This window comes from Lepisosteus oculatus, chromosome 13 (assembly GCF_040954835.1).
Source record: "Lepisosteus oculatus isolate fLepOcu1 chromosome 13, fLepOcu1.hap2, whole genome shotgun sequence".
Classification (NCBI taxonomy): domain Eukaryota; kingdom Metazoa; phylum Chordata; class Actinopteri; order Semionotiformes; family Lepisosteidae; genus Lepisosteus; species Lepisosteus oculatus.
The window spans coordinates 2,994,101-3,278,487 of record NC_090708.1 but is presented as its reverse complement, the minus strand read 5'-3'; the positions used below and the strand labels follow the sequence as shown (position 1 = coordinate 3,278,487).

The 284,387-nt window shown below is 39.7% G+C and overlaps 8 protein-coding genes, 1 long non-coding RNA gene and 1 pseudogene across 12 annotated transcripts; 5 read left to right on the top strand and 5 right to left on the bottom strand.

The window, feature by feature from the left end:
• The first annotated feature begins 1,569 nt into the window (after window positions 1–1,569).
• On the top strand, window positions 1,570–5,571 carry olfcs1 (olfactory receptor C family, s1). Its single transcript, XM_069197568.1, has 5 exons — window positions 1,570–1,847; window positions 2,252–3,088; window positions 3,180–3,407; window positions 4,018–4,141; window positions 4,335–5,571. The coding sequence occupies exons 1-5, from the start codon at window positions 1,590–1,592 to the stop codon at window positions 5,246–5,248; spliced, it is 2,361 nt and encodes a 786-aa protein (XP_069053669.1). The 5' UTR covers window positions 1,570–1,589; the 3' UTR covers window positions 5,249–5,571.
• A 956-nt stretch (window positions 5,572–6,527) lies between these two features.
• Window positions 6,528–11,527, top strand: LOC138242225 (extracellular calcium-sensing receptor-like; annotated as a pseudogene).
• Window positions 11,528–14,628: 3,101 nt separating this feature from the next.
• Window positions 14,629–19,519, top strand: LOC102687375 (extracellular calcium-sensing receptor-like). Its single transcript, XM_069197687.1, has 6 exons — window positions 14,629–14,845; window positions 15,197–15,485; window positions 16,785–17,630; window positions 17,739–17,966; window positions 18,422–18,545; window positions 18,621–19,519. The coding sequence occupies exons 1-6, from the start codon at window positions 14,634–14,636 to the stop codon at window positions 19,517–19,519; spliced, it is 2,598 nt and encodes an 865-aa protein (XP_069053788.1). The 5' UTR covers window positions 14,629–14,633.
• Window positions 19,520–22,537: 3,018 nt separating this feature from the next.
• On the bottom strand, window positions 22,538–26,548 carry LOC102687175 (extracellular calcium-sensing receptor-like). Its single transcript, XM_015360657.2, has 7 exons — window positions 26,520–26,548; window positions 26,062–26,353; window positions 25,496–25,705; window positions 24,890–25,462; window positions 24,571–24,798; window positions 23,793–23,916; window positions 22,538–23,599 (listed from the first exon to the last, which is right to left on the bottom strand). Exons 1-7 carry the CDS (start codon window positions 26,546–26,548, stop codon window positions 22,692–22,694), a joined length of 2,364 nt encoding a protein of 787 aa, XP_015216143.2. The 3' UTR covers window positions 22,538–22,691.
• Window positions 26,549–42,262: 15,714 nt separating this feature from the next.
• LOC102690021 (neprilysin) lies at window positions 42,263–78,964 on the bottom strand. Of its 3 annotated transcripts, none has more exons than XM_015360909.2 (24): window positions 78,878–78,964; window positions 68,755–68,865; window positions 65,835–66,008; window positions 64,921–64,956; window positions 64,663–64,824; window positions 60,023–60,103; window positions 59,792–59,887; window positions 59,574–59,692; window positions 59,093–59,158; window positions 56,057–56,191; window positions 55,267–55,368; window positions 54,892–55,028; window positions 54,712–54,805; window positions 54,262–54,390; window positions 53,366–53,464; window positions 51,396–51,473; window positions 50,229–50,332; window positions 49,426–49,484; window positions 48,102–48,221; window positions 47,271–47,404; window positions 44,875–44,940; window positions 44,377–44,472; window positions 43,850–43,926; window positions 42,263–43,452 (listed from the first exon to the last, which is right to left on the bottom strand). In XM_015360909.2, the coding sequence occupies exons 2-24, from the start codon at window positions 68,795–68,797 to the stop codon at window positions 43,353–43,355; spliced, it is 2,307 nt and encodes a 768-aa protein (XP_015216395.1). In that variant the 5' UTR covers window positions 68,798–68,865; window positions 78,878–78,964; the 3' UTR covers window positions 42,263–43,352. The 3 variants fall into 3 exon arrangements, with proteins under 3 accessions (XP_015216395.1, XP_015216394.1, XP_015216396.1); XM_015360908.2 differs by lacking the exon at window positions 78,878–78,964 and adding an exon at window positions 68,958–69,589; XM_015360910.2 differs by lacking the exons at window positions 68,755–68,865; window positions 78,878–78,964 and adding an exon at window positions 66,143–66,276.
• A 19,423-nt stretch (window positions 78,965–98,387) lies between these two features.
• Window positions 98,388–107,576, top strand: LOC102686975 (probable G-protein coupled receptor 149). The gene is made up of 4 exons (XM_006637506.3): window positions 98,388–99,967; window positions 100,989–101,181; window positions 101,683–102,131; window positions 106,353–107,576. Exons 1-4 carry the CDS (start codon window positions 99,020–99,022, stop codon window positions 106,923–106,925), a joined length of 2,163 nt encoding a protein of 720 aa, XP_006637569.3. The 5' UTR covers window positions 98,388–99,019; the 3' UTR covers window positions 106,926–107,576.
• A 6,986-nt stretch (window positions 107,577–114,562) lies between these two features.
• dhx36 (DEAH (Asp-Glu-Ala-His) box polypeptide 36) lies at window positions 114,563–147,516 on the top strand. The gene is made up of 25 exons (XM_006637505.3): window positions 114,563–115,185; window positions 115,621–115,757; window positions 117,659–117,821; window positions 118,191–118,229; window positions 119,186–119,356; window positions 120,357–120,436; window positions 127,326–127,400; window positions 127,806–127,972; window positions 128,518–128,599; window positions 128,928–129,068; window positions 129,175–129,280; window positions 132,285–132,372; window positions 132,779–132,834; window positions 133,283–133,347; window positions 135,756–135,899; window positions 137,059–137,176; window positions 138,611–138,709; window positions 139,068–139,241; window positions 139,508–139,594; window positions 140,244–140,327; window positions 140,562–140,661; window positions 142,268–142,358; window positions 144,752–144,872; window positions 145,775–145,927; window positions 146,664–147,516. Exons 1-25 carry the CDS (start codon window positions 114,937–114,939, stop codon window positions 146,847–146,849), a joined length of 2,976 nt encoding a protein of 991 aa, XP_006637568.1. The 5' UTR covers window positions 114,563–114,936; the 3' UTR covers window positions 146,850–147,516.
• Window positions 147,517–149,255: 1,739 nt separating this feature from the next.
• On the bottom strand, window positions 149,256–189,426 carry LOC102686568 (rho guanine nucleotide exchange factor 26). 2 transcript variants are annotated; one of them, XM_006637504.3, is made up of 15 exons: window positions 188,972–189,426; window positions 187,454–188,665; window positions 187,035–187,074; window positions 185,841–185,986; window positions 181,669–181,725; window positions 180,692–180,852; window positions 172,186–172,338; window positions 171,670–171,799; window positions 170,209–170,283; window positions 169,840–169,929; window positions 166,396–166,550; window positions 161,643–161,852; window positions 153,346–153,416; window positions 153,037–153,141; window positions 149,256–151,307 (listed from the first exon to the last, which is right to left on the bottom strand). In XM_006637504.3, exons 2-15 carry the CDS (start codon window positions 188,570–188,572, stop codon window positions 151,165–151,167), a joined length of 2,655 nt encoding a protein of 884 aa, XP_006637567.2. In that variant the 5' UTR covers window positions 188,573–188,665; window positions 188,972–189,426; the 3' UTR covers window positions 149,256–151,164. The 2 variants fall into 2 exon arrangements, with proteins under 2 accessions (XP_006637567.2, XP_015216278.2); XM_015360792.2 differs by having other exon boundaries at window positions 187,035–187,071.
• Window positions 189,427–215,447: 26,021 nt separating this feature from the next.
• On the bottom strand, window positions 215,448–218,979 carry LOC107079082 (uncharacterized). The gene is made up of 3 exons (XR_001480066.2): window positions 218,805–218,979; window positions 215,973–216,091; window positions 215,448–215,770 (listed from the first exon to the last, which is right to left on the bottom strand). It is a non-coding gene; the product is annotated as an uncharacterized lncRNA (long non-coding RNA).
• A 41,966-nt stretch (window positions 218,980–260,945) lies between these two features.
• On the bottom strand, window positions 260,946–268,987 carry LOC102689690 (ras-related protein Rap-2b). The gene is made up of 2 exons (XM_006637434.3): window positions 268,289–268,987; window positions 260,946–267,954 (listed from the first exon to the last, which is right to left on the bottom strand). Exon 1 carries the CDS (start codon window positions 268,884–268,886, stop codon window positions 268,335–268,337), a length of 552 nt encoding a protein of 183 aa, XP_006637497.1. The 5' UTR covers window positions 268,887–268,987; the 3' UTR covers window positions 260,946–267,954; window positions 268,289–268,334.
• Window positions 268,988–284,387: the final 15,400 nt, after the last annotated feature.

The following is a 284,387-nucleotide window of genomic DNA, read 5'->3' as shown; positions in this document are numbered from 1 at the left end:
CAATTATATGAGGCTTTCTCTTGAGACAGAAGATGAGAGAGGTTCAATGATAATAAAATGAAGCTCTGTGAAGAAATAAATATTTAGCAGTTACATGCAATGATTGTATGTTTTATTAAAGCCTTAGCAGAAATCTAATGGTGTTGGGGTAAAATACAGTACAATCTCATCATGCAGATGCCTGTTTTTTTTATTTAAGATATACCTATTTTCAGAAATGTACAAAGTATGCAATGAATACCTGTCTGTAAAACACCTAATGTGAGGCCTGAAAAACATGACATCATATCCTCCATGTCACAAGAAAAACAAAAAAACAGATTCAGTTTGGTGCCCTCGCAATTATTTCATTTTGTACAATTGCTCTAATTTCCCCTAATGCCTTCAGCAGAGCTCTGCAGCTGTGAGGCCAATTTGTCTGGAGTGCTGTGCTTTTTTGTGCCCTGGAAACAGCTATCATAAATTCCCTGTTGCAGTAAGGCATTTTTCTGCAGTTGTTTGTTAGGATGTTAATTCAGAAATGGTCCTGTGTTATATTTTAAAATGTGCAAAAAATGCTTTTCTGTTGTGCAGAATTTATAATTTAGTGGGGATTTGATTTCCATATCCCATAACTTAAGAACATATTAATCTCAGATGATCTTTAACAATCTTCTTATCTCTAATTTTGTAATGAGATTATATTAATTAGTAACAGCTAAAATAACTGTGTTTGACATGTTTTTGCATTTTGTGTCTTTTTAATTAGGTTTAGATAAAATCACAAAGGCAAGTCATTGCTTTCCTTTGGTTTCAAGGGACATATAATTATCTTTGTTCCTCAAGGATCTCCTCAATGACTTACACGTTTCTGCTTGTAAGTTTTAATAGCAGTAAAGATGAGTTTTTTGCTCTAGGTAAATTATGACCTATATAAGATAGGATCCTAGTTTTTGTAGAGGGAGCACCAATCCCCTGTTTTCCTGTTGGCCTCAAACAGTCTGCTTGTGTGTGGTCTGTCTCTGTGTCTTGTTTCGACACTGATCCAGTGATGAAGCTGTATTCCGGTTTGTGTTTGTTTTTCATGCTACATAGAATATTGTGTCAAAATGAGGAATCCATTTGCAAGCTCCATGAAAAATCAGGTTTTGAAAAGCTGTACAAAAAAGGAGACATTACTATTGGAGGATTATTCCCCATCCATACCAGACTAACTGTTGTTGATAAGTCACCTAAAACCAAACCTCAGTACTTAAGATGTGAAGGGTAAGTATAAATGTAGATTCCCTAAGCAATATCACATTGGACAATGTAGCTTAGTGTGTTTTAAAGGCTGTCACAATGGAAACAGCCTTGAAATTGAACAAGCGAAGGAGTGTTGTAGAACTTTCTAAACTCCTACAAACGGGCTCAATTATGACTAGGATTAATTAACAACAAAGGTTAAAGAGCTCAATGGTTTTTGAGTTACCAAAAGATCAAATACAACCTTCCTTTAAAAAAATGATATCACAGGCCATGCAAGTTAAATTGAAGTACGTGCCCTTCTTTTTTGACAGGTTTTTTCCCCGATTAGTTTGTATTTCAGGGGATTCCGCTGGGTGCAGGCAATGAGGTTTGCGGTGGAGGAAATTAACAACAACACCGAGCTTCTCCCGAACGTGACGCTGGGTTACGCCATCGCTGACACCTGCCTGACACAGCGGACTGCTCTCAGGGAGGCCCTGGCTCTGGTGACAGGAGAGAGGGAGACGGTGTCTGGCTCCAGCTGTGGACGAGCTCCAGATGTGCCCGTCATTATTGGGGATGCCAGCTCCTCTGGATCCGTGGTTATTGCCAGAACCCTGGGAGTCTTCAGAATTCCTATGGTGAGGGGGTTTGCCAGCAGAAAATCAGCCAAATTATGAAAACAGTTTCTCAGTAACTCCTCTCATGTTCAATCAGATTCTACATTTTCAGAAAGGCAACAGGTTTTCTGCCTTGTTCAGCTTAGTGCTGACACTGCCAGAAACCTGTTAAGCACATTATATTGCAATTTAGTTCCAAAAAATAAAAAAACTAGACATACAGTAAACATGGATCTTTTCATGTATCTGTCATTACATGTATACTGTATATTCATATAATATTTATCATTAAAAATATAGACCCATCTACAACAATATTGTATTTATTGCTATAACAAGTATATCTGACTAATATAATATATGCAATACAAAAATAGTGGAAAATTTGTGACGTGACAATGTTTCAGCTCTTCAATTTTTTACAGGTCAGTTACTACGCCTCATGCGCATGTCTTAGTGACAAAAACAAATTCCCATCATTTTTCCGAACAGTTCCAAGTGATTATTTCCAGGCCAGGGCGATGGCCAAATTGCTGAAACATTTTGGCTGGACCTGGGTGGGAGTCATAGCTGGAGACGATGATTACGGTAAATTTGGAATACAGATATTTCGAGAAGAAATTAAGAACTTTGATGTTTGCATTGCTTTTTCTGAAATCATTCCCAAGGTTTATACAAAGGAAAATATATTGCAAATTGTCAGAACAATAAAACTCTCCACAGCAAAGGCAATTGTTACGTTTGCTATTGATGCAGACATCTCCATTATTCTGGAGGAAGTTGTGAATCACAACATCACTGATAAGCAGTGGATAGCCACAGAAGCTTGGATTACATCTTCACTGGTTTCAACCCCAAGGAATTTACACTCCTTGAAAGGGACTCTAGGTTTTGCACTGCGCAGGGCAGAGATTAAAGGACTCAAGTCTTTCCTGGAAAGAATTCACCCTGCTTCAGATCCTACTGATCCATTTATTCCCGAATTTTGGGAAACAGTGTTTGGCTGCTCTTTAGCTGTGTTGACAGTAGAGCACGATCTCCCCCCATCTCCAGCAGCTAGGCCAAAGTGTACTGGTACTGAACGATTAGAAAACATTAAATCTACTTATAATGATGTCTCACAATTAAGAGCAACATACAATGTGTACAAAGCTGTGTACTCAATAGCTCTGGCTCTTCAAGACATGCTGCTCTGTGGCCCTGGAAAAGGTCCTTTTGAGAACGGAACATGCCCAGACATTACTGACCTCCAGCCATGGCAGGTATGAATCAGGTGTGCAGAGCGGAAATTTCATTTTATCTTTCAAAATAATGTATTTTTATTTAATAAGCTCCAATGAATTTGTTTTAAAGCTTGTACACTATCTCAAAGAAGTACATGGTAGCACACCTGTAGGAGAGAAGATATATTTTGATGAAAATGGGGATCCAGCAGCATCGTATGATATCATCAACTGGCAGAAGGAGGCAGACGGGTCGGTAAAGTTTGTGAAAGTTGGTCAGTTTGACGCATCGGAGGGATCTGAGAATGAGTTTAACATTGAGGAAGACAGCGTGGTTTGGACTGGAGGCCAGCGTGAGGTGAGGCTGGGCAGGTGTTGATATGTAAAGGAAATGCACTAATATTTCAAGGAATACAGCAGGTAAATAAGACTTCAACATGAAAAGATTAATAATGAGATGTTTTTTGTATAATTATCAGTACATTTATACTGAAATTCTTCACTCATGACGGTTTTGATATGCCCATGTAGGTACTGTATTTGAAAAAAGTACCTACTAAAGGCTCATATCCATAAAAATACCATTTGCAAAATTAGCAAATTGCAACAGTATATTGTGCAGGTAAGTGCCAATGTATGGAATACTAGAACTGCATCACTGGATAAACACAAATGGACTCACAGATTGTTACATGAACAGGAGAAGACTTCAAAACAGGCTTTGGTAACACATACATAGGACAGCAAATGTCAAAATAATGAAGAATTTAAATATTAATTTCCTGCTCCACAAAGTGTCAAGTGTTGATCTTATTCTTTAAAGCTGGATTTTAATCTTTTCCAATGTAAAATCTAATTCACACTTATTCTGTAGCGAAACAATAAACCATTTCCTTCTGTTGTCGGGCCCCTAGAGCACACAGGCACCCCTGTCTCAGTTTCACTGAGACTTTGATTTCTCCTGACAGGTTCCTCAGTCAGTGTGCTCTGAAACCTGCCTCCCAGGAACGTGGAAAGCTGCTCAGAAAGGAAGGCCAGCCTGCTGTTTCGACTGCTGGCCTTGTGCTGATGGAGAGATCAGCAATATTACAGGTCCACTGTCTACTTGATTTCCACACAACCTGGCTTCTGCTGTGATTACAGATTGCTGGGATCACCACACAGTCCTGTGAGGAACCGTGTCGTTCTGGGGTTCCTTGCAGCACTAGTATTTGAAGGTAAAAATACCAATAAAAGGAAATTCAGTTGTTAAAATAATCCTAAGAATATTTATTTCCACTTTCAGGTTCTGTAGAGTGCAAAACGTGTCCACCCACATATTGGTCTAATGCCCAGAAAACAGCTTGTGTGCCAAAAGAGACTGAATACCTGTCTTACCAAGAGACCATGGGGATTATCTTGGCAGCTATTTCAATCGGTGGAGCTGCCATCACTGCCTGTGTGATTTGCACCTTCTTTCACTTCAGGGACACTCCGATCGTCAAAGCCAATAACTCTGAGTTAAGCTTCCTGCTCTTGGTGTCACTGGTGCTTTGCTTCCTGTGCTCCCTGGCTTTCATTGGCCAGCCTCTGCCATGGTCCTGCAAGCTGCGCCACACAGCGTTCGGGGTGAGTTTTGTCCTCTGCATCTCCTGCGTCTTGAGCAAGACGGTTGTTGTGCTGGTGGCTTTTCGCTCCACGCTTCCTGGCAGCAACATCATGAGACACTTTGGTCCTGTGCAGCAAAGAGCCGGCATTCTGTTCTGCACCCTGGTGCAGGTTTTAATCTGTGTGCTCTGGCTGACACTGTCGCCACCCTATCCATCAAGGCTCTTGGAGCAGAGCGCAAAAATTATTCTGGAGTGCAACGTGGGCTCTGTGCTGGGATTTGCCTGTGTTCTGGGCTATATCGGCTGCCTGGCCTGCGTCTGCTTTGTCCTCGCATTTTTAGCCAGGAAACTCCCAGACAACTTCAATGAAGCCAAGCTCATCACGTTCAGCATGCTCATCTTCTGTGCGGTCTGGGCCACTTTCGTACCAGCTTACATCAGCTCTCCAGGAAAGTACACAGTCGCTGTTGAGATTTTCGCTATTCTGTCATCCAGCTATGGTCTTCTAGTGTGCATTTTTGTCCCTAAGTGCTACATCCTCCTGCTGAAGCCTGAGAGGAACACTAAAAAGCAGCTGATGGGCAAGGTGCCATCTAAAACCAGTTCTTAAAATATCTGTAAATACATTTTGAAACATATTGTTTGTAAGATCGTGACAGTGTCTAGTGTTAGAATAGTGTCTGCCTTCTGGAGCACTAATGAAGGTTTTAATTTAACTTGTTTTGACATTATTGCATAAAATACTCCCTCCTTTTTATTTGGAAGCTTCTATAAGAATAAATAAAATTTTCTATAAAAAATGTATCTAAAGGTTATGTTCTTCTCCCCAAATCAATGTAGCATTACCTACAGTACTGTACAGTATGTCCTTGTTTTTATTGCAGGATTAGATAGGCACATGCTTTGTCACATGTGCATGTGAATCTCTCTTCAAACCCCCCTCTGAATGTGTTATAATGAGAGTTTGTGCAGTTACACAACATTACCTCAATCTGATATGCAATGAGAAGCTGAAAACAATCAAGAAATGCTTTGTTAAAGAAGTGAGTAGGCGGGGTTAAACCATCCATATTTTTTTGTTCTCACTGATTTATTAACACTTTCTGCTTCATCCCGTGTTTTTTTTAAAGGATCATTTCTGAAGCACATTGTTTCTCATTTTGGCAAAAATGTAAATCTTGTCCATTGTCTCCTTTGTTCTTTGTTATTTCTATTATTGTATTAACAACTACTGGCCCTCTCAGATTGCATTGTTCTTAAAATAAATGAAGATCTGGTTTTCAAATAGTTTGCTGTATTTTTATTCTTTAGAGTCTTTGCAAGTATTTGTGAAATATCTATTTAAATCAAACAGGCCACTCTCTGCATGTAGGCCCTTAGCATGAAAAAGGGAGATGTCACCTGACCCAGTCTTTTTATCTAGTGCCTCAATATTGTCAGTCTTTCTCACCCAGTAATTCTCATTCCTTTTAAGGAATATGAGAGATAAATGCTTCATCATTCCCATGTTTTTTTAATGTATATAAATCTAGTTTCCATAATAAATACAATATGTCACTAAAAATAAGTCTGCAAAGCCATTGAGAATGAGTGGAGTAAGACTTTGCAGTTAAGTTATATATTTTACTGCCAATGTTATAACAAAGTAAATCTGAATTTAGATCTCAAAGAAAAAAAAATCTTCCATAAAATAATGCAGGAGCAAAATAATTGAACTCTGTTGTGACGTCACACTGATTGTGAGCCGAACCTGACTGAGCTTTATTGTCATATCATATTTATCACTTGCTGCAGAAAAACAGACCCTTGACCCCAAAGGACCTGATGAAGACTCAGCTGTTGACTGATAATTAAAAACTGGTCTCAGGAGTCCCCGTCATGCAGGCAACATGAGAGCTGTCCTCGGCTCTGCAAGTCAGAAAAACAAACAGAGTTAAAGGTCAATGTTATAATCTTGTCAGTTACTGTATATATATTTGACTCATCAGTCATTATGTGCAACATTTTCAATCACGTCTGCTTTTGTCAGTGAATAACGATAAAATGACAGTTTTACATTGGCGAGATTCTAAAAAGGTGTCAAAAACAGACTATAAAGCCTGAGGCTCAATTCCAAACAAAGCAATTAATGAGAGCTAATCACTTACTCTGTTTTTTAATTATTGTACACTGTGTCCATAAAGCACATATCTAGTAACTTCTCATTTTGAACTGTTGAACTTTGTTGACTTAAGACTCTCTTGTGACCTTTTTTGTAAGCCACTTCAAGTTATTGCTAGCTAAAGCTCATGAAGTAAGGAGAAAGTAAAATCAGTATTGAGTCTTCTTTTGAAAAGCAACCCGTCTATCAGTTGGAAACGTGTGGAATGATTGTCACAATAAAGGAAAGAAACATATCATTGCTCGTTTGCAATTTCTTTCCGTGTGAGCTTCGCTGTTACATCACATCATCAAATTTAACCTGACAAAAACTGTTCATGGAAATCTAAAAATAGAGCATGAGCCCCCTAGATTGTCTCTAGTAAATCTGTAAGAAAGTTTGATGACACAGTTGATTTTATGAATGAGTATGAGTGAGACATGAGTATCACTAGTTTGGAAATTTCCCTGTGATTGCCTGATTAATGAGCATGCAACTGAAGGGAGAGACCCTTTGCTCTCCAGCAGTCTGTCTTGCACGATCCCACCTTCCTGGGCAGGATGACCAGCTTTCTGATAATGGAGGGATGGAGTTTGGGCATTTGGGAAAATCATTTTTTTTTCTCATTCTGGTCCCTGTTCAATGTTCCTACCTTGTTCTTGTATTGTGCATGCCCCCACCATTTGATTCGGTTTGCTTTTGTCTTCATGGTATCTTGAGAATAACTGAACATTTTATTCAAAAATAAACATGAACATTTCTGTAACACTGGCTGCAGGTTTTTGTCCTTCTTTCCCTTAGTAAAGAATTGAAGGTTAAAAGTCCACTGTTCATCCGAGGATCAAATGCTGAAAAGAGATTGTTTGTTTTGCTTCAAAAAGAACGTTTCTCAGAATTGCATCAACTCACAATGTTGTAAGCAATTCAACAGCTTGTGTACCTTGGTACCCTGGGATTTTAAGAGAATTCAGACGTAGTAAAAGGGGAAAAACCAAAATCGGAACCAGAACCGTACGAGGAGGTTGAAGGCGTATCGCAACTAAGAAGCTCGAAAGGGAAACCAATACTGAGCGAGGAGGTAGGAAAAGACTAATGCTTAAATACCAGATGAGACGGAGGTGTGGTGGTGAACGCGTACAGTGATAGGTGGACTGATGAACTAAGGCTACGCCTTCTTCTGCCTCTTTCGTTGCCGAGAGGCACGGATCGTAACAGTTGTGTACTTGAAATCTTGGGTAAAAAGGAAAAGAAGAAATGTGAAAGTGGTGTCATAAATGAGGCACTGGAAATTCCTCATCTCCCTTTATTAAGCAAATTCTAGAGTGCTCACTGAAGGAACCACAAAGGTTTCTGTTCTGCATTTTTGATGTAAAGCTGATTCCCGGTGATATTCCTAATTCATTGCCATTCAACGTTATTTCATTTCAGGTCAGTTATTTCGCTTCCTGTGCTTGTCTCAGCAATAAACAGCGGTTCCCTTACTTCTTTCGCACCATTCCAAGTGATGTGAACCAGGCCAGAGCGCTGGCTTTCCTGGTCCAGCACTTTGGCTGGACCTGGGTGGGCACAGTGGGGGCAGACGATGATTATGGCAAAGATGGGATTCAGATGTTCATCAATGAAGTGAGGAGGCTGGGTGTGTGCATTGCTTACAGACTGATTATTCCAAAGGTGGCATCCAGGGAAGAAGTCCTGAAGATTGTGAGGACGATCAGAGACTCCAAAGCTAAGGTTGTTGTTGCAGTTGCTATCGAGGAGGATATATATCCTGTGATTCAAGAGTACGTACAGCAAAACATCACTGACAAGCAGTGGGTTGCCAGTGAGGCATGGGTCACCTCAACCTTAATCTCTACGAAGAAAAACCTCCTCTCCTTAGCAGGCACAAATGTTTCGCTATTCGAAGGGCAGAAATGCCTGAGTTGGAGAGCTTCCTGCAAAAGCTTAATCCTATGCTGGAACCTCACAACCTGTTTGTCAAGGAGTTTTGGGAAACGCAGTTTAAGTGCTCTTTTAATAAAACGGGATCAGATGTGTCTGCAACTGCTCATCAGAGCAAGATTTGTACAGGAAATGAAAACCTAAGTGAAACTCCAAGCATCTACAATGATGTATCGCAACTGAGAGTGACCTACAACATGCACAAAGCTGTTTACGCAGTGGCACATGCGTTACACAATTTGCAAGCTTGTGAAAGTGGCAAAGGACCATTCAATAACAACACATGTGGAAATATATATAATCTACAACCGTGGCAGGTAAGTACATTATCTTAATTTCTATATGTTTATTGCAAATAGGCCATCAGCACGGCTTCAGAATGAAAATGATGTAGAATAGTTTCTTTCAATCTGAGAAGAGAAAGGTCAATGGCAATCTAATGATAGTGTATCAATGCCCTAGGTGGTACACTATCTAACGGAAGTAAAATACACAAACAAGTTTGGTGATACTGTTTATTTTGACAAAAATGGTGATCCGGTGGGATCTTATGACATTCTAAACTGGCAAAGAAATCCATCTGGATCCATTAAATATGCAACAGTTGGACGGTTTGATTCATCTCTGCCTTTAGAACAGCAGCTTGTCTTCAATAAGGATGAAATTATTTGGAATGGAGAGACGACAGAGGTGAGTTGCCTATACACCACCTCTCCATCTGCTACTTTGAAAAGTAGCTCATGCTACAGTATGTTTCTGTGCGCTCATGATTGGTGTTCTAAGGTTTACATAAGCCACCAGTCTAAGGAAAAAATATGTACATATTCAGTCAATAAAAAAGTTCAAAACTGACCCAAGGTGTACTCAAGATAAATTATTTTTCATAGATGAACTGTAAAGCAATATTAGGTGTCCTGTGTTTACTGCACCGTTTTGGTGTATCCGCATTTCCAATTCTGCAACATTAAAACTGACATATTCTTATCCTGTGAGGTTTGCGTTGTTTCCTTGCATCTTCTTGTATTTGTTTCTTTCATCTAGTGTTCCAAAAACATACTGTTGTTTCATTGAAAATCACCTGAAGCTGTCAAAACCTTTGTGATATGGCTATTAAAAGACTTAATAAACACATATAACTGGGATACTATGAAAATGCTGTTAACAAATGGAACAATATTAATTGAACATCATGATCATATGTGATTCATTTGGCACAGGTTCCTAGGTCAGTGTGTACAGAAAGCTGTCCTGTTGGCTACAGAAAAGCTGCCCGTGTTGGACAACCAGTTTGCTGCTACGACTGCGTCCCATGTGCCGATGGCACCTTTAGCAATTCCACAGGTAGATACGAATCACGTCTGCGCTGAAGTGTTTGTTTCCAGGTGCCCTAGATGAGACAGTTTCCTTTCCCCTCAGATCAAGCAGAATGTGCTCCCTGCCCGGCGGATTTCTGGTCCAGTGGGAACAGAACCGGCTGTGTTGTGAAAGACACTGAGTACCTCTCCTACTCGGAGGGCTTCGGAACGGCTCTTGCCACTGTTGCTGTCTCCGGGGCGGCCATGACGACGGCGGCGGCAGCCATTTTCCTGCGGCACCGGGACACGCTGATTGTTCGCGCCAACAACTCGGAGCTGAGTTTCCTTCTGCTCTTCTCCCTGATGTGCTGTTTCTTGTGTGCTCTTACCTTCATAGGACAGCCCACAGAGTGGACTTGCTGCCTAAGGCGGACCTCATTCGGACTCAGTTTCGCCCTGTGCCTCTCCTGTCTGCTCAGTAAAACTGTTGTGGTTCTTATGGCTTTTAAAGCTGCCCTCCCAGGGAATAAGGTTATGAAATGGTTTGGCCCTCTGCAACAAAGGCTTAGTGTGTTTGCCTGTGCAGCCATTCAGATTGCACTGTGCTCTGTGTGGCTCACAGTGTCCCCTCCATTTCCAGTGAGAAATACCTGGCTGTATAAAGACAGGATCATCCTGGAATGCAATCTGGGCTCCGTGGCTCTGTTCTGCTGTGTTTTAGGCTACATCGGGTGTTTACGGTGTTTCTGTTTTGTCCTGGCCTTCCTAGCAAGAAAACTGCCTGATAACTTCAATGAAGCAAAGCTGATCACGTTCAGCATGCTGATATTCTGTGCAGTCTGGATCAGCTTTATCCCGGCCTATGTGAGCTCTCCTGGGAAGTACACAGTAGCTGTGGAAATATTAGCAATTTTGTCCTCAAGCTTTGGGGTGCTTTTCTGCATCTTTATTCCAAAATGCTACATTATCATATTCCTGCCAGAGAGGAATTCCAAAAAATTCCTCATGTCTCAAACACGATCTGTGAAATAGTGCAGTCATGTATGTGTTATTTTTTAATTTATTCTACGAATAAAACACTCAAATTTGTAAAGCGCTTTGAGACATGTGCAACAAAGGAAGGTTGGACTGATTGACATCTTTGTAAGACCACATAAATGTGCACCACTTCTATTTTACCACTAGAGTTCACTACTATATCAGAAAGAAATAGGAGTCAGAGAGCAATTAGCTGAGGAAGAGGAGAGAGAGAGAGGAAGAGATATGTAGACATGCTCTCAGGTATAGATGCTGTGCTCCATTCAGAAATAATACTGCTCAACAACAAAGATCTGGATTTAGTTATACATAGCAAAACAATGAAAGGAACAATCATTATCAGATGTAAAAAACAATACTTGAGAAATGTGAAATATATTGTTTTCTGTTCATTAGTAGTTCAATTAGGAGATTCCAAAAGGTTCTGCAAGCTCTTGTTATATAACACTCACGAAGAATGTGAAGTTATAGTGGCTGCAGACATTTACTTCTGACACCAGTACTGTCACACTGATACCCTTGTGGGCCTCTAAGTAGCTCTGGAAAATGCTGTTTGCACACAAGGACTTGTAGAATGTGTTCAGGGCCCCACTAGAAAAACAACTACCTTTTCTGGCATTGATGAGCCAAAGATTTAAATGTTGTTGTTTAATATGTATGCATGATTTAGGACTGCTGTTGTTTATTCATGTTTTTCTACGTTTATACTGTAGATTGAATAATATGTGTGTATCCTGGGTTTCAAAGCAATGATTTTATCGTATTTACTTAGCTTGTGAAATAATATGAACAGACTGTCAAAATCCTGCCCTTGACATTGTGACAGTAATTCAGTTCGCCATGGTATACAGATGTACTGGCTATTGCTTATATGTTAAAATACATTGACAGAACTCTCCTCTCACTACCACAAAGTATCGATTACAATAAAACATAATATGTTGCTTGCACTCAAAGATGGTGCAGTGCTGTGTATCACAAAACAAGGGCTTTTGTGAGCTCCTCATTTTAGTTATAGTACTGTGAGGATATCCAGAATACATCTGTTTTGTCTAGAATTGCAATGCTTTTGGTAGCTGTTCAAATCTGTTTAATTGAAATAATTATTTACTTAGGTGGTCCTAGTTATGATCTTTCAGTTCTCTTCAGTTGTAGAAGGTGAAGATAGAGAACAGATCTTGTAATAAGGTCACATCATTCCCACTGTCTGTCTTATTTACCATCTGCTGGTGAAGTACTGTTTGCTTCTCTGCTCCCCAAATAAGCTAATGAAGACCCAGGTGTTCACTGCTAATTAAATTTTGCTCCCAGGAGTCTCCACATGGCATGAGATCTGAGCACAGAAAGACAAAGAAGCAGCAGTGTAATAGATTTTAAAATGAAAGAAAAGTACTAAGTTATCTAGGATAAGTAAATTTATCTAAATACATTTAAAGATAACTTTTCAGTCATTTCACAATGGTATAATACCTTTTTTACTTTGCAGAATTGAAATGTAATGATAATTTTGCACTTTATATGTGCTGGAAAATTGTTCCCGACCAGAAAATAACCTAAGGCCAAAACCCAGACACACCAACCAGATATAATAACATATTTTACATGTTAATTACATTATGCATGCATAATTTGAAAACTCAATATTATAGTTATGTGCTGCATAAAAATAAATCACTGACTGAATAACAATAGATGACAGTACTGTTTAATAATGAATTATTTATTAATGTTTTGCACTTAATTTTAACAACATGTATTCATAATTTCTTCTCATTTTCCTTTTTATGTTTTGAGTTTCAGAAATAAATAATAATTCAAATGTAAGCATTCTGCACCGTTTTTAACAGCTGTTTTATCTCGCTTGCTTGAAACCCAAAACAGCACCTCCTGGTGGGAAATCTGAAGAAAAATATTTTCTGCAGTGACAGCCAAAAAGACATCAGACAAGAAAGAACACATTTCTGGACATGCAAAAGAGCTAACAAAAGGTTTCCCTTGTTAATGATTATTTGCTAAAAAATCACAAATATTAAAAAACAGCTACTACCATAGGGCACTTTGAACTTCATTTGAATTTGTCGTTTTTTTACTCCCTAAACTTCTAAAAGTCAATTGAGAATAAATTCTAATTTAGAGCTTCTACCTGAGAATCCATTACTATCCCATGTGCTTAGTTCAGCAGTATCCTCTCTCTGTCTGGTCCAGATCCCTAACCATCACTCTGTGCTGCAGCATGAAGTTGTGACAGTTGTCAAACATCTGTAAGTGGTGTTCAGGCAGATCAGTCTTTCAACACCTGAAGAGTTGCAGCTGAAGTCCATCTCACACTCCTTATTACAGTAGTTATCTTACATCCCTCTGGATCATTCAGTAACCCCTCAGACCCATCATTTTTTTCAATGATTTCCCTTCACACGTTTTTCATTCTAAATATGTCTATTAATTAAAATACCTATTACATTTTTTTTAGTTTAAAATTCTACCGTTGAACCGTTTTAGCACATTTTTACTAAGTGCTGAGATGACACAGTGCTTCCGGAAAATATTCTGAAAATAAACAATGGTACAATAATATTAGTTTAAAGTTTAGAAATTGAAAGTGATTATCTTGGACTGATAATCACTGTGAAATGTCATTTTTCTAATATCCTTGAAAATTACAATAAGAGCTCATGGATACTTTCTAAAACACCTTAATATAACTAATTTAAATAGAGAAGTGCTTCAACTGACAAACAATGTATAGAGTTGTAACTCCAGTGTTTTATTTTTCAATTCCAGTGTAATTTCTAAGTATTGGAGTGCCATATTTAAAACAAAAGTTATAATTTGGGAAGTGTTCAAGTTTTGTAGTTCACGACACCTCTTAGTTGTTTGTGAACTCATTATAGCAAGTATGCTGATGTCTACAGAAGTGCAAAAACAGGTTGCTATATCCATTAGAGATCGTGTAATAACATCTGTTAAAAAATACCATTCTATTCCATCACTTTTGGGGAAAGATAACACGTCACACAAGCGGATGTTTCAGTGACAATGATCTTGGATTGCATCACATGCGACCTGCTCTTCCAGTGAGTTCACAGGGCCCTGATCATGGCCATCGTTTCCCCGATCTGGGGGAAGACATAGAAAAGATAAGGTGTCGCCTTTGAAAATTGTAAAGGGGAGAACTGAGGCAGATCATAGCAGTGCTGACTAGCTTTCCAAGAACTGAGCAAGAGAGGATAGATGGAAATTTTCAATGGCCAGTTGCACGCCAAAACTAGTAATTGTTTTGGTTTCAGAGAGGTTTTTCAATGCATGTAATAGATTACCCTGAGGTATGATCAAATGAATGCTGAAAGATGAATGATGCTGAAATGAAATTAATTGTGTAGGAAAATGTTTTTCACCCATGGGTTGGTTTTATTGCCGACACTCCTTATTAGTCTGGGAAGCAGGGGGGGTTAAACGAAGGTCACAGTCTAAGTTTGCAAAGTGGATCCTCTCTTAAATTCCCTGAAGGTTCAGGTTTAATTAAGCAAAACTTATAAATTCATGGCAGATTAAGAGCTGACAGGACAAATTGAAGATTCAGAATGAATGTTCGGTATTGCTGGCACCTTGTTCCTCTGGTGTTCTGTTGGCTGGGAGCTGGAGAGGAAACATGTGAGCTCAGAGCAGACTTCGGGATGATAAGAGAGCATAAAAAGGGGGATGTTATTCTTGGAGGGATGTTTCCTATTCATTCCAAAAGTATCAATGAGGAAAAGACATACCAGCAGAAACCAGGAAAGCAACAATGTAGAGAGTAAGTTAGGTGCAAATGTCAATCTAAAGAAATCCAATTTTATATGTCTGCTTTCGAACTGTTTACAATAATGGTGTAGTGCTTGCAGTTTGTACATAACAGAATTTGTACATTGTATAATTCTTTAATATACATCACAATATTCTGTTCTCTGGTTTCTGATCATTTATATTGTAAATGTAGGAGTACTAAATTCAACACCTAAGAAAACACAACTCCATCAAAGATACACAGTGTCCGTAATGAAGCTTCAAGCTAAAAGCAAATGGGACTTCTCTAATGCTTCAGGTAACGCAGAATAAAAAATTGCAGTACTAAAACCTTACTGAGGGTGTGGAATGTGTGTCTCAGATTTAATTTCAGAGCCTTTCGCTGGATGCAAGCAATGATCTTTTTCATAGAGGAAGTAAACAGAAACAAGGCTCTCCTGCCCAACATCACACTTGGCTACAGTCTGTACGACTCGTGTGCTTTAGAACCCCAGGCAGTCAAGGCGACATTATCGATGCTAACTGAACCTGCGCACGAGAGAGAGGAGGGGTGCAGAGACGTACCTTCGGTTCCTGTTGTAATTGGCAACTCTGGGTCTTCTCTCACTATTGCAGTCTCAAGAGCACTGCAGCCATTCAGAGTCCCGTTGGTGAGTGTGCTGGAAATAATCTGAATCCCTACAGCGCCAGGAGCTGCCTCCTCCTCCCCCCTCTCCTGTTCGGCCTGAGGAAGAATAATTCAGGAAGAAAACTGCTTTCCTGGAGCAGTGCAGGGAGAAACACTGCAGCGGTAACTGCAGTTCAGTTTGTTCTCAAAGAAAAAGGCTGAAGATGCTTAGACATGGGAAACGTTGTGATTCCTTGATTCGGCATGTGCATATCAGAAGCTAAACTGATGTTTGATCCTTTCAAAATCTTTTATATTCCTTTTGATTGTAGGTGGAATGGGACTCAATCAAGAGTACTGTGATTTTTACTTCGGTCTTACGGACAGTTTGTAAACATTTCAAGATGCATCATTTACATATTTAAACATATACTCTAGGTACTTTTAAAAACAATAAAGGTGATAAGTTCAGCCTGAGGCAATGGAATGGAAATACATGCTACATTTCTATTTAAAAAAGGAAGCACAGCTGTCTTGTTAAGATCCCAGAGCTGTCAGCGTGACCGTGTGACATCCATTCTGTGGGATTCAGTGAAAGCTGTTCTTTCTGCTCTGACACTCTTGCCAAATTGTTTGCTCATTCTTGACAAGGACCATAGGGCTGAATGTACAAATGTAACAAATGAGCAAACAAAACAACAAATCTAAACCATCTACAGAATGCAGAGATGACAGGGAAACACTTGTGTCGGTCATAAATTTAATAATGTACTAAATGGAAGTATAAAAACAATATAAAATACAGATGCCAAACTGAATGTTAAAGAAAATTTACGTAAATTTACGTAAAAAAAAGAAACTGGTTTTGCCACAGGTGTCGGGCAAAGCTTAAAGTTATCACTTTTTCTGAGGTTAAGGTGATGGTGAGGGTTACTCTTTGGGATTCCTGATGTATGTCATTTTCCAAGAAGTTAATTTTGCATGTCAGTCCATCAGACAGGGTAAGTGCCAAAAAGGGGGATACCCTTTGGAATTTTCCCAGCTACTCTTAGAAAACTAGATTGTCCCGGGTGAAACTAGAAGCGCCAGACTGCTGGATTTCATCCTTAGCATGTAAAAAGAATTCTGCTGTATTACAGCTGTTCACACCTTCCCCAATACACATACTTTACAGGTAAGGCACACCGCCTCCTGATGCTGATTTCAAATAACCTGAGTAGACAGAAGACTATATTTCTTTTCAAACTTGCTCCTTTTTCAAATAAACACATTGTGGATTGGGTTGGCAGACTTTGCGCCTTCAGGTTTTGTTATAGGGAAAGTCTCACTCTTTTCTATACAGGTCAGCTACTTTGCATCCTGTGCCTGCCTGAGCAACAAACACAACTTCCCCAACATTTTCCGGACAATTCCAAGCGATGTGTACCAGATGCGGGCCTTGGCTCACCTTATTCATCGCTTGGGCTGGACCTGGGTCGGCATTATTGCATCAGACGATGACTATGGCTACCTAGGCACTCAAATTTTGAGTGAGGAAGTGACAAAACTGGGGTCCTGTATCGCCTACAGACTGGTGATTCCAAGGGTGCTGTCAGAGAAGAAGACCTTTGAAATTGTGAAAAAAATCAAAGAGTCCACAGCAAGAGCTATTGTGGTGCTTTCCATTGAGGCTGAAATATACCCTTTGATTGAGGAAATTGCACACCAGAACATCACTGACAGACAGTGGGTAGCCGGTGAAGCATGGGTCACCTCCACCTTAATCTCTGACAACAAAAACTTTCATTTCCTGAGAGGCACAATAGGGTTTGCTCTTCGGAAAGCAGAAATGCCCCAATTGAAAGACTTTCTTTTCAAGCTTAGCCCGCTGGAAAAAAACGTTAATCAGTTTGTGAGAGAGTTTTGGGAAACGCAGTTTAAGTGTTCATTTAATGAAACAGGCACCTCTGAGTTTAATACCTCTGCAACTACAAGGACGTATTATGATCAAACCTGTACTGGAAGGGAAAATCTAGAGAAATCGAAAAGCATCTATGGCGATGTTTCAAACCTGAGGGTGACCTATAACATCCACAAAGCTGTGTATGCTGTAGCCTATGCTCTTCATAAACTACAGGCCTGTGAGCATGGGAAGGGACCGTTTATTAACAGAACTTGTGGGGATATATATAACCTCCAATCATGGCAGGTAATGTTGATAGAAGCTTTCAAGTGCTTCTGAGACAACATCACAAACATTAATAAAGATTAAGGTGGAATTAAAGACATATTGACTTAAAATCTTTTGGTCCTCCAGGTTGCTCACTATCTAAAAGAAATTAATTACACCAACGAATTCGGTGATCAGGTGTATTTAGATCGCAATGGTGAGCCAGTGGGAACCTATGACATAATAAACTGGCAGGGAAATTCTGATGCCTCCATTAAATTTGTGACAGTTGGGCTCTTTGATGCATCTCTTCCTCAAGATCAACAGCTTCTCTTCCATGAAGAGGAAATAATTTGGAGTGGAGGTAAAAGAGAGGTACTGTGATCCCCCTGCAACAAGAGGCTGATTTGTATTCAATCATATATTACACAATATATTTCTGTTTTGTTCTAGTACAAAAATTAAATTTCTAGTGTGATAATAATCTATTCTCATTCCATTTCTTTTGTGAAACAACTTTGCACTTTGATGACATTGCTTTCTAAAATGAACTAAAATCAGAATAGAAAAACTTTTTTAACAGTGTCCCTTCTTGAAAAAAAAAGAAAAAATAACAATGCGTGTTAAAGAGGTAAGGAAAGGAGCCTCATACAGTATGTAAATGCGTATTTCCAAAACAAAAATATTACTTCCAGTGTATCATCTTGCTTTTCAGTAAAATATTTAATTTATTCTTCAGGCCTTTTTTTTTCTGGTGGGATAATGTGCTGCCAGTGATTTACCAAACCTTTGTGACTTTGTGACAGAGTTTTTGCGAATCTTTATGACAGGTTCCCAGGTCAGCGTGTACAGAAAGCTGTCCTGTCGGCTACAGAAAAGCTGCCGGTCTTGGACAACCAGTTTGCTGCTACGACTGCGTCCCATGTGCCGATGGCACCTTTAGCAATTCCACAGGTAGATACGAATCACTTCTGCGCTGAAGTGTTTGTTTCCAGGTGCCCTAGATGAGACAGTTTCCTTTCCCCTCAGATCAAGCAGAATGTGCTCCCTGCCCGGCGGATTTCTGGTCCAGTGGGAGCAGAACCGGCTGTGTTGTGAAAGACACTGAGTACCTCTCCTACTCGGAGGGCTTCGGAACGGCTCTTGCCACTGTTGCTGTCTCCGGGGCGGCCATGACGATGGCGGCGGCAGCCATTTTCCTGCGGCACCGGGACACGCCGATTGTTCGCGCCAACAACTCGGAGCTCAGTTTCCTTCTGCTCTTTTCCCTGATGTGCTGTTTCTTGTGTGCTCTTACCTTCATAGGACAGCCCACAGAGTGGACTTGCTGCCTAAGGAGGACCTCATTCGGACTCAGTTTCGCCCTGTGCCTCTCCTGTCTGCTCAGTAAAACTGTCGTGGTTCTTATGGCTTTTAAAGCTGCCCTCCCAGGGAATAAGGTTACGAAATGGTTTGGCCCCCTGCAACAAAGGCTTAGTGTGTTTGCCTGTGCAGCCATTCAGATTGCACTGTGCTCTGTGTGGCTCACAGTGTCCCCTCCATTTCCAGTGAGAAATACCTGGCTGTATAAAGACAGGATCATCCTGGAATGCAATCTGGGCTCCGTGGCTCTGTTCTGCTGTGTTTTAGGCTACATCGGGTGTTTAGCGTGTTTCTGTTTTGTCCTGGCCTTCCTAGCAAGAAAACTGCCTGGTAACTTCAATGAAGCAAAGCTGATCACGTTCAGCATGCTGATATTCTGTGCAGTCTGGATCAGCTTTATCCCGGCCTATGTGAGCTCTCCTGGGAAGTACACAGTAGCTGTGGAAATATTTGCAATTTTGTCCTCAAGCTTTGGGGTGCTTTTCTGCATCTTTATTCCAAAATGCTACATTATTATATTCCTGCCAGAGAGGAATTCCAAAAAATTCCTCAGGTCTCAAACATGATCTGTGAAATAGTGCAGTCATGTATGTGTTATTTTTTATTTTATTCTACAAATAGAAAACGCAAATGTGTAAAGCACTTTGAGACATGTACAACAAAGGAAGGTTGGACTGATTGACATCTTTGTATATTTTCTCTTTTTCTCTGTGGTTTTAAATCACTCGTTGTGCCCCTCTTACAAATTTGTAAAGCGTTTTAATTAATGCCCCTGCATATTTCTTTTATGTTTTCTTTTGTCTTTCAATTCTTTCATAATCAAAATAAACATAAGAGTCTGGTTTTCTTCCCTTTGTATTTGTTTACTTTTTGTATTTGGGAGCAATCCAATATTTTGCATCAATTCACTTAAAAAGGTGCTATTTCATGCAATCTTTAAAAAGTCATTATTTAATACACATTTAATCTGATGGAATTAGCTATCATTTATTAGAAACATATTTATTTCCATTGTTGTAAAGTTTATCAACTGCCATGTGTTTTGTAAATGAGTGTAAGAATTGAATTAAATTTAAAGTCATGTCACGTCATTTGCCAAACTGCTTTATACCACATGGTGTCGCAGGAAGTCGGAGCCTACCTGGCAAGAAACGAGAGCAAGGCAGGGTACACCCTGGACAGGACGCCAGTCCATCGCAGGGCCAGTGCAAGCCAGTCATGCATGGGGACAATTTAGAGGCTACGGTAAAGGCACAGGGGGAGATTTGGCCCAGACACCAGGATAACTCCCCACTCTTATCGAGAAATGTCCGGGGATCTTTAATGACCACTGAGAGTCAGGACCTCGGTTTAATGTCTCATCCGAAAGACGGCGCCCACCACAGTACAGTGTCCCTGCCATTATACCGGGGCATCAGGACCCACAAAGACCGCAGGTTGGGCGCCTCCCACTGGTCCCACTAACACCACTTCCAGCAGCAACCATAGCTTCCCAGGAGGCCTCCCATCCAGGTACTGACCAGGCTCAACCCTGCTGAGCTTCAGTGGGGAGCCAGTTGGGAGCTGCAGGGTGATACGGCTGCTGACTCTATTTAAATTCATAATTAGATTAAATGCTAAGCATGCTAGTGTGAGCGTGTGTGTGTCTGCGTGGGTGTCCTGTGATGGACTGGCGTCCCATCCAGGGTGTATTCTGTCTTGTGCCTCTTGCTTGCCGGGATAGGCTGTGGCTCCTCCATGACCCTGTGTGAGATCAAATTATTAGAAAAGGGATGGACAGTACGTGTAGTGAATTACTGTACGATCAAGAACATTAGTATGCTTTAAAACTGTTCTTTAACAAAATATCTTTGGAAAAAAATACATAGCCATGATCTAATGTGATCTAAATGGTCTTCTGCTAAAGGAAGGATTTCTGGGACTCTTTACTCTCAGACTAGCACTGCACACTTATCACACTCAATATTTTAAAGGAATATACTGTACTGCAGATTGTGCCTGCTTTAAAACAGGAGACTGGTGAGACTGGCCGTTCCATTGGCAGGGCCCTGTGTGCCTTACACAATGGGACCACTCAGGAGGAGTCAGTGAGCTGCAGTTGCAGCCCACAGGGTTATAAAGCAAATGAATGCTCAAGGGAAAGTCACATGATGTAAATGGGCTCTGATGACTTCCACGTCTTTTGTTTGCTTCAATAAAAAAGAGGGAATATCTGATAAGCATAAATGATCCATTAAAGTAAATTTGATATTGTTGCTTTGAAAACAGATTTGGAGCCAGAAAAGTCAGTCCATGAAATGCAGACTATCTTTGCCTTACCAGAGATAAGAACATTTCCCACACTGAGTAGACAGAAGAATACTTTTACTACATTTTGAAACATGGTGCATGTTGAAAGACTGTTACAGAGGAGGCCCGAGAGAATTCTGGGGGAATGATTTCACTCGGAGGTGCATGACAATAATCACTGTGTTTGTAGTAAAGACACTTTTCAACTGTTTCTGGCTAATTTTGAAGAAGGTATTTGGTAAATTAAAAAAAGACATAACAGTGGTAAACAGCAACGAAACTATACACAATAGAATTCATAATATAATAATAATAATATGTAAGAGCAATGTGTGTAACAACAGTTTGTATTTATTTACTGATCTTCATTTTAACTCATGTAATACACCTGGCTGGTGAGGTCAATTAAAAAAACAAATTGTCTTGCTAAAAATCTTGAAGTCGTATGTCTGATTCCTGTATGAGCATAATTTCTTGAAAAACAAAGAATTATTCTGAAGGAATAGTTAAGTTATCCTGAACAGATATAAAGAATATAACACAGTCTAATAACTGGCTGATGGCAATCTTGTCACAAAAGGACTGGGTGGTGCTAGTGACCTCTCCTGTGTACAGGCTTCTGCTTTTATGCATTTCATATGTAATCATGACCATAATCTTCAATATATTCCACCTATACTCACTACTTCTTTGTCTGGGTCTCTTGCTTATTTCTGCCACAGTACCTTTGATTGCCTGAGTGTGCTCTGCCACTCACAGAGCCCCATGAATTTTCTTTCTCTTCAATGCGTTGGGAGCTGCAGGCGCAGGCTGACTGAGGAGCTGCCTTGCAAGAGCAGTGGGGGAAAATGGAGAGGTGAGAGATAAAAAAAAAAGACACATGGTGTGGAAAGTCTTTTTGTCTTTCTTTAATTTACATAATATAATCAGAAACAATTACAATTATACACTACTCTTAAGAGCATTACAAAAGCATTCTTTTATAAACCATTTGAGTTCATGTTTTTGCCAGCACTACATTGAAGGGAATACGACGTTAGATTTGGCAGCACTCTGTGGGATTGAGTGTTCACCCCAATGTGGCACCACTCTGGGTCTAGGAAACTAAGCAGCAGTTAGACGGCCATCCTCATCATCTCAGGATGTCACCCCAAGACACAGCTGGAGGCTATTTTTCTGATTTCTAAGCTTTAACATGGAGACAAAACGTAACTGCAAAAGGGAATGGAAAACAATCAAGTTGAATGAGGCTATGCACACCAACAATTTAGTGACAGTATTTAACTTGGCCAGCATGTTCCTAGATTGGCGGAAAAATGGGAAAAAATCCTTATGGATACAGACAGCTCCCCAGTCCACAATCAAATCCAAGACCTAAGAGTTGTGCGGCCACAGCACTGCCCACCAAGTCAAGTAAGAATGTCTTCTTATTATTTATTACTATTTTCTTTAGTGTATTGCTGGCACCTTGCCCATCAGCTGCTTTTTAGTGTTCCTCTCAGGCTTCAGCAGGAGGATGTAGCACTTAGGGACAAAAATGCACACTAGAAGACCATAGCTGGATGACAGAATAGCGAAAATCTCAACAGCGACTGTGTACTTTCCTGGAGAACTGATGTAAGCTGGTACAAAAGTGACCCAAACCGCACAGAAGATGAGCATGCTGAACGTGATGAGCTTGGCTTCATTGAAGTTGTCTGGGAGTTTCCTGGCTAAAAATGCGAGGAGAAAGCAGACGCAGGCCAAGCAGCCGATATAGCCCAGAACACAGGCAAATCCCAGCACAGAGCCCACGTTGCACTCCAGAATAATTTTTGCGCTCTGCTCCAAGAGCCTTGATGGATAGGGTGGCGACAGTGTCAGCCAGAGCACACAGATTAAAACCTGCACCAGGGTGCAGAACAGAATGCCGGCTCTTTGCTGCACAGGACCAAAGTGTCTCATGATGTTGCTGCCAGGAAGCGTGGAGCGAAAAGCCACCAGCACAACAACCGTCTTGCTCAAGACGCAGGAGATGCAGAGGACAAAACTCACCCCGAACGCTGTGTGGCGCAGCTTGCAGGACCATGGCAGAGGCTGGCCAATGAAAGCCAGGGAGCACAGGAAGCAAAGCACCAGGGACACCAGGAGCAGGAAGCTTAACTCAGAGTTATTGGCTTTGACGATCGGAGTGTCCCTGAAGTGAAAGAAGGTGCAAATCACACAGGCAGTGATGGCAGCTCCGCCGATTGAAATAGCTGCCAAGATAATCCCCATGGTCTCTTGGTAAGACAGGTATTCAGTCTCTTTTGGCACACAAGCTGTTTTCTGGGCATTAGACCAATATGTGGGTGGACACTTTTTGCACTCTACAGAACCTGAAAGAGGAAAGAAATATTCTTAGGATTATTTTAACAACTGAATTTCCTTTTATTGGTATTTTTACCTTCAAATACTAGTGCTGCAAGGAACCCCAGAACGACACGGTTCCTCACAGGACTGTGTGGTGATCCCAGCAATCTGTAATCACAGCAGAAGCCAGGTTGTGTGGAAATCAAGTAGACAGTGGACCTGTAATATTGCTGATCTCTCCATCAGCACAAGGCCGGCAGTCGAAACAGCAGGCTGGCCTTCCTTTCTGAGCAGCTTTCCACGTTCCTGGGAGGCAGGTTTCAGAGCACACTGACTGAGGAACCTGTCAGGAGAAATCAAAGTCTCAGTGAAACTGAGACAGGGGTGCCTGTGTGCTCTAGGGGCCCGACAACAGAAGGAAATGGTTTATTGTTTCGCTACAGAATAAGTGTGAATTAGATTTTACATTGGAAAAGATTAAAATCCAGCTTTAAAGAATAAGATCAACACTTGACACTTTGTGGAGCAGGAAATTAATATTTAAATTCTTCATTATTTTGACATTTGCTGTCCTATGTATGTGTTACCAAAGCCTGTTTTGAAGTCTTCTCCTGTTCATGTAACAATCTGTGAGTCCATTTGTGTTTATCCAGTGATGCTGTTCTAGTATTCCATACATTGGCACTTACCTGCACAATATACAGTTCAAAGTTTTTTATTTCAATTTTTAGCAATTATTAGCATTTTTTTGCAATTTGCAAATTTTGCAAATGGTATTTTTATGGATATGAGCCTTAAGTAGGTACTTTTTTCAAATACAGTACCTACATGGGCATATCAAAACCTACATGAGTGAAGAATTTCAGTATAAATGTACTGATAATTATACAAAAAACATCTCATTATTAATCTTTTCATGTTGAAGTCTTATTTACCTGCTGTATTGTTTGAAATATGAGTGCATTTTTTTTTTATATCAACACCTGCCCAGCCTCACCTCACGCTGGCCTCCAGTCCAAACCACGCTGTCTTCCTCAATGTTAAACTCATTCTCAGATCCCTCCGATGCGTCAAACTGACCAACTTTCACAAACTTTACCGACCCGTCTGCCTCCCTCTGCCAGTTGATGATATCATACGATGCTGCTGGATCCCCATTTTCATCAAAATATATCTTCTCTCCTACAGGTGTGCTACCATGTACTTCTTTGAGATAGTGTACAAGCTTTAAAACAAATTAATTGGAGCTTATTAAATACAAATACATTATTTTGAAAGATAAAATGAAATGTCCGCTCTGCACACCTGATTCATACCTGCCATGGCTGGAGGTCAGTGATGTCTGGGCATGTTCCGTTCTCAAAAGGACCTTTTCCAGGGCCACAGAGCAGCATGTCTTGAAGAGCCAGAGCTATTGAGTACACAGCTTTGTACACATTGTATGTTGCTCTTAATTGTGAGACATCATTATAAATACTTTTGACACTTTCTAATTTTTCTAAGCCTGAGCAATTGGGTTTAAGAGTGGGTGAGGTCAGGAGACCCAAAGAACATTTGAACATTGTTTCCCAGAATTCGGCAATGAATGGATCAGTAGGATCTGAAGCAGGGTGAATTCTTTCCAGGAAAGACTTGAGTCCTTTAATCTCTGCCCTGCGCAGTGCAAAACCTAGAGTCCCTTCCAAGGAGTGTAAATTCCTTGGTGTGGAAACCAGTGAAGATGTAATCCAAGCTTCTGTGGCTATCCACTGCTTATCAGTGATATTTTGATTCACAATTTGCTCTAGAACAAAAATAATATCTGACTGAATAGCAAAAGTGACAATAACTTTCGCTGTGGAGAGCTTTACTGCTTTGATAATTTCGAAAATCTTTTCCTCTGAATAGACCTTGGGAATGATTTCGGAAAATGCAATGCAAACATCAAAATTCTTAATTTCTTCTCGGAATATCTGTATTCCAAATTTCCCATAATCATCGTCTCCAGCTATGACTCCCACCCAGGTCCAGCCAAAACGTTTCAGTAATTTGGCCATCGCCCTGGCCTGGAAATAATCACTTGGAACTGTTCGGAAAAAAGATGGGAATTTGTTTTTGTCACTGAGGCATGCGCACGAAGCAAAGTAGCTGACCTGTAAAAGAGAAGATTTTTCCAGGTTCACATTGAAATTTCTTCTCGGAAGAAGAACAGTAATTTTAGAACATGTAATCAAAGGTACAGTATAAGCAGATAACTAAATGATTTTCATAGCATTCTTTAAGAGTCACAACCTTATGAATAAAAGTAATAAATATGGATATTTGTAAAGTTTGCTGTGTGATAAGAATAGCAAAAGAAGGGCCTTACTCTTACAAACTCTACAAAAGATGACTTCCTTGAAGAATTCCTACCTCCTTCCCTGGATTTCTCACCAACTGCTGAGACACTATCCTCCTAATCCTATATTGCATTCCCACTGCACAGGTAACTGCTGGCAAACCCCCTCACCATAGGAATTCTGAAGACTCCCAGGGTTCTGGCAATAACCACGGATCCAGAGGAGCTGGCATCCCCAATAATGACGGGCACATCTGGAGCTCGTCCACAGCTGGAGCCAGACACCGTCTCCCTCTCTCCTGTCACCAGAGCCAGGGCCTCCCTGAGAGCAGTCCGCTGTGTCAGGCAGGTGTCAGCGATGGCGTAACCCAGCGTCACGTTCGGGAGAAGCTCGGTGTTGTTGTTAATTTCCTCCACCGCAAACCTCATTGCCTGCACCCAGCGGAATGTTCTGAAATCAAAGCTAATTGCAGAAAAATGACAAATGTTTCCTTATTTCCTCATTTGACTTAAATTCACTTTCAGCATTGAGGACAATAAATATATATCTGTATTATGCTTTCAAGTATAAGAGCGTTACTATTTTAAACATTTCAGCTTCTATGCTAATCACCTCCTTTTCTACGCACCTGGTAGTATAAGTTTTACGTACTACCATTTTCAGATGTTCCTGTCATCTCTAATATGTTCAGCACATTCTGTTGAGCAGTGTGAACATAGGTTTTCAAATACACATACATACCTTAAAAGCTGCCACCTACCCTTCACATTGCAAGAACTGAGGTTTGTATTGAAATGATTGATCACCTGCCAATACTCTGGTATGGATGGGGAATAATCCTCCAATAGTAATGTCTCCTTTTTTGTAAAGGTGTTTTAAGCCTGAGCTCTGATAAGGTTTGCAAGTTGATTCCTCAGCTCGATAAATCCTTCTGTGAAAAATTAAAGCAAAGTACAGCAACGAATAAAGATTCATTATTTTGTTGAAAATGGGATAGAAAAAGAAGCAGGAAATGGTTCAGAGACAAGAACAGGAGGTTATGCTCTCTTTTCAAAGAAAAACTGCAATCTTTTCTTATATAGTGTTTATTTAACCTAGAGCAAGAAAAACAATCTGCAGTGCTATTAAAATTTACAGGCAGGAACGTGTAAGCAATTGAGGAGCTCCTTAAGGAGCAACGATAATTGTACATCCCTTGAACCCAAAGGAAGGCAGTGATTTGTCTTTGTTATTTGATGTACTATTAGTTATTTCAAAAGATCGAAGACCTCCTACTGTTTACTGCCAAACACAAATGTTTTAAAAGTAGTATTAAAGATGGTCTGCAGCTGGAGATGCAGGGTTCAAGGTATTCATTTATCAAGTGATACAACGAGCTGTTTATTATTAATATACAGTATATTATAAATCAAGCTACACTGCATAAGTTTGTCCCCAACCCTATATTTATCACAACACACAAGGGGTGCTTTTAGTTGTAATGCAAAAGAAAACTTTGAATCAATGTCATACAGTATGTGTGGTTACATAAAGAGAATGCATATAATAAATCTGTGCAAATGTGGTTTAGTACCACAAGGGGTTGAAAATTAACATTTGTCATGCTTGAAGAAAAGAACAAAATGAGACTGACTCTGCACCTACAAAGGCATTTGAAGGTCATGAGGGAAAGAAGTGTAATTGTATAAAATTGAATAATTGCAACAAGGTGAGCATGTTGTTTACATGGTACAAAGAGTATAATATAAATTCTCAAAGCAAAGATTCAGGGATTGTTTTTATTAAAAGTGCTTTTATTTTATATATGAGCCAAGTGGAAAAGTTTTTTAACATTATTATCTTCTTTCTGCTATTCCGTCACACATTATATGGAAGGCTGGTTTATCAATATTAAACAATCATATCTTTTCTAAAGTGATTTCATTTTACCAGCGCAGCAAGAAAAGAGACAATTTTGCTAAGGCTGGAATTAAATTTGAAATTAAACTCCCCTGTGAAAGGAATGCTAGAGTAAGATCGAACTGCTGAGTCTATTCTTTTTTTCAGAGTTACTTGTTTCTGCAGAGCAGTGATTATATTGAACCTTTCTCATCCTCATTTCTGGGAAATAGGTTCCAATTATTATGTGCTGGAGCAATTATGCACAAATAGCTTCTTTTTTCAGAGTGTTCATTTTAACTGTGGCATGAGTGTCTTTTGGTTGAATAAGCACTGTAATGTTTTAGGCAATCCAGACTCGATGTGCTCACAGTATAATGTAACCTGTAATCAGAACTGGTTTGAATGTTTCTGTGGCTCTCACTATTGATTAAAACCACTATCATGTGCTACTGGTAGAACTAATGACACAGCAATTAAAGAAAATAATAAACTTAAATATAGCAGTCAGCACAAGTATCTGGAGATTTTTTTTCTCTAAAAACAGATTGTGCCTCATATATGCTAGTGATTTATGAATTATGTGAATTGGGTGTTATTTTTACCAGGCACATTAACAGTACATGAATAATGAAAGGTATTCAGAGCTTGATCTTCTGTTAGAATTCTTGAAACATAATCACAGACTACACAGGCAGTGGGGTAGCCATGGGTCACAATTGCACATTGTCCCTCTAATTACAGAGTGTTTACATAGTAATTAATTTTGATATCATACATTGTTACAATGAACTTCGTCACATTCTTTTACCAGTGTACTGTAAATATCTACGCATTAGCTTGCAAAAATTAAAGAACCAGAATGAATGTTTAGTTGCATATACAAGGAAAGTTCATTACTGATTATGGTGAAGCTGTGCATGATAATATTGCAATTACATATAAATCTACAGGTAATCATATGCATAGTGTGAAGTGCCGCCCTTTCTCATTCATTCAACACAACTGTTGATGGTAGCAATTAGCATTTGCTTTACAAACTAAAAGGTGTTCATGGTGTTCGTACTACATGACACAAAGTCACTCTATTTTGAATGTGGAACTTTCGATTAAGAAACAAATAAGACATTGCAGAAAGTTTCAAAGCTTCTTTGCAGAGTTTGCTCCTCAGATACTATTGGACAAAGTCAATGTTCTGGTTCTATTTTGAATCTGAATTGAACATGGAGAAATAAGAAACTGCAGAAGGTTCGGAGAGGTTCCGGCGCTTCCATGAGGAGTTTGTGACACTCCTCTGACAGGGCAGGAGGCTCCAGCCTGTGTCCCCAGGCCTGCTGCCTGGGCTCCGCTCAGAGTGCGGGCGGAGGAGGGAGTCTGCCTGCAGCCCAGCTGGCAGGGCGGTGGGGAGGGAGACACTGGGGCTGTGAGCGAGGCCTCTCACCCCTGGGGCAGCTGCCGTCTCAGACTCTGATCGATTAAGACGCTGCACCACTCACACTGAGCCGTCACTGCTGGGCACTGCTGCTTACATCTGTAGCTGAAGTAAAGTGAAAAAAAATCAAGGCATTACTCCACTGAATATACACAATAGGAGCATTCTTACAAAACCATAAAGACCTCTCTTTTACCTTCTATCTAGAAGTACCAGTTTTTATTCCTATTATTTAATGCATATCGTATTTAGATTGGTATAATACGTCATCTGCAGACTATGTACACTGCCTTGCAAAACTTTTCAGATCCTGGCCCCCCAGTTAGTGTCTCATTTCGTATGATTCCAAAAATGTTACTAAATTTTAAGTGTAAGATAAATAGTACAGCAAATATCAGCAAAAACTAAAGAGAAAACATTGACTTGTATTCAGACTAGTGAACTCATTATTCTCTCAAGATGCTTGGGGATCACAAATGAGCAGCAGCTTTCAAGTCTCAGTAGACAGATTCTCAATAGTCCAGATTTTGACTCGTCCTCTCAAGGACATTCACTTCCTTAATCCAAAGTAATTCCCGTGTAGCTTTGGCCTTGCATCATTATCCTATTGAAAAGTGAATCTTTGCCCAAGTTTTACATCTTTAACTGTTTGAAACAGGTTCTCCTCTAGGATTTGCCTGTGCTTTGCTCCATGCATCAGTCCATAAATCCTAACGTTTCCCAGTCCCTGCTGAGGAGAATACTCCCCACACCGTAACGCTGACACCACCATGCTTCACTATAGGGATGGGAGAGGAGTGGGAGATGTGTTGAGTTTGGTCTGCGCCAAATGTAACAGTTAGGATTTAGATGAAAAACTTCCAGTTTGGTCTCATCTGATCACAAGGCCTTTTTTCCACATTTTTGCGGGATTACTCAGGTGCTTTGTTGCAAACTCCATTGCAGGCTTTGACATGGTTTATTTTTAATAAGCAATTCCTTCTTACCACACAGGCTGATTATCTTGGCAGTGTACCTTGGCACCTTCCATTTCCAGATGATTGAGTAGACTGTGCTCACTGGGATATTCAGAGACCGGAATATTTTTCATACCCTTGTTCCGATCTGTGCTTTTCAATGACTTTATCGCTGACTTAGTCTTTATTTTAGACTCCTTATTCTTCATGGATGAGTCTTTCCTTGAAATTCAATTTCTAACCAAGGACCTTCACAGAGGTTTTTATTCTGACATCACGAGAACTACTACAGTATTATTTATCACACACTATTCAAGTAATTGTGTGGTTCGTTATGGAAATTATGTGCAGTATAATGACTTTAGGTTTGCAAATGCAAAAAGTTTGAAAACTTTAGCAATCAATTTCCATTTTTCTTTCTTATGTTTCCTTATTTTCTTTAGATTTGTAGGTTGTATACAGTATATAACAAATATTAATGCTTATTTTAAAGTTTCATGACTGCAAGCTTTAAAGAAACAAAACGTAAAAACAGTGCAAGGGTCTGAATACTGTACAACCCACTGTATACAGAATATTTTCATGCATGTGGAGTGCATTTCAGTGCACAAGCAAACACTGTGACTTTTTAATTTGTGTTTTTAATTGATGTAATTTCAAAGATGTGCATTTATAATTGTTTTCAAGCTGCACATAAAAAAACACTCTTGTGGAATATGGATACAGTCTGTGGTGTGGGGCCAGTAAGCAGATGGAAGATGATTATCTGTGAGCTGTTTTCCATCTATTGTCTGTCCAAGTTAGAGATTATTTTTGTCACTTCTGTGAACTTTATAATTAGAAAGCCCATAACAAACATGGCCTGACAGTGAGTAAGCGACAAATTATAGAATGCATTTCTTCATCCAAGCTAGATTGCTAATGCTGACTGATGTGTTTCAGCAAGAATAGTCATATGAGATGTCGATTATGAGCTCAGTAAAATCTTCTATTCAACCCCTTGGCAATTATCGATTCTTTAATAATTCCTGAAAATACAGCAATGAATCCCTTCTGATGCATACTGGCGCTCTGTTGTTTTTTTTCCTAGAGGAACAGATGTGATCATGCCATGTTTTAGATTTTATTTATTTTCCAAAAATAATATGGTCAGATAAATATGATGTACAATCGCCATATAACAAATAAACACATAAAAGCTCAACAAAGCAAAACAGATTGGAAAGACAAGTCACAGGTGAATTATGAGAAATATGTTGTCTTTTGAGTTATTTTTATGTATTTACTTTTATTGTGGCTACTGTTGTTGTTTTTTGTTAAATAGCTTTTTGTGTTTTCCTGCCTATTTTGAACATTTTCCTTTTTCTTTTCTTGTTGCATTTCAATGCACTTCTGATGCTATTTCTCGTGCCAAACGACAAAATCAGCCAAAATACACACACACACACATTCCTACACAGTGATATGACCATGCTGATGTCCAGAATAATAAAGTACAAGCACAGAACTGATGTTTATGAATATAACTTTTTTTTCCAGAGCATCAGAAAATAAAAATAAAAAACAGGATGGAGTCCATTGTAAAAAATGGAAAATATCCCTGAATAGGTATCAGGTTTGAAATGTAACATTCCCTATGGATGGGACTGCACTAAAGCAAAGCTTAATCCCCAAAACATTTTGTGGCAAACATTGGCGAACAGCTGTTTGGAAGCTCATCAATCTGTTAAAGCTGTGCAATGTACTACCGTAACTCTAGGGTGCATGAATATTCTGCTTATCAGCTCGCAATCTGGAAGTCACTGAGTGCATGAAGATGTGACTTCATTTGAATGGATGCAGGCATCTTCCAGAGGTCTGGTGGCATATTTGGGAATCACAGCTGTCTGCATTCCACTGCACCTCTATTTAAAGCGACCTTTGCTGCAAACCTCCAATTGTTGTTCCATTCCAATAAAACTTGTAAAACCAACAGGACGCTATGAGCAACACGGGTAAGATATTTTTCAACTTTTCTCATTTAACATGCATGTTTACCTACAGCCATTGAATGTTTGAAAGCTATTGTATACAAAAGATACATCTAAGGTAAAATGAAGGTGCAATGTGCATTCATTAATATTGTTTCACACAGTTACCACTAATGATATCTGTGTAGGCATTAAACCCAAACTCTTGACACCATGTCTTAAACGGTACTCAAGAGCCAAAGCTAATTGCATTCCAGTCTGGGAAGGAGAACTGTATTAAGATAAACATCTCCTGTGTCACTCCATGTAGTAATCTGCTGGCCTTGAAAACCATCGTTTTGAGGCCAGCATATTCACCATGGTGAAACACACCTTACAAGCTTTTAAGTAAAGAATGTCACATTACTTTAATTGCAAGTTCCTTTCTAAATGTAGGATTATAGTTTTAATATAGAGGGTACATGTTGCTGTCATTTCTGCTCCGGTTGTAACTAATGCCTACTCAGATGATTATATTGTCAGGAAGCAAGAAATAATAAGAGTTAGAACCTGTTTAAATAACAAAATTTTCTAGCCACAAACTGTGTCTGTTAAGCCACTACAATATTCTATCTGGATGCTCCGGTTGTAACATGTAATCAATTAACTCAGTTCTGGATATATGCTCTGACAACTGCAGTTCTTGCTAAACACAGAAAGTGTGAAAAGAAAAATGTAACACTTCCAAAGATACCACAGAATCAGAGATTACCCCTGACATGCCAGCTTTCACTAACAGCAAGATAAAGAACACTTGTGTAAGTTCACCTACTAGTATGAGAAAGACAGATGACACAAAAAGTGCAAATGGAAGGCTAATTCAATAGTAAGGATATGGCTGTAGTTCTGTGGAATTAATATCTATGGTTATATTATTCTATATCCTTTATAGAGGCCACTGAAAACGAGACCCTATGTATTCAAGTGACACCGTGAAACTCATCTCAGCTTGTGAGATGTGTTTGGTTCTAGGCATGATCAAGGAAAGAAGATTATGTTCAACAGAACAATGGGTTTCTCTTCTTCCTGTAGGGCTGATCTCTTTGTTATTTTTTTCAAAGTGGCTCAGCTCATTCTGAAGATTCTACCTACAGTAATAGTCAATTTCCTTTGCAGAGCCCTCACCCCCCCATCTGGTGTCACTGAACGTGGCATCCAGAGAGATATTTCACACCCGCATGTAAAGAGCAAAGTGAATGCTAAAGAGTCTCACAGCATTTTCTACCCAGAGAGCAGGGGGATAACCTTTGTGAGGCATGATTAATTATTCCTCATTGTTTGTTCTGTTGGAATGGTGTTACCATAATTGGTCATAGCTTTCAGTAGGTGGTATCGATGTGAATCTCATGATGTTAACATGAGATTTATTTTTGGAAGAATGTTCACTGTAGTGTGATGCTCTCCGAGAAGACTAGAATCGTCAAGGGCCTTCTCCAACTTTACCTCAAAGCTCTCAGATTCTATCCCTAAGGATATCAGCCCTGTCTTCTCTCATTGTGTGCTCTTTTTCCTTACTCTAAAGAGCTTAGAGAATCCACTTTTAAAAGTATTTTATACAAATAACATTATTATTATTATTATTATTATTATTATTATTATTATTATTATTATTATTATTATTATTATTATACTAAACTTTCATGATGGACATTATTTGTTTCCTTTGCTCATTCACAGCCCAGCTGAGCGCCTCTCGGTATGTCGTCCCGGTCCTGCTCATGGTGGGCTGGGTAGTGGGATGTGCGGTAGTGGTCTATTTTGTATTTTCATAGGTGAGTGTTTTCTGTTGCCTTGTGTTTCCCAAAAGGCCATAATAGTCACCTGCACTCTTTCACAGCCTCAGTTTCAGAGACACTACTGTGTATGGCGTGAGCTGTTTTAATGCCTCTCTAAGCTTGCAAAAGAGTGCACATGCTAATGCAGGTCATTTGCATTTCAAAGGAACATCTCTCAGTCTCTGTAGCAGAATAACATGTAAAAGTAAAAGTAATTGCTGGCAGGTGTGACCACTGTTGAAAGGTGACAACACAGCCATCTCTCATTTCTTCAGTGTAAACATGCTCAGAGTAGGATCTACTGATTAGGGTATAAAGTAAGAGCATCTCCTTTCAGCTGTGGGGTTTTCACATGTTTCATATGGACTGTGTTTTAAGCAAGAGCAAGGGCTTCAAGCTGCCATTTTCCCCACAATTCAGCTTGTACATATCCCACAGTTTGCTTCAAGTGCATGTCTTGTGTGCACTATGACAAATCCACACACAAAAGAAGCATGCACTGGGATTTTCTGAAAAGCTGGTCAGAGTCGAAGACAAATGTAATCACTATTTTATGCAGACTAAGGAAATGGATACTGGTGTTTCATCCTTTATTGTACTTCAAACCTTATTGTACTGCTAGATACTTTGCACGTTGCAAGACACACACTTTTGTCGTTGATTGAATTGTGTCATTGCAGCCTGAGTAAGAGAGTGTCAGCTATGATATCAATCTGAAAAAAACAACAACAAAATATCTGCCTCTAATGTATCTGAGAATTGAATAGATCTTCTGAAGGATTAACAACTTTTAATCAACTTTTAAGTCATGTCATCACTCTAAACAGTGTAGGATGTTTCACGTTAGTGCGCTCAGAGAAAATTAATTAGGTGAAGGATGAAGCAATGCATTGTTCTCTGTCATCAGAGATGGGGCCTTTGTCAGCAATTTTCATCACATGGACTGTTGTAAGCATAGCCCACAGCTGTCAATACCCACAAAAGATCACAACCAGTGCGCCACAATATAAATACCCAGCCTTAAAAGGGGGAGAGGGTTGGGGGATGAACTTTGTGCAAGTTAAATAATGTATAAATAGAATTTCTGGTATTAAACACTATGTAATGCTGAATTAAACTCTCTCCTAGCATGTAACTATAAATGCAAAGTAAAAAACTGTGAAAGAAATAAAAAATTTGCTGTTGAAATCAAGCCCAAAAATGCTCATCAAGCACAGACTTCATTTTCAACACAAATGTTGGGATTTCATAATGGATTTTTACGTGTCATTTGTTGATATTTACAATTAACTTCTGTTGCTTCTGTTCTGTTATACCATTTTAATCTGTCTCTATGTGTGTGTTATAATAACAATTTTCTTCACAATTATTCTCTGCTTTTTCAGGAAGAAATATAAAAAGAGACTAAGAACAACATGTCACAAGAATCAAGATCTGTTTAGTATGTGTGAATATCCTGAAGCAAATTGAGCATCCTCATGTAAATACAAAACATGCTTTAAATAACCTGTAATGCTGTACCAAACAAGCTTTGTTTTCATTTTTCTGAGCTGTCATCCATGTTTTAGAGGCATTTATGAGATAGTCAACTGATTTGTCAGTTAACAAATTGTATTAAATGAATTCCTTTGTTTTATTTTTTATAGACATAATGCTATTCATTATCTACATAAGATCTTACAGCAACTGTAATGGCCATTTATGAGGGTTTATCTTTTTCCCTTTGTATTTCAAACACTGATGATTATCATATCAGTAATGTGGACTGTGAATATCAAATAATTACCTTTGTTACCCAAAGAATGAGCAAGAAACCAACGAACTTCACTACTTTAATCAATTTACTATTTTAAATATATTCCTTTTTAAGAGTGCAATAACCCAATTTATTAACATAATAGAAGTAATTAAGTCCTGCAATACCATATATTCTCTTATTTAGTTGGAAATTACACAATCTCATTTAGTCGGCTTTATGCCAGAGCTGTGCTTGGTTTAATCTACTAGCACATTACTCTTTGGGCACACTCAACATAATTGTTAAAAACATTGAGCATTTTCAGTAAATTGTTACAAGCATGCCAGAGGTCACTAATTTGAAGACAGATTTGAGCATTAGGTGCTGTGAGTGATACAGTTTCCCTGGTAACAGGAAAATCATAGCCCTTTCCAAGAATCCATCTTCTAAATTGGGAGAGCTTTTACAGTGATACATAGTACTGTATATCTATATGAACAACTAACGCAAAGCCTTAAATGCATAGTAGTCCCCCATAGTGATTCATCAGAAACTCCTCAGTAACTGATTGTCTTTCTGATAAATTATTTGTACACGATAAAACACAATACATAAAAGTCATGTTTTTCGAACCACAATCCATTTACTTTTGTTTTTCCTTGGCAAAACAATGTTGATCTATTTGCAGCATTTATCCTTAAAGGAGAGGACAGTGCCACTAATGATATGTAACATGCAAAGACAGATGTACACATGCAGTATGTCTTTTAGATTCCTCTGTAAAACACTACTGTTATTATTTTTCCATTAAGAAGGCCGCTGACACACAGATCACCTCAGATGAATTAGTTCAGAAGTTTGTCCACAGTTTGTTCACAGAGAAAGCCTCATGCGTTTGTGCCATTTCTTTAAGAGCCCATTGACATGCAGAGGTAACAGATTGAATAACCAAAGAGAGAAGATTTCAGGACCATCTAGTAGAGTGGCAGCAGTAGGAGGCTAAGAATAGCTTTAAAGTGTCATTTCTAATGCCTCCTAATACCATTTGCACCCTATTACTGTGAAATACTGTACATTTCAAAGCCAGACCTTGAAAAACATCTGTCATTTCCTGATTATGTAAACACATATACTATTTTTTTTCATTAAAACAGTGTTGGGGATAAAATTGCCTAACATATAACCACCGGTTCCAAGATACAGTCTGCTGCAGGCCTGTAATCCTAGTCCTTGAAGACGGGGAAAAAAAATAGAAAATGGACTGGCCTCCATATTTGTATTAAATGACTCATTTAATAAGCAAGATCTTTGTATTTTTGTACCTAGGAACTAAAATTTAGAACATGTATATTATTGCCACTGTGCACATTTTGTGCATTTATGCATTCATGGGAAGTACATGTACTGTATAATACCCACAGTCTAAAATTCTACATGAGAGGTTTTGAACCTCATTGTACAAATCTGAAGACTGCAGATGACTTTTTAAAGGGATGCACGGAAACAGAGCCAAGATAAGCAACCTTTCATGCATTCTGACAGAAGGAAAGACTTCATTTTTTTTGCATTGGAATAAAGGGGTATTAACATCCCAGCAGTAAAAAGCCACATGACATTGAATGAGGGAAGCCAGTTTAATCACAGATCAAAACAGTCTTTGCTCCAAAATTCAGCTAAGAACAGTAAGCAGCCTTTCGCCTTGTTGCATTCCACTGAGGTTATACAGGGAGAGCAAGTGTCTATTTCAGCCTTTTCAAATCAATGATGTGTCTCCAGTTTATTTCAACTGACAGATCTTTCTGTGGATCCCTGACCTCTCCCACCAGGTGACATACTTTCCACTCCATATTTCAAACCTGTCAGAGGCTGTAGTACTGCCAAGTTATTTGCATGGTGGCTGAAATGGCAGGCCACAAGTGTAACAGGGAAAAGCAGGCCATGTACTTAATGCATCTGACTTTCACACACCGAATCACTTTCTCCAGAACTTGTTTGGGGTTTGAAAGTCCTGGCATCAGCTTCTTGCACTATACCACAGCAGGCAGCTTGAACCTCTACGGCTCACAGTACAATTGCCAATTGTGATGAGATTTGGAAGCTTCATAATTTATCCCTAACATACCTGTGACCTGTGAGGCCATCAAAAACCACTACCTGCAAAATGAAGTAGGTTGAAAATAAAATAATCCTAAGAAAAAAATACATATTTTTCCTTTTTCTCTGCTTTTGTAGTGGATATTGCTTTCAAACATAGCCGAAATGCAAAAGTTTTAAATCTGATTCCGAAATCATCATGGAGTACAGTGATAAAGACGCAAGGGGGGTTATAAGTTTCCGTATCTATGCAGACAATGGAGTTGTTCGCACTTTGAATACATTCCCATTGTTCTGCCACCAGGGGGCAACCCCCGCACTATGTGACATCACCTCTTTTTTGTTTCTTTCAAGTAAACTGTGACGCCCTCGGTTGTTTGGATTCGCCTGTTGAGATGCTGGACAACACGTCCATGATTTCGCAGCAGCTGTGTTGTTTTTTTCTGAACAATGAATGAAGTGCTGGGTCTTTTGCCAAACCAGAAGCCTCTGAATATACTTTTAGGAAGACCACGTGTAAATAAAAGTCAAAGTACTTCATTAGCATAAAGGATCATTACCCAGTTTCATGTCCACGATATACAGTAGATATCTATTTTTTCAGTTGAATTAACTGGATAAATTCGGGCTGTTTGCCTTGTGTAGGATATACTGTGAGGTTTATTTACGAACTTTATATTGCCATTATCATGTAAGACTTATTTATAATACACATACCAAGTCCACCTATGTGTGAAAATTGAGATCTTAAATCACATAAAATCGTTCATTGAATACAACAATCATATATGTAGTTTTGCTTTGCATGTTTTGAAGAATATACAAGTGAGTTACAGTACCTTTGGCATTTAAGAACTTATTATTATAATGGAATCATAACCACCTGCACATAATTGAGGACTTAACCACAAGAGGTGAAGTCATTTTTTCCAGCTAATCGTTAAACCTCAGCTACAAGGAAAGGTGATCACGTACGGGAAAGGGAAGAGATTTCGGCATGACCACAGGAGGTCATCATTTTTCACTATTCACAACATGATGCTCTTGGTTTGAAGTACTCTTTTCCGACCCCAGAGGCAGGGGCAATTCATTGCTGGATAATGTTGTTGCACGTAGATTTTTATCAGTAACTGTCAAAACTACATTTATGTTCTTCTTAAACATCACTTCTTCAAATATTCAAGATCAGTTTAAAAACATCCAACAATAATGATTTATTATTATTATTATTATTATTATTATTATTATTATTATTATTATTATTATTATTATTATTATTATTATTGGTTTTGTTGGTAGCAGGTACTGTATGGAATACATTCAAAGCATTTCAGGTGGCACACATAATATGCAAAACTGGGAGCAGGAATTATTCAAAATTAAAATTCTTTCATCTCAGGTTATACTGATTTTTGTTTGGTGGTTGCAAGATTAAAAAGGTATTGAAATTATTATCACTTTTGTGCATTTTGAAAAACAAATGAGCCCTGTATTCCCACTGTGAATACAATCAGTCCAGATAATGTTTCAGATCTACTTACAAAAGCATCCTTTATGAGTCAAATTAGCATTTCACAGAAGAAATCTTTTTTTTTTCATATTTGAAGTGCTGCCTTCTAATTGGGTTTGACTGACACTCCATCTGTGAATATACAGGGGTTTTTTAAAATGGGGGCTTAATAGATATTTTCACCAGTATGCTAGGTGTCATTCCATTTTTCTCCACTTAAGAGATGAGAGAGTGAGTGAGAGCAATTTCGTTCTGCTCTTTTGACGGCAAAACCTTCCCATTCTTGCAAAATATTATTCCCATATCAAAGCAGCCCTGTTAAAGTACTGATATGAAAATCTCATGGGTGAATATTTTAGATACAGATGCTACAGATGACCTAAAGAAGCATGGAGAGATAAGTCAAAAAGGAAATGAATGAGTTAGAGCTGGAGTCTCCATCTCTGTAAGTAATTTGTTCAGTTCAGGAAACTCTAGTCCTTTAGGGCTGATTTTCGTTCCAGATGATTTCTAAATAACGTAATTTAATAAATCATCTGTTAACTGATTCTGGTTTAATTGTCATATGTTCAAAATACTTTCAGAAGATGTTTAAAACCCTTTCGCTCAGTGTTTCAAATACAGGGCCCGCAGTGTGTGTACAGTACTCCTGTATATAATGGAAATCGTGGGTTGTATTGTGGGGAAGATTTTGCACTGAATGGAATGTTTCAATCCAATGTCTTAAATGGTTACCTCTACAAAGGAAATATTAGAAATGCAGAGCCATTGCCCAAGCAATGTCAAATGTCTCATTTTCAAAGGTCAAACTGAGTTCACACTGAACATAGTGAAAATTATGGGTTTACAGTGTTTTGAGCAACATTTTTTCACACACATGCTGTTCGTTGAGAACTACTTACTGTACCTGCTAGTACTGCTAGTTATTTAGTTATAAGATTCATACCATTAACATCTGTGTGCTAATTTTTAGTTAACTCAGAGGTGCTAAGGTCAGTTACAAAATTTCAGAATTTACTTGATCTGACAGAATGTTCTACAGAAGCTGCAGCCTGTAACTGGATTTTGCTGAAATAAACAAAGCACATTTTAAAACTTTCTTAAGAAAGAGAGAGCAAAAGAAAATTGTTTATAATTTAAAAGAAGGACCAGTGGCTTTTTTGCATGCATAAAAGAAGGGAAATAACATTGCCACCACTTGATTTTCCATTATGCGAAATGTTTATTATGCACAAGAAGTTCGTTGTCTGTAATAAATTTGCTATAATTTAATTTACTCTTAGGTCACTTTAAACAAACTAGATTTGGCTATTCAAAACGACTGTTTTTGATGTGCTGCTAGTGAAGTTTTGTTTAAAAACGTCAGTATCTAACATTTTTATGCATGTAGGGCTCTTCTGAAGAAGTTCTCATTTTCCATTTCTAAACTCTTCCATGGCCTGTCATTAGGAAAAACCTAATCTTTTAAAGCACTTGAAAGCAGTATCGTTTTGTAAATAATATGAATTCTTTCTTGACACATTTAGTCTGCACTGCCAGATATACTTCTACAATAACACATTAAGCATGTTTTATTTACTTGATTTTCTGTCCTTCTTCTGTCTTAATACGTTGTCGCTGTGGTTAAAAAGAGAGACTTTGTGTACTGCTGTCGTCTTGCGTGCCAATGTGTTAATCTTTTCTACCCTACCTACACTAGTAAGTAAACATTCATCCTTAATTTAGGGTTCTATAGTCTAAAAAAAAGTCAAACCACGCAGACAGACTGGAAGACCCAGTACTTGAGAAACCCGAGTGGAGGATTCAAGGTGCATACTCCTCTACAGCGGCTCTGAGGATGATCGGAATCAAATGGGGGAAGAATGGGGTGAAGAGGTGTCAGTGGGGCCAGCAGGGGGCGCTCACCCTGCAGTCTGTGTGGGTCCTAATGCCCCAGTATAGTGATGGGGACACTATACTGTAAACAGGTGCCGTCCTTCAGATGAGACGTCAAACCGAGGTCCTGACTCTCTGTGGTCATTAAAAATCCCACACCTGAAGAAGGCTCCACGGCCGAAACGTTGTGTTCTCTTTCTTCTTTTTTTCAGCATGGAATAAACCTATTACTTGTTCCTTTGCAATATAATACAAATAATCAAAACTTATTTCCGATAACGCAGCGCATCCCAAAATCGTCAGTTTTAGATTATTCAAAACTCACAATACAAATTTAACATTGGTTTCTAATTATTGTTTTTTATCAATACTGCAACGCATATGGCCGACTTTGCAGGTTGTGTGAGCCGGCTTACCAGCGCGGTGACGTCACCACCCTTCCCTGTGACTAGCGGGGACCGCAGCTGTTGGGCTGATGGGAGATTTCCCTTTAGCTCAACTGGCTAGGCCCCTGTTGAGTGACGTTGGAGGTCATGTCCCCAGCAGTGGGGGGCCGACCTGTTGCAGCAGCGGCGAGGGCACAAACCCATGTGAACCCCAGAGCGCTACGATACAATAGTTTGTCTTTCAAGAACCCTATGTTAAATATCTTTAGAAATTTAGTTTTCATATCTAACAACCAAAGCTGCATATATGTTTGAACAACTTTCTCATTCCTGCACCCATATATACAGTATATCAACTATTAAGAGTTCAACCAACTGTGTGAAGTGTTGAGTTCCATTATTCCGTTATTCTCGTTGTCCAGAATATGCACCTACGTCTTGAGTTCAAATTACAGCTTTTGCTGCCTGCTGTCAGTCCGGTGCCAACAAATGTGTTTTTAATCATGATTAAAGCAGAATTTACAGTAACACATCTGAAGGGAATCTATAATGGCTTATCAGTGACGCACTTTGACCTTCGCAGAAGCAAAGACGATCTGCTGCAGAAACAGAAAAGACTCTTGATGGGCTTTTGGCTGATTCAAATACACCCATTGTATTTTTAGTGCTTGCGAAAAGGTGTATACTGTATGTCAACAAAACACAGATAAAACAGAACCACTTTTATGTTAGAATTTATTAACAAATTATTTCTGAATATGTTTCTTACAAAGTACCTAAATCCAGGCATCTGAGGTATTTGTGTTTAACTTTCTAAATACTGTATTAATACACCTTGGACTAATGGTATTTAACTTTAAAGTTATGGAAGTGTGATGTTTAAAATGTATCACCTTCAATGGCAGATACTACAGATTGCAAGGATTTGACAAAAACAGCAATAAAGAAACACAGTATCTTGCCTTTCTGATACAGGATTTTGTTTTCTTTTATTACTGGCCTAAATATCATTTATAGAATTTTAACTTCCCATATAAAGAAAATTGACAAAAAGTACATCTCTTGAATGTAAGCAGTGAGCACATTCCTTTCAGAAAACGATATCACTTGAGTAGGTGTATCGTAGGAGTACTATCAGCAAAGACTGAAGTCATCTTGAGTATTAACCCCCTCTACTCTTAAGAGATAACATTCAGTGTAATCTTTCTAAAGTCAAATTAGTCATGAATCCTTAAAATTTTATAAATGAAATCATTAGTTTTGTGAGAGGAAATGTACAGGGTACATTTGAGAGAATTTGAAATCTTTGGTGTAAATGTTATTTTTACTTGCTTTGCCTCAAAGTCGTATCTTGACTTTCTGCAAATGAGTAAGTCAATCAAGCCCCCTTAACCAGGAATCACAATTTAACTCATATAAAAAAGTAAGTTCATAAGGCTTTTTCTGTTTTCAAAGAAACAATTATACATGAAGTGTAAAACTACTGTAGAAACACAACACAATATATGCGATACTAGTAATTTCAATTTTTATGAAAAATCTTTATATAGAAAATGTTCAGATCCGTTTTTGTGCTGCTATACTTTATGTGCATGAATACCGGCTTTAAAAAAAATCAAATCTAGTTTAATGAACTGTTTGAAGATTAATTACAATTTAGCACATTTACTAGGTAGGAAAGAAAGAACAGTTCTGTGTGAGAGGGCACTGCATTCAGTAACCCTCCCCTGTACACATTCAGTGGAATCCCTGCAATTAGAGTCTAACAGTCTGTTGACAAGGGGTCTTTCTTTGAGTTGTTGCCCACTTCACCACACTCGACACTGCTGCAGTGGCGCCATGTAATCTTTCTTGCGACAAGAAAAGGCTTCAGCAAATTCTGGAAAGTTCTGTAATGACCCTAAAACTCTGTTTGAGGAAAAAAAAAACATACATGTTGATAAAATATTAAATTAATCCTGTCACTTTTTACCACAAATGTATAATAATTACTTCTTCTAGCACTTCCTATGATATACAGTAGATAACTAAATATTAGAAAGAGTAGTGAATTACTTAATGACCATTAATTATTTTTTATCTTATTTCCCTGTAGAATAATGACATTTGGCTGTGCTGAAACACCCCTGGTTATTGCATGAAGGTTAAAGTTACTATGGATAATGATAACAGCAAAGCATTTATATGAAATCGTGTACCGATGTAATGTATGAGGTGTATTTATCTCTATTGTTGTTTATGTAAAGTGACCAGAAGACATTCAAACACATACAGGAGATACAGTGCAATTAAAAAACAAACAAACCTGAATTTTCCAGGGCTGTGCACATCAGTTTTGATAGAATTAACAGCATGTTCAGGTCTATAGGTACCACACCACACCTAAAATGAAACAATAAGTCCTTTTTTCTTTTACCTCACACATGTAAGTCAACAAAACAAAAAAAAACTAATAACTGTCTACAGTTCATCTCCTATAGTGAAAGATCAACAAAGAGAAGCTTTGTTTTTTTAACATGTTCACATTTTCTCCAATTCTGCTCATTGCCTGTGTTAGATCTGAGAGATAAGGACTAAGATGAGCTTTTCTACTTTACAGTGCACAAGAAATACATCTCTGCTTTGAAAAAGTTGTTTCTACAAAACTGTTTTTGATGAGGGGCAAGAACATTTATAGGTCAGAAAACTTTAATATTATTAAATAAAGCATTAAATGTGATTTTAAAACATTAATATAACTTTGTCAGTAAGTTATATCTCATGCTTTAATTAATTTAGGTAATCACAGATTGCCAAAGACAAGGATTTTCTGTGTCTTAGTCTGGAGCTTACCTGTGCAAAATTGAGGAAGAATAGCTGTCTGTGGTTCAAGTCAATTCCTGGCAGTAGCTCCTCCTGTCCATTTTTGTTAATGTAATTTTGGTATGCCTGGAAATTCAAATTAAGTTTTTTGATTGTATTCATTATAACATGGCTTGGATAGTTCAAGAATGGAACTGTCATAAAGTTTAGTGAAAAGCATATTCATGGGATGAATTGTAGAAAACTGTAATGCCTAAAACACCTAAAAGGGGTTTTCTAGTTTTTAGTATTACTTTATTTTAATTGATATTTCAATATACTGTATATGAATTGCTACGTCTTAAAACTATACATATTTTACAAATGTTTTTTTACAAAAAATAAAGACACTTGCTTTTTCTTCATGAAGGGCTGAACTAGAGAAATAGATTTTACAAGAAATTCTCCTACCTGTACGAAAAAAGGTCCTAAAATAAAAAATGACACATAATCAAAAGAGATCAAATCCTTTTCATTCACAGGGCTTACTTGATATGCTTGTCTGACTCCACCATTATCTGCAATGTTCTCTCCCAAAGTATTAACTCCACTGAGCTGTTCAAAAAATGGAGAAAAAAATTAGGCTTTTCTTTGAAAAGTCTTTTTCCAAGAACTTTTAACAAAATTTTGGGCAGCACTTTTCTCAGAAGGAATATTCTCGCTATAAACAGCCCAAATTAAACGCATATTGAAACCAGATTAATTCGTGTTATTTCATTGTAAGCTGAAAGGGCAAGATTGATTTCAGGAGATACAGACAAGCCCCATGGAGCGATAGAGGATGCCCACACTTTTCCTTTCATTTTGAAACCGCTGGGCTAGAGAGAGTGACAAACCTGGCCATGTGGGCAAGTTCCCCAGAACAAACCAAAAAATAGGACAACACCAGTCCCGAATGTAGAAAAATATAATTGTGAAGATTTAAGAAGGCATGTCTGAAGAAAAACATTCAGCTGGAAAGTTGGATTTGTTATAAGCCCTCTCAGACTGGGTCATGTAACTATACACCCATTTTTAGTGATGAATAGCTGCTCTTGACGTAGAGCGCCTTCTCAGAGGACCAACAGGAAAAACGGGTAACGGGTAAAAGCAAAGTCCGGAAGTAACAGGAATGGGTGATCAGGGTGACCAGGCAGCTGGAGGATTGGGAGCGAGGGTCAGCCAGAAAGCTGGATGCTGGAGGAAGCTGTGGAGAGCAGACGAGAGGCCCACAACACAGACAGGTGTTGCTGAGCAGAGAACAAAAGTCAAGAAAGTCTCCCCCGATGACACTGAAGATTTTGCACTGAAGGACATGAACAGTGATGAGGAGAAAAGAGTTCTTGAGGGCTTAAACATCCTGATTCTCTCTCAGTGTGGCAAAACCGGTTCTGAGATTTTTTAACCTGTTCATCTCTTTTTTTCCCCCTTAGGATCTTGCATCATTTGTTGTTCAGAACGTAGAAACAAACAACAACCAGTAAATGTAGATTAACACATCAATTGTGTTAATAGATTCCACCGGTTAGGACAATGTAGCCTCTTGGGAGCTGTTGACTGCAAGTCGGTTTAAAATTCATGGATGAGACAAAGTCACTGCCCCTGTGTGTTACTCTCACTGTCTGCCCTGTCCTCTGAGATCTATCTTCTGTGCAGAATGGAGCAGGGTCTCCTGGTATGGGCGATGCTCCGCCCGGGATCACAAAGTACTGCAGAGGGTGGTGAAGTCAGCGCAGCTCATTACCGGCCGTAAGCTAGCAAACATCCAGGATATCTACTCAGCTGGATGTCTCAAGAAGGCCAGGTCCATTCTCAAGGACCCCAGTCATCCCGGTCACACACTGTTTTCCCTCCTACCATCCAGTAAACGGTACCGAAGCATTCGGTCAAAGTCCAGCAGATTACGGATCAGCTTCTACCAGATAACCAGATAATAAGACTGCTAAATAGCCCAGCTGCAGCTCCTTCAGCAAATCACCCGTAATGGCTACATGGACACAGGGTTTTCATTGCATTCAGCATACTGCACTACTTGGATATAATGTATTGCATACACCCTGGATACATCGCAGCTCTGTTTATATTGAGCTCTGTCTGAGTTTATTTTATTCAATTTCTATTGTACTATTATGTATTATTATGTAACCTCTTTTGTAACTTTAATTTTGTGATTTTTATCCCCTCCCCAGTGAGCTCGTAGAAATGACATTTCATTGCCAGCAACTACTGCTGCACGCTGTATTGTTGTGCCTTGGATAAATAAACTTTGATTTGATTTGATTTGAACAGTGCCAAGTTTGAGACACTGAGCCACCAGTTACCAATTGACTACCAATGCCCATGTCAGAGACAGAGCTACATGGTGCAATGCTAAACGATTTTTTTTTAATTCAGCAATCGGAATTTAAGGCACCTTAATTTGAATTTAATTGAATTGAACCCATAGCTTTTTTAATTACTTGAAATACTCTTAAGTATATGAATTAGCCTATTCCTTGAAAGTGACTAATCAGCATAATGTAATCGAACTCAAGGTAATTTTATTTCAATTAATTTTTTCTTAATTATGGTAGAAATTAGGTACCTTGGTTGGTTGTTGACTACTAAAGGATTTCTCAATGTGTGTGCTAGCAGTGGAGGGATCAGTTCACACTATAGACAGACAACGCATACGGTAGGCTAAATAATCCTGAGAACTTTTAGTGAATTTTGGGTTGAATTTGTTTCCTCGGCCAGGTATCCATAAGGTTTTTCTCATCATAGCTGGGCATCTTTAGATTCATGGTTATTTCTTTTTTAAATATTCATTTGTTGCATTGGCACCCAAATGCTAAGCTACTACACAAATCTTTTTTTTTTAAGATCAGGCTTTCTGTCTTAATAATAATCATTTTGTGGATGCTTACATTTTGACCACCAGCTAGATCCCAGGAGAAGTTCCCATACTGGTCAATCATGCACTTGGAAAGTTCATTAAATTTAGCAGCTGACTCCTTTGTCCACCAGTCTGTGAGGTCTCCATCTTTGTCAAAGTTTCTACCTGTTTAGAGAAAGCAAAACTCACTGCATCAAATCAGTTTAACAGTATACCAACACTGTACTCTGCGGCAGAATGCACTGTCCTGGCTTTGGTCAAGAAATGAAGGAAAAATACTTCTAACACTGAGAACATTGCCTTCACAATTATCCTTGTTTGTTGATGAGACTGCCTGCCAAGAATAAGCACACAATGCTGATTGAAGATGGAGTTCTTCTTACTCTAACATGAAAGTTTTGTTTGTCTCTGATGTGCTTGTGGGTGTCTGTGCTTGTCTTTGTTTCAAAAGCATTTATTATGGCGGTAAGGATTGCAGTGCTGGGTAATTAACATGCAGTCACTAGGTGTTGCCTCATCCTGCTCTCAAACACAAGAATTAGATGCTTACCTGTCATGGTACTAAAACAGTGTGGGATTTGTCACATTCTGCAGACAGACGGTTTTAACCTTTTAACCACATGCAAGTTTTTTTCTGGATCGAAGGCATAGAGGTACAGTACGTGCATTAGGGGTAAGAGTGTCTCATAACATCTTTCTTGTAGGTGATTAAGCACCTTTTGTTTCGAAAAGCCAGTTCACTTTGTCTCTGCCTTCACAGTGTATACAAACCAAGGAATCAATACCAGTTTCCTTCAAAAACCCCGCCCCACCCGCTCCTGTTGTTCAAACAAATGTGAAGAATATAACTGTGGCTTCTTACCATTGTCATCAAAGCCATGGGTGATTTCATGGCCAATGACCATGCCAATCGCACCGTAATTGAGGGATTTGGATTGACCCTTGTCAAAGAAGGGGGGTTGCAGAATTCCAGCGGGGAAAACTATTAAAAAGAAGAACAGATGTTTCCTCCATTAAAACACGAACCAGAATACACAAGCGGCAATGCCAGTATAATTGGTCAATAAAAATGATTCAGTGCTGCAGTGCTGTAACCCCTATTTAGTCATCTATTTTATGCTTAAACGCTGACGCGTGGGATCATTCAGTATTGCCCAATTGAGCCGTTTCTCAGTTGAAGTTTCTTTCCCCTTCAATCAAGGGCTGAAATTAGAAAATGGCACCTTGCAGGTGACACATACAGCACGCAAGCTCATCCCAGTAGTTCTGTGGTACGCTGTAATGCATTATGGAGCGGCCATTTTCATTTTAAAAAGTAGAATTTGTTTCAAAAAAGCATGAGGGCTGATTTCATTTTGCATAACATCTCTTGCTTAGGAATATAAGCACAGGAATTCTTGTTGTGAAACTGGCTTTGTAAAGACCATCTGGCACGCAGTATTCTAAATCCTATCCAATATTTTTCAAAGGAGGACCACAGACTTCCCCTTTTTATTGAAAGGGATTTTAAAGGACTAAGGCACAATATTTAACAGTGTCTGTAAAGCAAATATTGTGGCAAATATGCAGGCAAATATGATACTGATCCTTCTGAGTTTTCCTCTAAAAAGAGAGAATAGACAGATATGGTTTTAGTTAAAAGAAACTGACTGTGTCGGTAGGGGGGATTGAAAAAGTCCAAAGGATTAAGAATTTTGTCCTCCGAGAAAAGAACAACAGGTCCTGTTCTCATAATTATCCTTAGCCTTGGCGAGTAGCTGGCTGATAGCTGCAATTGCTCACGACTCTCTTTTATCAGGTAACAGACATTCCGTTTTGAAACTAAATGCTCTCTTTGTACGCAAATAATCGAAAGTACCTAAGATAATATCTTGTAGATGTTTTTCTGCTGGAATATCTGCTACTGTTTTGGATTTCTCTTATTTGACTAAATTGGTGTGACTCTCACTGTATAGAAAAGGGAAATACTGCTGTATTCAATCTAAGCTACATTTAAAACGGTTTTCTTTACCGTGCTCCTGTATGCATACTGTACATAAAGGTCTGCTTTCTGCTCCCTTCAAGGATGTGATCATTGAGTGATTCCTACAACTTGTGATTCCTACAAAGCTGGTAAATCCATTGACCATGCACTTTGTCACATGTACTGTAAGTGATTACTTATTATTTTTATGGTAAAATCTTACCGATTTGATTTCTGCTTGAAGAATAGAAGGCATTGACAATAGCTGCTCCAGTGATCCACCTTTAGATTACAAAACAGTGGCATTATTGAAATCTTCACAGTCTACATTGATCATAATACTACTGGATTTTAAGGTTTGGGATAGTTACAACATACAATGGTTAGAACCAAGTTTTTCAAAACATCAAACGTTTAACTTATTGTCCAATTCACTGATCATGGGAGAGGGTAGTATGGCACGTGCTTACAGGGAAAATAAAGTAACTATTGCTGCTGCTAGAAACTGGAATCGTACTATAACACAATGTGACAAAACTATTATCATATAAAAACAAACAGCTTCTACTAAAAGCGGATAATGTACAGTATGTGTGCCATGCTACATGAAACAAAGGAGACTCAAACACAGCAAGTTGTACATTTGAAGCATGCAGGTGGAAGAGATGAGTCTGTTATGTGACATAACCTCCTAAGTCTCCCAGATAGTGTTGAATTCTCCTGGGGCCACTTTTGGAGAAGTGTAATTCACTGCTGTGAGACTCAGAAAGGTGAATTTGCCCTTGAGATAGCAATCAAATCTTGCTGAGTGAAACTGAGCACACCACAGACCCATTGGAAGGCTGATAATTATGTCACAAAAACTGAATAACTTTTCAGTTATTGACTCTGGGGGTTTGGTTTTAATAAAGGTCTCTGTACCTGTATTAAAAATGGTTCTGTTTCTCTTACTTTCTTTTTTCAGTTTGTTCTGTTCTCCCATGTTAAATTGCAGAGATAGAATTCAAATCAAACAGAGACACTTACTCCTCTTTGTTGACTTTTTCCCTGAGTTTCTGTAGACGTTTCTTCTGTCCAAACTCCAGATTCTGGAGGATATTTCCAAAGTATTCTTCCACATTGTAGTTTAACTGTGGCAAAAGAACATGAAAAAAGGCACTCTGGAGACTATTTTATGTAAAGTAGGAATGAGAGTGAACTGGGTGAATGTGGAGAGATTTGGATGACATGGAGATACAGTTGATAGAATCTGACAACTAGTCTGATGGCAAGTGGGTTCATGCCCCCCTGGCAATTTAAAACAATCCCTAATCTCTCGCTTTCACTCCCTCTTTAGGCAGAGTTTTAGCGTTTGTTTCTACAATGTAAATTGTACATATATTAAATATAATAAATATATTTGCACATGAGGCATTTTTAGTTTGTTTGTCAAGTTCAAATGTTCAGTGGGTTACATATTGAGAAATGACTCCAAAACTACAGTCTGAAATTGAAGTAACAGTAATCAACATGCAGCTTTCATACTGTGAGTCAAGAACAAAGATAAAACTGACTTTCTACCACAGAATAATAATTTACAACATCATTATCAATTTCTCTTATTTACAAGAATTAATATTCTAAATTGGGTCTTTTTAGTGCATATTACAATTTTGACATAACAAAACTTAATTTAAATTAAATGTTTTTTTTCCTGTATATCCTAACATTGTGTGTGCTTTTTTTATTGCTTTACTATATCATCTAGTATACTCTATGTAAATGATATGTCAACATAAACACCTACGTTTTTATCATAAGAAACCTCTTCTCCCGTTTTTTTCCCATTTTGTATTTACAGTGTATGTTTTCACTGCTTGCATGAAATACCCTACACTTGTCCACATTGAATACCCTACACCTGTCTACAGTTCTTGAGCAGTATTGAATTTTATCTACAGTAAACCATTATGAATTTGATCTACAATATCTGCTAATCCTAGTAGGTATCAGCTGAGCAATTCATTACAACTGAATCTAGATCATGGGTAGTGGTCCTAGTACAGATCCCTGTGGTACTCCACTAATTACATCACATTAAGATGAATTCTCCATTTTCTGTGCACAGTCATAATTAATTGTGTAATTGTTATATTTTTATAGTGTAGTTAAGAAAACATTTCACAACAGTAGCTGTATGCAATTTAAACGTACATCTTTATACTCTTTATCCAGCTGGGCGTTGTCCTTGATATTTTCTGGGTATCCAATCCTTTCCCTAATAGCTCTTGCCTACAAAGATAAAAGATTAATAAGGTAATGACATCATGAATTTTCCTTATTTTTCTACGAACATTTTTCTGTTGGTCTACGAGTTTAATGAAATATCATTTGAGGGCTAAACAGGTATGTACAGTAACTGGTTCTGCATCTAATTAATCAAAATCAATTCCTACAGTGAACAAAACTTTGTTTAAACACTTTCCATTACCTTAAGTATAAATCAAAATTTTAAAACAAGAATCTTGAATTAATCATTCCCTAATTAAAAAAAATCATTTAATATATTTCATTACAATATTTTCCCATCCACGATAAAATAAAACAGATATTGTAAATCTAAATCTCAGCTAGCCTCTATTTGTTATAGTACACTTTGCCCCCATGCCTCTCCAGATGTTTTACAGACAGAAGCATGCACAACAGATGTTTTATGCACAACAGATGTTGTATGTTCTGTATAGGTACAGTGGATAATTGGCCAGGGAAGAGAGAAAAACACAGAACTCAAAGTGGAGAAAATAGACCTGTGGGTCCAGGCAATGTGTTTTGTGCGTCTACATACAGTCCTGGGGAGAGGTGGATCAGAGGGCTCTCTCTCTAATGCAGGGCCCAAATTAAAGGGTAAGGGGAATGACTGAGCATTCCCCTTCTTTTTTTCTGTGATGTGCAGTAGCCCCATGGACAAATAAATGTGTTTCTTGTCTAGACTTCTACCAAGATACTGTTTTCCTAAAAGAGTAGGACACCATTGCACTGCCCAGCTCGATCTCAGACCAGGTATGAGCTCACTGATACTCTCCCTCCCCAACTCAGACCAAGGATGACCTCATACTCTTTACCTCCCCCTCCCCCAGAAACCAGCCATGAGCTCAAGCCTCCTACCCCTCAGCAAACCAACTATGAACCCAGACTGGGCAAGACTTTGCTGTACATTGTCTGTTCATCATGGTGTTTTCTTTTATTTTGCAACATGAATCCTGCCTAAACGCAACATATCCTAAAATACACAGTGTGTCTGTAATGACTTTATTATGCTTTCCCATAATGCCAGCAAACCTGCTTCCTGATGTAATACAATACATGTTTAGACCTGCATGTAAATGTAACTGAACTCCAGTTCCTCCTGCTTTCAGAACTGATGTCAATGCCTATAATATTCAACAGGTAACAAGTCACAAACACAGTTATTACTCGGTATAAGTGATTCTCTGACTCCGATGGGGAAATAAAGCTGCCAAGTGCTGCTTTCAAAATTCTGAAAACTGTTTTCATAATGATAGAGAGAAGCCAATCATTATTAACCTGAAGCGTGGTTTTGTCAGCTCTTCCAGTCCTTCACCGCTAATCAGGGAAACAGGCATAGCTGATTTCAGAGACAAAATAATTCAGCGGAGCACAACAAACTTAATTCTAGCGCTCCGCCACGCTTGACTGGACTGCTTGTGACAGGAAGCCCTCCCAGACATGCAACAGGCCCCTGGAAATATTGAACTTTGGAAAACAAATAATGCCAAGACGGAAAAGTTCAACAGTCTTAAAAACACTCAGACAATCTCCGAGCTGCTGTACACCCTGGCTCTCTCTGGACACTCCAGCCCTTGGGAAGTTTCTAATGATTTAATTATGTCTTTCAGCAAAGGCAGAGAAACGGCTGCCTGATGAGATGAACCAAGTGGCAGTATTTTAATGTAAGACACAAAATAGACAGCTATGAGAGTATTATGGGTTTGGGTCCAGTTCTTTAGAAACATGCTGTTATTCTTTGGTGCTATTAAAGTATTAGGGATTGCTGAGGTTGTTCTACAGATTTAATTTAATTTTAGGGTGCCTTTCATAACCAAGTCCCAGGTACCTACCCCAGAGCCCCTTGCGATACGCTATGCTGTGCAGCTGAAACAAACCTTTTCTTCTGCTTTTCTCTTGGTTTCCTCATCCATCCACTGAAGGTCATCTAAAGTGTTAATGAATACCTCCCGGATCTCAGCGATCATTTCTTCCACCTGTTTCAAATGAATGCACAATAAAGCCTGTAATATGTATTTACACATACTATTTTTTATTTCTATATGTTGGTAGTAAAAAGTCATATCACTTAAACAATCTGGGCACAAATCCTAGCACAGGATTTTGTTTCTCTTTCCTCCTACTATACAGCCACAGCAAGGTTTATCTGGGTTCATTGACCTGTGTTAGTTGCCATGTGAGACCTATTTAATTTATCACTTCATATATCAAAACCTTTTCTTTCTGATAAGTCAATATGCGTTTAAGGGTTTATAAAAAGCTTCATGTTCTGAAGCCAGACTAGCTTTTATTCTGAAAGGTGTGCACGTTCGAGCATTTCAAAGTGAATGTAAATTTCCATTTCCATCTCACACATATCAAAGGAAAGGCCAGATCATTTGCTCTAATTGTTATTTTCTAGTAATCAAACAAAAAAAAACATTTTTCCCAACTAAAGGAACTAAACAGCTCGCCTCCAGAAGAAGTGAGCACAGATGAAAGTAGTAGCACCTTAAGAAATGTTAAATTTGTCATCAGACCAAATGACCAAAGCTGTGTGGAAAATCACCTCCCATCTGTTCTGTGTTGGCAGGCATCCAGCAGAAGCTGCGATTACCCTCTGTAGTGCAGATCTGTCACAAGTCACACTTGTGGCCTGATTTGCAGTCTGTCAGAAGCTGCAATCTGATGACATGCAAATATATCATGGGTCATCCCTTGGAGGAGAAACTGTACTACCAGACTGATGGCAAACTAATCCTTGAAGGAGGGCATTGCACGAAGCTCAGCTTACCATCTCTTTACTTTCCCCAGCAAAAGCTTCTTCAACGTACAGTCTCCCCACTGCGTTCTCCATGTTGCTGTTGACGTAGTTGGCACACTGACGCCACACAGCTGTTTCCGAGGTTGTTCCATAAAGGGCCTATGGATGACAATATCTACAGAAAAGTACTGTCTATCACGCCGCAGCATGATGTCTACAATGGAGCCCAGTGCTTTGTAGCTGGGGACTGGATTGCTACAATTATGTGCAACATGATAATGAGCTCAGGTCCCTTGCACTGCAATGCCTGCAGTTCTGCAAGACTGCTAGAAAAGATTCACAAAGAAATGGAAGCAACGTTCTCTTGAAAGTGTGCAAAATGCCATTGATACCTTGGTCGATATTATACAAGCACCAGATAAGGCAATTCTGTACACATTACATTAAATATCGGAGCATGGCCCTGCATCGTAGACTTACCTTGCGGAAGGCTTTCCTTGTGTCTTTGTAGGATCTGCTCAGACTGTTCACCAGATCCATGATGTAGCGCCACACAATGTAATTTTGAATGTCTCTGAATGGGAAAGGAAAAATTGGTTTTAACCCCTTTGCCTCATCTGGCTAGTACAGTGATGTGGTGAAGAGAAGTCTGCTACTTACCTGGCGGTGTAGTTAGAAATGATAGGATTCAGTTTCCTCAGGTAATTAGGGGCATACAGAACAACAGCCTCCTGCTCTGTGACAGTAATATTCACAGCTCCCATGATATTGTTAGCAAAACGGGTCCAGTTAAATTCCTGTATGGAACAAAATATTCGATGTCCTGTTGGTCGTGTTGTGTGTATTTTGATATTATGTACTGATTGCGTTGCCAAGAAGCATTATGTATTCTAAAGGATTTACCTGCGTAAGCAAAGTTAAAAATGGTGATATGCTTTAATAAATTACTTACTGGCCTGCTGGTGGGTTGTACAATGTCACTGTTCTTATTCTTATCAAAACTGATAGGCACCCCCAAAATTTAAGGACTCTTACTTTTGAATCAATTTCTAAGGAGAAGTTTTTCCTCATTTCTCCCAGTTCCATTTTGTTATAGAGCAGAACAGGATCATTACGGTCCTCTGGCTTATCTGTTGCCTGTGACAAAAAGTGCAAGACGTTAAGAAAAAAAAAAGCAAATTATCAAGCATACGAGAGGAGAAAGATCACCTATGTAATAATGAACAGTTCAAGGGTTGCGAAAGATCCAGTCTAACTTCTCACATTGTATTAACATGATACAAGCGTTCTCTGTGTTACAGTGTGATCTTCATGCTTTGCCAGCACAGTCTCCTGTATTATGTCACAGTATAGAATGAGCACTTGCTTCACACATTCCAGGGAACCTTGACTTGGCTGATTAAAAAGTGCAAAAATGGATTCAACGGATAAGACCTATGATTAATTAACTGCATGGCTATTAACTGATACCTTGGCTTCTTTCAATAAGAAGTTAATCAATAACTCAATCAACCTTTATAAAGCTTACTTGAGGGTTGTATATATTTTGAAGAAGCATTCCCATGACATAGGTAAATCCATGAGAGATATAATTAACAGCAAGGAATAAAATGCATTCTTCTGAACTCTGGAAACAGTCATTGGAGGATATTCAATTGAAAAACCTTTAGAACTAAACCATTAAAAGCCTGGCAGACAGCACTAGAATTACCTTATTTTTTTGGATTCCAAATTGTGGAAAAAAATATTACATGAAGTTTAGAAAGTCAGAGCCTTGACATATTCATACAGCTAACCTTAAGTATGAAACAATAAGTTGTTTTACATGAGCAATTTCTTTCTCCAGAGCCATCACTCTTTGCATCTGAGCGGTGATGTTGGCCTCATCCACAGTCATGTTTCTGTCCTCTCTGATCAGTTTCGCCACTGCCGTCATGAACTTCATGTAAGCGACACATGCCTAGAACGAAACAAAACACAGCAACAGCTTTGGAGATTGCTCAGAAACACTGTCAGTAAGTTACTTTTTACTGTGTCCAAGTAATACTGAGGGTGTACTGGTTGATACATCTAGTGTTTTGACAACATCTCAAAATATTTTGCACATCTCACACATCATAAAAAGCATTATTTAGTACTCAATAACTGAACCTGAAAACAAAAAATGTGAGAGTTAAGGTCAAATAAAACAAAGATTTTTTAGAGGTTTATTATTAAGATTATCATCATTATTAAGATGATAAGATCATTGAAAAGGAGGATTTCAATGACATTTAATTAGTAATTTATTGAAATAAAATGCAATTTATAATAATTTCACAAATTATAGAAAAGCACAACACTATCTAGTACGCCAAAAGTAAAATCTGAACTGTTTGATTTTTTTTGTTAAAAGACAAAAATATGTGCATTCTGTGATTATTCATTTTATGTATCCACTCATGCTCATGAGTCATAGACCTCAGAGAAACAGTAGTTGTTAAATATTAAATATAACTTACTGTATTTATACATAAACTATATTATATATCTTCACATTGTGTTTTGTTTACTGTATTTATACAGAAAGATCTGAAAGACCTCCAACTTTGTATGTTGACCATCTAATTTTTGTTTACAGTTTTATTATGTGATGTGAACAAACTTCTGTTTCTTAAATTCAGAGATATACAGTAGCAGATACCAGAAAAAAAAAACATATAAGCTTTGCTTGTATTTGGTTTTCTATATTTGTGATTTGTTCTTACTTATTATGATTTATATGAGATGCTTTATATTGTTGTGTCATATAAATAACAGAGTCCTGCTGTATGTGAAAGAAGAGTCATTTATTTCGCATGCACACGGGAGAGCAGCCTGCACTGGCCAGTCTCTCCGAACGGTTATTAAGTTAGTCCTTTTATACAGCATGTCAAACAAAGTTTGGCATAGACGACATAACGCAATATCCTTAACAAAGAAAGACTAAAGAAGAGTAGTTTAAGATTTTTTAATTCCTCAATATTTTTACAGAACAGGCTCAAGAAAATATTTATGGTCTAAAGCAAGGATCTCAAACTAATTTCCTGGTGGGCCTGGTGTCATCTGCCTTTTGTTCCATCTAAGCTCTTAGTTACATAATCAGTCTAATTATTTAATTAGCTGCATAACTGCTAACTGATACCTTGGCTTCATTCAATGACTGGATGACATCCTTTTGCCAATTTTGTACTAAAAGTTCATTGAGTTTGACAGCTCCCATTTCAATGTACTCATGTTTTTACAGAGTTAAATATTATTTCCAACAATGTATTCTTCTCCACAGGTTGACAGTAAGCAGAAAGCAGAGTGACCCAACGGTACATCTGTTTTCAGTAAGGATGCTACAGCAGAGCCATTAATCTTGTTTTGTGTTGTGTTACAGCTTCATAAGAGGAATATATTACACATTAAAAGGAAAAACAATAACATGATCAAAAGTTATAAGAATTATGATTCAAATGCCCACAGGCCAGGGTCTGGTTGACTTTAGAGAGGATGCAACTAATTTAAATTGCTGATTTCGGCCTACATTAAAATCTGAAGGGAAAAACAGTATTTCTTATTTATGTTTCAAATGACTTTTTATTGGCAGTGCTCAATGTTGACAATGCTCTAACTTTTTAATCCCATTGTAAGTGAGGTGAAAAACATGAAAACAATAAGGTCACAAGTAAAATTGTGCACTCTGAGTTGTGGTCTATAGAGAAGACATGGCACATCTACAGTACTATTCTTTCAGTGTCTTTGCTGCAGGGAAAAATGGAGTAGGGAGCCTGATGTGTATCTTTTTGCACTGACAGATAAGAGCTTTTCCTTATTTAAATGAAAGACAAAACCAACATTATGCTTAAAGCAAGATCACTGAGCCAAATGCACATCTTGAGATGAAACTATAACAGCTACAGTATGGATGTATGCACATATTGTAGAACTGAGCAGGACTTTCTGATCCTTTAAAAGCCTAAAAGTAACACAGACACAGTAACACAAAATGCTCCATACATGCACTGTAAGACATTTCTGAGGTGGAAAAGTAATTGAAAAACCAAGTGGTATTATTTCGTTCAAAGCTGTACACACTGCACAGGTAGCTAAGCTATACGAGGAAGACGTTTCAGTGTCTATCATATTTCTTCCCAAACAAACTGACAAAACTAAACACACCACCCATGTAGCTCTGAACACTGCTGACTGTGGTGTTCACACCACAAATCTGGCATTAAAGACAGGATTCCTGCCTGCTTAAGCCTGCCTACACACTGCCAGCCCCAGCACAATCCTGACAAAGAAACACTGCAACACCAAAAGTCAGAGAGCATGAAAGACCATTCTTCTTAATCTGCTGTGAACACGTGACCTGAGAAACCACTGTTTCTGCTTCTGTTTAAATATGATCGTGGACACATATAAAACTGAGTATCAGTCTAATTTGTAAAAGATTAAAGTTTTATGTTAAAACATGAAAAGGTTCTTTAATTATAATTGTAACTCTCACTCTCAGAACTGTCTGTGTGTCTCATGGAGAGCAAGCTGGGGTATGCGAAAAGACAAATTCCTAATGCAAGAAATTGTATATGGCCAATAAAGTGATCTTATCTCTTATACATTAGAGCTACACTTGACCCCTAAACCCAACTTTGACCAAAATGAAAAAAATAAAATAAAATTTCCCTTAACAAAAATAACATTACCTTAAAGGAAAAGTATAAGGATAAGCTTCACCGAGCAAGGTCAGTTTGAGAATGATGTATTTTGTTTCCAAGTTAAATGATTTCTAATGTACAATGAGGAAAGACACTTTCCTCTGTTGTTTACGCCAGTATGAAAATGGCACTCCTACCTCTTTATAGGGACCCGTACATTCATAGTAGTCTCGTGAAGACAAACCAAGCCCAGGTTGATCAAACTATCAGGCAAAAAAAGTAATAATTAATACCACAGCAGTATTTACATACCGGGATACAGAAGAAAATTTTCCTCTAATTTAGCTCTCTGAGTTTGATAAATATTTCATGAGACTGTCATCTAGTAACATGTACTATTGTAACATTCGATAAGCTGTTCCTTATTAGCAAAGTACAGAATACACATACTGATGTTTTGTAAGAGAAGTCATCCTCAAAGTTGTTTAGACCCCCAAAATGTGCCAAACAGCACACAAAAAACAACATTAAAATACTTGAAGACAGAGAGGCAGAAATAGACATTTTTGAAAGGTTGTTTAAATTAAAAAGAAAATTAGTTTAAAAAAGACCTTTAGAATAAACATTTCTTGGCATGTTTATTACTTTTTTTGTGTGACACATATTTCTGTTACATACATGAATAATGTGGACGTTAGAATCTTTATCGTCTGTTCCAACAAAGAAATTGACAAGAACTCGCTTTCCATATTTTTCATTTAGTTTGGCAACTGCATCTTCAGCTGTCCATGTTTTACCTAAGAAAAAGAACAAGAGCTCCATCAGTAGCAGTCGGGTTGCTGAATGTTTTCTCACACATAAGACGCCCTGATCATACTGCATACACAATGGCTTACCATACTCATTTTCCCAGTTGTCAGTCGCTACAGGCCACTCAAAAATATCAGGCAAGATGCTTATCAGGGGAGCGCCACCTCTGCTTTCAATTTGTGCTGTGAGAAAGTAAATCCTTGATCATTCACATGTAAACATTTCTTTCCGTGATTACATAAACCTAATCTTTTCAAGAAAGCGGGCCTGGAGTGAATAATCAGCCATCTGAATTTTGCATCTCAAAAATAACTCACTTTCATTTGTGCATGATTTGTACAGTGTCTTTGCTTTGGTCAGTGCACTGATGTCTCCTTGGTCAGGCCTTTCAAGAACATCTGGGAAAAAAATAAAATATCACATTTTAATATATTGCTGTTTTTCCTTCTTGCTAATCATTCTCCTTCCGAATCTATTACGGTGCATCACTAGTTGCTAAAATAGGAGGAATCATCAGACATTCCTTGACATTATTAAGATATAGGAATGTAAGGAAGGTTACCAACAAGAGGGTGCCATGCAGCTCTCCTAGCCTGTTTGGTGGTTAGAAATGAATTGTCAACCAGAATGTCAAGTTCAACAACATCATGGTGAGCAAATGAGTGTCTTAGTCACATTCTGTGGTGTTACTGCATGTTTAGTCAAAAACGTAATACTGCATTTTACTGAATTACTATTTTCCACACTTCTACTTCAAAATCTATTGTGTGCAGGATCTATCAAGCATCTACATTTAAACTCCAAAGCTCAAATTCTCTTTTCCATGATTTTAAGATCTAACGATGAAAACCTTTTAAATCTGACCATACCGTAGGTACAATGGAATAAAAGTTTAACTTTATTACAAAGTCTTCTAAGCACAAACATTTTCCAGAGTATCTGGAAGTGGTATGTAGAGAACGATGCATCTGTAAAAACTGCACACTCAGCTCTGTTCCTGTAATCCCAAAACTATTATCTCATCAGAAATCAGCAAATGAAAACTATTCTCATAGCAGTAGCAATGGTTCCAAAAAGTGTTTCACTATCTGTGACCTGTGTACAGTGGGACCTGACTGCAAATATTTTGGGTCCACTAGTTATGCTCCAATGTATTTTTTATTGTGTTGTAATGGAAATGTTTTTGGGGAACATTCTGTGAAAGGGCACCGATCAAATTTGCTTGATTGGATTACAGACGTCAAACTGTCAGACCTGCATGAACTTCTCTGGCATTATACTGCATGGTAGGATTAGAGTTTTTTCCAGCACTGCACTAGATTCTGTTCTTTAGCATGTTTAATTGTGTGCTTTCTTATATGTAGAGGGAAAAAGACCACATTTTATCACAGCTGTCTGCCCTCCACTAAAACCTAACCTTCTAATGTGTTTATTCCAATGCCTGACCTCTAATGCATTAATCTTAACTAAAACCTGCTCTCCAGACAAGAGGTGTAGCCACAGGAGAGCACAGGGTAGCAGTTGCCAACCCTAAAAATGGCTTTCCCATTCCAGCTGCCACTCCATTTTAGGAGTTCCCTAAATTTCCATATTGTCTGACATTTAACAACAATTTGCATCTTCTATTTTAGAAGGCAAATAATTTATTTTAAAAATGCCACCTCCATAGGTGACCCTGACACCACTCTGCTAACCCAGATATAAATTCCTGGCTATGCCATAGCTCCAAATACCCTGTTTGGTGCACATCGTCGACCAAATAGTTCAGCTTACTTTAACCTATTTTTGACACACACACAAAACAATATATACCAATCTATCCTGAAATGTAAAATAATTTCCACTAATATAATATTGATTGGGATTCAAACTATAGCCTGCATTTCATCACATTGCTGTGCTGCAACAAAACCGGTAATTGAAATTCCCTTTTGAGGTAGACTGCATGAAATGGAACTAAAGCAATCTCAAATGAGGCTTTCTGATGGCTTGAGAGGGAGTGGGCAAGACCAGCCAAGGAGTATTCTTCATTCTATCCAGCATCTATCATGAAACAGAATGATTGGCTAGACATTAAAATCACTATGTTGGCAACCTCATAGTTTACATCTGAAACAGCTCTATTTTCACCATTTCAATGAGAGCAGTAAGAGCACTTGAACCTGGTACCACACCTTTTACCATTGACCTGCGTTGCTGATCTCCTGCTGGGACATAAAGCTAAACAAATTGATTGCTGTTTTTTGCATTATCATCCCACTTTTCCTACAGTGCTCAGAGCAATCTATTTTAGATAAATTCCTGCAGAATCATGCTAATGCTTAAACTGTGCATTCTGAACAACACACATTGAAGACGTTTTATATTCAATAGCCAACATTAACAGTTGGCTCTTCCAGAGAAAGCCCAAAGGCTTGAGGTGAAAACAATTCCATGTTTATATTCTACAGTGTTTAGCTGTAAAGGGCTCTGTAGCTAATGTGTGTTTAACAGAAATTACATTTAAGGGGCTGATCAGTCCTCACACGTTGATCTCTCCTGAATCAATTAATGTTATATGGCCTGCACAGAGAATTAGACAGATGTGCACAGAAAATTGGACTAATGACATTTCTTGAGAAACTCTACGCCCCGAAAGCCTCCAGAGTCGGCAGTCAGCTTGTTTGGTTACACAGAACATGCTGATGGTTGAAGGTGATCTTTCGTTAGCATCTTTCTCATGAGTTCTCTTACGAGTTCAAGCTCAGACACGAAAAATTCAAAATGCTAAAAAAATAAGAAATGCATAAGCTCCTCCACAAAATGTCATGTATTTTGTTCTGAAACCGACGCTGGAACTTTCTTAAACCCATATTCCCAAGCTCTAGACTAGGGGGACTAGTGATCCAACCTGCGTATGTTTTAAAAAATAAAAAATATTTGTTACATTTTGTACACCTGAGTGCAAAGTGCAGTAGTGCAGATTTAAAAAAAAAACATGACTGGATACTGGTTGAATCAAAAACATGGCGTGTTTATAGGAGATAATGAAAACAATGGAGAATACGAAACTCAGGGCTGAGCTGTTCACCAGTTTGGTGTCTTGTCTACAGCACTACATTGACAGTAGACCCTGTAATCACTTCGGGTCTTGAAATTCACACAGCCCCAGGCAATGCTGAAGCCAGAAAGCAGGCATGTGGGGATGCAGCTGGTTACCCAAACAGGCAAGGCATGAGTGATGCTGAGAGTTGATCACTCCTAGGAAGAGACACAGCATGGGTCCGATTCTCCTCAAGAAAGACCTTTCCAAGAATCATCAATTAATGATGCCCCATTAAAAATTAAACCTACACAGCACCACATCAGCTCCATCACATGGGACGTTCGGCTGCCAGTTACACAAACAAATCAGAGCTAAAAAGGCATAGTATTTTTTTCATAACCACTCTGCAGAGGAATTAATTCTGACACAGTACAGAATGCTTCCCTAATTGCTGCTAAACAAGTGATTTACTTCCAAATTGTCGAGCAGCTGTCAAATCCTGGTTCAGTATATCGAAGAATGATGAGCTGATATTGCCAATGTGCTTTTTGGGAGTTCTGGCACAGGTAGGGTTGCAGAGTTAATAAACAACCAGGGCAACTGGAGTTCCCATGCCGAGCCTCCTGGAAGGCTCAGCCTTCCGGGTCACAAATTCGACCTGACAGTTGTATTTTTGTTGTAAAAGTATATAAATATATTATTCACAATGAACTGGCAGTCCCACCAAATTCGTAAATTACAGGCGTCTGTTTCACATTACACGGAGGAAGAAATTGTGGTTGGCTGTCTTTCTGAATGAATTATTCTTTACCCCTCACTGTTCAATCAGAGCAGTGCACATATCGGGGAGTTCATTCTTTGAAGTGTACTGTATTTAACCTTTACAAATGACTTATAAAGTAACCTTTATATAAAATAACCTTTAACAACCTACAACAAATATTGGTCAATATAAAAAGTACAGTATGTGTATTTCATTTCAACTATTACATCCTGCACTGATATAATGATTAAGATTTGATGATATTTTTAAACTTTTTATTTTTATTGCAACATGTTTGGCTTTTTATCAGTTTCAGCTCTTACAAATACAAACCTCATACCACCCTATAGTGAGACATTTCAATTTCAATGGATTTTGTCCAGCTTGATCAACAAATAACTCTTAAAGTCCAGTCTAGCTTAAAGTCCAGTCCAGTCTAGTCCAGCCTAGAGGAATTCAGCCTAAAACTACACAAAGTGTTAAATGCTTAGTGTGAAAGAAAGCTGACTCAGCTCTGATAAGGGATAATAAGGTGGCAATGCATGACAGCCTTTTTCTTTTAAGGTGTCCAGCCCTGCAATTAAAACCCTTTCTGTTCATAAGCCAGAGTTTTCCGTTCTGTTTAAGGAAATTGCACACTGTTGCACACCACAGCTGAGTTCCACATTTGGCTGTCTTGGTGCACCAAGCAATATTAGCACAAGATTGAACCCTACTTGCAGAAAACTCAAAAATGTTTCAGGTTTAAACTGCTGTCCTATTAAAACTGAAGCAGTAGAACCATGCTTCATTTGACATGTCCTGAGTGCTGCAATAAGACCCTTGCATCTTGTAATCCATATGCCTCGTCTCTAATGAGGAATCCGTTTCTAACGAGCCAGTCATTTGGAACACTTAGGCAGCCAACTTCCAGCATGCCTCTGGGTGCATGGACTAGATTCAGGCAGGGGTCATGACAGTTGACCCTTTCTAGTTATTGATGTAATACTAGCTTCATTTACTGTTAGTGTCAACGTGGTTCTATTTTTGTGATTGCGTTTGCTCCAGTGGTGAAGTCCAGACTTTTTTGCCATTAACTCTGTGTTACAGCTAAATCACACTCTGCACACAATGCTTAATTAATTTTGAAAAGGGGACATAAAGAGAAGCTAGGTCAATATGTTACCTACCTTTAAGGACAACTTCTAATTCATCTCTCAGGATATCAAATGTGCTGTAACGGGAGCTGGTTTCAGGAATAATGTTCTTCTTTAACCAGCCTCCACAGGCATACTGGTAAAAATTTTGGCAAGGATTAGCACTGGTGTCCATGTTCTCAATTAGCCGGGCAGCTGCAACACAGCAAACAGCAAAGACAGATAATTTTCAGAACTAGCACAACAGGATAACAAATGCAAAAGCAATTGAATGCACTCGACAAGGCCTACCTGACTTTGTACAGTCTGCAGACTTGCAAATCCCATCTGCAATGAACAGACACACATGTTAAAGAGCATCCAAGATGTTGAAGTGACATCTACAGAAATTGCAGGACAGCATGCAATATTAGCATCTGATTTATGATTACACGCAAATTATGCTGTAATGTTATGCATTGTGCACCCTCATTTTAAAATGTATACAGAAACACATTCATTATTAAAATCATGACACACACCATGAAAAGAAATATGATATCAAAGGAACTGACTGTCGCTTTACAAAAAAAAAAAATCTAAATTCCAGTTAAGTTCTGTTTTCCTCGGCTCGTTTCAGTAACTCCTTTTCTTTTTGCTTTTGAGCACAGAAATTCATGTAGAGAATGGTGTGCATTTGCATTCTGCCTCAAAAAGATGTTTAAACATTTATTGTGTTTTATAATTACAAATGCAGTCTTCATAACTGTGGCAGAGCTAGGGCTCTGTTTACCATCTGTTCCAGATGTCCAGGCTGAGGGACTGGCATCAACAGTCAGATGAGCATCACATACCTGCTGAACATCTCCATTCAACTCAACAGCACATGTACATCGGTCACAAAATTAATCTTCCTGAGATTCCTTAACAAAGCATTCAATTTTATTTTCATGTACAGACTTAGTGTATTACTGATGCTCATACACATAAGATCAATATTTTTAGACAAAAGAATTACATACATGCATGCTAGTCTCTTTGAGGTTTTTTTTCCCCTCAGTCTGACAGGTTCTAAAAAGACAAGCTGGAAAGAGCCAGGTCTACCAATTTTAATGACTTAGCTTTGAAGACTTGGGTTTGAGCAGACGACAACAAAATTAAAATCTCTGTGCACTTGGTGATCCTGGGATGGGTACCTATGTAAAAGGTGAATTAGATTTACTTACCACCGCCTTGTGTTGAAACTAAAATGATCAGAGCAATCACCACAATCAAGAGAAGAGACACCACAGTCGTGAGTCCGATCTCCAGTGAAGTCCATCTTAACTTCTTTTTCGATTTTGAAGCGTTATTGTCTGCTGTATCCATCTGCCTTTCTGATGTGGCCTGAAACAATGCACCTAACCCCACCAGATCCACAGAAGACAAAAGAACGTCAGTGTGAACCAACCCTTCATGAGACACTTTCTATAGCAATTTAAAAGAAAAAAACTGGATCAACAGTTTTGAGATAGGATTAAAGTTGCCTAATTACCTTCTTAACCAGCAAGTTAGAATAACTTTCACCCAAAGCAAGGTTCTTAACTTGTGAATTAAGTGTATTTCCAAAGCCAAGTGATCCTTGATCTTTCCTCACAGTGAAATGTTCTGACGTTGCAGAGAGAAAGGCAGTGAAGTGTTGTGAAGGAGAAAAGGACAGACCATAGGACAAAGTCTAGAAAATCCTCCGAAGAAAAACATGAGTGACTCAGACCTGTGAAATAACTCCTCAGTTATTTGCCGCAGCCAAAACTACAAAGCACTTTGTAATTTTCTATGCACTACATCAACTAGTGCAGTGTTTCTTTTCTAAAACATACAATGATCATAATAGTAAAATTAGTGTTATTGTAACACGTTAAAACCTTATTTCACAGGTTATTTTCAAATATCATAAATATTTCCAGGCTTTTTGGTCTTCTATGTCAGCCTTCTGTTAATGGAAGCAGCTGTAATACTTCAGTCTCAACCTGTAAACTTTTAGCTTGTAATAGAAAGTCATTAAGTAAATGGAAATACCACAGTCCATGGTCACACACAGTGAGGAAGGACTGTAAAGATTCTACAGGCTGTAACTCTAATTACATTATATGTTACCTGAGTTTTATGAGCAATAATGAAAGCTTTTGCAGGAGACATGCAATCACATCTTACCAAATATATGTGTCAATCACTGTGTATCAACCCTGGGATATTACTATGAAAACAGCATAAATAAAAACAATCTGTTTCCTTGCTGGATTGTTGGATATAGTAAAATGTAGAATGCACAAAATTCAAGTTTTATATGGGCCTGCTGTAAGTGGATTTTATCATGACCATTAATCACAATCCTGCCTTGACTGCTTTCAGATAAATTATTCTCTACTTACAGGACAAACTTTCCAATATAGTGAATCCCTATAGTGGAATGTTTATTAGAAGCTCTTTTTATGTTGTATGGTAACATCTGTTCAACTAGTACATTCTAATAACTTAGTATTGGTATTAGTATTATGCACGAACAACATATTGTGGTTAAACTGGGTAAAATATTGTATTGATTCAATTGCAATGACATGGTGCTTAAGTGCATTTGCGGTGTATTGCTAGCATAATTTAAAACTAACACGTGCTATGTACTGTATATACAGGTCAGGTCACACACTGTCAGCATTCAGGCTTGAGCCTTAATAAGCTGGATCTTAAAACTAGTTAAAACAAAATAATGCATTTCCGTATTCTTTTAAGAGATTCTAATGATTTTTTTCTCTTGTTCTTTTGTAGTTGCTGATGTTTGCTTAGTGTCTGAAATGCTCGTTAGTTCCATTAGTACAAATACAATTCTTAATAGTATTGTAGTATTGTATGGCAGCAGCTGTCACGAAAGTACAATTGCTCAAGTCTAGAAAACATACTGTAAGAACACTTTCATATTGCTAAGCATGGTGCAAAATCGAGTCGTTCTGGTGCGGACTTGATAGCGTAAAATATCCATCTTCACATTTTTGTTAACAATTTTGAAAAGTGTCTACTTATTCAAATGATCCACTAGCTGCCGGGTTTGCATTCCAGTTGAATGCATTATGTTCTTAGACTTAATCCCTCAACATCAATGCTGAAAACCAGCTCACGCCACGCTGTTGCCACATGCATGGACGTCATGTCCTCACTGAACACAATTACTACGTTCATCGTCAAATCACAAAATAAGCTAGGCTGACACTTCCCTGCATTTAAAAAAAATATATGAAAACCTTATATTACTATTAAATTAGGGGGTTACTTTATGTCTCGCTTGAATTACAGACGAGACAATTCTCCTATGAATTACATACACCTCGGGCACTCTTATTTAAATGACATTACAAAAAATCAGACTTGAAACCTTGTAACACTTATAGTTCATCCTTAACAAATAACAACCTAATTTCAACTACAGCCTTCAAAAGTATGTTTGAGACGTTATGATTTAAATGTGAACTTCTGGAAGACTGACAGGCTAAAAGCATTTTACATTTACGCTGAAGACGTTTTAAACCGCACTGACTATTTTGATAGTATTTTATTTTATGATACTTTCAAAGTTTAAAACTGTACAACCACGTTCGATTTTGATTTTGTAGATATTTCTTGTAGTCACATTCTACATCACTATTATACCTTGTATTATGTACAATTCTATAAAAAAAATAATGAAATTCGTTTTTCACATGCTCAGACGTCTTTGATTTGATCAATTCTGTGTTTTTGATTTTATCATTTCTAAAACCACTTATATTTTTAAATTCACACGTTAAATATTAATTAGGTTTAGTGTCTAATTCAAACACCTTAGAAGACTGAACAGCCATGCTGTATCTACAGTAGCATTTGAGCGCACATGTACCTTTCGCGTGAACTGTAATTTAAGCACAAAAATCAATGTGAATATTTTTAAGTGCATGAATTAGCAAATGAAATGATCTCACAACGGGCAGATTAATTTAACACTGATTAAATATCTGTGGACTTACAAAGTAATTGAATGAAGAAAGCAGCATAACCAGACAAACTAAACACAGCGCATACACAATCTATAGCTTCTCGCGGTGGTTTCTGTAGTACCGCTTTACCGGGCAGACTTACCAGGTGTCTCTGGAAATTTTCGGTCGATGATGTAAATGGGCATCACCAACCAATCAAACAGTCGTCAAATCCATAAAAAGAAAAGCCTTCTTGAGCAACGCTGCATTTAGCCTGAAAATCAACAACGAAAAAGGCACAGTGCTTTGCTTCCAGAATAAAATGCATCGATTTGCTTTATTCCAATAGACCAGACTATCTCCTACCTGTTAGCGGCACCTCAACATCATCGGCTACAGAACACTTAGAGTATCGCGAATATGCTGGGCTTATTTTTGAGCAAAAATAATATGTATCTTGGCAGATAAGAACGAAGTTCCTTTGGAGTCTAGAATCTCTTCTCTCCCATTAAGCAGGCGTTTAAAGCTGATCTTGACAGCGGAGCTCAGTCTACCTCAGTGGTCGCACAAGGAGAGCTTTGCCAAACAATCCTAAATATCTTAGGAATGGATTTTGCTAAAGTAAATAGCGCAGCTCCTTTAGACACGCAGACACGGATAATTATTATACAGTATGTCCCGTGGAGGTAGAAATTTAGTGACTGCCTAAGTACTAGTAGTGCTTGGTCTGTAAGAGACAAGCTGTTCACAACCTGACAGCCCAAGGCGTACTGTAATAACACGGCACACTCGTATTTCGTTCTCCCAGTCTTTGTCAACTGCGTTTTAATACTGTTCACTTACAGTCGATGTAAAAATGAAAGGTTTAACAAGGGTGAGGAAAATCAGTCCCCAGCTGAGGGTCGGCGGTGATATTAACGAGATACTCTACGTAGCCAAAGTTAATTTCCACAACGGAAAACTTTCGAACCTAAAAGATAAATTTCGACCCTAACAAATACCGGCTGCTACCTCCAACCATCGTGTTTCATGAAGTTAACGCACTACACAGACAATTCATACACGCGTAAAATAATGTAAAATAATACAGAATACAGGACTTATTCTTAGTCGACAAAACAAATCGGTCCTGGTTTAGTCTCCTCTTTTAAACCGGACCTAAATGTAAATAAATATATAGAAGCTAACAAAATATATCAGAAAATTAAAGGTTATTCAACTGTTTGTCAAGGACATTAAATAGTGAATAATAATCTGAACTTTAATTCTAACTGTGCCTCTTCTATGTTTATTGAACACTTTCAACCTTACTAACGTTGGGTAACATGTCTTACCATATTATTAATAGTTTTCTTTTCCATTACTCTACGTCGAATGTTAGATGTACACCCTTAAACTTTTTCATCAATGAGATCTATTTTCTAGTTTTAATTAGGCTTTGCATTCAAATCTCTTTTTGTGCTAAAAAATAAGATATTAAAATGTATTGTTTATGATTTTGTAAATATATGCAAACTATGTAGATTAAACAGTTTATGAAGACTTCAAATCAAGTCTAAGTTCGCCTTGAAATGTGTGACATATATAATTGTTCAATACTGTGAATATTCGTATTGAATATAACAGTATTGAGTTTATGCCAGATCAGTTTTACCGGTGTCAGAGGTTATAATCAGATAATCAAGACGTTGAGTTAAATAATGAAACGAGAAAACTCAGCATTTTACACAAACATACTGTACATGGATTAAACATGGAGGTCTAAAAATATATAAATGACGCTGAGAAATATGTGCCCACATTTTAACGCCTGTTAAACGGACTCTATGATTGAATACTGTTTGTACTGATATTTTATCATAGGCATAAATAGACGCATATTAGAGAACATGTTCGGTAGGTGACCCACGTCATCAGCAGTAATGAAAACCCCCCAGCACGTGCCGTGGCTCATGGTTCATTGAGGACAGATCACACCGCGACGCTGGCTTTGCAGCTGCTGATGATTTTCAGACCCGAGGAAGGGACTAAACGGCCTCTGGTGGACAGCTTGGTATTTTTTTGTTTGTTCGTGATATTCGTGACCTACCGTGTGTGCTCTGCCGCCATCCTCACCAGCTTTTTGATATGGACTGTAGGGACGATCCGTCCTTCCGCTGTCTGTGGGAGTGTGTTTATCAATGCCGTTTTTATGTACGTACACAAATTTCATTTCTTCACGGCATTCTGTTTCATGATTATTATCGGGTTTTTTTTTCAGCTGGACAACTAACTTTATGGCGGAACGCCTTTGGAGTCATGAAGGTCACAGAACATTTTTGACATTAGACATCGAAAATTAAGGTTACTGTACATGGTCAAGAAAGAAAATGACATAAATGATCCAAATATCTTTACTGGCCCAGAGCTTATAATTCCAATACAGAAATTCATTACTGGACAATTAAACTTATTGCTGAGGCAGAGTGACTCAGCGCTTATGTACAGCCCTGTCATGACAAACATACATGTACTGTATCTGCATCTGGGTTCTGACTAGTTAAGTTGACAATTAAACCTAATTACTTTACACATATATCACATTTTGACACATTTATTCTGAGACGTTAATGATACAAATGGCAATCCATAAGCATCTGGTAGAGCCACACTGCATCACTGCTCACATACTGTACTTGACTGTCCTGATTGGTTAGCTTAGTATGCTGACATGTTACCTTAGTAACTTAACATGTATGTCTAATGTTTATGACTTAAACGGTGTCCCACAGTTATTTTTCATTTACAGTATACAGAATGTCTATGTCACAGGTAAAATTACAGTAGCTATGTTATACATTATTTTATATGTTATAGTAGTTCAGATGGGTAGCTGCGTCAGCATGCGTAGGCTGCAAAGGAACAAGTAATAGGTTTATTCCATGCTGAAAAAAAGAAGAAAGAAAACACAACGTTTCGGCCATGGAGCCTTTTCTTTCTTCTTTTTTTCAGCATGGAATAAACCTATTACTTGTAATTTTATATGTTAGCTATATACAGTACATAAGAACCCCTTATTATCCCAAAATAGCTACCAGAGGCTGCTAATATTGATTTTAAGTGTCCACTAAGACCACTGTTATTGGTAATATTGTGATTGGATGAGGACCATATTCATATCTGTCTGTGTTCATTGCTTCTTTTACTCAAAGTTTGCATGGAGAGAGTTTTCTTCCAGTCATTATTTCATCTGACATGTGAGTTGTTTTCTCACATGTTGCCTTCTGAAGCAGGGCCCACTTGCACGATGGGAAATCAATCGAATTTTAATCTCACTCAAGAACAGGTTTGTTAAGCGCAGGGAAGAGGTGTAAAAGGTTACGACACAGATAAATGTTATGAACATTGTACAGTCCAGCCATAAAGCAATACTTCTGTTATTGCTGTTAATAATAGAAACTAGGAGATTTCCAGCAATCACACAAGGTTACCCCCACCTCAGACAAACACAGCAATCGTGAACAAACAACTTAAATTAGCCCAGCTGTAATAAGATGAACAGGTCAATGGCTAGAAGCTAGTCAATAGTTGAAATCCTGAAAAACACAACTGGCAGTTCACAAGGGTGGTACACCACGATTAAGGTTTGAAGTAACAATCGTTATGCATCCAGAAGCATAATTTCTCACTACTGGCTTTGAAAAACGAGAAAACGGTAATTAATGTTGTAATTAATTAAGACATGGGATTTGATGCTCCATGGAAATCTGTTCTCCCATATACAGTATACTTACAGTATGTGTATATGTGCACACGCCCACATTGCAATACACTGATGTCTACTAAATCTAGGGACAGAGCATGTGAATACAACTAAATATTTATTGCACAAACTGCAGAATAGTTACCAACAATACATACACGTACATTACCAGGATCACAAAAGGATCAGACCTCTTACAAGTCTTTGTTGTTCTTGCACCCTAAATCCTCCCCTGCAATGGCCGGTTTAATCATGGCTCTGTGGCTAAGGATCTGTGCCTGTAGCTGAAAGGTTGCTGGTTCAAATCCCACAGCTGGTGGAGGAGTCCTACTCCATTGGGCTCCTGAGCAAGACCCTTAACCCCAACTGCTCCAGGGGTGCTGGACAATGGCAGACCCTGCACTCTGACCCCAGGCTCTCTCCCTGTCTGTGTGTCTCATGGAGAGCAAGCTGGGGTATGTGAAAAGATAATTCCTAATGCAAGAAATTGCAAAGGGTTAATTAAGTAATGTTATATATATATATTGCATCTGCTCAAAATCTCATTTTGTCAATGACATCAACTTTGATACCCATCTTCAACCTGCCAACCTTTGTCATTTTATGAATGACATCATGGAAGACCCGTTAGCTCTCCATGGGGCTTGCAACATTGAGCACAGCCAGCCTTGTTTCTCTGCAGCTCCATTCGCTTCTGATCAGATGTCTTTGTACTGTACATTAATCTTTTGATTTTTCTATTGAATTACTAATCGACTTCTGAAATTTTGACATCATTTCCTATTTCCGCATGTTGCCGTTAATGACAGATTTTGCTGTTTTTTCAGGCATGGCACCAGCACGTCTTATTTACCAGTATGATATAAAGAACACGCTTCATTCTTTCTATCCCACTGTTTCCACCAGTGTAGCATTTACATGCACTGTTTGCAGCGGAACAAGAAAGATTCTAAAGTTTCAAAAAACACTGTTCTAAGAAGTGTTTAGAAGTCCAGTTTAGAAGTCACAGTGATGCACTGTTGGAGTGGTGGAGGTGGTGCTGGGGTGTACTCAGGCCTTACGTGATACAAATTGCAGGCTAAAGAAACAGGGTTGGGAGCTGTGCACATCAGGGGATTGAAGCCCAATACATTGCACAGGAAATCGCTGTACGTGATGTTACCCCGGTGATCACTCAACCCAGTCAACACTCTGCTGCCTGAGCTGGTCTCTGGGTTCAGGGGTGTTAGGACCAAAGGGTTTTTAACATGCCCACAGAGGAGATGCAGAGCAGGAGAAATTTTGGAGAACCATAGGGAGTCCAGAGGCTTCCATGAATTGTTAAGACTGGTGGAGAAATTATTTGCCTAATCTATATACTGTATGTAAATAACATACGGATATACAATATACAGATTATACATGTACTTAATCTACAGATGCAAAAGAGATTGAAAAATAGTTGTTTAATTATTCCTCTACATTTTTCTATTGACAGATAAGACACACAGAGTTAACTTGTATGTTTTGGCAATGCAGAAGCATCTCAGATCGAAAATACTCTACAAATTTCCCTTTGAGCTCCTGAGGCAGGAGAAAGGTGCCAAGATTTGGCTGTAGGGTTCTGATATAGCTTACCATAAAGACACAGCATCAAATGTGAAGAAGAAAATAATCAAAAGTACGTAGAGGCAACCTATATGGTAGACAGCAGAATGTGAAAATGCATGCAGTGAGTGCTGTTCCTTCAAAGGAAGGAAGTTCAGAAATAGGTCAAACCACCTTCAAACATTGAACCTTCATTCCATTCAGTTAGAGTCTGGATGTCAGGGCTTTACACCTCTGCTCTAACGGTTTCTCAGTTACTCTTCCATATGCAACCCGTCAGGATGATCACCCATAGCCAAACAAAGGGTTTCAACTTAGTATAACCTGGTGGTCTCTACAGGGGATCAGATGAGCAGCTGATGTCTACTTACTGTGCGCCCGCTCCCAGTTATAATAGAACCACATAAAAATCATGAATCGTCTTACAGTTCAACGTTTTTACTTATTAGTATTAGTTTATTATTCTGCCTTAAATACATTTGCACAACATTTGTATCAGTCCACCTTCGGCCTTTTCACAGCTATCTTATTTTTAGGCTTTTCTGAAGAGCAGTCTTGTTGTAGCCAGTGTGTTTGCTGTTGGAGTTAAGCTTGTGCTTTGAGTGAACATTGCTAATGACTCAATTCTATGATCTTTTTTTTCCCTTTATTTTTCTTGGCAGTGCACTATAATGTTCCAGATTCCTGGAAAGCTTGATTCGTTTTTTTATTACCCAGTTTTCATAATGAGAAAATTGCCTGTAATGATGTTATTGTGTTGGTGTCTTTCTTTGACTTTCTTTTGCAACAGAGCACAGTTTGGTTCTCCATTTACAGTCCTGCTAAATCAGCACTAATCATTTACCATTAGTGACAAATGTTTTTGTGTCTTATTTCTTCATAATTTTCCACAATATATTAACTCACATTAGAATATAATTCTTAAGATAGGTCTTTAATGTGGTGCCTTAAATGTATTAGTATCCCATTCTAAAATGAAGTGATAAGCAAATTAAAAGATCAGTCTTCAGTGTTCTAACTTCATCTTCTTTAGTGTGGAATAAAACACTGTTTACACCTTTGTGTTAACTGGCAGGCATTTTGTTCAGTGCACTTCACTTTGCAAAGAAATTAGAAGGATTTAAATATGTTGTTGATTACTTCTTAATGCACATATAACAATCTCAGAGCTGTGTTGAATTTCCCACACTTCATTCTCTTACTGTATAAACATATCCCTATGTGCATTATTTATTTTAGTTTCCCATCAGACCATTTAATTATCATATTTATTTTACACTTAAAACTAATGTATTGCAGCTAAAATAATATCATATCTACTGGTTACACTGTGTATTTGCATTACGGAGAGAAAACACTTCTCAATCACAGCAGTTCATGAAATTGGAAGAAAAGGTGAACAAAGCTTTTATGGATACAATTGCATGGATAATTGTAGAATATTGGGATTAAATCTATCTTCTGTTTTACAGGAATTATTTCTGGGGCTACGTCTGGACACACCCTGAAGTGTTTGCATGCTCTTCTCTGAAACTCTTTGCATTGGCAAAAATGCTGTAAATACAGCTGCAATTTGATCAATTCAGCTGGAACTGGAATTTTGTACTGCACATTTCTTGCTGATAGCTTAACAAATGCCACTTGTTTCCTTGGTGATGAGGAAAAAACGAAAAACGATGATGATGTAATGAACCACATTGAATCTTTCATTTAACTTATGAATTTAACATACTAAGAACACAATGATCTCATATTGTCTGTACAACAGGACTGAGTATCTCAATAGACTCTATTATGGTACTTTTTGTATTGTAGTCATATTTGTGGCACTTACAGTCCTTTTAGGTTCTTTATATTTAACATGACAGTTTTCTAGCAAAATATTGTGAAAAAATATGTTTTTACAGTGCACATCTTTTCACTGTTACAGCAGGTCTGAGGTGAGAGTTCACATAAAGTAGTGAGAGAATTGTTGGTGGATAACCAGGTGGTGATCTCCCAGACCTAATCCCCAGTTTGGTGACTAGGGTCACCTTCTTGTAGGAGGTGACCTCCCTCATAAGAGGGTCAACCAAAATCAATAAATATCCCATGACGCTTTTCATCAGAGTGGTGGTGTTAACCTCAGTGTCCAGTCTGAATTGCATGCTAGGCATGCATAATTATCTCCACCTTAACTTCCTCCTAATTCAATCGGTCAAGCGATTTTTCAATGTCTCCACCTGATCTGCTTTCTAGAGGGGCTGCTGGCACAGAATTGCAGCTGTGGGCCACCCAGGTGGGGCTGCGCCCCAGTGTGAATGAAGCCAGCCCCCTCCTCTGTGTGAAACTCGTTGGGCTCCTTCGGGATGAAAAGAGCTCTATAAATTCAGGGCATTATCATCAATTATAAAAATTGACCAAGGTTGCCCTAAAAGCGAACATGTCAGGCAGTAGAAGACAGAAAAGGAAATCTGTATAATGCTGACACAGCACCTTTCGGCGACAGCTGTAAGAGTGGACAATTGCTGAGTATTTTTGGCCGGAATGTAAATTTTCACATTTGGGAACGCGGTTCAATTTTAGGTTTTGATTTATTCATTTGAATAATTATTTTTAAGCCATCTTCATTCTCTCTATTGCCATTACACCTAATAGATATGTCCAAAGTGCAATATCATATGGTTTCAGAGCTTTGTTAGTAAGTTGAACGGGAAATCTGTAACGAATGAAGGCTGGAGGAGGCAACCAAAATCCAAACCACCTGTTAAATAGGCCAGAGGCATCTAATTAAAAAATTAAAAGTTAAGCAACATGGATTCCAGCAGATCATGGGATTCTACCCTCAGACATTTCATACTTCCATCATGAAAATCTAAAATAAAAAAAAACAGCACAAAGAAAAACAGGTTTTAATTAATAAATTCCTGTCTGCCTTTGGAATCCCGCCTGGCCTCAGCTGTGATTGATGTTTTTTTTTGGTTCTTCTCAGGTCTTGCCATCTTTGCTGGCAGTGCTTCCTGGTTTGTTGCCCATCGCCATGGGCTGAGGTTTTATTTGCAATTTCCTCCCATGTTTTTAGAAAGAGCTTGAACAGGGGTTGGAAAGAGGGTTTAACTGTCCCTACGGTTTCTTTTAGAAACACTGTGGTTCTGTGCTCCCCATCGCTGTGTATTGTATCTTTTCTGCCTAGAAGTACACTCTGTCTGCTCCCATAGAGAAATGTTACCAGAATTGCCACGGGCAGCTGGCTACACAATCCGATTCTGCAGTGTGATCTTACACATGGTAAGGATTATTGAGGTTATTCGATGATTAAGTTGTTTATTTTAAATTTCTGGTGGCCTCCAGAGGGGTGATTTTCAAAGGCTACCAGGCGTATACCTTTATGAAGCCAAAAGGAACACGAATCCAACAAAATGAGAAGAATTCTGCTTCTTGGGCTGCCATTGGCCTAATGATGAATCGTCTACTGCACGGTGTCTTGGAAGTTCATTTCTGCACCTACTGTACATATCTGTCCTGTAAAGAAATGGGTCTCAGCTGGGTGTGCTTGTTTCAGCTTTTTTAATTGTTGAGCTAAAGCACATGTAAGTGTTGTATTGGGAGGTCATAGAAACATATATTGCAGCCCAGACCCAATATGTGCATTTTATTTGAATTAATTACAACGTTGAATTGTTTTTCATATTCAATTTCAGTTCAATTCGATTAATTTTTATAAATACTAGCGCCTTTCACAACAAGGTTGCCCCGAGGCCCTTAACAAAGCTGTGTGACAGTACATGACATTACAATACAATCTGATGTTGCTGTTTCACTTTAATTGGAGCTCTCCTCTTCACTGTGCCGAGCAAAACCAAGTAAATAATAAGATGAATATCCCAGCTAAGAAACCTGTAAAAATGCCCCTGTACATTTTTAGGTGGGTGCAGGTGAAAAGTTTCACAGCTTATTATGAAAAGAAAGAACTGAACGTTTTCTTCCTGCTGCCCACCAACTGCTTCTACGTAATTGAATGCAGCACAGAAAGGAATTGTGTACATGGAGCAGATTTGAAGCCTCTCTGGAAAGTAATACTTTATCTTTATAACAAAAAGAAATGCAGAAGCAGTTAAAGAAAATATCTGTATTAACAGCCGGAATCCTACGGGTAAAAAAATATATCTTACAGCAATTCAAAAGTCTTGAAACAAGTTATGCAATCACAAAGATCAGTGATCTAAAAAGACTGAAAATGTGGACAAGAGTTTTAAATGTAAAGCTAAATACTTGTATTTATTATATAAAATATTATATTATATTTTAGTGCCTCTGTTGCTTGTCCTGGATGTTGAAGTGTAGCTATATCAAAATACTTTCTCTAACATGGTATGGAAATCAAGTTTCATATCACAAAAATGTACAACCAACATTCTGAGAAAATCTGTTGTTTAGATTGTGAAATATGTAATGTACTGAAGCTGTAAAGACTAGAGAAGTACCAGAGAATATTAAGATGTTTTGTAATAATCACAGATTATCACTTGATCTTACTCTTTTCCCACTGTGAAAGTAAAAAAGAAGAATGGGCTGAATATTGCTGAGCTTAACAAAATAATATGTAACTATGGTTGCAAATAATGCTACCAAATATAAAGACTATAATGTATAATGTATAACGTATAATGTATAATGTAATGTAGTATATTTCCTAGACATCCTAAAAGAATACATATTTAGACTGGCATTTGTATTTGTTAATGTAAAAGAAATTCTGTAGAACAGTCTTAACAACACCCATTGTGAATTTCATCTTTTTCTCTGAGGGTCTTTCACAGTTTAAATTATCCAAAAGGATAATTATCCTAATTATGGAACCTTTAAAACCACTTAATTGTCCTACCTGAATTAATTAATCTGAACTACTGTGTACTATACCCAAACAGACATTTGAGATATTAATACCAATCAGGAACATATGGTCTGACTTTCTTACCTGGGAAAGATGAGAAGGAAAATACTACCATCCTTCAGAAACACTCTGGTTATAAAGCCATGCTGTTCAACACTGTTTTGCTGCCTTATCTCAGTCTAACATTGGAGTACTTCTGCCAAAAGTATCAGCTCGAGGTATGTTAAGTACCTCCTGCTGGATGAAAGCTATCGCAACCTGAATTTTAGAACCACTCACCACAGATATGGAACGCCTGCCAGAGCAATGATGGCATGTTTTTTGCACATTTTAAGTACTGGGTTAAGATGAAACATTAAATATATATATAGAAACATGAAAGTATTATATGTATATAAAAGGAAGTAGAATATCATTTTTTTCAGAGATCTGAAATGTTGCCTGTTCCTCAACTCACTGAAAAAGCAAAAATGTAAAAAAAATGCTTGGTATAGGCATTTGAAAACAAAGCAGCTCTTCACCCATATATTGTGCATTGTTAAAGCCCACTCGTACATGTTCCCCTGAGTCATGCAGCTTTTGGAGAGCCGTGTCGTTTAAGCGCCCTGTTGCAAAGTGCTTCTTGCTGGTAGCCTTCGAAACCGTTTCACAGCCCCTGACAGCCCGTCGCCTTTGCCCTTGAAACCCCCGTTTTAAACAACACGACTCGGACGGGATCGAGTGCACGAGATGAAATGGCAGGTTCCTGACGGCTTGTAACTGATATGCGCCTGGCCGCTGGGGAAGGCTATCAAGGGCTCTGAGTGCCGCTGGAATATCCAGCTCTGGAGCTAATCGAGGTCGTGCCACCAAACTGCTGGGACAGCGCGCATCACTGCATATTACACTGTCGCCGTTCTGCTGGCTACAGCAGTTCAAGTGTTTCCTTCCAACAAGTAGCATATGTGAAAATAATAATTGTAGCCATTCTTTCTTACAATCCTGACTCTAAGCACAGTATACGTAGGAATTCTATCTGTTGCAACAAGATGTGGTCCAACTCTAGCCAGTGCACAGCATGTAACAGACAGCCCCATTTCCCACTGCACCTCTCAGAAAAGCACAATCTATGCAAATTAGAGAGATCAAGCTGTTTATCTGTCAAGCACTAAGTTCCCGTCCTCTTCAACGGAACATTCAGTTTTGCACACAGCAAAAAAAAACTCAACTGAGTTGTTTTAATTTTAACATTTGGCCAGTTGTGCACGAAGTATTTTTTCTGAACAAAAAATGTTTGACACAGAGAAAAACACTTAAATGGGCTTTGGCATTGTTTCATATATACTGTAGATCTACTGTGCCTCATATTTTCTCAGAAAAGACATAAGATCAAAAATATTTAAACTAGAGATGCAAAGAAAGCACTTGATATTATTAAATTGTAAAATATTTTTCAGTGTATTTATGTGGGGGGGAGCAATAATCTTAAGTTATACTTTTTATTTTCATTAGCTAGGCAGAAATAGTTAAGAAGGCAAAGTAAACATTCCAAAAATGCACTTAGGAAGAAAGATAAATATTTAGGCAGGAGAATGATTGGCAACAGTGAAGAAAATGAAAAAACAGACACTATATGGAAAGAAAAGAGATTTCTTAAGTATTTATTAGGTTAATAAATTAATATGACTGAGGTTCCTGAAACTCTATATGCCCTGCAGGGAGAGCAGCCAGGGGTCAGGAGTCAGGCTCAGTCTGGTGAGAACATATGAACACTGGAAAGTCAAATTGACACTATAGTTCAGTCTAATTCACCCATTAACTCTCATTGCACAATTTTCTATTTAAAACAGAGACACTTCATGGCAGGTGTCTTCTGCTCTTTATAGGTAGGATGGCCTATTATCAGTATGTCAGTTAGCACGGTTTCAGGTCCTAAAAAAAACAGTCGCTTTGATTCCTTTTTGAATTATTAAAGTCAGCAACATAGGTAAATATGCTCACCTAGTCATTTCTGGAGAGGATATGTAATGTAAGAATGATGATTTTATATACTATTAGATTTTGAGTGAACAGATTCTCTCTGTTTTCTAGAAAGCTACTCTCAGGGAACCCATGTTGGTCATCCAGGAAAGTGTTGCTTAAAACAGATGCTCAACTTCCTGTGTCTTCCATTAGTCCGGATTTCTTTAAAGCGCGATCTGAGGTTTGCTTATCGGAATACTCAATATGTCATACAGTTGCCTTTTCCAGATTTTACTTGGCAAAGATTTCACTTGTGTTGGGATTGTCTGCTGCTCACATACTGTACATTTCAAGTGTCATTATGTTATATACAGTATGTAGTTTCCAGTATGATGCATTCAGAATTTTCAAAAACTTTGACAAATCCATCCCAGTGGACTTCAGAAGAACACAGAACAGGGTACACATGTGGAAACTACAAGAAACTGCTTTTCAAATTGAGAGAACAAGAGGACATAGGGTGTGGGAGACAGGAGCAATGTTTTTGATGAATACCCTGGTTTCTCTCTAGATCCTGGACGAGAACCTTGAATCTCTAAACTATGAGCCTGATTGCCTCTTCATGTGTAACCTTACTTACATTTTGATGTACTACTGTATACTGTATATAGACTTAACAAGTTTAGAAATTTCTTTGTGTTCCCTAGAACCAAAATCTACATAAAGTTAAGTTTGACTTTTTTCATCATATACTGTACCAAGATCTGCTTGCGCAAATTAGACACTATAAATATTCATGTGGAGACTAGGCTGTTTGGGTATACAGCACATGCAACTGCAACAGCCTTTTCTACTTTAGAGGAGAAAAGGTATACAGCCTTTTTCTACTGTCCTGTAGTAGGTGAGATTGTTTCTCTTGTGATTGTGCATGTCATTTCCATTGTGTACCAATATATCTCACCGAGATATTGTTTGTTCTTTGCAATCCCTTTCCCGTGTTTGCAAAATGACTTTTTAAAAAATAAGTAATTCTTTTAATTTCAGTTTTTATTTTAGCCTCTGCTAAGTGCACGGCAAAGCATATAAAATGCTGCCCTCTAGCGGAAACATGTTGAAAAAACACAAGTGAATTTTTTAAGCAATTGTGCATGCTTAGGTACAGTACGTTATTCGTCATTCCTTTCAACCCTACTGGTGGTGCCTTCAGCCTCTTAGAGCATTGAATTACATGGCATTCAGATGGCTCATGAACACCAGAAAGGTAAAACAATAAAGAAAAAAATGTATTCCTGATGAGGAAAAAAATACTGGCTGTAGGTAAAATACAAACACCAGAATGAACATTTAGTCAAACCCACTATTGACTAGGGAATGGTGAGTGGTTTGTGCTGGGAAACTGATCTTTTTTCAATTGCCAGAAAAGATATTATATTCTGTAGAAGATACACGTTTCCTTCCTCATCGCACATAAAGTGGCATTCAGGACGTTGGGCCAACCTCAAACCAAATGATGAGCATTGTATCTGAGCAGCAGGAAGTGTTCCTGTACAATTAGGCAGGAATTCGTTGTTTGATGGAAGTGATTTCCAAATGGGGAACTGCGTAGTGACAGGTATTGATGGGTGGTCCTGTCCTAAAAGGACTTTTCTAAAACATAATGAATTGTATGGAAAGACCATACAATCATGTCATGAGACCACTTTTTTTTTCTGCAGCAAAGAAATTTCAAAACAAAACAGCAGAGTAGCGCATTAAATGACACTCTGGAGGAATCGGCCCCCCTGTCTAGATATTTTGAAAATAATATGCAGGGAAAATGTGTGTAATGATAAAACTTATGGAACAGTGTGGTACAAGACAAAGCAAACCAGATATTTGATAGATAGATACTTTATTGATCCCGTGAGGGAAATTGCAGTGCAACAGCAGCTTTACACAGACAACACAGACACAGTGTAACAAATGATACAATAGTAATAATAGTACAAAACGTACAATACAATCAGTACAGTGAAGGTGCACCAAAAGAGTTACTCACAGTCCGGACACACGAAGAACAAACTAGAACAGAACAGTATGCAGAAAAATCGTATCACACATATGAATATAAATATAGATGTAGACATAAATATAAATGTATTGCACGGGTCCTTGGCACTAATATAGTGCTTTTAGAAGATTATGAGTGATTCCTGTCCTGAAGATTTTCCTTATCTATCTATCCATTCTTCCCTTTTCTAACCTTTTCACTGAATTCAGGGTCGCCCAGGAGCCGGAGGCTATCCTGGCAAGCAGCAAATGCAAGGCGGGATACACCCTGGACTGGATACCACTCCATCACTAAGCCCACACAGACACAAACACACACGCACTCACACCAGGGCCAGGATTTCCCAGAAGCCGTTTAACCCACCAGTATGTTTTTGGACTGTGGTAGGAAACCGGAGAACATCATTTTAAAATCTCAGACTTCCAGGCTCCTATGCATACAGTATTTCCTTTCCTTTGAAAAGTTCCTGAATTTTAACTAGACTACACTTTCTTGCTTTTACTTGCTTACATTTTGCTTCAATGTACAGTGTACATTAGCCATTGTTTCAGTCTGTTTTGTGTGATAAGGTTGTTCATTCAGCAACACTCAGTTGACACAGCTGTTAGATGCAAATTCCTGCCAAGGTTAATGATGTAGGTTAAAACCCTCTAGAATCATTAGTTTCAGCAAAGTTTCATGCCATTAGTTTAAGATCTGATTAAACATGTAAACACACTAAACTTGGTTTGCTGGGGATCATAAAACCTTAGTAATATAAAACAGAAGAGGATTTCTATTTAAGCTCAACAAAACATATTTTAGTAGTGCTGCAAGAGTATCACAGACTAAACAACAACAAACATATTGAAGATTATAATCTTTTGAAGTCCTATCAGGAAAGCTATAAGAATAGGAAGTCAGTCAGAAATCAGTAAAAATAGAAATGAAATGAGTAAATCCATACAAGAATATAGCAAAAGTATAAGGAAGGAATTGTTTTCTAAAAGAGCAGTAAAAAACAGGAACGCATTATGAGTACCAGACATGCCCTCATTCGCCGAACCAGAGACGCTCATGTTGGGTTCACTCAGATTGCCACATGCAGGCTCTCGCTGGGCTCCAGGCAGCCTGCTTGCATTCTGGATTCCTAATGCACCCTCATCACTGCTGCATGAGTCACACTCAGCCACTGCTGACGTATGTAAAAGTCTGCTGGGAGGCACAGGTGCTGCCTACTTAATTAGTTCCAGTCTGCTCATTAAACACAAGTGTGTGCACACTTTAAAAGAATCGGGACCAACAAATTAAAACAATGTTTCAACCTACATTAACCTTTCCTTCCAGACATTCCTCCCACCTTTCAGCACTGAACTGTTATTGCTCAAGATCAAGATGTTCATTAGGCAGCGTATGCACTGAACAATGATATTTCATGATGTCTTTTCTTCAGTCCTGTTTACCTTGAATCACCTCTATGTTTTCTTTTCCTGAGGTCTGAAAAAAAGAAAGTGATGATAAGGATTTCTGATTACCCAATGCCCCAATTGTTTTTTTGTAGTTCTGTTGTTAAAAGTTTTCACGGAGCAAAACTGGAGTTTTAGTAGTTTTCAATAAAAAAAAAAATGAAGGAATAACTATAATACTACTTGACGCTAAGCTGAGACTAAAAGACTCACTCAGAGGCATAAGACATTTAAATACATTGTTTAAATATTTCATTTATCATTTCATATCCATCACATTAAAAAAAAAACTTATTTGTGCTTCTTTGTGAAATCAGCCCTGGAGATAACTCAACTTCAATACAATGGATCCCTCTAGTGGTTATAATGAGGTTTTAGTCTTTCCAACACTGTTATAAGAGCTCTGAAAGAACACTTTCAACTTGTGAGCTGTAGTCACTACCACTGCCATTTAAAAAAATACAACCCTTGTTCCATAATATATCATGCCAAAATCCTTCAGCATTCAATTCTGAACCAGTTTCACTGTGCATACCAATGCTATCTTGATACCCTATTTTTCCATAAATACATGATAATGATCCCATGAAGTTAAATGAGATATCTATATTTGTTTTCCTAATTTGCCACTGGCAGCCTGTGAAATAGCAATTGGCACTTACTCTAGACATGTTGGAGGAGTGAGTATACAGCCTTCATTGAGCCCCGGGCAGATTCAAAGGTTAGAGTGGCGGTGGTAATGCATTAGAAGTAAAGGCATAAAGTAAGGAATAAGTACATTTTGATTTTAAGTAAAAAAATAAATAAGAATTTACCTTTACTTCTGCATTCCAGTATGCAAATTCCCTTATTTGAGCAAACTAGAGAAAATGAAATGGCAAGGGGAATTTCCCCTGGTGGAGAATGATAAGGCGGAGCAGTGCAGTAGGAGTCAGACTGACACCCCGCGAGGATGTGGAGGTGCTTTAGAACTGCTCTTTTTGTTCAAATCACCTGACTAGAAGTACCGAAAGATTTTGGAGAAACGTTTTTAACAGTGGTCTTGTCAAATGCAAAAAGGGTGGAATACGGCATGTCTAAGGTACAGTACTTACAGTGTGGTGTGGGGGTTTGCTCTGCTGGGTCACTGCACCATAGTCCTGGGTTCAAAGGCTGTGCGGAGCTGCATATTGCGGAGCTGCATATTGGCAAGACTTTGCTTTGCCGTGTCAGTAGATTCTAGAGGCATGCTGATCAGGTTGTCTGGCTTTGTGAATTGATCCCCTTGAGTTCAATTCAACACAGGTGCATAGTATAACGAAAGGTGTTTCTCATTAGTCTCTCAGGTGCAGTATATACAGAACAGCAGACAGGACAATAGACAGTAAATACAATAACAATAACAATGTAAACAACGAGCATGGTACCAGTATGACAGTACCCATATCTGTTAAAAACTGTGCAAAAGTACACAACAGAGCAAACAGTGCAAAATAATACAGCGTTGAGTTCACCCCAGCCCTAAAGTACCATTAAAAGGACCATGAGCAGTCTATACAAATAGAAGGTCTTTATACTAATTGTCTAGAGTTATTATGGGTGATATTCCTAAATGCATTATGTACTATTTATACCAGAATAAAATGCTTTGTAACATCAGTGAAGAATTTCTTTAGCCAGACGTTAATTAGAATTATAATTGCTGTTTTTGGAAATTACATTTTCTTCCTGTTTTGAGGACTCTTTCTGTCTCTGACTCTAACTTGCTCAGGCACTGGGAGAAGCCCTCAAAACAGCCCTTCATTTTAAAAAAGTGTGTTTATATCTGCATGTGGCAGCAGATGGCTTGAAATAGTCGAGAAAACTTGAGGGCTTTTCCGAGTGGCTCTTGACCAAATCATTTTGGTCTTGAACATGTCCTCAGTCTGTTGTAGAGTTGATTTTTCATGAATCTGGGTGATTCCTGTCTGGTCTACATGACCTGCACATGGTGTATCTGTGGTGACAGATGTGCTGTGAGGTATTCACGAGAAGGAGCAGTACTCTCTCTTTAACAGTCCACCTTGAATCTAAATGGAGCATCTTTGAGTAACTTACAATTCAGCTTTAAGTGACACCACCTTTCTATTCTCTTAGAGAGTGACATCATTTTCTAAAGCTTGTTTATTATACTGAGGTATTATAACAAGGTGTTGCAACACGGTGTTGAAACAAAACAAGGTGTTGTTTTCAAACATATCCCTGTAGGTACTGTAATGTTCCCAGAGAAAATTTAACCTTTCTGACTAGGAGTTAGTCACCAACACCAAAAGCAGATTGCATGAAATGATTGCAGAACATCGCCATACAGTCCTCCCACATTGAAATATTTTATTTGTGGCATTGTTCATTTCTCCAAACTCCTGCCAGCATTAACAAAGCAACTCTCGCAGGAGGAAAAAAGACAGGAACGCACTGTGGTGTGGTCCAGCTTGGAGAGAATCACCTTTGGTTTCACTGCCTAAAGGAGGATGAACCTTCAGGGGCACCAAAAAGGTCAGCGTAGCAAAACGTAAAGTGTCCTTTTGATTTGATTTAACCACTTTCTCCACATCCATTTGCAAAGAAAAAACTGAGCAGGTGTACATGTACACTGCGACACTTCATAAGGGGGGCACATACCTTTTATCGTGATAATCAACAGAAGATTATCTGGCACACATTAATAGACAAAGAAAATTGTACAAAGGACCCTTGCTCTTAATAAGTGGCAACTGAAGAGCAGGGACAGTGATCTACAGTATACTGTACGTCAGCGTGATGTGCAATGTATGTATGTTTGACGTATTTTAGAAACCCTAGCAGCACGTCTTTCATTGGTTGTCTCAAACACATATGCAATCAGGAAGCTGTCTGAACAGAAGGTGGCTTATCTAGGCTCGGCATCATATCCTTATATGCATTTGGAATATTTATTGAAGACTGGAGGCGTTGCAACACCAAAAACTGGAGTTAATGGAAAAACACTTTTAATTCAATTCTGAGCATTTTCCTTTCTATTTGCTTAACTACAGTAAGCAAAGAGCATAATAAAAGGTTAAGCTATCATCCAGGGGATTTAAAAAACTTTCTGTGTAATTTCTTTAATGCAAGTCCGTTTGATCCTGTTATTCTGAGGGTCTTTTTTGTCTTTATCATTTCCCTGCAGATAGATAGATAGATACTCCTCACCGTCTTACATCAAAGCTCAGCTGAAGGCAAGCTATTACTGACAAATGAAAACGGCCTGAATTCAAGTGCTTTTCTTTATTCACTAGAGGAGCTTATTAACAGAACAGAAGAAACACCACACCCCTAACATTAGCTACGCAGAGAAAAGACGTCAATCTGAGATTACTTGCGGGCCATAATTAATTAATGGCTAGCCACAGAAACAGTGGATGCACAGTGAGAAATGTCTACAAACAAACAGAATGAAATTGCTATCAAACTTCATTATATTTATGCTTGAACTTCCTTTCACTTTTGTAAAAGACTAAATACTAAAATCTGAAAGGAAGCACAAGGAAGCACAAGGAAGCAATTCTGTATATAGGTCTTTTTTACTGCCAGAAAGAAAGATTGCTGAGTTCCAGTTCATATCTAACATGATTTCATATGACCTAATGACGTGGAAAAACAAAGATTTTTAGTCTGAGTTATAGTATAAAGATTTTTAGAATGAGTTATAGTTTCAGTGTCTTTCTCCATTGAGGCATCAGTTGCTCTAAATATCCCTGATGAAAGTTTCATAGGGTAAACTGGAACTGTGGTTTCAAAGATTTTGTTCATGTTTTTACCATTTATTTTGGCAAATTGTTCCCTGATGTTTTTCTCATTTTTCTGAATTGATTGCCTGTTTGCAGCCGACATTCTTCATTCATTGTTTCGTTGATAAAATCCTTCTTGAAAGAAAATGGAATTCAGAATTCTGTGGTGCCCGGTTTCTATGTAGAGTATGTTCTGCATGCATGAAAATAATGCAGTGGATATCAATATAAAGTTATGAAGCAAAAGATCCTTCTCCCTCGGTATTTGTACCTTAGCATATAAATGGCTGAATTATACAAACTGAAAGGATTTACATAGCACCTGAAATGTGTTCCGCTTGACCAGTTGCATGTCTAAATAAACCTCCACTTGAAAGGAAATTGTATAAATAGTTACTTATTAAAAAGTTCAATTTCTACAGGAATTGGAAACCTGTTGGATATGGCCAAAGGCCTAAGGAGGCCACGAAGTACGCACACAGGATTTTTAATGTTGCAGTCTGTTGAGTTCTGAACTTAAAGACCTTTACAAAGTAGAAAACAGCACACAGCACTTGAAATCCTTTGCAATAATTCACTCTTGGCTTGAGATGTACTGTGCTTGCCTGAAATTTCCAAAACATCATAAAAGATAAATAGTGTGTATATAATTTAGTATATCTGCATCTGTGATGGCTCCTAAGCACTGTAAATGTGGGTATTATGCTCAGACCTCAAAGATTACTCCTGTCCCTGAGAGAGCAGTCACATAAATAAAACATTAGCTACTATGTTAAGGCCGGATTCAGAAGATGCACTTCAAGATGCATTTCTATCACTTTTATATTTCATTTTACAGTCAACTAAAAATTATTACAGAAAATAGCTATATACCTGAGGATGTACAGTACATTGAACAATTGACACAATCAATTGTATGACATAAGTTTAAGATTTCAAATCTGCTGAAAGTGATACATTTGGATTTCACTGAAATGCAGCAGTACAGTACTTTAAAAAATCACAATTTGCTTGTAATTTTCATATTTTCACTTAGAATATTTATTTCTCTTTTTGAAAACATGTTGCCGCTTTGGAATCAGGCCACAGAAGAGCAACCAGCTATACTTTAGGGCTCAAAGATGTGTCTTACACCGAACTCAATCTTTTTACCCTTGAACAGAGAAGGCGATGAGACAACTTGATTCAAATTAGCAAAAATCCCCAAAGTCACTGACAAAGCCAACCCCCTCCCCAACTTCTTCAGACTCCAGCGTGAAACACAAATCACAAATCTCTGCTTGACCGCAGGGCTTATTTTTCACATGCTTTATTGCATCTTTTCCCTACTGGAACCATTTCGGCTCCCAACCACACAGAGCTCCCCAGCCTCTGGTCACAATCAGTGGCACATAAGAACAAACACTGACTTTGACTGTTGTTGTTGGCACTAATCTAATTGCCGGGGTTTAACAGACGCGTGCACACACAACCCAGAGACACCTCCCGAGACATCACTGTTACACGCATCCTCACGAGCTCAGATGGCTTCACAGCTGATTAACCCTTCCTCTCCCACAGGAGATGACACACATCCCCAGACACAAAATAACAACTTAAGGGAGCAATTGAAAAGAAACAGCGAGGAAACAACTGTATCACAAATCAGACAGCGCTATTTTTGTGTTTCTGTACTGTTAAAAGTTGTGTCATCTTGTTGATCTTGTAGTTGTTACTTTTTTTATTCATGCACTATGCCAGGACCAGGATCACATACAGTATGTGAAATGTGTCATAAAAAATAAGTGATGTTAGTCATAAGAATGATATAAAATATCCTCCAATTTATTACCCAGCAACAAAAGTCTGCTGCATTTATCTATTAATACCATATGAAATATGGAATCCAAATTTCTGTTTTAATACTTCCTGTTTTATCAGGATAATCTCTACTTTACATTGAATCAGCATGAATAAGAAAGCATAAAGTGTACCAAATATTGTTTCTTCAGGCTGTATTACATTAAAGAATTTAACAATACTATATATATAGAATTCTGAACACACAAAGGACTAACAAAATAGGATAGAACAAATTTGAAAAATAATAATGTACAGAACTGATCTTCTTGACCTCAGATCTGGACAAGGATAAAATTGTTGACATCGAGAAATGCCTTCATACTTATTTTTCTTTCTGCATGTTTATCTGGATAGTACAGACTCTCCATTTCCTCTGAAACCCAGAAGGATTATTCTATTCTAAAGCAGCTTGTCCTCAAGATGATTACCAAATATCTAGCATGACCTTGAGTGTAATTAAGGAGAGGCATATGCCAAGTATTTCTTCATATTATTAATGAAAACTTTCTGATCCCATTGTGTCTTCAGCAATTCTACTTAAGTATGAAGTGCTAATGAGAAAGATCAGAGAGGGGATAAGAAAACAGGTTGAACAGAAAAACATACTGTATAATGAAAGGCGTTCTGTTCTGTGGCTTTGTCCTCAATAGATTCAGGTCACCTTTAATTACAAAAGAAATTCAGCAGCAGAGCTAAAGCATATGGAGGGCAAAACTGTGCTGGACTTGCCAAAATGTGTAAATTTGAAAGACTCAAACTGTTTGGTTCCTGATAGCATAATGATCTGAGAACCTCTCCCAGTCGTTTTCTAGGAACCCAGGGAATCTGTTTTGACAGCATTAAGGGGCAATGTATTCCTAACCCCCACAACACTTTGTGTAAAAAAGGGCCTTCTGATCTGAGTCCTAACTGCACCTCATCACGTCATTGTCAGAAAGCCCTTATGCAAACCCAGGGTTGTAGAGGAGCCAGAAGCTATCCCAGGAAGCACTGGGCGCAAGGTGGGACACACACTGGATGGGACACCAGTCCCTCTCAGGGCACACACAGACACAGGCACGCATGCACACACACCAGGGTCCTTGGACTGTGGGAGGAAACAGGAACTCCCAGATGAATCCTACGCAAACACAGGAGTAACAAAAACCCCACAAAAGCAGCACCACTGGACTCGAACCCCGAGCCCCCACAGTGAGAGGCAACAATGCTGAGCACCGTGCCACCATGCTACCCACCTTGAACAGTCTAAATGGAAGAACTTATTTCCGGCCAAAACACAATCCATCATTATTTTTAACGATAAGAATGGGACTTGTGGTTGCCGCACGATACATTGCTGTGATAGTCTCATAATAATGGATTCTTCATTCCTCTGCCTCGGGCTACATGGAGCAGAAAATGTGATTTTAACTGAATAACCACTGTCGTTACTTACAGTAATTCATTGAAACAAAACATATGCATCTTGGGATTCCATAAATGTAATGTTGGTTGGTATTTTGTCAACATATTTTTTTTTAAATTAGGTATAATTCATGTGTGTGGGTCTTTGTGCAAATATGTGTGAGTGGAACACAGTAGACAACATATCTCAATAGGGGAACATATTATACATCCTCTAATTACATTAGAGGGGTTACATACAAATATTAGAGGGGTTCAAATGTGGGTTCAGGTGTGGAGCTGCTATATTACGCTTTACCAAGTTACTTCACTAAGGTTGCTTCAGTAATAATGTCAGTTGCTATAAAAAGGTACAAATGTAAGCAGCTCCAGATAGAAGTGTCAGTCAACTAAATTAATAATAATTCACAGTGAGACTGGAAAGCCATCTTAATTTACCTACAGTAGTTGCTGTCATGAGACATATATTCCGTTATTCTTTTCAGAGGCAACTAACATGACTCTGTAGGCCGGCTGCAGTATAATCTTTCTTAGTCACACAGTGACTTCTATTTTAATCAAACACTAAAATATTTACATGGATATTATGAGTACAAAAAGGAACAAATGCATCTTCTGTAAGTTACTAGTTTGCCATATTTGTTCACGTGTGTATAGATGAGTTGGCTCATCAAATTAATTGTGCCAGAAGCATAATTATTTTATGAATATGTTCGACAGCTTTTATAACATCCAGTAGATATTATATTAACATCCAGTAGATATTTTGCTTATAATTTTCTTAGTTTATAAAATTAAATGTTAAAAGTAAAGGCTTTAACATCGGGTAATCAAAACATCCTAAAAAAACATCAGATCAGTTACAATAACCCATTTGATTCATTTTTTCAAAAAAATCAAGTCATACCTAATTCAGCTGATAATGAAATATATTCTAATAATGGAAGATATCAAAAACGAAGCCTGGCTACAACTGCCTTACATTTACTACAAGTAAAACATTTAAGCCTTAAAATGAAGAGAAAACAGAGGCAAACAGACAGAGAATCGTGTGCGTTGTATTTATATGAAAGTTGCTCTTGAAAGTAAAGTTGGAAAGTAAATTTTGCTTATTAACTTAAAATGGTAAATTGGAAAATGGTTGGTTCTATTTAGGCACTTCCAGACCACACAAAAACAATTATAAATGGCAAAGAGGACATTAGACCTCCCTATATTGTTTGGTAGTTCGTAGCTAATTGATCCAAGGATCTGTTCCAGCTGTTTCCTGAAAGAGATCAGGACATACTGTAGGCATCAACAACAGGGCTGGCGGCTTGATCCCACAATCCTTATGTTCCTCCTCTTCTCACTTCATGTTCCACTGTTCATTCTGAAGAACCCTGCTGGGCTGATAAAGTTGTTGATGTCTTTGAAGATTTGGAGTACTTACATCAGGTCACCTTGTAGTCTTTAATGTTCAAGACTAAAACTCTTTGCTTCCTTTGGCCTGTCACCTGAGGTGCAGTGCACTTCACATTGAATGATGAAATACATTGATGAATAACTAAGGTGGGTGAAAACGAAGTACTATTTACCGTAAATAGAAAAACATCCCTTGAATGTTTGCTTAATGTTGACAATATTTACAATTACTGCATACTATTTTGCATACATACAGTTATCCTTTACACACTGTGTTATCTTGTAACAAAATGCATTGGAAGGCAAAGTGCTGGATATTTCCAATAAAAGAAGAAAAAAAAATCCTCATTGTTAAATTAGGAGAAATTAAGATCTTTAAGGCTTTCAAAACCTGACAGATGTTACAAATTAGCACTGTAACACACAGTGTGGTTGAGTTAATGGAGTTCATCTGTGCAATGTAGAGTACATGTTGTTTAAATCACTGTGCACATAATCCACGTCTCACTTGCTCAGTCACTGTTGATTACTGGTGTTTTTGTTTTATTGTCACAGAGTGAAACACGTCTGCTCAGGTTTATTTTTGGATTGAATTCAGGAGCCTTTCCACTTGTCACTACTGGGTAAGTGCCAATATCACAGTGACATGATCATGTGCAACACTTGCACATTATAGTGAAAAGTGAACTTCCTAATTTAAGCAAATGAAACTGTCAAACCATTAAAACAATGACATTGTGTTCTGGAAACTTACTATTTATTAATTATGGATAATTCTGCTTAGTCCTTACACGTGAATCCTGCTCTCAGCTGTAGGGGTGAAGCCCTACTGCCACACACGGAAGAGATATTGCTCTTCTTTGGATCAGGTCACGTTTCACTGTACTTACCATTAAATCCTTCCGCCTTTGTTGATGTTCCTGTTCCTTCTCAGCCGAAGCAAAGGCTACATCAGTAATTTTGGAATGACAGGGGCAGTGTAATTCTTCGTACAGTAGGTCTGTGCACTCCAGTCGTTGTCTTTGGGTACTGAAACAAGTGGTGTATGATTTGTCAGCTGTTGAGGTAGATTTAAACTCTTGCATGAATGCACCTTATAAAAAGTAATTAGTCCTATCTTCCTGCTGCAAACCAAACACTAATTAACCATGAGGCCTCTTGCCAGATATAAAATGTACACAATTTCCTGGAGTCCATGTGAGAAGGGACTGAGGTGGGGGGTTGACAGCATTTTATAGATATTTGCATCTTCAGTTCTGACAATGATATTGTAACGCTTACGGCCAACAGGCACTGTGTAAGAGCCGGCGTACCAAAGCAGGTGACGTCACCGCCCTTCCCTGTGATAGCAGGACTACAGCTACGGGGCTGTAGAGAGATCAACCTGGACTTGAACATAAAGAAAACGAAAGAGCTAATAGTGGACTTTCGGAGACACAGGCCACACACTCACAGCCCATTCAGTATTGATGGAACGGAAGTGGAAACAGTCACCAGCTTTAGGTTTTTGGGAATTCACATCTCTAAAGATCTAACCTGGACTGTGAACACTGACTCTATCATGAAGAAGGCTCAGCAGCGCCTTTATTTCTTGAGGTGCCTCAAGCGATGGGGGATGCCAATACATGTGTTGGTGAACTTCTACCGCTGCACTATCGAGAGCGTCCTCACCAACGGGATCACCGTGTGGTATGGCAACACCTCTTCGCGAGAAAAAAAGGCACTGCAGAGAATGGTCAATATGGCCCAGAAGATCATCGGCTGCGGTCTCACCGAGATTAAACAGCTCTATGAGGACCACTGCCGTGGTAGAATTCTGGCCATCACAGAGGACAGTCACCACCCCGGGCATGAGCTCTTTACCCCACTGCCCTCAGGCAAGAGATATAAGAGCATACGGTCACTTACCACTAGATTCTTCAATAGCTTCTATCCACAAGCAGTGAGACTGGCGAACACATTTAGCCATCGCCCTCGGACCACACCTACACCATCACCATCTACCTCATTGTAATTTATTTATTGTATGTCTCCAGTCATTGTTTACACGTCTGTATTGTTTACATTCAAACTGCCTGCATGTTTACTTGCACATTGTCTATTGTTTGTTTGTACATTGTCTTGATGCACTGTTTGCACTTTGTTTTGTTTTTTTACACTTGTTTTAAAAATGAGAGACTTTCTGTAAGTAAGAATTCCATTGTACCAGTACCGGTTACATATGGCAATAAAGTTCAAGTTCAAGTTCACGTTCAAGATCTCTCTTTAGCTCACGGGGCTAGGTCACTGCAGAGAGACGCGGGAATCCCGGGTTCGAGCCTCAGTCGGGATGGGGCCGACCAGATGCGGCAAGGGCGCCCGCCTGAGCCCCCGTTGCGTTACATTGGTGTCAGAAGTGGGGTGGGATAGCCCTTCGCCGGGGACAGCGATTTAAGCGGGGGAGAGTGTAACGCTTACGGCCGACAAGCACTGTGTGTAAGAGCCGGCGTACCAGAGCAGGTGACGTCACCGCCCTTCCCTGTGATAGCAGGACCACAGCTACTGGACGCGGGAGTCCCGGGTTCGAGCCCCCGACGGTGGGGGGGCCGACCTAATGCGGCAAGAGCGCCCGCCTGAGCCCCCGTTGCCTTACAATATGTTTAAAACTAATTTTAGATAACAATACTTTAGAAACTATCATTCTTAGGCGGGTGTCATGTTTATGATGGGATTTTCAACTTTTCTAAAGTGACTTGAGAGTCTGCCCCTTTGTGTCAATCAACAGTATGTTCTGCTCTGTTGTGTTTGTCCCACACAATGCAGCGATGAAGCACAGAACGAGAATCGGCTTCTAGTATTTTAAAACCAGGGCATTGCCAGAAGACAATATCCCTCCTGCTGGAAAATGCCAGGAACTTAAATGTTAAAGCATTCTGTTGCTGAAAGGCCAAGACTTCGGGCTCAATATAACTTGAATTACGGATGCCTGGCTGTGCAAGTCCTCTTGAGCCCTGGGATTTACACGCCAACAAGCATGTGTGTAGGTGTCAGCATGATTAACACTTCATGTATTCACACACGGTCATTTCCTGAGGATTTGTCCTGCAGCTACTTTCCGAATCCTACAAAACCCCTGTAAAAAGTGGCAAATTCAAGCACATTTGATGCATTCCTTCCTTTGCAATAATTTATTACTATACAATAAATATGTACTTTTACATCTTGTGTCTAGGGGCCCCAAAACATATACACAACATGGTTGATATAGTGGAGAGATATGAGGTTACAATACACACCCTCCAGGACTATGGTTGTTTTTTAGGATGCAGTCCTTATGAAAACTGTAGTACAGTAGATCTTTTAAAGACAATGCCTTGAGAAGAAGTAGTGAAATTAGAGCAAATTGCATGAATCTTTGATGAAGCATCCAAGATATCACAGCAGGGCTGTTGGCACATTTTGACCACATGTAACAACAAAGGCAGATCTGCTGTCTGGGATCTATTGACCTGCAATATTACTTTTAATATTTCAGAACCATTAGAGATACTGTAGTATTGGCAGTAATCTAAGGGTTTTATGCTAAAAGTGTGAGTCACTTTGGGAAATGTATTTTGAAAACCAGTTTCCCAGCCAGGAGTGTGGTGGGACTTTCCTGAATTATTCAAATCTTCTGCCCTTCTCTGTAGTGTTCCACTTCTCTGCCAACTTCTCTGGTTTCCTTTTTTTCTACTGCTTTATTCCTGTGTTTATATTACTGTTGGATTTACACAGCTTGTTTAGGTACCAAGTCTCTGTCATGCCATGATGCTTGTTCACATTTGTTCATTACTGTAACCCTATTGTGTGCCATGTAATATTACCCTTTTCCCCTCAAAACCAATAAACAAATTGAACATAAAAAACTGTTTTGTTTTGGTACTCTTATATTGTGTTTATTGAAAATGTCACAATGGTTTCAGTCTTCTGCAGCTACATGTTAGGTACAGTAGGTATCCCGCTGTTTTCACCCAACTTGGGTTTAGTGCAGAACGACAGAAACGTCAATATCGCTTTCTGATTAAACGTTTGCATTGATTTCTGTTTAAGTGCGTGGTTACCAACAGGAACTCACATTTCTAGGATGCATTTTTAAACAAGGAATCACTATAGAAAACTATGATATTGTCTCAGACATCTAAATGAAAACAGTGGACTGACATTCTCAACAGCTTTAATGATTGAATATACAGTACAGTACACATACATAGTTTACTTCAAACGGATGCAACCCAATATTGTACGCGCAGGGCACGGTTCGGGTTGACCCGTTAAGGACGGTTATGCTGTTTGATTGCCGCTTCATCACCGCGTTTGTTGTGATTTTTTTTTGAAGCAGCCTGCCAGACCATAACGAGTTCCTGACCTTATGTACGTTTGCGATTGTTCCGAAACCTAAAAAGATGCACGCCTCCACCCTTCTTAATAACAGATATGGTGCTGATCCACTGTGAATTTCTGTGCTGTTCCGATACGCAAACTATTGGGTACAGTGCTTTGAATCGCGGCCATGCTGGTCCGGCAATGAGCAACCTGTGACTCCCTGTGTAGTGCAGGAAGGGATGGGCTCTCCACTCGGCGATGACTCATGGCGAGGAGCACGGATTATAACGTGCAATCATAATCATGGCAGGCAAACTGAGAACCGGCTAAATGCTCTTAAATAACACGCGCTCGACGCTATTTTTTTTTTTACGGCGTTGCAACCATCTAGGCTATTATTATCATTTTCTGGAAGCATTAAAAATTGATTCCTCGGGTAATTCCGACCCGGTTCACCTCCTTAAAAGAGAAACAATATTTCCCATCTCATAGAATTCTGGTTCTCCTTCACTAGCACCTTTACATTGTATCAACACAGCGATATCGCAAGTAACCTCCTGTATGTCTCCCTATGACATGTGTGCCTGCTGTACCCTGTCTATATGAATACTAAGTAGCGTCGCTTGCAAACTGTACACACGTCCAAGTTCTAACATACTAATTCACTCATTCACTTTGTCCATCGGGTAGCATAGATTACCAGGTATTCACGTTACATCGTACTGTAGCTTACTTTATCTTTAAAGACGTTTTTTTTACTATTTTTCAGTCAGTGGTACATCGTCAAGGAACCACGCAGTCCCCATACGCCGGGAATTCGTACCGACCTACTTTTTTACAACTATGGTGATCGAATTATTGACTTAATTGGTCAAACCCCCCACCTCCTTTCCACGAGACTTCAGATGTAGATTCATTTCAAACCTGCGGGACAGTCGCCAGCCTCTGTGATCGTGTGGCCAAAATAAAAATTAAACTGATTTTCATGTTTCCCGTTTCCCCCCCTCTTCTTATTGACTTTATTCGTGCGTTTTTGATCGCAGTCCAGGTTTTTCCCCTTGCATGCATTTTAACCATTAGCGGGTTGTGCCCAGGAAACCGAGCGCTTTGATAATAAGCTGTGACCACAAATCGGGAGCTGCGTCATTAGTCAGGAAACACGCAAATGGATTTATCAAAAAAGCACACAGGAACACACACACACACAAGTGCTGCTGCTCGTGTTGCAGTCTCAGTTAATAATGACTAGTGGTGTTATTAATAATGATGATGAAGGGATTTATCCTTGTCCCTATATCAGTTTCATGCCAAATAAAGGCTTCTTTTGTTTTCGTCAAACAGGTCTGTACACAAGCCTTTTTTAACCTACTTCTCAAACGTTTTTAAAATCAACTTTTGGATCTGTGTGACCGACGGCAAACGAATGCCATGCCCCGTGTCGCGTTAAATCGGAGAGTACCCATTTAGACGTCATTTGATACTTCTTTACCCTGCATCTTCTTTCTCTTTATTTCCTGTCCGTTGTCCTCGGCTCTGGACGCGTTGCATATACAGGAGGTTACTTATAAAAGACAAGGGAGGGACGGCGCGCCGCCCACACTTCGTGCCTGAGACAGGGGGCAGCAGCAGATCGCGATCTCACTCATGACTCTCTCGATCTGCGGCGCAGAGCGTGTGGCTGCCCCCTGTTTTCCTGCTGCTTTTTTTTTTCTAGTACAAAGATGACAGCATCGCGCTGTTTGAAAACAGAAGTGAGACAACAGATATTAAGCCGGCGAGTAACTCTTAACTTACTGTTGCTGGCGTCTTGATCCCAGCCGCGCCGGCCAAGAGCAGCATCCGGGAAAACCTTTGCGTAAAACAGCAGCTAAGAAATCTGATCCCAGCAAACGCTTCTGGGCTTTGGATTCGCTTGGGTTGTGTCCTAGCATATGGAGTGCGTTGGCGGAGAAGGTAACTTCTGGGAGTATAATTGCAAAGGCTTTTTTACATCTCGTGTGAAGTATCGTGGAACAAGAAAACAAAAACTTCGATGAAAATGCCTGCAACATCCAGCTCGCTCCCTGTAAACAGAACCATTGTTTTTACGGAAAGCTACGAGAGAACGGATTCTTCAGATGCCCAAAGGCAGACGAGCCTGCTACTGTTTTGTTTGACTTTTGCTATCACAGTTATTACTTTCGTGGGTAGTATCTATTCGCTCCTATCTTTGCTGAAGATGCGGAGTAAGACCTCACTGTCGCTCATAGTGGCGTCTATGTCCATAGACGATCTCATCAGCGTGATACCGGTGTCTTTATTCTTGGTGGTGCAGTGGGGGACCAGCGAAGACGCACGCTGCACTTTAGCTGGACTTCTGTATATCTTTCAGGGGATTTCAAGCAACATGAAAGCATCCCTCATTGCAGTCTACACTTTTTACATCACCAAACGTTTTGGGGTTTTCCAGTCCGCGAAACGTCCCCTGAGGATAGTGTGGGCTATAGGCGCTATATGGATAGTCAGTCTGATTGTAAGTCTTTTACCTCTAAGCGGATGGGGCTCTTTTTCTCCCACGCCTTTAGGATGCTTCGCAGATAGCTCCAGTTCTTACACCCTTCTCCTTTTCACTTTGTATGCCTTGTGTTTCTGCTCTCTAGCCGCCTTTTCCGTGCCTCTGAGCTATCAACTGTTGTGTTCAGACGAGCAACAGAAAACCTTTTACCCCAGCTATTTTGAACTCGCCCGGGGGCCGGCTGCAGACGGGTCAGCGCCAGTATGTGACAATCCGTCTTTTTCTCCGGAAGAAAGTTTCGGCACTTCCAGTCAGAGGAATGTCAGCTCAGTGCCACATTTAAACAGCAAAGTGGAAACTTACGGTTCCTCCAGTCCTGTAGTTCCTGAGTACCAAAGCGATAGAAACTCACCTGTGTTTTTTGCACAAAAGAGGTTTTCTTTGATCCTGGCGATGGTTAGAATTGTCTTATGGATGCCGATGATGGTAAGTCCCCACATGCAATATATGTAGCACAGTTTACATTTGCGATCCTTTATTTGAGCTCATACTGTAAGGCATGTGAGAACCGATTCAAACAACGTGCAGACTCCTTTGCTACCTACAGTACATTATGTACACAATAGGACAGTTACCGGAGCAATGCGAAATGCGAATGAAGTGCATTTCTCAAAGGTACAACAGCAATGTCCCACCTGGAACACCAGATCCTTTAATCGGGGAACACTGATCAGGTGGCCTGATATTGTGGGAAGTAGTGAAGATTATTCCTTTCGGCTGCACCCTGAGCGTTTTGTCCCCTTGTACTTGTTTCAAACCGAACAGGTTACTATTTTTATGACCGTGTGTACTTCAGTGTTGCCTCATGATCACGGAACGGTCAAGGGTAAATCAAAAATTCCCAATTGAAATTTGCTTTCATATTTCCTTGTGCAATTGTCTTAATGGGAAATGCAAACTGGACAGGCTTTATAAGGTCCAAGTAATGTTATGTTTTGAATGATCCAGGGTAATTTCAATTATTCTAAGAATTAAATCTCCAAATAAACATATTTTCGGATTGTTATGAAGCTATGTGAACACACATTTAAATGTGCTTTAAAGGAGTTTAACCTTGAGCTTCCTGAAGATACAAAAGAAACTTGTTTCAAATCTCCAGGCAATGTTACAATGAACAGAAAACATGTGACAGTGCAAGTCCTTACAACCCCAGTTATTCTGAGTATACTTATTACCCGGGATTATAATCACGTTGCGAATACGAAATCTTGTCCGAGATTAAGCATTGTATTTTGTAAAGGTTATTAGAGAAAGAAATCCGAAAAGGAAAGAATAGATACATGTCAGCTGAAAGGAGATTGATTATGTTAATTTCAGAGGTCACCACATAGAAGACACCCTACTCTACTTTTTTAAAGTGCCTTTGAATTCAATTCTATTGTCTGTCTTGACATACTCATCCCCATTAGGGGCTATAATCGCATTTTTTGTGTTATTCTGGTTCCAGATACAGATCTTTGTGAGTCACATCACTCATTTTACGACCTCGTCCTTTGAGACTCTGAGCTTCATCCTGACCTTACTGTCAGCTGGAGTCACTCCTGTGTTTGTTCTGTCTGAACGCTGGATTCATCTCCCGTGTGGCTGTTTCATCAACTGCCGGAGAAACGGTGACACCGTGGCGTCAGACCCTGCGCTGGGTAAGCATGTCGGAAATTATTTATTAGTATGCCCTTTTTTAAAATAAAAAGTCTCTTGACAGGAAAGTCTGAGTCAACTCGCTTGTAAATATCAAATTTTGTTTTTGAAAAATCCAGCAGCTATTGGGCTTAGTAATGCGAATGAAATATGGTTCTTCTTCTTTGCATGCATCTTTTCCTCTTTGTTTATTTAACTTACTGCCCCCAGTAGTTTATTTTTCTCCGGAACACAGTGTCACTGTGCTAGCTATTACAAAATGATAGTGGGACATTTTAGCTGTAATGGAAGCTACAAAATAGTTATATCTAACCTTCAGAGAACTCACAGAGAACGTTATTTCTTCTGCTTTAGATTTTTCGTCAAATTAAAAATAAAAGTTGGCAAACACTCGTAAGAAACTGACAGGTTATTTATATTTTTCGTGTATGCGCCATGAAAAAAATAGCATGCATGTCTGAAGCAGTGCAGTCTGATACATTACCACTTGTCTCTCTTTCCAGCAAAAAAGAGAGGCTTTGAGTTCAACTTGTCCTTTCAGCAAGGATATGGGATTTACAAGATAACCCAGGCAAATAATTCGTCTGCTGAAAAAAACGTCTATTGCAACCTCTTGAACTGTGGCACAAACAACAGGAAAACGACCCAGGCAGACTGCGGCCAGCCCTATAGCGGCGCCAAATTTGAGTTCAGTACCACAGCTGTAGAGGACAGCTCCCTGATTGCTGATTTCAGCCAGCGAGCTGCCAAGAGCGGGACCAAGCCGGGGGGCCTGACGTGCAGCGGATTTGATACCGGTTCTGAGCGAGCATCAGCCCAGGAGGAGAACAATGCGGACAGTTCCTCGGTCTTCGAGGGGCCGGAAAGAAGGCTGTCCCACGAGGAATGCCGCAAAATTGAACTCTCTGACTGGGAGTGGTGCCGCAGCAAATCGGAAAGGACCCAGCGTCAGGTAACAGTTCCCCTGCTGCCTCCAGACTTCCCGAAGTAGTTTCCGTCTAGACGCAAACAGGAATCTATACTTTGAAACCGGGGTTACAAATGTGAAAGATGACTGTGAACCACTGTGGCAGCCTATTGACAGGTGTGTGGGTCGCCACGTGGACATATTCCGCAGCCCCTAAACACAGATATCGGGAGCAGCAACCACGCCAATACTCGAAGCACCACAGACACTCAGACTTTCTAGAATTAGTCTTTAAAAGAAGAAAGCGCGTAACGCATTTCCCATGATCTTGGCAACACGTTCGCCAATGCAAAAGCAAAGCAACGCTACTAAGCATTCCGAACATCTAAAATGCCTGATGTGATTCTAACCCTGTATTATCAAACTCCGTATGCTTTGTTATTGCAAACGTAATACGGCAGTTTTAAAAAAATCTCCGTTGAGTAGTTCATTCTGGACCTCTTTTGGATTGCTTGTTCCTGACCCATGTTTTAAAACATAATCTGCCAAACGGGAAAGCAAAGACTCCCGAGGCTTGTTGGCAACATGGGAGCATAAAGTCTCCTCAATCGAACACGATTTTTTTAGCTTCCTGTTTGCACGTAAAGGTTAACTTTTATTGCCAAACAAAGCCGTTTTTTTTTTCAAAACAGAAATCGAGTTGTAGTCTGACAAGATCATTATAAAATGATTCCTTCTTGGCTGAAACTACTGGAAGAGTGTTTGTGCCCAGTCTTGGCCTTCTGAAAGAAGAAAAGATCGAACACAAATCTTTTGAGAATCTTTGTCCTTCACAATTCCTGCAGCTGCTGTCTGAGCTGAAGGAAGAAATGAGCCAAAGAGGTCATTTGGCCCATCTAGCTCATTAGATTTTAGTAGTTAACTGGTCTAAGAATCTCACCCAGCCACACAGTGAAAGCAGCCAGAGTGCCAACCTGTCTGGCTACCTTGTTCCAGACTCCCACACCCCTTTGTGTAAAAATGCCTGCTTGTTTCAGTCCGAAATGTACAGTTTTCCCCCAGAATTCTCTCTTCTGTACTTGGCTTCATGTTTCACTGTTGAATCTGAAGACATCCAGCGAGCTGCGTTTGGCAATGCCCTCCAGGGTATTGAGTACTGGGATCACCCCGTGCTCTCTGTGAAAGACTACAATTATAGTTAGTGTTTTTCTCATGTTAAATAAATATCAGCTTATTTTTAACATATTAAAGGCAACTTCAAAGCTTTAAAGTGCTCTTGTAGTAGATCTGGCCTTTGATTTCACCTGGCACTTCTAGTCTCTCTAAGATCTAACATTGAAAAGATTGTACCTGCGTACACTTAGCCTTGCACCATCCCAGCAGCAGAACACGAACTTCAGTGGTTGCAGGTGTCAACATCAGTCAACCAGAGGCTAAAACTGATAAGATCTTACCCAAACAACAATTGGGCTTACAAGTCAGGTGCTGCAGATTTTATTCATTTGGAAATAATCTCATTCCAGACCGTCTAACAAATGCCACCTGGCATGGAAATAATAACTCCTCGAAAACAGCCAGATCATCACACCAGCCCCATAACGAAAACATGACTTTGTTCATCTATGTCATACATGGGATAAAATACAAACTAAAACTGCATACTGAAGTGATAATGAAAATTCCAGTAATGATTCTCCTAACATCTTAAACTGCTTGTTTATGATATAATTTGATTGTTTGTCTAGAGTGCGTTTACAATTAAGTTTATGCCCATAAACATAAGGCTCCAATTTTTTCACTAATTAGCGAGTTGACAGTTATGGTCATACCTAACAGTAGACAGTTTTCGTAAGAGGATGTTTACTTCTTTTAAAGATCTGGATTTGCTGGTAATATCAGTTCTGAGTCAGAAAAATAATCCATTCAGGTTGTAACCTCATTTAAACACACCGCGCGTACGCTTGGCCGAACGTGCAATTGCAATCTGTCTCACAGTTTTGAGTCTTGATTGTTAATCATTCCACCAAATGTGCATTTCTTTTTTTTTAAGATTGAGACATTTTAATGCGTAATAAATTTTGTGAAATGTGGAGGCTTGCTTCTTCAGCATTACCTTGAAATATGTCTCACATTGGCGAAGGCTCTAGTGCCAGAATGGCTTTAGTAGCGTCCATCTGCTGTGCTCTAACGGTAGTTTTACTGTTCTAATTGTCTCATGTAATACAGTACAACCAACAGGATGGCCAGAATGACAACAGTCCCATGAGCAAAACAGTCAGACTGCTTTGCTATTTTTTCAGCTTGTGATGACGTGTCACAGAAATGACAGTAATAATATTAAAATATCATTTTTATTTTATAGGCTATTACCACTGCTGCTGCTAGTATTATTATTGCTGCTTCTACTACACACAAACAACTAGTGACCCAAATAATACTTAATTCATTGCATAATTGAAGGATCACTGCAACACCAGGCTTGCATACTGATGATCCTCACATCAGACAGAAAAGATGTCGGCTCAAAGCAGTAAAGATGCTTGAATTGTCAGTAAAGAGGATAAAGACTACATACATATTTGTTGGGACTGGAAGAAAGGCTGAACAAAGGCTGACCTTATTTGCTCTTTGTACGTTTTGGTAGCATAAATTGATTCCCAAATTAAAAGGCAGGATAACCATAGAAAAACTATTTTTCAATTCCCAGAAAAGAAAAGATTCCATAAGTAACAGAATAAAAGCAGCCACTCTTCAAATAACATCAAATGCCCAGGGAGTCTAATGTGCATGTATTATTATTTCATAATCATTCAATAGATGAATCTGTACCTGAGGCTTGAACACAGAAGTTTCTGTTGTGAAATGTAACTAGTAATTGATGTTCAGCTTCCTGTGGTGTCTCTGTTAATTAAGCAGTAATACTCTTTATGGAAGTGTCTGCCTGGGAATACGAAATGCTTTTGTACTTTAAAGAGCTTTAAGCACAGACAGCAGACCTTGACACATTTCCCAGTGTAATAATATTGCCATGGTTGTTTGAAGAATATGTCTGAGTGAATGTATGTTTTGCATAGAGTAAGTGCTCCTTTTACTTCTGATTAATTTATGAGGTACATTCTATAAGTATACTTTATGAAAATGTTACTAAAGTTATTTAACCTACTGTATGCTGTAGGTTAATGTGGCAAATGAAAAGGACTTCTCTATATCCCCATTGCACCTTCATATGTTTGTTCAAGGATCTGCTGTACAATAGCTGTTCACCTGTGTATTGGTCATTTAGTCCTTAAAATCAGAAGATTGTTTTCCTTCTCTCTCCTGTGTCATTCTTCAAGATAAAACCACAGGTGTATAATGATTTGATAGGAAAGAGGTTAAAACGACCTATTTCTTACCCATCTCTGTAATTTTCCCAGCTGATGATAAGTACTCGTAATTATTTTAACTAAAAAAAATATGGTGTTTTCAACTCAGCTTGATAAACAGAAACTTACTTCATGTTATGCACTTTTTGGATGAGATGCTTTGTTCAGATGCAGGACACATTGTTGACACACGACGGAACTCCGTAAATAAGTCAACCATTAAGATGAAAAAAATAATCTATTCTACATACATTGATGCTGTTACCACCTTAGCATGATACCATCAGCTTTCAGATGTGGGACTCTTCCCTCTGGACCATAATTGCCAGACCTATGTGTCCAACATGTTAAAAAGGGACCCTGTGCTGTGAAAGATGCTATCTTTCAAATAAGATCAGAAACTGAGGTTATGGGTACTTGATTGTCAAAGACTGCATGACAAGGCACATACGAGCAGTGGTCTTAAACCTAGAACACTGTCTGAATTCCACTCTAGCCTTGCACTATTGGGCCCCCCCAAAAAAACTTTCCCTTGTTCCACCCATTGCATTCAAGGGAATGGAGCAGTTTCTCATGTCTCCAGCAGTAGAGGTGTATAATGGCTGCCAAATTCCACTGAGGGCGGGAGCTGCACTGCTGCTGTGGTGGATGAAATGGGTCCCATCCTTCATATGGACTATTTTGTGATCCTCTGCAATGAAAGGCACTATATGAATGCAATTTATTACGATGGTTATTGCTATGCAGTACCCATAGCAGTGCTGTAGTTCAATAATAGCCTACAAGTACCACACATTAAGTTGCAACCTGGGATTATGAGATTAGGCTTTCTTAAGGCTTTGCCTGTTGTATACCTCATTCTGATTGACCTAATTAGGATTTTATTTTCTCTTTCTTTCAGAGGTCCAGTGGGGGGCTCGCCATCCCTCTGTGTGCGTTTCAGGGCACAGTGTCCCTGCACGCGCCCACGGGAAAGACGCTGTCGCTCTCCACGTACGAGGTGAGTAGCGACGGCCTTAAAATCTCTCCGAGCGCCAAGAAGATCGAGGTCTACCGCTCCAAGAGCGTGGGGCACGAGCCCAACACTGACGCCTCGCCCAGCAGCATCGCGGACACCAACGTGAAAATCCACCTGGAGGTGCTGGAGATCTGCGACAACGAGGAGGCCATGGACACGGTGTCCATCGTCAGCAACATCAGCCAGTCGTCCGCCCACGCCCGCTCCCCTTCCCTCCGCTACTCCAGGAGGGAGAACCGGTTCGTCTCCTGCGACCTGGGCGAAACCGCCTCTTACTCTCTCTTCATCCCCACCGGCAACCCTGACAGCGACATCAACATAACGATCCCTGACACGGTGGAGGCACACAGGCAGAACAGCAAGAAGCAGCAGCAGCAGGATAAATCAGGTTACCGGGAGGAAATACAATTACTTAACGAGGCCTATAGGAAACATGAAGGGAAGCCGGAGCAGTGAAGCCGGGCTGCAGGGCACAGCGTCAGGTGCTGCTGCAGGAATCACACAAAGTGCGCTTGGCATTTCGCCTCAAGTCCTGTTCCTGATGAATGAATGTACGGCACTTCTGTATTCTTCTGCCCACCCCGGAGGCAACGTTAACATGTCGTGTGACAAGACAAGCTCCAGCCACGGCGAAACAGAGAAAAAAAAATCTCGGTGCCCTTTTCCTCTGTCCTCAATAGCCAACAGTATGTGTATCTCATTAGTGACTCATGTAGTTGCGCTAAATGCCAGATGAACTTGGAATTTAGAGTGATAAAAATTCAAATCTCGCTCCACATGCAGAAGTCTTTCCCTGACTCACTACTGTGACAGTGCTATCGTTGAATCTCAGCGTGAGTGAAAATGTGGCATGCCATCCATTAAGGTCAGAAAGGAGATTCGGGACTTCCTAATTATTCTGCTTTAGTCTGAAGTTAGCTACTGTACAAATACATTCGTAGGTACTTCAATACTGTTGTGCACAGAGCTTTTACTCGTGTGTGAGTTTTTAAACTCCTTGTCGCACACACTGATCACTGCACAGCGCAAGTCTTTAAGGCCAAGTCAGCAGTTCGGGTCAGTCGGTCAAGACAAATTAACAGTGAACTGCAGCACAAAAAGTTCTATGTTTTTATTACATAGAATATGCATTACACATGGTATATTGACTGCAATGAGTAATAGCTTTTTCTGAAGCACAATTACATGAGTGAGATTGTTCAATTGTTTTTCTTAGTTTTGCACTGGGTCAACTCTCCTGACCCCAGACTGCAGTGATGTAGACCACTCTATTATATTTAACATGGATTGTCAGGACAAAGTGTCTTTTGAATGGAATCAGCACTCAGATAGTACTAAGCAGACTTTACCACAAGTGTGCATTAGTGATTCAGATTCCTGCTGACTGGATTTAGGTTTATATACAGAATGAACAGAAAGCATTTTAAGAATCAGATCATAGAAGGTTTCTCCGTAATTATTTCACTACATCGCCATCTAAACAAGGCAGGACATATACCGAGTGAACAGCAGTTTTAGGGTCAATAGGTGATAACTAAAAGCTAAAACCAAGAAGAATATTTGTCACAAAGAGGGGAGATTGCTGCACATACAGTATCAGCTATTTAAAGAAATAAATACCAATGAACAGAGTGCAGACAATACATATTGTTTTGTAAAATAGGCAATCAATACATAGTATTACTAGGTAGTGGAATAGTCAAACGATGTAATTATTGAAATTACACACTCATACCATTACCGTGCTTCTGATCATCTCATTTAATATTGTAACCAAGATAAAAACATGTCAAACCAATTCCATTTTTGGAAGGGGTTATCATGAAGTGTGTGTAGGTCAGCTTCAGTCCAGAGAGCAAGAACAGCATGGAAACAGTGCTTAAGAGCAATTTCTGTCTTCATCTTTTCAGTTACATAATGGTCCGAATTGGAGAAGATCAGCCCTGATGATTATAATTTCTCATAAAGCACCTCTTAAAAAGCTTTCACTGTAGGAACATTCATTTCAAAATTACTTGGAAACAAAACCTAACAATTTATTCACTTGAATTTGGTAGCAAATGCAGTACGTACTGTATATTTTGCTAAAACCTGTGATCACTATCTACAATATGGGGGCGGTACGTTCCACTAGCTTTGAGTCTGCCACGCCTAATTGTGATCTCTCAAAATTTGCAGTAGATTGCTGTGCTAAAGTCTTGCATTGTTCTTCTCTTTTCCCTAAATGTTTTTCTTTCTTTATGCAGAAATACAATGACACTGTGATCTAGTACTATATTTTCGTCATTTGTTTTAAATTAGCAGTTAGTCCTGGTACATCTGGATTCTGTAATACATAAAATAGCCTTTTAGCTTTCCAGATGCATGGAGAGGAGGAAATGATGCTAATGATAATGAACACTTGACACTAAATCAATTAGATTTGATTGTTAAATGTGATGGATTAGCTACTACAACACTTCAGAGTACTAACATATACTTTGTGATCACGTTAGTGGAAATTCTGTTGAATGTGAATTAAGGATTGCACAATGTCATGCTTCATTTTTCACCCAAACTAAGCTGCCTAAATTGTTATAATAGTAGACAACACTAGTGAAGACTTTGAGTACATTTTTGTGTTTATAACATACATAGAGTGTTTTCAAACTCCTGATTGTGTCCTAGATGTCTAAGACTTTAGCACAGCAGTGTACATGTACTGTATATACATCCAAAGCCTTTTAAGGTAAAGGAAAATGTATATTTTTAAGAAACAAGCTTGATGTAACATAAATACTTTTAATTTCAAAGAAAATAAATAAAATTGTGTCTGAATTTTTTATTTTGGTTTCATTTTTGTTGTTTAGAGAGTTCGAATATTTTAGTGACTGAAAGGAGGTGTGTTAGAGAGGGGACTGGAGCTAATAGGTACTCATCACTAACTGGATTGTACTGCTTACATTAAGAGTATGTGCGAGACTGGCTGTTACTACAGTATTTCCTCTGGTCCCTCACACATTCTCCATGAATACCAGTTGAAGCCTTATAAATGACCTTTTAAATCAATTAGTTCTATTAGTGGTTACGTGGAAAAATTATATGAAGGTATTGTGCAATTATGTGGGATTAGGGTGATTGTGAAGGGAGTAGACTCACAGATTCTGGTAAACTGTGGAGATAACTGTAAGAGTGGTAATGCTTTAATTATTTTAATGTAATATTTATTTTTACTGTTTGTACGTTGTTTTTTGTAAGTCTCTGTGTAAAACATTGCTGCTTGGATGCAAAACAAATTTCTGAGAAGTCAGACAATAAAGTATTATTGTACCATATAAGTGGAAAGAAATGTTTGGTTCAGTAAAATATTATCGCCCATGAAATGTCAAACCAACTGGACTAGAGTACTGTATTGGCAGTGTGACAACACTGATTGGCAGTGAGAACAAAACGGAAATTTATACAATTTAGAGTAATAAGCAGAACATAGTGGAACAAACAGAATGTCATCACGAGATAATTATTATCATCTCTTTATTATATTTGTACTTCATCATTACAGGCCAGCAAAAACAATACTGTAATTCAGGTTTTTCAACCTTTACATTTACAACATACTGCATGTTTTACCAATATGACCAAACAAAAACAAAATATTGACCATAGAACCCTGTTGACTCAGTTTTGCAATGCCCAGGCATTTCTTGTAAATAAATGAATAAGAAGAACAAAATTAATCCTTTCTTTAAAACTGGCTTGACATTGTCCAGCCATTCAGAGCACGAAAGCTCACAGTGTGCCATTAAGATATGTCTTGTTTTTGTGTTGTCTTTCAGTTATTACAGTAACTCAACATCATTCTCAGTGCTCAACACAATGGCCGAAGAACAGGCAGCTGCATGTGAAAGTCGATAAGCACTACAACAATACACACACACACGAAAGGAGCCAAAGTCATGACCCAGAAGCCATTCGTTTATAGTGCTTCAGTAACAGCGGGCCAATATCTAACAGATACAGTACAAAAGGCTGCACAACTATTCAAGGCAGAAATCCCATTCATTCTGCCAGTAAACCAAGAAGCTTTCAATCTGTAGCACCAAAAACAGGCAAATTGACCAAGATAGTATGCACAGATTCTACTGTGCAAATCAACAATATTGGAAGATATATCACTTTATCCATACAATATGCAAGGTCTTCAAAAGATGTGAAATGAATACTAGAACCAAAATGTATTAAATTTTAAAGTCTCTCAGTGTACTGTAGTGTGTGAATGATAACCCTAACCCTACCTGGGTTGTCAACTGAGCATTTCCGCTATCTATATCTGAACTTCTCTGGGCATAGGATTTTGACATGTTCCCCAAACCCCCCAAAAAATGAGTGGGAAACAATCAAGACCACTGATAGAAGCACTTGCAAGAGAATGAGATTCAATAATGCTTGGTTATAGCTTTTGGTCCGACCGACTCAGTTTTGGGATACAATTACTGCACGGTTCACCACACCATTCAGCCCCAAAGAGTTTCCCAAAAAAAATTCAGATAGGAGCAAAAAACTATTTGTCCTAAATCTTACCTGGATCCCACAATCCAGCCCTTAGCTTAAAAATTGTCTAGATAGTGTGTGAATGCTAACCCTAACCCCACCTGGGGTGTCAACTGAGTATTTCTGTGATCTATAGTATTGTCACAGACTTCACAGTTCACTTCTGTCTATAAGTTTTGTATGCATTCACGTATGAAAGGATGAAAGACATTTTGAAAGAACTACCCCACCCCAAAGTGACAGCTGGACCAAACAGAGAGATTAAAGTTTTCCATTTTTGATGTGGAACAAAACTTGCTTCTCAATTTTTCCGAATATCTGTACGTGTAAAGGTGAACATATAGTAGTGACACTAGAATCGATAGAAATAAGCTCCATGTACAGCCATATATTTTTGTATTCTGAACGGTTCAGAAAAAATAGTTGGAGTAAGACTGTTTAAATTTAGAAAAGGTGAAGGAAATGTTGAACTGGCACAAGAGAATGAAGATCATCCTTTCATTTGTATAAATTGAAAAAGAGTATTTGCCTGAACTGTACTTCTTACATTTTGTTCCAACCACATTCTCGGTTACTTACACAGTCTGTTTTTTTAGCTACATACAGTAATTGCAATGCTTCTAACCAGATACTGCAGTGATTTCTAGGTAACTGTACTGATATTGAAGTGAATTTCTTGTGTAATCATCTGTATCGTGTGTATGTATAATTAAGAAAATAATGAGGTCCATATTGTTTAACTGACTACAGAGTCTGAAACAAAACCCAGGAGATGCAAGGCCCTCGAGGAACTACGTCCAACACCCATGAAAGTATTATTTGGCACATGATGGATGATTTGGAATCAACACAGACCATTAACATCTGAAAGTGAAAATGGAACACCTCCCTGACAGTGGTGTTGCATTCATGAGAGAGATATTTAAATATGATTCATTTCAGTCCATTCTTTCTAGCTCAGGGCATCTATTGCAGAGCATCTCCTTTTTTCAACCCTGTAATTGCTGCACAGAAATTAATTGGCACTCTTATTTAACATGAATACACACCTGAGATGAAAGCATTTACATATTAATTTCTTGGTATCTGTACAAGAAAAATAATAATTGCAAAATTCAAGCGTCTCATTTTTCGGTTCAAGGTTTCTAATGTATATAACAGGTATGAAAATACAGACATATATCTGACCTTTTTTTACTTAACGCTTATGATAGCTCTTATATCGGACAAATTGCCTGAAACACATTTTGCCAAAGACCTGAGATTAAAAGAAACTAAAATTAATAGAAATGGCACTTCTAAGGGAACGGCAATTTCAAGCCAAGCATTGAAGATTCATACAGTGTCTTCTGAAACAGAACTTTAACCGAAGAGTGCAATTTATTGACTCTAAGGACATCACTTCAGACATATTGAGGTCCTCTGCAAAGGGATTTTAATTTATTTGCTTTTATAGATGCTGAAAATTCCTGTCTTTCAACTGCAGGGAAATTACAATTTCCTTTTCTTGATATTATGTCTGTTAAGGTCTTCATAAACAATGAAAAAAATTGCAAGAGGATACCATCTGCATATAAATCTGATTCATCTTTAATGAACGTTGTGTGCAGAGCATTCGGGATGATCTCAAGAGTATTCACTTTGCACTCTGTTTTGCTTTAGCAATAGGTTGTCGGAGACTAATAATTTTGTTCCTCTCACTTAGAATTAGGCTTCCAAAATTATTAATTCAGAAATGTACCAAGTTTAAGTAATAGAGCTAGTGGCCACCTCCGATTTTTCCAGTCAAGTTCTGTATTTTATTTGGTGTATGCTGTCTATACACTTCAGGAAATCCTCATTGGGAAACATCAATTCCAAACATCTGCAAGCCCTGCAGCATGTCAAAGATATTTTGTGCCTAGTTACTTCCAGGCTGAAGAGCACCTTTGCTGCTACAGCGACAGCCTTGGTCATGGTGCAGGCTGTTGGTTTTTATTTTTCACAAATGCAGCCTGGGCTGAAGGCTCCAGCCTCATGGCTCAGCCCTTATACTTACTTGGGTTTCAGAGCTGAAGACCCAGAGCTGAAGGCCGTGATTTATTCTTTCTCGGCTGTTTACACACTGGGCGAGTCCCTGGAACACTGACACAGCTACAGGCACTGCTATACCCTGGCCTCCCTTGAAAGGACAACAGCCTGATTACTGTGCTTGTTCCATCCATTCCATCCACTAGAAGTACCAGCTAATAAACAACTGTTTCACTTTACATCTTGTGAGTCTGTTTTTGGGGCCCTGCCTAGAACCTGTGCCTCTATTGTCATCCACCCCAAGTGGCATTACAATAATATAATGAATTTGGTCACTAACTGCATTTAAGGGGGTGAAGGACACATCATGGTATTGGCCAGTGATAATTACCTTCACAGCATGTTCGGGGTCAATTTAAGAAAAAATGATCTGGAAAAATATCTTCAAAGCAGCTTAAAGGCGTCAAATACCTTAACAAGACTGTACATACAATGGTGGAATACAAGAGTGAAAGATTTATGGGCATTTTTCACTTGATAGTCACACACAGGTACACAGGTTACAATTTTCTCTCTTGCTCCTGGAACTACTTGACACTGATAACCTTGACCTCCCCCTCCCCAGCAGAGCGTAAGGGTTAAAGGTACTGTAATTATTACTCATTGTGGCGCAGTAGGCAGTGAAACAGCTCAGTATGCTTTGCTTACACTATTACACTTGTGTTTCCTGGCATGGAGGCTGCAACACATTCACTTCTTACAGTATTGGGTTTATGCCGTCACACAGGGGTTGTTCCTTTCCAAAACATTCAAAGTGAAGAAGACAAGAATACAAGAGATGTACCTGAAGGTTTTTAAGAAGAAAAGTAAAATATTCCTTGTAAATGACACATGCCTGTCCATGCACAGAATAGTAGTGAATACGTGTAGGAGCATGTCACTTCACCTAGCACTGAAGTGATCAGCAGCCGTTCTGCACCAATAGTCCCATTCCACAACAGGCCAGAAGGAGGTGTGGGACTTCGCCAGTAAGGAATAACTTTAAGAGAGGCCAAATTGCACAAGAGTAGGGAACACATTTGTGCAGGCATGTCAATTTGAAGGACAAACTCTCATGGAAATTCCAGTTGAAAAGGTTCTACTGTTGGCCAGTCCCAGTTCAAAATGTTTCAAAACCCACCAGAGTTTATTACTGAATTATTTTTAAAGAGACAGCTATATTACCATTCGATTACCAGAAAGTGTTTACTGGCAAGGAGCTTATACCAGTTCAAGCCAATAGTAACTTGTCAGACGATTAGAAACCAGATGCTCGTTTCTGCTGTAACCACCAGGACCTTACACAAGGGCAAACGAAGCTAGCTACCAGGAATCTAATTACATTCACTACAACAGTAAAAAAAAAAAGATAAAACTCCGACCTAACTCTACAACTGTACACATGCAAGAAGTACTACAGTTCTGGCCTTCTGACTTATTACACATTCACACAGTTCTGAGCTTCAAAATAGCTCCTCCCCTTCGCACCACTCTCACATGGGCCTCGAGTTAGTTGATGACGCCATAAGAATGCGACATGCCGGATATGTTTGCTGTAGAACAATAAGAAATATAATACAGTCCTTTTTCACTTTGAATAGAAAATAAAATGCGATAATATATTTTATAAACGTTCGGTCCTGACGGATTGATACTGAAATTTGTAATTTAGTTTTTTTTTGTCACTAGATTCTTTGTAATACTAGGAGAATAGTGGGAAGCGTGGTGCTTTTGTGTCTAAGCTTTGCTGAAGCCAATTAGCACGTTCTGAGGCGGGATAGTACAGTACGTTAATTATAATAAAACATAAAGAAACACACACACGGTGATTTTAGCTAAACATTTTCGACGACACGGAACAGTCTTCTGGCTGTACACCCTGCGAGGTATGAGCTATGGATACGGCAGCTGGAGAGGCCGGCGAGGGGGTCGCGGGTCCGGCGAGGACAGCGGTGAGCGATGGGACCGCGGAGCCGGGTCAAGCAGAGGGGGATACCAGAGAAACCCCGGCGGGGACCACCGGGAGGACGAAGACTCGTTTCGGGGACGGCACCCCAGCCACCTGAAAGGCAGGGAGATCGGGCTGTGGTACGCCAAGCGAGGAGGGGTGAAAAGGAAGGAACAGGAGAGAAAATCGGTAGGTTTGACCAGTGAGAAAAACCTGCAGCCCTAAAGCGGTCTGACATCAGCCTGATGATAAGACAATAACATAAGCGGACCTAAAAATCTATTCCATCATAACTTACCATACCTTCCAGATAAAAGTAACATCACATTTGGAGATACTATACATTAACATGATTTATTAACGTTCCTAATTATAAGGGTAAGATTCCGGGTGATCAGTATGCTGACGATTGTTGTAGGCACTTCAGTTAATGTGGGAAAACAGCCCATTGAATTTGATGACACCTCACTGGGTGCAGCTGACAAAGTTCCTTTTTCTCATGAAGTAGTCTGTGTTGTCCAGTCGATGTACACTGCTGTGTAAACGGCACTGAGCCTCAGAGCTATGCCCTCTGCCCCATTCATGTGTGGAGTGCTGCCGGCTCAGGTGGTCTGTTGTGTTTAGAGAGCTGTGGTTCAGATGGATGAATCGCGAGAGCACCACATCACCCAACTCCTCAACTCTGTCCAGACTGACAGCGCCCCAAAGGAAGCCCGCTCCTCTGCATCTGAGGCGCCCCAGCCTCACAGAGACAGCCAGAGGTAAGAGAGTACAGTATTTCCCAAGGTGTGATATAGGAACAAGTAAAGGTTTATTCCATGCTGGAAACAAGAAAAAAAAACACACTGTTTCGGCTGTGGAGCCTTCTTTAGGTGTGCTGTGTCATGCATTTCTCACTGTAATTCATGTTTACAATTACATTCAGTTGTTAATTACAGTGAAGTCTTAATTTTAATGCTAGGGACCAGATTCATAACACATTTTCTGATGTTCTTATTGTTCTTAAAGATCCTGAATGATCTTTGTGACACTTCAGTTTTCGTGGTGCTGCCTTCTAAAAAAAAGACTTTAAGCAGCTATTTTAAATGCATGGCACAGGGTGTGACACAGTATAACTACAAAAAAGCAACCGGTGATTAGTTTTGATGAAATGTTTCTTACAGCTGTCCCTTATTAAAATATTTTAATCTTACCCTTTCAAACCTCCCCTCATTTCAAAGACAGCGGTCAATGGTGCGTAGAACGTCTTGCAGCAATAAGCAATGGATGAAAGTGCTTAGGAAAAATCCTAAATGTCCTTTCTTATGTTGTGTGAACCTGTAAATGCTGAATTAGAAATAGTCTGGAATGTACAGAGCCTGTGCAGTTGGAGTTGGGTCTCCCTTTTCCAAAGCTGTGTTGTCCCTTTGTAACTAAGATATTCACAGCTGCAGGTGATTTCGCACTAAAATATGTGCCAAAGTGTCTTTGGTTATTGCCCGTATCGGACTTGACCGGATCATCACAATTACAAGGGTGTTGTCCCAATGAGCACTGACACCCATCGCAGCAGTTCTCCTGACCATGGAGATTCCGCTCATTTCTACATCTGCACCCACGCACACAACCTTTGAGGAACTATTGTGTATCTAACCCAAAGTTTCTGCATTATATTTCTGACCTATAGATCAGATTTTTAAGCGTTTGCATGTTGTATTCATAGTCCCCGAAATGAGATGAAATGACAAATTCAGCCCTATGTGTTGTGTAAACATGTGTAGATGTAACATTAGTGAAACTGATTGTGCAACCAGCTCAATCATTTGAAGGTCAAAAGACAGACAATGAAGAGAAATGCTAGGGAATGTTATAACTGTAGGTCAGTTCATGTTTTTAATTGCATTCACTTTTTGACAGGAATGTAGCTGTCTGTAGTTCTAAGTCTCCTTAAACAGTCTGAGCTCCTGATTCCTCAGTCGTTATTGAATAGATGACAATGCAGACTAGTTTGCTCAGTCTTATCTAAAAACAGTCTGTATTAGGATCTTCAGTATATTAAATTATTCAGCAATATTAATACATGTTTGGTAAACTGGTTCGTTAGTAAAATCTTACGAATAGTCTTGTCGTTTCTACTGTTCTATGTTTTGCTCCTACTGTGTGGAATTTGTTGTTTCCTGCAGGCTTTAGTATTGCTGTCAGAGTGCATCTCTACTGGGTATTGAGCATATCTGAACCATCGCCAGCAGTGAAAAAAAATGTGCCTTGCTTTTAATTGGACTTTTTTTTACAAATGTTTGGAACCTTGATTTTTTTTATACCTATTGTTCTGAACCCTATTATCATGAGTAAATAGGCTTAGTAGATGTTATATCCAGTTATAATGACATCCCAAAAGGTTATTTTAAATGTGTGACCTAAAGCTTTTATTGTACACTGCTGTGTGCTTAATAGATCTGTATGACTAAAGGGTGGGGAACTGCTGCTTTTAATGCTGGAGGACTAATTATAAAACTCATTGAATTAATTTAATTTTATCTAACTGCAGTAAGATACAGTGCTTTATGTGTTCATGCAAAAATATGTTTTTCCTTTGATTAAGTTTGAGTTTTTTTCCTAATCTTTCTTGGAACAGGGTACAGTACAGTGCATGTAAACTAGGATATATGTGTTCCTGTTCTAGGGTTTTCCGATCTGATAGTGCTACACAAAAGGATACTAAGGAAGTAAATGACCATGACTTGGAATACTTATTCCAAGACATTGTTCGAGATTCTAGTCTTGACCAACAGCTGAAAAGAGATCTCCAGCGAAAAAAAACAGATCCAAAGTACTTGGAAATGTTGGTAAGAAATTCTTTCTCACAGTTTGACTTAATTATTTAATTATATCACTTAACTTGCTGTTAATTAATCTGCTTATTGTTGAATTAAAAGGATTAGATTTTTGACTTAAGAAGGCAGAATAAATGTAAGGTCATCTGTATACTTTCACAACTCCTTATTATTAGCAAAATCTTTTCTTAGATCTTGAAAATGGGCTCACATTTGTATCCACTTATGCAGCAGGGTATTTCAGCTAAGTGAAGCAGCATTGTTCAGTCTTCAGATCTTCAAGGGATCAAGAGCACCTGCAGCCTTCTAGTTGCACTTGTCCACACTGATGTGAACTGTTATCATGTGCAATAATCATAAATCCTTTATGTATTTTTTTAGAAATTCAGGGAGAAACTTCCATCATATTCAATGAGAAAGGTAAGACATTAGACCTTTTCTTCTGCAGTGACAAATCTTCTCTTAATCTTTGGGAATTAGTTGTATTGCTGCTATTCTTTTGACTGTGCTGAAACATTCTGACCTACAAACATACCATTGAACAGTGTGTGATGGTTAAAAGTGTGTTGTATAAAGTCCACAGTTTCATGCATCCAAACAACCAGGAATAAGCCATGCTTTGGCCTCATCTTCTTTCTTTGTAACTTATTCATACAGGAGTATTGGAGTCAGGAACAGTGTGCTGAGGGCAGTTTGGTGTTCTTTTTTATGCTTGTAGCTAAGAGCAAATACTTTCACTTTAATGCAGGAGCCTTTTTACATTATATGAGTTATGCTATCTTTGTTTGATATTTAATGTAGCATCCATATTGTCTGTCTTGCACAGTTATTTGCTGTAGAATTACCTTTTTGTAGCGAAGGAGGTGGTGGGCCTCTGCAGACAGTAAGAACAGCTCTCACAGTGTGCGTCTGGAATTCCCCATGAATATCTGCAGTTCCATCCCCTTCTCCCAGGAGGGATGCCTTGTGCTGAAGCTGTGATGCTGTGTGGGTGTGAACCACACATTCCACATTGTTTCAGTAGGGGCGTAGGAGAGTAAATGATTTTCTGGGGATTTCTCTTCCAAGGGGAAGTGGTTGACTGCAATGGACTGGCTTCCTATCTAGGGTGTGTCCTGCCTTCCGCCATTGCTTGCCAGGATAGGCTCCAGCTCCCTCCCAATGCTGTTTTGGATAAAATGGTTAGAAGATGGAGAGATGGGATGGAAAGGTGGTCGAAGTCTAGGCCATGCTTCTCTAGGCTACCACTCCTTTCCTGCCAACGAGAGTCTTCTCATTGGATTGGGCGGCTTTTCTGATGTCTTTGCCAGTGTCTGCACATACAGAGTGTGGGGGCCTGTTCTCGTTGAGGTAATCTGCCCTGCGGAATCTTGCAGGAGCTGGTGGACCTGATAAGAGGGAATCAGGTGGTGGTGGTCAGCGGAGAGACGGGTTGTGGCAAAACGACGCAGGTGACTCAGTTCATTCTGGACGACTACATCGAGAGAGAGATGGGATCGCTGTGCAGGGTGGTCTGCACTCAGCCCAGGAGGATCAGTGCTATTTCTGTAAGTCTGTTATGAAAGTAATACTGCAATCATAAAAAAAACTGATAATAGATGGTTATTTTCAAACATCTAAGGACATGCTTTTCCTCGTCTGAGGAGGGTAAGATGCATTTGATTGGTCAGTCAGGTGTGGGGATGGTTCGTCAGCAGATCAGGGACCTTAACACTCTTTACTCTAAGTGTGGACCCCATATGGATACATGTTTTTTAAAGGCAAATAGTGCTGTGTTTTAATTACTTTTAATTAATTACTAACATAGTGTACTAATTTAAAGCTGACTGTTTTATCCAAAGTGACATACATACATGTACATACATTAGCGGTGCAGTGGCTCAGTGGCTAAGGATCTGCTCCTGTGGCTGGAAGGTTGCCGGTTCGATTCCCGCGGCCGGCAGAGGAATCCTACTTAACCCCAGCTGCTCCAGGGGCGCCGTATAAATGGCTGACCCTGCACTCTGACCCCAAGCTTCTCTCCCTGTCTGTGTGTCTCATGAAACAAGCGAAGCAAGTATGCGAAAAGACAAATTCCTAATACAAGAAATTGTGTATGGCCAATAAAGTGATCTTCTCTTATCTTGGTACCCATTCACACAGCGGTAATGTTATGGAGCAGTATTGGGCTTAAGTGCCTTACTCAAGGGTACAGCTGCACTGTTTCACCTGGCATGCACACCCACAGCCCCCACGATTCCTTTTTCTCTTGGAGCATACATGTAGTGGGGATGGAGGGAGGAAAAGCCTGTTTTTCTGATATTATTCAGCATGCTGTTGTTCTCTTCTGGTGAGATTTATATCCAGATGTTCACATCGGAGGAGATGGATCCATCAGGGAGCTATCTATTTAAAATTAACTTCCCAAAATATTTTTAGATGTAGTTCTCCCTTCCTTGCCCAGATTCAATATTGTTCTTTCTGATGCTTGCAGTGAAGGCGTTTCTTTGAAGCTCATTAACAGCAGGGATTTCGAATGTTAATTTCTGAGTTTTGCTGATTGTCTAGGTGGCTGAAAGAGTTGCTGCAGAAAGGGCAGAAAAATGTGGAGAAGGAAACTCCAGTGGCTATCAGATCAGACTGGATTGGTGAGTGAAACCTGTCAAGTGTTCCATTGGAACCACTGTAACAGTTTATGCTTTTGTGGTGTTTATTAAGGAAGTAAACTTTGCTGATTAATAATCCATGCTGATTAAAGCATTCCTGTGTGCATGTACACTGTGAAAGCACTGAGATGCATCAGTCACAGCTAAATGGGGTTTTAAGGAATACAGCAGTTGAAAAGACACGCAACATTTTTACAATCATGATATTTTATAGCAGTCACTTTTAAAGGAATGTACCATATAATTCCAGAGTATTAAAAATCTTAACAGAAAAAAATAGTGCGCAAAAAACCTAAATATGAATTTGGGTGCGTATCATTATAGAGATTATAGAGATCAGGTAGTGGTTAATTCCTCCGTGATATTAATTTTGGGGCCAAAATGAAGTAAATTTCCATCATGTAAAAGTTGGTATTTGGTTTCATATTCCTTTCAGGCAATAAATACAGGTCTGACACCCTTTAAGCTTGCCAAGCTTTGTGTAATCCTTTAAGATGCTGTGCCAAGTCTTACTGCAGACACTTTGAATTCTTGCCTTTTCTTGGGGTTTTCTGATGTATTCTTTCTTCAATATGCTCAATGTTGGATTCAAATCTGGAGATGGTCTTGGGCACTCTTCCCGTTTCTCTCTCCTGATCCACTCCATGGTTGTTTTTGTCTGTATAATTTGGGTCGTTGTAGTGCTGCGTGGTACAACTCGAGCTACAAGCAGGGTAAAATGTTTTTAAAACTTAAAACTGCTGCTAAGTTGTATCATCAATGAAGACAAGTGAGCCAGTTCCAGAAGGACCTAGGCCATGACATTATCTCTCACAGGTGGGTAGCTGCGTCAGCATGCGTAGGCTGCAAAGGAACAAGTAATAGGTTTATTCCATGCTGAAAAAAAGAAGAAAGAGAACACAACGTTTCGGCCGTGGAGCCTTCTTCAGGTGTGAGAGAGACAGGGCAGTAGGCAAAGGTAAAGTAGCGGGAGAACAAAGGTTGAGAGGGAGGAGGAGTGAGAGGCGGGAGCAGGGGACAGAAAGAGAGGCCAATCAAGAGGTGTGAAGTCAGAATGGGTGCAGAGAGGTGTGAAATGAAACTTCCAATGAATGGAGAAAATTTAAAAGAACATTAATCTGTCGTTAAGGGAAGGGAGAATGTGTGATCCTAGCTGCAGAATAATTTTAGTTTCGGTGGTCTTTCTGATGTATGAGTTCGGAAAACCGTCTTTGAGAACACAGACGGAGAGATTAGAGTGGTCGTGGCCGTCAGAGGTGAAATGAGAAACAATGGGCTTGGAGAGATCTTTAATCTTCACAGCCCTGACGTGTTCTCTGAAGCGGTCTCCGAGTCTCCTTCCTGTTTCCCCAATGTAGATGGCTGGGCATTTACTGCAAGAGATACAGTAAATAAGGTTGCTGGAGGTACAAGATGCTGTCTGGGTGATCCGGAATTGTCCTGAGGGGCCTTGAATGAGTGTGGTGGTGGCTGTGTACTTGCAGGTGATACAGCGAGCTCTTTTGCAAGGGAAAGTGCCTGGTGTGGATGGTTGCTGAGGGCGGTCAAGGGAGCTGTGAACAAGGAGGTTACGCAGATTAGGTGGTCGGCGATATGAGATGATAGGGCGATCAGAAAAGAGGGCCCCAATGGAGGGATCATCCTGTAGGATGGAAAAGTTCTGGTTAATGGTCCTGGGGATAGGAAGTGTGTTAGGGTGGTAAGGAAGCACCAAAGGAATGCGGTTGTTACGGCGGGAGTTCCTGATCGGGTTGATGGTCCGGGGGGTGTTTTTGGCTCGGGCAAGGGCCCTGTCAATCACACTGCTGGGGTATCCTCTGTTGATGAAAAATGAGTACATTTCGAGGGCTTGGTTTTCGAAGTCGATGTCGTCGCTGCATAATCGTCGTAACCTAAGGAACTGTGAAAAAGGAAGAGAGTTTTTAGTGTGGTTGGGGTGAAATGAGCTGTACAGCAGGTAGCTGTGTGAATCCGTGGGTTTGTAATAAACTGAAGTGGACAGTCGGGGGTAGTTGAGAGACAAGTGGATGTCTAGAAACGGAAGAGTGGTGGAAGATATGTGAACTGTATATTTGAGGGACGGGTGGAAGTTGGTGAAATGGTGCAGGAAGAATTCAAGCTGATCGTTGGAGCATGTGGCGGCACCGACGCAGTCATCAATATATCGTTTGTAGAGGTCAGGGACATAGCCAGTGTAGGAAGCGAAGAAGCGTTCTTCTACCCAGCCGACAAAAATGTCCAAGCCCTCGAAATGTACTCATTTTTCATCAACAGAGGATACCCCAGCAGTGTGATTGACAGGGCCCTTGCCCGAGCCAAAAACACCCCCCGGACCATCAACCCGATCAGGAACTCCCGCCGTAACAACCGCATTCCTTTGGTGCTTCCTTACCACCCTAACACACTTCCTATCCCCAGGACCATTAACCAGAACTTTTCCATCCTACAGGATGATCCCTCCATTGGGGCCCTCTTTTCTGATCGCCCTATCATCTCATATCGCCGACCACCTAATCTGCGTAACCTCCTTGTTCACAGCTCCCTTGACCGCCCTCAGCAACCATCCACACCAGGCACTTTCCCTTGCAAAAGAGCTCGCTGTATCACCTGCAAGTACACAGCCACCACCACACTCATTCAAGGCCCCTCAGGACAATTCCGGATCACCCAGACAGCATCTTGTACCTCCAGCAACCTTATTTACTGTATCTCTTGCAGTAAATGCCCAGCCATCTACATTGGGGAAACAGGAAGGAGACTCGGAGACCGCTTCAGAGAACACGTCAGGGCTGTGAAGATTAAAGATCTCTCCAAGCCCATTGTTTCTCATTTCACCTCTGACGGCCACGACCACTCTAATCTCTCCGTCTGTGTTCTCAAAGACGGTTTTCCGAACTCATACATCAGAAAGACCACCGAAACTAAAATTATTCTGCAGCTAGGATCACACATTCTCCCTTCCCTTAACGACAGATTAATGTTCTTTTAAATTTTCTCCATTCATTGGAAGTTTCATTTCACACCTCTCTGCACCCATTCTGACTTCACACCTCTTGATTGGCCTCTCTTTCTGTCCCCTGCTCCCGCCTCTCACTCCTCCTCCCTCTCAACCTTTGTTCTCCCGCTACTTTACCTTTGCCTACTGCCCTGTCTCTCTCACACCTGAAGAAGGCTCCACGGCCGAAACGTTGTGTTCTCTTTCTTCTTTTTTTCAGCATGGAATAAACCTATTACTTGTTCCATTATCTCTCACATGTTTCCCAGATTGTTGCTGTTCTTTGCAGATTCCTCTGCAGTTCCTTTCTTTTTCCACAATTTAATCTTTCCTCCACTTTGTTCTCATCTGACCATAAATAGTTCCTTTTGGCGTATCCTTATAGTGTTGAGAAAGTTCCAATCTGCCTTTTCTGTTCTTGTGGCCGGGGACACGTTTCATCTTGCCTTTGTAATTCTGCTGTCCTCTGTAAATTGTGGAAGTATTCCCTCTTGCACTGTGCAGTTTGTTGGTGATTTCTTGACATCTCTGATACTTGTTCTGTCATCAGCCGTAAATGTTTATATAATTTATCAAATCAGTGTTATTCACTTGGTAAATATACCTGTGGTTAACAATTCCAAATTGTTAATTTTGGTATGTCCACTTTCTGTGCCATGGTTTGATTGTGCATTTTCAGCTTCAAAATCATCTGCTTTTCTTTAACAAAGTTATTTGCTTTTCAGTTTGGCATTTAAATAGGGACTCCAAAACACATTCAGACAGTTTGATTAAAGAATTAACACATCATTTATGAGTGCCTAATTACCTGACAAACAAGGGACACCTGTTGATCCTAATGTCCCAATACTTTGTTAAAATCCCTGTTTAGACATCATTGCTCCAATGATGGCACTGTAGATGCCCAGGGTGTACGGGGATATGGATATAGGAACTACTTAAGCTCGATTCACAAAACTGTGAGTCTGGTTTTATTGCCTTTATTTTCATATTTTTTTCCAATTGTAAGTGCAACAGTCATGCATAGTTATTTATAAAAGTAGTGTGATGTGTTATTAAATCACTGGCTTTAGAGAAATAATTGGTTACATGCTGGCAACATGGTGACAGAGATGCTGCGGCATGTTTACATCTCGCTGATTTCTGCTGCACACACTTTCTTCACATTTATCCTCAGTTTCTTCCGATCTGAAAGAATCCTGAGCTCAGTAAAGGCTTTGGGAACACTGTTCTCATTCTAGCAAAGTTAGCTGTTCTGTGTCAGTCATTCTCTGCAGTGTATATCAAGCTGGATTTCTTCGTACAAATACTGTTCCTGCAGACGTTTGAGATAATTTGCCATCAATGTTGTCTGCTAAGGATAAAAGGAATCATTGGAGGTTACAGGCTTAGTAGGTGGAGTGCTAACAAAGCGTTGGGACCTTTTCTTTTGCTGCAACAGGAGATATCTCAGAATTCCTTGTCATTTATAAATGCTTGTTCAATATGCAGACACTTTATAATTTTTAGTCTGTGACTAAGAAAAAAAAATGTTTAGCTTGCCGGCAGTGTGTTTTTCTGTCCAGCCCACTGCTTTTTTTCTTTTGCGTTCCCCATTTCATATGTGCCTCCAGTTAGTTTTTAAATGACTGAACTTACATAAAAGTATGAATTTAAAAAGCGTAGATCAGAAGATAAGTCATCCGTAAAGTAGCGCTTATTATGGAGAGTGTGGAGGAGGCAGGAATGAATGTAAAGACTTCAGTCTCCATTTTTTTTCTTGTAACTGGAAAAGACATTTTTTGAAAGCAATTTACAGCATGGTGGGAGGAAAGCTGTGACAGATGCGTTGGTAATCAGGCTGGAAAGCGAGGCTTGAGAATCCCTGCTGTAGTGCCATATGAAGCTGCAGCCTTTAATTCAGAACTCTGCTGCTTGAGATCTAGTCTTGGGGATTCAGCATCAGCCACTGTCCCCACATGTAAAAGACAGCACAAGTTCGGCAAAAGTCATTTCCAATCGGATCCGTTCCTTCTGACTTCGGACTCTTTTACTTTTGGGGGCGAGTTGCAAACAAAATTAGGCATCACGTTCTTGTGTTCTGTACGTTTTCCGACCAGTTGCAGCTTAAAAAATGTAGGATTTTATCCCTGTGGTACACCCGTGTGGATGCTGACCCCGAAACTTGCAGGAACTGGAACAGTATTATTTATGGCTAAGCCTGGGTTCGTGTAAAATGTGGAAAGAGAAGAGCAGGAATCTGGAGGTTTAAAGAGGCGTTAAGATTACTTTTATATGCGTTGATCTTGTGCAGTTCAATATGGTGGTAAAGTCTTCCCACCAGAACTTCAGAATTCAAGTCTCAGGCAGACAGAACTGAAACATGACCAGCATTGTTCAGCAGCACGTTACGTTTAAATTGGAATTGCATTGAGTTGAAACAAGCCATGAGAGTCTTCGGGGCTCGATCATGCAGCGGGGTTGTTTTCTTCATTACCCCTTCATCATTCTGTGCGTCTTTAGGTTCATGGTGGCTTGTTTCCCCACCCGTTTTGGTTAACGTCGGCATCCTTTCTCCCACACGATAAGGCTGTGCTTATGCTGTACTTTGCAATACAAGATAAGCACTCCACGTGGTAACCGAGATGGCGATGTGTTGGAGCGTGAGGTTTAGAAGCTGGCGAGTGGTTATTTTACGTGTGGTCCTAGAAGCTGTTTTTGAGCTCCTTGCACTGGTGTTTCTGTTGCCGTTAGTGACGGAATGGTCAGCGTCTGGTTAGGTGAGGCATTTTGAAGCCGAAAATCCCTTTCTTGGCTGAAAGGCCATCATGCATAACATGAATCCCTTTTCAAAACTCATTAGGGTTTCCGATCATGACTTGCGTCTGGTTATTTTTAATCTAGTTGCGTATGAAAGGTGTTATTTCTGTAGTATAACGCCAAATTCCATGCAGCTAGTTGTTATGGCAATGAAGTATTGAACTAGCATGGTAAAAAAATTACAGTAGAGCAGAGGTCTCACACTTAATTCCTGGAGGCCCCTGTGTCTTTGGATTTTTGTTCCAAACTGTGTAGTCAATTAGACAACATTATTTTCCAAATTATATATAGGATTATTCTTAAGGTCCTTTACAGTTAATTAAAGAAGGTGTTTGCTTCATTGACATTACAGTAATGCAGCTAAGTAAATAATTAGACCAGCTGTGTAGCTGAGACCATGACTGGAGCAAAACCCAGAAGGCACTGAGCCCTCCAGGAATTACGTCTGAGACACCAGCTATGAAAAGTAGTGTTTAAATCCTGATAAAAAATTCAGTGTTTCTTTACAACATGTCCATTCCACATGTAGATTGAAACTGAAATTCCAAAGTAATGAGTTGTTTAAATCTGACTTCCATTATAGCTGCCTGTGCTGTTTTTATGATGACATAGTCTACTTATCCTTTCAATAGACTTTCGCTCAAATTAAAGTAAGAAGCTGCTATTAACAAAATGCCAGCGCTATTAAGATCAAGCTTACCGATTATTAGAAGGACCCCGGTAGATGTTAGGATCACTGACATTGCTGGGGGCTATAAGTACATGTTTAATGGCGACTTCCTTGAGTTCAAGCAGGATTTATTTTATTGAAGTGAAGCATTATTAGGAGAACCTGTTGATTTTGACTGGACATCTCAACTTACACAAATTCTAATAAAAGGTTCATCTGGTCTACTGTGTTAATTGAATGTGAATTGTAATTTTGAAAATGTCAACTCCTGAATCGTGATAGAGATTACAAAAAGTCTGCAGAGGTGGGAATATAATGTGACTTGTTGGAAATTTAAAGAAAAAACTAGCCTTGTTATATCTGAATTAATTTTTGTTCATACCTTTGTGTGTGTGTTTTTTTTTCAGCCAGTTACCAAGGAAACAAGGCTCTATCTTATATTGTACAACAGGCATCATTTTGCAGTGGCTGCGGTCAGATTCGTAAGTGCAAAACGGTTTTTTCTTGTTGTTCATTGAAGAAAGAAAAAAAATGATAAGGTCCTGTACCGTAGAAACTGAGTGCCTGCTTTTGAACTAGGCACAAGAATACTCTTGGCACAAAACCCAATGCACAAGTTTTGTTCAGAGGTTTGGTAGAAAAATACAATTCTGTTCAATTAATTTCTCATGTCCTGCAAGCCTGCTGTTCCACAAAATGTTACACAACAGAAATATCTGTTCTTCTTTACTGAAGGAGTATCTCCAGACATTTTAGGAGTCATAAGCCCTCCCTACATTTTGATTAAAATGTCCAACTCCTGCAGTCGTGCTGTTCCTAACCGAGACCAGAGAAGTAACAGCCTTCACAAGTGCATAACTCTGTGTTCCTCCCTCCTCCTGTCTCAGACACCTGTCGAGCATCAGTCACGTCGTTCTGGACGAAATTCACGAGAGAAACCTTCAGTCCGATGTGCTGATAACCATAGTAAAAGACCTGCTCGAACTCCGTGATGATTTGAAGATCATCCTGATGAGTGCCACATTGAATGCTGACAAATTTTCCAAATATTTCGGTATGCATTTTTACATCCTTTTCGTTTGCTCAGGGATAATTAAAACACTTAAGTCACATACATTCCATTAAAATTCTCATTTCTAATTTTTTTGGCATGTTTATGGGGCACACAATAAGAATTCTTCTATAGAAAACAAAACGATTTTTATTGAATTTTTGTTACCACTTCACAGGTGTTTTGTTGAGTTGGCGGCGTGCACACTGGTTCATTGTTTATTACTCACAGGACCATGATGTGCGACTACTAAGCAAAAAAATGTGGCAGCTCCTATTGATTTTATGCACCTTGAGAAATATCACAGTTCAGCTTCAGTTCATCAATACCCTAATTCTGCCTTGTTTTTTTATGTGCTTACTCTTATCACATGCCATTCTAGTGTGGTCCAGGAAGAATGGGAGAGCTCAGTGTTGTTTTGCAATCTAGTGATTTATTGAAAACAAGTTGATAAAATATCTAATTTCTCTCATGTAATGCCGGTTGTTCCTTGTTTTTTTTATCCACTGCTAAAGACTTAAGACTTTTTATGTCTTTTGTTTTCCCAGATAAATGTCCCATGATTCACATCCCTGGCTTCACTTTTCCAGTGAAGGAGTACCTGTTGGAAGATGTAGTGGAAATGCTGAGGTCAGTTGTCCGAAAACTTGTCCGAATGTCTAAAATAGTTAAAAGACCAAATGTTTAAGTTCTTTGTTTTTCAGAGTCCCCATGCTGCTTTTTTCTGATTGAGCTCTAATGCATCTGTGATTTGGCCTGAGAGAATGGGAATGAACGATTTGTTTCCCCTCCACGCCTCTCCTCTTTGTGGGTCCTGTGCCCGAGGTCGATGATAAAGCACGTTTTTGCTTTACGTGTAGGGACGGAGAGACTTGCGTTGTTCACGTGCGTTGTACGTGCAAGGCGCGGTGTCACAGAATGAACAACGTTCCGTTTTCCTTGCACGTCCGTTCCTTAGGTACCGTCCGCAGGCTCAGGACCGCCGTCCGCAGTGGAAGAAGAGGTTCATGCAGGGCCAGCAGTTCCGGCCGGAGAAGGAGGAGAAGGAGGAGGAGTACAGGGAGACCTGGCCCAGTTACGCCAGAAGCCTGCGAGACCGGTATTCCCCGCAGCTCCTTCGTTCCTTGCCACCTCACACTCGCTAGGATGTAGCTTTCTGGCTCTAGGTGAGCCAAATTCATTTTGTTTTTGTTTTTTTATTCTAGGTATTCAGACAGCACAATCGAGGTCCTAGAAATGCTGGACGATGACGATAAAATTGACCTGCCCCTCATCGTAGAATTGATCCGGTACATTGTCAGGAACGATGAGGTGAGGTTTTTTTTTTTTAAAGACGCCAGGTTTGGGACTTTTAGCATATTCACAATTCCACTGGGTAGTTCCTGTCGTTTTAAAACTGTTGTGGAGCTCAGCACCTTTTCAGTTTCGTTATGAGGAAAATAAGCATTCAGTATCGGTTTGTATTAAAAACTCATTATTAACTCTATTGCCTCTTTCTTGGCGGCAGTATATTCTATTTGTGTTTTATTGAGTATAATGAAAACACATTATAATGAAAACTTAGGAAACAAAAAAATCAATTCACATTGAATTTAAATTATGCTGTGAAATTTACAGATTTATTCCATCTACCTCCTTGATGCAGGAGTTGTTTTTAACATGCAAGTTGCACCTAAAAATTTAGCAGTTCTTCAGGACAGCATAAAAGGCACAGCGATAGTGTTATCTGAAACTGCTTTATTGGTGTAATTTGTTACTTGAAAGACTCTGAAGCAGAAAGTAGTGAGCCCCTAGCAGTTCAGGGAGGCTGTTCCTCTCCAGGGTGAAGTTCGCTGACAGTAAGCGATCTAATTAATCACTCCCAGACAGCACAGGCCTTGATCTGAAGGGGCCTTGGCATCTGAGGATTTCCCTCTTGTTTTTAAAAGCTCAGAATGACATCATTTTGTACCCTTTATAATAAGGGACGATTCTCTTGTTGTCGTAAAGACATGTATACAGGCAATAGCTAACTGCCTATTTGCATATTGATATTTCTTTAATTACCACCTTCTCCTTTTTCTTAGTGTTATTGGCTGTCCGTCAAATGAATAAATGAGAGCCTTGTTTTGCTGATGTGTTTTAATTAAGGGGTTTCTTTATATCATGTTTTATTATATATATGAAATGGAGTACCCCAGGTTCATTTAAAATAAAAAACATTACTTTTCATCCATCTTCATTTCTCTGGTCAAATTTCCAGATTGTGCTTGGAATAAAGCGTTGGTCTGCGCACACAGAGAATGTGAATAATGAAATTATGAGCGATCTTGTGTTCTGTTTGATAAGCTATGGGAAGTGGAGGATAACATTTAAATGGCTAAGGCTGTAATTAAACCTTTATACCTCAAGTCAGAGTGATACATATTTCTCTTAGGCTGTCTGTCTGTTCATGTAGATTTCTTAATTAAATGCTCACTTTTTGATGTCAGGCATAACTGCAGAAATTAGATTTTAATTTATTTTGTTGGCAATTTGTTTTTCAGTTACACAGTGACTTTGGTCTTTAAGTGGCACTTTATTTAGATTATAGCACTAATGCATAAGGATGCATAATGTCCTCAGAATCTGTAACAATATTCTCCTGGAGTTTAATTGGTCCCTTATTCGTCCTCCAGGGAAACCTCAGGCTCATCAGCAATAGCAGTGAAGGTATTTTTGCCATCACTTGTGCGATCACATAGATTGGAGCTACACAGGATAGAGATTAATTATCATCAATTAAGGGGAAGGTTTAGGAATTCAGAGATTTTATCTGTCATGTTAGTTTTTGAGTAAAAGAAACTAGGTCAGAAACCAGCCAGAAATAAGCACACAAAATAGGACCTCTTTTTTTTTTGCTTTATAATTATAAGGCATGTCATCAGATCTCAGAAAACGGCAGGAATTTAAAACACAGGGGTAATGCAAAAGAAAAATATGTACTCTATATATCAGCAGATGGTTAATTATTCTGTAAAAGGAGAATCTAAAAATATAATTTCGTAATTATTAGGGCAAAAGCAAGACTTTCAAATGTATTTAACACTGACTTTGAGTTCCTTGTTTCTTCTTCCCACATGGTGTCTTTTATTTAAAAGCTTTTAGCTCTTTCCTTAAAGGGCTGCATCTTAAAGCTTTTTGAACAGTGGAAGAAAACTGCAACATCAGCACATTTTAGTAATCTCTCTAAATCCGTTTCTAGCATCTAGAGCCATTTAGTACAATTAATATTATACTTATATTACACTATCATTCTATGTGACTTAACTTCAGCGTGTTTATAAAAATTAAATCCAGATATATTTCCAAGGAAAGTGTTTTATAAAAATGTGTATTTCTGAACAGTGCTTACAGATACACGAGTCGGAAGAGAGAATTTAGACGGGAACCTGCATTGTGTAATACAAAGTTTTATTTTTCAAAAATGGCGATCTGTTGTTGCTTTTAATTTGGCTTCAGATGGAAAAGAAGAAAAAAAATCAATGAATTTTGTAGCTGGGTAGCTGGGTAGGCTAGATGATCTGCAAGGGTGAGAGGAATGTGAACGGCGTGCTTCTTCGATCAGTGGGGAGTGGACTGGTCGACATCGCCCAGTCCTGTGGAGCAACAGCTCTTTATTAATACCCAGCTGCTTCCGCTGAAATTCTGCTTTCAGGCGCTCAGGAGAAGGAAAATGATGAAACCAGCGTGGCTTTGAAATTGAAAGCACTCTTTTTTTTCTGAATTGGGATAAATTTTGTTTTTGGCTGCAGGGACACAGTTTTTGGCCCAGTTGTCTTTTCTGTGAAATTGAACACCTTCCTTGAGTTGGGGGACAAGCAGTGGGTATTGATAGTGTGTCTGCCCTGCACACACCCGCTGTCAAGGTTTTATTCTGGACAGATAAACACTAGTGTCCTTGTCTTCAGGTGCCGGGTACAGGCCGGTCTGTTCTCAAGCTCCCAGGAGAGCTGTGGGGATACCGCATTGCTGTTAGGAATGGAAAGAGATTGCTTCCCCACAAGCCGTCTTTTTATCTGTTCTTCTCTTCCACAAATCCCACAGAATGAAACTGACTTTCACGATGAGCAGTGTGTAGTTTCCTCTCCTTTTATAAGGAAAAAACTTACCTCTATCTTACCCATTTAAGTAACTAGAAGTATTTTTATCCAAAACCCTACTGCCATTTACATCTGATTTTGCCTTTTAAGAATGACTGATGAATCTTTTAATGTGCGGTACTTAAGACTAATAAGTGTTTCATTAATAATGGGAAACAATCTGTTAAAGTTTCATGGCTTTTATTTTGCTGCAGGACGGAGCAATACTGGTGTTCTTGCCTGGCTGGGACAACATTAGCACACTAAACGATCTCTTGATGGCTCAGCAGATGTTTAAGTCAGGTACTGCAGAGAATTCTAAAACCTGTCCTGAAAAGCATTTGAAGAAGTGGTGAACAAAACTGGCTTTAGTTTAATTTATACTGATTTTAGATGTGCATAATAAATATATTATTTTTGTCCTATTTTTCTTTAGTCCCAGCTAAGCCATGTTGTATGTAACACATTCATAGTGACTCAGCAGGTCTCCTGTGTTTTTTCGGGGGGGTTCTGCTTTATCACAATGGGTCTGACTGCTTACAAGGGTCTGGGTTGTTTTATCAGCATCATTTGTGTAGAACCAACCTGAAAGGCTATGTGTCTCTTTCCACTGTTTTTAAGAGCAACTGTAAGCCAAACATTCCTAAAAATGAATACCAGAAAGCAGTAATTGCCTTCATGTGCTTATCAGTCTTGATTCGCTTTTCAGACAACTTTATCATCATTCCACTGCACTCCCTGATGCCCACCGTCAACCAGACCCAGGTAAATCTTCAAAACCCACTATGAGGGAGATTCCTCCCTTAACAAACACTGTGCACTTTAATTAGAATCACGGGCTTCAAGTGTTGTCACACTTGGATGTCTGGTTTTAACCTTAAGTGCTGATGTACAAATCGATTAGAAAGTGAAAATAAAAGATTAGGCGGTTCAGGTGGTTGTTAATCCCAGAACCTCATTAACTTCCACGGCATGACTGCTAAGTGCTTGGAACAAACAACTTCTTAAAGTTCTGCCTCCTTTTTTCAAGTTCTGACTTAAGCCAAGAGCAGAGGAACTTCTTTTGTTGAGCATTCGATATTGGTTCAGGTTAACGTTTTTCAGTTGCATGTATTAGGTGTGGAGGCATAATCTGAAGGCAGTGTGGTGCATGTTACAAGAAGGTGAAGGTTTCCCTTTGTAATTCCATTGTATGCGTTTGTCTTCTTTTCAGGTTTTTAAGAGACCTCCTCTGGGCGTTCGTAAAATTGTGATTGCCACTAACATTGCTGAAACAAGGTATAATTGTTTTTTAACAAATATAATTAATTCACAGGCTGCATAATAAGCAACTTTCAATCCTATAGTGCAAATATCCATTCTATAGTTGAATGTGTTAAGTTATATGCTTATGCTAGTAGGCAGGGTTTTATTAACTTTGCTGCTTTGCATGAGTTGTTAAGATGCCAATACTCCTAAGTTACAGGAGGCCTTGGGACCTGTGTCATACTAGATGCCCTGCGATACATTCAAGTCATATTTTAGTTAAAGAACCTGCATTTCATTATTTATAGATGGACACGGCAAATTTTGTGTAGAGTTTGTGCGTTTTACCCATTTTTTCCCTATCACCTGTTGTTGAAGGACACACGAATGCTGGTTGTCTGCCCATGATCAATCATCAAATTCCTTTAATACCTTTTGAGCAGAGCCTTTTGAAATCGGCACCATCAGCTCAGCTGTAACCTTCACCCTGAGTCAAAGTTACAGAGCTCTGCTCTGTATTAAACAAACCATTGTTGTACTGCTGGTATAGCCAGGTTAATAAGGAGGCAGAAAATAATTTGTGATCTCTGCTATTAGGATGTGCTGTAATTTCTAGCAGATATATAGAGAACTATAATGCTCATAATAAATTGTTAATGGAAACAACACAAATTAGTTATTAACATATGTAAATATTTATAATTAAACTATAGATTTTTAACTTTCAAAAATCTATTAAGCTACTTCTAACCATCAGATAAATTTGTATTATTGTCTAGAAGAATGCTGTGTGGCTACTGAAATTTGTCAGCCATCTACTGAAGTGTAAAATTGAAGCTTTAATTACTTGTGTGGAATTAGGTTGCTTATCATTTTGTTACACAGGACAGATATGACTACAGCTGATAAAATTGGAGAACAGACAAGACATTAGTAACACTGCAGGCACTCCGGGAACCTCTCTAGCTCTTGCAACAGATGTAAAACAATGCTACTTTTCAGACTTGATAGCTTAGGGCTTGCAAAGTGCTGTCCAAAAGCACCTTTTCAATTGGAAGTGAATCAGATCAGGTTTGTTTTGCACTTGTTAATCTATATATGTAATATGTTACATAAAGTAATATAGCAAGCGGTTAGACTTCAGCAGTAGTGTTATATGGCACAGAGACATTGCTGGACCTAACATACTGCATTTAATATGTAATTTTCTGAATACAGTGTGTCCCAGTTAAGTATTTTATGTTAAATTATAGAAGTAATATCCTGGCTCAGAGTAGCAGAGGTGAAGGAGGACTTTGTTTCCATCATTCCTTCTGAAATATCATTAATACCTCTATCTCATTCCTTTGCTCAAGCAAAGACAATCTTAATATCACCGATGTGGTTTTGGAAAAATCTCTGTCTAAACGGCTATGAAGTTTTCTCTACTGAAGTATGCACAGGCACAAAAAATACTCTACTCTGCTAAAAGAGATGCTTAAATTGTGAAAATCTGCCAGGGAGAGATTTTGAATGGAGGGGGTAGCCGTGCCTTTTGACAAGCCTTTGTACCAGGCAGTCTGTGGAATTCTGATCAAGCAGTTATGATAACATACTTGCACAAAGCAACAGATCTTGCTAAAGATAGACTGTGTAAAACCTGCTGCCTCAAAACAAATTTGCATTTAATGTTACCAGTTGAACAGTGAGGGCCACTGAAGAAGCAGACGCCCGCGGTAAGAATTTGAAAATGGCAGGATCACACAGACACAGGGTTTTGGCTGAACCTCTGAAAGAGGGCAGTTCTTGCATAGAAAATAAAAACATGCTTCTACAAGACATTGTTACATAATGAAAGCTTTTAGATTTTTTTTTTGGGGGGGGGGGGGGAATTTAAGATCTCTGAAGGAAAAAATTATAATAATTCTTAGGAAAATAGGAAAAACACCCTAAAACCTTCAAGATGTCGGTCACCAGTATGATAGGTGCCTCTCACCACTGAGCCAAGAAAGTGAAGTGGTTTGAACCCAACCAGTATTGCACCAGTTCAAAATCAGCCAGGAGATTCGCAAAATCTTTTGTCCTTTTGAGAATATTGGGGGTCTGAACTGGGCATAGCACCAGAAAACCAATCAGACCCTCATATGAACAAAACCAGGCAAACACTAAAGAAATGCTAAGTGCTACAATGTTGAGCCCTGGAAGGCTTTTACATTCTCATTTCTTAGTTTCATTGATTCATGTTAAATAAAATGTCTTAGTCATGTTCATACTAGGTCTTATGTGATCCCCAAAACTCGAAAGTGATGTAACCCGCTCGGTTTGCCACATTTGGAGAGTAATGGAGTGCAGCACTTTTTCCATAGCAACAATTTCTTTTCTGTTTTTCCCACAGGACAGCAGAGTGAGGTGAAAGGTAAACAAATACTAGTCAAGTGAACCTCTTTCCCTTTTTCTTTCAGCATCACCATCGATGACATTGTTCACGTCATAGACGGGGGCAAAATAAAGGAGACCAACTTTGACACTCAGAACAACATCAGCACCCTGACCGCTGAGTGGGTCAGCCTGGCCAATGCTAAACAGCGAAAAGGCCGTGCTGGGAGGTGAGTGTTCGTCTGTTGTCTGTCTTTCCTGTGCTCTTCATGTTGAAGCATTTTGTTGTGATGGCCTGGGTGAAGGTGTGCTGCTCGGGTGTTTCTTTTAGGGACAGGGTTCCATCTTCCACGTAGGCAGATGAAATGTGTATGAACTGTAGTGGGAGCTCGATCAGCACCAGAACATTCTGGTTCTGCGTAGTTTTTCTGCGGGCTGTTTGTTAAGCCAAGCTGGACCTAGCCCGTTAAAACCAGGCCCTGTAACTCTTCTGGAGCGAGCTCAGTATTAAGCAGCTGGACCTAGCCCGCTGGACATATATGAGGCTGGGTGAAGGACACTCTGGAATCGTGTGTCTTCAGTCTGTGCCCAAGAGAGAGATGGAAGGTGGCATCTGGTAGCGTAAAAGATCTCAGTCCTGCCCAAGAATCACAGGGTTATGTTGCCGTTTACTGGGCAAATTCCAGTATTCACGAAAAGTTGAAAAAGTCAATCTGAAGGACTTAGGAGTCAACGACAATTAATCTTGGCTCAAACAGCTCGAAAGCAGCTCGAAAAACATGTCCGATGGGGTCAGGCGCTCTCCCTGGCAGCTCTCTGGATGTTCAGCACATGGCCCAGGTAGAGAAACGTCCGCGCCGTACCGAGAAGACTCCAGACGGACCGAGTTTTTGGCCTGGCTCGGGTGCACAAGAGTCCCGTGTGAAGCATGAAGGTGACCTGAGGGAAGCTGATGGACAGCTGTGTAAGCTCTGAAAAGGCACACCGAAGATGGCCTCTCTTCCTCCTGAACGTGGCACACGCGGTGCGGGACGTCGCTCGCCCACTCCGAGCGCGTGGTGCCGTCTTCGCGCAGGGCCGGAGTGGAATACTTCACTCTGCTCCCAGGGCGTGGAGCCCTTTCGCACGGGAGAGGCTGATCAGCCTCTCTGCTGCTCGCTAGCCCGTGCCAAGCGGCGTGTCGGGGAGCGCAGCTCGCACATTAGCACCCCGAGTGACTCAGGAGAAGACGCCATGGAATTGAACAGATGGACCTTCGGTGTCAGCGTGGCCACCCGGACCGGCTCTGTCGGGGCCATTATCACAATTTGAGCCTTTTGGTTTTACGTCGTAATTAATTATATGACTGTGGGTTGATTTGTTTTTTTCTTTTATGTTCCATTTGTGTAGGGTACAGCCTGGTAAGTGTTACCATCTGTATAATGGGTTGCGGGCCAGCCTTCTCGATGACTATCAGCTGCCTGAAATTATGAGGACTCCCCTGGAGGAACTGTGCTTGCAGATAAAGGTACTGTGTCACTCAGTAGGCTGCAGTCAAGGTGATAAGTCTCCTACTTATTTTATTGTTAAACTTCTGCTGTTCCATTCAAGCATGGTGGCAAGAATGTCTCTGAATTTCTGTGTTTAGAGTCAGGTTTTGGAGAAGTGCGTGTTTGAGTTGGCGGTGGTAAGTCTAAAGATGTAGTGTTTAATGTAAGGTAATCACCGTGACATTTTACCAGCAATATTAATAACATTAAATGGCTTTCATGCTTTTATTACACATGTACGGCGGCACAAATCAAAGATTTGAGTTAAAGACTACTATGGACCTATATTTCACAATGCAGTGTGACAAAATATAGAAGCAAACATGGGAATTTTGACCTGTGTTGTGCATTGAAAACAAGCTTGTTGTGTTTGAAAAGAAGATTGAATCACTCCGTTTTCAGCGTATTGGTTTTGGATGCTGTGTCATGCAATATTCCCATTCCTGTCTGGACAAGGTGAGCCCCTAGTCTGCATACTAGATTCCACAAGTCCTCCCAGCTCTCCCGTTTGATATTAAATGGGGCTCGAGTCAAGTTCATAGCAGAACGCATTCTGCCAAGAAAGCTGCCCTACTACAGCGTGCGGATGTTTGTTGTCCAGCAGGAATGTTGTCATTCAGGAGGACTCATGTCCACAGGAAGGATAGCGAGGGAGGTCTCAAGGCTTGATCACGCTACTGCTGTATAGTCCTCTTGCCATCATTTACTCCTTGTGGAGTTTGAAGTCTAGAGCCAGTAGAACACGTTTGCCCAGACCAGCACGTTTTAACCTCCCCATCCATTGGTGTGCTGATGTGACGACCATCAGGGTGATCAACGCCAAACCTTGGTTCATAGCTAAAAAGAACTTGGGTCGACTCCAAGCAGTGTGCAATGAGTTTTTCTAACTCATAACATACCAGTAGTTTGAGGGCATTGTTCTCTTGGTAAGCGGAGCGTTTGTATTTTTTTCTTATTTGAACGTCAAACTGATTGAAAATCAAGTCACTTCTTTGTTCACCTGTGCCTAATCAGTGGTCAACTCTTGTTGAGGAGCTACTTTTGTATTTATGCAACAGTCACATAGGTGTATCACAGACAGTAATGAATGTTTTTTTAATCAAAGTGATTACTTAAAACATTTAATCAAAAGACAAAGTTAATATACTTTATCTGATGACACATACATATATAAAGGTTTTTTAGTTTCTTTTGATGTTCAGTATGCAGTCTTTTCTCCATCTCAATTCACAACCTCCTGTGATGCCTTTTTACAATAAGCTTCCCTGTTGAGCTTTGAAAATTGCTTTGTAAGAAATCAATTTTTGTAATGGTTTACTGGTAGACAAATGCAATATTGGAAAAAATCAGGTTTGAGTTAAACAAAATTGAGTTACGTGCTGTATTTTCTCGAAATATGTTGTTTTCTTCAGATACTAAAGCTTGGGAGAATTGCATCATTCCTTCGGAAAACACTGGATCCTCCTTCGGAACAGACAGTGCAGTTAGCAATTACTCATTTAATGGATCTGGTAAGAAAAATCTTCAAGCTACACTTCAGCACTTTGCTTAATTTAGTAAAAAACAATATGGTGTGTCCTGGTCATTCAGCGTGTTAAAGTGCCTCACCCTGAGCCCAGTCCGTCCTCTGACTAATTGAGTGATTTAGTACGTGTCATTAGTATTTGGTATTATGTCATTAGAGATAATAAATTAATTTCACTTCAACAATACCCATGCACACCATCAGCTTGATAAAAGTTTCTGTTTTCATGTGTTCTTTTGAGTTGAGTTTGCATGTTTGGAATAGTAAACGGCAGTCCCTCAGTGCACCCCGTTGTTTCCCTTCCCTATCCTTATATGATCTTTTTTCCCCCCCTCCCTTTCCAGAATGCCTTGGATAAGGATGAGGAGTTGACTCCTCTCGGCGTTCACTTGGCGCGGATGCCAGTGGAACCTCACATCGGGAAGATGATCCTGTTCGGAGCGCTGTTGAGTTGCCTCGACCCTGTCCTAACTATTGCCGCCAGTCTGAGCTTCAGAGATCCCTTCGTCATTCCTTTGGTAAAGCAGTTCAGTGATATGCCATCCCTACGCACTTTTACGTGGGGGTTTATGGTTTAAAGCTCTTCTACGTTAAACGTGATATCTTCAAAACGGTTCTGTCAGGATCTCACATTTCCTTGGTTTGGGATGATCTTCGGGTATTTGTAAACATGTGACTCGGGCCGTCCTTCACCGACACTCCGTGGCTGCTTCGGTTCTGCAGCTCGTTGTGTGCTTTGTCACTTGACTTCTTTTTCCATATTTACCGTTTTGTTCTGGATTAGGGCAAGGAGAAGATTGCGGATACGAAGAGAAAGCAGCTGGCGAAGAATTCCAAAAGTGACCACCTGACAATTGTGAATGCATTCTGGGTAAGATGGCTGTGTGTGCAAATTGTAGACTTTTCCATAAATCTGAGTAGCTTTGTTGAGGCGTTTCCTTCATTCACTAAAGGAACAAGGAGGACAGGCTGTGATATTATTTTTCTGTAATATAATTTACTGGACATATTATTCCCCTTCTAGCTGAATTGCATCTATGCTCAGAGTAGTTTTTAACCTTTCCTTCGTTAGGCCGTGAAGATTTTTTATTGTACTTTAGCAGGCTGCAGTGAAACTCATCGAACTACGTTGCCTTCTGAAATAAATTCCTGACCCGTTGAAAAGACAAGCTGTTCGTGGCTGTTTTTTGAAAGCAGGAAGAAAGAAATCAGTACATCCAAGTTTTTCACCACTTTCTGTTTGATTTCCTGAAGCAGAATCTTACGGCTAAGTGGGCTTATTTTAATAGCCCCCGTTCACCCACGTCTCAAGAAAAAAGTGGTTCTTCGTACGGTTCGATTCTTCGGAATGTTTGCTGTGCAGTAGTTTGGTTCTCCGTTACTGTTGTTTAATCTTTTGATTATCCTTGTAATTCATTCTTTTTGAAGAGATGGAGGGGGTTGCCTTCTGATTATATGGACAGCTGGAGTTCTGCTGCGCCCCCCTTTTTAATCTTACCTCGTGTGTTTGTGTTTTGAAGGGCTGGGAAGAAGCAAAGCGAAGGAGTTACAAAGCTGAGAGAGACTACTGCTGGGAGTACTTTCTCTCTTCAAACACGCTCCAGGTAGTCATGCTGACGGTATTAAACCACAGCCCTCAGACGTTTTGCTTTTATTTTGTGAGAGGGTTTATTCTGTGGGGAAACTCAAAACAAAAGAGAAATGCAGTTTTTGGAACATTGTTTGCCATAGAGATAATTAGGATAAGATGCATAATACAAATCAGGTCACTTTAACATTTGTCTTCTAATTAGCAAGGAGTCCGGTGTTGTCTCTGAGTTTTCGCTGTGGTTTTCCAGATGCTGCAAAACATGAAGGGCCAATTTGCAGAGCACTTACTGGCAGCTGGTTTTGTCCGCAGCAAAAACCCTAAGGACCCCAATTCCAATATCAACTCGGGTAAAACAATTTAGTTTTATATATACATTAATATGATATCAAGTTTCAAAAGAGCCAACACTTACGACTGCAGCAAATTCACAAAACCATCGGGAATATGGTTAAATATTTTGTAGGAGGTGTTCTGAAACATTATTGAGCAGACACGACGCAGGTTCACTCCACTCAAAGCACTATACAGGTAATTGGGATCCCCTCCACCACCAGTGTGCAGCCCCACCTGGATGGTGAAGCCATAGTGCACCAGTATGCTCCCCACACACCAGCTCTCAGTGGGGAGGAGAGCAGAGTAATGAAGCCAGTTCAGAGATGGGGATTATTAGGAGGCCATGATTGGTAAAGGCCAGGGGGAGTTTGTCCAGGATGCCAGGGTAACACCCCTTCTCTTTTTGAGAAACTCCCTGGGATTTTTAATGACCACAGAGAGTCAGGATCTCGGTTTTACGTCTCATTTGAAGGACGGCGCCTTTTTACAGTAGCGTCTCCCCATCACTACACTGGGGCATTAGGACCCACACAGATTGCAGGGTGAGCTCCCCCCTGCTGGCCCCACTAACACCTTTTCCAGCAGCAACCTTAGCTTTCCCAGGAGTCTCCCCCCCATGTACTGACCAGGCTTACACCTGCTGAGCTCCAGTGGGTCACCAGATGTGAGTTGCAGGGTGAGAGGGAATCTGCTGTATAAGTGTGTGGCCATTTTTGGAAGCAATTCAAGCTGTGACATGTGCTGTCCTCTAGGCGGCCTCTCTCCATTCCGCTCATAGAGCCTGGACAAGCACGTGCCTGTTTGCTGGCCTGTGAGATCTAGATGACAGGTGTCATGCTGGTTCCTACCACACGTGTCCAGTGGAGGTCAAGTTTGGAGAGCAGGGCATCCAGAGCACAGCTGTCCCATTCTTAACTGGAAGTTTGTGGTGCCATGTGGTCAGGTTGACATTAACATGTGCTGACTTGTCACTCCTACCCAGATCATTAATCTCAGACCTCCCTATTGATTGGTCTTTTGCAAACAACACTTAGCATGTCATTTGCATGTATGCCCCACAGAGAGATGCATGCAAGGCCTCCACTCATTTATCGAAGAGGACATAGCTCTGCTACTGAAGAGTCCCCCTGTAGTGACTTACTTCACCTTTAACACAAAGTTAACATAAAGTGTTCTCATGATAGAGAGGGGCATATCAGCTCCTTATTGCGTTCTTCTTTTTCGATGGCTTGAAATCATTTTGCTGGTTCTCGGTCAGCTCTCACTAATGAGGTGATTTAGAGTTTAGAGCGGGCTGCTGCGTCAGCGTGCGTCGTCTGCCAAGGAACAAGTAAAGGTTAAGCTCATGCAGAAAAGCACAGGGAAATAAAAGGTTTCGGCTGTTAAAGCTTCTTCAGGTTCAGATTTAGAGTGTGTGCGGTAGTCAGAGTCCATATTTAATGGTATTAAAAAAAAAAGATTAAGCAAAATGACACCATATACATTTAATCAATATCCAAAATCTATATGCTTTATTTTTGTAAAAAACATATGTATAGAGTGATTTCTTTTGGTAAACTTAACTCGTACAGATACGTTTTTACGAGGGACTAACTTCAGATCTTCACATTGTTCCTGCAGACAATGAAAAGCTGATAAAAGCTGTCATTTGCGCTGGATTGTACCCCAAGGTTGCCAAGATACGACCTAGTTTCAGCAAGAAACGAAAAATGTAAGTGTGTTTCACACCATTAACGTCTTCAATGTCATTACAAATCTGTCGCTCATCTCAGCTGAAGCTTCCCTTAAAAGTGTCTCGGCAGCATCACAAGGCCATGGATTACAAGGGTCCCATTTTCATCACCAGATGTGCAGGGAAAAGAGTCTCGATATGTAGTAAGGTTTATTCTCCATATGGTCCCTGTTTTGCAGACATAACACAGACTGGCATACACTGCATGCACACACTCGCACCAGGGACAGTTTTCCCAGAAGCCATTTAACCTACCAGTATGCTTTTGGACAGTAGGGGGCACCAGAAGCACTTGGAGGGAACCCACACAAACGTGGAGAACATGCAAACTCCATTCTAAAAGCACCCTGGGTCTGGAATTGAACAAAGGGCTCTAACACTGTGAGCCATCAATGCAAACCACTGTGCCACAATGCTGCCCTTATCAAACAGGTCCTACAAAGAAGAAATTAATTTATTTATCTTTCAGATGTTGCTTATTAAAATAGGCTTTACTAAACAGGCAGTTAAATGTTCTCTCAAGTTTCCAGTCTGCAATGTAACAACAGCCGCAGCTTTTCAGACAAAACGTGGGGCAAAACATGCCTCTTTAGCACAAAATGTCAAATTATTACGCTTTTTTTAGTGATGTCTCACTACATTCCACATTATATTTGGTTTATTAGTGATTGTTTTCCTTGCTTTAAATGCTGTCTGCTTTCTAGTTCATACTACTACTACTTCATATGGGCCTCATTACTCAAGCAAAGCTGCAGCCTTGCAAATATTGGCAACTGAGTTAAAAATTGCACATGCTGTGATTTGGGATTTAGAATGCAACCAGAGATCCACAATTATGAGGCCTTAAGACCAGAATTCACTCAATGGGGTTTTACTAAACTGTGTACAGCTCTTTATCTGTCAGTGTGTGCTGGAATATCTAAACCTGTGTTCTGTGACTGATGAGTAGTGATTCATTCGGACTCTTCAGGAATAATATACTGTATATGTGTAGCATGAATAAAAGCACTTGCCTGAAGCTTTTTAAATTTTGACGAACTGGTATTTTTATGCGTTTGTACAAATGCAGTTTGTGACAAAATGGTAACATAATGGAAATGAATCAGCCGTTAATTTTCCCAACACTTAACCAGATGGTCAGTTAGCAATACAGTTAGCGTACTGTAGAACCATTCCACAGTACACATTTTGTCATGCTGATGCAAGCCAGCGTGTGTTTCTGTGCTAATGTTTTTAGTACTCTTCATAGTGACTTTTGCTTGCTTTTTGAATTGACGTTTTCTAATTTGACAGTACTTTAAGGATTAATAGCTGATGCTTCCGTATTTTTTAAATTGCTCTATAAACCCTGAATTTCATTATGAAGATGGGAAAACTTAGTCCTTTTCTGTTGGTGAGCGTGGTCCATTTTTCCCTTGGATTTTTTTTTTTCAGTGCACAGTCTGCTTGCAGTTGCATCAATTCATTACGTTTGACCCAGCAAGACAGAATCGATAGGTGTTCACCAGTCCCGCTGGCAGGCTGGTTGTCTTTGTACTCTGGGCACATTGCCATGCGCGGCCCAGAAACCTCTGCACTGCATGTCCTCTCTGTCCAGCGTCACAAGGTTGCTATTGTGGTGCAGCGCAAGCTTATCCATTTCCTTAGGCCTTCGGTAGGGATAGAATTAGCACCCCCACTGGCTTTTTATCCATTTGAAGTTTTAAGAGCTGCAGGTTACTGTACAGGCTGATATATGGATATTTTGTGCTTATTTGTTTAGAAATTTGCACATAGACAAGCATCTGGATTTGCAGTAAATACATTTAAAGGTATTTTTCTGTTTTTGCTTCACTATTACACTTTGAGCAATTGCCTGTAGACCTTACAAAAGTTGAAATGCATCAAGCTGCTGTAGAGCCATCCTGTGTCGCAGGGCTCTCTGCTCAAGCCATCACTCCCATCTCTTTCTAATAAGCTTTTCCTGGTCGAAGCCTTGAATTCCATCATTGACCATTTCTTTAAAGAAGACTTAGGGAAAAGAGACTGAGCTGTAGAAACTGGTTAAAGCTTTTATCACCAGAACAAAAATGTTCTAAAGGACAGTTTGTCCTAGAGACTTTAGGAGTCTCACTGATAAGATGTATCGTCTTCAGTGCTCATAGTTAGGTTATACATCTCTCTGTTTAATCAGAGGCAATTTCTTGAAAGGGGTAAAGAGATCCACAGCTAACAAGACCTTCCAGACGCGTGTGTGTATCTGAACTTGAAAAAGATTTGAATGTGTCCTTGTGTCTCTATGATCTGCTGTTCCAATACACTGTCTTGAGAGAACCTCTGAGATTTCTTCAGCTCCACGGTGAAGTAATGCACACTGCCTGTACCATTTCCAGGGTAAAGGTTTATACGAAATCCGATGGCAAAGTCAACATCCATCCGAAGTCTGTAAACGCTGAAGAAACTGAGTTCCACTACAGCTGGCTTATCTATCACCTCAAGATGAAGACGAGCAGTGTAAGTTGGAAAGCATTTTCATTAAAGGCTGCTTCATGCTGGTTGTATGAATCTACAACCAGCTGCAATATGTTCAGTTCTGAAAAGGACACGATGTATTTTCCTCCTTCCCAGCACCACAGCTATTCTGTTTTTACATCACAAAGCAATTTGTTTTTCCTGTGACTGCAATGCAGGGAAAGGTTTTTCACCTTTTTCTGGAACAGCGTGAAAACTCCTTGTTGTAATCAGATTTTGAGAGGCCACAAGAGGAGAAATGTCCTTGCATTTAAGAGGTGTCGTGAAATTGCCATTCTCTTTTTATTTTTCCTGTGCTTCTGGTGATGTGTGATTGTTACCATAGTGTTAAATCTGAAAACCTGCATGGGACTGATAAGTGTGTGAGACAAGGAGTTGTGGATGAGTTTGAGAGCAAGGCTCCAGTTACTGTTTTAAAGTGCTTTATCACTTCAGGTTTTGTAACCTGAATGCACAGATTTTTCACAAAACATGCCTGTAATTTATACTTGAAGGAAGATTAAAGTATCTTGGCAAGTTCATTACGGTCTAATCTGTCCTACACTTTAAGATATCAAAAAGGTGACATCCAGAATAATACCATAAACAAACTGTATTTTTAAAATTTCTTTAAATTAAATTTGTATTTGCAATGTGTAAGCTTGATCTTCCATTGCTTTTTTTAATGAACATTTGTGCCACAATTTTTTAACAAAATGATTCAGGCGAAAAACTGATGCAAAATGTATTTTTCTGCAGCATTAGCGTTCATTACAAAAAATGATGAAAGTCCAGCTCTTTTTTGAAGATGTTATCTTCTTTCAAATACCTTTATTTAACTTCAGAGGCTTAACCTATACAGCATCAACTGATGTGCATTCACATGAGCTAATGTCCATCTCCAGATTTTCCTGTACGACTGCACGGAAGTCTCCCCGTTTTCCTTGCTGTTCTTCGGAGGGGACATCTCTATCCAGAAAGACCAGGACCAGGACACCATTGCTGTGGACGAATGGATAGTCTTCCAGTCCCCCGCTAAGACAGCACATTTAGTAAAGGTGAGAACAGGAAGTACAAAACCAAATAGGTCTCAAAATGCTGTGAAAGCGCCTCACATCCACCTGCAGATTCAGGGATGCTGATATGTCACTGCCTCGAACCGAAGACCAGTTCACCCCATTGTACAAGGCTAATGTGACTGGCAAAGCTGCCTTCAGCACATTGCCATTGGTATTCGAACAGTCCGGCACCTGGAGGTGGCTTGAAAGATGTTATTTTCATGGTCAGTAAGGGCTCTATTCCAGTATAGAGCTGGTGGAATTTGAAGCAAGCTGAAGATCTATATGCAGAAAACCAGACATTAGAAACTGAAGGGATCTAATTGATTTGAGCGAATACAAGCCACACCTGAAGTAGCTGGCGATACGGTCAAACGTGTTACTGTATGAGTGGGTTCTGCAAGGCTGGTAAATTTGAAACAACCACTTTTATAAAGGGCCAAATGTTTTTACAAGAATACGTTGGCAACGACCTAGACTCGGGTCAAATTCTGATGCCTGTCAACTTCAGGTCTTCTTACAAACTGTTGTCAAGACCCATTTTATTTTGTCTGTTCTGCTAAACTACTGATATCTTTGTGTGGGTGAACGCAGAAAAGACGCCTCAAAATCTGCATTGAATTTCTATCCTCGAGTCAGATGAGTTAGCCGATGAAGTGGATGTAAAGCACATCACTTGTTTTGAGTTTAGTTTTTTCTTTTTTCTGACATACTGATGAATCTGTTTTCTGCACAGGATTTAAAGAAGGAACTTGATGCTCTCCTGCAAGAGAAGATTAAAAATCCTCAGCCAGTAGACTGGAATGACACAAAATCCAAGGACTGTGCAGTCATATCAGCGATCATAGATCTCATCACGACACAGGAGAGTGGGGCGTCTAGGAACTTTGCTCCTAGATTTGGTGAAGGCTACTACAATTAATGATCTCTGTGAACATGTAGCTGGAGGAGCATGTGACCAGTAATATTTTTTTTTGTGATTCAGCAATAGAGTGGCTAAAGACATTTAACAGAAATTTTCATTTCTTTTCAGAATGAACTCATGAGAAAATAGCTTTTGAGAGAAAAGAGTCACTTGGATCTTGTTACAAGCATTTGTGAATTGTCTCCTTACAGTATCGGAATCCTAATATAAGGAGTTTGTTAAACCTTATGGATTATTTTGTTTTATATTCATTTGTAATTAACCTTGTTTTGCATAACTGTGCAAGTTAGTGTATTATAGTGTTGCTTATAAAATGTATAAAGATGCATGAATTAGTTTTCTTCACTAGTTTAAGCTTAAGACATGAACACTTTAAGAGGTTAAATTCAACCTGAAGTTAACATTTTGTGCAGATCACAATTTGCTTACATTAATGTCTTGGATCATTTTGTCAACCTGAGTTATCTTATGCTACTGCATGAGCATTATCTATCGATTCAATGCAAGAAAACAAGCAGCTTCTAAACAGGTAGGTATAATAACTTAGTCTCAAAATCTCCTAAACCTATCTGTATGCAGTCTGTATACTCATACACAGTGATTATGTGACTGTTTCAAGTACAGATGTTCTCTTTGTGATTTATAAATTCCTTCTTAAAATAGATCACCTGTGTGCAGAGACTTTATTTGCAAAAGAAATACTTCGCACTAAGAGGAGCTGATGACGTTTCCATATAAATTGCTGTGCATGGTAATCTAATGGTCATAAAGCACTATGTGATGTAAGAATAACTAGAGATAGAGTGATAGCTGAATACATTTTTTTTAACATGGAAGTTTCTCAGTTCTAGTCAGACATACCTTCTTTAAGTTAAACAATAGAGTTTGTTTGCATTTTGTTACAAAGTATAGAAATTCAAAATATAAATGGCTGCCTTTTCCACATTTATCTACATTGAATCAAACAAGCGTTTTTAGAATAGAATCAAATGTTACACTTCCAAACATTTAACTGACTGAAATCATTGAAGTTATAATGTTCCTCATGAACAGTTTATCGGTGCACAATTACAGCTGATCAAGTGCAATATTATTGCATCATGAAAGTAATAGAACTTAAAAGTAATACAAATATTGCATGGTTAAATAATGAACTAAACATTGGACTTGTGCAAATCATTCTTATATTTGACACCCTATGTATTTTTTAAGTTATACATTTCATTTGGTACTTAAATACAAAGCAAAGAAAATAATATGGAAATCATTCTTCACAAGTTGTAAGCTACAAAGCCTACTAAAACTTAATTATTTAGCTGATGTTTTTATTCAAAGCTGTGTTGAACTATTCCAACAGAAAATGCACTTTTTCACTGCTCCATTGAAATGATTAAATTAATTGGGCTGGTCCTAATATTTTCTTCCTAAGTAAAAGAAAATGCACTCGATTTATGAGTGTGCGTTTTTAGAAAATGTGTTTGGATTTTGGCCATGGATGGAATGTTTTTGGTGTCATTTTGATCAGCAATAACTAATTGTGATACACTCAAAGGATGTTGTTGCAGAGGAACTAAATCCCTTCATTAGTGACAGCTGATTGGGCACATGTGATGAGGTGGTTACTGGTATTGAAATTCAAGCCTGGTTTAACCAATGTGCCCCATTTATTAAGAGAACTACCTTTGCTCCTTCAGTATGTTGAAAGGTGGATAAAGTAAATGCACTGTCCTGTACTGCCTGGGGACTTTCACATCCAGCGAAGTCTTTCCCAGATTAGGAAATGCAGCTAATTTTTTAAACTCAAAAGGAAACTGGAGTACTTCATGAACCCAAATGTTAACGTTACACATGCCAAAATAAGAATCCGAAAACATTACAGGAAAATTTTATACCCTTGCAGCCTACTTCTTTCATGTGTTGTGGCATAGCACGTTCTTCTGCATCATATAATATTGCTTGGAACTAGCTTTAATACCGCAATTAACGACCAATTAATACAGCAATGTATAATTGAACCCTACATTTGTCTTGTACTGGACTCGTAAAACAACAAATTACACTACATGTTCATGTACTTGACATTCAGCAGATAACTGACTTTGGGAAGAATACTGGTTGAACACCTGAAGCTGTGGGCACTGGCACTAGCAAAGTCCTCAGTGGGGTCACTCTCTGCTGAACACAAAGTTCTTGCAGGACAGTTGCTCTCTCTCCCAGCGTGGAGTTAATGGAATACCTTTAGCAGCAATAAACAGAGCATAGTTCACGTAAGCTTAATGGGTATCATAGGAGGCAACAGGTCAGGCCATTGCAAGAGACTCCCTGGTGGTTTCGTGTGGAGTGCAAATTTCTGACCAATGAATAGGAAGACAAGATCTAAAACATTTGTAGCCAAGCCATTAATGTTCAGAAATTCAGTGACTTTATAAAGTCCAAAGACCAATCCAAATTATTTTTGGTGAATATATTAAATACAAGATTTATACAGAGTTATGTAAAAATTAAATTCTAGTTGATGCGCTACGTGATTTGCATTGCCGAAACAGCACTGATCATTTGTCTTGTAAACATTTCGCAGATCTTTGCAAAAAAAAAAGTATTAATCCCTCTGTCATTAGTCCCCATGAATTAATCTCTTTTAAGGTTTTAAAAACACAATACAATACTCTTTCATAAAGTATTTCAGTAAAGCTGCCTCTCAGAGTTGTGTAGTTTTGAAACAGTTGGCTGTTAAAACAATTTTTCACGCAGGAAGGTAACACAATGTTGACATTTTCCTGTAAAAAAACATTAAGTCAGCTTACATTTGCGCTGCCCAACCTGCCTTTCAGAAAGGCAATATGTGAGCAGTGATAAGTCTGAAGGGCCGCCCTCACTGTGGGCCTCACGATGCAGAAGCTGGTTTGAGTCCACAGCTGATCACTTGAGAGCAAGGAGCTGGCTGCCACTCTAGTTTTCAGGCTGAGCATCCCCCGGGCTCTTTCAGTGTTGTGGGAGGACTAAATATTTAAAAAAAACAACATGCCAAAACAGTAGAATCCTCATTAGCAGAGGAGTGATTTCATTACGGGCTTGTACATAAATTCAGCTTCTGTTTCGCATACGTTACCTGGATAAATACATTTATACATTAGACTCACAGAATTGAAGATTCAATTTTGCGGCGTAGTATTATAACCAATGCCCATTTATTTAGCCTATTTATTTTTCCGTTTGTCCTCATCTTCCATTTCAGAAGCGTTATTTACTACTTCTCCTGAGCATTCACGCTTCAAAAACTTCCTTCAGCCACCAAGCTCTAGAAAGCACAGGGGGGTGGGGGCTGCTTTTTCTCTTTCTCCCCCCTGCATCCTTCACTAAATTCCTTGTGCAATTGTATACGTGGAAGAAAATTATTGAATTGTTATATGTAACAAACAGTAAACAGATCAAAATACTGGTTTTCTTCAATGGGCAGGACGATGGTGTGAAAGTTAGCGCTGGCGCCCCACAGCTCCTTGGTCCCGAGTTTGTTCCTGGGCTACTGCAGCTTCGTTGTGGAGTTTGCTTGTATTCCCGGGCTCCAACTCCCACGGGTTTTCTCCAAATGCCCCGGTGTTACTGTATATCCCCTCTGAAAAGGGGCTCCATGAGAGACATGCCAGGACTAAGCACTCTGTTGGACAGATTTTTTCTGTCAAAGACAGAATGCAATAAAATCTCTTTATCGAGGCTTTTAAAATAGCAATCAGGATAGAGTACATATGTTTCTGAATAGGTTATTTAAGACGTAAGTATTTACATTTATTTACGATTTGCAGCAACTGCCATTTTTTCCCTGAGTACAAATACGTTTCGTGTTCAGAAGGCGCATCAATCAACGGACCGGTTTTAATCTCCCGCACTGTGTCCTGCTAAGTGGTTCCTGCACCACCATGGAAATAAGCCACTCGGTCACCTTGGCTACCTTCCAAACGAAGAGGAGTCTTGACAAGCTACCCGGCTGACGTTAAAGACGTTTTGCTAGATTTTCCTAGTACCTCTTGATTGAAATCTGTTTTTGCAAAAATCAAGACGAAATAAAAGTGAAAGGTGAAATTCACCAGAAGTACACAATTTACAAAAGTTACAAAATACACATAGAAAACCGATGGGTCATAAAACTGAATGCTCATTGCATTCCCTTCCCTTTTTTATGAAACCAAAGCAGTTCAAAGTCCAGACTGCTCAGTTGTGCTCCAGGCGTTTCTCCTGTGTTTCCCAGGATGTGGACAGCCGTGTCCTTCCAGCGCAGACCTGGGAGGGAAAGGCAGTGGGGGATCCTCAGAGCGGTTTAAACGTTGGTCTCCAGCCCCAGCAAGCGGTCCATTCTTTGCATGTTCTTCTCGATGGTGGCCTGGCACGTGATCTCCTGCACGCACTCTGAGAGGAACCAGCCCCTCTCCCTGTCTCTCAGACGCTCGCCTTCGTACCAGCCTGGGGAGGCAAGAGTAACAAGAGGAAGCTCATGTGTGAGAGAACTCTGGAATATTCCGAAAGGCTGGCTTCCAGATTAGACACAAATACATGGACAGGTGTGAAATAGGAAAAGAGGACAGGATTGTTAACGTCTCTCCGCGTGTTTAAATACATACTGAGAGGACATCCTGTGTTGTCTAGAGGCTTCACCCAAAGGAGCTACTGTAAATGGGCCGAATAGCCCCCTGTCATTAAGAGACTTACAGTATTCCTACATCACCATAGCGTAGAAAACAAAACTGTGCAGGACAGAGAAGATTAATAAAATATGAAAAGAGGACATGGACATGGAGTTGCAACATCAGCAATTGTCTCAATTTCGGTCCAGACTTAACTTGGGAAGTTCAGTCTGAAAAAAGTACTGCATCTAAATTGCAGGAAGCTACAGAGAACTGCAACAAGTTTCTCAATTATAGTTCTTTAAAGTAATTTCCACCAGTGAAGCATGTGTCCTGTATGCAGAATAATAAAAGTAAGCAAACTAAAAAACTTGTAATCGTTAAGGGAACAGTCTGAATCATTTCTACTGTATTTAGTCGTATCAGAGTTTGACCAGAGATAGACATGACATTTTCTTACAGCTCTACAACTGTACTCACTTTTATTTGCTGCACAAAACAGAACAAAGGCCCAACCTTCCCACACCTTTGAGTTCAAAGTACATTTTTGCCTTTGAACTACTTTTTTTAAAAAGAATTCACAGGGTGAGGATTCCTTTTGATTCTATTTATTCTGAGCTGGCTGACCTTTCAACATTAAAGGTGTGCTTCCTCTGTGCACGAAAAGCCATGGCCCTGATTGGAAGACATTTCGATATGAGCCATTTAACATACCTAAAGATCTGACTATCAAAAGTAATATATGAAGCAGCTTAATATAAATTTATATAAACATATGTATTATTTATTTCTGACAACTGAATGATCTTCTTTAGCAGCATATGGTGCCCTTCAAAGCTAAAATTCAATTTATTCGTATTAAGGAATTGGTAAGACTTTTATGCTGTAAAATAGTGTTACTATGAAGTAAACAACAACTGTGCAATGCAGATCAGAGATGACTGTCCAAAATATGCATTATCAATATCCTTCCACCGGGAAGATGCTGATTCTCGGTGAGGCTTGAGGAAGTCTGAAACCCAATCTTAGGAGCACAGATCCCAGGACTTCCCACACACACAGCAGAGCCAGTGTGGGCACGGTGACATCATCACCCTCCCTGCACGTAGCAGGGACCTCAGCTACAAAATGGGCAGGGTGGAGCAGGCAGAGGGCACGAGCCTGCGCAGAACCGTGATAGTCACACACACACACAGGGACCATTGAGAGACGCCAATTAACCCAGCCAGCTAGCCTTCTTTAGAAAGCAGGAGGAAACCAGAGCATTAAAATAAATAAAATAAATGTATTAAAATAATTGAAAAAGCTGTCTCTTCTAATCAACATCTTCAGAGTTTCTTTCCTATTCCAATTTGGAAGAAGTGAACAGGACACATGAGCAATTATCTTTCAATGTCTGAGATTCACCCATGTCATGGAGCTGTTAGCCAGGCTAGTCCATGCCCAGAGAAAGAAGGTGCACAGTTCTTCCTCATCCCTCTGCCCCCCCCAGGACAGGAATTCCCCCACTATTGTAGGGCTGGAGAGGGTCACTGCCTGACAAAAAGTGTGGAAATCTTTTATCTCACCGTCATTAACTTTCTGGTAAACCAGCACCACGTCGGCCACTTGCAGAGACAGTTCATCAGGCTGCCTGGCAGTGTAGGTCCGTGTAATTTCCACCTGCATCAGTTCTGTAGGGAGAAGGAGACGAATCTTTTCAGAAGCATAAGAGAACTCATAGACGGATAAAACCCCTTCTTGAACTTGGCACAAAGCTGATCGGCTCTCCCCGGGTTTGAGAAACCAGGCCACAGCTTTGGCTTTATTTATTTTTTGCTTTAACCACAAGGTGGCAGCAGCGGACTCTTAGAAACAAGGGCGCGGGAAAGACGTACTTGTTCTGTCGGCGATGTTCCTGTCAGTGCCGCTTTGTCCTAACGCACTTATCCAGCGAGCTCTTTCATTCCTGCAACCGAAACAAAACATTAATTTTGGTGTCGAGAAAGAGAATTGATTCTCCTGAAAAAGTGAGAAAAAGATTCTCATGACATAAGCAGCCCTGCTGGATTTTCTTTTTTCTCCAGTGGTGGGAATTGACCCACAATTCACAAGTTGTAGTTCAAAATGTGAAAAAAGTGAAACATGACCCTGGTTTTGAAACAAGATAACTTTTGTTATCTGGCAGGTGGAGCTGTCAGCACTGCTTTGAAAGGCCCTGTTGCTCAAGTTGCTCCCACAGAACAAGACCGAAGTATCATAAGGTAACTTAACCTCAGTGCTACGGCCTGAGCCAAAAAGTACACAGAAGGGAACAGGCTGGGCTCTTTCTGCCTTTGACGATCTCTTCGGCAGCATGACTTGCACCTTGCATACTGTCTTTGTACACAGAGAACGCCAGATGGTGTAGGCATCACATGGGAACATTCCAGGGTTTTGATAATGAACATTTGAATCAAAAGAACTTCTGTAGTAGCTTTTAGGAATAGGACATGGAAAGAATCCATTACCTCTTTTTACATGAATAATTTTCATTTAATCTAAAAATTATATTGATATTAAGAGTAAAGTAAGCCAGAAAATGGTAATCCTCCAGTCATTCAGCAATTTTCCATACTCATTGTGTTCTACAACATTGCTGCCTCGCTGGGATCATCCCCTGGGATACTATCTGTGTCGATTATTATATGTTTTCCTCATGTTCGTTTGCGTTTCCTCCGGGTGCTCCGGTTTCCTGTCACAGTCCAAAAACATACTGGTAGGTTAATGGACTTCTGATAAGACTGGAGTCACGACCGGGGTGTACAGTATCTTTCCCTGTGCCAGTAGCTTGCTGGCCTGTATTGCATGAAGCTTTTAGAAAATGGATGCATGGATAACAAATGACTTCATAGTTTTATGATATTTATATATTAAAATTCTGTTTTAATTGAAGGGACCTCCAAGACCAATGGGTGGTCTACATAAATAATCCCTTACACTTATATAGCGCTTCTCTGGACACTCCACTCAAAGCACTTTACAGGTAATGGGGATCCCCTCCACCACCAGTGTGCAGCCCCATTGGATGATGCAACAGCACCCATGATGCGCCAGTACTCTCACAACACATCAGCTCTCAGTAGAGAGGAGAGCAGTGTGATGATGCCAGAGATGGGGATTATTAGGAGGCCATGATTGGTAAAGGCCAGAGGGAAATTTGTCCAAGACATGGGGGTAAGACCAATATCATTTTTGAGAAACGCCCTGGGATTTTTAATGCTCACAGAGAGACAGGACCTCGGTTTTACATCCAAAGACAACGCTTTTTTACAGAATAGTGTCCCCGTTACCATATTGGGGCATTAGGACCCACACAGATCGCAGGGTGAGTGCCCCCTACTGGCCTCTTCCAGCACCTCTTCCAGCAGCAACCTTAGTTGAAGCTGAACTTCAGTGGGTTAAATTCTATTTATATTATTAAAATACAGTTTGTGTTCCAAGTGCCATTGTCTTAACTTATTCGTTACTTGCAGGCTGTGCTAAGGAACAGACTTCCATCTAAACATGACACTGTAACAGCATGCACAGCAATGATGCGAAGTGTATTAACCCAGGTCCCGATCTGTAACGACAGAACGGCCGATGGCTTGTTTTTACTATTTATTTTCTTTTCATTCACATCCTAAAGAAGCATGCATATTTACAGCTTATTTAAAGAGCTAGTAAAATCTGGCTATAAGAGGGTGAGGTTTTCCTCTATCTTCTGTTTTTATGCTTTAGAATACAGGAGATACTGATTTTTGATGACGCAGTGTGTGACAATTGCCCCCCCCCAGTTTACACACTATTAAAACATACATATTTATGACTCATCTCAAAAGCTTTAAACGGCATCTGTAACACTGTTGCACTTTTAGCAGAAAATAGACTGCCAGGTGTTTTTACTATTTCAAACTGACAGTCAACAATTTCACCTTAGTGGCCATCTCTGTAATGCGGGCAATCTCTGGCATGTGCAGCTGAACAGCTAGAATCCCAGCGAATACTTCTGTAATAGTAATAGTCTGCTGTGGAATGTGTAAAAGTATACCCTTAAGATCCTGCTGCGGAGTGTACTTGTGTATTTTCATCAATAAAACCATGGTACACCATACTTAAAACGTATTGCTTTGGATTTTGAGAAGCTCAAAAAAAAAATCACACCATGCTTTTCCCTGGATTATCATAGGGGTGGGTGGTATAACCGGTATAGACGGTACACCGGGAGAAGTATGTGCCACGATATGGATGTGGCTATACCGTTTATACTGGTGGGAAGGGATTTTGATGTTTACATAGATGGCGCCGGCAGCATCGTCGCAAAACGGGGTTTGAAAATGTTTTACTGTTGACCCGTCCTAGTTTAAAATGGCAATAAAAACTTACTATCTAAGTCGTGTTCTCCTTTTAAAGCACGTTCTATTGAAATTATGAGGAAAAAATTCAATATCGTGATGTACTGTATATCGTTACGCTCCAAAATTAGAATTATACCGTGATATCAATTTTAGGCCATATCGCCCAGCCCCTAGATTGTCATACACTATTCTTTTCAGACTTTTCTCTCTTCTTTTTGTTATAGGAGTGCCTAAGTGGTGGCTAAAAATGCGATCCCACGGAAAAGGCGGGAGAAAAAAGGAATGAACGCTTTGAGCTGTGCTTGAATACACTGAGAGCGGTAACTTTCATTGAGCATCACTGAGTCTTGCTTTCTTGTACAGTAACAGACCACCAGAGAAACCACAGCCTGACAGAACATTCATTCCATGAGTCACGTCTCATTTGCCCAATACAATTTCACAGATGAAAGGAATAGCAAGTGCTTTCTTCCAATTAGGACTGAAAGGGTAATGACCAAAAACAAACAATTATTTTCCTAGGTCTTTGTCAAGACACCAGTGGCCCTTTCTCATTGCCGCCTATTTTTAGTCCTCCCCAGTGTGAACAGAGCATGAACTGCAGAAGTTCATCAGCGAGAATTCCCATCATCTGAAAGTATTGTGTAATACTTTAAGGGTGGATGGAAACGCCTGATTCCAATTTCCTCCTAGTGCATTTGGGAAGGGGGTTACTCTGAAGTCCATCTGTGAATCACAACCCATAAAACAATTCCCAAGGCTGGCAGCAAGCACGAAACATTTTCCAACATAATGCAGGCCCCCGTTTTGAACCCCGCCTCCAATCTCTCTGTTCATAACAGCAGAATTCTTTCGTTTGAGCAGGGAGATTCCTAGGCGCTGAGAACGCCCTGCCTAGACGAGCTACGACCTTATCAGTTTCTGGTAACAGGTGAGAGAGGAACTGGCTTGTTGCTGTGGAAAAAGACAACAACTCGAGCAAAACACCGCAAACATAAACCAAAATTCAAACTGAAACCACGTAAAGAAACTAAAAAAAACATGAAACAGAAAGGGTACAGCCACACAGACTCAAGCATTACTGGGAACAGCTTCGAGGTGCTGAAAAGCAGCAATGGCACTCAAGCAAATCATTTTTAGTCCGTTTTCATTTCAAGACATCATGTTGTCTCTCAGCTGATTTTTGTTCTGTCAGGAGCTACTCAAAACTAAATTGGATGGAGGTACTGTACATCCACAGAAAGAGTATTTATGATGATATGAAGAACAGCTTAGTGGTTGTGTTGTGTAGTATTAGAGAACTGCTGTATGTGACTGAGAAGTACACAACTGCAAAAAAAACCCTGGCATGACAACACTGTTAACATAACAGTAATGAAGAGGTGCTGATCATTATCCAGAAAATAGAATATCTAACATGATCCCCGTATTTTGAATTCATTTACTCCTCAAAGTAAACAGCACCCACCTGGATGACCCAGGACACCACACTGCCCCACTGCACAGCAGATCAGACACAGATGTTAATTCACTGATCAAGGACACTCTTTAGAAACACCATATTGTTCAAACTGAGTGTGGAATTTAGTCAGGACCAGGATCAGGGTGAACATCCTTACTCTTACAATCAGAGCCAAAGACTCAGGACCTCAGTTTAAAAACTCATCTTTAAAAATGCCTCAACCTACAGTACATGACCGCATCCCTGATCACCACACTTGTGTGGGGGGTTTGGAAAATCTGGACCGTTGGGAACAGCACAAAAGGCTCATCCAACAGCACCACTGTCAGCAGTAGCCTCTTCCATTTCAGTGCTGACCCGGTCCAGCCTGGCTCTGCTTCTGAGGTGTCCCCAGGTTAGAAGGAGGTTGTGCAGTGACATCACCATGTCAAACATTGTAGAGCAGGTGTGTTCAGTCCTGGTCCTGAGCGCTGGTGTGTCTGCACGTTTTCATTCTACCTCATCTGTTCATGAGCTAAACCAACTGGTTACTGGCTTCATTGAACCAATTCAACAGCTTCTTCCAGCTCTTCCGAAGCTGCGGCAGATTTTAAAGAGACCTTGCAAACCTGCCAACAGACTGGACCTCCAGAACCAGGATTGCTCATTCCAGGCTTAGACCAAGTAGCCTGCACATTTGCTCAACGGTTTGTTACATCTGCTCATCATTCATACGCAACCTGTTAGACGGCTTGCGAAACTTCAAGCTTAAAAATGTGCCGTCATTTTGGAATTATTGGAATTTTCATTAAAGCAAATGTCTGGGTAGAGTAGGAGAACAAGTTCAATGGCACAAAAAAATGCAAAAGGATGTTGCAATACTAACATTAAAAAGAAAACACTTAAAAATGTCGTAACTTGGCAGGCCCTGGGAAAATCAAGAGCAGACAGGAAAAAAAGCTAAACGTTGACATACCATCCACATCTGTTGTACGCTGCACCCAAAACAAACCCAAAGCACAAGAGTAGCCAATTTTGTTTCTACCAAATAATCACTGATTATTTCGGTTTCAGACTTAAGCACCAGAGAGCCCTAGATACAGTTTAACTGCCATTTAGTAAACAGATGAGGCTCATGAGGATTTATGTACAGCTTGCTGGTTGATATTTGAGCAGATCTGCAATGCCTCCGGCTAATCTTGCGACTGAACTGACGAAAACTCGAGAACAGAACTGTACTGAACTACATGCCTTCATCTCTGAAAGTTTAGTTTTGAACGTGCCTCTGCCCTGATATCACAGTGCCAAGCAATGCAAACAGATGAAGATGACCAGCAATGCAGATGTCACTCTGATGTGTAGGGCAACCTGCGCTTCTGCTATCATTCATCAATTCATCCCAACTCTAAACGGATGGATAAGAAGGATTAACTCACATAAATGTGAAATCCTGACAACACTTTCATAATGTGGTGCCATTTTAAGAGCTTGAACAAGCTCGATTCTGCATTCTGCATTAACTGCATAAATAAGGCTCCATTAAACTCAAATTAACATTTGAATGTGAAACAAGTGAAAATTGTTTAATCCCCTGGAGAACAATAACATTCGGGTCACACTGCCAGACAGGTGGAGAGAGAGAGGGAGTTGTGGGAATGATCAGCCCCAACAATGATGGCTGCCTAGCAACAACAGCGCACAATTACCATGCAATAAAAGCCAGAAACCCAGCTCTCCAGTTCAGCAGCAGTGCTAAAATAAGATCCACAATACACTCCATAATCCTTATCTGTATTTCAAGGAAGGAATGAAGGGAGGTTTGTCTAAAAAAACTGACATCACTTTATAGCAGCTTAATAATTTCCCAAAGACTGGAGGTCCAGAGGCCAGAGACACTGGAAAACACTTCACAAGTTCTGAAAACTGAATTCCCATTTTAAGCACAATGAGGATCCTCACAAACTCTTTTCGTGATGATTTTATACTCATCTTGCTCCTCACACTGAAGAACCACATACTTTACTGCTAAAGCACTAAAATATATACAGAGAAAGAAGAACCAATTCATTTATAACCTGGGATGTGCAAATCTATAAACAATAATGCAAACAGATTGAAAAAAAAATAGATGTGCAGAAAATCTTCAGTAGATGTTTAGACCTTAACCACACAAACCAGCTAAACTGGATTAGAAACATGCCGGCCACTTAAAAAGCTATGCCTGTATTATGGCATTGATAACCTCAGTCCTTGTACAATATATCAGCTATCAACACCTCTGGTCCCACTGCAAAGTGTAAACATGGCTTGTGTTACACTTTCTATTCCTTACACACCGGCACATGAACAAGTGATGCCTATATGAATCTGCAGATAGCAGCAGGCTTGCTGTTCATTGAAACCTATTACAAAACCTCTGAGCCACTACTCAGCTACATATACTGTATGTACTGCATGTACAGTATCTTAGGAAACCAAAGAAAACTCTATAATGCCTCCATTTAGGAGGGTGCCCCATTAATGGAAATCATGAAACAAAATAACCTTGTCATTGAGACAAATCACAGCTGTTCTGTCTTCATTTTCAGCCCCAACAGTTGTATGTGAGCACATTAACTATAATGTTGATTAACGTGAACATCCAGCAGTCCACATTGTTCCAAAACAGCTTAAGTAAATCAAGCTCTTAAATACAGCTCACACAGCTTTTCCTTCTTGTTTTTCCATTGGATTTGAAAAAATTCTACAGAGGTTTGTGTCAGCACTGAAATTAATTTGAGCTAAACAGAAAGCAACACAAGTTGTAAGAGCAATAAACAAAGACAAGGCCACTGTAAAACCAAACAAGAAAACCACACTCACGTGCCAAACCCCTCCATGTGCTGAAAACATTAAGAATACACCAGCAGGAGGTAGAAAAGCCAATGTAACTTTTTTTTAGCACAGATTTATTTTTATTAGAATATTTGAAAGTTTTATGGTTGTTTTCCTGCTTCAGCCTCCAGTCCTGGAGAGGGAGGTTAATTAAATCTGGCCAAGACTGGGAAAACACAGTGTAGAACTGCACAACTCTCACAGAAATCTCCTGACACTTGACTTAAGCATGATTTTCAAAAGACAAAAAGCGAGTCACACGATGATCTGAAAGTCCAATGAATGCATTCAAATGTCCTCATTTATTGTACATTAAAATATCTACTTTTGTCCCTTCTGTATTTGCATTTGGTAAAAAAATGCTTTACTCAGATACTGTAATCTCTGCTATATCCCCCCTTACTAGGGAACAATAATGGTCTACTAAGTCATATTTTTTGGACTAACAGTAAAATAATGAGAAAATGTAAATTCCATTATTGTTTCTGCTTATTAACATCCTAAGTAATTCCATACATCCATTTTCTAACTGCTTTCTCCAGTACAGCATTGCAGTGGATGCCAGAGCCTCTACTGTCAAGCAACAGGCAGAAGGCAGGGTACATCCTGGACAGGATGCCAGACCACTGCAGGGCACACACGCAGACAGACACCCAGACATGCACACCAGTGCCGGTTTTTCCCAGAAGCCATCAGAAATAAGTTGTGAGCTCAAGCTGTGCAACTTCTTATCAGCATGTTTCCCAGAAAAATGATAGAAAAGAGCACAACTACATGGAAGAAACTTACAGATAAAAACAGACAAATGTTTTTTCACTGGTCTCTTGGCCCAGTACGCAAGACACATTCTTCCATTACATTGACCCTGTACCCAAAAAACTCACTTCTCCGGGACAATCACAGGACGACTGACAGCATAAATGAGGCCACTAATGTTTGTGAGAAACTCCAGTCGTGGAAGGAATGAAGGGAGGTCTGTCAAAAAATTTAACTTTACAGCAGCCTACTACAGTAGCGTTAAATGTGATTCCAGCTGCAGGTGAGAGATCTGTAATTAAGCATTAACATTACAGGCAATTACCAACAGCTGCACACAGAACACAGCAACAGACCAACCTTGCATTCCCACCTTTGTACTGTGGCTTTCAGTCCAAGGTTTGCTTGGTCACTCAGTGTTTATCATACCTTTTCTTAGAATGTGATCATCCAGCTACTAACTTGTCCAAGGCAAAACCTATAGACTTTTTTCAGTACGAAGATCTAAGTACTTTGTTTCAACAACAAATACAACTAAGAGAGAATGCACAGTACAGAAAACAAATTACTCAGATAAATCCATATATAGCGATTTTTTTTATCTTACAAGAACAGCAGACAGTTTCTGGGATAGCTCCCATGGGCACTCCATCAAAAAAAAATATGAAATGACATCTAATATCTTTAGGGATTATGGCCTGTTCTGAAAAGTCAGACGAAAGTAGGGCATGGGCTGAGCACTTACAGTAATTCTGCACCCAGGATCATTTCCACTGTTTCTCCAGAATGGTTGCTGCAGAACGAAAGCCTGAAGATGTGATTGGTCGATCCTTGCCGGGAGTACAGCATCCCTGACGTGGTCTTCACAGGGGACAGGTTTAACTCGTCAGATTCACACTGCCCCACAGAGATCTCGTGTCTCAATGCATAGTCTATCACGTTATAGCTCTCCTCGCTGCAAAAGAAAAGAAATCGTGTTTACAGATTCGACAAACCATAAGAACTAGTCAATACAAATTCCATCTTCTATGCCCCCTCCCCAGCATAGTTACCCAGGTATTTTTAATCCTATACAGTAGGTGGTCATGTGACGAAAAAATGCAGTTTTATGGCACAATCATTTTTGTAAGGAAAAGTGCCAGTCAGCTAAGAGTGCCCCATGATGAAACTGAGTGCACACAGAGCCTCTACATTTTAAAATAAAGTGTCTTTGCACAGAGATAACACCCGCAACAAAATGCCAAGCAGCACACACAAACACATGGTGGCTTGGATTAACGCACTGTAAAGGGCCCTGACACACACCCTTTGGACAAAGCTGGTACTTATAGGAGTGAGGTCTGTTGGATAACTGGACGATTCCCCTGTGGCGGGGGCTGCTCGTTTTGTTTGAGCGGCAAGGCTCTGTTGATTCTCCTTCAGGACTGCACAGAAAGAGAAGCTATACATCTTCTGTCTCTGATGCTTGTCATGGGAGAAACACAATTCCATCCACCCGTTTTTTCTCACCACATTATCCAGTACAGCGTCGCGGGGGAGCAAGCAGCAATCGTGAAGCAGGGTCAAGTTTCATTTTATTGTCACATGTGAAGAGCTCAATGAAATGCTTACATGCCTGTCTTCCTCACGTGGCAAATGACATAAAAGATAACATAACACTGACATAGAAAATGACATTACAATTCTTTGAGACAGGATTGTGGTAGCAGCTATAATTTTAACAGGATTCACATTGCACCGGTGTGCAATGTTCAAGCAGTGGCAGTATTTTGAGTTCAGTACAAAAACAGAGGGGTGTAATTAGGAGGTAGTCTGATGTGGGGTACAAGCTTCCCAGGGTGGGTTTGACCCTTGATTAATATTATTCACCATTCTGAGGCAGCATGTGCTGAAGATGGTTCCACCTCCCAGGATACACCCTGGACGAAACACACCCAGGTCAATTAACCTAAAAACACCCAGAGGAAACCCAGGGGAACACGGGGAGAACATACAATCTCCACAGGGGTACCGCCCGGAATTGAACACAGCCGCCCAGCATTGCAAAAAACTGAGACACCTGAGATGACTGAGAAAAAAAACTGAGATGCTGCCATACAAACATTATTAACCTTTTTTATCTCTCACTGTTTCAATGGATCTCTTTGTTTATTCTTTAGCACACGACTGCAGAAGTGCCATTAGAAAATCATTCACATACAGTATGTTCCATATGCAAAAGCTATAATGACTTCTATATTCTGCTAATCTCTTAGCAGTTGGGTTCTCTTTGTTAATTAATTAACAAATCTCCGTCAGACAGCATCCGCATCAGATAATCTACAGAGGAACAGGAGGTTCGTTCATAAAGGTCTGTCAGATCCTTCTAAGCCTGTGCTGGGGAATTGAAAAGGGGGGGGAAACTCAAGAGTTCATTAGCATAATTGACCACCTTCTTGTTTGCAAACTTTTATTCTTGAAATGAGAAGCTTGAAAGACGAATCTCCTGACAAACGCCAAATTCATCTCCCGCACATCAGGTGGTCCCGACTGCTAAGCTGTTTCTCACTACTTCCCCTCGGCCGTTTTTTTCTCAGCTATAAAGTTACTCCTAATTAGCCGGGAGGAATGATGGAACACAGCCTCAGCGCTCTGCAGTGACTTGTGTTCAGAGTTCACAGAGCACATGGGCTCATGTTGTGTGAACTCTGTCCCTCGGAACAATGTAGTTGTTCTTTATACGAAGCAGACATCTTTCATGAATAGTCAAAGGAATTAATTAATCTAAATCCAGTTCAAATTCTAGGACAATTAAAGAAAACTTAAGTATTTTGAAGAATCTGAAGTATTTTGAAGTATCAGAAGTATTTTGTTGTTTGTCCACAGCTCACAGCAATATGCTTTAAAATGTATTTCTCTCACAAGTGTGAGTACATGATGGACCAGTCTGGTTTATTTTGATCTAAAACCATAAAATTTTGTGAACTTAAAAACCTCATGGGTATTGGAAAAGTAAAGTTCTGGATTATTTTCATTATTTCAACAGTGGAAAATTGTAAACAATGTAGCTATGAAAGAAGGTCAATTTAGACTAACAAAGGGACACGTTCATGCACACGAATTCTAAAACCACAACAATCTGTGGCTGTTTACAGTCTCCATTTTTAACAGACACACCTTGTACCAGGAATAGAAAAACCGCCAGGCTGTTGCACAATAAAAAAAAAAATATCACTACAAACACAGGTTATACACATCAGTCTCCCATTCCAGAGTCACACGCAGAAATACAACTGAAAGTAACTTCAGTTGCACTCCTCTTTAGAATACTTCCACTCTATTATCAAGCCACACAAGCTCATAGTGAACTGGACTGGCATCAGTCCAGGCTTGCGCAAGAGCAGACAAAGTAGCCGGACCATTGTAGTTACAGTCCTTGGAACTAGAGGAGAGACTCAATCACTGTCAAGACGCAGAGCTGACTGACCTTCAGTGAGGACTGGCAATGGGACTTCTTACAAGGTATGCGAGAGCAAGCAGCATTTCTGAAATACTAGGGCATATCACAGTTTACTAAAGCAACAGGACACGAGAAGACATCTAAGGGGCTGATGTCTTCTTGGGCCTAAGGACAGCACTGTGTTTTGTTGTGGCAGGAATAACCTGTGATAATTTACAGGCCATCATTAACATCACAGCTGGTGACAGAATCACAGTCAAAGGCATATCTAGAACCTACAGACCTGATTCCACATACTGAAACATGAAGACTGAAACGTACATCTGTTGTCCTCTTTAGCTCTTTCAGAACAATGTACTGTATAAGCTTCCATTTCCTCCTTCCACTAAAAATTCCACATCCCAGCTAAAAAAAACCCAGAATATAGTAAAATGAAGGCACGTCAAGTTCAAAACTGTATGAGAACGAGGTGCAATCAGAGTTCAAAGTACCATCACACTCCGTAAAATAAACACGCTCCCCGTGAGAGAGGCACAACGCACTGCGCAGTAAAAATAAGCACTGCAGATCCAGGGCATCTGTGTCCAGTTTAATGAAGAGAGCTTGTTAAAGCAAAACACGCGAGGGACCAAGAACAACAAAAGCAAAGGCAGCTGTTTGTTTTCTAAAAAACCTTCTTATATAACCATTCCATATTGAAGTACCTGCAAGAAAAACAGTGAGTAGTACATCTTAAAATGTTCAAAGTATAGCAAGAGAGGTCCATTTGGATGAAAACAAAAAGAAAAATCACTGGTTTCTTGCCAGACAGTACAAATCAATATTATAATTTTGTATCAAATTCAAAAGCACAGCTCAGCAGGTTGGATCGGTAGATGGAAATTGGATTCTGGAAGGAGCAGTTTTTACATTCCTTGAAACCCGAGTGATCCAGTAGCAATGGAATCTGTGAAAAAAAACTACTAGGCCACATAATTTGTAACAAATCAGCCTTTTTCATTGTCTGTCAGACGGGCTCCACGCTGCGAGGTGTGCCCTGACCTCCCTTCACACAGTTGGAGCTTTTTCCGACAAAAAGGAAAGATAAGACACACATTTCTGCTCCAGGAAACAGAAATCTACATGTCTTTTTCAGCAACGTATCAATGAAGCCAGACCATTATCTTGAGTATAGACAGTGACATTGAAACAGCAGTATCTTAAATCCCACCCCTAAAAGGGTTCATCACCATTTAAGCCCCAAAAGTAGTCAGCTTCCTTTCTGTAGGCAAAGCCCTCTGACTGAGAGAGATGCCCAGTGCCTGCGAGTACTGAGAGGCACGTGAACCCATAACTCACCTCGCCACTTAAACTGTTCTCTGAAGCTATGCGACTGGTATGTCAAAAATCTGAATTCGTAAGCTGCTGTAAACTGACCTATGATTCGTTTTATAGAAAAGCCACATGGGAATCCTCTCATAAATACAGCTTTTCTCATCTGTGCATTTGATGATTCAAAGTGAACTTCCATCAGCTCTCGTGCAGATGAAAGGCAAGGAATGAAGAGTGCTCTGCATAACTGCACAGCTGCAAGAAACCGATCTTTCCACTGGAGGGGGACATCAGAGAAAGTAACAAATCAGGGATAAAAAGAAGAAAAAAATATTTTTTAAATCTAAGAATAACATACCCATGTTGACTTAATATTCTGGCAAGGAGGCACATCGAAAACTTCAACCAGATCATTGTTATGGCATTCAACTAAAACAGCATAGCGCATAGCACAGCTCTCACACGCTGAACAGCGTTCCAGAGCATTCGCCTTCTGCATCTTTACTTTATAAAGTTGTACTCTGTGCAAAACAACACAAGCATCACAACCATTTCATAAAACAGGGGCCAGCCACATTAAAATGATCTTCCTGGAAAAAAAACATCTGTTTTTCCGCAATGCTGCCTTGCTGTTCTGGGACATGAACATGGACTTTCTCCGAGGGGTGCGAGACCCAGCTGCCAGGCATGGACATGTCCGAGCAGCCCCCCCCACGGTGAGTCCGGGAACACGGCTACATCCACCCACCTTTTCTTCCTCGTCACGATGAGGACGTCGTTGAAGAGGAAGAAGTACACCTGCTGCCGCGAGGTGCGCTTGGAGAAGATCCCGTTCTCCTCCACAAAGGCAGTGAGCTCCCCTCTCTTCACCATCCACCGGGAGGAGGACACCAGGGGGAAGGGCTGAGGGGCGAAGCGGGATTTAGTCACGGAAGACAAACCTTGAAACAAGAGCAGCACAGGAAGTGTCCTCCTTTCTCAACCAACAGCCCTCGCCTGCTTCTGAATGGGGCTTCCAGGTCTCAGTACAGCCTGTGGCACAGTATAAATGAAGCATCAGCCCTTGCTCCCACATTAAATATCCTCAATGGAAGGAAACCGCCTTGACACCTAGTGCTTGTCAGCCTGTATATGATCCACTACTTTTTGCAGTATTTGCGACATGCAATGCCTTTCCCCCCTCTCAGTTTTGTGTGCAATGTCTACATTTATTTGTTACCAGGACGAACATGTTCCTTTTCCTAGAGTTTATCTGGACGTCCACTTACTGGACAGTTGCTTGAAAATGTCCAATCTCTCCGTGTGGGTAAAGGCTGAAACAAAATACTGTCTCCTAGATTTGCCTCAGCGGTACAATAACACCTGTACAGATCTGTTCATACAGTATATTCACTTGTGAGAGTACAACATGCAACATATCCATATCACTGTAGCATTCGTTTTAGACCAGCTGCTTGTTTGCCAGCGACTGAGCTGCAGCTGTAAAAGGTTCTGAGAAGCCAAGTGTTGCAGAGCCCCTGACAAAGTGTGAGCAGCTGCATTAATGGCAATTTTTTTAAGAGCAGCTCACAACACCAGCTTACTCCGAGTTTCAGACATCTGCCTGGCACAACTGTGCAGAGAGCATTTTTCCCACACTCGCTCAGACACTTGTTGCTGTTTGACAACAGAAAATGTACGATTATGAAGAGGCAGCACCATGCCAGAGGCAAGGTGAAGTGCTTGTTCATCTTTGTTTCGCTAAACGTACACCTTCAGAATGTTTTTGAGTCGTGAACAACAAAATGACAAAGCTGTGCTTACACCATTCCATCTACGGTGATCTGAGCAGTCAGAATACTAAAGTTTCTCCTACAGTTTCATGAACTGCAGTATTGTATATCCTGCATCGTGAAACATCTGTAAATGACCTTTGTTTCATTTCCAAAAAAATACATTTAACCTAAAACTACTCCAAGAGGAAATACCTAGGAGCTTATAAAAATAATTTCTGAGCACCATATTCAGGATCGACCTAAGCACATCCACCTCTGATTTGATTTTCTAAGCATCTGAAGTAAGCAAAAGAGTTCAAATATACTTAGTCCACCTTAATGTCATATATTCTCATTGCACCCATTTTGTTGTACCACATTAAAGGATTAGATTCTCTCTGTAAATTGCAAACACTAAAGAACTGCATTAGCTCCTTTAACTTCTGAGACACTCATACCACAATATTTGCACAGCGCCATTTCATCAAATCTGAATTCCCAACAAAGGGCAAAGATCAGTTATTTGGCACAAATGATGTCGTGAATATTATTTGCTTACAAATTACAGTCATTTAACTTGACACATGCCAAGTGATCTAACACTAAACTCACACAGGTGCAACATGCAGAGCTTTCTGGCAGTGGAGGGGAAACAGAAACCGTTCAGCGCAGTGTTACGTGATATTATCCTGAATCGAGTGTAACTTATTGTTCAGCAGCCTCATCCTCTCAGAAAATACAGCCCCAGTTTTTCACATCCCTCCACAGTTCTGTGTGCTCATAAAAAGCAATGAAAATAAAGCAAAAGACTAATCTTGGACTTGAAGAAAACAATTAATAACTCCACATTCCTGCTCCCTACACCGTTGCAAAACAAGATGGCAGGGAGATGCCCACCACAAGCCAAGGAACAGAATACAGAGGGACTGATCAGTGTGCGCTGACTGAGTTTCAAGTGGTTCTGTCTGATGAAGTCTCTGAACAGCACTGAGCCCTTGAAACCTGTGCTATATGTACTGCAGCTCAGTGGTAGTCCGATTTGCCTTCTGCCAACCTTCCCAGTACCTCCTGAAGCCTCAGTTTGCCCTGCACAGTCAAATCCCGCTCTGTGGGATTAGCCAGGACGGGACAAAGACATTCCTGTTTCCCTAGTGTGAGAGGGGAACAGTCAATCCTCTTTCCTCCTGTGTGAATCGGCCGCCAGTCTCCAGTGTATCTGAACCACACGCACAGCTGTATTCCCGTATCTGCAGGGACTTCCCAGCGACTCCCATACTGTTGCTATTTGCTATTCCAAACTCCGCACTAGACAAACACCACAGCTGGGGACAAATACTGTTGGCACTTCCGCATCTAAAAGAAGATGCTATCTGATTTCTGAAAAAAAAAAACAGTTTTTGCCAATGAAGTGTCCCTGTTGAGGTCAATCCTGTACATGCCCATACTCGGAGCGCGTGTGAGACCAGTGTTGAGCGCCCACGAGGCAGCCAGGGATCGTACAGATTTCTGTTTGTTTCTCCATGCGTGGGCTTGAGCGTGTAAAAGTGCCTCTCTTGTTCCGGCTGCTTTAATCCGAGTAATAAACCATTTACAGGTGCTCCATGCCCCCTCAAACACTCCTCTACCCGAACACTCCTGGCACCTGAGCAGGATTTTCTTCCATGCCTGCAGGCGATGTGGGGACAAAAGCCAATTTTACGAAGGGGTCTGAAACTGACCTCGTTGGACAATATCTACTGTGTTGAAATTAGCATATACAATGTACTGTATGCAATGGGGTCCTTGTACCCAGTTAAATTTGATATAAAGAATACTATATGTATTGGTTTTGCAATGTCCATAATTGTAGCATCCAAATGTTCCAAAATCCATAATTCAGGCAATAGCCAGAAAATAACCCCAAAAGTTTATTTTTTTGTTAGCTATGGGAAGTCTACTGTACAGAACCTCTTTATAGCTGTAATGGAAGGATAGGGGTGGCAAAAATAAGGTTAATGGATCCATTATTGACAAAAAGCTTTTAATTCCCAGTCTGGGTATTAAACGTAAAAACATGTTAAAGCTAAGCATGGTGAGGTTAATGCAGAGGATTGTGCAATGAACTCCCACATGCATCAAAATTACAGCTCATTACCATTAAGAGGATCAACTTTAAAAACACGCTAATTTCTGAAGCTTTTCCCTCTGGAGCAAAAACTGAAACTGAACTGAGGGTGAAAGGCCTCTTACCGAAATGCAGCACTTGTGGAAAAGATGCTAATTTTTTCTTCTCACTTTAAACAGTGTGCGATAATTATCTGGAGGTAGAAAATGAGGCACACAACTTGGCATAACCGGACAAGAACAGTTTGACACAATAAAAACTCATCAGCAGCAACCAGGCCCTGCTGAATGACATTTTTTCCTTCAGGGGACAAAAATGCAACAAACAAGCCTACCTTGATCTTAAATTCCAGCTGGGAGTTTATTGTGTACATCATTTCTGTCCTCTCCATTCTCCTGGCTCCTTCATTGCATAATCGGACCAGCTAAAACCAGACAGGAAGCAGGATGTTTGTCACCATCTTGTTTTTGTTTAGGATTTATCTGAAAGTCCCTCTTTCCTACTTAAACAGCAGCTCAAATTCGGCTCACTATCCACAGCAAAACAGTAACAAATGAAGAGGAACCCCAAGAAGGATAACCAAAGCAGACTGATCATGAACATAACTAATATTACCACTATTATTGGACACTTTGCATCTAAAATGATGTGAATAGGGCCCAACAAATCCCCAAAAGAAAAAAGAGATCCCATTTTCCCTCACCTTGCTCACTGCCAGAAATGCCTTTTTGCAGGATTCGTGTTTTGCGGAGTCTTTTGCTGTTTTCTGACAGATAGTCTGCAAGACAAAGCAGTCTAATTTAAAGACAGGAACAAAGACAGAAATTCCAGAGTCTCAATTCCACTGCATTACTGTAATTGCACCGAGCCATGGAATAAACAGCATTAATTCAGGTACTGTACACAAAAACCAACCCAATTATTCAAGAACTCCACATTGCAGAAGAAGTGGATCTACAGTAATTTCAGATTATTTGACAGTACACTGCATTAAGAACTGAATACATATCACTGGTCCTACAGCACAGTGAAAAACACCAGCCTACCCTTAAGTTTACACAGTTAATAATTAAAACTTTAGAGAATGAAGAGACACTGGCAAAAGACATGTTAATTGTTTAGAAACCTGGAATATTTTCAAATTGGTTTCAATTTGTTGTGGCATTTATGGGAACACAAGACGTTAAATTAGTTCAAAATACCCACGTTAAGCATGAAGTGTTTTCAGTTTGGAAAGAAGCATTTGTAACCAATATCTGTAGATCTTATCCTAGCTGTTTCTCTCTTAACTGTTTAACATATTTTTGTCAATTAAGATGTCTGAGCTTCCAAAAATATACAACACTGTAGGATATAAAACAACTGTTGAAAATCTCAGCTGTAACAAGGCCAGAAGAAGACCACAAAAATAGTTCTCAACTCAACACTACAACATGTTATTAATTTATTTGACTGATGTCTTTATCCAAAGCAACTTACATTCATATCTGTTTACACAACTGGGAATTTTACTGGAGCAATCTGAGTGAAGCACTCTGCTCAAGGGTACATCAGCAGTGCTCCACCTGGGACAGTCTTGCAGTTCCACAGTTACACAGTGCACAGTCCTAGCCATTATTCTGTCTACATGCAACTCTTGGGCTTTGGCAAGCTTCTCTTGGGAAGAGGGAAGTTAATGGTGGAGGAGACACAGAGTGACTCACAGGACTTGCAAAGGTGGTCTCTGCACCAGAGGATTGTGAAGGAAACGCGAGACTGCAACGAAACGCAAGTACACGTCAGACGTCCACGGAAATCTCGCTCTACTTTGGACCATGCTTAATAACTTTATAAGGCTTTATAAGGCCACGCCAACTTCGGCCACAAGATCGACCCTCCCCTCTCCAGTCAGTCCTGAAAGGAGGTACAAACAGCCCTTACTTGTTTGTATGCTTTCTTATGGTTCCTATGAATTTTCCTTTGGATTTCCCGCACATACAGTATATGGGAGCCTCTATTCTCTGTTTTAGAGCCACAGGGGGAACACTGCTGGGTTTTCCTGACCCCCAAAACAGACTCCAAAGCCCCGTCTTCAGTGAGGCTGCCTCTTCATTTCTGCAGGTGAAGCCGGACTAGCTGTAGGGAAGCTGGGCCCCAAGACACCATCGAGAGCCGCGGAACTTACATCCATCAGGAGAGGCAGGCGGGTGACTCGCTGCATGGGCAGGATGAGGAAGGAGATCATCGGGAGGTTCCTACAGTCGGGATGACTCTCGATTCGGGAAAGCACTTCCTTAAAGGAGGGGTTTTTAGTCCTGTGTCATGAAGAAAAAGTTCCAAAACAAGTGAGCTCACAAGACATATGAATCTTTGATAATGTACAGGTATTAACATTCTAAACAAAATGACACTGGAAAAAATGTATCAACCTACCAACCTATTAACTATACCTTTGATGTTTGATACAATCTTTACTACAGAGCCAATGTAAAAGTGCTTTCCTCTAAATGCACTTATAAGGCTAACACATCTAAGGTTCTACTGTAACCTGCTTGTCCCAGACTATTGACAAAAGAGCATCTGACTGTCAGACCTGTTATCTTGTTCTCTGCTGCCATTTGTTTATTTCAGGATCACATGGACAAATGTTGCTTTCATGCAGTGGCTTAGCAGCCTGCAGAGACAAGGGTGTAGAGCTTACAGAAGCTTCTGCAGAGTCCGTTGCTGGTAAACTTCATTGGAACAGTATGTCACATAGGGGTCAAAGGTCGACATGGCATGTTTTTCAACAATGTCGCTGATGTCATCAATGACAATATTCTGTTGATGCCTGTCCTCCAGCTCTTTAAAGAACCTTCAAAAAGAGCAGGAAATGTCAAACAAATAATTATAGGAAACTCCAGAGACAATACATTAAGTAAAGCAGTCCAGACTCGGCATGGGATCGTTTTTTTTTTTTTTTATTCCAAGACTGAATCTGAAGATAAGGAGAAAATATTGGCTTCTACATGCAAAACTAGATCCCATCAGCACAAACAAAAATGACACTCGCCTGGATAATCACAACCATGTAAGTTAGAGAGAAGGACTTTTGTTTTCTGGTGACAATTTGTGAAAATGGAAAGGAAGACAAGCAGATTTTTATAACTTTATGATACAAGGCCAAAGCTTTACTTTTCCACCACTTGCAGGCTGAAAAGTGGGAAATTGGTAAGTCACATAAAACGGGAATTTTAAGCTTTTCCTGTTGTCTGTGCAGAGAGTCTTTCACAGTGTATCACTTTTCAACTGTTTTCAATGAAACCATAAACTGTTTCCATTATTAACAACACTGCAGTTCCAGGGTGGTATCTACCATGACCTCTCACAAGGTGACTGCGACCCTCTTATTCCTGTTTTTAATCTTCAATTTGTGTGTGCGATGTTGAAGGGAATCCTAATGCATTTTGTCAATTTATAATACACTCAGATAGCTGCCACCCCAGCCACAGAATTCCAGCTCAAGTGAGTGGAGGTCAAAGAGTTTAAAGGACAAATCATGCAGGCACTAGGCTTCAGAACCTACTGTATTTTAGAGATGATGAAGTAAAAAGTCATCTTGTGGGTCTTGTCTTGGAATATCAGAGCTTTAACACATGCATTTGAAAAACATTTTAGATGTTATGAGAGGTTTCAGTGTTTTGAAGAACAAGCACTGACACTGGGAGAAGCAGATTTTGAAGTGTGTTAGATTTAATCTAAATAAACACTTCAAGTCCTACTTACAGGCTAACATAACTGAGCCTTTAACATCTTGAACAGAAAATCTGAAGGAGACCTGATTCAGGTAATCAAAATCCTTGAACGCTCAATCCAATGGCCTTCTTCCGAATCAGCAGTGAAACACAAACCAGAGGACAGTAATGGAGGTTGCACCCAAGTGTAAACACTGAGAGGAGGAGGCACTTTCTTACATAACGGATTAAGGGAGTCTGGAACAAACAACCCAGCCCTGTTACTGCAACCGATACCCCGGCTTCGTTGTAGAAACAGATGGATGAGATTCTTGGATCAATTAATTACCAGCAGCCAAGCAATACCAGACAGGCTCAATGGCCTCTTCTCATCTGGAACTTTTCTTATGTTTTTAAATGAGAAACACAAAGACGGTCACAAACGAGAAGAGGGTATTTGGTCCATGGAGCTTCATCTGGATGCCGATTAAAAAAGACCAAGAGATAAGCCTAGGTCTGGTTTATCCCCAACATGAAATGCACACTTTATTAGGTTATGAGGAATGAGATTGTTCAATAGTCAGATATAGAAAACAGTAATCTGAGCAAACACATGAATTAGTCTGAATATCACAGATAGTCCATTATTGGTATTATATTGCACAGTATCTTTGGTACCTGATGAGATGCTGACCCTTAGTTTCTATGTCTTTGCCTGGGCACGATCCAAATGGAAGCAAGAAGGAAAGAAAAAAAAAACAGTGTTTCTGCAGCACATTAAAAGTGTGATGGGAGGACGATCTTCATTGTATTTACACAAGTGAAAAGAGGTTCTCATCACATCCAAACAAAGCAATTCACATTGCTCAAACATGGAGCCAACTGGAAATCACCCTGTGAATAAATGGCCATTTACAAAACAAAGAAAAGAGCCTGCTGAAGACAGCAATGGTATGCTGACATTAAATACATGTTCAGTGCGTTCCAGGAACAGATTCCATCATTTAAAAAAGGGTCTAATCAATGAGTGCCTCCCTTACGATTGTATTGTTAAGAAGGCAGCCCTGCACTATGTAACCTTGGATTAATATCTACTGTAAGTGGAATTACACAGGAGCCACTGCGCTGTCGCCTGTTTGGGGAGTACTGTTAATTAGCGATACCCTGGAGCACACAGTGTATGTGTTCTTTATCATTATACTACTTAGCAGTGTCATTAGCCTGAAACAAAAAGATATTACTTCCCTTGGGTCTAGGAAATAACAGCAGCAATCCATCTGTGGACGTAGATCTGGCTAATGGCCATGAGCAGGAAGGGATACAGTAAAAGCAGTTTTTAAAAGGCCACTGGAAGCCAGCTGAGAGCACGTGCCATGCAGATCCTTGAAATGCTGTGCTCACATTCTTTCCCAAAAAAAAGAAAAAAAAAAGAAGCTCAGCTATGAACCTAAACAATAACCTTGTTTCGACAGCATAGGAACACTGGCAAGGACGGGGGACTGTGAATCTCTGAACTGCTGAACAGCACAGTGCCACAGCACTCTGAGCAGATGAAGACATCACCTAACCAGAATAAAACGTAGTAAAGATACAAGACATCAACCATCCTGACCCACGCTCAAACTTTTGTTTTTATCTCAACACAACTAAAAAAATGTCATACATGCAGGGATGATTGAGCAAATACAAAATAAAGAAGACTGTACACAGCGGCTATGAAAATGTAAGAATCCATGTACAGTAGTTCAATAGCCCTAAGCTTTGTATGTGATGAAGAATGTTTCTGTTTCATCTCACCCTGCAACATTCTGCCTTTGTAGGCTAGGCCACACCCTCTGGTGTGTTAGTCTTAAGCAATGAAGTACGGATGAGAGTAGTAATGATTTCTGGAGCAGTTTTAAGTAGTTTGGATACTAATACGTGCATTTCAACTATGGAACAGTGATCCTTGCCAACAACACATACTGCACATTGCAAATTAATGACATTAACACAATCATCCTGTGGTCTCGTCTTTCTGTCTACTATCACAATGGTTGGCTTGGATGTGCAAAACCAGCAACATGGCAAACCACCCAAAAAAAGGCATTAAGTAAATTATTATTTTCTTTAAGAATTTACACAGATCACATATATATAAGGAACAAAATATTTATATTTTTATCAATTCCCGATTTGTAGAGAATAACGTTCATCTTCCTTTGGTAACTACAATGAAGTGAAAGGACAGTGAAAGTGTCTGCTACAAAACTGTTACAGCTGCAGATCCAGCTGGGAAACAGCGCAGTGTAATTCCTAAGGTAATGATTAATCAAAAGCTCTGGAGCAGGAGCCTTTCATTATGAAAACGAAATGAAGCCTCAGCAAAATATAATCAGAGAGACACTGCAACGTAATGCATTTCCCTTACTGTCATTGTTTTTTTACTGCATCACTACAGAGCTGACAGAATATGGGGCTATGGGGAGAGCTGCTCATATTTGCAATGCTAATTTGTATTTAAAACAGTCAAATAAAATGTGTGCATTTATGCTTCGTAATTTTTTAATGAGCATTATAAACCCCTAAAAAAGGTTTCTTGTGAAATAATCAGTCTATCTCAATCTTCTTTCGCAAAGATCACTTATTAATCTGCTCTTTCCAATTCATGATCTTTAAAAATGTGCTGTAGCTGGGCTCTCTCCTGGGCTGCCCTTTCCTTCTCACCATCTGTTTAGTACAAGGGTGGGGTCCAGCGCTCTGTTGACAGAATATTCACCTTGCCAAGACCTTTGAGAACAAAGTGTTGCTGGAGGAATTAGATCTCTCTCAATTGCTTCATTTCTTTATATGACTTGTAAACCACATTGCACAACTACATTACCTTACCAGAATGCTTTCTTACAGGACTATGACTCAACAATTATCTTTAATTTTGAATAAAACTATTTCAGAAATGTGATACTCTAACTACGCAAGTAGCTGGACCAGTATGACAGGTTCTTTGTTTCCAAAGAATTCAGAAAAGGTTCTTAAGTGGATAATGTATTTTTGTTCTGTGTTACTGTAAGTCAGCGCTTTTCAAAAGGCTTTCAATTCATCCTCACCTCCTTAGAATGCATCCAAAGACCCATAAGATGACAACTGTTGTTATATCTTCTTAATGCAAGTCTCATCACCTTTTTCATCTACCGAAACATTTCCTTATTTTGTAAACAAGTATAAGTGGTGACTCCAACAACAGCAAGTCTGTAGTTGACTCTAGCAGTGGAATCTCATTATCCTGTTTGTCTTTTCTGTATTCACTGGTACAATTAAATTACCTGGGACAGAATAATTGTTTTGTGTCTCAATGGTCTTTTCCAGGTCAGTGCAAAACTCCTTCAATATACATATATTTAAAAAAATGGTATTCTGTTGAAAAAACACTTAAAAGTTATGGGTTCATGTATAGAACCTCTGCTTAGATGGGCAAATACTTCACTTTAACAAGCATGACTTTCAGTATTACTGATTATATCCCTTACAGAAGTTTGCCTTGGGGAAATGTTTAATTATTTACAGAAAATTGACTGCAAGAAGAAATAGTAATTCTTTCCTTAACGCCTCATCCAAGCTACACCAGGTTAATTCCCGAAGGCACAGTTTTTAGATCCATGATACTCTAGTAGAAAGGTAATCAGAATGGATTATGATTAATTCTTTTTTGTTTAGTGAAAAAAATTCTTCAAGTCTTGACAAAAGAAAAGCTGATATTTTCTTTCAGAAAGAAACTGCCACTTCACCTATGTTAAAAACGACAGTCAGCTCCAAAAGAACAGATTCCTACAAGTCTACACAGGGAAAGAACATTACTTTGGATTTGAGGAGAATCAGTCCTTGAGCTACGGTTGACAGGTATGACATCATTCTGGTATGAGTAGAGCGGACCTTTCAGCAAAAAAAAAAGAAATGTTCTGGCAAAGCTTCACTATCTCTCAACCATGAAGAGAATCACCTGTGACAAGACCTCCCCAAATGTAGTAACAGTTGAGCAAGGATGCAAAACCTCCTGCCCTCATTGTGCCCCCCATCCCAAAGACAACAGTCCAAAAAACACAATCATGTGCACTGTTGCATTGTGCATTGACAGATATTTAAAGCTTAAAACAAATCTAACATTTTAAATGCATGTAAACGTTCAGTCCATTTGTGTTTGGAATTAGTTGCATTCACCAAAACGAAAATGCACAGAAATACTATATTCTAAACAAAGAACTGCCTGCCAGGGCGTTATGTTGATCTGGCGCTACATCTACTAATAGTCAACAAAGTACTCCAACACAACTCTAGCGCTTCAACAGATTTCTTGTTCAAGGATCCCATACATCACTGCATGACACAAATATACCATCATTTCAAAAACCCTTTTGCACTGTGAGAAAAGAAAAACAAACATGCCATTCCTGCACAGACGTTGCTTTAATCAATCGCTGTAACCAACTGGCAGTCTTCATTTCTCATACATCATTACTGCCTCAGACATAAAACACATTCGGAAAACAAGGTGAGACAAGGTTCTCAGACCTTTCCCAATGGGTTCTAATTGCTATCAGCACCAGTACTCATCTGCAGCATTTTTAATGCCTTTCAGGATAAATCCACAATCCTACATCAATTACCACAACACTGTGGCTAATATTATTTTGCAAATCTGGGGCAGATCAGAGGACAGGATCACTCTCTTCGTTTCCACGTTACCCCCAAACAAAACAATCAGAAAAAACATCCTTTAACAATCCCCAACACAACGACTACCACCCCGGCGTCTCCAATCGAACTTCTGACACGTCAGACTCACTGGAGATAACCAAGCAAGTTCATTCTCAAAAGGACAATCTGTTCTGGTAAGACAAGGCCCGTGATATTAAACTCTGACAATAAATGGGTCTGAACACACGAGAAACAATGAAACCTTCTCTTTTGGGGAGGAAGTACAGTGGTGTGGTTGTTCTTGCTGGCCGTCTTTTGATTCTGTATAGAGCAGCAGTGAGTTCTTCATAATAACTAACAAAGACTCCATACAGTAGGAGGAACACAGTGCATTCGAAAAGGCGGGGGATTCAGTGGACGTCTTCCCTTTCCATTGACAGCAGCTAAGCCAAGACGAGCTGTGAATGCCTGGCTGGAATGTTGCTGGCTGTTACCACAGTGGAACAATGAGGGGTTTGTAAGGACCCCTGTATGTGACCTGCGCTGCTTTTGGGCTGGCCTGTGGTTTTAACAGGAGGTTCCTTCCTCGACCCCAAAATACAGCATGAGCGCCCACATTCTAACCAAGAGCACGGAGGGACAATAATTTGGTTTCATTCTCCCGGCATGTCCACTGCGCCAAGTAGCTCCAGAAAACAAATTATTATTATTGAGCAACTTCGTTTTCTGTCAAATGGAAATAGACAAAAGTACAGCGAATAACTGGAAAGATCTGCCTAGGACAAGACTTGTTTCATAATAAAAAAATTAAACTGGTTATTTTTTCCATGTTTGATACTGGTAGCGTTTCATTCACACGCCTAATTTCTGTACTGATGAAAGCACTGGGCGCAATTTAGTCTACAGAACTAAGCCCTGGAGAGGAATGTGGGATGTGTTTTTATGCTTTAAGAGAATCATGCATAAATAATGTATATGGGGTTGAATTGCAAAGTATACAAGGAAAATGTGTAGTATGAGTATCCATTTATTTAGATAGAAATGCAAGCATCTTTTAGCTTTAAATGCACAGTACACTACAGCAAACTGAATTCTTAAGTTATTTAATCAGTTCATTATTAACCAGCACAATTAGAGCAGAGGCCCATACTGCTGTTACTTTGAACTGCTGTGCTGGGTAAAACTCACAGTGCCATAGCCATGGAGATGGGTGACAGCCCTGTATACACAGCCATTGTGTCTCCCGTGTTCGCTTCATTGCCGGTTCTAATATGGGCTGCATCTGACATTCGAAACACATGGGAATTTAAAAAAAAAAAACATGACAGACTCAAAGATTATGCTCCCATTTGCCACAGCAGTCGATTTCAAAAGGCTTCCAGCGAAGATACAGTGTGTACCCACCAAAACAAAACGAACAGTCTGACTCAGGCCACGGCCACGCACGGACACCGTGTGCCAATCTTTATAAATCCAAAGATGAAACACTGCTCACGTTATGAACAGAAAAGATTTAGCACAGAGCTGTAAACTAGTCACCCTCTATCTAATTATAATGGACTGACGATTGCTTAATTTCAGTAAACTTCCTTATGGATTTCAGACAGATTTAACTTGCTCAGTTTAAGTAAAAAAGGGCAGTGACCCTTCAATGAACTATAAAATGTAAATTAATCAAAATGTGAAACATTCACTTTGGAACAGAAATAAAATCAAGAGAGGATCTGAGGTTGATGTGCATGTTTCTCTGTAAAGCTTTTCTCCACTTACTGTACCTCTTTCTATGCTGAAATAATATTCTTCCCAAGAACTCGGAGAACTCCGGGTTATAGCCCTTTAGCCAAAGTAATTAGGTTTTCTGCAGGAATTCATGGGATTTTCGTTCAGATTTACCAGATGTGAAAACTAAAACTGAAACTCCCTCCCCCCCCAATCTTCATTACTGCTAAAACTTTTGCGGCTGAGAAGCCTTTCTTTCCTGAGGAACATTCTCTCTTGTGCAGCTGATACAAACCCTACACCTCAGTCTGCGTTACATCTGTCATCACTGTTCTAGTGCTGCTGTGATTCTGCCTCACCCAGATAAGACCCAGCACTGCCAGACTGCACAACGAATCACTTGCAACCAGGACAAGAAACAGTGAACGAGGAGTAATATACTGTACTGTCAGGCTAGCACCGTGTATAATACTGAAAAGACCCTGTTAGCTACATGTTTCCCTTATCTTAACAATTTTTTATTTCCTGTTTTTTGGGAATGATTTGTCCCGCTTTAGTGTGTTGTTAGTATCGTTTCAGTTGTTTTTCAGATAAGAAAAATCTCAGAAAAGACTGTGGAAAATGAGAGCTTAATATCTTTCATACCAGGAGGAGGAATTAAATAACAGCACACAGCTTCATCACCGTTTTACACTTCTTCAATTATCAAACCCTACAAAAAACAGGCGTTGGCTTTGTTTTTTTGTTTTATTACTGATGCTCTCTATAAAATAAATTCTGTATTTACTGAAAGTGTAAATTGAGTGAGTTCCAGTGAATATTCTGTGTTCAGAGACACCTATTTTTTCATGCAAATCCTCCACAAGGGGCAAGCCACAACTACGTCGCTTAATCAACCTGAGGGCAAAAACACAACGCTAAAAAACAACCCATGTAATCGTTATTAATAACTGTGTAGTGGGTAGCATGTCTTTCAAGAAATTTTATGGATGTCAACATTAAAGCTGGCAGAGTGAAGTTTGAATCTATATTCAAAGATCAATTGTTTTTTATATACTTTTTTCAGATATTCCCAAAGGAAAAGAAAAAAGAAAAAAAACTTACTTTTTGCTAGCCTCACAGACATCACTGATGTTGGAAAAGAGGTGATGATTTTCAGTCTTAGTCATTGTCTCGCTTAGTTCGCTGGAGTTCTTAAACATCCGAATCAAAATTTCCAGACTGTGCAGATAAGAGTGCTCAGACGAAATTACTTCAAAAATAGCCTGAAATGGACACACACCAATGTTTAAGGAGCAAGTAAGCGTTACTTCTACTAAATACATATAAATAATGAAAAACGTCAACATTTCAGCTGTAGATTCTTCCCCACTGTTTATCTCTTATTAAATTACTGGACAGCATATTTTTAAGGCCTTTTTTCTTGATGATAGAGCTGAAATAGGTACAATAAATCTAAAATATTACTTAATAAATATATAATAGATATGTAACAGAAAAGGTTTTACTATTTTTCATTTTGCTTGTTGAATTCTACACTCATTTAGCTGCCATTTATCAGCAAAGAATGGATTCTTATTAAACGCACATATAGCCCTATGACAAACTTCATGCACAGGCCTCAGTGCACTAAGTCTTATGCACAGATTAGCCCTCAACATTTAGAAGATTTGTTTGTGTGTGTGTGTGGCACTGCGCTCCCTTCCACTGGCTCTGTGTCAGTTCAGAAAGCTAGAAATCTGAATTGACCAGATAAGCCAAGCATGCGTGGGCCCGGCTCGGGCCAGGACGTGTCAAGCCTGTGTAATCGGTACAACGTGCATCAGAGAGAAAAAAAGCTATTAAGGCCAGTTTCCTCACACGTAAACAAACCAGCATGTCTCCAATGAGAGAAGGCCAGTGACAGGAGGAGTTGAGATTGGGCTGGAATTCATCTTTCTCTGTGCTTTCCTCGCCTCTCTTAAAGTGTCCAGCTAGGATGTTGTGAGAGATGGATCATTCATTATAGGAAGGAAGAAAACTTATCCTGGATCCAGCTGACTTTTGAATGGAGAAATACATGAGAACTAAAGATCTCCTACCTCTTGTCTCTTCTTTTCTTCCTGGCTTGTTCTGTCTAATATTCCGCTCTTCTTCACCTGGAGAAAGCAACATCCCATTTACATTCTGGCTAACCACTGGGATTCAACAGACAACAGATAGAAATATTCCATTTCCCACTGCAATTTCTTTAAATTATTTGTCAAAAGGCTTAGTTCCTAAGCAATTAAAGCCTGATGACACATGGTAACAATTCAGGAATTCTGTCCTTCACAGCACTTCATTTTTCTCCGTGACCTTTAACCTTTCTCCCAATTCATGTTGCGACTCATCGGTGATCACAACACTTCGAACCGAGTTATGTCTTTTAACAAAAAATATCCATCCAAAAAATGCCAGGACATTATGTATGGATATCTGAGATACACAGAAACCCAGACAAAATCCACCAAGCACCTGTGGAGTAGTGGTTAGGCCTTAGGATTTAAAACTAAAACAGGAGGCTAAGAATGCAGGTGTTGTATCCTTCACCGAGACACTTCACTCAAAGTGCCTGAGTAAAATGCCCAGATTTCTAAAAGCTGTTTCAGATAAAAGTATCACCTAACTAAATGAAGGTGCCCTACAGAATAGATCAGATGCAGAGTTACAGTCCCTAATCCTATGAAGGTGTAGAACCAATATTTTCACTATCATGTTTCAAGTATTTAATTTTTTAGTTTCATCGTGCGTTCTGCAAGACCAGAAACGTGAAATCCTTTTGCTGGTATATTTTCAGTTATCCTTGAATTATTTTTATTAGATTTAGGAAATAAAAAACAGGACAGCGCAAAAAATGAAAAGACCAAGCTTCAAAACGAGTGCAGTCAATCAGCTTTCAAAAGTCACCATTGTAGCAGGTTATCATAAAACCTTAATTTTGCCGACTAGAACTCTGCAAACATTCTACTGAAATCAGAACTAGCAAAAACAAACAGGTTCGTACTATAAATGGTAATATCTGTGTTTCAGTCTACTGTGCATACTTCAGCTGTCTGTCCAAAAACACACAATAGGCCCCAGGCACAGATTAATTAACCAGTACATTTTTTTTTGCAGCCTGAATCTGATAAATGTCAGAGAGTGTTTGAACAACTGCATATAATAGTGCTTGGTGTTTTTTTTTTGTTCAGGTTTGTGGAATTGCAGAACACACCCTGTGTGCTGTTTGGCCTTTAGAGCGCTTAAGTGCCCTCATCAAACACTGGCTGTGCCTCCTGAGTCAGCGTGCCGTGAACACAAAGGTGACCGATCAGGCCAATGTGAGATCAGTGAACTCTCCTGAGGCTGAGCAGGCTGAGCAGGAGTGGTCTCGGGAGAGATCTAGTCACGCACTGTGTATTCTGGTCAGGGTGTGCGCTCTTCGATACTTTGACCTTGCTTCCTCATTTAGACGTCGCTGGGTTTCAAAGTACTAGCTTCCTGCCCAGGTATTCTTCTTCCACCTGGTTCAGCCCAGAGCTGTAGTCTCCCACAAGGTGATTTTGATATTACTTTTCTTCATGTCTGCGTTGACCATGTCACCGAAAAGCTTCTCCTGTTCTCCTCTGGTGCTTTCTTTAGGATTCCCGGGTGACCAACCCAGCGATATTGGGGGATTAATAATAGTTTCAATAGCTGTGGGTACGTCTGTCCTCATGCTTGACCCAGACTCTTTTACATTGTTTGTTGCTTGTAAAGTAGGAAGCCCAGAACCATCAGTGTGGCTTCCAGATTTGCTCTTCAAACACCTGGTTCCTCAGGCAGACAAATTCCAAATCAATGGAGCTGGGAGGTGTGCATTCAGAGCACCAGACATTCATTAGAGCAACACAAGAAGGGCGAGAGAGTTTATTCCATGCTCCGCCTTTCACACTTAAAGCTTTGCAAGAAGTGAGTAGGAGACACGCAGTTCTGTAAGTAGTGAGGTTTCTTGGAATGACAATCGCACAGCTCCAGGCACAGTACACAGTACTAGTAACATACCAGAGATTCTCTGTGACCCAGTACACCACCGCACTACATACAGAACAGGAACTCCAAATGAGGTTTCTTGTAATCACACTTTGTTCTTGGAAGGACACCAGAATTCAGGATCCTACGACTGCTGGTAAAGATTCCAGGAATTTTCAAGATCCAAGTTATCCTCTTATTTACGATTACATCATTAAAACACAAATGAAACAAGAAGTAATTAAAACCATACACTCGAGACAACTAGATATACAAAACATGCAACGTTTCCATGATACAAGTGTGTGTTTTTAAATTTCCTCTTATCTCTCTCCCTGAACTTCAACCACTCTGAAATTTGAAGTTGATGGATGGATTGATGGAGTTTCATTTATAGGATATTGGTATGGATACTACAACAAATTTAGACGTTTACTGCAAATGGTCTTAGCCCTGCAACTAAATTATATATATATAATTCTTTGTATAGAATATTTAAAATCTAGCTGATATTTTTAGATATCCTAGGTTTGGCAAGTTAAATGATTTATCAGATAAAATAACATTCACCCTTTTAAGGTAGTATGTTATGTTAAACTTACATTGCAAAATCTATTCCACTATTTCTTTATACAAGAAAAGCAAGATCATTACCAGGTAATGCGGGCATGTAACAATCGAAAAATAATTTCCATAAAGCTCTATCAAATGTCTGGAGCCCATATGATCAGTTGAGATCTGTGCTGAACTGAAAAGCGTTTTTCTAAACCCCTGGCATGCACAGTACTTCAAAAATCCAACGTGTTGTTTTTCAATGGCTCTCGTATCCCTGGAAACAGAAACGGGGTCCATCTTTCCAAGCTGTGACGCTTAAACAAACAGAACAAAAAAGACTTCCGAGAATGTGTTTTTTAAAACACACCACAACTGTCGTTAGTGCCATACAATCAATCAAGCTGTACCTTCAAAGACGTTATTACAGTTCCTTTATTTTAAAATAACAAACAACAAACCCATAAATCTCAAAAGAGCCAAATTTAAGCACAGACAACACCATTATTTTAAGATTGTAATATTAAGGTTTCATTTATCTAACATAACACAGTTGTTGCATAATGTAAATCTAGTATTTTATCCTAATGCTTTGACTGCCTCTGCAGTTAATGATATATTCAGTGATTACAAAATGCACTGTAGCAGTAGCAGCTACTGTAGGAGCTGTCTAAGTGAGTAGCCTTGAAATACCATTGACTGCTTTACTTCCCCAAACGGGCTGTTTGTAAGCCAGCAAATGCACAGAAGAGGACCATCTAACATCATTAATTTGTCCGTCTTGAGAACAATCCACAACTATTCATACATTCATGCGCCTGCTTAAACTTGGCAAAAACAGGAACTGGAAGGACGACACAACAAGCTCAACTAAAACTGGAAATCCTATGAAATTTCATTCTGTCAGCATTCACTACCCCTGAATGTTGAATTGTTCCAACAATAAAGTAATTGTTTCATTCATGGAAGTGCCCCTTGCTGAATGCTTTGTTTGTATTTGTGCTGTTGTTTGTTTTTCACTGGAAAGGAAACCAAGTTTTGGCAGGAGAGTTACAAATCTAAGAGCATCACGTCTTTGGAAAATCACTGCAGTCTGTGTATCTGTTTATAGTGAGCCAATGGAATGGAATTTCTAATTACAGCATAATCCAGAATCAATCTGATCCTTAAATAAATACCATTACTGTCCATTCCTATATTTAAAATGAAATGTCAATATCTAATATTGTAATTATAATAATATATGTGTCAACCAGTGAAAAATAAAATGGGAAACAACGTCTGTCTGTCCAGCCCTGCAGTGCGTGTTGTGCAAGCCTGGATGCAGGTACTAACACTGATACAGTATTTATCATTTACCATTTGGGAAACAAGACAATTCATGCATGTTTGGCGATACTGCTCATCTAAATACTCAGAGTCACTCCTAATCCCGACATCCTACTGTATGTGCTTTTTTAGTAGCAGTAGTATTCATAGCAGCGGCGACAGAAACACAGTACAAATAGGGAATCTATTGTGCCAGACTGCACCTGTTTTATTCAGAAGCTATCAAAAGAGATGGTTCAAGAAATGGCACCACAGCAGCACTGGAAAACATGAATGGCTTTTTGCATTCTTCATCATTGCTGCATGTGCACTCTGTTGATGACCACAAGACACAAGCATTTGAACAGGGATGTCTGCTTACCACTGTGAGCTGGCTCCACATGGATCGTAATGGTTTGTACTGCACAACAATCCTGTCATCTGACTTCTGCTCCTTAGGCTCTGCATCCTCATCAGAATCATTGTGCAAAGCCTTCTCCTTGTAGTTCTGATACAGAACCTCTTCCTCTGAAACACACAGTAGTATGCAGATATTACCAATTTAGTAACGTTTAGACTTCCAAAATCTATTTATGACCAATACAAATCAAGACTAACATGAGCTTTGATTTATTTGAATTAGAAAAGTAAAAAAACTTGGATGTGTGAGAAGGGAATTATGCCCTTTTTACCAGGTCTCGTCTATTTTTTTCATTATTTGTTAAACCTATCTTGAAATATTGCTTGAGGGAATTAAGATCTTAAAAGACTGCATATTCTACAAACTACTGATGTTACATATCATATATAATATCAGCTCATAACTCTTTGCCTGAAGGATTTAGTAATTTGCAACAAATACTATGGGAGGAATTTCAGTAAATATGAAAGCACAGTTTTGATAGGAAAAGTAAGTAAAACACTCCCATACAGCACAAGTTCTAAATTCCACCAGTTTTGCACAAGCCCATATCCATTCGGAAATAAACACAGAACATTTCTAGTTAAACATGGATCTGACATTAGCTACACTTTACCACTATGAACTAGAAACATACACACCTGTCGGTACTCATCTCCAAGAGCTAAGGTCACATTTGCAGGGCTGTGTAGCCACATTCAGGTGAAAACAGTATCAGATAACCCCTTCCTGATACTGTTTTCACCCGATACTGTTTTTACCATAGGATGTTTGTGAAAGGCTTAAAACATTTGTCAGGCACTTCACACAGAAACTCCAATTTGCATACAGAGGTCACTAACAAAAAAACACCCTCTGGGATACATTACAAAAGGTCTCTAAAAATGACCTTAACTTTGTGGTTTATTTCCTAGAATGCTCTACTGCTTTTTTTTAACAAAATGATTAACCCAGTTGCAGCACAATAGGAGGTATTGTAAGGAGGAGATAAATGAGATGTTCTCAAGATTGTGCTTCAGGTCATGGCAGGGATGAAGACAGCGTGAAACTGGAAACTAGCAGAAAGCCCCAGATCTCCCTGCTTAGGAGTGAGCACCTGAGCTCAGGAACTTCCAATCCCACATGCCAGTGAAAAGATCAGACGGCTCTGCTTACCTTCACTGTCGAAAGTTCCCTGTGTTGGCAGCCCCTTCTTCTTTTGGGAACATGGAAAAAGATCAATAGGATGGGTTTATTGTAAGGCATGTCGTGGATTTCAGTATAACTTTTCATTTTATCCTTAGGTTTTCACTGGTTCATTGGGCTTACTGCATAAATGCTATTTTGTCAGTTAGCCGAACAGACCAATTTTCCTACTATCATTTGGTCACAGAAGTGTACTCGAACTTTAAATCAACTACCAGTGCCAGTTTGCACCCAGTTCCAAAGGAAATTTAAACCTCATATGTAAATTCATATGTACAACGAATGCTAATAAGGATAAATATGCTTCTCTTTATTTTCTTAAAGAAGACGTGGTCTAAAACAGCCCTCTGACACCACTCGGGATTCCATGAACAACACGGTGGACCTACTTTTCCCTTTCCCAGCGTGGAGAATCTCTCCTTGTCTTCCTCCACGGCTCTCAGGTTGGGCTGCGACAGGTGGTTGGCCCTCAGCGGACTGGCGGGGGCCCCGGCGTCCGCGTCGATGCCGCTGACCACTGCACGCCTGTAGGAGGTGGACCTCAGCCCCCGCCTGAGGGTGCCGGGGCTCTCGAGGTCCGGGTCGCCCCCCCCGTCCGCGTCTCCCACGCCGAAGAGGGCCCCCGAGCCCATCTCCACCAGGCTGAGGGCCCGCAGCGCCCGCTTGGTGGGCTCCAGCAGGCTGTGGCTGTGGCCCTTGGCCAGCTTGACCTCCGACGCCAGCCCCTTGGGGATAAGCTGCTGCGTCCCCATCTTGAGAGCCGCGGGGCTGTGGGTGCTCAGGACTACGGCAGGAGACGTGGGAGAGTCCTGGGCAGCTCCGGAGGACGCCCTGTGGAGCACCTGCCTCTCCCCGGGAGGAGACACAGGGGAGCGGTCCCCCTCTTTCTCAGGAGACCCGGGCGGGCAGCAAGACGGGGCTGCGAGGCTGGCGCTGGGGCTGGGGCTGGCGCTGGGCGCGGCGGTGTCCTTCCTGACCGGCGGGGGGCCCGGGCTCGAACTGAAGACGATCTGGTCCCTCTGTGACGTCAGCGTCACGGGGCTGGACAGCCGCTTCTGGGGTGCCTTTGTTTTCTGGCAGGAGGGGCTCTTCTCCTGACAGCCGGGCCGGGCCCCCCCGCTCTCGGCGGCGCCCGCAGCTCCAGGGGCCCAGCTCCCCGCCCGCCTGTCCACCTCCGCCTTGCGTTTGGGCAGCGCAAGCTTGCCATTGGACAGGTGGCCGATGCTGATGCTCCTGACCACTCGCGCCTTGCGGGTGGGTCTGTTCAGCACGTGTTTCAAGACCACCGCGCCTCCTGGAGACGGGATGTTTTCTGCCGGCTGCGTCAGGGTAAAGGAACACGGGTCCTCCACTGGGAAATCCGTCATCAGGACCCCGTCGATCTGGTAGCTCAGAGGCCTGGGCTTGGCTTTGCCGTGGTCCCTTGAACCATTCTGGCTTGCAGATCTCCTCTTCCACAGAGGGGCGATATTATTGTTGGATAAGTCCACCTCGTTCCCCGCTTCCATGGCGCGTTATTCCCGGGAGAGGACAGTGAGTCTCAGGGAATCGCATAAGGAAAGGCGCTCACATTACAACTCCTCCGATACGTGCTGCAGCGCCTGGCAGAAATGATTTTGGAAAAAAAATGATTAAACACTACTTGCGCCGCCCTTTCTGTTTCATCACTGATCTTTGCAGAACTTCACATCGGATCGTGCACTAAGGCGACTAGAAAAAAAATACATACATAAGGCTAGAAAAACCAAAGTGTTGATCAAACAGACGTTTAACGCGCGATGGGTAGCAAAAGGAAACGAGATAACTTAAGTTCCAATTATTTTCTAGAACTGCGAAAGCAGTTCCTTAGCGGAGTAGAGGTTAATCATTAAAAAGACAAGAAATCCAGCTGCATGTACAGTACTTACCTTGCTGTTTGTTTTGCTGCGCAATCGCGTCATTTTGTTCACTGCTCTGTCCCGAACTACTGTACGCGTCCAATCCCACTTTCCGATCTTTGCGTGATCCGGACCTTGTCTGATTTAGCTTTGCAAATCCTGGATGCAGTGCGCGATTTCACAAATACCGGGTGACGAGCAGCCCCTTTCTGCTAGATTCACCGGCTTTGCTCCTCGCTCCCTCTTGAACCCTACGCACTACTGGGAGAGCAATGAGAAAATGAGACCGCAAGAAAACGAGGAGGAGGAGGAGACGCGGTATCCAACCAAGTTCAAGCACCGCAGTGTACAGTACACGGAGACCAGCGAACTCAACGACATGAAGTGCAATTAAACAGCCCACACCAGAACTAATCACAACAGATAACGTCTACGTCCAGAGTTACAGCCCAGCGTCACGCCAGCGAAGTCTAAAGCACAGTGGAACAAAAGTTGAAGTTTTCCAAGTGTCCGTGTTTCAGAACAAGTTCTAGGCGTCAAGCGTCACCTAACGGCCGTACTAGACATCACACAGAAAGTACTGTAAACCTGCAGACTCTTTTAGTCTCCAGACTCTTAAATTCACAAATCGTCACAACAAAAGCGGTTTTCTTCGGGGGGTTTTCTTATAAGAAAAAAAAAGCAATCATTTCTGGGAACTTATACGCCATGGTATAAAGAGGTTTAATTGTTCCATTTTAGGTATTTCTACACAAAAAGCTTATCAGACACGAGAACTTGATCGCCTGTGCGACCATGCGAGGCAACATTTGTGTCACAACTACAGGAGGTAACGTAGCGTAATTCTGTGGCCGTCTTAAATTCGGACAACATGCTTTTAAAAGGGGGGGCAGTTCTCGAGAAAGGTAATTAAAGCAATTTAACATAAGTTTAAATAATAATCAAAGCAAAAACAACGAATCATAGCTCTCGCGGTTGTCAAAACAAATAGACCTAATAATAAAAATGCTAATAATGGCATTTCAGAAGTGATTGACGAACGAACCACACAAAAACTTTTTTTTGTCTACCGCAGACACTGATTCCCACACAGACCCCTTTATTTACCCCCGAGTCAGTCTGACTTCTTTAATTCAATTGTTTTCCCCAGGTTTTATGTTATATAAGGGCATTACCTATTGCGTTCCTCGCCTAAAACGACGTATTAAGGCCAACTCCTGAGTGTATTATGGGCTTTAGAAAAAATGGCAGCCTTTAACAGGCCGGGTTAAATGAGACCCAACAGCGCCAATTGCAGCGTTACAAACCTGCCGGAGTTCAGCTCAGGAACGCACAGCTGGTTCAACAGATGTTCACGTTTTAAAACTTGCAACCTGACGCTTTGGTAGAATACACCAATAGGCGCTGATGAGATTTTAAGGATTGTATGTTATAAGTTATAAGCTGTTTCAATTTGAGTGTACTGATGATTAATACTATATGATATCTGACAAGCCCTGTCATCGATTTCTTGGTTTTGTTCCTGTTGGACTGTAAATGAACACTCCGCATATTTTGAATTGGCACAATGCTCCGCTATCTTCAAATAGTGCAAACAGCATTCAGTTCAGTTTTGTACTACTGTACTAGTAGTAACATGTACTACTAACAATGATACATCTATTTAACAGAAGCAAAAACAATACAAATACAAAAGGCATCTCCCTTATAATGCAAAAATTGAGTTTTTGTACTTGATTTTTAAAAGGCGAATGTGCTGTTTGGGATTTCTGTCTGTTGGACGAACATGAATATAAGTAATAGGTTTATTCCATGCTGAAAAAAGAAGAAAGAGAACACAACGTTTCGGCCGTGGAGCCTTCTTCAGGTGTGAGAGAGACAGGGCAGTAGGCAAAGGTAAAGTAGCGGGAGAACAAAGGTTGGGAGGGAGGAGGAGTGAGAGGCGGGAGCAGGGGACAGAAAGAGAGGCCAATCAAGAGGTGTGAAATGAAACTTCCAATGAATGGAGAAATTTTAAAAGAACAGTAGTCTGTCGTTATGAGAAGGGAGAATGTCTGATCCTAGCTACAGAATAATTTTGGTTTCGGTGGTCTTTCTGATGTATGAGTTCGGAAAACCGTCTTGGAGAACACAGACGGAGAGATTAGAGTGGTCGTGGCCGTCAGAGGTGAAATGAGAAACAACATGAACATGAGTACAGTTGTCCTTTCTTTAAAAGGTACTCAAACACTTCAGCATACAGTACCAGAGAAACAGAATTCATATAATAACTGTAAGATATAAATACAGTACTATCTCTAGCACATCAACTAACATATCAATTAATGCGCTTTGATCCACTGGTACCCGTTTATCCCAGCGGTTCTTCGTCTTGACTACAGCCTGTACCCGTTTGGTTCTGTATATCTGTTCTCACCCCCCTGATCAAAAACAGCCGAAGTGGGTCAGTTCAATATTATAATTAGAGAGCGAAAAACATAAAATCATATATTATTTCAATTTCACAGTAAAATCAAGAATACGCGAAAAACGTCTTCTTTTTTTACAATGTCGTACATTTTTCCAGTCCAAGTGAAAATAAGAAAGAACACCTTTTTTAAGTTCACCTTTAAAATACCTAGGCTTGATTAATCAAAGTAATTATACTTGCATGCCGATGTTTAATTTGTGTTTATTCAATGATTTATCTTGTAAAACAAACTGGCACCTGTTGCACCACAGGTCAGGGAAAGACAGGGTATTTTATTAGGATGATTCAGGCGATATACCCTGCTTAATAAGCGCTTTGAGAGGACACCTTTAAAGGCGCTATATAAGATGAAGTTTTTATTTTTTTATTATTATTATTATTATTATTATTATTATTAATAATAATAATAATTAGACCTGTCAAACTATCAATTTCCACCTTGAATAATGTCCTCTCAAACACTTTGTAATATCTCTGGAAGTTTATGCAGCAGAAGTTGGTTTATGGCTTACATTCAAGCTACTTAAAGGTAAAACAGCGATTCATCTTAGACTTGACTTGACTAGTCTCTTTTACAGCAACACACATCGACCCCTAAATCGAACTAAAACCCTCGTGAGAATACTCCAAAACTGTCCACAGGTGTGACGATTTCTAAACGTAGACCTTGAGGCCGTCATTGCGACCACTATTCACCATACCTTCCTGAGCAAGCCTTTCAAAGCTAAAGCTCATTTGTAGTACTCCACATTTACCACAAGGTGACACTAAACTCCTTTTTTTGGCCGGTAAGGAAAAAAGTCCAAGTAGGTTCTTATCCGTCCGTGATCAGATTTTATGATTTCAGACCTTTTGGGAATCTTTTTTTTTCCCCCCAATTTCAAAGAGCTTTATTGACATGACAAATGTACTAGAGTGTTGAAGAAGCAGTAGCAATTGCCAAATATTAAAAAACAGTAAAATACTACAAAATGTATCTGTGGGTTTCACTGTCCCCCAGGCTGTGACAGGAGATCACATTCACAGCTGCCAACTCTGTTGAGTTTAATAATGAAACGTTTTGTCATTTATTATATATGTTTATAATAAAGTCACACTGCTACTCAGTGGGGTCGATATATTATATCGTACATTATATATTGTACCTTCACAGATGTGGTGGTGAAATCAATGGGTTTGTGTTAACATGATTACATTTTGGTGGCAGCTGACACAGTGTATTTTTGTCCAAGCTAGAGTAGGTACCTTTAGGCCGTTATGTAGTTTCAATCAAGATCAGATATCTATGGGTGTGCAAATGTTAAAGTGTGTGAACTTGGACAGTTCTTCAGGAATAAGTACTACATCTTTCTAGGATGCATTAGTGATCGGTACACTTCAACAGATATTACTGACTTGCCAATAAACACTATTATTATTGCTAAAAAGTGTTCTTTGTTAATTAACAGGTACTAAACAAAAAAAAACCCTGAAAAACTGAAAAATGCCATTTCAAATAAAGGGTGCCAATAACCTTAAGGTATCTATTTGAAAAGAAATGGCCTTCTCTTGTAGGCTGCTTTAGGTAATAAATCATGGATCTAGGTTGTCACGTCAAATGAAGCAGAGTTCTAGCACCTAGCTTTAAAAGCAGAAACATTTTTTAAAAATATGCTGTGGTATTCCTGTCAGCAGTGTCAGCAATGCAGCTGAGCGTGGCAGGCAGTAGTTCCAGCTGTACCGTGGGATAATTTGGATCGCTTCCACCTACTGTGTGTGTGGGGGAGTGCCATTGTAGAGTTAACGTATAGAAACAAGAGACTGTTGGCAGCATCCAGCCTCTTCCATTGTTAATACAAGTGGATGGGTCTGCCGGCGTGCTCATCTGATGGCATATTTATTCATTAGGCTTCCAAACATGGAAGTGAACAGTGCTCATAAGGATTTGTGTTTCATTTTTACTTCCCAAAATTCAAATTGGCTCCTGCCGACTGCCAGCTCCATATTTGGCAGTTATGGTAGCGCAGACACAGAAACTGAAATGCTGTTTGGTGTCAACCAAGACGACAGTGTGACCCATATATTCAAAGAACCTTTAAAAATCTTCCTGGGAGCAGGCGCACCAGCTGAAGTGAAACTTGGCAGATTTCTGCTATACCCAAACCAGCTTCAAGCGTGCACCTCACAAGTTGCGACAATTTTTGTCTTCACCGGGTCATTAAATTTGTGTCCACAATTCACGTCTGTTAATAATCATTTGGACAATTAAGTGTAAAGCTGATAGGTGTCATTCTTATAGCAATGTATTCAGAATACTGTAGGCAGTGTTCTAGAACCAAGTTTGAGTGAAGAGAATTGTCAGCATGCATTGGCTGCAAAGGAACAAGTGAAGGTTAATTCCACTCTGAACAGAAAGAGGAAACACTTCTTCCACTTACCAATGCAATTGCAGTATATATCTCTCCAGAACCAATTCAGTTTCAGTATGGATGATTCTAGTACCAATGCAATTGCAGTAGGCATCACGCTAGTATCGGTGCAATTAAAATACTGAAACAGGGTTCCTGAGTAAAACAAGATAACCACACCACTGCTATTTCAATCTGAAGTTCACACCACTGTTCAAGAATGGTTGAAGTATTTTACTGCAAATTTAGCATGTATCATTCCTGGCACAGTAGGTTTCAAAACTATTGTCCTACGCAGCAAAATGATCAAATCATTGTGCAAACGTTATACTGTTACTATTTGAATCCTGCTTAGCCAATAAAAGGGAAGTCCCATTTTCTCTGAACAGTTATTAAATCTCAGTAACATAATAAATTCATTCCATTTATAGAAAAAAATCACAAATTCTGAATTAAGCACAAAATCATTGCTTTGTGAAAGTACTGTATTGTCACCATGCTTTCCCAAACCCCTGCTCTCGTCAACAGCGAGAGCGAGACTTTTACGAGAATTGTGATGTGAAGTGGCCCTTCCTTCTCACTAGTTCCTGTATTGACTACTATAATACAATGTACGAGCTAATACGTACAAGTTGTGCCGCAGACACATGTTCTAACATGATCTGCATGCAGAGTTAACAAGTAAGTGGTATTTGTCAGCAAAATGACAGAGTCGAGAGCAATATTTCTATTTGTATAAGAGAAATGTATTCAAAAGCCTGCTTGTTTAAAATGTCATAGGGGCACTTCACGCCACCAGACGTTTTGTTGCCTCATTCTGAATCTCAGAATATGGTGCTGCACAAACCTGGAAATTTTGTCTATTTTGAGATATAAATTGGAGGTTTTACACATTACTGTGCACATCTCTACATTTTATCTTTCATTGTGGTTTCATTGTGCATATCAAACATGTCAACACTTCCTTTAACATTGTTTGTACCAATGCAATGCAATAGCTTAAGGTATTTCCATCGATTTCAATATCAAAAGGTAGGCACTGAAATACATGATTCTTTGGCATGATTAAGCTTGCCTTAGGAGCAGCAACCTTACCATAAGGATGAAGGAGTCCCAGCCCCCTGCCCCCCTCCCCGATAGATCATGCCAAAAACTGCAGCCACAGTGCTGATACAGTAAGCATGGTAGAGGCTTGGATGGAAGCATTCAAGACCTGCATTTATTCAGGGGAAGAAAGTTAAGTCTGTGGAATGAGCTGGATGTTGTTTTCTTGCCAAGTCTTTCTCTTCTCTGCTCATCATTTTTACTGTTCTTTACAAACATATCCAATGCTTGCTGCAAATCATGAAATAAATGCTGATTAGCCTGACATAAGTAAAAGAACAGACTGTCGTGTGCTGTTCTGGAATCAAACATGGCTTAAATAGGTTTCCTTTGTGTAATTTGTTCTTTCAGTTTCAGCATGTTATTGTTATCGTTATCGTTAAATCCAGGTATTACACACAGGAGTGTCATAAATTAGAAAATGTGATCTTGAGAGTATTTAATGCTAATGAACATTTGCTATACCTATTCCTCACACTCAGTTTACCAAAGTAAACTGTTGGAAGTATAAAGAAAGTGTACGTTTAAGTTAGAACAAAATACTCTCGAGTGTATTTTCTTGCAGGTACAGGAATGAATATACATTCTGTCCTCAGGAAATGAGTCTTGAAAATGCAGCACTTTGAAAAGGAAAGACTACAACTATGTGCCTGGAGGGGAAGCCAGTATAGACTCCCACATGTTTGTCGTGCTTCCAGACAGGGCAAATATTACACTCTCTACTACTATGATTTTTCCTGTGTTTATTTAACAAGCTCCTGCTAGTGATAAAACAAACAAGCAGATGTTTTGTTAATACATCAGCTTCTTTAATTAATGGTTTAAAAACCATGTCAATTTTCAGCCTTTTTATGATATAAATAGAAGCAGACATTTGTATCCGAGTGGCAGCACTTTTCAGAGATGCTTAATTACCGTAGAAATAAGTCAATTAGAGTGGATTGCCTGTGAATTTTGAAGTATTAGAAATTCAATTGACTTTCAGTTCCCTGCACTCTCTCATCCGAGAGACAAACAACAAGTGATGAGCAAGCAACACACTGCTTGAGACGTCTGCATTTCTTTCAGTTGAACATAACAATGTAAAAGACTAAACCCTTAAAAACTCTAAATGTTTCTGTTAAGTCCTGAATAGTCATTCTGAGTCTTTTTCAAATATTTTTATTATTAATAGATGTAGGTCTCCCTTAAACTTAAACTGGAGACCCTGGAGGGTACAGCTTTGAGGAGGCAGCTCAGATATATTAAAAGACAAGTGGGGGCAGACAGAAGACATGGGGAGACTAACAAGCTCATACAGCATCCTGGGTCTGCTAATTACACTGCTTAGAGTCATCTAGTGCCTGCATAACTACCAGACAGAAGCCTTTGATGAGCTAGATTTCATGATAATTTATCAGCAAGTGAAGTCAGGATCAAAGGTGAAGAAATCATGGCTTGACTCCACTGAGCAGCAGGTTTCAAGCTTTCAGACCCTACTGTTGTTTAGAGAACAGCGGGAGAGTGTGGCCAGACCTGCATGAGGCTCTCCAGCCTAGAGACAGCTAATAATAGAAACTGCCAGCCTTTTCAGATGCCAAGCATGACTGTGAAAGACTCAATGTAGAGACCAGTGAAGGGAATCAGACGTTTAGATGTAAACTGTATGTGTACATGTATAAATATAAATATGTACTGTATGAGCTGGCCTTAACTTAAGATCATGTGCATGCACCACAACACAAAGCAAAAAACAGAGCCTTCACAGTGTAGTGGAAGAATATTAATTCCTTTTCTTAAAAAAAAATAACGTTGAATATATCCAAGCAGGCAGAGTGCATTGTGTCCTACAGAAAAATAATGTTTTATGTGCTGCAGCATTGTACTCGAAAGTGCCAGAGTAAGATTTGTAGCCTACAACTCTCAATCTGTCAAGTCTGTTAAGGAGACCAGACAGTCATTAAAATTAAGACACTCTGGGGACTCCCGCCCCGATATTAATTTCTCATCGAGTTTGCTGTGGCATCAACTTCAGGAGAGAGCGTCATTGCAGAAAACACCCGAGACCACAGACTCTTTGATGTATCCCATTAATCATTCATTGTCATCTGTGCTTTCTTCCATTCATTGGCTTAACTCCTGTGAAACAATAGTGTTATAATGGCCCTCAGAGTACCTTGTGTCTGAAGAGATTCCCCAGTCAAAATGCAGCTCTGTTGATGATCAGTGCAGCATATTCTTGGTGCTGCTGTGCCACCACCATTCTTATGGGTGTAAGCACCCAGCTTGGCCGCCTGTAGCTAATGTCTGCTTACAGGAGAAGCACAGCAAACAACAAAACCTCACTCTGAGCCACAGTGCTGCAATTAGGTTTTGCAATTAAACTTTTATAATTAAGTGCATTACTGAAGCTGCTCAATCTATGTCAACATTAAAAAAAACACACATTTACTTTTAAGGGATTAGGTTTAATCTTGCAACACTGTTGCATCCTTAAAGTGAACCGAAGCTGTAAAAAGACAACACAGACTGAGGTCAAGCACATCTCTGCAGCAGATGTCAGATCTCTTTCACACCTGTAACAGCATCTCCTTATGCTGCTATAAACAGGATCCATGCTGTGGTGCAGAAAGAACAAGGATTATTTCAGCCTTCCTCCTGAAAGAAGTTTGCATTATCAACAGCAGGCCCATAAATCAATGTGTGAACTCCAGCTGGAGTCATCAGCATAGTGTAAAAAAGAAATAAATATGGATTTAAATGGAAATGTCCCCACTGAACAAAGTTTTATCAGGCTGTACACATCAAACTGCCAAATACCACAATTCTAATCCAGCTATGCTATCGTCACTAAATATAAATAAATATTTTAATTAAATAATTAGGTGTATCAAAAGATTCTATATCAACACAGGATTTTTTTGTCTTTGTGTCAGGCAGACAGCTGGTACTGGCCGTTTATTTGATCATTATTAATTGTATTATTATTTTAACAACTTTTACCCCCACCATTTTCTGTTTAAAAAAACCATGTGACAAACTTTCGCACAGAGTTAGGTGAAAAGGTAGACCTTTTTATAAATCTACTGCAGTACAATACTTTGAAGAGTCAATATCTTAATGGCAATGTCACCATGCGAACAAGTCAGAAATTTGTAATATTAACTGTAATGTGTTCTTTTGTTTGTACTGGAGGAATATAATTATTTTTCTATTCCTAGATGTTATGTCATGTGGATGAGCGTTAAAGGGAAAGTAGAATGAAACTGGGAAGGAGGAGCTGTATACTCCTTATTTGTATTTAGTTTTTATATTAATTGTGCATTGTGATCCCAGCATTCACAGCATTTATATGGAATTTAATCTTATTATTCTTGAGCTTATTTTCTTTTAGACACATTTTTTTCCCAAATAAAGTTTACTCTGTACTTAAGCAAGAGCTTGAAAATACTACTTTGAAATGCCTTTGAAATTGGATGTCCACAGAGGATGGTGTATTGTGGTTTCCAGCTCCAATCCCACACCGCAGCTATTAAGCTTTCAAAACTGGCGCCATCAGAGAAAGTGTTGCAGAGATCGGGTTCCTTGAGAAACATTATAATTACATTTAATAGGGGCAGGTCTTGACAATTGCTCTGTGAGCCTTTACCAATTTAGCCTTATTTGTTTAAATGTATACCTGGATTAGCTCTTCTGTTCTGATTTGGCAACAGTTATCGTGTCTGGCTCCCTACGCAGTTGAAATCAAACAATCATGTTTGCTAATAAGCCCTGCATTAAGATTAAATGTGGTCATTGCAAGGGGTGGTGTTCAACTATTCAGATCCTGGCCTCAACAATGTAAAAAAGCATGTCATTAGCTAACTCACTCCTGTGCTGTTAGCAGCTGTGCAGATTAAGTTTTCTTAATTAAATTTAGATTCTGAGGGTGATCCACAACAGTGTACAGTATGTGTCAAACTGCTGTGCACTTAACATGAAACAACAGACAGAGAATTAAAAATATAACTAAATAATAATCAACACTTGCAATCAAAAAGTAAAATTGGGATGCAGTATGTCTAATGACTGATCAGTTTCCTAAACCACAAGAGTTTTTCATTAAAAAGACAGACATGATGAATACCTATAAAAATACACAACAGAGGCTGTTACCACTTTATGGATACCAATAATTCATGAATTCAAAAGTCTAAGAGGAAAAACTGAACATAACAGAACCAGGGCAAATCTTTACTTTTGTGGAATTTTTTATTAATTAAGAAGTATTGCAGATGGAGGAAAGTGGTACCAGAGATGCAAGGGCCATTTCCTGGACCATCTGATAGTAATCCTTACACAGTTCTGGACACTCCACTCAAAGCGCTTTCCAGGTCATGGGGATCCCCTCCACCACCAGCGTGCAGCCCCACCTGGATGATGCTCCAGTGCTCTCCCCACACACCAGCTCTCAGTGGGGAGGAGAGCAGAGTGATGAAGCCAGTTCAGAGATGGGGGTTATTTGGAGGCCATGATTGGTAAAGGGCAAGGGGAAATTTGACCGTTGATACCAGTGTAACATCACATGTCTTTTCGAGAGATGACCACAGAGAGTCAGGACCTCGGTTTTATGTCGCATCCAAATGATGTTGTTTTTTTTACAGCATAATGTCCCTGTCAATATATTAGGGGCATGAAGACCAACACAGACCGCAGGGTGAGCGCCCCCTACTGGCCCCACTAACACCTCTCCCAGGAGCAACCATAGCTTTCCCAGGAGTCTCTCATCTAGGTACTGACCAGGCTCACACATATAGCTGCTGGCTATACTACCTCGGTTCCTTAAGGATCAATTAAGTGTTTAAATCCCTGGAAGACTCAAAGTCCTGGAACACAGTGGAATTCTGGAGAAAGTCTGATGACTCCTACTTTACACAGTTCTGCTGTCTACAGCTCTGAAACATCCGGGGCTAATTAATATTTGCATCCCCACAATTCATAGTAACTGTTTTCTCTTAAACAAGCACTAACCCTGTGTGCAAGGTGCTCTCGAAGACATGCAAAGGTATGAACAAATGCAAGTTATGGCCGCTGTCTAATTCGAAAGATTAAACTACAGGAAGTCATTTTGGTGATGCATTCATGAACATATGGACAGTGCAGGGCTGCTAGACACTGGGTGCAGGAGGAGCTGCAGTAATATCTTTCAGCTTGTCTGCATTCGTTTCTTCCTCTCTTTTCCTGCTGTTCTCTGCAATGATAACAAGCAAGAGGGTGTGTGCTGTGCACTGTATAAGCGCCGGATACATACCATATGGCAGACTGCTGTTATTTTATGAAGACGACAGCTCGCATCAATGAGGATTGCACTGTTAGATAATGAGAGCAGGGCTGTGGCAGCTCAGTTTGATTAAGTCAGCATATTTTATGGCTGAACACACCAGAGCTAGAATGTGTGACAGATAATAAGGAATTGCTGGGGGCAGAGGCACACCTCTCACTAGTTTTATTTATATCTTTGAATGTTTTATTTTTATTATGGCTGTTTTATTTATTAGGTTTCAAGTAAGACTATCTGCTGAGTGACATCATATATTCTGGGTCATCTCTTTTAAGACCTAAAACTGTGACAAGAAAAATAAGTAGTTTTATATGGCAGCCAGCAGGTCAGGTGACATTTCACCATGACCACCTCAGGAATGCAACATTTTGGTTACAGTGTTTTTAGGCAGCATAAAACTTAAATAAATAAATCTAATGACAATTAACGACTTCTTTGAAAATAAATTGTCCTGACTGACAGATGAAAGTCTCAAATCAGGCACTGTTATAGATTTTAAGGCCTAGTAGTGGTGATTTTTTTACAAATGCTCTCCCTCCTGTACAATGTAATAATGTCTTATAGTCCATATTTCAATTTCTGTACATAAAGAAAACCTAAATAATCATTGAATAAGAAGGTAAGAAAGACTGCAAATGAGAGGAGACCATTCGGTCTATCTGGCCTGTTAAGATTGGTATCTTATTGATCTGATCAGATCAGGGGGGATCTCTTCCAGCTGTTCTTTGAAAGAAATGATGGTATCAGCTTCGGCTTCATGGCTGCTTGTTCCAGCCCTTAATGCACAAATTTACTGCGTTCTGTTCTCAGTTTTTAATGCATGACAAATATTCCAAATCTTCAGAGGCATTGGTGAGAGTAACCTTTTGGACTACTTCAGAATCAGAAGTGAAACAAAGGGCACTGGGCCTCTGGAACAACATCTTCAGAGTTGTTTTTGAAGCCAAAATCAAATTCTCTTCTTGTAATAACACTTCCATATCACTTCCTAGGTACATCTAATGCACCTCGCCTTCCTAATTGTACATTTATCATTAAAAAAACAGTCCTTCTACTTTGTTTCCTCTTATTAACTGAAAGCTAAGAAAATAATCATTTCCTCAGGACAAACTTAAGAGTGTGATTTGCAAATTCTTTGACCACTCTAAGGAGTCAATAGGGCTTCTTAAAAATGTAGTGGGATTTTAAAATTAATGGCCTACCTGTAAAGACACCATGGAGAATGTGTATAAAATAGAAATGAAGGAAAATAAAATGTATATCTCAGCTTCCAGTCACTATTCTGGTTTCCCTTCATACGAGATATGATTTCTAACATATTTCTCACAATTGGCTGCCCACTGAAGCTCAGCAGGTGTGAGCCTGGCCAGTACCTGGATGGGAGACTCCTGGGAAAGCTCAGGTTGCTGTTGGAAGAGGTGTTAGTGGAGCCAGTAGGGGTAACTCACCTGGGGGTCTGTGTGGGTCTTAATGCCCCAGTATAGTGATGGGGACACTGTACTGTAAACAGGTGCTGTCCTTCGGATGAGATGTAAAACTCAGATCCTGATTCTGTGGTCCCAGGGCGATTTTCTTGAAAAGAGTAGGGGTGTAACCCCGGTGCTCTGGCTAAATTTCCTGTTGGCCTTTACCAATCATGGCCTCCTAATAATTTCCATTATTATTATTATTATTTCTAACAATTCAGCTTTCTCAATAAAAACATTTGATTGTATTATGTTTCTCTATGTACCATATAATGGCACCTTACCGTGTGTTATTTTTCTTTACAATGTTCTTGTAAATGTTTATACAGTCAAGCTCTGTAAGAGCTCATTGGGGATGTTTTAACAAATATCGCACAGCCAAGCCCTTCAGCATATCTGCCACTTCAATACTTTACACAACAAAAGAACAGATTTTATTTACTCTTTTGTCAAATACAGTGTTGTACTTTGGCAACTCAAATGAAGAGCTACTAGTGATGTTATCTAAAGCTGTCCTCCGATATTGTCCACAAGCTCTGCTTCTTTGGCAGTATGTGCTCTTTTCAATAATATCCTTCTCTCGAGTCAGCTCTCAAGCTAATACAAACCCTTGAATTTTTTCCTTTCTATAGGGCTCTTCTTGTTGTTATAGAAACTAGTCCAAAGGGCTAAGTGCATATTTCAAGTCAATCTTTTTTATTTTTAGAAATGTGTGTTTTTTCAACAACTCACTGAAGATGACTTATCATAGGTGCTCTTCTGCACAACATACATGCAGGTCACCTACAGTACAACACTCCTTCAATATAAAAACCCTGCATGAATAGTAATGAAATTTCAAGAGCAGAGTGGTTATTTCACAAGTTTCTCCTTCTCTGCTAAACAAATCTGATCCTTTCAAAATAATATAACAAAACATATGTATGCTATGAATAACTAATAATGTATTATCATCATTATCATTGTCATTATTGCAATGGAAATAATTTGATTTCCTTACAAGAATTGCCTGAAACTTTAAGTTCGCCCTAATGATTGTGTATCTTTGTCAGTATTCCATGCAGTGTGTCAAGGTTACATCCAGTACATAAAAAGACACGTTTCACAGGGGCTATGATCAGTGGCTGCATAATTATAGCTTCCTATGGATTTTTGTCAGGACAGGTCAAGGCTAATCCCTCTGCTTGGTCACAGTCACAGATCATCAAGTGAACCTGTCCTCGTTGTCCCCTTGTATCTTAACTTTCTACCACCCAGCCTGCAAGAGCCTTTCTGATGTAATGACCTGTGGGAGCAGTCTCTGCTATAGTGCATCTCTGCTTTCTGCAGAATCTACTCAGTTTCAGTTCTGCTTCCATTAGCATTTTTGCATTAAAAGGTTGTTGTTGTTTTTTAAATAAAATGTATGAGTCAGACATGTCCCTAAAGAATGCCTTTCTGGAGGAGCATTGGAGCAATGCCATTCAGAGGTGCAGAAAAATTAACAACCTGCTTTTTTTGCAGCCAAAGATCTTGAATATCATCTCTTGCGCTGCACTTTTCTTTTTTTCATATTTCCTGAGAGACCGGGCGGGAACATTTTGTGATATGTTCTTTACCTGCCCAAAACATCTCAAGCACCATTACAACTGATGCTTTTTACAGGACTGTTGGTCACACAGGCCTACACCAAAGGTACTGCTTCCCTAAGCAATCTCTTACTGCAACTGCCTCCATCTAGGGTAGTGAATGGAAAAGCTAGTCTTACAGAGCTACCTAGGCCTCTTGTAAGGTGCAGTTCGCACACAGCATTTTGGATTTGTCAGAAAATCCACTCACTAATGACCTGGTCTTTTGCTTTTCTAAAGGTTTTCTATCACACCCACCACCCCAGCTTCCTTTAATTCCCTTTTGTGAAGGGCTTTTGGGACTAAACGGATCATTAAAGATTCAGAGGGTTACTGTTCAGCTGACAGCATTTCAAAGAAGCTATAAGGAGCTTGAATTTAAAAATGCTAGCAATCATTGCTCCTGCAGGGACAATTCCAAGGGCAAAAAATACAAAAGGAAGCAGCATTTTCTCAGCAGAATTTGGGAGTGATAGACTAATGACTCACCGCTAAATGTTTTATTTCTTCATTAGAATACCATGCTGTCAGGTTTCTCTTTTTTAGGAATGCCGTACAAAAATAAATGGCAGGTACCTGGCAGCCTGCCAGAGACAAGAGAATCACCTTGCAAAGTGTTCACCTTGCAATTTTGTCATTGTTTATTCATTTTTAACTGTATTCAAATAACAAAAGGGCGTGGTTTGTGTAGAGGAGGGTGCACATGTGAGTTCCTTTGCTTCACGATACTGTTTAAGAAAGAGCAGAGGATTGTGCACCTGTGTCTTTGTGTGTGTGGTATATGGTGTGTGTATGATGTGCCACAGTAATATGAAATGAAAGCATCTTGCTTACAATATTACCCCAAGGCAGACAGGTTATACTGTATATACTGTGTAAGAGCTGTGTGTAAGAGCCGGCGTACCAGAGCGGGTGACGTCACCGCCCTTCCCTGTGATAGCAGGACTACAGCTACTGGGCTGTAGAGAGATCTCTCTTTAGCTCACGGGGCTAGGTCGCTGCAGAGAGACGCGGAAGTCCCGGGTTCGAGCCTCCAGTCGGGATGGGGCCGACCAGATGCGGCAAGGGCGCCCGCCTGAGCCCCCGTTGCGTTACAATACATATACAGTGTATGTGAAAATGAAACCATTACAAGTAAGTATGGAGTACAACCCTGAGCATTAACACAGTCTTGGCAGTGTGAGCACATGCGTCTGATCAGCCTTTTGATAGTCTGAAATGTAATAGTTTGAAGTGGAGTAGTCTGAAGTGGAGTAGTCTGGGGTGGAATAGTCTGGAATGGAGTAGTCTGGAATAGTTTGAAGTGGAATAGTCCGAAGTGGAATAGTCTGGAGTGGAGTAGTCCAAAGTGAAGTTGTCTGGAATAGTTTGAAGTGGAATAGTTTGAAGTGGAATAGTCTGGAGTGGAATAGTTAGGAGTTGAGTAGTCTGGAATTGTTTCTAGAGTGGAATAGTCTGGAGTGGAGTAGGCTGAAGTGGAGTAGTCTGGACTGGAATAGTCTGGAGTGCAGTAGTCTGGAGTGGAGTAGTCTGAAGTGGAATATTTAAGATGTTCCACTTCTCTTCCTGTGCATCTCTGGCCAGCTGACAAATGTCAACCTGCTCCTGTTGTCTCCCGCTAATGACATTAGTGAGTTGGTCCCACAAGTGTTTTTTTTTTTAAATAAATTCAGGAGAAACGCTGGCCATGATTAGACCTTGACATTACTGTCTTGAAGTCATGCTGTTGTAATCCCAACACTCCCAGCACTGTGTGGTCTTGCAGAAAAGGAAAAACCATTGTCTCGAGAACTCCGTCAATGTATTGCCGGGAAGCTGTCAACCTGCACCAGAACTGCTCGCCTGCTAAGGGAGATTTTTCCCACACAATTCCACTCACTGCTCCACCACTTGGCATGCTCAGTCAGAACCACGCTCACCACAGTGTCACTACAGCACATGTAGGTTGGGTCATTAAGTCCATTAAGGGCAGAACGGCATTCAACAGTGCAGAAAATCCTCCCCGCTCCTGCCGCACTTGTTCTTTCACCCACAGATGTGAATTTTGTCTCTTGGCCATTACCAATACCTATGAAGTCATCTTCATACAGAATGGAGAGCTGTAACTCTCATTCTCCGATGTGCAGGTAGTGCTTTCCTTGAACGCCTCATGCTGTAGCCAGTGCAGTGTGATGGAGGTGATGGCCTGGGGACAATATAGTGATCCTGTCTAGCAGGACATGACCGTCCCTCCCAGAGCCGGCGTCCTGGCTTCTCTGGACTAGTCTGCTGATTGTTGAAGTAGGACATCCCAGTCTCTGGACAAGTTATCGCACAGTTATCTCCTTCTGCCTTCCTGATAGCAGCTGAGTGATTTTCATTTCTCTACTGGGCATGCCCATATGTTTAACATAAAAATCCTTTCTTTTTAGAGAGATTCTAGATTCAACTCACTTTGGCAATTTTAAAGATCATCTTAAATAACATAGAACATCAGATGCTTTTTAAGAAATCTTATGATTAAAGCTGAACATTTTGCAATACTTTCCAGCCAACAGACCTATCTGCTTATATTCCGCATTTAATAACATTACACACAAGCTGTGATGGTTCATTATTCATCAGTATATAGAACAGAATAGAATAGAATCTTTATTGCCACACGACCAAGGCCGATGGAAATGGTTGTTGGTACAGCATTGCTACAGACATTTGACATGTGACAATAACATACAGAATATAAATACAGGACCAGACTGCACAATATACAATACAGATGATTAAAATACAGGCCGACGAGAGACAGTACACAATACAGAACATAAAAATTTACTCTATAATCGCCTATACAAAAAAATGCTGAGTTGATGCCCTGCAATGTAAACATAGACAAACAGACAAATGTAAACAGAGACAAAATATTGAAATAATCTCTTACTCCTGCCCAGTTCCGATAGTTGCTGTACCATAGACAATAACTGTGAATTATTACTTACTAAATGACGGTAAATAAGCAACATGAAGGAAAACACGCTGTATACAAGGTGTAGTTAGGGGATTCCAGGAATTGTAGGTGGCTGATCCTGCCTGTATGTATGAATTGCACTCACGCAGTTTAAATCACCAACGCTGGAGAGCAAGTGCACATTTTTCAAGGCCACAGCCCAAATTAAAATAAATGGGAGATTAGAGAACAAGAACAGAAAATGTTGCAAAATTCTTAATATGGAATACAGGTGCTTTGTTTTTTTGCTTTTTTTTACAGTACCTAGAAAACTCTTCTTTGGTTTTGGGAATCCAGTAAACTTTCAAATGGGAAAAAACAAAGAAATAGGCAAAGTAATAATTATTATAAAATATTTATAAATATATAAAACCATGTTTTATTAAATATAATCTGTTGGGGGGGGATTCTAATAATAATACTGAATAGATAAAATATCACTCAAAACATTTATGATGCCCTCTAGTATATTGTCAAATGGTTCTCCTGATAGAGCTGACACATACAAAATAATTAAAGGTATGTTTTTTTAAGTATTACTTTCCAGTTCACAATTTTTATTTGCAGAGTGGCTGTAAAAATTGGATTTAAAGGGTTTTCCAAATAATTGCCCACTAATGGGAAACTCTTAATTTTCACTTTGGGTTACAGTCAACAGCTCTGCTAGCAATCTAATCAGTGTCTGTATCAGTAAAAGACACAGTGATATTAAATCCTTGTCACGAGACAAATAGAGCACCTAAAAGTACCCTATCTAAACCTGTATCAGCTCTTAACATACTGAAGGAAGAGAAGCTTTCCCACTGAATCTGAACATATTTAAAATTCCCAAGAGGTGGATTCAGTTGACTATGTATACTGTACATGCCAATTTCAATTTGTGTTCCTCAGCTCACTGTACACATTAAAACACATTGAAAAGTCAAATGGCATAGCTTGGATTTATTACATACAAAGAAAACAAAACAACCCTGACAAAGACGTTTGCCTTTTGTCCCAGACCTCTTTCAAAAGCTGAGCTTGTTGGATGTCTTGAGTTTGAGTCCCGTGAGGAGGTTCAGTATTATGCTGTGATCTCTCACCTACTTCCGACTTCCGAGCTAAAGTTCTAAACTTCTTTTATTTCTTACCAATTTTGCAACATTCTTGCACAATTAGGCTTCGGCCTCGATTAACAGAAGACATTACTGTCGCAAAGTCCTACAGATTCTCTCTAGATTTAATCATGTATGAATTCATTTTTTTTAATTAAGATACCCTAGGGGTAATGGCTAAATAAAAACACTAATTATTCCACAGCTTTGTCACGTTTATATTATTAAATACAATGTACTGGTCTCATTTGAACAAAAGTCACCAGGGACTTTTTATTATGTATTCATCTCAGACTCTTGGTTTTGGAATATCAATTCACATTTAACAACGTCTTTAATGGTACCTTTAAGCTGCAGACTCACACAATGCATAGTTATAAATAACTGTATTAATACAAGATTGTGTACAGTATAATGACACACTCTCACGACTCAGATAATTTCTGTTATTGTTTATTTTGTGTTGGCCAATTAAAAGGCTTTTTCAAGTAACTGATTAGACCACCTATGTAATACAATATAATGTATTGTAATTGTACACAGTGCACTACCTTAAAAATGATTACCTTTGGCATACAGAGAATTAGTATGGGACACAACTCAAAGAAAAAACACTGCAAACACTGTTTAGTCCCTGGCAAGTGTTGTTGGAAAAGTGGATAGTTTTGCTGTGTTTGACGGCACTCAGGTTTATATGATAAATGCCTTCTGAATTTCTAAAGATGTAAAGTGTGAATTGATGATTATAAAGGGTGTTATTATGTTTTTAATCAACAAATTTGTTGCAGTCTGTGTATATAAAAAAAATCAATATAGAATGAATTTAGGTAATAAATAATGTGTAATCACATAAAACTTTCCTTACAAAAAGAGTAAAATATTTGAAGATTAGGTATAGTATAGACTTAACAGAACTTTCGTTATTCATTTTAATTTCTAACAAAAATGACTTATTTCACAGAATTATTTGTGTTTGTGGCCGGATAGCACAACAACAAAATTTTTAATTTAGTTTTCTCATTCTCTTAATAGTTTATGTTAAAAATTAAACTATACTGAGGTCTAATATTATACTTCTAACTTTAATTTTAGTTATAAAAACACTGGTACTTAACGTATAGAGAACCATTCATTTTCTCATTTCCTGGACCCAGATTGTGAGATTATAAGCAGTGAAAAAAGAGGCAGGGAGAATGATTAAATCCTCTGTGCATCTTTATTGTGATTAGTAGAGACTTACCATCTGTGTATTCAGCTGGACTCCATAATATTTACTGACACTTGTAAAATCTCATTTAACAATTATATAATTAAAAGTCCTCTGTCATATTCCTTTAGAGTGATAAGAGCTGTACTCCATCATACTAATGCACAACATATTGGCTCACCAGACCAGCCCATCTTGTTTGTAAATGTATTATTACAGTACATTCATAAACAAATCTCAATCTTTAAGTAAGATCAAGAAGACCTCATGACTGTAGACAAACAAATAATGGAACTTGTTGTTAGAGAAACCTGGAGGCAGCCCCATAGTTTCCTTAAACCGAATCCCTCATAAAATACTTTCCAGGAGAGCTTTTACAAAGAGGTTTTTCTTCGAAAGTTACTTTGCGTTCGCACTATAAGATTCCAAGCTATTTTGCAGATTCTGTTTGTTTTTTTTTCTTTCAGACCAAAAGTTCTCCACTCCACCATCCGCAGACAAAAAGAAAAAGCCACTGTACAGCTAATTAAAAGGGGACGGCTTTCTCCAAATTGTTCAGCCATTATCTACAGGAGTAAAACGAGCTGCACGGAGGTAGAGATGAATGCCTAAACTGGTGACTCCGTTAGAAAACTGCGCTCAACAAAGTGGAGTAGTTAACCTACAAATCTAGGTGTAACCTGGATACCACGAGGATCAGGTGTTTTGGGAAGATAAAAACACAATTAGGATGTGGATCGTTGCCAAGTGCTTTTCACTTTCACATCAGAAGTACAGACAGTTTCCCAGTGCTGACAGTGGTACAGACATACACAGTTCCTGCCCGCTCTCCCTTCCCCATAATGGAACCTCTATGCTGTGATAAGCTCTCAACTATTATGTGTTACAGCTTCAGCAGCTGCCTAATGAGTCAGAGGCTCTGATAAAAAAAAGACTTAACTGGGGACCTAACCACATTCTGTTAAACTGGATTAAACTCAAAGGTTTCTTCATCGTCGTTTCAGATGATTGTGTTCGTCAGGGAGCTTCAGCCGAGCTGTTTTCGTCTGAACCGGTTTACTGTGGCTTCAGCCTGCTACTGTGGGTGTGTTTGGGAGCACATGTTTCCACGCGTTGTGCCTTGTCACTGGGAGAAACTAAAATATGTGGATCAACGTAGCTTGAAAAGCAAACAGTTTAGGGAAGAGAATTCAGCTGAAAGCAGGAACAGCTTTTTGTCCCTGTCAGGTGGACATGTACAGTATCATACACTCAGTGGTATCGTTTGCTGATCTGTATCTTCTTATATCAGAAAAGATTCTGATGACATCACAAGCGACCAGGCGACATGACAGGGTGACTGCCTGTTGAATAATACAATGAGCACTTCTTGCGTTTTCATCTTTTTTGTGATTTTTCATGGTTCAGTGCAAAGCAGAGCTTCATCATCTGGGATGACTGTTGCAATCGTAAATCTTTGCACTCTGTGTATCTGTGGCAAACAAGAAGTCCCAACCAGGGCTCCATTCCATATGAATACCCAACAATTTCTGTTTTCTTTTTCTGTCCTCCCTCAATATAAAGGCCAAAAAAAAGCAACAAACTGCCCCTCTCTCTTTCTGTTCATCTGTTTTTCTCATAAAGCTAACCTGCACTATACTTCTCAGTTTCCTAAATGTGATGAAACAGACATGGTTTGACAGTTATTGATTTGGGATAGAAAGTCAAAAAACATAAAGAAGAAAAAACAGCATGTTTGAAGAAGCAACACAGGTTCTTGATAGCACAGGTGTTATGAGCTCTGCTGCCCTGTGTTTGTGACTGATGAAATTCAGTAGAGCTGTGTTTACAACAAGAGCTGAGGCCAAATATAACAACTTTGAATGAGGAAGCCATGTCACCCTTTGAAGCGTAATGCATTTTTCTCTGTATGTGCTATGAAAATTCAGCTCTATACTACTGCAAAATATATTTTGAAAACACTACAGATCTTATTGAATTAAAGCTATCAATTTAAATGGAAGACATTCACTCAAGTCTGGGAGAGATAACAGCAAGTCAATCAGACACAACTGGACCTAATCACCATTGTTATGAAATTAGCTATATACTGTACATCGAACATAAACGACAAACGTCTTCCTTCACATTCATCTCAAGCTTCCCTCCTCCACCCCATCTCCACCTGGGCAGCTGCCCCTGGGTTCACTCACTCCGAAAGGGGTTCGAGCCTCCTCGCTCTGTGGCAGGAGGCTGCCCACTAACCATGTGCGTGAAGCCAAACCTTTATCTCACCAAGTACTGCAGACATCCACAAAGCATCTCATTTTTGGAAGTTGTTGTCCCTATTGAAATTGAAATAAACTCTTCAGGGTGTTTCACAGAACAATCTGCCCACTGCTTTCTCCTCTCATTAAAATGGACCACTAGCTCATTTCTAAGTTCTAGGCACTGTAAATGTAATCATATTGTAGTTCTTTATTAATTGACACTAAAATGAAGTCTAGTGATAGCTATTTGAAAGATAAGATGAGAGATGCATTCAGTTTTTTCATACTCAATTACTTTGGTTCCTAATGGCTGATTTTTAAAACTACTTCAGCAGCAGTGAATAGAGACATCTAAGTCAAGCAGTACAGCCTGTACTACTGAAATGAAATGGGGGAAAAAAAAATCACACTGAGAGGAGAACTGCTTTTGAAAGATACAGGTACATCAAAGCAATCACATTTTTTTAAATATTTTTGACCCCCGACATGCTTTACAAAAGAAAACTGCAATATGTGACTGAGAACACACTTTTTTTTTGCTTGCTGTTATATCAGACTTTGGGCAGAGTTTGCAACCGATTGAAAGAACAACTGTAACAATTCAGCTTCTAAACAATAATTCTAAGTTCCAAATAACATTACCCTTTCAGTTTTCTTTCTTGTTTTTTTATCTGTATATAACTTCATGATTGAGAGAGGAGTGAGAGAAACAATAAGTTGTGATGCTATAATCTTCTGCCGCAGAATTAAAAACAGGATTACATTCTGCTGCATCTTAGGTCTATTTCTTACCAACCTTGTAAAAGCTAGAAAGTAGGCAGTGATATCACATGGTTGAAAGCTAAGCTGCCCACATTATTGTGTTAAGATGAATTCACCAATAAACAAAGTAACAATAATTTTGGGCGTTGTGTTTTTCAGTCACTAGAGTTACCGATTGTATTTCTTCACCCACCTAACTCAAATATGACCTGTACTTGAATCCAGTCAGTACATTTCTATACTTAAAATAGGAAAAATCAATATATTACAAGACTTCGAATATTAACCATAGGTAAAACAAACACAAACAAGTACAATTTAGAGATTAAAACCCAGCATGTACAAATACAGAGATCCCGGCCTCCATGAAAACAATCAATTAGCCATGTATGTCACAGAGAGGTACTCAGACCCCAGAGACGCTCAGTCAAAAATGAAAAACACTGCATAAGCAATATGTACAGAACATTTGACATCACATTCAGCTGACACTTACAAGTTTTAAGAAGGAAAAAATGATTTATCTTGTTAGAGATCGCAAATATTTCTCAGAATGCTCATTTAAGAGTCCCAGGGTGAAAACACTCGGTGCTGCTTTGGTTTGCAGGGTGGTCTGTCATTCCAAACAAAACAAGGTCCGATAGGGATGGGACAACGTCTCAATATGGGAACTTTCTACAACAACCTCTTTCGGCGTAACCCTCCAGTACCTCAACCATGACCGGACATCTTCTTCCCTTATTATCAATTTTTACATTTTAGACCCTTTAAAATCCTTTATTACAATAATAAACTTGATTTTATATAGCACCTTTAAAGGTGGCCCCCCAAAGCCCTTTACAGAACGACAATAACAACAATAAAAAAAATACAACATATGCACAAACAGAATACACAGTGAGAGGAGATGGCAGATGGAGGAACTGAGTACAGGAGCAGAGGGGTAAAGAACAGAACCAGTTCAGTAAAGGCCCTTCTAAAGGAGAAGGTTTTGAGTCTGGATTTGAAGGTGTTTAGAGAAGGTGGCTCTCTGATATCCTTGGGGAGAGAGATCCAGAGTTTTGGGGCATAACAGGAGAAGGCCTGGTCGCCCATAGAGTGTAGACATTGTTTGTGGGACAGATAGGAGACCAGAATTAGAGGAGCGAAGGTTGCAAGATGGGGAATAGGGCGATAATAGCTCAGACAGGTATTGAGGTACCGAGGCCACGCAGAGCCTGATAGGTGAGCAGAAGGATTTTGAAGTCGACATGAAACCTGACAGGAAGCCAGTGCAAGGACTCCAGGATAGGAGTAATGTGATCACTTGCACTAGACCTGATCAGGATTCTGGCTACCAAATTTTGGACAAACTGGAGTTTGTTCAATGTGGATTTAGAAACCCCAGTCAGTAGAACATTACAGTAGTGAATTTGGGAGAAGACAAATGTGTTGATCAGCTTCTCACCCACAGGTAGCGATTACATAGAACGTAGTCTCGTGATATTTTTGAGGTGAAAGAATTATGTTTTGACAATAAGTTGCACATGTGGAAACGTCAAGCCTGAATTAAATATCATCCCCAGGATTTTCAATTTAGACTGAAGTTATTCAACCCGAATAAAGAATGACCATATTCTCGCATAAAACCATAACCCACTGGTATAACCCACCGTTTATGCAGAAGGACATTTTCTAGAGCTATTTGAAGGTGGTTCTTTGCTCAGGAGTACTACAGAAGTGACCTATGTAGAATCTGAACTCATGACCTCCTGGTTTGGAGACCAGAGACCCCATCAAGACTATCCCATTGGGAACCACACTGTCCTCTGCAATAATCAGGGATACTTGATACCACAAGGCAAGTAAGGAGGAAAATCAATAATAAGACAGTGTCTTCTGATTTTCTAAAGAAGATCACATTTATGCTTCATTTACCAAGACTGTGCTGATTATTAAAGTCTGAGCATAATAAGCATTAATTGTCCCATCAAAAGAAGTTATCTCACTGGCTTTCAAACAATAATAACAATAATAATAATAATAATAATAATAATAATAATAATAATTGCTTACACTTATATAGCGCTCTTCTGGACACTCCACTCAAAGCGCTTTACAGGTCATGAAAATCCCCTCCACCACCACCAGTGTGGAGCCCCACCTGGATGATGTGACGGCAGCCATACTGTAACCAGAACGCTCCCCACACATCAGCTCTCAGTGGGGAGGAGAGCAGAGTGATGAAGCCAGTTCAGAGAGGGGGGTTATTAGGAGGCCATTAAACGTTCTTAATATGAAAAGCAACCTGATCCATTTTGCATGGCCCCTAATCTGCATTCACGTAAAAATAAAGCACCCTTCTCCATTCATCCTTTTTTTAGAAATTGTAAAGTTACAGGCAAACACAGCAGAATGAAAGCAGTAAAGGTACAATTATTTCCCTGCATACACAAAACAAATACTTTTCGATCAATAAAATGGACAAAGGGGTATTATTTTCTCATACTTTTCTAACTCTTTGTTTAAAACATACAAGCAACAATAATAATGCTGCTCTGTCTCTCAGGTTTCTGTGGGGATTGATTTTTCTCTATAAAACGTTACCTAACCACTGACACAGGTTCGGCTACCAACTAAAAAACAATAATCTGACACAGTTGGTATTTTGGTAATCAAAATGAATGGCGGAGGCTCTTTTGAAATGTATCTATCCACTTTGGTGAATTAAAATAAGCCCCTTTCTCTGCCACAGGGAATGGCAGGGCAACAGCACTAGTCTAGTGTTGCTTAGCAACTACACCATGCCCTTGCACGATCTTATATCTGTTCCCCAAAATGTTCAAATCACAACATCCAAAAGGTTCTGGAGTCTCAATAGTCCATCACCGCCTTTTTCAAGCAAGGAAATATATTTTTATCGTAGGCATTTCTTTTTTTATTTATTCACTTTTTTATTTACTTGATTACTTTTCATTTTTATTTATGTTTTAACAGGTGACATGTTCTTAGGCCATGATATGCAGCTGCGTCAGCACAGAGGTTGGATATTCCTCTCTGGCAATGGGAAATGGCATTTATCCTGTAAAGCACTGCATACAAGCACAGGCAAGTGCAGGCGTCAGCAGCCGATTTGGTAACTGGTATTTAAATGATCTGAGCTATCAGCTTGATCTGGAAGTATCTTTTGTCAGCCACTCATCACCTTTTGTGACCTGTTTCCAGTCCTAAATATATGACACACTTTATCGGCTGCCGACTTTCCCCTCTCTCTCACATCTGAAGAAGGCTCCACAGCTGAAATGCTGTGTTTCTTTTCTTCTCTTTTCAGCATGGAATAAACTTTTACTTGTTCCTAAATATATGACCTCTCCATGTCTGCTTCAGCTCAGGTGCCGTAATTCACAATGTGTCCTAAAGAGGTCCCCTTGATTCACTGATCGACGCCTTTCAGTATTGTATATTATTTTTATACTAGTGTCGCATTGTCCCATAGTTTCCTGCATTCAAGACTAAAGAAATGTAGTCGCTTTAACCATGTGTATAATATTCCCTTAAGGAAAGAGCCAGTCTTTAAATTCACATGAGCTCTGAGAAACGGTGTGGTGGCTCTGTGGCTAAGGATCTGCTCCTGTGACAGGAAGGTTGCTGGTTTGTATCCTGTGGCTGGCAGAGGAATCCTACTCTGTTGGGCCCCTGAGCAAGGCCCTTAACCCCAGCTGCTCCAGGGGTGCTGCATAAATATTTGACCCTTCGCTCTGACCCCAAGCTTCTCTCCCTGTCTGTGTGTCTCATGGAGAGCAAGCTGGGGTATGTGCAAAGACAAGTTCCTAATACAAGAAATCCTATATGGCCAATAAAGTGATCTTATCTCTTATAAATGTTACTTGGAGAGCATAATTTAACACCATATTATAAATGGGATCCTGGTTCATTATATAATCTTAACATAACTTCCCTTGATTCAAACTCTGTCCTTTTCTCTCTATACCATAACATCTCGATGGCCTTTTACAGCACTTCCCCACATTGTCTCGAAGAGGACACTGTTGATTCCTCATCATTACTGAAGTACAGGAAGGACGTGTGCCCTCCATCAAAGAGCAGGCTGATCTCGGAGAGGTAATTGGTGATGTCTGGAGATGACACTGAATGTTTCACAGGACCACTAGAGTCTGGAGGAAACCATGGTACTTAGAGTAAGCAAGTAAGCAGGAGCAGTCTAAAAAAAAGTAGAAAAAAAATGTGGTTTTTAAAGAGCCCATGATGCTTCTTTCATGCTAAAGAGTTCATCCGCTAACAGTGAACCGTTCAGGAGTACACAACAAAAGCATTGTGGCAAGGCATTTTTAACTGTAAAAAACTGTTGTAATTTAACGTGGCTCTGTACATATTTTTCACTTTTTCCATATGGAAATGCATACCTGTTTACACAGTGATTGGCTCCTCTTGTGCCACAGAGGCGTTAGAGAGAGATGGGCTCTATGAGGGCTGGCCCAGAAACAGCGCTTTGCCTTCAGAAAGCCTGCATCAAGTATCAGGGCTTTAAAGAAACAGAAAAAAATCAAATGAGCCAGAAAGGCTTTATCTGTTCCGCTTTTCACGTCAGGCAGGTTGCTGAGATTTTTCAGAATTTTTTTTATGATTAATACATTTACAGATACAGTACATCCAGCTGCTTGTCTCGAGATGTCTGGGAACAGACCCCAGTAAACACTGGGCAGCCGAACACACCGTTCTGGATATACACCACGCTCCACTGCGTCCTGCAGGCACATGCATAAAACATGAGGGATTGACAACTTAACTACCACTCCCACGTCTCATACACGTCCATGTCTCAGACAGCACACTGGGGGAGAGTCACGGAGCTGAACTGGGAGACCAACATGGAAAGACAGGACCCTTAGTCCAGAATTAATATTACTGTGGTTCAGTTTTGTTGCTGATGTTATTATTTGTTTGCTGTTGTTTTGTTGCTGTTGTTACTTTTCTTGATTCATATTGTGTGCATCATAAGTAGCACTAAAGATGGAGAATCCCCTTTCAAGACACAGCTGAAGTTCAGATATATTTCTGTATTGTCTTTGAAATGCGTGTTAATGAAACTATGGAACTGGAATTTTTAGAGGCAGCTAGCAGATTTAAAACGATTTAACAGAACTGCTGAGAGGGAATATCTATTCATAAAAAATCTATGTATCAACAGAGCTGTAAATACCATACCATAGCTAATATTTGTCTCATCAAGAAAGTTTGAGAAATGTTTTTGATATCTGGCAAGTGTTTAAGTTTGTAGATTTCAACATTTTAGAAAACGTTTTATAAACTGAGGTTAAAAATGAAATCAAAATGAAAATTAGTCTTAATTAACCATCAAACTACATCAACGCCATCAAACAACATCAAAGCTATTATCAGTTAGATTTCTAAAATTTTAGACGTGTTAAATTTGCAGTTGCAGCAGGTATTGATAGATTTGTTAATTCAGTATTCAATTCAATATTCTAAAAGTATATATGTATATATTTTAAACAAATTACAATTTAACCCTCAGTCCTAACTCTAACCAATATTTAACAGTTTAATTTTCAAAGTAATTTCTCAGATTATTAACCTCTCAGACCAGTGCACTTTCAGAACAAAGAGTGGTCTTCTTTCACGTGTTCAGTCTCACTCTCTAAAATGGTTGTGTTTGCTTTTCCTGCTGTGAAATGATCCAGAGGCATTAATCGTCACCTCGGCACCAAAGTCTTTCAGGCTGTTTTTACAACAGACAGAGCTGGCCGTAGTAACCAGAGTTCCATTGTGAAATGTGCTTTGGCTGAGAGTGAATTTTACATGAGTTTGCCTGAATCACCCACATGACTCCACTGTGTGTTTTGAGTTTTGGTTAGTTTTAGTGTCTCAAGAGATACTGTAGTCTGACGGTTCACTCCCACTTATTTTTAACCTGCTGTTCGGAGGCATGATTGATTAATATGAACAGCACGCTGCTCACCCTGTGTTCATAACATCAGAGAGCAAAGGGTTGGTAAACAGAAATCTGTCTCTGCCTTACACTAGACACACTGTCTATAGTGAAATTCATTAACAGAGGCCTTTCCTTTTCAGTTTCCTGTCTCTCAATGGATTTTGAACTGATATAGTTTCTTAATTGATCTGAAAAGTTCAAGTATTTCTGCTCAGTTTGTTTAATACCTTTTAAAAGCTGATGAATGTAGGCAGTAACAGAGTTATTACCTCAATATAAATTTGAAATATTTCAAAAGAGGATGACTATTTTCTACTCAAAGTTTAAAATATTAAATTTTGGCTGCTTTCCTCATTAATAAAGATTGCTGTTTGGAAAGTGGTCGGATTAATGACAATTGATCTCTGGGATCATAAGGAAAGAATGAGCACTGAAAAGGCACTCTGACCTCTGGTCATGAGCAAAATGTGTTTTCCGTGTATTCCTGGGAACTGTATGGAAAGCAAGAGTGCAGATCTATTCCATCATGTGAGTATAAATTAAAACTGAGAGCACAAGCATTGGAACTTTCTGGAATTGAGGGTTTCTAGGATTTTACAAACAAAAATTTCAGCCAAGAATGATTTCATATTTCCTCCTTTCATTTAGATCAGTTGAGCACCCAGCCCCTCCTACTCCACATACACCAAAGCAGTCAAACAGATGTACTCACACACACACAACCTTTCCTCCTCACCTGAGCCAACACTGAACGCAACATGGATACGGGGCATTGCAGAACACACACAGGACATGAATAAGAGATAATGCTGTCTCGTTGATAACCCTAGTTATGCTGGGTGCATTCTGTCTTTCTCCAGGAAGCTGGAGGTGGGGGTCAGGGGGCAACTCAGAGAGAAACATCTGCAGGCCGTGATAAAACGACAGCTTCCTAACATTTCGGCAGTGGAAGTCCTGGCCAGGAAGCAAGCTCCGGGAAGAGCTGAACGCACACATACTGCACACACGCCTCGGCGCTCCTTGTTAGCTTGAGGACAGCTGGGCACGTCCTCGTTAGACACCTTTGTAAGCAGAGGCAAGGCTTGTCTTCGCACTCTTGGCTGGCTGGTGCAAGAATACAAACAGTCGAGGTGAAATCACTTACAATCCTTTCTGCCTGTCCTTCTCAAAGATGCGTGGGAAGAGTGGTCCCACAAATATTTGCAGGAACAACCCTTTAGCTTACAGGAATTGATTTCTTTAAATGAATCAATGTACACAAGAGCGGAGCTCATTTCCTCACCTGCGTTTCAAGTCTGTCTGCGTCCGCAGGTTTTGTGGGGAATTCCATCTGCTCTCGGTGTCATTTCACCTGAGGCAAGGCACAAGACCGAGACTGAGACTGGACCTTCTCCTTTGTTCAGCCGGTGGTGGAAACAAACCCAGCTTCCTGTGAGACCCGGGCTTCCCAGAACCCACTCCAGTCTGTTCAGATCAGCCCTGGACATCAGCTGCTGTCATTCCTTTCAGGAAAACAGAAATAGATTATCTGGAAGAAATTCATTCTCCCCTTGCCCTGACTTGTTTGTGATTCATTAAATTCAAAGCAAAAAGAAGAATGGGTGATGTGAACTTGCAGTTACCATTAAGTGTGTGTGTGCGTGACAGAAGGGTTGTCTTGACTCAAACTCACATTTGCTCCTGACTGAAAAATGAACTTCAGGGCCTTAGGGTCCTGCCTGGCTGAAGAAACTGCTAGATTAATAATATCACTACACAATCAGTCCCAAGTGCCATCCGACTTTAATACTCCTCCCGGCTATGGCACTAAAGAAAATCAATGCAATGAAATACTTTTTTCAAGAACATAAGAAAGATTGCGAACGCGAGGAGGCCATTTGGCCCGTGTAGCTTGTCTGAGTGCTAGTTTTTCATGAATCAGGCGTACATAATAAACCTTTTCTTTGGTACAAACCATAACCTGATTGTGAAGCAGAAAAGAAAAACAACAGCAGAAGGAGCAATTCTGAAATAATGTAATTTCTAAAACATTCTGTGGTCTGATCTGTTAACTTGAAAGCTACTTTTCTTGGCCCACTGCCTAAAGTGCACAGCATTTCAACTATAAACAAATCAAGCCATGCTAAAAGAATGCACAGAGATTAGCATCACACTTTTTCTTGTAGTAGTAGGAAGCAGAAAAGGAAAAAAATGGACAGTGGGTTCAGGAGGCTAGTTCCAGAGCAGTTTGGTTTACTTACAAAGAAACATTAGTTCCAGTTAACTCTACCAGACAGACCAAACAGATTGCAAAATGGATTTGTCCTGGTACATTACAAACACTCAGGATAGTGCAGAAGCACAATCTAAACACACTTTCATAAATTAAATTAAAGGTTTTAACTTGATATAACAGTAGAAAATTCACTGTGTACATAATCATGTGTATTGCATACCATGGGTGAAACTGGCTTTAGAAAATATCAAGACACTAATCTCCTTTCTTTGGATTTTTTGACTCATTTTAGTTTATTGGTTTATTGATAAAAATGTTTTGTCTGTTTAAAAATATTTAAGAAAAATCAAATTTTCCAGGGGTCAATGTGTGCATGCACAGAATAAAACAGTCAATACATATTATCATTCATAATGCCTCTTACGTAAAAATCATGGTCCTTTGCAAAACTGTAATAATAACAGAGCCTGGATATTTCTGCAAAGAATCCAGGTGAAGGTAAATGTATATTCAATGGTAATAATACATAAGATTAAGTTATGATTACTTGAAAAAGAAAGTACATTTGTTATCAGTCCCACATACAAGTCTCCAGCAGAGGGAGTAAAGACAGCTGTATGGAGGTCCCCCTGAGGAATTGCAGCAGAGTTTTAAAGCAGCATGTCAGTGCTCCTGAAAGAGGACCACTCTATTTAAACATCTCACATGCCACATAGCATTTTACACTACAAGGTTTTGCTTGAGTCTGTGTGAGCTTTCACGCATCAGTTTGCGCTACAGGAAATGAGCTATTTGTTTTGCAGTGTCAAGGGAATATCATTAATGACACACTGTACTTTGCTGTCCTACACTCGGGTTTACTTGGAAATCATTTAATAAGAGTAACATTAGGTTCCATGTCTCTATTTACTATACATAATCATAAAATGAGGAAAGCATTTAACATTTTAGGTTTTAGAAAAAGTGAGAGTGAAGCTTTATGAAAGAGGGTGCAGGGATTCTTTCATTAATCTAGAAGAAATTGTGGCATATTCCTCATATCACATAGCTGAGCTGGTAGCAGAGTTTAGTCAAACTGGGAGAAAACAAGAAACTGAGCCAAAACCTGAAAAAACACAAAAACATAAAGCACCCCTCACCCTCTCAACTGTTCCCACTTGAGCACTTCCAGTTCATATTCTTCAAGATAAGCACACTGATATGGAATAGTGTCTCGTTATTGCAGTGCCTGTGGAAGACAGAACATCCCTCTTCTTCTCCCTATGAGAAGTAGTATTGTTCTGCTCTTGTGATACACTTGTGTCTGCACCTCCCCATGTCAAAGAGCCATGATCAGATCTCACGTCATGTGGCAGGACTCTGGAAAGTCTACAGGATGCTTATAATGTGAGCAAACAGCTGCGTTGGGAAAACTGCACTCACTATTAAGTATGTGCAGAAAAATTGTACGTTTTTTTATTATTTTCAATTTGTGCAATTTGTCCTTTGCAATAAAAGGCAAGAGTGTATTTTAACGTGGCCTATGGGAAGACATTCCCATGGATAATGTCAGTGCTTACAAGCTGAGGGCTTGACATTACCATCACGAACAAACCATGGTTCCCACTGAGCAAATATAGTGCCAAATATAGTGTTTTCTGTGGGAACACGCTTCTCACAATACCATTTGCCTGTAAATCAAATGTCTTTTCTCTATGGCGAACGATTTGAAAGATATATTTCTCTGTACAGGCCCTTCTACAAAACATGAGTTAATAACTGAAGTTTGGGAGGGATAACGACAAGTCAGTCTCTCGCAGCTGTTATTTACCCCCGTCATGATGGAAATGAGCTCTATATATTGAACTCAAACACATCCCTTCGCATTCGTCTCAGGAATCCCTCCTCCAGCCCATCTCCCCCTGTTCGTGCTTCACTCACTCTGAATGGGGTTCAAGTCTCCTCGTCCTGTGGCAGCAGGCTGCTCACTAACCAAGTGGGTTAAGCCAAACTTATCTCACCAAGTATCCCAGACACTCACAAAGCATTCAGTTCATGGATGTTGTTGTCCTAATGAGCTACCACATGATAACCACTTTTAAAGCTAAATCTGAAAGTGGCCTTTTATATTATATAACTATTATATTTTCTAAATATACAAATATTTGTTTATAATATCCTTGCAAAAAGATGTCTTACACACTATGTCTATTCTCCTTAACACACAATATGCCATTACACCCAGAGGGCCTCGTTTAGGTTTCATTATTCAGAAAGATTTGTCAAAAAAGCAGGGAAAATTACTGTATATGCAAATGTTATTTCTAACCATAAGGACGGCAGTGATTTTTGCTGAATTTTAATAAATAAAAAAGTAGCAATGCTGGCTTGCAGTGGCATAATTAAGGATGTCTAATTCCTTTTTAATATGTGCGTTTATACCTGTCATTCACAAAGAATAAAATAGTCTTATCTGAATCTTCTTGTTTTGGAATGGAAAGTCTTCTCCCTTTCCAATGTTAGATCACAGGAAACGCTGTTTAATCCATTAAAAATCTTTGCCTGGACAAACAAAAATGTATGAAGACCAAGCCTAGTGAAACTTCCATGCTGTCCTTAATCGAACAGCCAAGCCTCTGCTATTGTTTTAAAAACCTAACTACCTAAGCCTTTATGAAAAGCCAGTTTTAAGGTTTTAATTAGCCTCAATGTCCTTAAAATCCTTCAATTAAAATCCTCCACATCATACTTCGCCACAGTCTCTGTCTTGGAGCCACTTGCTATGTCTACGCAGTGGACACTGTCTCTAGCCACGTGTTACCAACCTCACTAGATTTGCAGTCACAAAGCAAATTGTTTTGCAGTCATACTTCATTCAAAACAAATTTGTTAATGCAATTTGAAATACATTCCCAGGAGCAAAACAAGATTGGTTAACAACTAAATTGCTCCCAACAAAAAACTGTTAAGAAACACGTTTTTGCTGTATAAGGGTACCCACATAGATGTTATTACTTCAGTGTAATGTGTGATACACAACCCAGTAACATTATCGCTAGAAAAAAGATAGAGAAGTAATACAACAATGTGCAACTATTAAGTGGAATATGTCCTTTACGGTGCCTTAACATAAATATTCTGATGTGACAGCCACGCAAGGTGTGAATCTGACTGACACTCAAATGTCAGCTTGCTACAGCTTGTGTTTGCTTACTGTTAGCAAATGTGATTGGTTTGATACAGTTACAGCCGAGCCTTCGCTTGCGAAAGTTCACATATGACACAGGTGTTGAGTGCAAGCAGCATTTCCAAGCCAGCTGTCATTATGTTGTTCCTGCTGTTCAGTCTCTCCGGACTCCTGGTTCAGTTGAGTACAGTGGGAATTATGCCTGACCTGTGCAGTTCACTGGCTGCACTAAACTGATTCAACTGGACAGCGACTTTGCAAGACATGAGGCTGTCATGATGACAAAGCCGCAGACCTGCTGAGGGCATTGATTCCTCGAGGAAGTCTGAACAGCTCTGCAGCAGACACGAACACATTCGCAACGCCGCCGAGAAGGAGCGTTGCAGGAAACAAACTCTGGAGGGTGAAAAGTTAAGATTCCATTCTGTCGAAAACCTCAATGCAATAAAGATGCCTTGGTTCCACTGACAACGCTGTTCATTTAAACCGGACCCAGGCGAGATTTACCGCATCCTCCTTTACCTGCTGAAATAGTTACGCGTGTGCAAGGATAATCATTAAAAGAGGATTATTGTTCATTCTAAGTGTCGCATTTTATAATATACTGTATATATAGATTCTGCCAGGCTTCTCTTACTGACGCAAATAAATCTAATGAATTAGTATTCTAGTGGAGTTTGCAACACTCTGTGTTACCAATCACATTACACTGTTTCAGATTGCTCTGCCACTTAATTATCAACCACCTAGATTTGCAGTCCATTGTGGCTTGTGTGTGATGAATACTGTGCTTCCATTGACAGGATATGACATGCGCGATTCCTCACTGTACTGCTCCTCTGCTGCTCCAGAGTTATAGCCAATGAGCCCCAACCCCAGGGGTGACCAATCCTGGATCCAGGGACATAGACGCTTGCGGTTTCTTTTCACCTGGGCACTTTAAGATCTTTGTTTTTCCATTACTAAATATTTAGCAGGCTGCCTCTTAACGATTGTGTTTCATAAATAACTTAAAATCTCCTACCTTTATGTATAAAGACAAAACCTTGCAAAAGATCCAACCCAGTGGCTTGCTGGTTCAATTAAGAATTTGTTTCAGTAATGCACTCCGACATGCTGAAAAGCTGCAGGTGTCGGTCACTCCCGGTATAGTCCATCAACTTAATCAACATTACTTATTGTCAAAAGTTAAACAGCCATTTGGTTTTTCTACTGCTACAAACTACATCTAGCTACATGTAAATACTGAATAAAACACACTTAAATTATACCATTATCAGTCAAAACAAAACTAAACAAACATTTCTTTCTTCACTTTTTAAGCTAAACAACATTTTTGCCTTCAAAAGTGTAAACTTTGAATGAAATACAAAAGGATAAATAGTACTGTGAGCTCAGTAAATCAGGGTATCAGACTCAGGGCAAAGTGTCTTCTGGAATTTGTTCCAGCTGAGTTCTCAGTTATATAGTTTCTCTAATCATCTAATTAACTGCATAACAGTTACAAGTACCTGTTGTTTTAATGATGTGATTGCTTAGACTATGCAGCTTTAAAAGAAGCAATTGTATATAAAGCACTCTTAACTAAGAAAATAATTAGTTTAATTGTCTAATTTACTACACAGGTTGTCACAAAAAGAAAAACAGGAGCTGAGGCTGACACCCCTGAGTAAAGTTGAGTGGAAAGCATGTATTACAGCATTTCAAATTTTAAGTTTTATTTTGTTTTAAAAGGTAAATTAATTAATCCAGCCATAATCCCTTTTTTAAAGATTTGGTCAAACTAGGTGCAAAGAGAGCAGGATAGGTATTTTTCTAGTGTGATTGACATTAATTTGAGAATGATGTAGTCACTCCTTACAATTACAAAGTGCTTTACAGGTAATGGGGACTCTCCTCCACCATCACCCGTGTGCAGCCCCACCTGGATGATGCAATGGCCCCCAAGTTACAAATATAGATTCATACTTTACAGTTATTGTTGGACATCGCATGACTGGTAATGAGGCTGAAAAACAGATTTAAACCTTTGTGCACAAAGAGAGAGAATGTTTGGGGTAAGGAGCTATCATGATCCTCCACCAGTATCTTCCTCTTGATTCATTAAGACCTCAGGCCTCATAGACCTGTGCCCAACACAGGTGCCCGTCCGTGATGGGGTGGGACCAGGGCTGGGGGAAAGAGGGGTTGGTAATGCTGACTAGTCATCACAATTTAGAGAACCCAAAAATGAGAACTGTGTCATGAGAACGGACAGATTTCATTACCTGAAGAGGGAACAGGGAACAAAAGAAGAAAAAAACAGGCATGGTTTTAGGTGAAATTTAGTGATGGACTTAGAAGAGAGAGGACATACACATGCAGATACACAACCTCATGACTATCATGGAAAAGTTTCAACTGAAAACTCCCCTGAAATCTGAAATAATCTGTGGTCACCATTAAAAAGGAACAATTCTTATCCTAATATAAGCCAATGGAATGTACTGTATACCAACACAATTTTTTTTAAATTCTGATTGACAGAAATTTGTATCAGAAATGATATAATGATAGCAGAAATATTTTGTTTTTGTAAGGAAACTTCACTCTTTTTGAAGCATTTTGAAAAGGGGCTGGTTCACATCTTCATCACATGACCTCCGGTCTATCAAAAACCCTTCCACCTGCTCACCTGTTGTCCTCATCCTGGAACAAAAAGTCATTCTCTTTGTACTTTTATATGGAGCATATTATTATACATAAATTATTCTACGTATTGGTTATGTTTTTGTCTTATCCATTGTGGATCCAATTTAACATTATCATAGACACAAAGCAGTAAACACACTAAATAATTTATAGGAGTACACAACCATCTCATTAGACCTTACCTACTGGGTGATGAGTCCTCTGCCAGCTAATGTTGGCAAGAATGAAGTTTTCTCTCCTCTTTACAAATATTTTCCTACAGAGAGGAATTTGGTAAACAGACACCTTTTTCCCTGTGTTTTTTATGACTTGTGTGACCACCCCCGGAACTGCTTTCAGATGGTTTTGTCACAAGCATTTAATAAGGTTCATATGAAAATGTACTACTTTCATTATAGGATGAGAAAAAAAATACACACACCAATTATACTGCTTTTACAGAAAAAAAGGGACTCCCCTTCCTGGACACTCCACTCAAAGCGCTTTACAGGTAAAGGGGATCCCCTCCACCACCACCCGTGTGCAGCCCCACCTGGATGATGCAACATTAGCCATAGTGCGCCAGTATACTCCCCACACACCAGCTCTCAGTGGGAAGGAGAACAGAGTAATGAAGCCAGTTCAGAGATGGGGATTATTAGGAGGCCGTGACTGGTAAACGACAGGGGGGATATTTGGCCAGGACAGCAGGGTTAACACCCCTACTCTTTTTGAGAAGCGCCCCAGATTTTTTATAAAACCTCAGTTTTATGTCTCAACCAAAGGACAGCATCTTTTTTACAGTATAGTGTCCCTGTCACTATACTAGGGCATTAGGACCCTACTGGCCCCACTAACACCTCTTCCAGCAGCCTTAGCTTTCCCAGGAGTCTCCCATCCAGGTACTGACCAGGCTCACACCTGCTGAGCTTCAGTAGGCTGCCAGCTGTGAGTTACAGGGTGATATACAGTAGCTACTCTTGCTAAATACTAGAAACAAGTAGGGGTTAATTACATTCTGACACGTAGAAAGAAAAAAACCCAATATTTCAGCTTTTTTCAGGTCAACTGAAGTATAAATATACACTCTACAGCTCTACTATGCTTAATTGTATATGGGCACGTATATTAACTTTATTCCACATTCTAAGAGTTGCTTTCATTGCTGTCAAATCTGCAAGATCTCATTCACAGGCCCACATGATATCAACATACAATACAGTATCTTGCGATTTGTGTATGTAACACTAAATTCCTTTTTACGAAAAGTGTAAATGTGTAAAGACCATCCTTAGCAGATTAATTTTCTCATGTTCAGTCTGCACGAAGCCAAAAGCCGTTTCTCTAGAGCGAGAGCGAACAACAATCACTTCAGTTTCTGAGATAATACGACCCCTATTGCATATTCTAATAGAAGCAAGTGAAAGTATCCGACAATCCTCTACACAACACTGCTGTGGTATTTTATGTTTTGCTGCTTATTACTCCACTGTATAAATAACATTAAAGGACTGTGGTAACAGCACAAGAGGGGTCAGGGGAGATACTGTCCATGGGAAAACTCACATGAGATTAGTTAGAAATATGAGAACAGAACAGTAACAAATGAGTGGCTCACTCTTTATAATGTTTCGGTCAGCCTAGATCACCGTGATAAGAAAAGCTTCTCAAGTTAACACACCCCATCTAGAATGGGTTGGGTGGAATACCTTCTTGAACAGTTTATATGCAAATGTCTCCTAAAGAATAAGAATCCTTAACTCGTCCTCATAGAGTTCATAAGAGAAGATGTCTTTAAGCACAGAAATAAACATTCATTTCTGTATTTGTGAGTCTTTGTCTTTCTGCAAAGGGAAAGAAAAACATCAAAATGTTCAATGTCCTCTGTGGTAGTACAGGAAATCCAGGCAGTAAACCAAATATCAAGAGACATTCCCTAAAGCTTTTCTCCCTGTCTGCGTCTGCGTGTCTGTGTGTCTCATGGAGAGCAAGCTGGGGTATGCGAAAAGACAAATTCCTAATGCAAGAAATTGTAAAGGGTTAATAAAGTGATGTTGTTATTATTATTATTATTATTATTATTATTATTAAAGCCCTCTACCACACTGCCCAGCAGTAACAACAGGCTGGATGAGAATAGAAATCGCTCTCTTTAATATAAAACAAAGGGGAAAATAATGACGGGCAGCACTAGTAAAGATCTGAAAAGCCTGTAATTATAGCACATGGGCACAGCAGGCTTTTACGTATATGGAAACCATGCATGGAGATTTAACTTAATCAAAGAGAAATGCAATAGTTACAAAAACAGAAAACAGAGAAACTATAATGCAGAGTTTTTAAAAATCTAAACCCTTTACACCAAGACAGGCATAACTATTATGCCTATCATCTATGTCATATGTGAGTTTTGGACAGACAAAAGTAGGAAGGATTTTGTTTTTGTTCTATATCTTTTTGCACTGTGGTCACCCTACTGACACACCAGGCTAAACTATTCGATGTTCTCATGCTGACCAAACAGTGGGCACTGAAATGGCCCAGTGACAGTATATGTTCTGTATGTCGAATGCTGAGTAGGTCCAGTGAGGTTTGCTGCCACACCTCATCGATCAGAAGTTTACACAGAAACTAAAGACATTTGGAGTGTTACAGACCCCCCAGCTCATGCAAGGAGACACACACCAACTAGATAGAATTTATTTTTCTGTAAGAATATAGATCTGATATCATACCAGTTATGGGATCTTCTAATGCAGACACAGGGTCAGAAAACGCGCTTACTGTATTAACGTTTAACTCTCCCTAGATACATTGCTTTGCCAAAGTATTCTCTTCCTTCCAATGATGTCCCATTTTGTCGTGTTGCAAACAAGGCACACACATTTTTAAAGTAAATCTTTTTAATCAAATCATGAAGGCTCATATTGAACACCCTTATGGGTCAAAGAAGTTAAACGTCTGTAAAAACTGCAGAAGAAAAATTAAACTGAAACTGAAACTGAAATATGAGGATTGCAAAAGTTTTAAAACCCTTCTCCATGGCACACCCAAATTACTTCAGATACATAACATCAGTTTGACAACTTGTTTTAGTTGGTTGAGTATTTCTTAAAACATGTCTAGGAACCTCACGTTAATGTCATTTTCTAGATGCTAGAATTAACATTTCTGATGGAAAGGAGTTGTGACCTCAAACTGTAATGATCAAAGTGTCTGCCTGGACAGCTGGACTATACAAAGATGACACCCTGTGTATGGATACAATACATTTATTGCAACAACCCCCCCAATAATATATTTCACTCAGCAAAAGATCAAAAGCCTGGGAAAAAATAGCAGCAGTACCTGAGGCAAGAACATGACTTCATCAGTACATGAAAAGGAACACACAGCATAGCTAAAAATAGACAATTGTTCCTTTCCCCAGGGATCACAAACTGAACACAGGTAGCAGTTAAGAGGAGGAGGTGTCATGTTCAGAAGTGCATCTATTGTGTGGGTGTCAATATTGTATCCTTTTATGGAAGCAATTTCATATTTGTCTGTTATGTCAAACCCTGCATCAGAAAGGTGATGACTGCAACAAGAAAGCCTCTGAGGCACATTTGACAAATACTTTTTTATATAATGATATTATATATATACCCCAGCTTTTTCTCCAGGGAGACACAGACACAGAGACAGGGAGAGAAGCTTGGGGTCAGAGCGCAGGGACTGCCATTGTTCCGGTCACAGGCGCAGATCCTGAGCCACAGAGCCACCGCTCCGCCCATAAAGTGCTTACAAGAAAATACAATACCAGTGTTTTTATAAGCCTCCAAAAAGCTATTTCAGGTTAAATGCATTTGTCAAACAGTTTTCTGTTTTCATTAATCACGCGGTTTCCTATTTTCATCAGCACTGAACAAATTCAACAAGTACTGTAGCATTTGATGTGAGAACTTAGTGCCCTCTTCTTCAGAATTTCACTGAAATATGAATTGTCTAAAAAAGAAAGGCAAGCTATTAAGGTGGAAAAACTCATTTAAAATTGTCTACTAAAATGACAACTAGTCAAATAACAGTTTCTGTTTATATCCTGTGTGAGATGGTCAGAAATAATGCAAAGCGCTTTTCTGAAGAATGATCATGGCCTGCCAAAACCATAAGCAGATCTGAAAGAAGATAAAACAGTGTTGAAAAAGACAAGCACCCAATCTATGCTAGCATAATGTAAAGAGTTAAGTACTGTATATAAAAGCATAATATAGTTACGAAATGAAAGATGAAAGTATTAAAATACTTTTTTGTATACGTTCTGTAAATCTTTCCATCATTAAATAAAATGTTTTAAAGAAAAATGGGCACATGTATTTTCTTATATCTGAAATGGAGAGAGAAAAGCACTCTATCATCCACACAAATACAAATCTGAAGGCTGCAATTCAGCCTGAAGAAGTCAATACTACCTACAGATCACTTGTATTTTTCAATGTCTGGCTTCATTGTTGTGTGTTTAGACGTTTTTTAATCAATATTACAATCAGGAAAGAAGAGCAACAATCCAGCCCCTAGAGCTGTGTTCTTGAAGTTTTTGTTTGTGAAACCCTTCTATTCATTTTTTAATAAAATAAAACTAATCACACCGAAGACCCCGACAGAGAAAGGCCTTCATTTCTCCCCATTCTTGAGAGAAGCAAAAAAAACATCTCTTCAGTGTCATTAGTAGCATCATTAGTAGACTGTTTGCTTCATTGCGGATGTGAATCACTTCTGTGTTGATGTTGTGTGAAGAGAAGAAGAGCTATGGGTGGAGCTGGGGTTAGGTTTACAAGCACCAATATACTTAACTTCTATAAACAGTTATGTTGAAAATGCTTGAATTTAGAGAGTGTGGGGTCCAGATTGATCTTAGGTTCAAATTTAAATTTAGTGTAATTTATACTATATAAGGACACCACTTTCACTTCAGTTTATTCAATTTAGGGAACAAATTTTAAATGTTTTGTTTTCCCACGGCTGCCTATTTTTACTTACAGTTTTCTATTTCTTGGATGGGTTCTGAGAAGCATGACTGCTGATGGGCAATGACAGGAAATCACTCCTTCGGCCACAAAGAGAGATACAAAGCATGTCTTTGAAAAAACGCAGATCTCTCAGATCTCAAATATGTCTGTGACGGAAACGAAGCAGGGAGGTCATTCAACTCTTAGTTGACGCTGAAGATCCCCTGATGATCACATACTGTATGTTCTGTACATCAGGGGTTCCCAGTCCTGGTCTTGGATGCCCGAATTCCTGCTGGCTTTCAACCAGGCTGAGTTAAAATTACCTAATTGAGCCCTTAACTGAATTAACAAGGTGCTTGACTGGAAAATTGGCAAGTCATTTTTTGTACTCAAAAGTGTGAGATTTTATGCTGTTTACAAAATGCAATAGTAAGAGAATTCCGATGAATCCTGTTACTAACTCAATTTTAGGTTCGACTTGGAGCTGGGCTGGAACAAAAACCAGGAGGTGGATTGGGAATTCCTGACATACAGTGTATGCACCTCATAATATACATAAACTGTTAATACTTGAGGGAAACTACAACAGGAAAAGCCTGTGCAATAAACTGATGAATTTCTTTATGTTTATTATAGTGAAAGCTAACATCTTTGATTAGTCAGCTGGTGACAGGACATCTCACTTGTGGTTCTCAGATGTAGTGCACTAAAACAGTAATACTATAAAAAACTGAGGAAGAGAAAGCAGAGAAATACTGTTTATAAAAAAGGTAGCTGAGCACTTAGCCCAGACAGTGTGAAAAAACAACTTAGACTCTCCCAATGTGGCAGGAAACACGCCCATATTAATGTGGAAGGCTGAATGGTATGAGGCACAATCTCTGCAGATCAAAGGAAGAAACAAGTCAAGACAAGAATGTTTTCTGCAATATTGTTTACAAATTAGCAGAGTCTCAGGCAATTTAATTAATTGTATCCCCAAGGTCTAGATTAAACGCCAGTCCCAGTTGCACTAATTGACTAACTCCATTTTCACTCATAGGAAGTTCTGTTGATCTCCCTTAGAAAAAGCAGCATTACGGAAGCTCCTGCAAAGATCTTCATCATTTAACCTCGGCTCTTTCAAAAGAACAAAAATAAAACCTCCCCCAATTTGCACATTAATGTAAGATGGGTTTTTGCGACTCTAGACTCGGAAGTAGTGTGTAGCAGTGGTTAGGCTCCTGGGGGTATAATGGGAAGGGGTGTGGGTTCAAATCCCAGACAAAACACAGCTGTTGCATCTGTGAGCGAAACACCTAAACACCGTTTAGCATTATGTCTTTTGTAGCCATTGGTCCACCAGGAAGATCTGAGCTTTAGGGAGGTCATTAGTCGACCTCTAAGGCCTGCTGTGGAAAGAAATTTATTGTTTACCATTTGTAATGTGCTTCACACAAACTGCTCCTTTAAAATACCCGGCTGTGTAAGTGGGTGCAAATGTAAGTTGCCATGGATAAAAATGTCACCCAAATAAGCCTAGAAAAAGAAAATAGTTCAAACAGCTGAAGGTAAAGATCTGATTCACTTGTACAGTCAGGAGCTCACTGCCATTTATAGCAGTCACATGCGTTTCACAAACAAATGGTTTCCCCTCAAGTATTCATTCATTTACAGAGAATTTTGAGCTTTCTGTAATAAACCTGTCTGGCAGGGTAACCCACAAGAGAAAAACAAAGGCGTCTATACTTCACATAATATTCTAGGCTTCAGAGACAGAATCAAAATAAATAACAACTCTTGAGAAAGTTTTCAAAAATGTACAGCATGATATTCCAAATGCCATAGCCATAGACATTCCTTGTTCAGTAAGTCTGGACGACTTTTTAAGGAATGTCCACCTGATTCCTCTTAGTTGTGTCAGCTTACTATTATTTCAGTCGTTTCCAATTCACCTGCGTGTACTGTCATATTCTGAGCCCACTGTTGTAAGCCAATTCAATTACTCCTTATGCAGATGTCAGATTGAAAAGGCAAGCAGTTAGAGATGTGGGTATTGCTGTGTCCGTCACTTAAAACTCATCATTTATAAAAACGTGTTACAGTCCTCCCAAAATCTAATGCCTGTATAGTCTAACTAAGTAGACGCCAAAATAAAAGCGGTTTTCTCTACGTCTTCTTCATCATGGTCGAGGCAGTGACTAAGGTGGGAAGATAAAACTATACACAGAATCTACAGCCCATTCCTCGGAAAGGGCACTGTGCCAGAACACTACAGTGGAAGTAAATAAAAAAAACAGTTAATTAAAAAGATTAAAAATGTTTTCACCCACAATGTTTGTTCTACCACTATTTGTTGTGTAAAATGGCATTTTAAATGAAAAGGCATAATTCAATTATTTACAAATGCTCTGTAGACCTTAATTAAATTCATCAGCTGTTTTCATAGAGCTCTGTATCTCTGTAGCGAGAGAGTCATACTCTGTCAGTACAAATGTTGCTAATGACTTTTGGGATATAATGGGTATATGAATTTCCCCAGAGCATAATATCAACTCCTTACCAGTCAAACCCGTCTTCATATCTGTCTAAATGTGTTCTTGCAAGTATGTAGATGAATGGAGGACCCTGGGCAACAGATTAAAGCACATACCCAAGTGAGGTTTTTGAAATAAATGTGCAGTAGTGCACTTTGAAAGGTTTCCTTTTCAAACAGCGGTGAAAGGTGATTCTCTGGAACCTATCGTCTGTGCTACATGGGCACATTTTTGGCAGCAGACAAGTCCATAGTTTAACACATTAAAATTGTTTATGTGTTTGACCATTTAATTTGATTTCTTTCCTGTTTTTTTGTAGACCTATATATGATCACCCATTTGCTTCGAGCTTATTTTCAAGCATTGGAACTTCAAAAGATGTGGTATCATCAATGCGGGGCAAAAAATGATAGACATAGCCATACATATATATGTATATATCAATATCGAGAAAGTATACTCCAATAAAAATAAAATTATGTGGGTTTTTGTCACTGATAATTTAAATGCAGAATGAAGTATTTTACATATAATATGAAAGAAAACACTGAAATTGTTTTCATTGTCTTGATTTGATAGGAACTCACTGCCTTTGCTATGACACTCCAAATGAAACCCAGGTGTATCCCATTTCCTTGTGAGACCATGATAAAACTTGAATTGAGTGCACCTGTGGTCAGTTCAATTGGTTGACATGATTTCAGTATAAACACACCTGTCTACAGAAGGGCCCCTTTAGTTGACAGTGCATGTCAGAGCAGAAACTCTACCATGAAGACCAAGGAGCTGTCCATAGAATGCTGTAATACAATGGTGAAGAGGCATAGATCTGGGGACGTGTATAAAAACATATCTAGGGTGTTGCAAGGTTCCAGGAGTACAGTCAGATCCATAATTGGGAAATGGAAAGAATACAGGACCACCCAGACTCTTCCTAGAGCAGACTGTCCTCCCAGACTGAGCAACCAGGCCAGTGGTCAGAGAAGTGACCAAGAACCCAATGGCCACCCTGACAGAACTACAGAGTCCCATGGCTGAGTCTGGAGAACGTCTCCAAGGACAAGCATCTCTGTAGCACTACACAGAGATCGCTCTATGGGAGAGTGGCGAGCCGGAAGCTAACAGCACTCTTGAAGTTTTCAAGAAGAAATCATGTGGGAGACCTGAGGCCTGTATCAAACAATTCTCTGGTCTGATGAAACAAAAATTGAACTCTTTAGCCTGAATGCAAAGCCGGGTCAAATCTGAACATGCACTCATCACCAGTATGACATCATCCCCTCCATGAAGCACGATGGTGGTGTGACCATCGCAGTTCTGCACGGGCTCGTGCCTTCCTCCACCCGTTCCGTCCCGCAACAGGTCTCCGGTGTAACGCAATAGTGAACCAGCTGCATGAGCTAAAGGAGACCTCCCTCAGCCCAGCCAGCTGAGGTCCCTGCTACGCGCAGTGAGGGCGATGACGTCACCGAATCTGAACTAGCTCCGCTACAGTGGGAGCGTCGTCATATAGGGAGGCTTATCAGTGGAAGGAACTGATGCTCTTGTCAGGACAAAGGGAGCAATGAATGGAGCCAAATGCAGGGAAAACCTTGAAGAGAACCTGCTTCCATTAGCAAAAAGACCTTAGACAAAGGTGAAGATTCGTGTTCCAAAGGGACAATGACTCCAAGTATACAGCCAAAGTGAAACCGGAGTGGCTTCGGAAAAATAAGTGACTCAGCCGAATTCGCTGTGGGAATCTGTGGAACAACTTGACACAGGCGCAAGACTGGGTACAAACTGGACAGGACAGCAGTCCCTGACAGGACACATACACACACACTCACATCAGGGTCAATCTTCCCTGAAGCTGCAAGACAATTCCAGTTTTCAGAAAAATGTATTTGCTACACAATAGTAATATTTTAGCCCGTTTAAAAAATCGCATATATTACGTGATTCGGAGGAGAAAATCATTTCCTACGTATTCCGAATTGTGACTATAACACAACAATTTGCAATTATTTAGGGGGTGGGGAATGCTTCCTGAAGGGTCTGTATATACAGTATATGGTGGAGGTCTTAACATACTGTGCAGTTTACGAAGAGGTTAATAAAAGAGCAGCAGGTAATGTCACACGTATCTGGGTGTCATACGGTCAAATTTTTAAATGCAGTTCTGTACCAAGTCAAGCAGCTCGCAGCTCTGGCCTGAGGGTGCTTGTGATCAAGGTTCAGCAGGCGACAGCCATGAACACACACCGTGAGGCAAGCTAGCACAACTGACACACAGCCACAGGGCACAGTGTAATCAATAAACACCTCCAATCCCAGCCTCTGGAGCTGGGGGCAGGGTATGATGTTTCTGGCAGTCCGCACTACCCCTGTGCAGCCGCCCGAATCCGTCAAAAAAGGTTTTAAGGGATGTGAGAGAAATCAGAGAGTAAAAGGTGCTTCACATTGCTCATGCCCTCTGAGACAGAGACCGCAAACAAACGCCAATATAGTGCAAATTGTGAAATCAAATGAGAAAGCGAGACTTTCTTCAAGCATGTAGGAAAAAAAAATCAGTTTAGTACGTTTGGGTTTATAAATTGCTGCCAATATTCCAATATTTCCATTTAAATATTCACCTCAGTGAATATTGGTAATGTGTAGGTTACCAGGTTGTATAAAGGCTTGTGACGCTGAAAAAAGGGCGACTAATTTGAGCAGTATGTGTCCTTCATTCCAGCCTCCCACAGTTTGCCCTCAGCTGAGAAGCCAGTCTCTCATTTCTTGACAATGGAGGAGTCTTTTCACTCCACGGGGATCCCTAACTTTTTGGCCTTTCTATTTATTTTGTGTAAAATCACATCGTTGTAATCAGAAGATTTAATTCCAGAACACTTAGTTACTAAAGGTGTCATTAAAACGCTTTGGGTAGAGGATGGCGAAGCAGATTATTCCATCTGCATTATCTCTATGCTGATTTCGAAACGAGATCTGCAGGCATTCCTCAGCTCCAGCATGGGATGGACTTCAGCTCGAAACCCCACTCTCAGTTAAAAACACCCTCGACTTTCCACAGCATAGGTAAGAATCGCCTGAAGAATGAAAGGCTGCCATCAACCGCCAGACACTGGATTTGCGAGTGGTCTGATAAACTGAATTTCTGATATAATCTGCCCCTCTGATACAGTACTACTGGCTCTGAATCGTGTGTTTCTAGAGTATAGGCGCACGTTTTCCTGTCAGAGGATTTCTTGGTCTCTTTAAGTCTTCAACACCTTTGCAAAGTGTTAAAGTGCTGCAGTTAAATAATGATGAGCTCAATTAGGCCATTAAGAGCAGAGGTGTAGAGACCCATTGAAAGACCTGCTGGCCTTCCAGCACTGAAACTGTGCACCGCTGCTCTCTGACAGATTATTTCCTTTAGCTTTAGATAAATGATTAGTCCGCTTTTACAAGCATTGTTCAAGCAGAACTTATTTCGCAGTTTTTTACCTGATTTATTGAGCTCTTTTTCATAGTTCCTAACATTAACATTAAAGAAGTCACAAACAGCACGAGATGAACTGTTAGGAGTAATAATACACATTGGTCATTTATCGCAACAGTGGAGCCACCTGTCAAAGTTCTTTCTAGTAACACAGCAGGAAGAAATACTGCACATTCTAAGACTACGAAAACAAGCCAGGAATGAGCAAAATCCTCTTAATACAAAATTGAGTGCTAATTCACATTAAGCAAAGGAAGGCTAATATGTTATATTGAAAACATTATTGTTGGATTTTTATTCCATTTTCTGGAAATGGGAATTTTTACATTTTAAACGGCTCCTTTCTTAGTGTCTATTTTTTTTTTGCTGGCGGCAGTCAATTGTAGCCCCTACTAAAGCACAGGTTAAAAGACTCATTGCAGCCACACAGTTGATATACCAAGTCTGAAAAACCACTTGTTAATAGTTTTACATATTAACAATACCTCCCTAATTAGGACGTTAGTCACACAGAGTTTGTTTTTTTTCATTGTCAGGCCTGTTTCTTGTTTTCCCTCCAGCACTGCGTATGAGTTCACAACTCTTGGATTTATTAATTGGTTGATACAGGCTGAGCTGTAAGAATAGTGTTATAACATTTACAGAAAACCGTGGGCGATGATTACTGCAAATCCCAAATGAATATGAGTTGCATAAGAATTCATTGTGAAGTATCTCCCTAATGGCTAAGTATTTTAGAAGATGTGCAATATGATATGAAGATGTGACCAATTGGGTCACGTTAGGGTGAACATATCTGTTTTTAATGGACAGCTGTTTTCCATATTGTCCTGCAATGCTTACACGTTGAGAAAAGTTTCCACTATTGCAAAGACTTGAGAGCTTCTTCATTACTCAAGGTAGGGAGTAACATCCACATAATTTCAGTCTCTGATCAGTAAATATACAAGAGCATGTTTTTATAGCACAGCAAGCAATAAACTAGGAATGCAAAGGACAATCACATTATTTTTATACAGTATTAGCATTTTTATAATATACTACTGCATGATTAATTTATTTCTGTGATTTAAAAAGGACCGTTTGAACTTTAAAAAGTTCACATTTCTAAACTTTTCTTTAAGGATCTAAAATGTATGCAGCATTTTACAACAGCGAATTGCTGGCTATATGGAAAACAAAAAACCCAGTGGGAAAATAGCTTTCAGAATATGAGGATCAAAAATCTGTTTGATTTTTATTTTTTAATGACTCTTCGAGGCTATGACTCTTACATTTCTCAGCTGTTAGCAATAAGTTAGCAACATTAGCAGTTTCTTTAATAGACACATTTAAATCACATTCATCTAATCTGACAAGGTGCACTTTACTCACAGGGAAGTTTGTTTCCAAAAACACTGTTTTAAGTTCATTCCAGTTCTTTTTTCTTTAGTCATAATCTATCTTTTCCAATAATAAAACTGTGGATAAAATAATGTCCCAAAATGTATACATCCGCACATATTTGCAGAACTGCAACAGTTGTAGAACATTTCGTGTTTTATTTCCATGTCAATGCAGCATGACTGCTACATCAGGCTGCAAAATATAGCCCAGCCATTGTGTAAAACCCCTTGTTACAATGATAGGTTAGCCTGAGGGGGAAGCATCCCATGACTGGGCTTGTGATGAAAAAGACTGTCATCATTCACTGCCTGTTCCGCATTCCCCATCCCGCAGTGCAGAAAATCTGCAGAGCTCAGCGCCGGGACGGGAGAGGGAGGTTCCCCCAGCTCTCCGCTCCGGTCATCAACTCTGAACTGCATTCCACCCGGGGCAGGTCTGTCAAGGCCGGGCTGCGTCCCAGCAGCGCCCAGCGGTCAGATTTCAAAACGCTGCGCTGCATTGAGAAACAGCGGATTGTGAGATGTGCAAACTCAGAAAACGCTGTATTCACTTCCGATCAGCGCCATGAGCAGGGGTTGGTGCGACTGGTGTGACAGAGCCAAAGGCGGAGAGCAGCAGCAAGAAAACGTTCACTCTCTGTGATGTGATTGCTTTCACATCCTTGCTGCATCCTGCCAGGGTCTCTCGGTCTTAATTTCAGGCTACAGCAGCGCAGCTGAATGGTTTGTCCCTGTGCCAGCCAGCGTACTGTGTGGTGGGTAATGTGAGAGGCGGCTGATTTCTCACCAAAGTGCGAAGGGAAGCATATTTTGGAATGGGGAATTAAAATGGATGGGGACTATAATCACTTAACTCCATCTAATCCGTTTCAGGAAATGTGAGAGTAGGAAATCCCCTCTTATATTACACATAATTTAAACATACTGTATGGCATTTTCTAAAGGAAAATGTTCCGCAGACAAAGAATAAGACATATTATATGAACAAATTATGGGTGAAAAGTGCAGATTTCTACTTGTATAACTATATAAACTATAATATAATATATAAACTATAATAATAGTTTCAATTGGTAGCTCTAAACTGAAGACACTAGCAGAGTTCAGCAGCAGAAAGACAAACACTCAAGGCTGGAAGGCATTGTTTCATGCAGACATCATGAAAGGCACTGCAGAAACTGTAGAATTTCCATGTCAGCTTTAGGAAGAACGAACTCATGGGAGACCAGCTCTGGTAACAATTAATTGAGATGTTCCTAGAAAAAAATACTACCAATGTAAGCTTTTTTCCAGAGTGTATTACACAATACTTACATAAATTTCTGTTTTAAGAAGAAATCTATATGAAGACCAAAAACAACTCAAAGACAGGAAAGAGAAGAACAAAGAGGTTGGCGTTTTAGCTGTATTTGTTTTACAGTCGGCATTGTAAATGGGATGGGCCGTGCTGATGTTTTACAACCCTGAGCCTGAAACCAGTGTAGCCACGGAGAATCAATGCAGACCCAGCACCTGAGTCAGTTAAAATGCCTCCTGACTCACATGTTGACTAACAGGAGAGTAAGCTAATCAGCCACTGACACCAGCTTGTCATTAGCAGACTCAATTAGTACATGGCAGCTCTGACAAAAGGGTGAAGCAATTACTCCTCAGGGGGCAGTAAGAGTCACTGCACTGGAGTGGGCGTCTGGCAGAGATCGTGTTGAGTCCTGTCACTCCCTTGGCCCAGAGGCAGTCACATATTAAGGCACTTAAAAACAAAACTATCTCTTCAGACCTTTTTTTTTTCTCACGGAAGCCCAAAAAAACAAAACCAAATGCAATTGCCACATTTTTATTTCAGGTCTCACAAGGTTTTCAAGCCTCAGATCCCTGACCTGAGTCTGTCATATCATTCAGCTCACACCTCCCTTAGTGAAGAGAACAGAGAATCAGAGACTCAGCCGCTCAGACACTCCAGACGTCACTGCAGTGACGTTTAAGGGAGCCGTCAGACAGGCCTCAGAGCCAAGCGCCAGGACAGAGCCAAGCCAATGTTAACCTTTTTCTCAGGTGCTGCTGAAATCAAAACTGTTTAGCTTACAAATCAGGGGGTGCTTTAATTCAAAGTTTTTTAGAACCAAGAGCCACACTGAACATGCAGATGTTCCAGTGTAGGTGCGGAACTCACTGTCTGAAAGAAAAGTCAGAATTTTATCACAGCCTGGGAATGAGCTTGTTGCGCGACAGTGACAACTTGCTTAGGACGTGTTTTGAACAAGTGGACAGCATGTAATTAATGTTTCTCCACGTGCGTTAGATATCATCATGTGGCAGATGAGGAAACGCAATGTGCTTCTCTGCACAAGTATGGCAATAAAAACATAATTCTAACTAGCTTCGGTGCCACCCGTGATGGGGTTATTTATTGTTTCTGAGTCACCCAGTGTTTCCAAACAATATCATCGGAGCAGTCAGTGGTTACTCTCTGAATCATTCTGACGAAATGTGTTCAAATATTTTTAAAATTCAATTATCTTCTTCATATCACTATAAATAAATGTGTCAGCATGCAGGTAAGTTGGGCACCTACTATGTATCTGCAACCATATGTTAATAACAGATGGAAAGCAGAGCAATTTTAAAAGTACAATATCTACATAAAAATGTAGTTTCACTGTCTTCCAATGCAACAGACATGGTAAAATCTCACTACTTTTGCAATCAGACTGAGCTGAGAAGAGGAAAAAGGCTAAGGGTTTGCAGGTGCTGAAATTCATTTAAATGGAGTATTATTTAATCTTTCCTGAAAGCTTATTCTTTTATGATTGAAAAAACAACTATTTAACATGAATATGTGAAAGGCAAGGAAACTATAACATTTTAATTATGCATGAGAAAAAGTGGTTGGTCCCTCAGAGAGGTAATATCATTTATTGTAGAACAGGAAATTGTGTTGAAAAGGGTTTGTAAAATGATGGATGGTGGCAGCCGATTTCTACAGACAGACCAGGAAGTACATCTTAGCATGAAAATGTTGCACCATGAGCAATTGCATTGGTACCAGAGAGATAAATGTGTAAGTAATGTGCTCTTTGCTCCTTCCTGTGATCGAGAAAGATCGGCGTTTGTTTGCTGGTCTCAGATATTGTGTTTTCAGAAGACTGCTGCAGCACTGACTTTGGAGGACAGTTAGAGGATCAACAGATGCCATCACACTCCCCTTAGTCATGAAGGGGATTTTCCCAACTTCCTCCACAAGCTCTCCAGACTTTCAAAGCCAGCTTCACACCCTTTTCTGATTTTCTGAAAGTCTGCTCTGGTTGCATGCAGTGAAGAACTCCTGTTCAGCAGAGCTCTGCCTGACTTCACCTATCTGCTCTGTACAGTCTGCACCAAGCAGAGAACTGCACAGCAGTTATAAGCGATGTTAAATCTGCAGTGTGGGATACAAGGCACATTTCTGATTAGCACTTACACTAGCACTTCACAGGTTTGTTCTCCAGTAAGATAACTACTCTGCCTGTTTTATTTCACTCTAATTCCAAATATTTGTTTTCCAAACTGGTTTCAGTTTAGGACATGGCGGTTAGCACTGTTGCCTCAAGCTCCAACATCCCAGAATCATTTTTGGCTTTGGGGCACCCATTTCTGAGACTTTTGCATGTCCCTTGCCTATTTGCATAGGTTTTCTTCTACCTCCTATAGACATGCAGGATAGATTTGATTGACCACTCTAAATTGTCCCTTCTGAGGATGCCACACCTCATTGCCTGCCCATTGAAGGGAATGAATGGAGTACGGGTCATGTAATTACGCATTTTGGGTGAAGCAAGAAGAATCATTTTATTCATCTGTTTCAGACCCGGAATTTCTTGATAACCCCAGAGACTTTCCAGAAACTTTTCAGAAACACAGAGGGAAATTTCGCTCTGAGGAAATCTTTTGTTTGATCTGCAGGTCTGGACTCTGTAAAGCATGGCAGATTTTTAGCCTGATTTATCATGATAACATTATTTTTCCCATTTGTTTTTAAACTCTAGTAATAGCATCTTCAGTATTAGACAGTATTTATTTTCTGTAGTATTGAGATCACCCCCAGAAACTCAGGTTTTCATAAAGATTCCCTGTGAAAGAAATCAAATTACCATAATATGAAACAAAAACAATAGGAAGAAAATAGGAAGAACCTATTAATCCAAGGAGGCATTTCTAATGAATCTGTTTCTTCTGAAAAGGAGCTGAAGAGTTGCTCATCTATATTTAGCTTGTCTTCCTCACTAGAACTGTTTGCTTTGGCTCACATCCCTGATTTCTGACCTGTGTTCAGTCTCTGCAAGTTGAGAAGACATTTCTGCTTTAAATAATAAATACAAAAAATCCCCCTGAACTCAAATGTGCAACTGTTTTTTTTTCCCAAAGGTTCTGAATGTAGTCTGCTGGATATAAGGAATGTCTATTCTTTGTCCTCCTCAGAACTTTCATATTTATTTCAAGCCAACATGTTACAGTTGCATGATAACAGTTACAGTTATTGGTAGATTTTTTTTTCCTGCGACGTGTGAATGTACACAGTGAAATTGACTTTGAGGAGGCTCCTGAGTGGCTCATTCTGTAAAGGTGCTCATCTGAGCCTGTTCGAGCCTGAGTTATGTCATGGGCTGACTGTGATCAAGATGACCCAAAGGGCAGGATGGCATAGGTGCGTCAGGGCTCTCCTGCCTCTCAGCAGCACAGTGCCCTCTGTGGTTTTCCAGACACTTGCAAGCTCAGCGCTCTCACTGAGGAACACGCCGCCCCTCCAATCAGTGCTGGTGTCTGTTACCATGTAAAAGAGCAGGGGGAGTCAATGGAGTCCGAGCTCACTTCCTCATTCTCCCCTGTGTGTGGTCACTGGGTTCATAGCTGCAAGCCCAGATGTGAAAAACACACAGCTGGCTATTGCAGACCAGAGAAGAAAGAATCGATGATTCCAAAACTTAACAAAAAAAGGAACTCACTTTTGTTCCAAAACAACATAGTCCATGATGTTTAAGAAGAGAATTCTGTGAGCTAAGTAAATCTATTTCAAGTACAGGGGTGTGTGAGGAGAGTGTGAGGAGGACCAGCTCTTTCTCTTTATCAGGCCATGAACCGAGGGACAATTAAAAAAAAAAAACAATGAAACATATTATGCCATTCAGAAGTGAGTTGCAACCAAAGTACCTGGAGTGAGACCCTTAATACAGCAGCTAATTCGAGCCTACTACAGTAATATCCATACAGACCCCATATCATCATTTCCATATAGGAAGAGAGTGACACTATCTACCACACCATCAAGAGACCTCATATCTATGGAATAAAACTCAGTTCAAAAAAATACCAGCAGATCTATTATCTAAACAAATCTTACAGATGTAGAATAAATATGAAACTGTGATTTCCTGTGGAGGCAGAACATATTCACATGCCTGCCTGAGCTGTGAACAGCTGACCTCTTGTTCGAGAGTGCCAAAGCTTTCTGAATGAGTCAAGTGCTCATTACAGGTTAACGGTTATATGGTTTCATACAGTAAAGGAAACTGTTAATCTGCAAATCTCCTTCCTAGTGCCCTAGGTGTGTACTTCCATTGCTCTGAGACATAGAGGTGCAGACTGATGCAGGTTTTTAAGAACAGGAAGGTAGTTATTGGGGTGTGTACTTTTAGTGTGCACTTTGAGCTATTTGTACAAAATTAATTTTTTGACCCACTTTAGATATCCGTTATCTAAACACATAAATATCTGACACAGAGACGTTTGTGTGAAGGTAGCTTTTGACTCAGTTATGCAGGGATGATGGTACCTCTACATTCTTGCATTTGCTCTTTGTTAAGGTCTCTCCTACCTCCAATGTCTCACTGTCTTCATCTGGATTGCATTGTTAATCACTCAATCACTCATTAGTGTTTAATGGGATGTTTTAGCACAAATATTGCAGTGCATGAGCAGTAAACAGCTTTCCCTGGCTTGGCGCATCAATGCAAAAGAATAATTAAAAAAAACTCCTGACAGAAATAATATAAATCTCCTCATTATTTATCAACATTCTGTCTATATCTGTGTGCCACTGAGTGCCAGATGGTGCTATTATTGGTTTTCTTTCATATAATATGAAAGAAGCAAGCCAATGTATCCAAGAGAAGATATCATTAGCTCCTAGCTTGATTTACAAGAAAATGTTAATCCAAAGGCCAGCAGGTACTTCTCTTTTGCTCTGTTTCAGGAAATTTCAAGTGGCCAAAGACAGGACGTGGTCAGTGCCATAACTGGAACCCAGAGCAAATATAACCCTGTTTCAGACACAGGTGGGTCTGCTTTTCATTTCCTGATGGAGGTCAGGGCTGCCATTTGAAGATCTATATAGGTATTCAAATAAGGAAAAGATAAAAGTGTCACAGAAGCATCAATGGCTGTGCTGAAAGACAAGAAGAGATATTTTTTGAGACAGAGGGGTAAACGACAAACCCACAGCCACTGGCAATGAAAGCTATCGGCAGAATGTCACGCTTCCTGAGTCATACTGTTAAAGAAGCTCTCAATTTGCAGGCACAGAACAAAATGTGTTTGTCAAGTGTTAGGCTTGCTTAAGGTTCTGAGACAGCACAGCAAAAAGCAGGCAAAATCAAATGCCATAAGTAGTTCTCTGTCAGGGGATCCTGAAGGTAATGTTCCTTTGTCTCTCCACTTTTCTGTCCCTCATTATTTGTAATCTTTTTAAATGTACTGAATTTAAAACATTAGGTGTTTTTTTAAATGCACCAGTGAAGCCAAATTCCAGTGCTTTGTTCAATGATGAGCTCTGTACTACACAAATGCCCTAGTGAGCTGGAAACTGCTCAGTCACAGTCCATGGACCGACTGAGGGGTAAATTATGCACTAGTAAGTTGTGTGTGGGAATGCACTTATTGCCTTGAAATAGCAAAGACTTTGTGAGAGTTAAATTCAGGACATGAACATTCTGAGAACTGAATAAACTTAATCCAATCTCAGACTACTTCAGGATCAGCAGGAAAGCACAGAAGGGGACACACACTAACCTCTGACAGCTTTGCTGTGGAAGTCAGCACAGGGAAGCCTAAAGGGGAAGCTTGACCAATGTGATAAAGCTGCACCAAAGCCAATTGGACCAGACCATTATTGTGTCCTTAAGTGGTTGTGGTCTCCCAGGCACAGCCAGCACAAATCCTTGGTATCCCCTCTCTATCACCACAGTCCTGCTGTGCAACCTTTACTCTTGGCAGTCTGTGCGTCTTTTTTGCCTTATAATTTCCTTGTCCAACAAAGACATAAAACAATAAGACATTAGAGGAGAGAACATGGACACAGAGCTACACCCTTGTGCCAGAGCACAGCTACATTAATGGCTAGTATAGTGTCTTCCTGAAGATCTACTCTATTCCCTATTAAAACTGGCTATATTGCATTTGGGTAGTGTGGGCAAAAACAAATTACAGTACTTACCAATACAGATTTTATTTATTTGGAATGCCCCTGCATCATTAAATTTCAGAAACAATGACAATTAGTGTTGTAATTGTTTCAAGAAGACATTTTTGTTCTGCACATTTCCATATAGGCAGGATATTAGCAATATGCTGTTTTCTGTATCAGCTCACACACAGTGAGAGATGTTGATTGCAAATCATTTTTTCCCTCTCAAAATAGAAGCCCTTGCTTTCAGACAGAGGTACAGCACACACTGTACTATCCTTTCTTATTAATTTAACCACCTACACAGTGGCAGGAGAATTGCTATTATACGTAACAGCAGTGAATGAAAATTGTGTGTGAATTATCATAAAGCTCAGACTGTTAAGCAGAACATAGCCATGCAGTCTAATCAGAATAGCATCATCTGTCTCTCGGCAAAACCATTAGAACTTGCTTTAGAGGTTCGTACTTAAAATGATAAAGTAACACAAAAGGGTGATTCTTTAAAATGGATTATTTTGGCATGAATTACTTCCATGTGTGTGAATATCTGTCTCCTGATGTCCTTTCCTCCATGTATTCAGACATGCATGTATTTAAAAAGGGAGCTTTTGAAACAATACATTTCAATTGCAACCAAAACTGAGGAAATAAGATTTCTGTGAAGGAATGACTGAACAAAGGCTCTCCGATCTCAGCAGTTCCACCCCCTCAGCTTTCTATAAACGCAAGACGAGGGAAAAAAATTCTATTAGAGCTACTAAATTAAGGATCTGCGTTTTATAATCCAGGCATGAATCAGTGGTCGGCAGAAAGTAAATTCCTTCACTTTGTATGCATTCATTAAACAAAACTAGACAGTGCCGCAGAAAGAAATGACAGATAATGGAAAACCTTAACAACTGCAGTACGCTTAAATTGTATATAGAAAATAACCTTTGTTCTCCCTGTACTTTTTAACAAAACCTGATTCAAATGTGAGACTTGCAAGACATACAAGTCTTAGTTTGTCATTTGTAATGGCTCATGCGAAGCTTTGTTGTGATACAACATTTGTTGGAACCACAAGCGAAGTTGATAAAAAAACACCTTTTTATATAAACCTGTATTGGTTCTTGTATGGTATTTTTTTCTATTATTTTTTGTGAAACATAATCTTCATCTTTTGACATAATTTGCATCATGTTGTATAGTTGTACACAATGCAAACGGTAAAAACATTGTCACCGACCTCTCAATCCCAGTCTCAATCTAGGAAATGAAATATTATTTCAATTACTGCAATGTATATTGTATCACTTTATAAATGCATCTCTCCTATCAATTAAAATAATTCCTGTTCCTCCCTTGTCAATTTGGTGCATTTGAAACAGCATTTAGCAGGAAACCTGTTGTACAATCATCCCATTGCTTCGCAAAGGAAATTAAGCATGATCCAATGCTCGCTTAATGAAACTTTTTGATGTATTTAATTTTTGAATTTTTGTGTCTTGTTCACTAGTATCTCCATCGTTTTTAATAAAAAGTCTACACCGTGGATTATTTCAAGAAACAGCTGGATCAATCAGCTACTAAATACCAACCAGGCCTGATGACCACCTCTTGTCTGAAAATTTTCTCATGTTTTTTAAACAATGTATTCAATATTACTTACTGACAATAAAAATGTCTAATGCATTGACCTATGCCATTTTAAATGCTGTGCTGGTTGTATTTATTTCTGACTTATTTCTGTATTTATTTCTGACACATTTGGAGGGCAAGTGAAGACCAGCAAAACCTAGTGGCAAATTTGTTGTAAATCTTTCTGGAACTCAAAGCATAACACTTCACTAACAAATGGGCTACTGTACAGCTCAGCCTTAAAACAGAGGATACAAGGCATTCACTATACTGATGGAACAGAACAATGGCACTGTGCGCTAGGCACGGAAAAATAGGTTCTCTGTTTATCTCAAAACAATGGTGCACTGCTGTTCAATTACCCCTGAACTGTGTGTAAATCTCTGCATTTCTCCTTATTCATCTCTCTTCCTTGGGAAATAATTACACTCCTTCAGTGAAGAATACGGCGATAGAATTTGTCTTCACAATGAAACATGCTAGTAGACCACATACTGTAAAGGAAAACAAGTGGAAATAAAACTGCCTCTGTAGAGAGAATGTTTCTTTTACTGAGGGATAATGCTTACAAACACTTGACAATATTGCAATTCATAGTAAATGCACTTTAAGTATATTGCTAATATTTACATAGGATAAAATATGGATGGCCCTAATTTCTACATGAAAAAGCAGAAATATTGGGCAAACACACATCTTTCTCTTGAAAACCAAATATTTCAACTGTAATGTACAGCATCTTGGGAAACTCATGACATGTGATTGGTTAAAAATAACTCACATGCACTGCTTGCATTCTAATTAGCTACTTCACACAGTATGAATCACTGAAATGCAACATGTACAATTATATCACAGTTTGTACCTTTCCATACAGGAAAGCACATAATTTCCTGTCTAATTTAAAAAGTGACAGTGAGAGTGCCTTCATATAAGATTCTTAACAGTTTTAACAGGGTTTTTTTTCATTAAAATATGTAGCAATTTTCTTCACCAGTCGCAAATTGGCTTAAAACAAGTTTTTAATAGTATAGTTTGATAATGTCATGGACTATAGCATTTTGTACTTTGTGCAGCATTTAAAAACACCCCAAAAAATGTCAACTGTTTTCACACTGCATATTCTACGAAACTTAACAAAGAATCCCAGATGGAAATCCTAACACAGAACAGCTTCTTATAGATTATACAATACAGTGTACATCTTTAAAAGGAAATCTTCAAAGGAAGAATTATGACTTCTTTTGTAAGCATTTTTATGTTTTTATAAGATACTATCTACCTCATGGGCTAGGTGGGTCTAGTGGTCTCCTCTCCTTTCTTTATTCTTTCTTATATTCTAATTCTAAGGTAAATTTGGAGGAAAAATTAAGTGTAGGTTCCATTTTCACACCTTCATCACTTTCTTTCCGGCAGGTAGTATCAATAGTTTATTATAGTACTTTGGACTTATATACCAGCCCTCTCTCCTCTCCCCTGCAATAAGAATCCCTGAACTCCACCACACATACACATACCCTCTACGTTCCTCTCAGTGTCAGGAGTTGAGCTAAGACGGTACATTTATATTTACAATCAACAATGAAACAATGAAAAGAGAGCAGGGCTCCATTTCAAAATCCTGGCAATATCATATTGCAATAATATAATTATATCATTGAATTAACGCAAAAACACTTTGCAGACAACACTTCAGCACATAGGCATCCATGAATATTCAATGCAGGCAGCAGGAACATACTTGCATTTTTGGACAAAGGTATACTTTTCACAGAAGATTGCCATCCTTTTTATGTCATAATTTTTATTTTGTGCATCAATTTGTTTCTAAAGTTAATGCTGTACAGCAAAGCACACAGAATGCAAATCGAAGATCTGTGTAAACCTACCAGGGTAAACTCATAATGTTCAATGATATAAAGTACGTGTCCCAAATAGAACTGACAATTGTAACCTGACAGAATTCTGCATGACAGACAATCCAAGTCTATTTAGAAAACAATAAAGGATAATGTGAAACTGTTTCACCTTTGCTGATCAGCAGTACTGCACATATTAAAGACTTTTGTTCGATTCAGTTTTGCATTCCTACATGAGAGATGTCACAAGATCAAAAGGTCTTTTTTACTTAAGCCGGCGTCACACTACACGACTTTTCCTAGGATTTTCAGTCCTAGCCTTCATTTCCATAATCATAAGAAAATCATAGCGAGTTGGAGACAGTCGCAGCGTGCGCGCCCGTTACCATCCGTTGCGTAGTGTGACACCCCCAGCAATTCAGTTACAGTCCCTACGACTCTCCGCGACTCTCCGCGATAACATCAAACAGGTTTCATTTTCTCGGAGCGAGTCGCAAGTCGTAAGGGGTGGGCGCTTGCGTCTGCGACAGTCAACAGCCAATGAGCGCTCAGCCGGAAGTACAATGCAGGCTGCAAGGAAAGAAGGAAAGCGCGAGTGTTTTGGACTGTGCAGATGGAGGAGAGGCTCGCCGAACTCTGGAGCCAGCACAGATGTCTGTTCAATGTTTCGTGCTTGTTGTTTGTTTACTTTCGTGCGGTGCTCCTCCTAACCCCCTGTGATTCCTAGTCGTATGATTTGACACCCTCTAGGACAGAAAGGGCAGCGAGATTCCGCAAACGCAGTCGTTAAATTTGACACGCTCTCCGACTAGAAGTCGTGTCGAGTCCTGTACTGTGACGCCGGCTTAATGCACAGCTTAAGGTACGAGAAATGCAGTGGTGAGCTTGTCTCAAAGTTGTTATTCAAAGAGGAGTCCAGTTTTTATTTTACACTATTAAGAGGGAAAATTGGAAAAGGAGGGAAGGCGCATCTGAAACTGCAAACAGGAGGCACTCCATCATACAAAACATTTGAAGAGGCAAATAACACACTGACACTTTTCTGCAGATACCTCCCATTCCAAATATAATCGCAATTTACACACTCAACATTTCAAGGATGGCAGGATGTCTTTTTTTTCCTTTTTATAAATAAGGAAGAAAACCAGAAAGGAACTTAAAAAGTTCTGAATCTTTGTCAAGAAACACAAAGGAAAATCTTCTGCCTTCCATTGTGCGACTTCTCCTATTGTCAGGGTTCTGCCAGGAAGCGAGGAGGTGGCTGTTTTCCTGCAGCAAGGCTCTTTAGGCCACTTTCCATGACAACAACTCATAATCACAAACACAAAAACAAAAGGTATCTCTGTCTCGCACATAGACAACTGCAAAAAAAAAAGGTGTAGAGTATATTCTTTTGGGCTCTCAAATCACAAGCATTGTTCTAGAAGTAAAATTTGACAGTTGTACCAAGTTATGTCAGAAGTAACAAGTGCTATTAAGATATTTTGCCATGATTATTCTTTGGCAATTATATTTCTGTTTTGACTGTGAGATGTTACCTGAGGCTCAGTGGCTGGTTACCATTGCGAATGTCCCAACGAGTACATTTAGAGAAGTCGGCACCATGCTACGTGGTTCACAAAACTAATGGAGAAATCGTGAACACTTTCTATTTTAATTTTTTAATTTGGATTTGCTGCTCCTCTGTTATCTTTGCTATGAAAAGAGCCCAAACAAGAGCCACACTAAATACAGATGACACCCTTTTACCCTCAGAGCAACATAAACAGAATCTTACATGATCAGGTTCACACTTTCTGGTGATGCTATTGTTAGATGCTGAAGGATATTGTTTTTGCTGGTAAGCAAGGGAGACAGCAAGAATTTAAAGCCTGGATTAATTCAAAATAACGGCCGATTATTAATGACAAATTCAGTAATAATTACAGGAGCAGGAAGACGTCACCTCTTGTAAACTCAAAGCTTCTAGATATCAGGTAGTAGATATGCAAACGTCGATTGTCAGCGTGGTTGAATTTCCGATTTAATCTGAAGCCAATTCAAGCAGTATCTAGTTCACCAACTTTCTTTGTTTAAGGTCAAATTAAGAGCCGTTAAGTTTAACCATATTTTAAGCTAAAGAAGCATGCTTAGAATAGCTGTAAAAATCTAATTAAACCCATGAAATGTTTTAATCAGTGTTATCTTGAAATCTTTCAAATGTTTTTCTAATCCTTTACATGGAAACCATTCCGCGGTGTTCCAAAGAAATGTGATTCACATAGAGATTTCTCAACCTCCCCTTGAGACAAATTCTCACTTGCTGGTGATGTAATTTTGGCTGGGATGGGTGACTGCATTAAAATGACATGCTAAATGCCAGAAACAATGAAAAATACAACAGAGTTTAATAGGGATATGGAGGGTTTGGCATGAGGTCTTGGAATAAACATCTCAAGAAACTGACAAAGCAGAGGAGCTGTAGGAACGTTATAATGCTCGCTCAGACCTGCTTCAGTACTGTATATCCTATTAACACAGACTAGTGTTAATCAGGGCAAATTCAAAACCACACAGAATCTCACGAAAGCTGCTTACTAGTTAAATTACCTGTCTTCCCCAGATTATGAATATCTTCAGCTGCAGAAAATTAAAGAAAACAATTAATTGCATGGGAAAAGAGGATTTTAATTTGTTTTTACTCGCTTATAGATCAATATAATGATTGTCTCAGAAGAGCAATGGCTTTGCCCCTTAACACCAATATAAACAATTGCTAACTGACTCGTTTCAGAACTCCTGTAAGCAGGTCAATGGCCCCCATGAGATATTTCAGAAGTCCTGCAGTTTATTTTGAATGGCTTTCCATGCTCATAAACGAAACTAACATTGCAGTACCTCATGCCCAGGATGGTGTCAGTCATTATAGGTGAGGGACATGTGCTGTCATCTCCGATGTGCACAGTGCTGGTGGAGAAGACAGTCATATCCCACACAAGACAAGCGGACATACAGATATTAGCTTGCAAAACACAATTACAGCATTTTATGCCTCCCCCACCTCAGGAAGCGAATATCTCTAGTTTCCATCCAGCATTTCAACTCTGCCAAAGCTGAAAAAGAATTGTTATAATCGTGATAATTAGTGGAATTAAACAACCCACTGTGAGATATTCTCAGGGCCAGTGACTTAGGTCACCTGGAGAAGGGAATAAACGTTTAGGAAGTTAAAGTGGACAGAATGTAAGTCTAAAACTGCAGTCCGGTAGTCAAACTGGATGATCTACAAATCCTTTGCAAATTCACTTGCATCCTCTATTCTCAGTTCACACACAACCACAAAAATTAGTTTCCTCTTATCTAGTGCTATATGACACCCTTACGGATTGTTTAAGCATTGAAAGCAGAAATACAAAAACATACAGAACAAAGGGGTTCCAGTGTTTTGTTTTAAAATCTATTCACAGCGTGCACTATTTTCTCATTTTTAAAGCTCCAAATCATCATATGTATTTCTTTATTCCACATGAGCATTCAAAAACATTGGGACAAAATTTCACATTTGTAAAAATGCAATTCTTCTAAAACTATAAACAACACGTCTTGTAGGAAGAGAAGATAACTGTTTTTGTGTCGCATCCTTTAATGCACCACAGTTAAAGGGAGAACAGAAATGACACTGAAATATTTCTCTGGATTCAAACTTTGGTCTTTCATCCCCATCTCCCCCGATGTTTTTAAAAGTAAGAGAGGGACGTATTTCGGGGCGGACATTGAAGGAAAAAAACCCTTTGGGAAGAAATCCCACAACACTTGCTGACCTTTGCTTGAGTTGTTTAAACACTGGCATTCCCCGTCTCCAGATCTGGCCTCCAGCACAGGGGTTCCAGGAGGGCGGCCTCCACAGCCGCTGGCTGTATCAGCTGCAGCCACTGGAAGGCATGCTTAGCCTCTCCAGCACCCTGCAACATGCCTGAGCTGTTCATTCATGCTCATGTGTCCACAGCGGATTTAAACAGAAAACCCTGGGAATGTCTGGATTCTTCCGTGCGCGCACGAATCTGTTATACTCTGCCTCGCCCACGGTGTTAGTCCTCTAAGAGGCCCTGCAGGTCTCATTCAGCAAGTTCTTCATAAAACAGTCATTTGACCACATACTGTTGTGTGCTGTACATGCAAACAACTTTCTTATTATTTCTGCTCCCTAATGAAAGGACTTGTCTGAACAGAGTGACTCCAGTGCTCCAAGGCACAGATGCATACCAAACCCTTCCAGTGCTGATGCTACAGTTGGGCTACAGTAAGCCAATTCCTAGCAAGTCACACGACTCTCTGTCTGCCTGTCACCGGAGTGACCTTTTGTCTGTTGGACCAGTAGCCTGTAGAAAACAAATTGTGGGAATGTAAAAGTTAAGTCTTTTTAAAGAACAGAAGGAAAGCATTTTTCCCACAGCACAGTGTTCCTGTGTCTGGCCGTACGGTACTGTGTGAAACTGTCTCCAGAAGAAAGGCATCAGATTCTTTAAAACAGTTTACAGAGTGGAAATATACCCCAACCCGAGACGTCGTGCTAACTGGAGGGACAGATCACTCACCTCATAGCAACCAAACATGAAGACTGGCACAAAGAAGAGGGAGAGGAAGGAAGACGACAGATGTTTTGATATTCGGTGTTCTTTCTGCTACAGGAACTGGTGCTATTTGAAGCTCTTTAAAGTGTATCCGCTGCCAATATGACAAGGCAACTGATGCTGATCTTGAACAAAAAAAAAATGTAAAACTATTCTGGGATTCCAGAGTACAGCAGCTAGAGCAGTCTCTAAGGCTGGCAAACGAGAAGCTCATTTTAAGAAAAAATATAAACCTGTTAAACAGAATACTATTAAACAGCAAGTGCATAAAATGGTACGTATTGCATGTGATGTTTATTGAAAAAAATGTGATGGAGAGAAAATCTGTATGTACTTATTACAGGCAGTGACTTCATTTTCTTTTAAAGATTCTGACAGAACACAACTGAACAACAAATACACTTCGATATTACTTGTGTCTCTTAACATTTTTGTTTCGCAGGTTAACACTGCTATGCTCATGTGGAAGACATACTGTAATATTTCACCAGGAAATTGCAGTTTAAGGCAATAACTTTCTGCTGCTGAAAGTACTGGGAGTCATTTGTTTTGGAAAACTTAATCACTTTCTCATTTTCAAGTAATTACCTTTGAGATTACAAATGATATGTTTTGGTCTGCTGTAACAAATTCATGAAAATGCTAATCGGTGCAGAGGAATGTAGGGCAACAAGACCACTGCTGCAATTCTGTTCCTCTTCTTGTTTAAACTCCATTATGACATCATACTGCCCAGCAGTGGCCATTTTAACCCTTTCATTCAAGTTGGTGGACAGATTCTTTATGAGTGCTGCAAATACACTAGATTCAAAGGCATCACCAGGTCCTTTGGATAATTGCCTTATTTAAGCCAGTAGCATCAGACTGTTTTTTTACTAAAGCATTTGGCTGATAACTTTATCTAAAGCAACTGATTTATCAGTTGCAAATTAACAAAGCAATGTATCCAAAGCCATGATGTAGCCATTCTACATCTGCACCTAATTAGACAGCTAAGTATTTTACCAAATCAATTCAGGTGAAGCAACAAGCTCAAGACTACAATGTCTAAGCTGGGATTTGATCCTACAACCTTGCTGTTATGAGTCCAGCAGCCTACACACTGCCCAATGTCCTTTCTGAAAAAGTCTTTTCCTGAGCCCTTAAATCACATTGTGAATTCAGCACTTTTGCAGACAAGATTGATTTTCCTTTTCTATGGTTTTTTCTTACAACACTTTGCCTTTTTTTCCCCCTGGCTTTTATCATAAAAGATAATTAATTCCATCCATCCTCATTGCCTTGAATCAATCCCATCCATCCACAAAGCCTTGAATCAAAAAGAAATGGGCAAAAACTAAGACAGGAGTTGTCTCGGGTTCACAGAGTTGTAGTTCTGTTAAGTCAAACAACATGGATGGCTGGGCCTCTCCAAGAAATAGGCAAACAGGTGAGAGCAGTGTGGAGCAGTGGCAGGTGCTCTGGACTTAGAACTAGAAGAGTTTGGGTTCAAATGCTGCACCCTTGAACAAGGTACTTCTTCTGAACTGTCCCAGTAAAACACCCAGCTGTATGACTGGCTGCCAGTGGAAGCCATTCTGGACAAAAGTGACAGCCGAACAAGCAGACATGGGCAAACATGATAAGCTATTTGTCTCAATTTTACCTATTATTTTTCTAATGTTAAGCTTAGAATGTAATTTTAGTTTTGTTTCAAATGGAAGGTGATGTAAAGGAAAGAGTGAAAGAATACATTTTACAAGTTAATGTTAAAATGTTCTAAAAAAAGCTTATCGTCCACATTGTAGATGAGATTTTTGAACATGAACCCAAGGCATTCAAGTCTGTTGCCATCACATCAGAGTTGCTAGTGAATGTGCAGGTTTTTATGATTCTGCAGGGTATAAATGTACCAAAAATGTTGGTGGATTCCCCCTGCCCCCCCCCACCCCCACAACATACAAACATAACTGGTGCTCAGTCACTCTGAAATCCCCTTATAAATGCCACAAGATCCTGCTTGTCCAGCTGTTTGGTTCTTTTAAGCAGAAAAGCCTCCTGTCTGAACTGTACTGTACTAAACAGGCTAAAAAAGGTCAGACAGAACAACTATGATCTTAAACGATGACTCCAATAATGACTGTAAATAAAAATATTTGAATAATAACCTGTTCTTTTTGGATCGGTGTGACTCTTATAACTATTCTTCGCCTTGAGGCAATGGAACAGATTTCCAACATTCTTAGACTGACTGACCTTAAGGCAGTAAGTCATTTTGAAGGCCCTCTATCCAGCAGACCATATGGTGTGAACCCCCTGCAGTGCATGTATTAAATCCCAGCCAAGTAGTAAAAAACAGCAACATTAACAGCACTGGTACCTAACTGAGACTTGAAACAAGCACTTTATTTGAAACGCAGACGTTCTTTTTTAAACTGGCCATTGCCCTGAAGGCAGCATCCTTTGCAGGAATGTGCTCATATTGCTTTCTGTGAGCCACAGAGCACGGAGCAAGCCTCTCTTGCATTAGGAGCAAATAATGAAATTGAACCAAAACACAAATATCACTGTGCAGTGCACTGTCATTCCCCAGACACAGTGGCTGAAAATGAGGAACATGAGTAGTAATTTCTGGAAATTCCTGCAACTTTTTTTAAAAAGCACACAAAAAAGCCATCTGCTCCTGAGTTTGCAGATTTTGCTGGCTGGGGGACCCTGTCTAATCACCATGCAGCAGACCCATTGTGACCTGGCAGGTCTGTTGTCAGAAGGGGATTCCTGTCTTGTGCGGTGTTGAAGTAGTGGTTAAGCAAGATATGAAGATCAAAAAGACAAATATTTTTTTTTTAATACAGTATATGTAAAATATCACAGAGACAATCAGAGGGCACAATAAACATCCATATATGACAGGAAAGGACAAAAAAGGGGGAAGGCGTGAACTGTAAAAACGTATTCATTCTCTCTAAGTATTGCTCTGTTGAGAACAAAAGTCACATAATACTCACAAACATCCTTGGGAAGAAAAACTAGAAGACAATGAATTTGCATGAGGGATGGCATTAGCAGGTCACTCCATTGTCTTAGTCGTCTCTAATCCCCAGATAATTGCACTGTAGGAAATGACTTGCCTGCCATTCCTTGGAAACAAGAGGAGTCTGAATCTAGGGAGTTTCAAATTATCACCACTCATATGGTTTTGGGCCTTAAACATGATGTCTGAACGAAAGGCTGTACTCTAGATTCACAATGTGTCACCCCAGGCAGTAAGGAAAAATATATGAACTCTAGAATCATGCCAATATTTAATCAAAGGTTCTGCACACAACTCTGACTGGAAAAAAAAAAACTTTCCTGATGAAGCTATGATCATCCGATTCTGCACTCAATCCAATATCTGAGTTATCACAGAGGAATATCGGAGAACTCGGATGCAGCTCCTTGTCTCCTAACTTGAGGGCATTTTATCGCAGCTGTTTCGTGAAGTCCTGAAACCATCTTTCAGAGAAATTCAAGAATCCAAGAAAAAAAGAAAACAAAATGGCTTCTTGTCATTCATACAGAACCTCATTCTGATGTACAAGGAGAATCTAACAATTTAATACAATAATCCATGCATCACTACTGCAACACAGAATCTCAAATAAGTTATTTACGGGATTGATTACCTTTAACTGACAGGAAACAAAAAAATCACATTTCCACACCCTCACACAAGTTGTATTTTCCACCACTTTGATAACTTTCAGCTAATGAAAACGGCGTCATCTTAAATTACGTTTCCCTGGAGAACAACCGGTGAGCCCTGTTAGCTACTGAGCAGCGCTGAAGTCGATAGCTGAGCTGTATTTGTGCTTCAGAAGCTCTGAAAGATGCATGTGGTGTGAAAACAGGCCTGGCATGAATAGAAAATAGATTTTGCCAGCAGAAAAAAAATATGTATGGCCTATACGGAACATTGCCATTATGAAACCTACTGCTGTTGAGTTTTGAGATTTTTTTTATATTGTTTTGGCTTAGTGCTCATGCATTCCTCAAACTCATCATCTTCAAAGCTAGGTATGATCAAACTGACTGACGGATTCCCGTTCTGTGCTCTCAGTCACACAGGATTGCCCTGGCTCGGGGACCACCAAACTTCAAGGAGCAGAGGTTCCCAGTGTGGACCCTCCCGGGCGTGGGTCTCGACCGCCTTCAGATGCCCGAGCTGCCTTCCGCGGCCGCTGGACTGAGGCAGCCACGCTCCTGCCATCCTGACAGAAACAAGCGGAGGGAAAAGAGCAGCCGCGTGCATCAGTGAGTCACAGCAAGACAGGAAATCTCATTCAGATCCACCCTTCCTTCCTGTACAACTAGCTCGGCTCAGAACGCGTCAGTGTAACACAAGGGCTCTCAGACTTCTGAAGACCCCCTCTTACACCCCCTGCCTTGCACTAGGGCCCAGAGAGTGCATCTTGAGCGAGCATCAAGTGAAACCTTTGCCGTGTAACCAGAATGCATAACCCTTAGGAATCTGATCTTTCCGGAAGTCATTTTGAAATGCTCATAAAAAACAGGCAGTGTCGTCCTTGATTTGCAGAACTCGCTAAATCATCACCATTCATTTCATTTCTATAAGGGGAAAAGTATTAAGAGATCAGGTCTGAGGAAATTGGAAATTAACATCTGTTAAACTACAATTCAGAGCAAAGTGCATTTTTTTTCCTTCCTTGGAAACCATGTGCAGAAATGTAATCACTTGTTTCTCCCAAACTCTCAAATCACTTGTAAACTGTTTCTGAAGTCAAAATCATTACAGCTCTGAGAAAAATAAAAACAAATGTGACATTTAGATTTGCCAGAATTTGGATTCATAAAATACTTTTGAAAGCGTCTCATTGATCTGGAGCTCAAAGGCCTACAATGACTCAAAATATTGTTTCACACCTCTGGGACCGGCAGTAAGGAGCTCCCTATTAACCTAAGCACATAGATGGTTCAAATGAATCAATATTGCACATAACTTAATTAAAATGTTTGATGTTGCTGTTTATCTAAAGCAACAGACACAGTATGAGTTTCACAGTCTAAAACACTTTCGCTCAGCTGACTAACAAATTATCAGACATGGTCTAGTTCAAAAAGTTCATTTTTCTCCCAATATGCAGGATTTCCTGTAATGTTCAGCAAAGATTAAGGAAGAAAATGAGAAAGTGAAGGTTTTTAAGGTTGGCTTACTGATAATGAGTGCTGGAGAAAACTCTGTTAATGACCTTCTCTACTGTGTCTGTATTTTTCATGCAACAGCATTTGAAGTAAACTAATTCATATATGTATACTCAATATACAACATGTAACCTTTCCCTGATCCCTTAAGGAAATCTATTTTTTCTACGATACGGTTGTCCCAGAGAAAAAGAGCAATCGTGATTTATCAAGTACAAAACTTTTTTTTTTACAGTATAGAGTGCTATGATCTATGAAGAGAAACACCCAAAAATATTCAGTTGGTATTCTGGCCCAGTGTCCACATTAACAGGGAGCAAACCGGTCTTATCCCAACTTCTGGAGTATAATGGACACAATGCAGTTATCTCAGAGTAAGTGCAGAATTTTCTGGGTTTGAGTTATTCTGAAGCATAAGACAGGCTTGGCCTTAATCAAGCATCAAAGGATGTGTAACTAACAGGAGAACGTTTAACTTTGTAACCCCTCCCAAACCTCCCTCCCAACGCACAAACACACCTTCAATACTTGCAAAGCCCCAATCAATCAGTGTTGTTAAACAGGACCACCACCAGGAAAAGTGGTTTTAGAAAGAAGTCACCTGGTGAATTCCACTGTGCCTCAATCCAGATCATTGCCACTTAGCTGCCTTTGGAAAAGGCAAGTTTCTCAGAAACCACCCACAGTTTCTTACACTGTTGGAGACATGGATTCTGCCTGCATCTTTCATCCTCCACAACACTGAATGCTAGATGAGTTTAATACGTAACCACTTGTTTGGGCACCTCGGCTACTTGCTCATGGAGATGAAATAGAAATCTGGTGTCGGCTCCTTAATGACAATGCAGATTAGTCCCAACAGTGTCACGCGGAATAGTTCCATCCCCAAAAATCTGCATTTCACACTGAGCTTGGCAATACCTTCCATTAAAACAGTCCCCTCGCAGGTACCCAAGTATCAGCATGTAAGCAACACAATATTCTCAGACCCTTATATCTCATTAGCTTCATATTATTCCTCAAGGGAATCTTAATTCCCGTTTTTCACCTTCCATTTATGCTTCAAGGAATCGGGTGCTGGGTGAGATCATTAAAAGAACTGAACAACTAAATAGATCTGAGGGGTCAAGTACCCAAGCTGACACAGATCGCCCTCCTTCCTCACAATTTAAACACATCTCTCTGCTGCTCCAGCCTTTCTGTCATCATGTGCACTGGCAGGGGAGGGTTTGAAAGGTTAATTCTGCAAAGGTGCCAGTCCAAATGGAAGCACAGAAAAGATGACTGGAAAAAAAAACAAGTGTTGCCTTAGCATTTCCAAAGAATTTGTAACTTAGCTGTCAAAAACTGAAAATGCACGTACACTGACATTCACACTACTACATTAAATGCAAAATGCCACTGAACCCAGCAAGAGGGTCGCCTTTCGCCTTTGCATCCTTTCTCAAGAGCTTAGTACAAGACCCAAATCTAAAAAAATAAAAGTTCACAATATTGCCTTGCAATATAGAGTTACTCAGTATAAGAACTGTGCACCAGAACTAAATGCATAGAAACAGAATGCATTCAGGATATCACTAAAAGACAGATCAATTCATAGGCTTTGTTCTGTTTAAATGCTAGGGTTGAATAAATCTATTTTTGCTGCATCATCTGCAGGGCAAAATGAAACTCTGGCAGCACTCTTTAAAAGGCAGATGTAAAAAGCTTGAACAATTTGGTTACTGAGAAAGTAACGGGAAATCAACTGCAAACCTGCCAGAGACGTGCTTCCTGTTTGCATAATTAGGATTTAAATATTCCATAACATAACAGCCTGATACAGTACTTCTTTTTTTTTAAAGAAAACTAATAATGAAAATACAATGTGTATCCTCTGCAGAGCAACATTTAAAACTGTAATCTAGTCTTAACTTCCTATAATTCCCCAAGTGTTTAAATTAATTGCTAAGAGGCTTTAAAAACATAACAAATGTGTTCTGGAACCAACAGCATTTGTTCCATTTTTAATGCCTCTTGGTATATAAGGAAGTGGAAAGCTTAAAAGGATCACATGGTAAAATAGTCAGCCACAACTCCAAAAATACTCTGTGTACATAGACCAACATCAAAACTGAATTTTAAACATCTCCTGCACGTATGTTACTAATTTTAACACTGAAATTCAAACTGAATGAGTTGAATGAACATTGCACGACACTGAACTCCCCGAGACTACACTGCACTGTGCTCTGAACTCTTTGACAACCAACGCACACTTTCACAAGTGGCTACTACACCCTTTGAAATGACACTGTGAAACACAGTTATAAAAGACCTTTATTCAGCTAAGACACAAGGTAATCATCTCCGTGAAGCATCCCACCCACACAACCCGTAAAAGTGGTACTTTGACAAGGAGAAATCTGGACAGCCCAGGGATATCAAAAGAGTTGCTGCACGTCCACACACAATCCCATAAAAATGAAGGTTCTCCGATTAACAATATTAACTTTACACAAAACATTTGCAAAAGCACAAGCGTTTTACATCTGGCCGGGCCCAGCATGTACAGTGTCCTTTAGAGGCTCAATCTCATCTGCCTCGGCTATCTTCACAACTGGGATAAGAACTGTTCTTCTCCACATAACGCAAACCCATTCAGGCTTTTAAATGTTTGGTCATATATTTGCATTTGTTTCTTAGTAGGCTCCCTCCCCCCGCCACTACGAATCACACAAAGCCTTCTTACTTGACACCATCAATACAGTTTTGACGTCCTGCAAGTGATATGCTAGACACAGGGCAGTTAACTCAAGATGTTATGCGCGGTGACAATACCACACAAATCAGATGAGTAAAATAAAAAAAGAGCACAAAGTCCAGAATCTGTTCAGAACTCTCTAATTAAGGTTTAAACACGCATCAAGAAGCACAAAATGTGGCCACAATATCTCAGACTAAATTTGCTGATGGAGTTGCAGAAAGCCTTTCGTTGGAGCTAAACTTGTCCTAATTCTTTAACCTGTTAGTGGGACACATTCAGATTATGTCAGTGTTCAGCCACCGAGACAGAGGCAAAGATCAGCAGCTACACGATAGCTTATCATTGTTCAGGAGAAGCATCCTACACCAGCTTCCATGTCTAATTCCATCCCAGCACCTTGCTTTGAAAATGCAACCTTGATAAAGTGCTTACAAAGTCTGGAACAGCAATACTATACTTGAGGCAAATATGAATGTTTGGTTATAACGCGTACGTGAGCCAAGAATATCCTTGAGAGTCAACCACACAAATCGTGCAAATATTTTCTCACAGGATCTCCGTGTCTCAAGGTTATTTCTGTTCTTTATTATTACTGAGGCCCTCTGTGGCAGCTGCCCAGAACGATGTCAACATACACTAAGGAAAGGAGAAGACATCATCTTTTGGCAAAGCTGGTGAGGACATTTGGAGACTTTGCCTAAATTTAGACTTTTCTGGCTGATCAGTCTTGAGGGGTATACCAATCTGGGGGCGATGCCAAATTCAGATGCCTCTTTTGTTTTCTCTGTGCTGAAAATGTCCTGGCTTTTCTTTTTTCATTGCCGGGTCAAGCTGGAAACGGGTTTTTCAATCTGCATTTTTAAAATCAACGTGACACACTCTGAAAAGCTAAATGACAGCAGTCTTAAGTCTCAGAATATAAGATTTAACCAAATGTCTCAATTGTGTTGAAGTTGAAGTTTTTGTAGAAACGTATATACATATATAAAAACCTCTTTCTTGCTAATCATAGTAATTCCCCATATTTAAAATTAAGCCCAATACCCATCACAGAAAAGCACATTTTCACCTAAAAAAACCCTTTAAGGTTAGCTTTAGATTTAGGGCATGTCATGACTTGTTAGACAACCTGACAGAGTGGAGGAGGTGCTCATGAAACTGTATCTCGATGATGTGATTATCACATGACTCTGCCCCAGGCACCAGCCATCTTAAAAGTCTGCCTTATATTTCCTGTCATTCAGGATCTGCCATCAGAAGGGCTGAAAAGCAGTGCATTCCTTCCTGTTCACCCCAGAACTGTACCCAGAGCCGTTTCCCTCACCCCCCACTCTAGACAACTGCCTTTACAGCTGTGCAAATGACTACAGTTTGAAACTGAAAACTGGGGAGGGGAAAGGGGTATTATTACACAGCTTAATACTTCTTTTCTTACTTAAATGCATTGCTTGGAGTTAAGGAAATTATTTCAATAATGCTGCTTCAAGGATAAATGACAGAGGCATTCAAACATAAACATTCAGATTAGATCATACAAACGTATTCATGGCTTAGGTCAGTAAGGGACTGGCCAAATAATTTATTATCAGAATTTAGATTTAGAACTTTAGAAAAATAACACCCACCTGCTTGCACATAAAATGAAATTCCTGGCCAAACCGTCAAGTGTGGTGAAATGTAAACAGGGAAAATACTCTGATTTTAAACTGGATGTACAGTAGTATGTATGTTTGTGTGTAAGTCTGCTCCACAAAGAAGCTATGTAACAGTCCCCACTACCGACACAAACTATAGGCAGGAAGTTCTGTTACCTTGCGCTACTGAAATGAACACTAACAGGGTTGTTAAAAACATGTATACAGTATATGCAAACACAGCCTTTTCCTTAAGAGTAGCAAAGCCCATGTTTTTAACTGAAGATCACTGGAACATAAAGTAAATCAAACTTTACTGAAACTACCATCTTAAATTTCAAAAGAAAGTATACTAATCATCTACGGGCAGCAGAACAAATTGAAATGAAGATATACTGAAGTATACCTTATCACAACATAAAGCACTCACAACATGGAACCATGCAATTAAACCAAAAAGAGAGTAAAACAACTTTAGCTTTGTGGGAAATGATGACCTGATATTTCAAACGGGTTTCGTGCACATCACTCTAGTTGCAGTAAATTGCTATGCAGTTCTGAGTCCTCTGCTCAGACAAGTTATTTTTATTAAAGTGCGTCTAGCAATCTGAAGGTTATGCCTGAAACATGTCAGGACAATCGGGTGATAAGTATTACAAAAATCCACAAGAATTTCAGGGTATTCTGCACACTCATTAATTGAAGGCTGTGCTCAAAGCAATAGATGATGCTGCCAGACCTACGAGCCTCCTAAATTTGAAATTCAGATTATTTTTAACCATACATAACAGACAGCTCATACTTCTTTTGGGAAAAATAAAGAAAGGGTTTGCACGCAATGTGACACCCCTGCAGGTCTAATTAACATTTATCAGTGCATCTCCTCAGTGGTTCTCTTGTTGATGGATGAAGATCGAAATTCACTGTGTTGTACTTGAAAACCCACGAAAGACAGCACTGATATCTGCATGAATGGTCCATCTGTGCAGTGCTTCCTTGTTATAACGCGGGAGAAGAAGAGTGTAATAAAAACCACTGTGGCCTTCAGGAGAACCACAGTGAAAGAAGACGCGACCCTTGTCACCCTCGGATATGAGATGAGCACCGCAGGGAACCACAGAGGCCATCTTCAGTACAGGAGGACAGCACCACTCAGAGGAACCAAGACCTTCGCTCATGACAACACCCAGAGGAACTGCGCTACATAAGAAAAACACAGCCACGGACGGCTGAGCCACTTCAAGGATATTTTCCGGCCCTGATCTCGTCAAGATACTAACAAACACACAGCTCCGGTTCTGTTTGACGCATCACAGAACGTTTCAATGAAAAGAGTTACATTTTCCTGTTGCTTAATGCTTAGTTCATATGACAGCGTCTACTGGCAAAACAGCCCTTTTTCATCCAATCTCTCAGACATATCACGTCCAAACCAATTTTTTGTCTTTTTTTCCCCGCTTTGGCTGGAACTATCTCCTCAACAAGGCATGTCAATCAAACAACAGGGTCAAGTCCTAAAAAAAAGCTCCAGAATTTCACACTCAATTACAATGATTGAGGCAGAAAGGAAGAAGTTGGGAGACCAAGCTTACTTCAATTAAAGTTTCATGACTGTTCGCCTTAAGAAATGAATAAGGGAAGTGAAATAAGCCCAGAAGAGAAATTGGGAACTTAGTTCTGAAACACTTATGATTGAGGCCTGGTGTCATCTGTGCCTTAATACAGCAGGCCCAGTAATGTTTCATTCATACACTGGAAAGTGGCAGGGAGGGTTTTAGGGTAAGAACTTAAAGGACAAACTATCCAAACAAGAAGACAGCTGCCAGCGCAGTATATGAAAAGTCTAAAACACAGTTTGTGAACTACTGGTTCAGTTTTAGTGTGCACACCTCAATCGAGTATTGTATGATATGCAATGATCAACCAACCTGAAAAGAACAGCTCTCGGCACTCATTACTTATCCATCTCAGTTATTTTAAAAATCATCCATAAATGAACTGAACTTACAATTCTGAGTCATAATAAGCACTGAAGGTGTTTTACAAAGACCAGATGCTTTTTAGTGAGACAAGGGAATGCTTAGGAATCCTTGAAGTGAACTTCCTTGTCACTTCAGCTTGACATTTAAATCTGAAGCAGACAATTTTAAATCTGACATTCTGATTCACAGCCTATATGCCGCAGAGATGCATATAACCTTGCTGAGGAAACATTCAGATGATATGATTAGCTCATTCTTAACGCCAACAAGAACAAAAAAAACATGATAAACAACTAAACACATACTTCTTAAATAGGAGGGTTTAGATTCATTCAATGCTCTGGAAACAAACTCAAATGATTCTTACAGTTTTTTAGACAGTAACCATCAAGATTGCAACAGCTGCACCTTGAAGAAGAAAAAAACATTCCACATTCCCTGTCATCTTCTCTCAAACGCACACACTTCAGGTATCGCAGTTGGAGTCCCTCCAGCGCCAAAAAAAGAAAACCGTTGCAAAGCACTCTCTAACAAGTACATTTGAAATTAAGAAAGGACGGTTACAAATGGCAGGAGGTTTTGCGTCCCATCTAGCTGATTTTGTAGCTAGGAACGCATGTCACCCAGCTGTTTCGTGAAAGACACTGGGGCATCTGCTTCAAGAACAGGACTGGGCAGCCAGTTCCAGACTCTCACAACACTTTGGATAAAAAAGTGCCTCCTGATCACAGCTTAATAAGCAGCTCCACACAGTTCTAGATTGCAATAAAGTAAACATCTTTCAAACACATATCGACAGAGAAACAAATCATCACAACCTCTGAAAGATCAAATCCTTTATCTTGCTAATCACTTTCCTGTAAAACAAAAGCATGAGGTGACTGAAGACACACTACAACGTGGTACACCCACAGAACCACATTAAACACCATCACCATTTTCCAGCCCTGTCCCTGGAATACCCCTACGTCTTTTGAGTTTTTGTTCAAACTAAACCATTCATCTATTACGTTTACCGAGCTATTTGCTTACAGTTTCATGGCTTGCATAGTAAAAGAAGGTATAAAATTTGCATTTAGTCTGGACCAGAAGCGGGGTTTCAGTATTTCACCTTCAAACGAGAAACCTAAGTGACAGGAACTTAAGCAACAAGTCCATAGGTTCCCAAGAATGCTTATCATGTGAGTGTTCGATATATTGACCTTCTCTCTTGTGTATACTCTTCACTAATTGATAACTAGGGACAACCAATAAAGGTACAGGGAAAGCAACAATTTAAACCAAGTGGAAAGAGATCTATCCACTATGTTTCCTGGTAACAATAAACAAACAGGAGATTTTTTTTCTCAAACTAAGACCCTGCGTGCAGAAAACGGCCAGAAATCAAACAGCCGAAACACACAGACACAGACGATACCACTGACACGGGGCTGGGAAACACAGACTATCAACAACACACCGCCACTATCAACAAATTAAAACAAACGCACTGCTTTACTGGGAATCGTTGTCGATCCACAGTATGGTCTACTACACTTCAGTGTGTGATGGTTTCTGCAGTTTCTCCTTCATCTGTCAAGAGTGATTCAACTAGAATGTGGTGAATCACATTTTTCCATTTCCGGCTATGAGAATGACAAAGGCAGGTACTAAATACTTTTAACGCTGCTTTTTATACTACAGAGAAATTGAGTGTAACAGGTTATCTGCTACACACCCTTCCTAACTTATTTTCACCCTGGATGACTCAATCTCTACGTTGCTGCTGAAATCCCTGTGTGGTGCAAACACAGCATTTCACAAGACTGCAGACAACAGGAAAACCCAAAGGACTACTAGCACTAAAAATGACAGTGACAGCTAAGGGAGACATTAAACACATTTGAGATTTCTTTATAATCTGCAAAGCATACTTTGTAGTGCAGAAACTGCAGTTAAACTACAAAAGCAGTACAGTGTGTGTTTTTAAAAGCGGAGGTCTGTATCAAATGCACATTTGTACCTACAATACTTGACAGAGTGTGAACAAAACAGAGAGCACAAATCCATTTTTTTTTACAAATGCAATTTGTATTAAAAGTCTTTTGAAAACAGACAGCTGTTAAAAGGCTGGTCTGAAAATAAAATTACAATCGGGTTAGAATTCCAATGGTACATCACATTTTGTTAAAACAAAAACACAAAAATTCCTTTGCATCTGCTGGTCTGGGAAGAAAAGCAGGGAAGAACAGCAAAACTGATGTGATGATATCCAGTACCTGTGGACTTCAATTAAAATCAGGCCGAACCTCAACAGGCGTAGAAATTACATTTAAAAGGCCAAGATGCTTTTTTAAAAAACGCATTCAATCAACAATAGGTTCTTCTGTCTCTTTTTTCTCCTGTCTGATTACCTAAGGGAAACAGTTAAGTACTTTGTGGATTGCAAGATAATGGGATTGGGTGGAGACTTTCGTAGGTTGGCACTAAGTTAAACAGCTGATTTTGGAAGGCACTAGTAGACACGGGGCTCTTGGCGTCCCCAAATCACTAATTAAGGTCTTCGTTGACGGTGTTACGGTGGCACTGCTCAGATGATGCAGGTTTTTCTGATCAAGCAAAAAAAAAGTTATTTTTCTTCTTTTAAAATGTGTGTTTCCCAAATTGAAAATACCACTGATTTCCTTAACTCCCAACTCTATGTAGCAGGTACAAAATATGTTTTTCCCCCCCAGAAACGAACTTGCCCGTTCCTGCTCCCGACAGCAGAGTCTGATTAGTTCCAGTTAAGGGTGCAACAGATGACACCGCGTTTTCTGCTTCCGTGCAGAGCTCTTACAATCTCGGTGACCCTTTACGGGGTGCTCCTTTTTCCCGGTTCGTGAACATGTTCTCCTCGCATTTAGCCACACAGAAAAAGTCTTATTCCGTCCCAAGAGATATCTTCAGGAACCCCCGCATCAAGGATGAAACCCTACAACAGATTTCCAGGACAGAAAGAAACAGACGTGTTGGTCTTTTTCTTTGCATTTTAAGTAAATAAATATCACCACCTAGGCACTCGACAACGATATTTCCAAAAATGCAAATGTCTTTTTTCTTCTTTGTTTTTATTCCCAGAACACTAGGCGTATTCTGCCATGTAAACACTGGGTTTGGATCACGTTTTGTAAGAAGAGTGTGCAAGACAGCAGGACACTTTTTTAAAAAAAAATACTGATCATGATACAGTCGACGTATTACACCATAACGTTATCAACCAAACTGGTTAGTCTTCGGATCTTTAGTTGTGTATTAGAGTCACTCACCATCGCAAACTTTTTTTTGTTGTTGTTGTTGTTGAGAAAATATGTTTTAAAGGATAACACACGAGGAACAGCACTGGTCGTCCCCGTTTGGCTGCGAGGCATAGTTCATCTGCCTGACAATCTCTGCAAAGAGTTCGTCTACGGAGCCTTTATTTTTGGCCGAAGTTTCCATGAAGGGGCAATTCCATTCATCTGCCAGCGCCTTCCCTTCCCCCGAGGACACTTCTCGCTCGCCTTCCAAATCCACCTTGTTCCCCACTAAGATCATGGGCACTCGCTCGTATCGCTTCACCCGGATGATCTGATCCCTCATCGGCTTGATGTCTTGGAAACTCTGCTGGTTTACCAGGCTGTAGACCAGAATAAAGCCCTGCCCGTTTTTGATGTACAGGTCTCGCATGGAGGCGAACTGCTCCGTCCCCGCGGTGTCCAAAATCTCAAGCACCGAAGGCGAAGAGTCCACCTCGATCTCTTTCCTGTAAAAGTCCTCTATGGTCGGGTCGTATTTCTCTATGAAGGATCCCGTTACAAACTGCACAGTCAAAGCCGATTTGCCCACTCCGCCCGATCCAAGCACGACTACTTTGTATTCTCTCATGGCTTCTGAAATAGTCCTCTCCGCCTCGCTTTCTCTGGGCTGCGCTTTGCGCCGCTGGCCGCCCCGGTGCGCTTTCAGACCTTCAGGAGCCCCGAGCCTCGGGACGCCCCTTTCCACCCGGCTCTTCGGATTTCCGCGGCGATCGTGCAGGATCTGCGTGTCGGGCGAGAAGCGAGGCGATTTAAACCGTGCCCCAGCATCAGAAATGTAACATGTTGCGCCCTGCTGTTTCCTTGTGCACTGCTACTGTAGAAGGAGTGATCAACGCACTCTGACCACGCTCTTCCTGCCCACAGACACAGCGCGCAGCGTCTGCGCGTCACGGCCCAGAGGCTGGGCTGAGCTTCTTAAAGGGGTAACGACGAGCTCGCCGTCTGACTCTTGCGCCCGGTTTTCCCCTACTCACCTTTTGTGTACAGGCGTGTGATACCGGGGGGGACAAATCACGCCCAGTCTTTGCTAACGGCGTGCTTTCATGACTCATCAACCCCCGACACCCCTCTTCACCGAGACGCATTCACAGTGGAGGAAATGCCCCATTCAGCCGGCGCTGCTGTAAAAAGATTGATTCACAAAAGGAGGGGAATCTAGGTGTGTGTAAAGGCGATTAATGCATATCCAGAGCCATCCGGTCTAAGAAAATAGAGGTTGGGTTTAAAGCGATTTCTTGGCCTCTAGTTTTTATCATAAAGTGTGGATTTTTAGATAGCCATTGGCACTTGGGTTAGAACGCCTCACTGCTAGGTTTGACAATAAAACGTGGATATATATATATTGGCACTTGGGTTTGAACGCTTCACTCATGTTTTTTTTTATAATACAGTGTGGATTGTTATATATACATTGACTCTTGGGTTTGAACGCTTCACTGCTGTTTTTTATAAGACAGTGTGAATTATATATATATTGGCATATGGGTTTCAGCGTTCACTGCTGTTTTTTTTTTTGGTACACAACAAGCGACGGGGAAGACAATAACCATACTAAATCTGTTTCCTGATTCCAGTCAATGAACATACTTTACATAATCTTAACCTTCTTTTGCAGACAAGCCAGTATTCTCTAGCTGAACGCCATTTGTTTTACAACAATGACCCTATAAAAGCATCCTCACATGTCGTTTAGCTTCTTTTGATCACAGTGTACTTAAAGACTTATAGGAATATGTAGATTTATGTGTCGTACCACTATCCGCTGTCAATTGAGAGACACACGGTGTCTCTCAAGATCTGTACTGCTTCTGAACAAAAAATACCATCAGCTAATGCGCTTGTTTGCTTTAAATAATACGCCACTCATTGAGGAAAAAGGGAATGGATTTAAATTAAGCGCATAGAAAACTACGGCAATAAAATTCCACTTTAAGTGACTCACAACGAAACATTTCCAGACAAATTTACTTATCATGTGCAAACTAACACTAAGGCATCACGAGATGGTAAAGGATTACAAATAATTCGTGCATATGCACATAAACAGCGTCACCTGTAATTGCTTAAAGGTCTGTTTTTTATAGGAACGAAACACGATGAACTGCTATTATTTAAGTATCTCTGATCCAAGGTTACTTACAAAATATACAATATTACAAAAATACAAAATATTATCGTAATACAATATATACTTCTTTCAATATTGCGCTTTTTTTGTGAGAAACACACTATAGAAAACACTCAACTGGAAACGCTCATTAATCCTTATCCTACATAAAAGTATGTCTTCTTTAATGTTCATTACCCCCCAAAGAAACTGCAATGGCCCTGGCAATAGTTTCGAACCGAAATGTATTTAGTTGATTTAAACGAATACGTTCTCGGAAAAACAAACTCTCCATTTATTTAAAACCATTTCATACGTTTCTCTAGCTACTGGTTGTCATTGCCTAGACACAGCCGATACTTGGCGAAGAATGTAACTGCAAGTAACTGCGCTGTAGTTGAGCACCTTTGATAAGCAGAGCAGTGTACCGAAGTGAGTGAGTCATGCAGCCTCGCTAGCGCAGGTGGGGGTTATCTGTTTCTGTCTGACACATTCCTCTGCCTTTGTGGCTTGTGATGTGAGAAGGGTTCATAACTCACTGCCTTTTTCCTGCTCGGGACTTAGGCGGGGCTGTTTCAATAAAACAGCGAAGTGGCACCAATCATTTTCTGCACGGGTTTTGTGTAAACCTCAGGGCGTCTCGGCGTTGAGAACACACTGATGTATTCGGCAGAATCGGTACATTAAGATTTTGAGAGGTGCAAGTATAACGTTTCAGTTTAATACTTTCTTATGTTTTAAAGAAAATAAAAAAACGCAGTCTTAAAGCTAGCAACTAAATTAGTCCTATCCTTGCTGTGAATCGTGGGATATGTCTGAAATACATCAGACATGATAGGTTTGTCTGTACAAGACTAAAAAGGTTCAGTTCCTTCAGCCTGTCAGTGTAGGAGCCTAGCTTCTCAGCTCCTGTAATGTCTGCTCTTCTCTGCACTGATTCCAGTAGCAGAAATATCTGTCCTATACCACAGCGACAAAAACTGTTCTAAATGAAGCCTTACTAGTGTGTTATGCAATTGTAACATAGCTTTCCTTGATTTGAATTCTCGATTTGAATTTGAGTTGTATTTCCACACAGTTTCTGCTTTTTCGAGATACCTAAGGAAATGAAATACCCGTTTTTGACATGACATGTGCAAATAAAGGTAAAGTCTTTTTCCCACCCACACAAATATTCCTGCACGGTGGAAGATGAATGCAGGTTACTCCTAGTACCTAGAAACAACAGAATGTTAGTATGATTTCTTTGTGATTGCTTTCTTCTGTTTTTTCTGACATTTTTTCAACTATACAAGGGGCTTTTGTATTCTTCATATCAGTTCATTCAATGAACTGTAAACACTGAAACTATGAGGAAGGACGCAGAATAGCCCCTGCAACAGACTTCTGTCTGCTAACGAGATATACCGTTGACATATCTCGAACTTTATTCCTGCCAAATGAAAAGGTAGCACAGAGACCTGTGACACAGGAAGTCATGGGTTTCCTCCATTAGACAGAGAGAAGTGTCTGGTGGCTTCGCCTTATAGCCTTCCTGTCTTCCTGTGCACAGACGTCATTCATAGAATCGCACGAAGCGTTTGTACTCGCGGAATGGAGATAAACTGGTTCAGTAAGCCTTGCAAAACAACAATTGCATCTTTAATATGTGATGGTTTCATCTTTGTAGCTGGATGTAAAGAAAAGATGCTCAAGCTCACTTTCTAAGAGGAGAATATTAATGACATCTTGCAGTTTTGGCAGGGCTTCGTGACTTCATGTGCATCACCTGCAGGGTATGTAATTAACACAGTGCTAATCTCTACAATGCAATTGTAAACCTGCTCATCTGAAAATGATTTTAAAGGCAAATGAATTTATTACATTTTTACCTCTATATATCATGTATGTGTCATGCAGACATTTAAAGGTCAAATATTTTCTTTACCCCCAGAGTAGGGGCAAGTTTATACATATATTCATATTTTATTTAATATAGTTGTTTCTAAACATTTTTTTTTCAATGAAACAATACAAGCAAAAGTAGGACTGAAAAAAACTGCTGTCTTTTTTAGATAAATACAAACCATGTGACAACTGTGTTTCAGTGAATAATCCTCTGGAAAACAGCAAGCAGTCATTCCACTGGTGGAAATGAAAATGGTCCCAGCCACCATCCTCCCTCATAAACAGTTCCTGAGTTTAATAAACAAACAGGGCCAGAGAAGACTAACCATTTAAAAGTAAGAAAAGGTGAGGGAGTAGTAAACAGCCCCCATTTCATTACCTTTTCATACCAATGGAAGATGATTTGTTTTTCTCCTCAGCCTGTGGTTAAAAGAAGCCTTTGGCACCCAGTTCTTCCTCAGTGTGGGAAATCAATACTTTCTGTTTCACGGACTGCTGTTCTTCAGAGAGCAGCAGTTTTAAGTCATGATAAAATTAGCATTTTTTTCTTTCTAAACTTATTGACTGCTTGTGTGCAGTACATTCCCCTGACATGAACTGTAACTTGCACTTCATATCCACTGCGTATATCCCCAGGGGGAAAATTGTGAAGTGAAATATTCTAATCAATAGCTCTTTAATCGGTGTGTGTGTCAAATATCGACTTGCAGTTCAGTGGCACATACATTATAAATACGATTTGATATGTTCTACTGAGCTTTTTCTCCAAAACAGACCTTTTAAAAAACAGGGAAGTCCCGCATACGATGATATCTAAACCACCTGGATTTGAACCAGCAAACCATTTTCTACAATAAGCACTAACCACACACAGAAGACAGAATACGGCAAAACCATTAATTACGAGTAAGATCATTTAACATGTACAGAAAGTAATCAAAGGAACAAGTAATAGGTTTATTCCATGCTGAAAAGAGAAGAGAGAAAACACAACGTTTCAGCTGTGAAGCCTTCTTCAGGTGTGAGGGGAGCAATCAGCTCCATTTGTCTTTTCACAATAGGGCAGGCAGAGAGGCAGAGTGCCGTTACAGTTCTCTAACTGAGGTTAAACAGGGCAGCCGAGACGCTCATTCTCTTTTTTCTCTTTTGTTTTTGCTGATTAAAGGCAATCCACCAGAAGACTACTGCATGTGAAAATTAAATCAAAGGTGCTATTGTGTTTCCTTCTGATGAGGTTTTACAGCAAATTTAGCGGAGATACGGGATCTATATCCCTTTAAGAAAGGAATCTCACACCTTTTATGGCCACATGTCCAGACTAGCTTTGCTGCAAAGTTGAGTACAAGAGAAACACAAGGCCGTTTGTCAGAAAGCTGAGCTGTAATCTGTTGATTTGTTACTGGTGAGGGCATTTTCCCTTTGTATCACAATGCAGAAAAGCAAGAGTAAAACTGAATACATTATTTGATTTATTCCTACATTATGTACTATGAATTCTTCTAAAAGTAGTATTATTTAACCAGGTCCAAAATAATAACAATAATAACAACAACAACGGTCATTATTATTATTATTATTATTATTATTATTATTATTATTATTATTATTATTAGACATGTCACTTGGAATGTCCATGCCATTGGACTATGGGAGGATATCAGGGCACTAGCTATGTAGACATGGGAATGTCAAGCGAACTCCACAGAGAAGGTAAGGTTCCCAAGTCTGGACTTTCACTGAAGTATTGCAGCCTGACACATTCAAAATGGAATAAAATGGAATAAAAACTGTACTGTATGTCAAACCCTAGGCAAGTTATGAGAACTTCCTTTCTTTTGTTTTTTTCAACCCATGAAACCTGCACGTGACCTGCAAGAGGAAAGGGGGTTTTCTCATTACTGCAGTGTAATGAAAAAACCACAGAGGCTTGGTGTCACTGCTGAGAGCCTCATTGAAAAACTCAAGAATAACCTCACCTCCGCTCTGCTGCTTTGCAATGCAACAGGACACAGACATAGCATCTAATGACTTTTGTGCAAGTCCTGTTTCCAGCCCTGATCTGCAGAACCGGATCAGGGCAACATTAGCACAGACTTCTCAGAATTCTTGAAACACACTATATCAACATGCTATGAAGCAGCAGCCTCACTCAGTTTATTGACTTGATTCAGTTTCTCATATCTCTTTATATACCTCTGAGAGCAGTTGAGTGAGGGAGGTGCTGCTTACCAGCATGAAAAATACATCTTGACATGAGAATCCTTTTGCTGTTTACGTGCATTGTAAGGCAAACTCAGCAAATGTTGTAGCTGTATACAGCATGCGGATTAAACATTATTTCAAGAAGATATGCATCTGTGAATGCATGTTAGTTTTTGGTATTCATGAGATTCTACTTTGTAGAATATTACACTGTAAAAATCTTTCTTGGTAAAAGAACCGCCTGACATGGTAATTTGATTATTCAGATGTTTTTTTCTTGATTTAATACTCAATGGAGTTCCAAACCAGTTGCAAGGCTTGAAAATGATTAATTAGTGCTCTGATGGAGAAGAGAAAATAAAAGAAACTGGTTCATCTGGCAAGGGGTAAGGATTTTGTCACACAAATATCTCTGGCTTTTATTTGTTGGTCTTAACTAAGAAGGCTGATTTACAATACTGATTACAATACTAGTTTTCACTTGGATAATTGTAATAGCCTGACAACAAAAGCATTGCTCTAAGGCTTCCAAACTAAATGTTTTAAAATCTTTAGTCATCATTTCACAGAGATCTTCTTCATACAGGGTAGTATTAACTTCATATAATAATTGGTGCTACTAACAGTCTAAACCTGTATTAGAATTTCCATTTGTTTTTGGGGTTTTCAATGCTTCAATTTAAAATGCTCAGTATGGTTAGATTGGCATATACTGTAGCAGAAGCATTCATATTGAAGTAAAAAGCTGTACACAACACACATTTATGAAGGTACAGTATGTAAGTACGTATGTGGTACATGTGAGAGTAGTAACTGTGTGCTTTATAATACCAATAAACTGTTTGGCACTCTAAACAATATATCATTTATAAGGAAGATTACAACATGAATTTTCACTTATTGCATCATTTATCACCAAGTTTCCACATCAGATACTAAAATGAGTCAATCATCTCATGTAATTTCAAGTAACACAACGACTGATTAAGTGCTACCTCATAATTAAAATGTATCTAGTCAACATTCATAATGAGACAGTTTCTCCGAGCTTAAAAGAAATACAGCCACTTGACAAGGTTGTATTAGTTCCCCCCAATAGAATTTAAAACGTTTCAGTCACTGTGGGCTCATTCACAATTCACTGTGCGCTAACTTATCTCCATAAGACTGTAGTTTGGTAGATGATAACTAAATTCTCTTCATAGCTGCAATGTTATCTTTGATGTGGGGAGACCAATATCCTTCGAAGGTTCACCCTGCTAGACATTAAACAGCAATGCTCTCTTCTCTTTCTCTTATCCACAGTTTCACTTTAACGTGCCGCTAAAATGTAGTTCAGTGGCTCTTGCAATGTAAAACAAATTCATTTCTGAATTCTTAAAACTGCCTTCTTCCAGTATTTATGACATTTATTAAGATTTTCTGGGCCGCCTTCATTCTCTGTCACCTGCCTTTGAGAAGACATTCAAGGACTTTTTCTGCGAACACACAGATCAATACTATCAGTAGAGCGCCTATGCTGTTTAGAATGTGTGGGCTGTAATTCAACATGGAATTAAAAAAAAAACTAAATGTGTAGCACCACAACTCACCCTGATATGTACTGTATATAGGCACATTTTATTGGTGACTGGTCTGACAGTTGATTGACATTTTCTAAAGGCCAGAGTCACTGAGCATTTACAATTGGGCCTGGACTTTTCACCCCATAAGACTTCACTCAGATCACATTTGCCTTTTGCTGATTTCTTGTAGTCAGCATGCTGTGCTAAACACTTTGAGAATATTACCTTCAGTCCCACATGCGGAAAATGTGACACTTAATTGCACTGGATTAATTAATAGCTTTATGTTTAACAGCAGAGAATATATAGATTTCCTGCCTTAATGCAAATGAATTGCTGGAGCCAATTAATAGATTAATGTGAAAAACACTGGAGATAACCCAACAGAACCTAAGTTTCTTGAGTTACTTAAGTTAAATTAAATTCAAATGTGCTGCATCAGATGATCAGTATTCTGAAACCCAAAGTGGTTCCTCTTTAAAAAGTGCTGCCTACATTTATATGAAATGTTACAAAATACTTCTGCTGCAAAATCTTTCCTGAGCTGCGCTGAAATCGAAAAAGGCAGGGTTGAGTAATGTGAAATCGTAGATGATGATTTCTTTTTAGCTTTACGGTTTATGTAAATGTTTTTGGAGTATTATCTTCCCCCGGATATAAAGGCTTTAGTGGGAAAAAACGAAAAACAAAACAAAAAATAAACTAAGTGACAAAACCTGGTTACTGATGGTTTTCCATAACTGTTAGAAAAAAAAACGAATGGCCTATGTACAGTATTTTACCATATTTTCATTGTTTGTTGTGCCCTTTACTTCAGAGCATATTAAAGAAACGCAGCGCAGCTATCTCTTATCAATACATCTCTTATCAAACACTCGCTCACCATATTTCGTGCTCTTCGAACTTGGCTTTATTATTGTTCATGATATGTAGGAAAATGTTTGTTTCCTCTTTCTTGAAAGCTACTGTTAAATCCACTGATGTATATCTAGCAAGAGAACACATATTGTATCTGAAAAAGTAAAACACATGTACATTTTCCCTGAAACCTTGTTTGTAATGTCAAGTATTTTTACGCAGGAGGAAAGACGTTTGAAAGGTAACCTGTAATTAGTAACAAAATTATTCAAATACAGTCAAACACCATTAGAGTATACAATTCTGTAGGTTTGCTAATAACTGCTTTATTTAGTTTTTTGTAACTTGCTTTGCGAATTATATCCTCACAGAAAAAGAAACTAATTGCCAGAGAGACAGATCCCACAGAAGCCTTTAGAAAAGAAAGACATAAAACTGAAGAAAACTGTTGTAATAAAAAGCCTTTATAATACAATCAAACTGGTTCTGCACAGCCTTGAAAAGTAATTTGTGAGGCTCACATTATACCCAGGTTTGCCCAGGTTTTACTTTAATTCCAGCTGTCTGCCTCTCTCCCATTACAGGTGCAAACTTGCACCCTAGATGGCGCTGTCCATTTGCTTCTGAAGAAAACTACCGAATTTGACACAGTTTAACTTTACTGTGTCCCAGAAAGGGTAGCTAACGCTGTTGCCTTGTTTTGCATTTAGCTTGTGGCAAGTTCTGTATGGAGTCTGCATGCTCTCTCCATGTCCACGTGTGTTTTCTCCCATGGGCCAAAAACGTTCTGTCCAGGTTAATCACACCAGTATTAGCAGCAGTCCGTGTTCTCAAACACCTCAAGGAAGCAGACAAGGTGTCTTCGTACATCGTTAATGTTTGCTTTAAGATGACAAGTGTTTTAAATAGTGTAGTAACAAGCACCCCCATACCCAGAGCTTTATTATTTCATCTGTTTATTCAAAGCCATTCCTCATACTGCTCTGCAATAGAATAATACCAGGGACATTCTCAAGGAAAAACTTTGTAAATAGCTTTCTTATCTAATTCAGCTTGTGCACAATTTGCACTACTAATATAAGAAAACACAGCCAGAAGGAAGACTTTATGGTTCAACAGAAGTCTGTCTTCTATATACAGTATTTTATTAATATATCATTACTGTATCATATTATTAGTTATATATGTATGAAAGGCATCTTTGTTTCACACTCAGGGGACACCAAGATTGGTTACATAAAGCTCACAGTTATTATTAATAGAATGTTATTTTTTACATTTTCTACATACAGTATATGAGCATTTTTATTTTGAAGTATGGTTTCTCATTAAAAATATGAAAGAAGGACCTTGGTCACTTAATTAACATCTTTGTGCTTTGTAACACACATGCGCTCAGTCCAGCAAATAGTCTGTCACAACAGAGGGAGAATGCGAGGCTGAAAATTCATTAACAGCTTGGACAAATTTCAGAGGAAAGAGAAGGTTTGTCTTTTAATACTTAACATAACATTTAAAAGTGTCATCTTCAAGAAGTACAGAATGGAATTATTCTATGAACAGACATTTATTATAATTTTCAGTGGGTGCTGAAATACAGCATGTATAGCATAAAGCAGATGAATCGCCAGTTTTAATACTGTTTCAGGTAACATATAAAAAACTCTTCAGGTAACATATAAAACACATGCTATGGCCTTTACTATTACGGTTTGTCTTTTTGTTATTCCAAATGTTCTTGTAACTAACTAGCTTACTATGAATAAAAAAAGGAAATAGCTGAGCTAGAAGAGGCTTAAGAAAAAGTTGATGCATCATTTACATCTTCTAGGCACGGCGGGGAATCCCTTAAAAAGGCAAACGAAATGCTGGGCTATTAGTTAAAAGTGTGGAATTGAATAGCTGATTCTAGTATTCAAAATCCTCAAAGGCGAAGACAGGGTCAACCAAACAAACCTCTTTAAAATGAACAGGGAAACACAAACCGGAGGGCACAACTGGAAACTACATGGGAGTGCATTGTAAACCTACAACAGGAGGCTCTTCTTTAACCAGAGGCTTGGAAGAGTGTGGAACAAGCTACCCAGCCATGTCTTCTAAGCTGATACTATGGCTTCTTTCAGGAAATGGCTGGTGAAATCCTTTGATCAATTATCTACTAATTACTAAATGGCCTAGATGAACCTAATAGCCTCATGTCATTTGTAACCTTTCTTACGTTCTTATGTTGTCATAAGTAACGTGATGCTACACTGAGCTAAAGGTTCCTATTGTGCCTGTATCAGAGTATAGAGAATGTGCTCAGACTAATGTCTTGTAAAGCGGATTCAAGCCCAATGTAGATTCAAGCACAGTGAAAACTAATTTCGTCTGCAAAGTCTCCGTTCGGGATCTGCAGATCGCAGTGATGAACACTTCCTGTAAATATAAAGCTAAAAAAAATAAAAAAAATATAGAAAGGGAACCTTATTAGCCGCTCCTAAAACCTGCTCAAAAATTAATTTACAGTAACACCATGGACTTCAGAGAAAATACCCCTTGGAAACAGAACTTTTCAGGACTTAAATCCATAATTCTTAATGCCCAACAGTATTAGCACACAGCATTAAAGTAGAAAAAACACACTAAGCCCATACATAATTGGGTTTAGGTTCCATATACAGTACATTCCCAGAACAGCTGGGATAAAACCCACAAGCTAAAATTACTTCCTCAGTATTCATGTAGGTTCATACTGGTTAAGGCTGTATTGAATGTTTCCAAAGACAAAAAGAGATATTGAGATATCGGTTAAATACGCAACTACCTCAGAGGGCAGGGGCCTGATTCTGTGGTGCAAGTGAGACCGGGAGCAATACCAGTGCTTCAACAGAAGACCATCCACCACATCCATGAGAGAGTTTTAAACCTGGTAAGAAAAGAAAATGAAAAGAAAAACTAGCAACAACACGCACACACTCGTCAACCTAAGACAATACACCATTTTAAAATGGTACATGTCTTTCTCTGTCTTCAGTTTAGTGTCCAAGCTCTCTTCTTTGCTCTTTTTTAAATTGTATTTCGTGCCTAGAGAGGTAACTCATTCTACAATGTGCTTGGTAAGCATTTAGTGGTGAATTAGTTGAAGTGTTGGTGCTTCCATAGTTCCCATTTTAAATTAATCAGGGACAAAGGGAAATGAGCGGAAAGCAGAAAGTTCAGGGGATAACACATTCTGCACATAATTCATTCAAAAAACTGTATGCAATTTATTACTACAGCTTTGCAATGTTTCAGTGCTATGAATATAAGAGTTGCAGAACTCCGCTTGTCATAGTTAATAGTGATAGATGTTGTAGGTTACATATAATGATTTTAACTAATGCTATTACAGTTTGCATGTAAAATTCTGTTTTTCAGTCGTGGAGGAATGACAGCAGAAAGATGAAGGAATTGTGTGCCCTCTTGTGGTTTCTGTGTATAATTCCTGCAGAATTATTTTTAAAAGCTATTTTTGAATGAGCAATATAATTTAATTAAATATAAATGAACCTTAAAATTATTGCACTGCAGATTATAGATGAATTTGTTGTTTGTCTGAAAATACAGATTCTAAGCATTATTAACTAAGTTGTGGAAGCGAGACTTTAATGTGTCTTGTTCAACAATAGTAGATTCAGCTGTAAGGAACAAAGCTGATCAGGGCACATACATATATATATATACAGAAGTTAGTGTAATTTCACTTGTGTTTCTGCCAATATCGCCCTGATGCAAAAAATAAATAAAATGAATAGATGGGCAAGTCGGAATGTACAGTAACTGCTCTTTAGGAAAGAGGTCTTGCTTAACAGCATCACCATTACCATAAATGGCCACAATGTGGCACTATGATGTACTCAATATAAAACTGCAAAATCAATGTTCCCACAATATTCATGCAGAATGCAGATAATGTTTAGAAAAATGGCCCACTGTGATTTATAGATATTAAATGATATATGTGGCATTTCAGTCACAGTTAAGCAAATTCACAAAGCACCAACTAGAAGCCAATAGGATTCTCTCAACATGACTGATGAGCCTCAGACTTCATTCACACATAAAAAGCAGAAAACACAATCAATCTTGAAGGGCTCTCCAGCTCCTGGAAGGCAGACATTTATCTCACTGTGCAGTTCCTGTTCAGTAAACGGCTATGCTCTCCTCTGTTTGAATTGCACTGGATGTAATCAAAACTCAAGCCTCCAGAACCGTGAATATAAATTAACAGTTTCTTCTCCTCCTTAACTTTAGTTCTGCACATTTCAGAGGAGCGTCGTGAAGAATCCCAATAAAAAAATAAGAATTCCAGTGAACCAGAGTCTTATAACTGAATGTCGTTTATTATGCTCTTTCTTGAGCATTGTATTCATTGAAAATACCACCTGCAGGAAATATGGAGAAGAGAAAAGCAGAAAATATCTGTTAACTGTATGTGGGCCTCTCAATGCTCCCATCAAATATCCTATCCATACAAAGGCATACTGTTGTGCAATTGTAACTGCTTTCAGAGAATTCTCTGTTTTAGAAATGAAAAGGCATTTTTAATTAGCTCTACATTCTGTAGCCTTACAACTGACAATCCTGAAAGCTGGATGAAGTCAAAGGAACTGGACACAGCTCTCTTCTTTCATGAATCTCACAATAAACTCTTTTGATTTCTGACCTTTCTGAAAACATGAATATATTAGATAGAGGGACTAGAAAGCCCCCTATTTGCAACAACTTGAATTGACCATTAACAGCCAGAAGGAGATCCAGAAGTCGATGACTGACTTTTAGTTACCAAATAGTAATATTGATTTTTACAACACATTCTCTTCTGGCAGTTTGAAACATATTTCCACACCACAAAAACTGTATGTTTCTATGGCAAATGAGTGGACTTTTGCACTGTTGTTACTGCTAAACTGCTGCATTTTACCTTGAATCTCATCATTGTTGTCTTCTACACAATATAAGGATTAGGATTAAAAATCTATTAAAATAACGGTAGTGAAAAGTAGAATTTGAGCCAAATGTTTAGAATTAAAAGACTGAAAGTGAATTTGATCCTCTGTCATTGAACTGACTCACTTTGACAATGACACAAAAGATTTTGAGAAGGGCTTCATACTGTACATGTAAACATTCATATATACAGAAAGGTTTTTAACAAAGACAACCCAGTGTGTCACTGTATGCTTAGTGAAACAAGAAGATGAGGGCTCGGCTGGCAGTTATGAGGCAGTTTAGTTTGGGCTGAGAACTAGAGGTGGTTCTTTGCACAAAAAGGTTGGCCAGTTCTCTGGAACACCTGGGTGACAACCTACAGTTGGGTGACACCTGCAATCAATAAACTAGTCAACCAAATAAGTGAAGAGGTTGAATGGTCTTCTTCACCCTTTTGTGTTCTTATATTTATGTGCGCTACTTTTCTAAGAGGCTGCTGACTGCTACTGTTTTGAATTTTAAGCTTTTCATGTCGAATTTCCGATTAATGTGCAACACTAGTGACTGAAAAGGGGGCAGGCTCCACGCAGCTGGTCTAAAGAACTGTCATTTCAAGAAATTAAATACATTAATTAGAATGATAATAAGAAACCGCAATTATTTGTACATCTTAAAAAGTCTGTAAAGTGGATTAATATTGTTGTTGTTTAAAATAAATCACAAAATAATTCAGAATTCAGATCAGAGATATTTTTCTTTTCTCCCTTAGTTCCATAGGAATGGAAGATACCTTCAGGGTAAAGTGAACTGATATTAAGAATACATAAAATGCAGGGAGAAATGTCGGGAAATTGTATATGCAATTTTGCCCGATCACTATGATTTACAATAGTAATAAACTGAGATTAGTAGTTATGTGAGTCATATTTAAGATATAACCATCTAGCTCAAAGCTAAGTGAGAAAACTAAAATAATTAGGCTAAATTTCTGAAATCTAAATTTTCTGCTGTGGAGCTGTGTTTATTAAGTGTACATTGCACCATACCAATGAGTGCTTTGTTTTAGCAACACAGCAGCAGATCCAATATGACCCTCCTGATTTTTGAATTTTCAGTTTTAAAACTATTTTACACTAAATTATGTCAATATGTTTTTCAGCTTCAGAGTGCTGGACAGAAACTGTAAATCAAATCATTTTGAACATATGAAAACATAACTGAGGCCAACTATAACTTAAGCAAGCAGTTTAATGTTTATAATGCTGCTCATATAAAGTTTTCATAGATTGTCATAAATCATAAATGGCTCATAAATTTATCATATACCTAGAAAGTGTTCTGCAAAGAGTGAGCCTAGATGTCAGACTAGGTCTGATCTTCAGTAATCAAAAGCTGGTGTGCTGCAGTGCATCCTGGGTACTCATAGAGCTGGAAGATCACAACACTGTGGAGAACCAGCCAGTGAAAAAAAAAAACATGAATCAACGGAAATAGCCTGACCTCCCCTACTTACATCCGAGACTGAGAAAGGTGTAAAAAGTGAACTATGGGGATTTTAAGCAGTATTTACAGGGCAGCAGTTTTGAGAAGGCCTTCCAGAAATTGATCAGCATTACATTATAGACATCAACTCAGTGAGGCTCCCTTTCACACATCCTGGCATTCCTGCGACCTGCTGTGTTCTGCATGCGTGTTGAGTTATTCCTGTGCTCTCTCTGTGCTGTAGACCTCTAGATTAGAGGCTACCATTCTGCCACTAAGCCACACTCTTTCAACAAGAAACGTTTTCAGATGGAGGTCTTTCTCAGCGGTTTCTCGCTCCTGTTTTGCTTTGTCCCGTGGTCTAAAAAGAGTGGAGCAATCTGGGTCTGGAATCAACAAATTTGCTACTTCTCTTTTGTGGGCGCTGAATACAAATGACACAACTGGGGCTCAAACTTCAAAAACATTCCCTTCTATTCACACAGCTCTGCCACACACACACAGCTGGCAAGACATCTGAACGACCTCATCTCAGACCTCAGCGACCGTAGTCCTGATGCAGGGGTAGAGATGGGTGCGCAGCACAACAGGCAGCTAGAATAGACGATAGGAGCTGCGACTGATCACCTGCCAGCCTGGCAGTCTAGGATGGACGCCAGGAACACAACTGTTCAACTCTCATTTAATTACAGTGCTAAAAAAACATTGTGTTTTTAACCAGCACATTGTTTATTTAACCAGCCCGATTCCATCTTCCATAAACATGTTAGACAGCTACAGTGGATTCCTGCAACTGCTCTTTGGATTATATCATTGTTCAATGATATAATTGAACCTGGGTTCCTGAATGCTTCAGTTTACCCCCAGACTTTGATGTACTGGCCTCGGCTTTTTTATAATAATAATAATAATACCTGCAGAATTACTGGGAAACTTTAACTGACCTGTATTATTTAATACAATGTATCACTAAATGCAGAACTCTAAAATAAGAATAAAATCCTGAAAAGCACAG

Excerpts from the sequence above, each read along its gene's own strand:
- olfcs1 (XM_069197568.1), top strand. The coding sequence starts at position 1,590 with ATGAGGTTTGCGGTGGAGGAAATTAACAACAACACCGAGCTTCTCCCG. Across the intron at positions 3,089-3,179 it reads CTGACCTCCAGCCATGGCAG|CTTGTACACTATCTCAAAGA; the intron begins GTATGAATCAGG and ends TTTGTTTTAAAG. Across the intron at positions 3,408-4,017 it reads GGACTGGAGGCCAGCGTGAG|GTTCCTCAGTCAGTGTGCTC; the intron begins GTGAGGCTGGGC and ends TTCTCCTGACAG.
- LOC102687375 (XM_069197687.1), top strand. The coding sequence starts at position 14,634 with ATGAATGTTCGGTATTGCTGGCACCTTGTTCCTCTGGTGTTCTGTTGG. Across the intron at positions 14,846-15,196 it reads GGAAAGCAACAATGTAGAGA|ATTTAATTTCAGAGCCTTTC; the intron begins GTAAGTTAGGTG and ends TGTGTGTCTCAG. Across the intron at positions 18,546-18,620 it reads CACCTTTAGCAATTCCACAG|ATCAAGCAGAATGTGCTCCC; the intron begins GTAGATACGAAT and ends CTTTCCCCTCAG.
- LOC102687175 (XM_015360657.2), bottom strand. The coding sequence starts at position 26,548 with ATGGTAGTACGTAAAACTTATACTACCAG. Across the intron at positions 25,706-26,061 it reads GAGTCTTCAGAATTCCTATG|GTCAGCTACTTTGCTTCGTG; the intron begins GTGAGGGGGTTT and ends TCTCTTTTACAG. Across the intron at positions 23,917-24,570 it reads GGACTGGAGGCCAGCGTGAG|GTTCCTCAGTCAGTGTGCTC; the intron begins GTGAGGCTGGGC and ends TTCTCCTGACAG.
- LOC102690021 (XM_015360909.2), bottom strand. The coding sequence starts at position 68,797 with ATGCCCATTTACATCATCGACCGAAAATTTCCAGAGACACCTG. Across the intron at positions 66,009-68,754 it reads AAAATTTCCAGAGACACCTG|GTGCATTGTTTCAGGCCACA; the intron begins GTAAGTCTGCCC and ends TGGTGGGGTTAG. Across the intron at positions 47,405-48,101 it reads CCATGGCTTTGATGACAATG|GTAGAAACTTTGACAAAGAT; the intron begins GTAAGAAGCCAC and ends TTCTCTAAACAG.
- LOC102686975 (XM_006637506.3), top strand. The coding sequence starts at position 99,020 with ATGAAAATGCCTGCAACATCCAGCTCGCTCCCTGTAAACAGAACCATT. Across the intron at positions 99,968-100,988 it reads TCTTATGGATGCCGATGATG|ATACAGATCTTTGTGAGTCA; the intron begins GTAAGTCCCCAC and ends TTCTGGTTCCAG. Across the intron at positions 102,132-106,352 it reads CGGAAAGGACCCAGCGTCAG|AGGTCCAGTGGGGGGCTCGC; the intron begins GTAACAGTTCCC and ends TCTTTCTTTCAG.
- dhx36 (XM_006637505.3), top strand. The coding sequence starts at position 114,937 with ATGAGCTATGGATACGGCAGCTGGAGAGGCCGGCGAGGGGGTCGCGGG. Across the intron at positions 127,401-127,805 it reads CAGTGGCTGCGGTCAGATTC|ACACCTGTCGAGCATCAGTC; the intron begins GTAAGTGCAAAA and ends CTCCTGTCTCAG. Across the intron at positions 139,242-139,507 it reads ATCCCTTCGTCATTCCTTTG|GGCAAGGAGAAGATTGCGGA; the intron begins GTAAAGCAGTTC and ends GTTCTGGATTAG.
- LOC102686568 (XM_006637504.3), bottom strand. The coding sequence starts at position 188,572 with ATGGAAGCGGGGAACGAGGTGGACTTATCCAACAATAATATCGCCCCT. Across the intron at positions 185,987-187,034 it reads GGGAACTTTCGACAGTGAAG|AGGAAGAGGTTCTGTATCAG; the intron begins GTAAGCAGAGCC and ends TGTGTGTTTCAG. Across the intron at positions 161,853-166,395 it reads ATCGTGACGAGGAAGAAAAG|CGAGGAGAGCTATAACGTGA; the intron begins GTGGGTGGATGT and ends TTTCTTTTGCAG.
- LOC102689690 (XM_006637434.3), bottom strand. The coding sequence starts at position 268,886 with ATGAGAGAATACAAAGTAGTCGTGCTTGGATCGGGCGGAGTGGGCAAA.